At 31.8% G+C, this 288,358-nt stretch overlaps 1 protein-coding gene and 2 non-coding genes across 4 annotated transcripts; 2 read left to right on the top strand and 1 right to left on the bottom strand.

Moving 5' to 3' along the window:
• Window positions 1-7,724: 7,724 nt before the first annotated feature.
• On the top strand, window positions 7,725-7,796 carry Trnap-agg. The gene has a single exon. It is a non-coding gene; the product is annotated as a tRNA-Pro (tRNA).
• A 1,542-nt stretch (window positions 7,797-9,338) lies between these two features.
• Window positions 9,339-9,410, bottom strand: Trnap-agg. The gene has a single exon. It is a non-coding gene; the product is annotated as a tRNA-Pro (tRNA).
• Window positions 9,411-62,254: 52,844 nt separating this feature from the next.
• Window positions 62,255-213,398, top strand: LOC125073015 (5-hydroxytryptamine receptor 1-like). 2 transcript variants are annotated; one of them, XM_047683676.1, is made up of 5 exons: window positions 62,255-62,562; window positions 105,995-106,042; window positions 140,212-140,245; window positions 210,677-212,102; window positions 212,260-213,398. In XM_047683676.1, the coding sequence occupies exons 4-5, from the start codon at window positions 211,134-211,136 to the stop codon at window positions 213,004-213,006; spliced, it is 1,716 nt and encodes a 571-aa protein (XP_047539632.1). In that variant the 5' UTR covers window positions 62,255-62,562; window positions 105,995-106,042; window positions 140,212-140,245; window positions 210,677-211,133; the 3' UTR covers window positions 213,007-213,398. The 2 variants fall into 2 exon arrangements, with proteins under 2 accessions (XP_047539632.1, XP_047539633.1); XM_047683677.1 differs by lacking the exons at window positions 62,255-62,562; window positions 105,995-106,042; window positions 140,212-140,245 and adding an exon at window positions 166,666-166,978.
• The last annotated feature ends 74,960 nt before the right edge of the window (window positions 213,399-288,358 follow it).

Below are 288,358 nucleotides of genomic sequence, written 5' to 3'. Positions count from 1 at the left end.
AGGCAACTAAAACAATACGAGAAAGATTACATAGTTAACTTTGTTATTAAGTTTTACGACTAGTTTTAAGTGGTGGGGCGCGCCTTCGTGAGTGAATATGCTCATTTTTATGTTTGGCTCTTATTTTTGTTGGTGTGTGCTCTCTTTTATAGCTGGTAAATTATTATATGCAGCACCTATCAGAGGGTGATAATTAGGTCCCCTGACCAATTGATAAAATTGGTAGATTAGCTACTACTATCTACATCACCTTGCTTGTCAGGGCACTGGACCACTCTAGTCCCTGATTGGCCAGAAATCTAAATTGCTTTATCACCCAGTAGCACAGTCTTTGATTTTATTTTGATTTTAATAGAATATGCTAATTTATAATTCAAATGTTTTTATCGTTCGAATATAAATTGCTTTGACGTTTAAATGGAAAATTGCACGGAGTGAAACACAGGGTAATACGTCATTCCAAGGGACCGGTTATTAATTTGGCGTGTTCCATTTTCAAAAGTAACGGGTTGTTATCAATCATACGATATTTTCGAGTTCGTTTCGAAAAAAAAAAGAAAGTTTTTCATAGGATATCTGAAAACGAATCAATTCGTAATGATTGATCGTTTTATAATTTTTACATATGGATAAATACGTGTGAATATTAAAATACATGTCACGATTTGATAAATAGCTTCGATAGATACAGTCTAATATGAACGACTAGCTTTTGCCCGCGGCTTTGCTCGCATTGAATTTGATTATATTTACATTATTTTACCCCCTTAGGAATATAATTCCCATAATTGCTGATATACGTATTTATTTATTTGTAATCAAACGCATGATGACAAGATTCATGCTTATAACTTCAAAAATGACGAACTTCTAGGCTAACCTATATAAACAATAGCAACCCCTATTTCACACCTTAGGGCTAGAATATCCAAAAACGCTTAAATAAATATTTACTTATTTTTAATCAGTATTCCAAAAATAGAGTTTCATGTTTCTGACTTCAAAAATGACGGACTTTCATACAAACTTTCAACCACTATTTCACCCTTTTTTTTTTTTTTTAGTTTAACGAGGAGGAAATGCATTTACGCATGCCGCCCGGTCGGGGGACCGGGACGGGTATGTGGGACTCAACCGGGGCCTAAGGCCCCGTGCCAGGCCATCCGACTTGCCCTGTCCTACCCACTAAAACCTCCTCGGGTTTCCACCGCGCCGCATAATGGTGGGGCTACGGGAACGCCATGGCTTACCACCGCGGTCCCGCCTGCGGCGGCCACCGTGAGGCGGCCAAATAAATGAATGCGCACCTAAAGGCGCGCTTTCCTCCGCTGCCTCAGTCCCGTCAATGCGACGGACTCCTACCACTATTTCACCCACTTAGGGGTAGAATTTCCAAAATTCCTTTCTTAGTGGGTGTCTACTTAATAAAACATGCCTACTCACCAAATTTCTTGACCCTAACTTGAATAGTTTACGCTCGGCGATGATGAATCAGTCAGTCAGGACTTGTTATTTTATATATGTATATAAATAATGATATATAATATAAGAATAGATATAGACTCGAGGTTATGTAGTGTTGTGTTGTTGTGTTTCGGTACCGAAAACAAAATAAACTACTGCTAAGTTTTAATTACATAACGTTCTTCCATGGCTTGTTATTAGTTGAACGAGTCGAATGACTGTTTTATGGATAACGGTGTAAAATTATTAGAGATAAGCTTTATAATTTAGACTAATAACATAGATTGCTTGGTGGTAGGGCTTTGTGCAAACCCGTCTAGGTAGGTACCACTCAGTCATGAGATATTCTGCCGCCAAGCAGCAATACTTGGTATTGTTGAGTTCCGGTTTGAAGGGTGAGTAAGCTAGTGTAATTACAGGCATAAAGGGCAAAACATCTTAGTTCCTAAGGTTGGTGGCGCATTGGCGAAGTAAGGGATGGTTGATATTTCTTAACAGTGCCCATCTCTATGAGCGGTGGCCACTTAACATCAGGTGGCCCATTTGCGGGACCGCCTACCAATTACTTAAAAAAAAATTTGATATACTGTAGAACAGGAAGCCTCAATAGCGCAATGGTTTACCGCTTAGTGATGTAAAAATTATCAGGCTCGATCATGACTCCTCGGGCTATTGTGTCACCAATCCTAACACGAACTTAATTGTGGATATATAGGAATATTAGTGAGTTTTTAAACTTTTGGTATTACTGTTGTTTATATATATAAAAAAATCTTTAGTGGCTACTATCAGTGGTTTGAATATACAAATCTTAAACCGAAGATTACGGACTTAATTATAGACATATACCACTGATGCTCAATGTATGCTTAATGTAGGTTTAAAATTCATCTTATATAAAACAGAATGGTAGGATTATTAATTCCAAATAACTACCATCTGAAAAAGGACTTTGTCAGACAACGGTAGATCTATACTAATATTAAAAATGAGAAAGTAACTTTATGTCTGTTATTCTTTGACGGCCCAACCACAGAACCGAATTTGATGAAACTACCCTCTTTTTAATACCTAACACATACATTAAGCATTAGTGTAGAGTTTTGTAATTGGCGGTAGTTTTGAGTCTTGGGATTAAAACTTCATATGATTAATGTCTGTTGTTGTATTCTAATTTGAGGCTCATTACACGTTTTACATCTTTAATTCTCATCCGAAACGTGTTAAAACGCTTCTCTTTATAAATTATTTTACCCGCAACTCTAGCTTTTCGCCTTTTTTCAACGCTGCCTTTAAGTCACTCCGTTTTAAACTCGAGTCTTTTACATTGTCTAAGTCTTTGAGCCATCGAGTCTTAGCAAAAACATAACAATCTTGATGAAATGAAGATACAAAATATTTATTCAACAAGAAACAATTTCAACATTTTTTAATTGAAACGGACGCAGTAAAAGCGTTGTCTGAGTCAATTATTATAAATCTTACTGGAATAATGTAACAAGTCCACTGTAAGAAGCCAACTATTTAGACATTCCTAAAATATACACAAGAAAAAATAGTTTCGTATATTTGTCACAACATTTTAACGTCTATATGTGTGTATATGCTTTTTGTTTCAATATAAAATATTATTATTATTTTCTTCATGTGTGTGTGTACTTTGCGTAAAGATTGATTGGAAAGAATCAGCATGTATCAGTCCACTGCGTGACATAGGTCTCCCACAACAGTGCTACTACCGTGATCGTCTAGTGGTTAGGACTCTACGTTGTGGTAGAGAATGCCTAGAAGTATTAAAATTGCTTTTTGTTCGGTTTTAGGTCGTCCGTCTGGTTAAGTACTCATCACATAATCTTCCATCAAACAGCAATAATTAATATTTTCGTGTCCCGATTTCGAAGGCGAGTGAATCATTTTAACTTTAGGCACAAAGAAAATGACAACGTACTTACATTACATTAGCAGCCTGTAAATTTCCCACTGCTGGGCTAAGGCCTCCTCTCCCTTTGAGGAGAAGTTTTGGAGCATATTCCACCACGTTATGTTGGTGGAATACACATGTGGTAGAACTTCGTTGAAATTAGACCCATCCAGGTTACCTCACGATGTTTTCCTTCACCGCCGAGCACGAGATGAATTATAAACTCAAATTAAGCACATGAAAATTCAGTAGTGCCTGCCTAGGTTTGAACCCGAAATCATCGGTTAAGATCCGTGCATCTAACCACTGGGCTCAAAAAAAGTACTTAAATAAATAAAATTAATTTGTTTGTTAGGAAAAACCCGACATAAATTCCTAGATATGAAACTATCTCTAAAACACATGGCCTTAATGTAATAATACAGATTTCGGTTGCGCATACAATGTTAACTCCGACCAAGTTTTAATTAAATTACTTGATTTGTGATTAGTTAAACGGGTTAATGTTACAAACAATTAATTATGTCATAGCCATATATACGTAAAGTAGAATCTTTTTTACGATATTAGAATCTTTTTTGGATAGATTTTTTTATCTATACCGATAGTCCATTTAATAATAAATAAATAAATAAATATATATTGAACAACATCACATACATTACTCTGATCCCAATGTAAGTAGCTAAAGCACTTGTGTTATGGAAAATCAGAAGTAACGACGGTACCACATACACCCAGACCCAAGACAAAGTAGACAACTAATGAACCTTTTTCTACATCGACTCGGCCGGGAATCGAATCGAAAGCCGGTGTACACACTACTCGACCACGGAGGTCGTCAAATATATTTATATACTATTATAAAATGAAGCTTTCATTAAAGTGTTATATAATATTACAAGTTTATTATTTGTGAGTTTATAAATCATGATAATTATGACAGCTGAAAATAAACGGATCATATCCAGATACATAATTTAAAGAATTAAAATTTGTATAATTATTGCCGCTAACACAATACATTGGCTTCCGAAAAAATATTTATTTAGCTACAGCCTACGTACCGCATATTTTTCATGCTTTTGTTAAAAATCGCGTTGTATTTCTAAAACTACGGATTCGAATTACAAACTGTAAATTCACTATTCATCTAAGTTAAATGTTTAAAATGAATATGCATTTTTTTAGAATTTATACTTCGTGACACTTAAAGTAGAGTCATCGTTAGATTTTCACTTTATTTTTAATCAAAAATATGATTACTGAGTTATCCAAGAAAATGTGTATGTTGTCGTTTTTAAATTTCATTTAAAGAGCAAAACTCTCATATAGAGTTTATATCAGTCTGGAGGATAACGTGATTATTATCATCAAGTAAACATCAACAATAAATAGTTCAATCGATCAAGATGTTATTTTTTTTTATTTTAATTAAGTCTATTGTGTTGTCAAATTTAAGTCGATTAAGAAAGTTTATTTGAGTTTGTTATGATCAATTTATTGTTAGTTAAGTTCCACTGAAGTTCTCAATGTCATACTCGCAATTCGATTCGTCGAAGCGTATTCAGAAGTCATTGGGAATGTAACATGGGTTGTTCCTAATCTTTTATGAAGTTTAAATTTTCAATAAAATATATTTTACTGACTGGTTATAAGACTAGTAAACCGTCCAAGTTTTGCATGCGTAGTGTTAATAAAGGTCTAGAGACAATGTTTATATTGAGGAACAAACAAATGCAGAATCAGTTTTGTTTTATTTTCATGCAACAGCTCACTTAAGTTTCATCATAATGGGATTAATGATTTACGAACGTATAGAGAACATACAAAAATAATAATTATTTATTAAGATGATGAAAACAAACTCTTCTAAAATATCTCTCTCTAATTACCTTGTTAAACTTATATTATAATTTGGAGTTAATTTTAAATTATAATGACGTGTTGACATTTCATATAGATTTGGAATAGTTCCACGAATGAATTTACGCACAAACGGAAATTTAAATCTTGAAGAAACTGTGACGGTTTTATGACGTATGTGACCATTTATAATAAGCAACAATAAATAATAATCTTACTCATTATTTTAAGGGAAATTGGTAACGAATTGGTTTTGTTAACCATCAATATTGTAGTCGGAACCAATCCACTAGCAAAAGCATACCCAAGGGTTTTAACGTCAATCAATTGGCTCGTCATTCTGTGAATCTTTTTCTTTCAGTTTGTTTAGGTGTCTTTATTTAATTCTCAGCTGCAAATGAAGCATTTTTTTTAAATTGTTTCTATTTTAACAATATTACGTATAAGCACATATATTTTATATTTATTTTTAATTTTATAATTGTTTAGTTGCATTTAAAATATTATTATTTTGGAAATGATTGTTAAGCATTTTGAAAAATAAATGTTACGTCTCTGGTATCTATAGTAACACTGGCTCACGCACCCTTTTAACCGGAAAAGAACAACAATAACTATTGATGCATGGCAGTAGAATATATGATGAGTTGGTGCCACCTACCCAGATTGTTTGCACAAAGACTTACCACATGTAAAGTTTAAAATAGCTGCTGTACAAAACAATGCGTGAGTTGTGGCGATAATGCCAAGATTACCCGTGTAAGTGATATTTTCTATTCATATTTCGAATCAACCTCAACAAATCCTCCGTCAACAACAAATGTTTTATACATTAAATATGCTGTTTATCTTAAAATTATCTTAATTTTTTTATTAATGTAATAAAATAATAATAACATGATCTGAGCAAAAACTAGCAAAACGTCAGTCGTCGATATAATTAATTTAACGACTTGGCGAGTTTGACAGCGTAATGACAGTAATGCAAATAATTTTAGATATTATTACTATTTTATACTTTTTCAACACTTTTTTCCATTTTTTGGCAAACGAGAAGGAGGCTGGAAAGTGACGCCACCGCCCAAGGAGATCTGCAACATTTAGGGTCTTACAGCTGATTTCCAAGTCGAATCAGTTCGGAAAAACCGCTGGCGAACGCTGGTTACACAGAGTAGTTGTGCGAGGCAGAAAATTACTTAAAAATCGCGCTGTTGAACCATTTCTACCAATTACATAAATGCAATAAAATTATAAACTACAGGCAGAAACATATTTTGTCTGGATATAAAACATGTTATGTAACGCTGTAAGTGTTTCCTCGTTGAGTCGTAATTCCAATTAATTTTATTATTAGATTTATTGCATAGTTCGTATGTTTTATTATTATTAATTTTAGAAATTACGTGTATAATATATGTACGTGTGTGTAATACTATAGTATTTGATTTGTTGGAATTTAAATGTAAGTAGTAGTCATTACATAAATCATGAAAAACGTGAATCCATTCCTTGTATTATTTTATGATTTATTCAGTTGAAGTTTGTATTTTGTTTGAGCCGAGATGGCCCAGTGGTTAGAACGCGTGCATCTTAACCGATGATTTCGGGTTCAATCCCAGGCAGGCACCACTGAAATTTCATGTGCTTAATTTGTGTTTATAATTCATCTCGTGCTCGGCGGTGAAGGAAAACATCGTGAGGAAACCTGCATGTGTCTAATTTCAACGAAATTCAGCCACATCCGTATTCCGCCAAGCCGCATTGGAGCAGCGTGGTGGAATATGCTCCAAACCTTCTCCTCAAAGGGAGAGGAGGCCTTTATCACAGCAGTGGGACATTTACGGGCTGCTAATGTAATGTTGTATTTTTAATTGTTACGTAGTTGTATAGAAGATTTCTTTAATACTGAAACAAAGAGGAGGATCCCCGCACACGGACTTAAAATCGGATAATTAACTTCTTAAGTCTGTGTTTTTGCAACACAGTTGAAACACTTGGGCCTTGGAGTAATAGTGCAAAAACCTTCGACTTCTTCCACTGAAGATAGGTGGGCTACTTCATTTTTTGCACATAAGATCGGAATTGCGATTCAACGGGGAAAAGCTGCTGGCATTCTTGCCCCCATTAATTTGTGCAGCATGTTGTTTATTTTTATTTTTTGTATAATGACCCTTATTAATTACTAATTCTTATGTAAATAAAAAATTATTCATTAATTATCCTAAATATTTTTTTTAAATATGTTACAAATGTTTTTTCGTACGTATTATTTAAAGTATAAAGTAAATTTAAAGTAAAGTATTCGAGGTCCTTATTCTAGTTTTTAGTGTAAATATCGAGAACATTATTTTAAAGTAAATATAAATTTATTATCTATTCTTGATATTCTGAAAGCAGTATGATGAAGTTCATGGAAATAAAATATAAATTTTATAAGAATGTTATGAGGCTTCATTTTGTTGTCATATCAGTTGGCTCGTTGGTCTAGGGGTATGATTTTCGCTTAGGGTGCGAGAGGTCCCGGGTTCAAATCCCGGACGAGCCCACGATACTCTTTTTGTCTCAAATAGATTCATAAAGGTGAAATAAGGATCGACAATTTTTTTTATTAAGGCAGGACAAATAAAGGAAAATTTTAGTTTTTTTGTGACAAACACCTTCACAGGCACGAACAGAATGACCAGATCAAACCGGATCAAATCGGTTCAGAAACACACAGACGACAAATAAAGAAATACAAACATAGATAATTTTATCCATATAGATTGAAAGATTCTTAATCAGCGCAATCATAAGCCATCGTATAGAATTATTTTTTGATCTCTTTAATCCCTCCTAAATTCAATAACATGTACATACTAATATAATATTATATAATATCGTAATCATACACGAATATTACCATACACATGCAATATATGTCTGTATAGTCGTATACACATAAACACAGCTTCCGCACACATGCAAACCTTTACACACATAAGCTCAAAATCTATTACCCGCTCCTATAAGCACGAACATCCACACAGATGCATAAACATTCGGTGTTAATTACGTTACATGGTGAAACATCAACAAGATAGCGATACATGTATTAGTTCAAGTGAACATGACACTAACGTACTGTGACAATGACGATGTTCGACGCTTAATTGTCCGATTAAACCCCTCGTCACGTTAACTGTGCATTGATCATGCTTCATTAGTATTAGCAACGCATTAATCATATTATGACACTTGTGTCCGGAATGAAAAATAATTCGTTAATTTTAGTATGTTTCCGTACAAGTGAACGAGTGAGTGAAATTTTGAATCGTTCGTTATTTGCTGTTCGGCTGTTACAGAATACTTTTTTCGAATCTAAGAAAATATAAAACCAAATACTTTTATTAAAGTGAACCATCACAGACTTACTTGCGTTATAATAATAAATTTTAGACTAACGTCTCGTAGTAGGATAAAAAGGTATTCCTCAAATACAAAAAAAGTATTGAATTTCATACAAATTATTATCAACAAAAACTACTTATCTCAAGTGAGCAGTAAACATAAAAGAGTTGCCAGTAAAAACATCGAAAGAAATTCCTTACATTCTCCTAAATCGCGGAATTTTCAATCAAATCACATCAAAAATCAATATACAAACAACTCGGCCGAATGGCAAAAATCGTGGGTGCGTTTGCCCGACTTATGCTTTCCTCTTAAGAATGTCCCTCCTTATATTGGATTCTACTTAAGATATATACTATGTTATATGGTCAGAGACATATCTTACTTTATCATCAAATTAAATTATCAGTATGACATTATTTAATATGGACAAGAAATAGAATAATAAATGATTTCCGGAAAAACTATCTACACAAGTTTTAAAACTCTAAATTTATTATAAATAAAAATGAAAGCTTCCATTTTGTACCCCATGAATTTCAAAACTATTCATCCGATTGTAATAAAACTTTTGTAGGCGTTTAGCGTAACGCTAGCAAGGCGCTGGCCTAGACAACCATCCCACTAACCAACCAAAAAGCCGGGAAGGGTAGTTAGTTTACAACTAGTTATTAATATTGAAGACAAAAAGTTATTTGGGCTCGTCCGGGATTTGAACCCGGGACCTCTCGCACCCTAAGCGAAAATCATACCCCTAGACCAACGAGCCAATTGATGTTATATTCTAAATTATGCCACGTAATTTTTTTATAACATTTAAATCTTATTATAATTATTAAACAGTATTATATACTAAAATATTTAAACAATAAAAAGATTAAGCTAAGGACCTAAGTACTTTGATTGTCTTTAAATATTTTCTTTTATATATTTTTAATATACAAAAAAAATCTAAATCAAAATATACTTTATTGAAGTAGACAACAGGCACAATCGTCATTTTACAAAACTATATTATGTGAAGCTACTACGGATCCGGAATGTAGATTCTACCGAAAAGAACCGGCAAGAAACTCTGTAGTACTTTCCAACATTTAATTTTTTTTATCAACAACAACCATCTATATGATCAAATTTATGAAAAGGAAAAGTTAAAATAAATAACGAATGATCAGATCGTTAGCCTGCCTGTTGGGAAAAGAAAAATCGTTAAGGATAACAATATACCTACTTAGATTTGTCTTTTAAAGGATTTTTTCCCCTATATTGGAAAAAAAAAATATCCTGTATGTAAATATAAATAATTCGCTACATAATTGTCACCTATACTAATATTATAATCGTACTAATAAATGCAAAAATATCTCTGTTTGTCTGTCTGTTGCACTTTCACGATCCAACTACTGAACCGAATTAGATGAAATTTGATATGAAGATACATGAAATCCAAGGAAGGACATAATTCGACTACTTTTATGCCTAACATCTGATGTTAGTCACATCTAAAATGCGAGCGAAGCCGCGGGTGACAGCTAGGTATTTATAAATTCACACGTAAGTCTGTCTGTTTGCTTTTTACCTCACCAAGTCTAAACAACTGAAAAATCGTACTGAATTTTGCTGCACAGTGAGTCTGGTTTTGAATATATCGTTATAGATTATAGGATTTATGCGGATAGAGTACCGGGATCGGTCACGGAACTGTCAGAGAAATGTCAGTGATCATGCAGCATTGACTCATTAATATAATAAAAATAATTATATATATTTTTTTTAATGTGGCAAGACAATCAGAAAGTTATTCTTAACTAATTTAAAAGCATGTTTGTTCGATGTTGGATTTGTTCAGAGCATTCTATTAGATCGTTTACCAGAATCTGCTGGGTGCTCCTGGAATTCTGTTTCAATGGCTATCAATACTAAATAATGCTTAACAAAAGGAAGATGGGACAATGGGACTGACGTACCTGTGAAGGACAAAAGTCCCAAAAAAATAATAATATTATTATAACATTGAATCATAGACTATACCCAAATATATAATACCTACTTCCTACTTTTCCTACTTCCAATTACGAGAGTAAAGAGAAATAAACATATTTTTTATTTAATTCGCATAATATCATTGGTTGAGATCTTAAATATTTTCATGTATTTTTTAAGATATATATAGGCGTACGGGAAAATTTGTCACCTAATATTAAGTGATCGTTGCCCATTGAGATTAGCGCTGTAAAAAGAAAAAAATATTCCTCACATCGCCAATGCGCCACTAACCTCGCGAACTAATATGTTATGTCCCTCGTTCTTGTAGTTACACTAGGTATTGCAGCTTGGCGGTAGAATACATAATGAGTGGGTAGTGCAAGCAAGGTAGAAAGAGTTGTAAGACAACTTTTAGATTTTTTATATGTATATAACAATAGTAGGAATTTCTAGAACTATTTTAATATGAGTGTGTATGGCGAGTCTTGTGCCAAAAGTCACTCTGGAAGACTCAGCAATACTTGTTGCTTGCCGGTATGAGGGGGTTGTAATTAAATATTGTGTTATAAATTTTGATCAATAAATTTTTGTGCAATATTTTGTACCTATAGACAAAACGCTTTCAAATCTAAGATTTGTTCATCTACTTCTTCGCTTGGAATAATCTAAAGTGTGTTTGTAATTACTTGACAGGTTTTGATAAACGAGGTATCTCTGTCGAATAAAAAGGTTTTTTTATCCAAATAAATTGCTGTAGAGCGTGAAAATCTTTTAGCTTGATACGTTGTAAGAGAGTGCCGGTATAGCAATCTAGTAATTAAATATAAACACGACGCCTCGACTGTATCTGCCACTGATGAAATTGGTCACACTAACGGAGTTATGATCAATTCTAGCGTAATATACAGAATTCTTAGAACTAAAAAAGAAATAAAACTGAAAATAAAAAATATTTGATTTATTGTTCAACGAGTGGACTTATGGATTAGTAGCTATCTCTTCCAGACAACACAGTCTGAGAAAGATTTTTAAAAACGTAATCTAAATAGGCAGTGCAGTCATAAACTTACATACAAATATTTACACACTAATAGGTACTTATACTTAGTGTTATAGTAGTACATATATTATAGTAATACAATAAACATATATTGATTTCTATAATACACTAATAATTATTTCAACATAATAAAATATTATTAAAAATATGTACAAGGATAATTATTTAAGTCGCCTAAATTATTATTTAGGTAATATATTTTTTTATATAATATTTTTTATTAACATAAGAATTGATAATATTAAGTGCTTAAATATATACAAATATTAATTAAATAGTTACTGTATAAATCTTGACCGCGTTGAATGGTGGCAAGAATGCTAGCAGCATTTCCCCGTTGAATCGCAATTCCGATCCTCTGGGCTAAAAACGAACCAGCCCTCCTGTCACCAGTGGAGACAATAAGGCGAGGTGTTATATATATGTATATATATTTTAACAGAACTCATTACAAGTGGGTTTCACAAGTGTTTTAAATATTAGTTGGACATGAAATGCAAAAGTGAGTTTGTTTGAGACAACTACTGTAGTAGTAGAGAATTTAAAAATATGATATATACATTTTAATATTCACTGAATATAATGAAATTTTAGAATATGGGGTACCTAATACCTACTCACTGCCCTTAAAGCAAAGCATTGGAAGAAGACCATATATGTATATATTATTTTTTATAGCTTAGGAAGCAAACGTACAGGAGACTTGCCTGATGGAAAGTGACTACCACCACCTATGGACATCTGCAACACCTGGAAGTTTGCAAGTGCGACATTTAAAGAATAACTATGCTCTTATGTAAGCATTAAAAATACCAAATCAGCGTCAGTTGGCTTTCAATATTTCACGAGTGAGATAGGAAGTGTTTTAGAAAATTCAATTTAAATGTTATTATTATTCTGAGATTAACACACAACTCGAAAGTTCCAAAGAAATTAAGATTTTATTAATCAGTAAAACAGCAATTCAATTCTACATCTGGTACGCTTGTAAACCTCATTTATGGTGGGGTCTGAATTCTATGGAGTTGCTAGCATTGTCCTTTAATTTTAATTACGGTTCAAAATATCTTATACTTTCATAAAGCTTTCTTTTATTTCAATGAAATCGTGTAGACATTCTATTATCTTGTCCTTTAATTTTAACGATAAGTTTTAATTTATGCATTTGCTATTAACTTTTTAGTCAAATGAAGGGTATCTTTTTGATGGTTTGAGAAGAAAACTATACAAATATTGTATAAATATACAGTATTATCATGTACAAAATACTTATTGATATTCAAATACGTATTAAGTTATTAGAAGGTTTAAATTGTATAATTTTTTGCAAGTCGTTATGTGTAAATGTTAGATGATACTATATTATGTATAAATGTATAATTCTAATATGAATAATAAGTTCATTGCCAAGTATTGATGTCATGTTTGGTAAAGATTTTCATCTTAAAAGTAACAAGATGAAATAATTAGTACACTTCCAGATTTTTCCAATTTCCTCTATAAATGAACTAATAATGTTCTAATTTATGCCTGTATTTAAGCGTAAATCGATGGCTAGCCCAACTATCTTACGGTAGAGGTGTTCGAACTTACGGCTATTACATAGCTAAGCGATACTATGACGATTCAAAGTATTCGTTTACAAATGATATGAAAGATGTTTATATGAAGGCCTGACGTCTAGCTGTGTAGAGTTGAACTCTCGAAGAGTTTTAGTACAATATTATAATTTATATTTTATTTAATTTTGCATATTGTGAATAAAAATATAGAGCTGCACGTAAAATATATAAAATAACTCTCACTCAACAACTTATGAATACATTCATAAGTCGGAACAGCTCGTCAACAACACACTGTTTCAATTTAAAATATAAAATGAAATGTTTTACGAAACTATATTCATTTTTGAGTTTCGAATTTCAAATAAAAACAAAATATTATTTATGTTTAATTTTTACAAATAAAAGGTACATAAAACATACCTTTAAAGTATTTAAAGGTATGTTCGTAAATGTATATATTATTATTATATAATATTATATTCGTAAACATTTAAAGCTATATCAGGCAAATCACACAATCATGCAATTAATTAATCTATAACAAAAACTTTTGCTTGATGGTAGGAATTTGTGCAAGACGGCACTCTGGGAAGGTACCATCCACTCATTAAATAATCAATCGCCAAAGAATTTCCTTCGTATTTCCGTGTTCTGTGTTGAGTTGTAAGTGAGCTAGTGTTCCGGCAGGCACAAGACACATAACATCCTAGTTCCCATTTTTTGTGGCGCATTAGTGATATGAGGAAAGATTAAAAACTTCGACTATTTACTGCGATGTAAAGAATAACCGAAATACGAAAATTTCTTAGTGATAAGATTACTCGATGAACCTCTTTATAAACGATAACTTGACAAATGGACGAATCAAATGTTACATGATGATCTTGTGATCATTATGACTTTGTATTTTATAAAATCATAATAACGTTGGAAACACACAGCGTAACTATTACTTTAAGACTATTTGTATCTAGCAAATAAATGCTACTGATTTTATTACATATTAACACATTAACAGCCTGTACATTTCCCCCTGCTTGGCTAAGGCCTCCTGTCTCATCGAGGAGAAGGCTTGGAGCATATTTCACCATGCGGCTCCAATGCGGGTTGGTGGAATACACGTTGGGCAGAATTTCGTTGAAATAAGACACATGCAGGTTTCCTCACGATGTTTTCCTTCTCTGCCGAGCACGAGATGAATTATAAACATAAATTAAGCACATGTATATTCAGTGGTGCTTGCCTGGGTTTGAACCCGCAATCATGGGTTAAGATGCACGCGTTCTAATCACTGGGCTATCTCGGCTACTGATGTATTAATAGATCATTTACCATCGCAGTAATTCATAGCTTGCAATTATTTGTGAACAGCGCAGCGTGTGAAATAACACACATAAGAAAAGTTTGACACTAGCCCTCGCTGGGAATTCCGTTGCAAGTTGGTTCGTTCGTCTTCCACCTTTACATACATTTGATTAACAATTTAATCCACGGTTGGGTTTCTTTTAAGTAGGTCTGTGAGTGATCATGCTTGAAGTCCTTCCAACCTTGTTTCAATATCATTGGTGTGTTTGGGAACAATTCTACTAATTTTTAAGTTTTATGATAGTTTCCCGATTATATACTGATTAAACTGGATCATTGTGTTATTAGAATAGAAAAACGGCGTAACAGCAACGTTAAGGTTTTGATTCAATTGTTAAAGCGATATTATTTTTCTGTTTTTTTTTGGGATTTTTAGCGACAAAGCTAAATGTCAGATTCATCATTCCCTTAATAAAATATCCACCGTAACCAACAATAATAATAAATTTATAATCACAACATATTTTAACTTAAACTAGTATATATTTTCGGCCATATCTGAGTCTGGTATTTATATACAGGGCGCTTCGAAAAACGCCGATGTCCTTTAAATTTACTTCTAAACGTCGCGTCAACTCCTGTCCCGTGGCAGCATTTCGGGTACATTCCACTAGGAAATGATGTACGTCATCCTCTATCCCACATAAATCAAACCGACATTTTATTGGTACAATTGGCGCTCTGGTGTGTAACTTTCGGCCATCTAAGCTCAATAAACTGACAAACATAAATTAAAGGCGTATTAGTAATACCGTTTAAATTAACCTTACATGTTAAATGATCGCTATCGGGCGGTACTGATACCAGATCTTGACTTACGAGAATGTATGTTACCGTATCGGATACATTACCCACACAATAATAAATCGTGTATATTATTTATCCTAAAGTATTATTTTGTATATCGTAACAGAATACATTGCTGTATATTAATAATTAATAGTGTATAGTAAGTACTAGTTGTTGCCAGTGGTTTCATTCGCGTTTCACGGGTTAGTTATAAAAATAACCTATGCGCTTACTTGGAGTTCAAGCTTACTTGATACCAAATTTCACCAAATGTATGTAATGTATTTATATTATAAGTATAGTTATTGTATGTTTGCGTTAGTGACAATTGAAAATCTGTATCACTGTTCCTAATTTAAACTTAAAACTAAAAACGCCACTTATTTTAAATACTCTTCATACAAAGTATGCTCGATATTCGTACAAGTCGAGATATAAGTCACTTCTCACTGTCTGTATACTTTAAAATATATATCTTTTAAACTGTGCAACGGATTTTAATGAGGTTTTTTTAATCAAGAGAAAGGTTTATATAATACATGCATATTATAGTAGAGAAAGGCCGATAATCCCAACGATTTTTATCTTTCTTCTTCAATCTAAAAGTTGTATATGTACCATTATCATATCCGTGAAACGCCGGGATGGATAGCTAGTATAATATATAATCTTAAAAATTATTTGTGTAATTTCAATGAAAAAATAATTATTACCATTCGTTTGGCAGGTCTTTTTTGTAAAATCTACATTCCGATGGTAAAGTTACGTTCAATTTAATCCTGGAAAATAACGATCCAAAAATGCTTATTTACAAATTTTGTTTTATATTCAAAGTTAACTTTCGAGCTTTAAATATGGGTTTAATTAAGATATTTATATTAAGGACCAACGTTGAGCCGTGTAGAGAATTCAGTAATTTCTAAGTTACAAACTCGACTGCTTGCCAAGTTTCTTGTTTCTAAATTCAGTGCACTGAGAAAGTGCATTCGAAACTTAAAACTCATTATACAACAAACACGTTGTAACAACTTCTTTGAAAACAATCGTGGTAATTTATTACTTCTAGCACAATAGCAGTTAGGATTAAGATTAACTATTCCCATCGTTTGGAAGGCTAATGTTTTCAAATCGGGTTTGCATTACATACAAATGGCGACCTGAACTGGCAAATGGAATTCGTTGAGTGTAATTGAAATTTGCCAATTACAGCCTTTAGAAACTCGCAGTGACAAATAATTTTAAATTAACATGGTTATTTTTATTACTAACAGTATTTAAAACGGGATATTTACCATGTTTTTTATTTTTATTTGTTGGAGCTCGATATTTCGACATTATCTACGAATGTCTTGTTCACGAGCTCCAACAAATAAAAATAAAAAACATGGTAAATATCCCGTTTTAAATACTGTTAGTGACAAATAATGTTTGCTTTATTTTATTTTTCTTGCTTTTACTGCTGAAAATGTTTATGTTTTAAGCATTTTTATTAGTTAAAGATATTATTTAGTTCAAGAAACCATGTTTTTAACAGTCATTTCATCTAGTGTCAGCGTCTTTAAGGCAATTGACATAATATATAAATAAATTCGTAGTTTAATGTCTTTTAGTTATCCCAACCAGAAACAGAATATTTAACTAGTTTCGTAGCATGGAGAAATCCTCACGGTATCCATTATGATCGTCAGACCCCCAAAGTGACGGACCGGCTACCGCAGTTTTTTTAATTGTTAGGCCCAGATGAATCCCAGATATAGCAGTCCTCATTTCAGGCAGGGGAAACGCGAATTATTCCCGCGAACATGAACGACATTGGTCTGTGCGATCGAGATTACATAGACAAAGAATACACTATCTGCAGCGCTTCATGCATGTTTGCTAAGTTTCTTTTTTTACTTCTAGGTTAAAAACCAACTCTGAATAAATTTAAATAGGCCTCATAATTAAATACTTAACTTTTATGGCATTAATATTTGCGTACAGGTCACCTGATTAAATTTAAGCGATTAAATAGATACTGTTTATTGATAATTTCCGGGATTTCAATTAGAAAGTGTTTCTTTTATTTTATTAGGTTACATCGACAAATGGACCAACCGAGGGTGTGTGTGATCATCGCCGTCGTTAGATATTAGCACTGTATAAAATATTAACCATTTTCTATATCATCAAATCCCCACTAATCTTGAGAAGAAAAATGTAATAGCCCTTATTACGGTAGTTAAATTGGCTCACTCACCTTCAAACAGGAAAATATCAATGGTAAGTATTTCAGTGTAACAGTAGAATATATGATGAGAAGATGGTGCAACTCCAGGTTAGCTTGAAGGAAGCCTAACTACCAAGTAAAGCCCCTATGCCTGGTATCATTGCACTAGTTTATTTTATTATTGGAATCGAAATAAATCTTTAATTACAAATGAATATATTTTTAAATGTACTGAAAACAAACATTATTATATTAGTCAAACATTCAAACAAAATAAAGTTTTTAAATTTTAAAATGACCTTCGTGAGTCAACATCTTAAGGAGGATTTTATTTAAATGCTTAGTAAAATGTGTGTACAAACTACGGAAATAAAGAGTTTCAGTTCAGTCGGAAAAGTTTCAAGTTGATGGAGTTCACAGTTAAATTGTACGAAACTTCCAGAACGAGAGATCCATTCGTTTTAAACACGTTTCACACAAGTACTCTTATAAACTTCTTTCATTCTATTTGACGTAGATATTTTCATTCATAAATTTTACGATAAATTAAATTGCATTTTTTAACTACGCATAATCAAGTTTTTGGCAAATGTTTTATACCATGTGTACCAAGTGTCTACCATGCTCATCCAATGCGGACTGGTGTGGCACATGTGGCAAAGTTTCATTGAAATTAGACACATGCGTATTTCCTAACGATATATATGATAAACACAAATTAAGCACATAATAATTCAGTGCTTGTCTGGGATTCAACCCGTAATCAACGGTCTTACTAAAATATTTTTGAGGAAGTCTTTACAATTTATTTTTAACATTTTAAAACAACAATAATTAATAATTATTATTAAATCCGTCATTGATACCTTCGTCCATATTTGTCACAGATAATTAATCAGACTCCACTGGGTAACTACCATTCACTCATTTGTTATTCTACCGCTGAGCAGTAATACTAATGCATGCAGCGTTCCGGTTTTAATGGTGAGCGTTTCATTGCAATTACAGGCACTCGGGCAATTACATGAAAGTACTTATGGTTGATGCTGACGTACCCCTTACTCTGCTAGAGTCTGTCAGCTAAGGTGTTCGATTTGTTCGCCTGTTATCTAGTAAAAATGATATCATATTTATAAATTAGGTTACAAATGTTGTCCTCAATGTTTGCTTAATGTCGTATATAGCTAATACTGTGAGTTAATCTATCTTATTATTCTTGTAAAAAATAATATCTTACGGTACGCAGCATACGTGCAATGGAAGATTGTCATAAAGTTAACCTAATAATAATTGACTATGTATGTGATTATAATAATCACGCAATCATTCGTGAATAATTTCTAAAAAATCAACACAAAACACAAAAAAATATTAATTAACACTAAGTAAAATTTTTATTCCCTTGTAATTTAGCGAAAAAAATAAAATCACTCCAGAAGTAATACAAATATTAGCCTGCAAGATTAAGGTAATTTCTAGTAAGGCGGCACTAACACTATGAGTATGTCGACTTCTCAGTATGGGTTCAATTTATTTACGTGTGCTTTTGAATACTCCCTATTTTAAACTGCATTGCCGCTACGTCGGCGCTGTATGGGGAAATAACGCTGAGCCTGCTGTTAAAGGGACCCTGCACAATATAGAAATATAAAATAAATAATTATTGTGATCTTATTGATGAGGTATGAAATTCTGAACTAAAAAGCAAAGAATATTAGTGTAAAAATAAAAGTTTAGTAATAAAAGTATATACAAAAGTTCATAGTAAAATATGCAACACGAATACTGGAATCCGGCTTCGTTAGTTTAAGATAGTTATTATTTTAGCTTCAATTATATATTAGAAAAAACACATACATTTTTTTATATATAGCTTTATTCAAAATTTGAACATAAAGCAAGTTTAGAAAAAATAACTGCTTCAGAAAAATTAAAATCAAATGTTATATACAGAAACATTGCTCTGACTTTACCTAGACCTTGTAAATTACCCTCATCGCGACGAAAGTATTTAAAATATAACCACTATAACTTTATTTATATAATTTTAATTGTACATAAATTATATTATTTTATAAAAATATAACTGCTGATTTTATTTACTTTAATAAAGTACAAATAAAATATGTTCATTCAAGCAGCAATACTTGATTTTGTAGAGTTCCGAAAATAGGTAATTCAAAACATATAAAGAACAAAAGCAGCCTTAACCTTTCAAAAAATTGACGGTTAATGTTAATAGCAATGATGAAAGTGTACAAAGAAAATAACAGTATATAATATAATCCGTCGTGACTAAGGCAGAACGGACATAACATTTCAGTTCAGAAAATCAATTATATCCTTCATATTTTTGCAATTCTATGGTAATCACTTACCATCAGCCGGACTACTACATGTTGTATGTTGAAACGATATTTTTTTTACTCAGGACAGTGTATAAGCTCCTTGTAAATTTTGTACCGGAATCGAGGCAGCCTTTGATTCCTCTACGGGAAATGGGAACGATTTCGTCTTATTCATGCGATATATTACCCGAGAGTAGTTCATTATATATAAAATTCGTACCTATTTATGACACTAACAAATGTATACACTTACAAAAGGAAACATCGCATTTGTATTTCGAGTGAGCCAATGTAAATATAATAAAACGTCAATAATTATATAATATACAAATAAATAAAATTACAAGAACGTTTATTTATATATAAATTATTTACGCAGGTTACTAAAATAAGTATCTATATATAAAATAATATTTAAAAAATTCAAACAAAATTATATATAGTTAACATAATTGCATTAAGCGAGTCTTTTTAACCTTTGATTTGATAAAATGAAAATCATTCGTCATCATCATCGCTCTTAAAGTTATTTGTGTTTATTGAAGTTGTAATTTTTTATGAGAGGATAAACCGCTTCGTTACGTAACGCGTTACGGCGCCAGTCAGTCTGCCTTCCCTTTCTCTTACGTATACGGTAGCGGTATGCATGCTCCTCCTCTCTCACTCTAACCCACTAACCGTATTTCAGCCTGACGTTTTTTTAAGTTATCACTTCTGCCGGCCGTTTTTTGTACCTATTCTGAATATTGTATGTTTATTTTTGCATATAAAAAGTTAAGTCATCAACACAATATTAGCCAATGGCCATACGTTATAAATAAATGCCTATTCATAAAAAAAAGTCATACGCGACCAAAATATTAATTATCGTAAAAGCAATAGAGTGTTTATAAACTCTGTCAACGCTAAAATCTGACTTTTAGTTTATCAATCACGTTTATTTTTCACGGCTATGAAATTTAAAAAGACATCTGTTGGCTAAAAGCCATAAATTTTGCTAATTTTATACGATCGTGCAAACGAAATATCGATCCTTGTAATTGCTGGGATCAGATCTATTTAGGAACCGCATTGGGATGAGATGTGATAAAAATAGTCGTATAATGGTAAACGAATGTAAATATTTACAGTAACGAATTGCTGTGTCATCGTATTTCGTTGTATTGGACTTTGATTGCGATTTAATTTATTATGTGTAATTACAGGAACATAAGATTTCGTAGTTGGCAACACTTTAAATGTGTAATGAGTAGTTTATACTTTTTATAAGCATAGGTATCCATTTCATAAATTAGTTAGATAGATTAAAAAATGGGCGAAATGTGCCACTAATCTTTTATCTTGTATTTAAGCAGTATACCCTTTGCCCCTGTGGCTCACTCACACTTAAAACAAGAAACACATAATACCAAAAAGTTAGCTTGGCAGTATAATAAGTGATGCGTTATATACCTATCCAGACTGGCTTGCACAATGCCTTACCACCATGTACCAAATAAAACAATATAAGTGTATCACAGATACTAGAGATTTTTTCTAAAGTATTTCATTAGGAAATTGCCTTATTAAAGGCAAATGAAAATTTAATTTTAACCGACTAACTTACAACATTAAAGCTTAAGTAGCAACTAAAATAAATGAGACTGCTCTTTAAATCTTAATGCATTTACCAGCTGCACACTTTTAATTTAATAGGATAAGCTATTTTTGAAAGTGTTGCAGATGTCATGTGGTGGTGATCACTTTCCATCAGATGAGCCTCCTGTTCGTTTGTCTCCTCTATCATAAAAACTAACCAAATACATATAATGTCATATGCATACAACAAGTGTACTCTCTGTTTCGACACTTTCATTATCCAATGAAGGACAATTCAGAAAGGGAAAGAGGTCAGACTTAGGAACTACTTTACGGGTGTGCAAATTCCGCCAACTTACAAATTCCGACCTTCTACTGAAAATTTTGCAGACAGACAGAAACCGCAACTAAATCTGTTAAATGGTTTAGAAGCAGTTAGCGGAGATATAGACAGAGACATGAAATGACTTTGTTTTATACCATTTAGAGATAAAGATATTATGTAATGGATAGTTTTAAATCTTGTAGACGTTCTGAAATTCAGTACTAAGATTTTATAGAGTACGATACCAATCACTAAGTAGCAGTAGTAAAAAGCATGTTGAATTACATTTTAATAAAAGTATTACATAAATTTTAACATTGGAATGTTTGATGATATATAAATATTCATAAAGTAAATGGAAAGTCTGTATAAATAGGTACAGTAATAATTATTTAACTGTTTGGTTAAGGCCTCTTTTTCTTTCGGGGAGATGTTTTTGAGTTTATTCCAACACGCTTCGACGGCCCTCAGGGTCACACCCTATGTCGGGGCTATGGGAAGGCCGAGAACACGCCGTTGTCGCTGCTGCCCCTATAAAGCCGATGCTAATTCCAACGCCCTCGAAAAGTGCTGACTACTGGGTCATCTCGGCTTTTCAATGTACAAGATTATCAAATATTACTAAACCATCGTAGTAACAGTACAACTAATTGTTGAACACTTTTAAATATTCTAAAATCAAAAATAAAAATCTCATATTTTTTATCAAACATCGTATAGTATTTTAAATGTGTTGATATTAAAGTACTCGTATACGATACTAGGAAGTGCAACTAAGCTCAAAACTATAAGTTCACAGTATAATAGAGTATTAATGAAGGCAGATCAATTCTGAACACGTTTTAGGACCAATACTTTGCCTTATAAATTTGCAACAGATGCGAGTAATTAGCAATAACTCTTTAAGGCGTGAATAATTTAAAACGATAGTTTTCTGACCTACTTTTCTAATACTTTAGATGTTGGTGGTAAAGAAGAAGTTCTATAGAAATATAAATATCAAATAAGATCTTTTTTGTGAAACTTCTGTTAGCACGCTTTGGAATTGAGACCGAATCATATGCCGTGACGGCAAACGGCATGATGCTCGCCGTCGTGCCTTCTATCCACCGCCACTCACTAGGTACTCCCTTATATGTGAATGCTGCACACACAGAAAAATATATTTATTTTATTCCCAAATCCAATTCTAGTTTAAATTATTTTGCTCCATCTTTATTTACTGGTTTTCTTTAATTATAAATTATTTCAGTAATCATCTGTCTCGATCTGTATCACATCTGTTTTTTTGCTAGATAAACTTACAAATCCATAATCATATTTGTAATCAATAATATTTTACGATATTATATACGATATTTATAACTAAATTTAAAACATTAGTATGAATTTCGTTACGAAAAAAAAAACACACTAAATAACCCAATTAATTTAAGTACAAGTTCAAAAAAAATATTTTCTGCTACAAGCTGATAAGTTCTTATACGCTGAAGAGCCAAACACAATTCCTCTGGAGCCCTTGATTTAAGAATTGCGAATTCTGCTAGTACCGTTAAGGAGCACATTTTTTGTATCCTCCTTAACGATCTTGGCTGCGGAGATATTCCAAAATATGAGATGCTATTAAAAATGTCCGGACGGAAAAATTCAATAATTTTCTATAGTACAGAGCCTGGTTGAACCCGTCCCGCGATCTTTAACCTCAGTAAGCTATCAAAGAGCTGTCACTCAATTTAACTAAACGTAATATGTTTCAAAATAAAATTAAACAATATAAAATTCCCATGAAATACTGAACGCATTCCTACGCAAAAATAATCACCGACATCAAAGAAAACGTTATATAAATAAATAAAATATATATATAATACTATAAAGATTTATTTATAAATTCGATACAAGCCTGACGTGTAATTAATCTCGCATAAATATGAATAACTAAAGATGAAACATTTTGCCTACAACCCTAGTGTCGTCACGAGCAAACATCACAAAAGTTTAATTTTATAACGTACTCTGAAAACAATTGAACAAAGGAATATGTCCTAAGCAAATACAAAATATGGTTTTCATACAATAAAAGTTTGTTCTTAATTGCGCCATTAATTTCGGATAAAGGTGGTGTTAATTACGCTATTAAAAGTATCCGAATTTCATTAAATTTATCCTCTTGCTGCAAATTATGTAAAGTTATAAAGCAAATACAATAAAAAGCGATACCCAATTTTTGCCGTTAAATTAAAATTGCCAGTAAACTGAAGATTATAACCGTTCATTACGGTTTATTAGACGAGATTTTCCAGTTGTTAGAACACGAACAACCGAAGATTGCAGGTTTAGAAACTCGAAACTTACCACAAACGAGCGTGAAGTGTCGGAACGTGTTTTTCGATTTTGATTCAAATAAGTATAAAATTTATAAATACACTTATCAATATGGCATATCACCGTATGCTTGTTGTCAACATTTCACGAGTGAGATACGGAATGACTTCCTCCAGAGTGGCACTGCAGGCCCGGCCAATCAAAACAGAACTTTCTTTGTGTTCAATATTTAAGTGTTAAATTGTGTTTATAAGTTATCTCGTGCTCGGCGAAAACCTTTTATATGTGTTTCCACAATTGGAGCTGTGTCATCAAATAAGCTTTTAATGTAAAGGAAAGGAGGCCTTAACCCAACAGTGGGACATTTGCAGGATGTACTATTTGCTTACAAACTTTGCTTTTACTTTATCAGTATTTGAATATCTTGCAAATTTTCATTTTGCAGGAACCCAGTCTCAGTGCCAGCTGAGCTGCTCAAACACATAAAAAAATTCATCGAAATCAATTCAGACGTTAGGGAGTTCAGTGACCGGAAGAATTATATTTAAAGTACTAGTTTTCGCTCACGGTTTTGCCCGCATTTGACGAGGGGGTTGAGAGGTATGAAGTAACCTATCTTCTATTACATACTATAATCTATCTGTGTACGAAATTTAATTCAGATCCGTTCAACCGTTTTGGCATGATCGAGTAACTGACATCAATCCATCCAAACTTTTGCATTAAGAATATTAGATAACATTATTCACGACACTTCCGCGTTATGTAAGCTCATCAAATTATATATCGACCTGCTGCTTTGAAAGTTACCATTTATTACGAAATCTATACATACTTAACTATTTGACAAGTTATACTTAGTAAGGCTTTGTGCATGCCCGATGGTAGGTACTACCCACTCATCAGAAATTCTATCGCCAAATAGCAATACTTAGTTTTTTTTTCCGGTTTAAAGAGTGAGTGAACTAGTGTATCAGGCGCAAGGCTAATGTTAGCTCCCAAGGATGGTGACGTATTAATGTGATGTAATAGTTATTATTTCTAACAGCGCCAACTTCTATGGGCGGTGGTGATTACGTATCAGGCTGGTCTGCATGCCTATTATATTAAAAAAAAGTCAAAAGTGATAACTTAAACTATCCGAAATATGGCTAGCGATGTGGGTTAGAGTGAGAAAGGGAAGCCAGACAGACAGACAGGCGCCGTAACGCGTTGCGTAACGAAGCGGTTTAACCTCCACTAAGAAGTGACCACTTAAAAAAAATACTTTGCCTGTGTTGGTTAAATTATCCAACTAAATTTAAAATCAATTCCAGTCTAGTGTCTGAAAATTTACACACTCACACATCTATACTATCATAATTTGTTATGATATTGTATATAATTTGTTATTGTCCGCTTATAAATCTTTTTTTTTTAAAGTCGTTCCATTATTCTTCGGACCAGAAGCAAGAAGCTGTTATATTTTAGTGGCCCAAGGCACTTGCTATAGCGCCAAAGGTAATGTCTGCAGCGCTCTGAAGACAAAATGTATGGCGTTCTTTGTATTAAAATATAACAATTGCTCGCGGCGTGATAATGTCTGAAGATAAAAAGAACATGAAAGGCGAATTATATTTATTAAAATATAAAAAAATTAAATTAGGCAAAATATACAAAAAGACGTTTCCCGAGTGGTTGTTTATTCAAATAGACTTTCAAAGTACTGTCGAATCGTCAAGTGGTATTGAAATAAGCGTTTTGTTTGTATTACTAGGTAGGCCTTTGTACAAGTCCTTTTGGGTAGGTACTATAGACTCATCAGGTATTCTGCCACCAAACAGCAATACTTAGTATTGTTGTGCCGGTTTGAAGGGTAAGTGAGCCAGTGTAGTTCTCATCTCAGTTCTCGAGGTTCATGGCGCTTTGGCGACGAATGGTAAATATTTCTGATAGCGCAAATGTGTTTGGTGTTATTGTCTGACAGTATGTATCTGACAGCGTCAATGTTTAATGGTCACCCGTTTAACATCAGGTGGCCCATTCGCCAGCCGGTCTAGCTATTAAATAATAAATTAAAATACTGTTATTTTTTTAATGTAAAGCATTTTGTTGGTTCAAAAATTGGGAAGAGGATGAGAGTTGATAATAAATTTTAAAAATGCGTGCCTTGAGCACTCTCTTTATTATAACCATAATGTTATATGCTTTGTTAAATGACATTCGTTTATCCGTTACTAGTCAATATGAAAAACATATATTATTATTTATTTTTGCTTTTATATCTATCTATTATTGTCTATATATTGTCTGATATCAGTGTCAAGTGTTGGATAATGCAAAACCTTTAGTAAAAATATAACACCTTATCTTATGCCTAGACTTAAAGCTTACTAAGTTTATTTTGATAGGTTTCTCTGGACATTTTCTGAGGTTGTAACTAATCTATTAACGACATAAATATACTTCGATAAAACCAATGGCGTCACTAACTCTTAAGAGCTACAATTAAAGAAGCATAAATTGTAATTACAGATTTTAAAACCTATTTTGAAAAAAATAATTTCAATAAATTAATTCAATCTTAATTTATTTTATCCATGATAAAACAATAATCAAAATCCGTATACAAGTAGGATCTCAAAAGTACTTTAGAATCGTCACGTCACGGTATTTAGTTAAATGTAAAGCTACCACTGGTTCAGAATACAAATTTTATTGAAAAAATCGGACATGAACTCGGTAGTTAGTAATTCTCATGAAATAAATGAGACATAGTAATTTTAAACGATATCCGTAAATTATGTAAATCACCTTTATCCACGGTTTCTTATCCCACTGTTGAGTTTAGGCTCTCTACAATCCATCTGTCTCGGTATTCTATATATAATATTATAAATGCTTTATAAATTTCGCTCGTGTGAATCCGCAAGTTTAGCTACTATAAATATTAATTTTCTATTTTATAAAACATGACCTTTTAATTATATTATTTTTGGAAGATAATAAAATAGCACTATGTTTTAAAAACGCTTGAAAATTTATGTAGGGCGCTTTGTACTACATAATATTATGGCTGATGATTTGGGCCGGGTTCGGGCGGAGAGATCGTTGGCGAGGGATGGGTATGATTGATTATAATGTTTATTATATATTACTAGCTATCCTGCTCAGCTTTACGCGGTAAAATTAAGGACCCGTTACATCATTTTATATGATGGGAGTTTATTTAATTTGGTGATGATAAGTGGCCAACATCCTTCCCTCCGCCTTTTTACCGGTGCGTCTGCGACACCCACATATAAGATATGTAACTAAAAAGAAACTAAAATAAAACATTGTAAAGGCAACTTCATTCCAATCTGGTGTCTCGTGACACATCGCTTTTTTTATTTGAAGTTAGGGCTTTTTCGTGTTGGTTCGGGTAGATACAAACCCATCCATCATATATTATACCACCAAACAGGAATACTTATTTTGTACCAGCTTCAAGTTTGTATCGAGTGAGATGCGCCATCAACCTTGAGAACACCATAGTTCTCAAGGTAGGTGGAGCATTGGTAGTACGAGGTTAGATTAATATTTCCCACAGTACCAATGTCTATCGCCAGTGGTGATCGCTTACCGTTAGCTTAGGTGATCCATTTGCCAGTTCGACAACCAATGACAGTTGTTCAATACATCATATATTTTTTAGTTCTAAGTATTTCTTCTATTCCTATCTTATGGTATATAACAAAATATATCAATAATAATCATATATATTAAAACGGAACCCTAAAACGATATAGATATTCAGGAATATTAAAACAATGTAGTACAAATAACATATTTAATAATTCCTGCTTACGACACACCCGTGGAGTTTCATAAATCCTATGTACTAGTTTGCTTTGAAAATATAGCGCTTTTATTATGAAGATTATTTATGTTTCTGTAATAAGTTTATGGAAAGTTATTTTTTATATTTCTCGTTGTATAATTTTGTATCGAAACTACATATAATATATACGTATTGTATATTATGCTTCCTTGTGGACGCATAAATATAATAAAACCTTTGACATAATTTCACTGGTGATATTTTAGTGCACAATGTTGTGCACTAAAATAAGTGCACTCTCTATTTATAAAATTGATTGACTCCACTGGACGACGATTACATACATTACATTTATAATTCATTTCATACTCAGCTGTGATGGAAAACATCGTAAGAAATGCTGCTTGTGTCAGTAGAAAAAAAATTGCCCCGTGTGTATCCATCAACCCACATATGCTCCAAACATTTTCCTTATAAGGAGAGAGATTCGATTCTATGACAAAATTCTGTAGAGTATTTTTTTACTTAAGCTAAATTTAAAACCTATGTACAAAAAGCGTAAGGGATATTATACGGTACAGAATTATATCAATGAGAGAATAACTTGGTGCTATTTTTACTTTGGTTTAATAAAAAAAAGGTTAAGCTCATGTTAAAAAAATATATAATACTCAATACGATATTATATTAAGGATAAAAGACGTGGATATTTATAAATTTAATTGTACTGCACTGGCATACTATGTAATGATAATGTTGGAAAAGAGTGACTACCGAGCTTCTGACAGATTCTCCTCTACCTCTCTTCGAAGCATGACGATTCAAAAATGCTTTTATGAATCTACTTGAATAAAGTTTTTTTTATATTGATTTAAAATATAATTTTATACTATTATTACATGTACACAGTTTTTTTTTATTATTATGGATTTTCTTGCCGGTTTTTCTCGGTAGAATCAACATTCCGAACCGAACATTAAAAAATGACCTTGAAAATGACGTTTCAAAGTAAGAGCAGTGGGACCCATACATGCTGCTACTTTACGCTTTACTTATAATTAAAAAAACCTTTTATATTACATAAATAACGTGAGTAAAGTATATTAACCACCCTTATTTCATTAATCACGTTTAACAAGGCCCTTTGTCATACCTTAATACATAAAACAAAGAGATTATCAAACGCATTCGTAGCTTTTAAAGTAGACCTTATTCATATAACTTTAAATACCAAAATAGATTGTTGAAAATGCCTCATCAGCGTGTGATGGTTTATTTTGGAATAAATATAATACGGGTCCGTATGTAAGCTGAGATAACGAAAATCGTAATCCAATATATAATTTAAATTTAATTTCACAAACCGTAACAATCATTACATACAAGACTAATATTTTAATTATAGTAATTAATTTTTGTGTAATAAGACATTAAAAAAATAAGTCTAAGAATTAATAATATTTATATGTTTACTTGGTAAAAGGTCACTATTTTTAATGATAAGTGGTCACCGCCTTTCATAGGTATAGGAACTGTAGGAATATTAACTATCCCTTGAAATATCATGGCGCCACCAACACTGGGAACTAAGATGTTATGTCTTATGTGCCTGTAGTTACATTGACTCACTTACCCTTCACCCAGAACACAACGAGGCCAAGAAGTGCTGTTTGGTGGTAAAATATAATAATACGATGAGTGGCCCTACCACCTAGTAAGTATGGGTGAAGGACGGATATTCGTATATTTCGAGACCCGCTTATAAAACACTTCCAAACTCCGGACTGGTATTGAGTATTTCTTTAGATAAAACCCTATACCATTTTTGGTCTAACTCGGGTTTTCCGAACTCAGAATCGCAGCCATATAAGTTGCCCACTAAGCTAACCTTCAAGAAACCTTATCATTAATTTTTAATCCTATACTCTTATATTTTTATTACTACGTATTTCATTATAATACGCATGATTTACGTATGTACAGCTACTTTAGGAAACGACCAACACATTTAAGACCTCTCTTTCTTGGAGTTATTTTGAAGCCTTATTACTACAACAGACACCTCTTGTTGTCTTCAATCCAATTCAATTAGACGACGTTACAAAAGTGAACGCGTTGAATCACTAAACGAATATATCAAATCATTTTGATCTTTCGTGATAAACGATTTTGTTCGATATATATCTATTTAATTTCTTAATAAATGGCTTGAAAAGTTATTGAGTGATGCTTACAGAAACAAAAATGTATAGATGATGTTCTACAAGACAACAGAGTTTGACGAAAGGAATAAAACGAGGAGAATGGTTTAGTTCAGGAGTACACTATCTGTTTCACATTAAAACGATTTCAAAAGGTATGAGGACAGGTTTTCTAACATTAACCCCAAACACTTTATCACTTCGACGAGCAGTTATGAATATTTTCCATTTACTTTTATATATTTCGCTTGCATATCGATTTCTAGCTATTTATAAATCGATCAAAATGAATTAATGAAAGTATAGCCTAGCTGATTGCTTCAACTTTTCAATGCATTTAATCAAATGCAGTTTAAGTTGACGATTATGGATAGGGTTCGATCAATTAGTTAAAATAAAATAAATAAGAGCAATATCTACATATTTTTTAAGGCGTCTTAATATTGGTCAATTAATTCTTCTAGACGTAGTCCGCTTAATCCATAGCTATTGACACTACAAGCAATATAATATAAACAACTCATCATCATCATCATCCTCCTGCTCTTATCCAAATTTTACTTGGGGCCGGCGCAACATGTCTTCTTCCATATTTCTCTGTCAGACGTCATCTCACAAGTAACATTCTTTCTAACCATATCGTTTTTCACACAATCCATCCATCGTTTCTTTGGTCGTCCCCTACCTCTATATTTCATCCACATCCATGCTCAAGATCTTCTTCACAACATGATCCTCATTCCTCCACGTAACATGCCCATACCATGACAGCCGGTTTTCACATAGCTTAAAAAACAATGGATGTCTTCTATAATATAAACAACTCATGCCCACTCTAATACATCTAAGTATATATAATACTTGCCTACCATGCCTTAGCCTTCTTTTAAAACTGGATCATACACCCTTCAAATTGCTATACAGTCAGTGTTCATAGTTTTGCCGATAGAGTAGCAGAAAATACACAAATTTATATTGGCTGTGAATAAAATAAATAAAAATGTTTATAATCCAAATATCTAATTCATGTACATGCAATACTTGCAACTTCTGGTGTAAGATTTTCGTCGTTTTTAGTAGTTATTTAAAGGGCTCTAAGTTGTCTTACTCTATTCTCTTTAATTTAATGAATAAATCAGAATGATGAATTTATAGAACAACAACCACTTTTAATGATATAATTGAAATATCTTTGTTAAAATTATCTACATATCGAGAGCATAACAAGTCTTGACTCCGTTATGAGAAAATTTAATTAAAACTTAAGATCCATTGTTTTTAATGTTTAAGTGCCCTTCTATTCATTTCACTGGTTATTCTTATTTATAAATCAATGCGACTTTTGTATGACCATCGATATTACTTTTGTCACAATATTGAATTAGTTAATTAAATTATAGCGAATGTTGTTGTTTAAGAAATTGTCTTTTCCATTTGGAATACCTGTTCCTTGAAGCGATAGTGCGAAAATATTTTTTATTAGCTAAAGTTGGGTTCGTTTCATTTTCCGTATAGAGAATCGAATTGCAATTTCAAAATAAAGCAATCTAATTTGTTACCATTCCACGGCGTTAAGATTTGAGAATATCTTCTCTTTTATTTAATATTTACATCTGTTGACCACAGACATGTTGTCCGTGTCTTTGGTGTATCTTACCTGATATGATATGATAATATATCCCGCTGAGTTTCTTTTGCCGGTTTTTCTCAGGTCCGAGGTGCTAAATTTCGAACCGGTGGTAGATTTTTGACTATCAATAAGCAAGTGTAAAAACTTCTATATTGAATAAAGATTTTTGACTTTGTCTTTGACTTACCTTTAATGAGTTTTAGTTATTTTAGTGTTCCTAAATAATTATATAACCAGGCAGCATCACAATTTCAGTTCATTTTTTTATATTTTTTTTATTTGTTTGATGTATTTAAGTCCTCGGTGTAATAAATAAATTTAAATTAAGTTATCAAAAACTCACTTCACGAAAGACTATTATTTTAATATATTGCCATTCGTATTCCTTACAGGAACAATTAATGAAATTGAAAGCACAAAGGCTTTATTGTCACGATTTAAATAAATATGTATTGTACTCCATAAATCAGTACCATTTTATTATCAGAAATATATTTAAATTATATGATCAATTTCTTAGAACTAAAACGAAACAAAAACGGCTCGAAAACGGCTTATTACGACTGACTGGCTGAGTTAGAATACTATCATAATCATATATATATATCGTTTGTCTTGTGGTAATACCGTGCGAATTACTATTAACTGTATATCATGAATTCTCAGAAACTATAACACCTACAAACTTAAAATTTGGGTAGGTTCCCATAGGGCGTAGACGTCCTCTTAGAACGGATTTTGTGAAACTCCACCCAAATGGGGGCAAAGCGAGGTTTCCAAATTTGTGTTTTATAAATTTCAATAGAGCCGCAGGTAAAATAGAAAGAGATTGAGAGAAAAATAAAGCAAGGGAAAAGTCGTCTGGAGGGGGCAAACGCCTTTTGCCAGTTCACTCTACTTTAAGCCGCTTAAATGGATTTAGTTCCAAAAAACACTATCTAAAACGACAATAGCGTAAAACACAATATCTGTATATCAAAGGCATCTAAACTTCTCGCTAAAAAGTAATCCCGAGCCTTTGTGTCAAGGGATCGCGCGATCTTTTTTTTTAAATGTTTGTACTACAAGGAACTGATACATTATACATTAGGTGGTAAGAAAATATTATTTGAGTTAATATATTGTAAGCTACACGTCTAATGAGTAACTAGTAAGAGAAAGTGTTTATAATTATATCAAAACAGCATACAAAACATTAAATAAACTATTAACCTTTTCTTTAAGAATTTATTTTGATTACTCTATATTGAAAATATCAAGAGATAAAAAAGCCGTAGTTGTTTGACGTACGTTCTCCACGATCTGTTTGTTTTGACATAAAGGAATGAATTAACACAGACTGATATTTACGTTGAGCGATCTTCCTAAAATAATTCGCGATTACATATAGATGTTATTAGGTAACGAATACGATAATATAAATTATGAAATTGATTTAAAAAAGGTATCAATTTGTAAATATCACTGCTGTGCTACATGTTTTCTTTTTTTACTTTTTTTTTATGTTATAGGGGGCAAACGAGCAGGAGGTTCACCTGATGGAAATTACCACCGCCCATGGACATCAAGACATAAGATGTTATGTCCCTTGTGCCTGTGATTACACTGGCTCACTCACCCTTCTAACCGGAACACAACAGTACAGTGTACTGTTATTTGGCGGTAGAATATCTGATGAGTGGGTGGTACCTAACCAGACGGGCTTGCGCAAGGGCTTTACCTAGTACTCCGCTACCACACCATGGTGCTGATCCAAAGCGGATTAGTGGAAACACACGATGCAGATTATTGTCACACATCGACATAAGTGAGTTTGCACACAATGTTTTTCAATACCGCTAGACACGAAATAAATTATAAAATTAAATTAAACACGTGAAAATTCAGTGGTGTTTTGAACTTTGAAATTTGAACCCGTAATCATCGATTTAGATTCACCTGTTCTAATAACTAGCCCATATCGGGTCTATATAACTGGTTTATTGCCATTTTATATTATAAATAGTATACAGTACATATTATTACGATTTAAGTGCAGAAGATATAGAGACTAAGCCCAATAAGGGTGGAGTATACTTTCCTCACTATCTAAGACAGATGAGATTACTATTCGATACGATTGAAGAGAAACCGATGGCTTTATTAGTTTATATAGTAGTTCATACTTCTAAAAAATCAAAATCTAAAAAAAAATATTAACCCGACTGCGGATTTGATCCCGAGACCTCACAACCGTTAGTCTTACAAACAAACCACTTCACCAATGAGGCAGCTCTATAAATAAATCACAATCAGTTGCTCATTATATACAATGACGCGTCAGATGAAATAATATATATATCTTACCGACTACCAGTGAAAATAACTTGTAAATGTGTAATAATTAATAAAAAAAAAACAACTAAAACAGCATATTTTCTTTGACTAGAAAAAGTATATTCAGAGCACCCAAATTTCGACCCAAAAGTACACTCAAGTCTTTGTGACAGGCCATCTCTTTTTTTTTTATGTTTAAGGCCAAAAGGTTAGGCGGTTAAATATACTTGAAATCTATAATCACACAATCAAACTCTAGAGATGTCAAAACGTAGAAAAGTCGTAAGTTTAGATTAATGCGATGATAAAACGACCCTTGTGACATTTGAATTTTACTCCGTCGACGTCATAAAATTGATTTAATATCAATTACATGAACTGGCGATTCCATATTCCTTAGAATATATGAAAATATTTTTTCCTAACGAAGAGATCGAGAATAGAATTGAGTGTATAACTAACCAATACATTTAATTAAAAAACATAATTAAGTGTTACTTATGCGACTACACTGTGGGATGAAATTAGCTTGATCTTTTTGACAGACGGGCAAGTGATGAGAAACAGAAAATATAACATATGTAACAGTCGATGGAACGATGGAATGCGTAATTCAAATAAGAATTCAATTTTTTTTAAACTTATTTTTCTAAAAAGAGACCCCAAACAAAAGGACCCCCATTCGTAACAATAATTTAACAATGATTTTTGTAATCGATATTTGTAGCAGTTATTGCCTGTTATTCGCGTCACTACCGTCCGACCGATGTAACATTGTACCAGCGTCTATTATTTTCAGTGTTTCTATTTAAATTCTACTTTGAAGGAATAATATATAACGCTTGAATCTTTAGGAACTTTTGTATTACATTATGTATGTTTTTAAATATTTTTACAATTTTTAACATCATTAGATTAAGAAAATAATATGTTCGTCATTGCAAAGTTTTGTCGATCAGAAAAAATTACATCTGTCAAAGAGATCAAGCTATTTTGTACAGGGTATAATACAGGATTAAAATTAGATTTTTTATAAAAGATATTCTGAATAATATTTAAACATTTATATAACATAAATATGCCCTTTAAAAAAATAGTATCTTTCTATCTGTGAACTCAATTTGTTTTTCAATTATCAAACAGGGTTACCCCAGCCGTGTCTATCTCTCTGTCTGAACGCAATAATATAAAACGATACTAATAGCACAAAAGTCTATACTGGTTTTAATGTGGTTTCCGCCAATAGATAGACTGATAGAACTGATAGGTAGAATAGACACGCCGACTGCGAGCTTTGCTGGCTAGCACCGCATTAACCAAAGCCTTTATGAAAAATAATATAAATGATTTATTCCTGTTCAAGAGCAAAAACAAACATTTGTACAAATACCACCTCATTTACATACATATTAATACTGCTTAGATATTTACATTAGAATTCATAAAATAATATGTTAATAAAAATATAGAAACTCTTTCCGTAATCAATTCGAATGAAAAAGAACAACAGAATTTGGAGCTATGACGTATCGTGGCCACAATATTTGCTAGAATATTCCGTCGGAATGCCAAATGATTTATAGACGTCTGATTTGGTTCAATGACAGCTGTTCGCTTTGAAAATTTTGTATGAAATTCTGTGAACTATTGTGTGTGTATTATGTTAGATCAATTGGCGACACACATGTACTATAATTCATCATTCATAATTTCATCATTTAAAAAGAAATTTGGGATGAGCGATGATTGTAGCGTTTGACATTAGATGTTGAAGATGTCGTGGTCTTGATTGATATAATTCACGGAGCCAATTTCAACGTAGCAACGCAGGTCATATTTTAATACATAAAGTTACGTGCAAATACTGGTGTCATTTCTATCAAAACAAATGTATTTGATTAAAATAAACTTTAAAATAACGTATTTTCGAATCGACAATATTTAAACGGTGTAAGTTTTGGCAAGTAGCCTCTAGTCAGAAAAAACGACAAGAAACTCGTTTAATTGCTGTTTTTAAATAAACAAATTTACGATGCTGTTATTCACAATTATAGTTCAACCAGTCTTGGGATGGAACCCGAGCCTAAAAATTTTTTTCCAAAAAGTATTATTTTAATGAATAATAAGATTTTTTCGGTAAAAATATCCACTCACGTTTATTTTGCTCTGTATCCAGAACCTCGAGATCTAGCGCTTATGAGGCATTAATAACCAACAAAGCAGTCAAACAAAACAGACTAATACTTCTCATTAAGTCTCTATAAAAGAATATTTTTAATAAAACAATGTGATACTAAATTCTATTTTTAATTTAAAATTGAATAATTTAATTCGTATCTCTTCGATTTAAATTTTCAGTAAAAAAGTAAAAGGATATTTTTACAACGTGTCTTGAAGTGACCTTAAATGCAAAACCCGACAACTATGCGAAGGTCTTGGTTATATGCCACTTAAGCTATGCGTCCGATTAATTGCAGCGTAGAAATTCCTTATAGCATATTTTCGGTTAAAAGCGACCATACCGACTTCTTCTAACGATTTTAGTGACCATATTAATCTTAGATAATTTTAAAATGTAATTTTTGATGAAAAATAAAGTGTTTGAATTATTAATCCCTATTCTGAGAGACAGTTATTACTATAAAATAATTTGACTTACCTCTTTGGTATTGCTAACCCTTTTTGGTATCCAAAAAATATTCCTATTAGAATTTTTAATCGTCAACAGCACAATCATGGTTTACGTCTAGCGATGTAAAAAATCGCTGGATCGATCCTGACCCCTTGGACTATTGTCGTTCCCCCTCCTAATACTAATAAGTTTAAAAGGGTTAAATAGGAATATTAGTAATTCATTTAATAATTTAGTCATTGCTACATTTCTTAAAAAAATAATAATTGTAAGGACGTAATACAAATGCTATCCTACCTTTGCTTCTATAAATCATCTCTTTGATGTCGATTCAAATAAGGTTTTTTAGTTTGATCGATATTTGAGTTGTTCTTTTTAGCACAAGTAATATAAAGATGATATAATCAAGATGAATAAATAAAACTTTATCATAAATTTTGTATTTAGTTGGTTGTAACGAAATTTTCGTAACATTACTGATACAAAGACGAAGATTGATATGCTTGTTAAGTCAACACGATACGCCTGGGATTTGGAATGTGAAGCGACTAATTGCTAGCAACGAAAACTGCGCAAAATATCTTATATCTTTTATATATATTGCTCTAACTACCTATATATTCGTTGGCTCTAATTATATTTCATTTAAAGATATATTTAGTGGTATATTTTCTAAAATAATTATATTATCAAACAATATTATTAAATATACATATATTTTTCAATAACGCATAAATCTTCTTATGAATACTGACCACTAACAAGGATAGGCCAATTTTTATGGAAACACAGGTGACACCTCGATTACAATTTTACTCACTCTCATAATAACACGAGAGAGTCAGGTTTATACCAGCTTTTTCAGTGCTTTCTGAGAGTATAATACTGTACTAAAGCCAACAAACGCCCAAAGTTTTTTATGAGGCACTAATGTAACCTTGAATTTTGTCGCTCTCATTTTATGCGAAGAAATTTCACTTAAAATATTATACATTTCTCGACTGCTTGAAATGGTGGCAAACTTAACCAATATTTTTTTATTGAATATTAATTCAATGGAGATTTTTATATTTTAGTGGAGGCAATGACGACAGAATGTGAAGGAAAAATGTTTTTTTTTTTAAATAATACATTTCATTTTGACTTATTGTATAACTTAGGCAGTTTCATTTAAAATTATGCAGTGATTTTAATGATAAGTGAGCATAGATAACGTTACTTGAAAAATTTCGTTTCATCATCATCCTACTGCCCTTATCCTAATTTTATTTGGGGTCAGCGCAGCACATCTTCTTCTTCCATACTTTTCTGTCTGACATCATCTTACAAGTAACATTATTTCTAGCCATATCATTTTACACACAATCCATCCATCGTTTCTTTGGTCGAAAAAAATATTCGTTTGAGAATATTAATAAAATAGGTAGGCGGACTGGCACATCTGTTTCATGACTGCAAGTGGTCACCACCGTATCACCAATGCGTCACCGACCTTGGGAACTAATATCTAGTGATGTGTATAGTCATCATCGGATATAACACAGAACACATTTGGTAACAATAAAATAATTAGTATAAATTACTATTTATTATATTAATTTTATGTTGAAATCTTTATTTTTCTTCTATTATTAATCATCCTGTAAAAATAAGAGATGGAGTACGTATATTATTCACGGTAACGACCCGAGTGCGTCGAGTGTCCAACTACTAAGCAAATGTCTCCCGACTTTAAGCATAAACTTTGTAGCTTATTCCAACACTCTGCTACTATGTGGGTTGGTTGAACAAACATTTTTGGCATAATTTAATTTGACACATGAACGCTGAAATAAATTATAAACATAAACTAAGCTTACGAAATCTGTGATTTGAACACTTAAATTTCACTCAAAATTCACATTTCACTAGACCTTCTTGACATTATCTTTTTTATGGTATTCGAAGTATATTTTTATCTATATCTATATTCTAAAAATGAAGAATTTATTTAACGTATTAATCGTAGGAATTACCTTTTTTATGGCATAGGTCGGCGGACGAGCCTATAGGCCGCTTGATAAGTGGTCACCACCACATACACCACATAGACATTAGCGCGGTAAGAAATATTAACAATTCCTTACATCGCCAATGTGCCTCGCCAATCAACCTTGGGAATTAAGATGTTATATACCTTGTGCCTGTAGTTACATTGGCTAACTCACCCTTCAAAGCGGAACACAATAATACTGAGTACTATTGTTTGGCGGTAGTATATTTGATCAGTGGGTGGTACCTAACCCCTAAGCCCTACTAGCCTACCATCAATTAATTTACCTTATATATAAAAATCTTTATAAATTATAGTAAAATATATAAATTAAGGTTATATTAAATTATCTCACCCCAACACCCTAAGGAACGTAGCAGTAACTAAATACGTCAACCACTATGGAATATATGTATGTATATTTATATATATGAAATACTCAAGAAGATAAAAGAATCGAATATAAATATTATTTTTTGTTGTATTGTAGTGCAAAATAATGATATAAAGTGTAGTTTTAATTTGTGCCATAACGAAAGGTCTTATCACTAATTGAGCGATCTCTTCCATATGACCTTTTAATACGACGTAAGATTGATAAAGCGGCAATAATGAATTAAATATAGTAAAAGTTAAAGGATGAATTAAATTAATATGTTTACCTATAAATGTAACCACACGCTACTAACCAAACCGACGTACTAAATTATCTATTTACGATAAATTGTCCGTATTAATTATACCATTGTGTTTCATAGAAACGCACCTAAACAAAATCCTTAAAATGAAAACAAGAAATCTATTTTCATCATTTTCCGACGACACTAATTATTATCAGGCGAGATCATCTCAAGAAAGAATTTTTCCAGCGGAAATTAATCGCAGCTACAAGTTGCATCGTTAGGTTGCGAATGGAGTGAAAAATAATACTCAACGGTTGTTCCACAATCTATTTACGTCGTTCGAGCGTTAAAAGCCTTATTACAATGGTATAAGGTTGATATTAAAAATCATCTTGTTTAAATTCAGTGTAAAATTCATAATACGACACATTTTCTGTACCATGATATTTAAAAATTGTCTTGCCCATCTCTCTTCTTGTCTTCATTGATTTGAAATTATTTTTCGTGACCACGAACACTGCAAAGTGCTCGAAACGTCGAGATGTTAAAATAATTAATATACGCGATTAAATCCGTTAAAAACTAGTTTTATTTTAATGTGTAATAATCGCGAAAATCTAAGACAACATAATTATTTTTCGTTTTTGCAAAAGAGTTTTTATATATTAATTCTTTTTGTTTAAAAAATATTTACATTAAAACACTGGGTTTTTCTTTATAAATAATCTTCAATTTACATCCAAATAGGTTGTATTCATACAAATTTGAACCAAATTTTGTGGTAATTATTCCAAAAACAGCGAGTGTCTACAACTTTGTTTGCATGAGCAATAAATATGAAAATGCAGTTTATGGTAACCTCTCGGGAAATGTCTTAATTAACTAGGCTAAGTATAACCTATATATTATACATAGATAGGCTAGTTTCTTGGGTATCATTAAGTAAAATAAAAACTTAAAGTGGTGAAGGACCTGGTTGGTACGACCTTGCTCTCGCTACATGTATTCAAATATTATTTCTTGGTGGTAGGACTTTGTGCTAGCCCGTCTGGGTAGGTACAAACCACTCTTCAGATATTCTACTACCAAACAGCAGTACCCAGTGTTGTCGTGTTCCGCTATGAAGGGTAAGTGAGCCAGTGTAACTAAAGCTGTACAGGCACAAGGCACATAACAACTTAACACCTAAGGTTAGTGGCACATGGCGATGTAAGGAATGGTTAATATTTCTTACAGAGCCATTGTCTATGTATTACATTGTATTCTATTGTATATTGGGCGGTGGTGACCACTTACCATCTGTGGCCAATTTGCTCGTACGTCTAGTTATGTCATAAAAAATAATAGACACAATAAAATAAATTAGCAAAGTTTTAAAATAACTAAATGGCAATGACATTATTATTAGTAAAATTCTCGTTTGAATTGTATGATGATCCAAAGTAATGTCATGTGTGACAGAAATACGACCAATTGTATCCAACAGGATTTTTTTAGTCAGTTATACCTCGTAATACTTATGTGAGTTATGTTTGGAATATTTACATTGCTCAATGCCCATGGACCATTAAAATTTCATAATGTAGATATAATACTACTATATCCCTAAAATAATCTGTAGAATCACACAACTAAGCTTAAACTTCTATGAAATCTGTGTGCAATCGTGTGCAAATTTTGTATAATTGAGTAAATTTGGCAGAAGATTCACTGTGATGTTGCCAAATGCATTCGTTTAATTTGAAGACTGAAAACATATCTAGTTTGTTGTAATTAACACTTCTAATAAACATTACATACGTAACATTAATAGCCTGAAAATTTCCCACTGCTGGGCTAAGGCCTCCTCTTCCTTTGAGGAGAAGGTTTGGAGCATATTCTACTACGCTGGTCCAATGCGGGTTGGTGGAATACACATGTGGCAGAATTTCGTTTAAATTAGACACATGCAGGTTTCCTCTAGTTGTTTTCTTTCACCGCCGAGCACGAGATAAATTACAAACACAAATTAAGTACATGAAAATTTCGATGGTGTTTCGATGGTCTTGCCTGTGTTCGAACCCGCAATCATCGGTTAAGATGAACGCGTTCTAAAAATTCTGTTATAACGTTTACGTGGTGAAAGGGATTTGTGCAAACCTAGGTAGGTATTATTCAATCATCAGATATTCTATTGATAAACAGCAATGGTTATTATTGTTTTGATCCGGTTAAAACCAATGTTACTGCAGACAAGGCAAATTTTACTTAGTATTATTGTGTTTTGGCATGATAGACATAACATCGTGGCACCCAAGGCTGGTGGTACAGCATTAATGTCTGTGGGGGGAGGTGACCACTTCCGATCAGGTAGCCTATTTGCCCCTCCGCCTATCTATTTAAATAAAAAAAAAAACTTTACCTACTTCATAATTATGACTTTTTACCGAAATCACATCTGATTGTATGTTACACCAAAATTACCCAAAGAATAGGCAACTTTACAAGAGATATTGTAGAGCACAACTGCATGTGCAAACGTAGGTAAACATAACTCGATGGGACGGAAAGTCGACAGGACTGAAGAGAATTCAGGCGTAGGATCAATACGTTTACGTTGTTTCCGAAGCACGAGAGCTCAAGTATTGCCAATTTTGTACATACTCTACTACTCTACAACGTACAAATACTTTAATCAGGCAAAACAAAATTCGGAGAGTTTAGATCTACTAGACAAATTTTGACATTGAAAACGTTCTTCCCAAAAATAAGCAGTTTAACTTATGTTTTTTGATTTAGGAAAATGAGGCTAATAAATAACTAAAAATGTATTGGTAAGTCTAATTTGGAATGACGGTAACAGAAATGCGAATATATATAGATTCTCTGTTACTAAAATATCGATACATTTTTCATTTCATTGGTATGTTTTCAATTCCAGGTAAAACTCTGCTACAAGCGTTATTTCGCGCTGCAGTCAAATTCTTCTAGAATCAAACTAAATAAAGGTATTGAAACTTTTTTTATAGTTCTCTGAAAAGCTGCTCAACAGACTTTTCCACACAGAAGCGATTTTGGTATACATTAAGCCGCTTATAAAAATCAAAATCATAAATTTGGCGTACATCAACACTTCTTGAATTTGATCCTTATTAACGACAATACCGAATCATGTTATAATGCAGGATATGTTTGGTCATCTAAATTCGAGGGGTTCGATTCTAGGTTAGGAATATCGATTTTTCAATAATCTAATGATGCTGTTTCTGCTTTCATCAAAATTCTGGTCTGATACTTCTTCTTGCTATTCCTCATAGTTTCGTATTTGACAATCAACACCCAAAATATTCACTAATAATACTACTAACGACATACATCCAAATGGTCAGAATAATGAGTTTAGAAGCTCCTATATAGGTAAATTTTGTTTTGCTTGATACTTCAGTTTTTCTTTGAAGCATTTATTTATAAGAAAGTTATTAATGGGTATTAAACAAGCAAAACAAGAATTGTTTCTTGGCTCGCTTCTTAAGTCAATAATTCCACCAAAATCACTTTTGGCATCTAGATTAATAGCAATATTTGATTATTTGGAAATTGTGTAAAATAACCTTTTATTACAATTTTTGTTAGTTTAATATGGTTTACATTACATTACATTAGCAGCCCGTAAATGTCCCACTGCTGGGATAAAGGCCTCCTCTCCCTTTGAGGAGAAGGTTTGGAGCATATTCCACCACGCTGCTCCAATGCGGGTTGGCGGAATACACATGTGGCAGAATTTCGTTGAAATTAGACACATGCAGGTTTCCTCACGATGTTTTCCTTCACCGCCGAGCACGAGATGAATTATAAACACAAATTAAGCACATGAAATTTCAGTGGTGCCTGCCTGGGTTTGAACCCGAAATCATCGGTTAAGATGCACGCGTTCTAACCACTGGGCCATCTCGGCTCATAATATGGTTTGCTTGACTAATAATCACGTAAACCAAGGGAATATATTAAATAAAAACTTTAATACGTTGAATTATAATCAAGTACCGATATTACATTAACAATCCGTGTGAGTTGGTATTAGGTGGTAGAGCTTTGTGTAAACCCGTCTGGGTATGTACTACCCACTTATCAGATATTTTTCCGCCATACAACAGTATTCAGCTTTATATGCTCGCCCACCAATCTATGCCATAAAAAAAGTGTTCCATCGGATATTTCAAAATTTGTAAATGTTTTTGTTAATAAAGCTTTCTTTTATTTTTTATTTTATTATACCTATATTATTAAAACTTTAAATGCTAATATAAATATCACATTCGCCAAAAAAATATTTCTTATATCCTAAGGATATTTTTACCACGATGTCTTTATTTAAAATTTAGACTACGACATTGCCTTGGGAATGTAGTTGACTATGTTTAATAAACGGATTGCTCCCTAGACATTTAAAGTCGGTTTACTTTTAAAGGTTATAACCAAGTATCAGTAGAATAAGAATCGCTAGTGTTGAAACGCAGCTTCGCCCTGCATTGCTGTAAGAGAATCATGTTTGTACATTATATATAGATTATAAATTTAAATCAAAGTATACTTTATGCTAAGGATGTTTCAAGTATTTTGGAATACCATTTTACAAGATTATATTAAATGGAGGCATTGACAAGGAGCAACTTTGAAGATTAAAATGAGAAATGAGATTGTCCGGAGAACTGGAGTTACCGACATAGCTTACAAAATTAACAGATTAAAGTGTTTCGAACAACGTTTACGCGGTCCGTTAGTATATTCGCAACAATAATGGACGCAGCGAGCATCCAATTAACTCTCGACGACGACAGGTGCAACTCTATCATAAACGTTGGGAAAAATAATAAAAAAGACTACGATCGAACACGAATTTAATAAATAAATAAAATTTTAACACAAGATATTTTTTAATAAAATATAGTTAGCCAAATTACCTTAAATAAGACGCTATAGGCAACTTATTAAAGGTGTTATGAATTCAATAACACTTATATATTTATGAATGGGCATGACATATTACTCGTACATCATTCTGATGTTTCCAACAAATTGGTCTTACAATGTCTAACTGTCTCTTGGGATCGAGTGACATTGTCAACCTATGTAACTTTATAATGATAGCTTAGTAAAGTTTTGTTTATGTACCATTGTGGGTATGTTGGTGTTTGTCATTTCCATACATGTAAATGACAAAGAAAATTGGTAAGTATATCATTTTATTAAATCTATACTAAAATTATAAATGCGAAAGTAGAGTTACTTTTTTTTGACAATTTTAAGTCTGTTTTCACGCTTAAGCCGCTGAACCGATTCAGATGTAATTTGGTGTACAGATTTGAATCCCAGGGACGTACAAAGGCTTTTTTTTTAATCACCCTTCGAGAGGGTAAAATTGGAATAAGGATAGAATAACGTTTTGAAAATTTCACGCGGGTTAAGCCGCAAGTTCAGCTAGTAGATTAAAAACGAAATTTCTAAATATTTTAGTTTAAGTTAGTCTTAATATTAATGTAAAATATTAATATAAAATTAGACGAAAATATAGTTAAATGCATGTACACAGATAAAGTTCGAAAGACAAGAATCGTTCGTGTGTACATCTAATAAGTTTGTATACATCAACATAAAAAAAAAAAAAAACTGTTGACAGAGCATAAAAAGGTACTGAACTCTTTTGCCTATTTCTATTTATATATAGATAATAATTATATAAAATTAGGTATAAAAAGAGAGATATATCATTTTCCACTATATCTTATAGTGGTTAGCTTACAATAATTTCTAGATCTATCTAACATCTAGATCAAAGATTTTTCTTTGCTTTTTTATAATCCCTACGACCTTGAAGTGTATACTTGGAAAACTGTTTTCATATAAAATATATTTAGTTTCGAAACATGCACATATTTTATAACATATTAGGACAAAGCTTTGAATTTTGTTTTTTTACACATATCTTCATAGTAAATGTACAAACGCTTTGAATTCCATGAATAAAATGTTAAATACCTATTCATAAACTTTAAGAAATCAGACTTTTCTTGTGTGTAGCTCAGTTATGGATTAAAAAAACATTCAGAGGAAAAAAAATAGTAGATCTTCAAGTAAAAAACTTTGACTTCATTATTATGTTTAAAACATTCATTTTAGAAATCTTCAATACGTCTTCACTTCACGTCTAATATCAATAATGTGTTTCTACATTATTGATACGTAGAAACTCCAATGATTTTTTATTTTATTTAAAACAATTGTTTTACGGAACTTTGTAGATAAGACAATGATGTACCGTGTATGTTGATATAAGATGCAATACAATTTATAGAGCAACATTTTGATTTACGAGATTTATGATGAATGATTTTGTAAAAAGATAAAGACTATTTGTTATTAGGTAATTTCCCTTACTCGGCTCGAGTATTAGTACTAGTATCCTTAGGCCCGGTGACGCTGACGAGGCTGATAGAGCCGACATCAAACATATTCCGAATACGGCAATTACTAACAAATGAATGAATTGATTAACTGAATGAATAGTAGATTGAATGACAACGATCATCTACACATAACAAAATTGCTTAGAGTTACAAGTCCAGATTAGTAAAATCAACAGTTCAACGGACTCACCCGGGCAGTACAAAATATAATAATATAAAAAAACTTAGGATAGAAAATTTGCTGACAATAGTTGGACATAAAGTATAGGTGTGGAAAATTTTAATTGACAAAATTATAAGGTAATCAAATTAATTATTACCTAGTAATTTTTCTGTCCCATCCGAAGAGCTGCCTTACACCCAGACTGACATGAATATACCTCTAAGTTATCAGTTATTATTCCAAGGTATTAACTGAACATTGATACTTTAAATGTCCTGGTTACAGCTTGAAGATTATTACAAGTACACGGTACGGTACAAGTAAGGCGAAGTTAAGTATTTACCATTAGTTGGTCAATTTTCTCATTGTAATCTTAATTAAAAAAATCTGATCACCGTTCATTCAACACTAAGTGTAATATATTTTTTGTACGGAGAAAGTTTTCTAAGTTCATAATATTCTACTAAAGAACAAGTAACAGTCAAGTATTATGCTCTTCTTAAAATGCTAGTGCATGGAATGAAATATGCTTAAAATTCTTTTATTTCCGAGTTATTCAGTTGTGAAATGAAATGGTTTTTCTTTAGAAATGTGACTTGAAAAGACGTAGCACATTATAACGTCTTTAGACATTATTGTATTGTCCACGATATTGTTTGCATTATTTCTTGGCCATGCGAATATAATCTGTATTATGTTGATTCAGAGTATAGATTGCCAAACTGCGTTTGATTAATGAGCACTAGAATCTACGATCGACATAAGAGTTAAAAAGTACATAAAATTACTATATTTTATCTAAAGTACACGTACTCAAAATGATTTGAAAGGTATCAATTAAATCTTAATAGTATATTTTTACAGTTCAAATAAGAAAATAAATTATATTTTGAGAATAAGACATATTATTTATAAAGAAACAATCAAACGTATTATCCCTTAGCTAGGTAAAAACCGTATTTTAGGCGACAGTGCTCCTGATGAGAAAAACAGATGAGAAATTTTATCTACTAAATATGTACATAGTAATCAGTTTATTTTTTATTAACATTGAGAAAAATGTGAATTTGTAAATGTACTTTTTAATTTTTCTTAAATTATATACATATATTTAAATTTAACATGTTACTTTTATTTTTTCATATGGTGACCGTATTTGTGAATGTTAGTGTGCGTGTTAGTGTGTGTGTGTGCGTGTTTTTGTAAGCGTGAGAATATTATATTGGAATATAAGAATAAGAGAATGATTATTTATTGAATGTATATGTAAGTAGTCAGCAAATTAAAAAAAAAGTATCTATTAAGCTATATATGCTGAGAACTTTATTTATTTTATTGTAAGGTCTGAAGCTCACGATGTAGTACTTTCTCTCGGCAAGTTTATTTTATGTCTTTCTGTTCGGAATGTCGACTCTAATCTTCTAATTTCTGGGTTTACAACATAGCCAAAGAATTTATGTTTACGTATTATAGTTTGAAAATTGAAACATGAGGAGCTGGCGAACCGATTGAACCTTTAATTTAAGAAAGGTTTACAGGAACTTTTAAAGTTTACCACTAAAAACTTAAAAAAAGGGTGTATGAATAAGTCTAAGCCTTAATAGTATAAGCCATTCTAATCTAATGTTTTGTGAAATTATTATTGTGAAAAAATAAATAAGCGAGGGAAATATGGAATACATTTATAAAGACTTTTAACTGCAACACGGCCATAAAAATAGCATTTTAACCATTATATTAATACATAAGAAATTTTAACCTTTCCTTTCATCGCCAATGCTCCACCCACGAATAAGATGCTGTGTCCCTTGTGTCTGTAGTTACAGTGGGTCACTCACCCTTCAAACTGGAACATATTAATAATGAATATTAGAGCTTGGTGGTAGAATATGATTATGCTGAGTGAGTGGCGCTTACCCAGACGAGCAAACAGCATACCACCTAGTGAAAGTCTCATTTTTAAAGTTAACATTCGTCTCTATGAATCATTTAGCAATAGTTTGTCTGATTGTTCTGATGTCCCAGCGGCTTTGATTGTCTTTGTTCTGTAAGAATTCATCACCGTCATCACTTACACGATGGTGCAGTTCACATTTGTTCTTAGTGTAATCAACTAGATTTGTTAGGAATCGATGTGCATATTAAAAAGTTTACTCCAGGACTCCTACAATATTATCATGAACAACATATTTTATTTTTAAAAGTATATCAACAATACAAACAAACATAAGAATATATATATAATATAAGCATAAACATAGATAAATTATTTATATATTTTCATAGTGCCTTTATATTGTTTGATCACTGAAGTCTTAAGTGAAGGGATAGAAGCAATACTTTCTCGGGTCCATTCAATTCGGGTCATTGACATTATTTACTTCATAATCGGCCGAAGATTTTACCCAGAGTAAGTTCTTTACTTTGTTATCCCACTCACAAATATACTAAGGGAATTTTTATAATATTGCCGTTTAATTATAATAATTGACATAAATAAATACACATATTATGAGGAAACTTAAACTTATTTAATTATTTCATAAAAAAGTTATATAGTGAAAAGCTGAATATGATTTCATGAGTTGTGAAATCGATGAGTTGTGCATTTAATACTCTACTAATAAAGGAATAACACGACTCGATGATTAAAAAGTTAAGCCCGGATTAAGCGAAAAATATATTTTAAACTATGATAAAATTAAACAAAATTGTTCGTTCCACGCGCAAAGTTGCGGGCAACTCGAGCGGATTACAAACAAAAGCAAAGCGAAGTCACACTAAATAAATGAAAGTGACTTTTCATTTTTCGCATTCTCTAAACATTGACCCTTTTTTCACGAAATGAAATTTATTTGTTTACGTTTTCGAGTAACGATTAATCTTTTGCTGTTAAACTCAACGGAGTATACGTTTTAGGCTAAAGATTGATGAAGCAAAACGGAAATGACTAGTATCGCTTTTATTTCGGTTTTAACCCAATTATAGCATTTTATTTAAATAATATTATTTTGTTTCTGTAGCTTCCTACAGATATTCTGTTTAGGAATGAACGTGGCAATTGATTAGCGTGATTTTGTTGGTTCTAATCCCGACAAGCTTGACTGACTTTAGCGTTGACTTAAATTGTCTTTATAATTCACCGGGATTCAGGAAGATAAGATAATTAACTTTGCATTTCTTAGATGGAAGAATTAACTTGTGAACAAGATGCAAACCTTCTTCTATTTGCTAATACTTTTACATTAGCAGCATAAATTAGTTTTACGAACAGATTATAATCACTTGGTTTTGTGTACATAAGAAGTTCGTCGCTTCAAAATAATATTTTTTTAAAAGAAAATATTTCGCTATTTGATTATGTCGATCTGACCAATTTCGGTCATGGCTCAAGATAGAAAAGCCAACTGCGCTGGACATATTAAAGTGCAAAAGTGAGGGCAATCTCTCTCAAAATCAGACGGCAAATCCGAGTCGACCGGTAAGAGTTCAGGCGCAAGATAGGATTTACGTGCCTTCCGAGTGTACACTCTTCCAAATTCTAGACTCCAAGCTGTTACAAATGGCAAAAATGTAATATGCTCATTATCGTCTCGATCTAGTGTTTGAGCCTCGGGCCTCGGAATCTGTGAACTTATAGCCAATAGACTGACGAGGCAGTCAGTATTTGACACTCAATCCAATTAGATCGTAATATGGGATTACGATTGGAAGGACTGTGTGTATCGCCCATCGTGCTCACAGTATGATAGCGATTTACTATTATTTATAAAGTTTTATCATTTCCATACAACTATTGCCATTTATAAATAAACAACGTACATATAAAGTATTTAAAAAGTAGCTGTTACTTTATTTGCAGTACGTATTTATTTATCATTATGTTTACGAACATCTTCACGATTCGAAAGGAAACACATATAAGCAAATAATAACCTGACTTGGATTTTGCTGGAAAATATTTAGTATAAGATATTGTGACGCTTATTATATGAAGAGGTTGTTTAGTTAAGCAAGCTAATCTCATGATAAAACTTGGTGGTAAGGCTTTGATACCTGATGAGTGCCTACTCATCAAGTATTCTGCCATCAAACAGCAACATCTAGTATTGTTGTATCCCGGATAGGAGAGTGAGTGAGCCAGTGTAAACATGCAAAAGGGACGTAACATCTAAGTTCCCAAGGTTGGTTGCGCATTGGCAATCTAAGGAGTAGTTAACATTTCCGACAGGGCCAATGTGGTGACCACTTAACATTAGGGAGCCATTTGCCGATCCTACCTTTGACATAAAAAACCTACTCGTCTAATTTAGTGTTAGATAGCACGTTTATTCAATATTAGTGGTTATTATAAACTTCAAACACAATAAACGTCAACCGATCTAACAAACTAAAGGCAAGTTGGTGAGTTAATGAGATGCGCTTGGCTTTGTAAATATTTAATACGGTTACTCTAGATACGGTTAATTTTATGTATATAAAGCTGGAGAGAATATTATAATATATATATTAAAATATTTATACTTTTTATTTAAGTATATAGTGGTATTATAATTTAGAAAATTTTAAAAAGTTTTACTTGTTACGATTGTTATTCAGTAAGACATAAATCTAGAACAATATTATAGAAACAAATATGAAGTCAATGTGTTTAATGCCAAGCCAATTTAATTATGTCTTAGCTTTATTAATTAAAATTGTGACACTGTAAAGAGTTAAGAGTATTAATCATACTTTTAGCAAAATTATATCGATATACATTTAAGAATCCTTATCATGTAATATTTTATTTATCTGTGTGAACCGGTCGAATCTTATGGAGAAAGCAATAAAACTCACTCTATTATAAGAGTTAATTTAAAAACCTAATTATAACATACAGTCTCTCAACTCTCTCCACAATCTATATATATAAAAATGAATTGCTGTTCGTTAGTCTCGCTAAAACTCGAGACCTGCTGGACCGATTTGGCTAATTTTGGTCTTGAATTATTTGTGGAAGTCCAGGGAAGGTTTAGAAGTGGAAAGGTTGAGTAAGTATGATAATAATGCTAGGAATTTAATAAAAACAACTATGTTTTTCCTTAGAAATAGGGATGGTCGATTATCATTGATTTTCGATGATCGTCGATGTTAGACAATAAAACATAGATGTTTTAAAATTGATTTTGCTTTATTTAAAACATCGTTACATCTATTTCTCCAATTTAATAATTTCTTCCCTTTAGGACGACGCAAAATTTACAAAAAAACACCGATGTCATCAATTAACATCGATGTTTAGTGCTCAATAAACATTGAGTATCAATGCTCGGTATCGATGTCATTATCGACACTATATTCATGTTTTTGCAACATGTTAACCAACAGACCAACCAACAAATAGATCGAACCTTTATTGTCGATTGATTCCTCTTATGACAAAGAGTGCATTCTGCATCCTTCTATCCCCCTATATATTATTATACTCTTAGCTTCTATCTTTGTGAGTGACGGTTACTACTACGTGTGCGATAACTTTCTTTACTTCGGTGATCCTTAGCAATGTGCTCTTTTTTAACTTTTGTGGTAATGACACTTTACCGCAAAGTGCGCGAGAATTTTTCTTACATTGTTTACGATGCCGAACGGAAAGGAGAACATGAGCTGACTTAGGTCGTCGCAGTCAATCAAATATGCGAAGAGCCACTTCACGTGTTAACCGTACTAATGACCAGTAAGAGACAGATCGAGAAAATAGTCGTATAAAATTAAATGTAATGTTAGTAACATAATGAAATTGAGAGATCTCGCAGACTCAGTGCTCCTGTGATCCTGAAACGATCCTGCATTCCACTGTGATCCAGCAATAGATTATTGTGCCGACAAATCGGTAAAAATTGGGGAAATTACAATAATTGGAAAATATTGTAAGATGTTACAATACAGTGGTGAATCTACTGGATTATGTTGTGCTGGAGGCAAAGTAAAATAGCCACAATTGGTCGCACCACCAGATCCCTTACGCTCTTTAGTTTCTGGGATGAGAAATGATTCTAAGCACTTCTTGGCCAACATTCAAAAATATAACAGGTGTTTACAGATGACATCATGCCCACTTTTAAGGTATTATACTATAATAGTTTTTTTATAATATTTAAGTTGGAATTGTATTGGAATATGTATCAGAAATAATTATATACAAATCTTTAAAAATTACAAGGACAAGTTTACCACTTTTTGGGGGCACTATTACCACTACCAGATGCAGATCATCTATTTTTACAAATTTATTTTATGGGCAATTCAGATGCGGAAGTTGGTAAGCGTTGTGCTCACAATCCAACAGTGAAGAGAACCATTGTCCATGAATTACAATTTTTTCTTCATCGGAACAACAATTTAGTAAACATGTTCAAAATAGCATTGGATCGAATGCCATCTGAAAGCCTTAATATTGTCGGTCGAGCTGACAAAACATCTGCCGATGAGCCGATGCCGTTGAGGCCGATGACACACAAGGAGGTTTAATTCGCTCACCATTGACGAAGTGTCAATGAAGATGTCATTGTAGGAAAAAATTTACAATCTAGAGATATTGTGCTTCATCGTCGGAATAATAAACAATCTCCTTTGATCGTCTGGCAGGGGGAAGATGGATACCATTTTAATATAAAAATGGTTACACAAGTAACAGGCGCTGATGCCAAACAGGTGCCCACAAAATGTTATTGCTATGATTTTCTTTTTATAAAGACTGATGATCCGTGAAGGTGAAGTTAATCTTAATAGTATCATATTCTGAGGTGCTTTTCCATCAGTTTGCAGTTGATATGCATGTCAAAATCGAGACTGAACGATTGACATACATCTGTTTTGAACCAAAGACAGCTTCAATCAGAAAAATACATTAATTATAAATGCTATGAAATAGTTGACCCAAAATTGCATGCAGTAGTTACCAAACACATGATACCCGTGTATCTATCTGTATCTAAAATCTGCAAGCTTCATATCTTGCAGAGTTTTCAACTGTATGGTCGACGGCAAGTGTTCCAAGCGATTCCCAAGAGACCTGATTGCTGAAACCAGGGAAATGATGGATACTCATTGTATCGTCGGCGATCAGTTACGGACAATGGTCGATGGGTAGTTGTGCGGGTAAAAGGACAAAATATTGATGTAGATAATCGTTGGATTGTGCCATACTCGCCAATATTGTCCAAAGCTTTTGAAACTCACATTAATGACATTAGACTTCACATTGTAACTCTGTGAAGTCTAAAGTACATATGTAAATATGTTAGCAACGGTAGCGATATGGCCTATGTCTTCGCTATAACCGATGCAAATTATGAAGTATCACACTACCAGATGGGTCACTATGTAAGTAGCAACGAAGCAATTTGGCGTATCTTTTCATTTGTGATCCATAAAAGACAAATACAGTAGCCCAAAAATAAAATATAATAATAAATTATATATTCATTACATGTGTAATATATAATTACACATGTAATTAATTGAAAATAATAATAATAAAACCTCATTTATATCAAGCATTTTTTTATTCCTATTGTTTGTTTGAAAATTATTTTATACGAAAGTTTAGCTTTTTTATTTATCGATTATGGTAGTACGAAGTCTGCCGGGTCAGCTAGTAATTAAATAAAATAGACATTCAAAATGCATATATTAACAAAGTTGAACTACAACGTTTAAATCCATTTACATAGATTCAGAATACACGATTAAAGCTATTTCACATTGCAGTCTGTATTATATATTGTATTGGTTTAAAATGTATTCTAATTTTTAATCACCTAGTTAATTTAAAGCAAATGTTCGATATAAATATTAAGAGACTGTGGTTTTTATTCAAAGTTAAATATGCCGACTTACATAATGAGCACTTGGCAATAAATATTAAACATGCTTATATCATCAAGTGCCACGTTGATTCATTGGTTAGAACGCGTGCATCTTAACCGATGAATTTGGGTTCAAACCCAGGCAAGCACCACTGAATTTTCATGTGCTTAATTGTGTTTATTCATCTCGTACTCGGCGGAAGGGAAACATCGTGAGGAAACCAGCATGTGTCTAATTTTAACGAAATTGAAGCAGCGTGGTGGAATATGCTCCAAAGCTTCTCCTCAAAGGGAGAGGAGGCCTTAGCCCAGCAGTGAGAAATTTACAGGCAGTTAATGTTGTAATGTTGTATGCCTTACATCACTAATACGTTATAATGAGTGCATGATACCTACCCAAACGGGCTTGCATAAATCCTCCCAAAACAAAAATATTCTGTAACGTAGAACATATATTTAAATGAGATATTTAAATGAAAGATAACGCTTGGTCACGGTTAATATAAAATGGACGCAGGTGGACCAGTTTTATTACATTATCCATGATCCAATATATATTCTTGATAAAGATTATATAATATTTTTACTACATTTTATATCTGGATTCATTGACTTGACTTTAGTTTCACTTTGATCCAGTGTGTATAAACGTATGGAAAAAAGGATTAAGCAGACTTTTATTACCGGTTTGACTGACGCCAACCGTCCTGGGGAATGCTTTTATTGGTGGTTGCACTTTGCGACACTTACGCGCACACGAAAAGCACTGCTCAATTTAATACGATTTGAATAATACCCGGGCGTTGCAGAGGTCCATGGGCATAATCACTTTTCATCAGTTGACCCTGCTGCTCGTTTGCCACTTCTAAGACAAAAAAAATGCATTAATATATTATTTGATAAATAAAATATTGTGTCCAATTTGTATCTCTGCTTCGATAACATTTAATGCATTTACACCTTGGAGTAATCATTAAACATTTATCAAGCATACAGTACCTCGTATAATTGCCTCCATCGGTGATAGAAGGGCTGATTCATTTTTACTTAGAGGTTGCATGCAAATGTTGCTAGCATATTTGCCTACATTCAACGCGGTCATGATTTGTGCAATGGCTATTTTCCAATCCAGGACAAATTTGTCTTCATTCACGCGTCCGATGAAATTGGTTTAAATCTTGGTTGCTATGTATTGTACTATACATAGCAACGCACTCTATCGGAATAACAAAAGTAACAAAAACTACTCTAAAAAATATCTTGTAACAAAATAAATGTTTTTAATTTTATTATTTTCAGCTTTTTCTTAAATTTATTGCATATCGCCTTTATTTAACTGTGATTCGATATATATTGAACACAGCATACACTCTTTACGCATTTCCGCTGAATTACTTCTGTTAAAACAAAAGTAATTCAGTATATAGAAATAAATTTCTATATTCCAAACCGCTAGACTGTTAAGGGTAATCTTGTAAAATGAAAATTCAGAAGTGCTTGGTTGAGCAACTTACATACAGTAAATTTTATTGCAAAAATATTTTATTTACGCGAAACAATATATACCTATATTCTAGTCTAATCGCTACGATGCCGTTTCTATAGAGAAGCTTATTTACCGTACCGTTCCTTAAATGCGGCTTCCAGAACCGATGTCGGTACGGTCAGAGCGGGTTATAAATCGAGCGTGAGCCGTCTGGGAATAAACGTACATCACTAGATTGCTGATACGAACTGCCGACGATGTGGAAAATAACTGAGTTCAGACATGACGCTACAACCAAAATTTACCCAAGTGTATGTGACGTTTGAGGAAGTGTTACAACGAAAACACTAATCGAATTTAAATCATACTTTCACGTAAACTGCTTCTACATTTTAAATAAAAAAAAAAAAAATTGTAATATATACAAATGGCTGTACATTCAGATCAGACAATTTCTGCGTGTCAAATCATATATTCGCGTTGGCTTGAGGTCTGACGATGTTCTGGATACCAATGACAGTTTTGTAAAGCCATGCACTTGGGAGAAATGTAGGCTGCCTGAGATTTCTCCAGAAGCTATAACTTCAGTAGGTAACAATCCTGGTATCTCCTCTGAGACCGGATGTCATTCAGAGTTTTTCACCTGCATTAAAACAAGTCGATATCCAGTCTACTAAACTATTTTATCACACATCTATACAACCTTTTTTCTGTTTTAAGTATTCACTTTTTTGGGTCTTAATTTTATTTTAGTGATTGTTGTCCCAATTTCTAAAGTTACGCAGAAATATTTGTATAAAACTTTCCTAAAATTCATAATAAAAATATAATATAATTCATATTAAATTCAAGAAATTTGAAATTATCTTAAGCAAATATGGCCATATGAGCAAAGCAATAAGGGGCATATTGTCTTATTCTTCTGTTTTCAAAAATAAACGTATGACGCTGCGGACATTTTTACATGTGTGAGTGTAAATACACTTAACCCGTCGGTATTATTTTCAACCACATTTCCATTTTTCATCTAATGGACGATCTATCAAATTATACTCCCAAAAATGTTGCTATATCCAGGGACGAAAAACAGCATGACAACTGATAACATAAATGAAAGCGATTTATTTGGGAAACAAAGCGTGAATAAAATATTTACGAAATACATTTTTAGTTCGAAATATTTCAACGTACAACATTTTAAGCTTTTATAATGGAATTAATATTAAAATTGTCAAAACTGAATTAGGAATCTGAAACGTAACAATTATACGAAACATTGTGAAACGTAATTCATAATAAAACATCGCTCCGGTTTGAACTCAAAGTGCTTGAGTACTTCCTCTAAATATAGTCAAAGAAGTTAGTTTTGGAGAGAAGCAGAACAAGTGCTTGAGTGCGGTTTGAACGGAACATTATAATCTTCCTATTTGACCTTCATTGATGTATGGATCTATTTTTAGTTTCGTCGGATGAAATGAGTTAGCGCCGCTATTGTTATATTTTTTTGACAAGATACTCTAGGGAAAAACATTATAATGACGTGTAATGTATACATATGTGACAGAACTATAACCTTTTTGCGGATTTGGACTTAGAACTTTACTACCATTGAACTCAATGAAGTTTCAAAGCAAAAAAAAAAAAAAAATTTCGAACGTGTGATCACGCCAACGAGTAAGCTATAAGTTAAAATGTCACGATGTTTTTATACGATATTACTATTAACAGCGGACATATAATGACTAAAACACTTAAATTGAAGCTTTAGTCCAAAGCCTCGATCTAGTTTCTACTCAAACACATTGCTAATTATTTTTAGTATATAGATATTATTGTTTTGGAACAAGTAAAGACGTTTTTCACCTTTATAAATATCACTAATGCTTTAATGTTTCTACGTTTGCCATATGTACTTCAGCGTTTAAACGAAAAAATGTAAACAGTTTTAATATAATATTCAGCTCTTGATAGATGTCTTACAATAATAATAATCTATTACTATAAAAATACATTAAATTATGAGCTCTATTACAATAAAATAAAGTTCACTTTAGAGTATATTTTTATTGACATATATTTAAAAACGAATCGTTTTTAACCCACATTGTTATCGTTTTGTAATGTGTTCTAATTTTAATTTTATCTATAATTATCACGCTGTATTTAGTCGGTAGATGACCTGGCTAAGTAGCAGCGAACCTCAGGTCCAAGGTTAAGCTTATCGCAGTTACTATCCCGTAACCTTCAGCCAACACTTCAGAATCATTGAGGAATTTGTTGATATAATAATAAAGTTACAATTATAGCCTCATTATAAAGATTATATAGCGGAAGAAGAGAGCCACCGATTCCTCTCTTTCTGTTATCAACAATTTGACAATCTAAAGAAAAAGTCAATGCATTGTGTGTAACTATTTGAATTCATCGTTAATTTAAAGTATCTTTTCTTTATATACATTCATTTTACACTTCTATACTATTTTGACTTTATTTAATATACTGTTATGGAAGAGTCCTTCTGATACGTGTATGTGTTACTGTAAAAGCTCGAACTGAGGTAAATCTTAAGATTTTCCAGTAAAACCTCCTAAAATTTACCGATTATCAATGGTCCATAAAACTTTACGATTCGAACTTTTACCATCATTCACTTGGTAAATCTTAGGATTTACATGTTAGGTTAGGTTAGGTTGGAATGGTAATCATCGCCGAAATAGCTCAGTTGGGAGAGCGTTAGATTGAAGATCTAAAGGTCCCTGATTCGATCGGACCGTAGTTCGAGCTTTTACAGTAACATATTTATTATGCGCACTAGAGAGTTCTAACCTTAAATATGCTATGTAAACTGATATATAAATGACATGATTTAATTTTATTGTTTGTGACAATAAGTATAAAACAAAGCTCAGTGTAACGCGTTAGTGTCTTTGTTTCGTATGAAAACAGGCACGTAAAGGCGTACGTCCTTCCGAAATTCTTTCCGGACGTGTCAGCCCATCAGATTATAAGTGTAGGGGAATAAAGTCCCGTGTAGCTGTCAGTTGTACTTGTCTCCCTTGAGAATAGTCTCCCGTAATCAGTCAAGAGGACATCATTATTATTACAAAAATAATCTATGGTTATTCGTGTATTAAATTGGAATTTATCTTTACAAAATTTGTATTCAAAAACATCAACAGGGTTGCCTATAAAAAAATATTCAGACAACTGTAAGGGAAATTATGTTTAAATGTTTTTTCTTATTTTTATTCTTTGACTGTATTTTTATTATTTTGAATAATAGTCTTGTAATCACTTATATTATTTTCTGATCTTTATTGTTATATGATTCTTTAGAATATATTTTATTTGAGTTACCGGGAGCTCGTCGAACGGGTATAATTCAAACAAACTTATCCATTCCCTCCCTTGTTACCGATACGTATGACTGCCTCGGTGGTTTTGTGCCGTCTGGATAGGTACCAACCATTTATCAGATAGTCTACCGCAATACTTTTACTTACGTATTGTTTGAATGGTAAGTAGTTCAGTGTAACTTCAGGCACGAGGGACATAACATCTTAGCTAATAAAGTCGGTTGGCGCATTGGCGATAAAAGAAATGTTTAATATTTCTTACAGCGCTAATGTCTGTGGCGTTTGCTTACCAATGCTTACCAATACATAAAAACAAATTTATAAAATAATGGTGTGTAAACCTCCTCTATGAGAGTTCCAAGCTCACTCGATCAGTTTTTTTCCTAAACATGTTATTAGCAGAGCCGTCATAGACCCAGCAACCCTCACACAAACATTATGACGTCATTAGAAAAAAAAACAATTGGTATTTGATTGCGACATGACGCAGTTCCCATAAGGACACTGGGAGTCTTGTTTTATGTATCCTTATTATAAAGGCGGTTTCCTCACCACCGCGTACGAGATGAAAATTATAAATACGAATCACGCTTAGGACTAAAGTAATCTTTTCTTTTTATCAATCAAATATTATGGCTAATATCTTGGGATATGAGATATTGTTTTTCGGGAAATTAAAGATGTAATTACATACGTTCTACTCATATCCAACGTCTATATAAACAGAGATATCGGTAACTCGTGCATGAAAATACGTTTTAAATGAAATTTTCAACTTCAAAAATGGAAGGCTTTATATTTCCCGCCTTATATATTTAGAAATACACGACGTACATTTATGATGCTTTATCAGGATAATTTATATAAAATTTTAGCTTTAGATAGTAGAGTTTTTTTGTATACAACAACAATATTCAGTACATTTGTGGTCCAGGTTTGAAGGGTGAATGAGCCAGTGTAATTAATAATTATAATATATATTATAAGCGGCGATGTAAGGAAATTTTAATAATTCTTGCTTATATATGGTGGTGACCACTAAGAATCAGGTGCCATTTGTGAATCCGCATACAGAGCTTCCGTCCTATTATTTATTATAATAATAATTGATTAATAAAATAAATGAAAATTTCGTTTCCTTTGTCTATATTTTGTTTGTGTTATTTTAAAAACTTATATCTCTTTTTTAATAACATTTCATTTCAATCATTTGTCCAACTAATAGAACCATAACTGCGTAACATTAAGTAACGGGTCACAGATTAAGGACACTAGATAAAGTATAGGAATGTTTATCTATTGTTAAGTACATACACAGTCATGCGTAATTTACATTCGAGAACATAAAAAATGTTTGATAAAAGTAAAAGATAATTTGCCACGTCATTTTTATTGATAGCATTTTTTTATTTGTCACATACTGTTTACAAGAAACGTCTTGTTGTACACAGAAAGTTTCATGATAATTTCATAAATGTTTTGATAACAATCGGGATCAAAGGATTAGCATGCAAACTAAAACTTTGTAGAACACTCTCCATTGAATAAAAAAAATAGATAAAACATTTAATTTGATCGCAATATTAGGCCATAATTTGCATCTAAGCCTCGTATTGTATGAGGCACTCCTTCTCCACAAAATATTTGAAAATAGAATTTTGGAATTCTAATTTAAAGAAACAAAAAAAAAATCATTTTAGTTTTTTATTTTGTTCTCCATAAAAGTTTGAAAAAGGAATACGAATTCTTTAAGACGCTGAAATTTAATTTCGAATGACTTTATTATTTTAATCTGTTACAAATATGTAGTCGTTTGTTAAAAGATTGTTTTGTACAAGATAACGGTTCACTAATATTTATATCGCATGTGTTGTGATCACTTGACTGCCCTTTAATTAAGGGCTTTGGAAATTGGTTAAGTTCCATGAATTATTTTGTTTGTATGGGACGAATTATTAACCTAAAGTTCCTTTTGATAAAATAAATCATAAGAATTTTATTAGATCTTTTTATGTTCCTCGATATCGACTTTGATTCTATAAGCCCTGAGTGGAGGAATAATAAAGGATAATTAGGGAATCATCACTGTACCTATATAGGTTATGCTATGTCTTAGTCGATTGTAATTTGATTTAAATTGTGCTTTTTTTTAAGAAATGTTATATTGGCTTGTACACGTGGCACTACACTCGTGATTGCGGGTTCAAACCCAGGCAGGCATCTGATTTTTCATGTGCTTAATTTTTGTTTATAATTCATCTCTTACTTCGGCGCAGAAAAACATCGTTACAATTAACCTACTTGAGTCGGATGAAAATCATCGTGTGTGTCACCAACACGCATTGGAGCAGTGTAGTAGAATAATAATAACCTCAAAATCTTCCCCTTAAAATAAGAAATAAGCCTTAGCCCAGCAGTGGACATTTAAAAGAACCAATTCACTAAAACTACACATTGAATCCTTTTTTTAAAAGTATATTATAATATTAATAGGATACTCGACTTTATTCCTTGGGCGGTGGTAATTTAAATTAAAAACAATAGTTTCATCCCTAACCGCAAGCAATCGATTAGCGCCTACCTAACCTACTCGATTCATATTTAATATAAAATTTATCTCACTTATTTACCAATGTTTCAAAATAAACTGTAATAAAAAAATTAAACTCGCCTATAAAAATATACCTTAGTATCAAGTAATCACACTTATGTTTATTGAAAGAAACCTAAAGCAGTGTTTAAATATTTACAATACCTAATTATTTACTTTTGTAATCGATGTTCATATCTAAACAAATCTGCCTTGCCTTTGGCTAAAAAAATATGTAAATATTTTTTTAAACACCGTGAGATATTTTTTTTATATAATCAATAATACTACAGTCTATTTAAATCTAAATATTTATACGTACCTTTAATGTCTAAAATTTTGTAGTGGAAAGTTTAAGTTTTAGTCAATAATACTTTAGAGAAAGATTTTTTAACACAGTTAAATATATTATAATGGTAGTCTTATATAGAAAAAAATATCCGTAAATTGTATTATGGTCAAACTTAAATATGAAAATTACGTCAAATTTAATCCGAACATTTTGTAATAAATATGTAAACATATTTTTAAGACATTATTTTTTATCTTATCTGTTTCGAGCGCCATGTTATGTAGAAAAAGTTAGTAATAATAATTAGTGCTATGATTCGCAACAAGTAAATGATTAGTGATAACAGGGATACAGTTTTATTAAAAGTAGGTACCTATTTTTTTAATTATTTTATTCAAAAAAATAATTTAGATTATTTTAGAAATAAAAAATAACCTAAATTGAATATAAAAAAATAAAACCTCTCAACCTTAATTGGGATGTGTATTAATTTAATTGAGAATCAAACGGTGACAAAATAAAAAAATAATTCGATTTTTAAAATAGCGATTTGAAAACTGAAGCCGAGCTACAGGTGCGCGCTGAGCGCTGACCTAGCGGCTAGCTACCGAACGGCGAACCGGTAGACGGCAGTTGGTACGCGAATTCCAAGTTCGATGGACGTCCGTGTCACTCCTATTAAATCAATCGCTATGCAAACGAAAATACGAAGATTTATAATGAAATGGCCGTTATAAATATATTGTACATAGTGAAGTGTTGTGGTGGTTAAAAAATTGTGACTTAAAAAATATTTCGAATTGTTTTTGAACTTGAATTTAACTTTGTAGAAAAAAATATTTAAACTTAGTTCAAGTTTAGGAGATAATTGTGTGAATTGGATATTAAACAGTTTTAAAGACATCTGGACAAGAAAGTTTCAAACAGCCGTCGCTACAGCATCATAAAAAAAATCGTAAGTGGTTCTCAATTATTTAATTAGAATTATAAAAGTTTTCATCCTTATGTTTGATTTACAGTAGTTACAGTAGTAGTTCGTTACAGTAGTAGGTAGGTAGGTAGTAGTAGTAAGGTTTATGTGACTTTTTTTTGTTAACTATCATACTTATTAACATGTAAAAATAAATTTAAATACAGTTAATAAGAAATGACGTAATAAATAAAATTTAATATTAAAATCGATTATTAAAATTTTTGCTAAATAATAATGATAAGTACAGATAAAAAATTAAATTATTCCATTTTTTGTCCTAATAAGCTATTTGACCGCAATTAAAAAAAAAACATAAGTATGACTTTTTTATATATTTATAGTAATACGAATCCACACCGAATTAACAAAGAACGTATATTACCGGTACATACATATATACTTATCTAATATACATAAAGTAATTTATACTGTAAATATTGAACATCATACGTTGAATAAATGCTAACAAGTTTGCTCTGTGACCAACAATATATACATATATGTGTTTGCAATATTCATTTTTTATCAAACAACAATTGTTGTTGCATGAAATTGATGTCTATTGGTATCTGCATCAAACAATAAAAATTGCCAAAAAAAAAAAATCTCTCATCTGCTAGCTTCAAACTATTGTTCTGGGACGTTGCATTTTACCGTTAAAAAGTCGTTAATTTTCATACATTCTAGGTTAACCAAAGGTTATGTTATAATTTTAAACACACCTGGGATATTGTTTGGAATACAAAACAGCTCATGCTCCTAAACGGTACTTAATAAGGAAGTATGATAATTGTATTAAAAAAAATCTATCAATTGTTTTTCCAGAACTAATATATTATAATTCATGTAATCATTTTCTATTGCTCAGAAACAAGATAAAAATACTACCAAATATTTCATGATAGTATATCATTATAATACCTATTATGTAAGACTTAAGGTAGTTCAAATTTTTTTTTAATTCTCGTGAGTAGGTGATTGCTGTACATCATTTTGTTTTGAACTTTTTAATTACTACGCTTGACATAAGTCGCCAAATATTTAACTACACCAAATCGTATCTTATCTAAAGTAATCAGAAAGAGTTCTGTCGATAAAGTTTCCGGGGATTCCATATTCAAGAAATGTTCTTAATGTTATCAAAGCGATGAAAAACATGTAACATAGCAAAGAAATAATGTTAGTTATTATGTTATTGCCAAAGCAAATGCCAAAAACATTTCGTATTTAATTTATCGATGCTATCAAAACAATTGATTACTTGTCACTTTAATTGCAAAAATATTTCTTATCTGTACAAAGTTCGGCATATAAATACGGTTTTCATTTTGATAATCTATGATAAGACTTGTAATGTTTTTAATGTCGGATAACATTCATTTCAATTCATTCATACATAACTTGTATTGTTATCTTTTGTACCTAAAAAATTATCATCAAAAAATCATTCCTGCTACTGAATTGGATTATCTTGAATGCTTATTAAGTACATATATTGTTTAATATATCTACCTAATGTTATGAGTTTATATATATTCTTACTTGTAATGCTATATATTTCCTCGTGGAAGTATTGTACATTGGGAAATAAACTATATATATGGAAATAGCTATAATACTAGCATGCATTAATCTTCTAGAATATTGGCCAATTTAAAAAACGTACAAAAGCATTTGATAATTTGATGCTTTGACGTTTCAGACGTAAAATATCTTACGTCGATAAATACTTAATGACATTGGCGAAATAATCTGTGCCCTCTCGGCACAAAAAAAAAGGCAAAAAAAAAAAACTTGTAAAAAAGAGAATATATGTGTTAAAGATACGTAAAACTATTTTTTAATTTAAAATGCTTTGTTTTACTTTTATTATATATGATAATTATAAAATTACCAAAGAAATAGTTTTTTTTTAAATTACATTAAAAATTGCTAATTAGTATTTATTTAGTGTTTTATTTTTTCCGTGATTATAACGTGCCCTATTATGTTCTGTAATACTCACTAGGTAGGTTGAAAAAGTTTTCTTTTTTTAAATATTAAATAATGATACAATTGTTTTTGTTGTAACGAATACATTATATTTTGATACAAAACGATTTTAACGGATAATGACGGATCATAATTATAAGTTAAATATTATATATAATATTTATATATAATCAGTATCGTGTTTATATAAAGTATATCAACGTTAGTATTATAATAGAGTAAAAATGATAAAAAAAATACATTCTGACACATGGGAAACGATTTTCTATTTTGTATTTGTTATTATTAGCGAAAATAAATATACAAAAAATATTTCAGTACAGTAAAAAAATCTCGAGAAAACATTTATTTTTATCCAATGTCGTCAGTTTTAATTAGTCATTGCCAACGCTTCCTTACTCACCAACCGTTAGAATAATATATTTAACCAGCGTGGAAAAATTTGATTATTGAATTTAATATAATTTTATCTGATTATAAAACTGACCTAAATTAAAATATTACATAAATATAATGTTTAATAATACATATACTATTTAATATCTTAAGAAGCTCGTAAATAATAATTTAAAAAAAGACTACTGAGTTTCCTTCGTCGGTTCTTATCAGGTCCAAGGTGTTAATTTCCGAACTGGTGGTAGATTTAGACTATCAGTGAGTAAGTGTAACACAGTTCTATATTGAATAAAGATTCTTGACTTTGTCTTTGACGTCAATCAAATCCCTCCACTGTCCTATCTAAATATGTAAAAATAGATTTTAGTATAAAATCTGTTTGAGATTAGTCTTAGACACCGTTTAACGGACCACAGTGAAGGTTTGAATGTTTCTTTTTCACTTTGTAACTCGCCGCTAGATGGCGTTGCAAATATCAACCATATCTAAACTATTCAACCGATCCGTAAGTCACTTGATTGTATACGCAAATTAATAAATTTATGTATTTTATTATTAATGAGACACTGCACGGCATGCCTACATTAGTTAGTTAAATATTTAAATAGTTACTTTAAAAAAAATCGAAAAATTGTATCCAAGTTTTTGCCTAATTTTCTTTTTTTTGCAATCTACAGAGGTCATATATACCTATTATACGTTTATATTTTTTAATGTATATACACTAGAATAGCTACAAATTGAAAAATTGTACTTTGTTAAATTCCTTAATTACTTTTAATATCCCGTCACTCATTTATAATTACAACTTCGAAACAAAAGATAATTATGTTTCAGACGAAATTATTACATATATTTTATTATAATAATCACAATTATCGCATTCATAATAAAACGATCCTGACCGATGTTTATCATTTGTCTACGTGTGTGTACATTAAAGTGGTCTGAAGTAGTTAATACGTTTTTAACAATTTGTTTATGTAAATATTTCTAGAATTATAAAAACAGTTCATATATGTTAAAAGTTAATTTATTCACTATTCTATATTTTAATACCATTAACAAAAACATTTTATATTTAATTAAGTAGGCTTTATCGGGCACTTTTGATTGTCATTTTACAGGATTCTATTTAACTAGCTGTGGCTCGCGGCTTCGCTCGCGTTTGGTCGTCACGCTTGGCATAAAAAATTGGCATATGTAATTCCTTGGAGTTCAAACTTGCTTCATACTTTCGGTTCAGTAGTTTAGCTGTAAACGAGCACCATGGAGAAAGACAGTTACATTCGCAAGTATAATATTAGTTGGTATAGATGTAAAGCTACCGATTCGAAATGTGTTTCTGCCGAGAGGAAACGATAAGAAAATATACACATATACAAATAATGGTCATAAATAATTTAAACTTCATGACGGCTCTTGATGAAATAGATACGTCGGCGCTGTTACTATGTTACAGGAGCTTATAAATTTTAATTAATTCCAACTGTCAGTTATAAATAATATGGTAAACTGTAACCACTTTTATATTTATTTTATGAATCTCTCTCGGTGGTAGCCTGACTCGGCTATCTGGTGGGGTATAATACTGCCAAATAATATTCTCTGTTTATGTGTACTGGTTTTAAGAGTGATTGAAGAGTTATTACAGGTATAATCATAGATGTCACGGTCGTCAACGTACATACGTTAACACTTTTGCGGTTCTTGCTTTACGATCTAAAAATATATCATGAGTTAACATAAAAAAGGTTTTAATATAAGGAACCGAAATACCTAAATGTACGGAATATTGTATATCTGGACTTGGATGGCTGTCTAATACCGCCTTAGGTATATTTCAAAGGTTAAGTATTAAAGTACACACCGCATAAGTGTAAAGATAATATATGTATTTGAATAAACAATTTATTTAACGAAGTAAAAATATAGCTTGTATACTAGTTACCAACAATGAAGTTTATTTAAAATTCACTTTTTTTTTGTTGTAGTGACGTAAATATTTTTATCTTGTATTAAGGTAGAAACATAATATTCATTATTAATTAATTGTATATATAAATATTATGATATATTTTATAATTGTATTAAACTCTAAGTAAATCGTTGAAAAAGTGCGGAGTTTCTTGCCGACTTTTCTCAGAATCATTCCGAACCGGTGGTAGCTTTATATTTAATTCAAACTTTGTGTTCTATGACAATGGACGAAGTTCCAAAAATCTTCCCTTTATTCGAAGCGAAGGCTCGTGTCAGTTGAACAGTAATGCTCAATCGCTGTATCAAATCAATACGCATCCGTGATCTTTCCCGGTACTTCAATTTTGTTAACATAGTATGTTATGATATTGTCATGAGATTGTGACAATGCAATGGAAGATTATTTTGAAAACTATCGTTAATATCCTCCAGCAGCTCCAACGATATGTAAATAAATGTAGGTAAGTATATTTTAATAATTGTAAGAGTTTCTATATTTCGTTTCAGTGTGCATATATTAAATCTCAATTTGGTTACTGATAGATGTGATTCCACCTTAAGACGTTGTTTTGTACGGACGTATTGATTCGCATGACCTCTTACGTACATAGTATCACTATTGTATAAAACAACGCAGCAGGAATGAATTACTTTTGAATCGGTTTTTAAGTTAAACCAGGCGTGAGGGGATATATATCTCGTAACGAATCGTTGCTATTTTATTTAAAAGTCAAACTATCCATTTTTTGTAAGACACCCTTAGACGTCTTACATACGACGGCATAAATAGCTTGAGGGCAACTCTCTTAAACTGTAGTTGATATAACAATCCTACAATCCTATCCTATAGATATGATTTATTTGGTGGTAGGGTTTTGTGCAAGCCCGTCTGGGTAGGTATCACCCACTCATCAGATATTCTACCGTCAAATACTCAGTATTGTTATGTTCCGGTGATATGGGCAGTGATGACCACTTACCATCAGATGGCCCATTTGCTCCGTCCACCGATATCTCAATATATGTATATATCCATAAACGTACACATTTATTTAATTTATTATTAGAATTTCATTTATAGTTACGTTAATTTCATCATCAATGTATCAATCGTTGATGAGACCTATATCACAGTATTTTATATAATACCTACATTTATGTACTGTTCCTATTATATTTAATAAACTTTCACTTCAAACTAAATGTATTATAAAATCCAATATCTATTATAAATATTTTTCTAAAAATTAAAAATGATCTTTGCCGTATCAGATTACTCAACAATTAGAAATAATACTGGGAGATTTCAACGAAGCCAATAACAATGAAACAAAACGATCGATGCGCTTGGATTATGTGAGGTAAAATATATTCGAAGATATATAGGCTATATATATACATATATAGGTATACTGGATTTCTGTTATTCTGGATGGACTTCATGTGAAGGATCAAAATATAGATGATTTCATTGTACTGTTTTTTATTTTATTTATAAAAGGTAAGCGTTTTGACATAGTGCTACTTGTAGGAATGTGATCCATTACCTTGAGATATTGACGCTGTGAGACATGTTAACCATTCATTACTTTTCCCTTGCGCTTTACCGACTACTAAAAACTACTTGGTACTAAAAAGTTAAGTCCCTTGCGCCTGTAATCATACTAGCTCTCACGATTTAAACTAGAGCACAATAATACTAACACTGCGGTACAATAAGTGATGAGTATGTGGTAGTGCCTAGTTAGGTACCGCTTACTCATCCTCATCCCAGATCGACGTGCAAGGACAAGAATTTCTTGGAAGAAAACTCCAATAAAATTATTTTTCCAACCTTGAATTTGAAACTGGAAATAAATCGTATAGAAGCATACTTATTATTTATTGATTTGAATTCCTGTCGTCCACATCTCAGGTAAAATATTTTGCAATAAACTGAAAAAAAAAAATATGCATTTATCAGATATGCCGTTTAAATGTCATAAATCAGAATGCAATGTTATCCAGATTAATGCAGTTCAAATTGGAATCGAAGAGTAGATTACGTTATAATTTTATTATTGAGTGGAATATTTTTAATGAATTATGTATAAATAATTTTTTTATATCGATTGTTCCCGTCAAAGTCGGAAAGTGATTAAAAAATATATATAAGCCATTTCGGATACTTTGAACTTTATTCAGTTAATCATATTCGTTTATTTTATTTATTATTTATAAAAATGCTAAAGTTATTACTGCAGTCCACAGCAAATCCAAATTCAAAATATCATTATTCAACTTAGCAGAATTACACTGCATTATTGATTGTCAACATTTTTCCACTCGTTCGGAAACAAATACCTTAGACCTGAGAAGAACCGACGAAATAAACTAAAAATAAAATCAGCGGCATTTTGTTTTGTCAGAAATATATGTTTGCAATGATAAATTATTTATTTTGACTGCCTCGTTAGTCTAGATATTATATAAAAGAACAATAAAAATGATTTTCATTCATACTAGTTAAAATTTGTATTCAGACACACATATTATATATCGAAACGTGTCGCTCCTATTTTTGTACTTGCAAATTTTGTGCGCACGAATGTACAGGAAATATCAGTACGTCACTGTCATATTAATACTAAAAAAATATATCATAGATGTTAAAGATATATCTTGACACGATAGTATTGATAAATTCGTATATCATATAGATTAAATAATGACATATGTATTTAAAAATATATGTGTAGATCAATAATAATTTTACAAGCCAACCTAAACTCTGTATTTTCTAAAATAATGACTGATAGTGTTATTTTTGTGATTAGATATATACATATCTTTTTATATAATCTATAATTGATCATTTAAATTAGTTAGTGTTCGGTATACTGTAATAAATATGTCGGAGGAGCAGGATGCCGAACAGTTGGGTTCGGGGATTGATCCGACATTTGGAAGACTATGTGGGCGTGCAATGTCTAATTACTGTATTAATTCATTCAACAATCGTTCACTACCAATATCAAAGGATTACAATAATTCATCTCGATTATGAGCTAGAGAGATGGGTTTGCAAGCAACCATCGCATTCGAGTCGCTTGTCAAAACATAACGACTTGCGTTGCCATCACACTTACAACTCCATTCGGGGTGACCCGCTCTTAAAAGTAAATCAGCCATCAAACATTATTGCCAACTACTCCATTCTTTAATTATCCAAATCAACAACCAAAGTAAACACGCTCCGTTAGATATAATAAGTAATGTATTACTTGGTAGCAGGACTATGTGCAAGCCCGTCTAAAGGGTGATTGAGCCAGAGAAACTACAGGCACAAGGGACCTCAGTAAAGAGGGTTAGGGTTCCGAATGTTGGTAGCGCTTTGGTTATGCGGTTAAAAGTGTGTTGGTGATATGGTTAAAAATTCATTCGTGTCTTTGGGCAGGGTTTACCATTTACTATCAATTTCCACGTACGATGAACAATAACATAAAAAAATATATTCACTCTAAACAAAATATCTCAAATATAGTGGACAGTGTAATCCGACAAACATTTTGCAGGATAGCGTCGGACTTTCGAATTTGTCGGTTTATAGACTTCTGCCTAAGACCTCATATAGTCCGGATTTGTTTTACACAAAAGTACCTACGACAAATTACATATACAGTCATAAGATTCAGTATGTTATACTCTGAAGTACCAATAATACTTCATTATGGCTCTGCTGCTATCACACGTGTGTCTGATTGCTTAATCAGAATCCAAACAAAAAACGCGTCGAGCACAATTTTCATCCACCACGTGCAGGTTTCCTCACGATGTTTTCCTTCACCATCGAGCACGAAATAAATTATAAGTACAAATTAAGCACATGTAGGTTTTATTAATACGCAATAATTGGGAATTACTTTTTCGAATAAAATAAAATAGTTTTCATAATATTCTCCAAATGTTCAAGTAATTAATGATATCAGCGGCAAGTTTGTTATAATTGCGCCGGATAGTGAAACTTTTGTTATCAATTATATTTTATTCCATATTAATCTCTCTTTATTTGAGAATGACTTATTAGTTACTCGTTGTTGCTGTATGGCCTTGTGAACTGCAGATTGTATGTAAGAATTTCAGAGGTATCACTCAGTTTAATATTATCATATTTTGTGTTTATATATATTTATAGAATCGTGTGTCTTAACTATTGGCTTAAACTACTAAGTCTAGAAAGTTGAAAATTGGAACTTATTATTTTTTAAGTATCTGCTAAGGGATTTTAGGAAATTTCGACTTTTAGGGGCAGCTATTTGGAAAGAGTAACTTTGTACTAATATTATCCGAACAAAGTCGGGATGTTCAGTATTCGACTTTGTTAATTGTACTTCATGTATTTTTAACTCTTTTTACTCCTCTGAGTAGAGGGAGATATCTCTGATAAGCAGCTAGGCTTACGATGCTATTAGTGTACAATAATTACTTATTATTTACTTATTGATAAAAGACCGCCTTAGTTATTTTTTAGTTAAGTTTACTTTATGTATAATCAATATTGCGCAATATAAAGATTTGACATACCAAGTACTTACTTTAATTGTGTGGTAATTCACTCATTCGGCTACATATGTCAATTCAAAATTAGTCCACTGAAGTTTTTAATAGAAAAACAATATAATATATTAATTTTAAATATTAAATACAATCAGTATAGAAATCTCAATGTCATCGTCTCCATTTATTTTGAAATGATCGGGATAAGTTTTACGTCTTAGATATTTATTCATAATAATAAATGACATTTTGACGGAAGTTTTGGCGTGCCGTCTAAAATTAGCAGACCCGCTGGATATTGTAGTAAAAAAATATTTTCGGTATTCTAAAAATATATTTGTTATTTTTTTTGTTGTTGTTTTAGACAATTATTCTTTTCTTCTCTTCCATGAGAGATCGTTTTTATAGTATTATTCAGATGTCATAGAGCACAAGTATGTGCGCAAACAAGTGAAATATTTGTTCGCTCACTTTCATCACTCGATGGTAAACCAAAAACTGCCATAAATAATCCTTGTGCGTGACCAAGGGCTTTCCGTGATCCGGAAGAGTAAAGACTGTCAAATTCCAGTTTCCGAGCTGATTTTGTACGGAAAAACCCGATAACTTTATTTGCTCTGACCTGGGGTTTAAACACCAAGACTACAGGATATGCAGCGTTGTTAGCTGGCCATTAAACCAACGTGACAATTTCTATAGAATAGTCGAATTCTCACAGACGACTTGTCCGTGCCTTTGGTATATATTATATTATGTCGAGTTACGTTATTTGACAATACAGATTTTAATTGGACTCTATTTATTATTACCTTGTTACATATTGTTACAGAAGTGAATGCTTACCATAAGCTTTTTAATAAATAAATAAATAAATAAAATATATCTTTAAGATTAGCGGCATTAAAATCAGATATTTATATATAAAAAAGATTAACGAGTTCTTGTTGTTTAATGATGTGTGATTGTTTATATAAAATAATAAATAAATCCATCTGATATCTTCATCATTAAGGTAATTTGATGACGTTATAACATTGAGTGTCTATTTGTAATTTAGTCGTTATTATTCGTTTTTTTAATACATAAAAATCGATTACTTGTAATATTTTATTAATAAGAAACTATTCACGTAGTATTGTCATCGGCTTACGTAACGAAATTTTTAAACAGTATCCGTAGTTATTGATAAAGCAGTTGCAACATAATAAATAGTTCAATGTAATATAATATATAGATAGATATTTAAATTAAAGCCTTGGTGTTAATTATTATTATATAACAAAACTCAGTAAAAATGCCTCAAAGTCAACAACACGTCTGTAGAGACTATTTAAAATGATAAATAAGTTCAAAAACAAAAATTTCCTATTAGACGATAGTTAAAATACAGCATTGAAGTTTGCCATGAACTTACATTTGAATTGATTTCTACGCGTAATTATATTTGACAAAAAAAAAAAAACATATAACGATAAGGAACACACAACCGCACTTGACCGGTGTTTTAATATGAAGGCTACATTCACTAGTATGCATACTAAGAGATCTTTATGAATTCTTAAGGAGTTATATTGTGAGATCTAACGAGAACTCGTTGACCACGCGCTATGAATAACCTCTGAATATTTTCTTCTTAAAAAAAATAGTGAAATGGTGAAAGAAAATGATAATTTTAGATGAGGCAAGTATTTTGTTTAAAAATAAAATCTTTTACAGATTGATTTCAAATGTTATCAACATTATTGTTAGATATTGACTAAGTTGTTCGGTTATAATTACGGTATTTTTTTGAAAAAGAGAAAATCGAGAGTGTTTTCGATCCGAAGTCGGTCGGAAACGTGTTGAATTTAAAGTATATTCATTTTATAATCGAATTATTATAAAGGAAAATACTTAAACTATGCAAGATTTATTTTGCTGACCGTACTTTCATGTGTACACAAAATATCCTTTAATGTTATTTGTTGTTTCTATAGGAAGCCAATTTAGTCTTACGTCGTTATATTGTAGTATTGCCAAATGCACGTTCCATAACTTCGGCTGTTATAGTTTTGGTACCTTTTATACTTATATCATTATAGGAAAATAGTCAATGCAGCAATTTATCTGTGGGATTTGATTTGCCAGTTCTAACAGTTTCAACTTTGTTCAATAATATTTTGATATAATAATATAATATTTTGATGGATGTTGATTTAAAAATGGGTGATTGAACTTTGAATTCGTGATTTGTTAATGTATACAGTTATAAAGGTAAACACTTAGAGAACAAAGTAACCGATCTATTGCTGGGTAGAGGCAATCTTAATTATAATAAAAAATGAAGTTTGTACATCATTACACGCTTCTCTAACTTGCTTTAGAAGATGCATGTGGCAGAATTTCTCCTGACATATGCAAATATTTTATTTGATGTTAGGGCTCAGTCAGTTTGGGTAGACACCGCTTACTCATCATATTATGTTCGACTGCCGAACAGCAGTACACAGTTTTGTTGTATTCCGGCTTGAAGAGTAAGTCAGCCAGTGTAACTACAGGCACAATTGGAAATATGAGGAATGATAAAGCCGTTGATTTATGTGAAATGGATTCATTGTTCTCTTTTTCTCGTTAGATATTATATATAATAATTTGGAATTCAATATATACTATATATAGATCTATTCACTCATAAGATTGGCGTAAAGTATACTTGGAAGATGAAAATGTAAAGGTACAAAAAAAGAAGTAATTTTCTGAGTTTATTTTGTTAAATGAAAATGTTAAGTGGTAGAATAGATGTATATATATTTATGAATACTACCAGAGTGTGAAGGATTATAAACCTCAAACATTATGCTTGAAATAGAACCCTTGTCGTGGGCTTTCAAGATATGACAACTCAACCGCATTGTCTAGTTTATCAGTTATGTCTCCCTTTGACATGTCTTCAGCTTATTATTAATTAAGAAAAATAAACTCCGTGCTATTTCAACGACAACCTCGTCAACAAAGGTTACCCCGTTTTATATTTTTGGTCATTTGTTGGGATTAGTGGGCCGTGATGGCAATGGCTGATGGCATTGGTTAGGAGACGTGAATCTTAGCCAATGATTCTGAATTTAAATTGTCAAAATCAAAGTTCATGTGCTTAATTTGCGTTAATAATTCATTTCGGCGAAGGAAAACATATAAAGCCTGAAGATGTGGCGAATGAAACCCACTCCTATGCATCCATCCGTATCGGAACGTGGTGGAGTAAGTTTTAAATTTTGTCCTCAAAAAGGAAAGAAGGCCTTAGCCCGGCTGCTCAATTTCAGAGTGATACTATTATGCTTTTAAAGGGCTTAATGCAAGCCCTGGAGTGATCATTGTTATCTTTCAATTTGAAAGGTGAGCGAGTCAGTGTCATTATGGACTCAAGCGACATAACATTTTAGTTCTTAAAATGTTTTGTGTTAACGTCGTGAAGAATCGTTTATATTTATTACGTCTGTGTTACAACTTACTATTGGCTAGTCCGTTTTTCAGTCTCTACCTATTTTTAATAAATTAAAGCTAGCTGATACATAACAATGGTAATATTTGTGTTGACTACCAATGTAACTCTACTCGACAAATCTTGATATTTTTGGCATTTGACAACAAGTTATAGTAAAATATTAATTGTCAAAGTTGCAGTGTGTTTGGTTAACGATCGTAATGAATGATACAATGTAAAAGCTTATAGCAGTAAATTCAAAATGTGATATACGTGGTGACGATTTCGACAGATCATACATAGCGTATAGGCAATAGTGTGTATCTCTCTAATTTGTAACCATATTACCTCGAGAAGACATTCGTATCAGGTGGATCATCTTATTTCGTATTTGCAAAGAGAACTTTAACGACTTCAATCCGCGCACCTGGCTCAACTTGATACTAGTAGCTCTTACTGGTGTAGAACAAAGGATTTCATATTATTTATTTTATATTTTGAACTACGAGATTGGACAACATTGCTTTATGTAGACGGAATACAAGTTTAACTAATGGAAAATATTTCAATGGAAGATATTTTTGGACTTAAATACTTATGATTATACTAAATTTATTTTGTTTACGTATAGAATAAAAATAGATAATACGTTATCTCACCTCATTGGAGTAATTCATACTACAGATATTTAACTATATTTTTTAGGGTTCCTTTTTCAAATAGTAAACGTTAACTAAATGTTAAAAATATTAATATGGTGTATGATAAAAGATTATGTAGATAATAAAAAAGTATAGAGTTAGTATTCGTTGATTTTTAATAGTTTAGTTGTTATGTTTAATTATCTACGTAACGAATTGATGGAAAATATCTTTCCTTGCAGTTTTTCTCGGTATAATCTACATTCTGAACAAGTATAATGTATCATCAATTTAATTTAATCATGGAAAATGACCTACTCGAATAAAGTATATTTATCTTTTTGACCAATTCTACTACGTCCTTTAATGGCTTATATAATTTTCAAAGAAATCATGTTTCATAAAAAAACAATAATAAAAATAAAATTTAAAACCTTAGGATTGGTGTCATATAATATATGCTTGCAGTCTGGACAGACGTGTCACGTGGTGCGTCAGAGGTTTCATAAACACTGTCGTACGAAACCATTATACCGTGAGGCCGAGTCGTACTTGGCCTGTTTTATTTTAAATTTTTCCATGATCTATGATATTTCCATATTTAGCTTTATAACTAGATCATTATATTCTCTTTTGTTTCCGCATTCTGTTTTTAGATAATTTATACAAATTGCGTACTTAAAAATATTTAAATTTTCGTGTTAGCTTTTGGTTGTCTTGTGTGTCTTTTTTTCCACATCCAATCACAGGTTCGATACTGATCCATGCGTTCCAACCACTGGGCCACCTCAGCTCTTTGTTTTTAATTCATCTCGTGCTCGGCGGTGAAGGAAAACATCGTGAGGAAACCTGCATGTGATTTCAACGAAATTCTGCCACATGTGTATTCACCGACGCGCATTGGAGCAGCTCGGTGGAATAAGCTCCAAACCTTCTCCTCAAAGGGAGAGGAGGCCTAAGCTCAGCAGTGAGAAATATACAGCCTGTTACTGTACTGTTGCAACATGCGATGAACTTGTAACAGAAACTAATGTCTTCCTGATTGAATTCTGCCAGGACAGCCATTATTAAAGGACAACACAGTACTGTATATTATAGTGGACGCACACTATTCTCTCATACTCATAATTAAATGGGACGGCAAATATCAAACACTCAACTTACTCACTCACTCTAGCCCGCTTATACTTTAAACTTCTATACTCCGGGCGACACATGAGAATTTGCAATTTCGACGAAAGTTCCCAATCAGGCATTTAAACGGCTCGATCCTGGGTTCGAACCTAGAGAATCGGAATCTGCGGCCATATAAGCTCGTCGCTCGTTTAATAAGCCAGTCTGTTATCGGTTATATAGAGGTTCGAAATTTAGTAAACTACTAAATTTCTTTCAATAATTATCAAAATTATTACTTTTAAATATATATTAAAAAAAAAAAACAAACATGTAACGAATATAATATATTCTGTGCAAACGTCACACGTGCCCAAATACATTGATTTATAACTAGTTTTTTTCTGAGCTTATTTATAATTCACTTAACGTTCAAATTCTAAACGAGGATCATTTCAATTTAAAATTCAAATTCAAATGATTGTTTAATTTGAATGGAACTAAACATCACACATCACACATATTATAATGTATAGTATATGTTAAAACTTTAATTTATTTGTAATAATTTAAAAATATTTTGGTACATTGTCACCAAAATTATTACACAGGAGCTATTTTTTTTTTTTAATCCAGAGACCAGCACTGGTGCAATGTTTTAATAAAGAAATTGATATGATATCAATATAATGACCCTACTCTATAGCACTCAGGAACAAAGAGGCTGTCTACCAGTGATTTTTTTGTAATTTGTTCATTATTTCCGGATATCACCGCCTACATACAAACAAACAATTTTTACCTCTTTTTAATATTACTATAAATATTATACATTATCTAAAAAGAGAGTATTGTATTTAGCTACTATATTTTTTGTTGAACCTCACCTCTGACTCTTTAAATGAACACAGTTATAGACAACACAGAAACAATTTACATTTACATTTACAAAAGCATTTAGGATAACGAGTGCAAATATATATTTTTTTAAATACTTATTTTATTATTAGCATGTCTCGGGTTGAAACCCAAGCACGCTCCACTGAATTTTCATGTGTTTAATTTATGTTTACAATTCATATTGTGCTCGACGGTTAAGGAAAACATCCTGAGGAAATAGCGGTTGTAGGATGAGATCCTGTCACATGTGTATCCGACAACCGGTATTCGAGTAGCATAGTTGAATAACCTTCAAACCTTCTCAAAGGTCCTGGCCTTAGTCCAACAGTGGCATCCCTATAAGCTTTAACTTTCCTTTTACTAATTATAGTAATTGTATGAAGTACTTAGTTACATACAGACGATCAAATGCATGCAAATTGCTATGAAGAAATTCCTGAATATTTTATTTTAATTTTCCTTTCGCTTCATTGCAGAATTTCATTTCAATTAATTAAGAGATATGCGAATAGTTTAGAATTAATTTAATACATTAAAAAATATGTTCTTACTAATGGAAAACCATTTGATAGTTTTATGTTAAACTTTGATTTATTTGTAATGACTCGGGCTAAAACTATTTATAGTATTAGAAAAAGATATACGTGTTTTATATAGTTAACTATTTAAAAAATAAAGTTACGATTTCTTTGCCTAAAAGACCCTTTGTTTAGTACTAAAGATTAAACGGATTAAGGCGCGTTCGCGCTATGCTTATTGAGTTTCACTTACGCACACAGATGCATGACATCATTCTAATGATGAAACAAATAACAACAAAAAATGTTCTAGTGGTTATTTGGTACATAACAAAAATTTCCATTCGATGCTCTTAGACTTAATACACACCTGATGTTTTGATGTTTTAACGTTTTGGGGGTGTCTGACTCGTTCGCCGTCACGGCTGACGGCATGACACTCTTTTGTACCGTAAAGCCCCCTCTCCGCTGTCGTACTCTCTTATGTGTGCGTGACCCACATATACACATCGTTGCTGAATATTATTTAATAATAAGAAAAATATTTTTGCTTCACTAACGCAACTTTCAAACATTTTTCGAAAGTTCAAAATTCGAATGTATATTTCAAAATAACCAACATTCGAAAATCGAATGCACATTTCAAAATAAAAGAAGACGATAATTTAAGCAAGACCAGACATTTTAGAACTAGGGGGAACTTGTTATAAAATACAATACGAAGTTAAAGATTTATAAGATACTGAATTCGTTTTTGCTGATGTGTTTGGAACTGATATTAATATCAATTTTGTGACTATCCCTCGTTTTTATGGTAAGTGCTTGGATCTTCGAGATGATCTTGGAACGCTGCCAGCGTGCGATTTATTGTTTCAATGCCGCCATTCGGTATAATCTACCCTTACATTTGGACTTTACCAATAATGGTGTATTCTCGATATCTGATAAAGACTTTGTCTTATCAAAACGTACAAAGACATAGAGTACTTATCTGTAAAATACATCTTCACCTTGACTTACCTTAACATTGAAAATTTATCCTGTTTTGCTAACAATACCTAAGTTTGTAATCTTATATCAAAAATTTGTTCCAGAAGATTCTACTAAGCATTTTTGTATCGTCCTGTTACATTTAAAATTTAAAACTACCACCGGCTTATATTGTAAATTCTACCTAGAAGAACTGGCTACTTATTCTTTTGCAATATAATTTACGATTTATTTTTTCTGTATAAAATTCAACGAACGCTAACCCCTCGTTTATTTATACTATAGATATATTGAACATGATTTTTATACTTATTAATTTTATCAACACAAATAGATACTATGTGATGGGAAAAGCAATATAATAACAGGCAAATGGTTAGATGGTCGGTTATTTGAATGACGAACAAAGAACTAATTCCGTGTATTGTGGTAAATAATTTTGTTTCTTTTGAGTCTGAATAAATACACATCGCTTGTAAATGCGGGGTCATCGGAGTTCAGATATTTCTAAAAGACTTCGAGATCTACGTGTCATTTTTATGGCAAACCATCGGGGATGTTTCTGACTCGTTAGTAACATGAGATAGACGAATATTTTTCGTATTTTGAAGCCGGTTGGCTGAGAATCTCTACTACGTTCAATTTTTCCAAATATCATTTAGTAATGATACAGACGTTGATTTTTTTGCATTGTAAACGTATGTGTGTATTTCAAATAATATTCATTATTATTAATTTCTAGTCATGTACACGATGGGATATCTCATCGGAAACATTAAAACAACTTGCAATAAGCGGTAACAACAGATTTGACCTCATAAGCAGAACCCTAAACATCGATTTTAATATTTCCTTCATCCAAAATCCCGAACTTCCGCATAAACTTTCATCACGTATTCCACCATCTTTGGTGGAATTTCAAAAACACTGTTACATATGTATTTTTCTTGTAAATATAAGCCTTAATACCGATTCTATATTTATAACTTTCAAAAATGTCGTTCATCCCAATTTCACCCACTTCAATTATCTATTTTCAAAAAACCTTTGACAACTGCTTCTAGATCTTCAACACAAACCTAAATAGCGAGTTCCATATTTCTAATGTTGGAAATAACGATTTTAAATACAAACTTTCATCCCCATTTAACCCATAAGAGATTAATTTTGTAAAAGTCTTCTCCGAGTGCTCCGTCCCATAAGGAATTTCTGTGCGAAATTTAACTCTGACAGACCTACCGATTTAGACTATGAAGTACATCAATCAGCCTTTTTTTAAGTAGACAGACAGTGGTTATAATTAAAGACAGTGACATTTTTCTTTAACTTTTCAATAAAAAAAAAAAATTATGGCAATAAATAAATGTACGTAATAATACAGTTTTGTCTTTGTATTCAAAATAAACAGTTGAAACAACAAAATTGAACAGTTTTCCATATTATCTCTAGCAGGAAGGTTGCCCTGTTTTCGCTTAGAGAATCGAAATTGAGATTAAACAGAAGTGCTAGCTAGCATTCTCACCATATTAGAAGGAAATTATTTCTAAGATCAGCTATTCCGTAAGACAAACTCGAAACTCACCGCAGAAATGTCAGAAAATGATATTCGACGTTGATTAGAATAATTATAACATTTAAGGGTACGTATGAAAATAGCGTATCATCGTATTTTCAACGTGATATAAAACGTAAGTTATTACAGAATAGTGCTGTTTATACAGCAGTAATTCTTTTAAATTATGATGAGTATATATTTGATTATTCCTTTTGTAATGCGGTATTAACATCTATTGTCATCGTGTTAGCGTTTAAACGTGATCAGAGCCCGCATCATACATTTAAATGTATATACAAAGCGTTATATATATATATATAACGTGTATATCTGTTACACTCTGTACATACGACGTTATATCTTTTGTTTTTATAACTAATTTTAAAATTATTATAAACTATTTCAGATATATATATTATACTAGTAAAACCCGGTCACATGTCGTGGCGATCGGTTCAACGGTATCGGTGTTACTATGCCAAAATCTAATAATTTACACATAAGTAATCAAATAATTCTCGATTTGCTTAGGGAAGATCACGATACCCGACATTACGAATCACGAAGACCAATCGCTTCGATATCCAAATTAATTTACTTATAATGTATATTTTTTAAATATTTATTACAGCCTACACATACAGCTAAGGCCTCCTCTCCCATTGAATAGAAGCTCCGATGCGGGTTGTTGGATATACATAGTAAACAATTCGTTGAAATTAGACACATGCAGGTTTCCTCACGATGTTTTCCTGAAGGAACTGATGCTGAAGATGCACGCGTTCTAACCACTGGGCCATCTCGACTAATCTTTATTATTTAATATCTAATATTTAACTTTTCAAATGTTTATTCAAAGATAATACAATAATTTCGTAAAGGTAATAAGCGTAACGGACATAATTACTTAGACCCCAAGGTGGTGTATTGGAGATGTAAGGAATGATTAAAATTTCTTAATACGGCGTTAATGTCTATAGTGATGACCATTTACCATCAGGTGGCCCATTTGCCCGCCTACCTATTTGATAAAAAGAAATAATAAAAATATACGTAATTAATGATTACGTGAATAACAATGTAATAGTGAACTCCGTCTGTATATCTCACTTATAATATAACTCGAAGGTCAAGGTTGTTTATAAATACATATATTAAAAAAAAAAGTGATTCATCATTATCCGAAGTTGAGTTTCTTTAGCATTTTTAGTTTACATTTATTACAATATAAAAATATGACCTATAATTATGTTAATTGTGACCTTTATTATTTGAATAATATAGAAATAATTATGTACTTAATTTGAATTCAAGTACGAAAGAATATTTTAGTGTTATCAAATTTTTATAAAACATCAGTCGATCTTTTAACATTTTGTATACAGAACTGTAACTAAAGGGATGTATCATCATGTATAGAGACATGTACATCCCTTTTCAAATTATTTTAGATGGAGAAGAAAAACATCTAAAAGAAGCTAGAGCAGTGATACTACCAGTATAATCTTGTTTGCGTTGTCGTAGTGACTAGCTTATATAGTCGTAGATCGAATCGCATGAGGTCCCGGGTTCAAACTCTAAGTCGAGAGCCGTTGGTTCTTTAGTTGAATCGTTTAGTGTTTCGTTGCATTTGCTGTCCCATGGGATATGAGGGAAAGGGAGTAAGGAGACTCCGTTTGTTTGTGCATGTAATTGCACTATTAACTACGAACATTTTACCCATACGAATTCAGGACGGATAGCTAGTACAATATAATAATGACAGATTGAAATTTCGAACCCGAGTTGTATCACGGAATATTGATGTGAAAATCGAACATGTATGTATGTTACGTTAGTTTTTTTTTTTTACTTAAAGGATATAATTAGTTGTATTTTAAACAAAACGAACATTCAAATGTAATTGATGAGTTTGGACTGTTTTTTTATTGTGTACGCTTGTAATTGAAATAACCCTTTTATTTTAAATTCCCAAAAAGGATTTAATCAACGTCATCGCGTATATGGCGATAAATAATGATATTATTCGGGAATTACGCGCTATTTAATAATGAGTTCCTAATTTATGTCATTTAATTCGAAATCAGAACGCTGCCAGTTGCTATGTCAGCGCTTACAGATTGTTAGATTATTCAAATTGCGTACCGAATTAAAATAAACCTTGTTTGATTATGTCTTTAGTGCTTGTATTTTGTTTGAGTAATATTTAACTTGATAATATACCCAATATACTATTTCGTAATTAAGAAAGAGTATGTATTGTTATCGCTTATTAAATAGGAATAATTTTACTGTAAAGGAGAACAGATTTAACCCTTGGCATTGACTGTATATCATTACTTATCAGAAAATATATAAAAAAAAAATGACCTGATGTTTTTGCCTTACGGATTTCGGGAACGGTGTCAAGAGAGAATAGGCCACTACGCAGGACAAATTATGTGACACAAGTGTGGAAAAACAAAGGCACTCTTTTCCCTCGTTTTCATAATTCGATCGGCAAATCCGAAACGATCAGAAAGAGCCAGACTCAGAATCATCGGCTTTCCTTGCTTGCAACGGATTGTACACACTTCCAACTTCCAGAGTCCAGGTTGTTATTGAGATTGTTTCCATAGAAAAATCCAATAACTTTTTATCGGTCCGACTTGGGGCTTGAATCCAAGATCTCAAAATTTGTGGCTTTATATTTAGCCACCAGTGCAACGATTTAGCCCTACAGATGTAAAAAATCATAAAATTACTTAATCCTTAATAGATCAACCGTAGAAGCAGCAGTACTATTCTGTATGAACATTCTTAGCAACTAACCGTTGATATCGAAAACCGATTAACAACGATACACTTTTTATGTGCGAGTAACCTTTTAATAATAATAATTGTATCCAATGTCGTATATAACTTTTTTGACATCATAACTTTGACAGTTTACAATGCTGATCTTTCAGATACCTGAATACGGTTTCAAGCCATGTGATCTATTAATCCTTATTGTGTTAATTCAACTTACTATGAATGGAAATTAGTCAGACCGTCAATTTAGTCTTGTACGTTCACTGGACGAGTTATTGCTGAAAAAGATATGTATATATATCATATGTAATATTTTTAAAATAGCTTTTTTATAAATTAGCCTATATCGAACCTGAAACAATATTCTTATAAATCCATGATAATCTATAAAACAATATAAAACTAACCTGTTTATAATATTAGTATGGTACTTATACAAAACAATTACTGAAAAATGAGAATTAATTTTTAAACGTATAAGACGTATTGGATCACAGTTATAATTTTGTTATTTTAGATTCCTTGTTGTGTTTTAAAGTCTATAATCATAGCTAGCTCTAACTCTTGTATTACCGTAGCACTATCTTGTTTCACGGCCGCCTAAACAGAGGAAGTGTCAATTGATCTCTTAAGATGCGAGTGAATTGTAATGGGACGTCGACTACGTAAATGTTCACATCAATTCAAGCGAACCCATTCGTTTCTATCATTAGTGTCTTCACGTCGCATGATATATGACTAACATCATATATCGCTAGTAATTTTCTTTTATTTTGCTAATAATGTTTGTTAACATGATATATCATATATATTCCATTCTAACCATACGAGGAGAAAAGCCAAATAAACAACATTTGACAGCAAATTTACGCGATATAATTGGTCGAGAGCTTGATTAGTCTATGATATCCACTTTGGTTTTGCGAAAAAATTGAGTTTTGAACATCGACGAAACTGTTATTGAAATTTTGGAAGTAAAATTAAAGATATATTTATGATAAACTCTTGGTAGTGCACAATATAGCTGATTATTAGGTTTATTTATCTTCATCCCTACTTCGATTGGAATAGGCTATATATGTATATTGCTGGAGGAAGCCCTTTTATCTTTAGAAAAGGACTTGAAACTCCAGCACGCTTTTGGAGTGCGGTTTGACTACACAATGGCAGAATATCATTGTGATTTTTCAACGATGTTTTCCTTCATCACCGAGCACGAGGTCAAATATAAACATATATGCCACATTAAAACTCCGTTCTGCTTGCTCGGTGGAATACTATGTTAAGATTAATATATTCTATATACTGGACCTTCTGCTCAAATTAATAGATAAATTTGATGGATACTCTTCTCTTAATGTTTTTATCTTTTAGAAAAGTTTTACTGACTACTGGCGGTAAGCCAAACGTCAAACCGATCAATAACGTTGAAAAATATAAATAAATCATATTTGTTAATAAAAGGATTTTGGTCGTATATTTATTTCAATAAAAAACTATTGTTAAATGCTTAAAACTTTAACTGGTCGCCGGTGAAGGAAAACATCGTTGGAAAATCTGCATGTTTCGGATAAAGTTTTGCCACTTATGGTTCAAACAAATAGTCCACACTGTAGCGGCGTTGTGGATTCGTTTTGCGTTTAAAATAAAAAATCCGAATATGCTTTATTCGAAGGCATACAAGAACTTTTAAATTATTATTTTACAAGGTTAAATTAAATATAAGGATACTAGGAAATATTCAATACTGTTTTTCATCATTCACTAACCTCATGCTCCAATTTTTATACTCTTGTACGAATAATTGTGGTACGTTTGTGTGTAACTTTACCTATTTTATAAATCAAAATGATAAAATATTATTGATAAGCTTTAAAGAAAACAACAAGAGAAAACATCTGATGCCGAAAGACAAGATAAAAATCGAACATTTATCATATCAATCAATAGATCTTTCAAGGAAAAACCGATTTCGATTCGATAATCATGAATCGATAAAACTTACATTTACGTCATGAGGTTTTAGTACATAAGAGTCGTGTCAATGAAACGATAGGCTACTGAAATCTCAATCTAACCATCACTAAGATAATTGTTATCTACGAGTATATCTATTAGAAGTTATGTAAAAAACAGACGAGGATAACTGATGGTATTTGCTATCATTATAGAACCAATTGTCACAATAAAGTTACTTTGTTTTAGGGCTCTGTGCTAGTCCGTCTGGGCAGGTTTCACACTTATCCTACCGCCAAACAGCAATACTTAGTTGTGTTGAGGTTTCAAGGAAAGGTCTCAATGTCTGTGGACGATGGTAACTACTTAGCCTTAGGTGGCTCATTTCCCGCTAAACTATTCTAAAAAAAAGTAGCAGATTTTTACACTGTCCAAGTTTTGCAAGTTATAATAAGGGGAAATATTCGGAAAACATTCTGGTCCCGGTCATATATCTATGATATATTCTGTTTGTAATGACGGTGTCTTCTTGAACGATATCAACAGAATACAGTCGTTCTCAATAGAAATTCGTCAGGATATTACATAACGATCTCGAAGCCGCTCCGATCCGTGCTATGATTGGACATCGCAGGGGTTGTAATGGATAAGAATCCCACACAACCTAGTTATTCGCTCCGGGACCAGAATGTTTTCCGAATATTTCCCCTGCGAACAAAAATATATGTAATAAGTTGTCTGGTGTTTAATTAATTACAAGAAAAAAACTCTTCCAGTACAAGTACCTCCTCAGATTACTTATTTCTGAACGACAGTTTTAGACGGGTAACTTGTTACAGCTAACAAAGCAAAGTATTTGTATTTATTTATTGTTCAATAATATTCGAAATTTGACATGATTTTTAATCGAATAACTTGCCAACTGGAAGTGCTTATTGCTGTTATTCAAAATTTATAATTAGATATTGCGAACTACGTTCACCATTTACTACATGACTTCCGGATAATACCATTCATTACTTGACAATTATATACGATATATTCTACGATTCTGTCTATGTTCGAGTAGACAAAGGTGTTGACGTAACGAAATTACCTTTTTGAATAAGGGAACATGGTTAAAAACATATTAAATAAAATATTATGTCATGAATATGAAATTTTAAGAAAAACAAAAACAATTTGAAAAGTAAAACGAAAGTGTATTTTTTTTTTATTTTTAAAAATCGAATATTAAATTATTATTAATTAAATAAATCAGATGATGGAAGCGAATCGTTTTTAACTCTAACGATAAATCTTCGTTTTTTAAGATATACATTGTATATAATATAGAGATTTTTATCATTTTTTCGACAGAGATTTACTCTCAAAATCAGTTTTAGTCACGAATTGATTGAAACTAGAATAAAATATATTAGATAGTTAATATACATAGCGAAGTGTATAAGGCTCATATTTATCTACGTGTGTCACGAGTCCGCACTCATCGTATCAATTTGTTGACGATTTACTTGCACGAATGAACGTGTGCAAATAAATTCCTCGCATTATCCGTTTGCGCCATTATACTCGTATAAGTGTCAAATCTTAGAGCAAATGCGAATGGAACTGGCTTATGCGTATCTTCGAATGCTTTAACTTTTCTTGATATATTTAATTTTAAATTTTAGTCGAATTGTTGGTGCCATTAGCTTCCAATACGTTTTACAACCTTTGATAATAAACAATATTATGATACCTTTTATTACATTAAGTTTTCAACACAAATAAATTAGTTTCAGTTTTTTTTTCATATGATATGATTCCAAGGTTACACGGTGGCTTGTACGTAACATCTACTAACTCTATGTATAGCCGTGTTCCAGTTTTGTGGTTGAGTGAGTATATTTATTGTGACAGATAACATACAATAAAAACAGGATGTCAATTATAAACAGTTTATTACAGTATTTTTTCAAAATAAAATTGTTAATTTTTATGTTAAAAAATTAAATATAATAAATAGTACATGCCACTTCTATTGCCGTTTCTGGTCTATGTCAATTCAAATAAATAAACCTCCGTTAACAAAACCGAGAACACTAAGAGCTTCGTTTCAAATGAAGTACAATACAACCTTCTTGTTGTATTGAAATTTCAAATATAATAGGGCTGAGATCCGGGTTGAGTGATTTTGCTTGATTCATATGGCATCATTCACTAATATTTCAAGTAAGTAAATGTTGTTTGTTTGTGTTAGTGTGGATGTTGGCAAAAAACATCCATTCATATCGAACATCCTGAACAGTTTTACTTGTGATGTATAATGTCTTAGTATTCGTTTTTTTTTCGCTAATGTTGGATTAAGCCTGTTGTCCAGTTGAGAAGTAGACTAGTAGGCTCATAAGGGTTTGAATTGCCATATTAAATCTAAAGCTACAATCGCTTGGTGGTTGGATTTTGTGCTAGCCCGTCTGGGTAGGTATCACCCACTCATCATATATTCTACCGCCAAGCAATACTTAGTATTTTTGTGTCCGGTTTAAAGAGTGAGTCAGCCAGTGTAACTACATAACATCTTAGTTCACAAGATTGGTGGCGCATTGGCGATGTAAGGAATGGTTAATACGTCTTACATCGCTAATGTCTATTGGTGACCACTTACCATCAGGTGACTTTTTTCCCTTCCACCAATCTATATAAAAATATAATCGGTTCGGACTGTATGTCAGTAATTGCATTTATCTAGCAATGTTAATTAAATACAATTAAAATTATTAATTATCCTGCATGAAAATCAGTTACGGAACTCAATGCTTTTAATCATTTATGTACTAAGCTATGAAACTGTTTTAAATATATTTTATTGTTATTTGTTTAGAAAAGTTGAACGAGACTGAAATGTTTTCGAACAATAAACTTTAAATACATACTACAGACTTTAGGAATTCTATTAGAACAAATATTGAGCCATCTTTGAATGAACATAATAAAAACAATAAAGGCGAATATATATTTATTTAGCTTGGAGATTTGTAAAGACCAAGGCTGAACTAATTTTCACAAAATTAAAGAAACGTTTTGCTTACTAGTCGTAGAATTGTATATGAAGCCTACTTCAGAAGTTACCGTGGATACTACTTTTTGATTTGGTTTGGTTGGCTACTTAAAGATCCGAAATATACAAATGTCGGATAATAGGGTAATTAAATACAAGTATTATAGTAAGAACGTAAGTAAAGTGAAGGTAGATGTTATAGTTGAGAATTGCCTTCGATTCTAACTTTGTTACTCAAACCCGGTGGCAGGCGATACGTTGTTTTTTCCATTAAACAAAATGACGGTAAATAATTACATTTTTATACTTTAGTATTATTAGTATTGAGTCGAGTAATTGATTAGTATGAAAGTCTCGATCTCATGATGGTTCCAACAGCCCTCCATTTCAATTTCTTCTGACGTCATCAGTCTATAACAATGTCCAATGAAGGATCTAACGAGACATCGTTTGACATTATCACACATACATAATTATTGTATTGTCTAACTGACTTAAAATTAAAAATATCCATCAATCAACACATATAGTACATAATAAATCCTATTAATATTATGTTCTTAAGAATTTCATTTCAATATTTAATTCTACTAAAACCTAGGCATATAAAAAAGTATACACAACGATTTACAACATGTTGAAACAGACTAACCTTTTTTTGAAGTTGGTTAATAACATAAATACCGGATAAAACAACGCTCTACCGTGATTTTTCCACATTCCAAACGTAATAATTAACACACTTAAAGGACAATTGACAGATGTAAAATGATTGTGTCAATGACCTTGTCTTTTCTACTGACTTGTTATGGTAGTGCTGCTTCACGATGTTATTTGCATTTGAAGTACTCGCATTATCTTGTACTGCTTCCTCGATGCGTTTTACATGGAAATTGACTATAAATAAGTTATTAAGTATTGTATCAGATGCTAGAAGTTTCATGATTTTGTAACTCTTCATTTTGTTAAGAATATCTAAGTAGTTTAGGTAAGTTTATCTTCGTGGTTTTAATCTTATTAATATAACGTTCTGCAAGCGCGTCTGAATTTCTAAAAAAATATCTACGTATAGTTAATGTTAATTATTAAATTTGTGGTTCTCCTAAGAGTATAAAGCGCTCATTTCGGTTTTTATTTGAAAAGATAATATGTAACATAATTGTGATTATTTAATAAATATATCCTCATGACCAATTTTAAGTCAAGACAGCTGACTGAAAGAGTAGCTACCTTCGCAAAACTCACACTCGCTTAAGTATAATATATCTTGCACAAACACAGTTGCTATACCTTCCCTATCATAGTCTGATGAGACTCCAATCCCACACGATCGGAGAGGTATTATACGCAAGATAAATGGTTGGAAATGGCTTTACCCGCAATACGCGGCAGTTTGATCTTTAAAATATTTACTGAAAGTTCGAACAGTATACTATCTATCTTTTAAAGATAAGTCACGGTAAAAATAAAGGATAATTTAAATTCAATTTATTTGATCAGAAGTACTTACTATACTTGTAAAAATAAATAAGTATTAATATTCTGAAAAAATAAGTACATACATGTAAAGTTATAACAACATATTCGTTATAGGTAGTATTAAAAAGTCGCATCGCGCAGTCTGTACGATTGGATATTGTACGGTTTTTAATAAGGTTTTCATAAATAAACAGGAATTCAGAATTCAAAAGAAAGGTTTATATGTATACTATCGACTTTGCACGGGTGCAATGCCGATACTAAATACACTACACTACTAAATTATTTTTTTTAATAACCCGTAGATCTTTATTTCCATATAAATAAATCTTAATTTAACATACGTAGGCGAAAGGGGAAATGTGCCACATGATGGTAAGTGATCACTGCCATATAGAAATTTCTTCACTTTATCGATGTCCCACCAACCTTGGGAATGGGATATTATGTCCCTTGTGCCTGTAGTTACACTGGCTTATTAACCTTTGAATCCGGAACACAATAATATAAAATATTGCTATTTGGTTTAGAATGTTTGATGCGTGGGTGGTAAATTCCCAGACAAGCTTGCTATGAGCCCTACCGCGCAGTAAATCTTAAGCTTTTCTTCTGAAACATTAAATATCTATAATTATATGTAACTTGTTAACATAGTATTTTGCTAGATTAGAACATACCCAAGTAAATTTTTCTAAAATTATGTAAATTATTTGTAAAAATATAATTGTATTTAATTTATAAATGTAATTGGTTCATTAAAAATAATAACTAGTAATATTCTTGTCAGTTCCTTTCGCTACAGACAGTTTCGTATTGTAATCCGAACCGCTGCTAAATTTAAGATTTAATTCATCTTGTGAAATAACGATTCGAATTGCTTGTAAGAGTTCTTTAATAAAGTGTATTTTGAGATAATCTTAAACCGACGATAAAGGTTTTTTGTAAGTACCAAGTTGCAATTAGAATTAAGCAATATTATGGTAAATTTATCTTTATATATAATACAATGTAATCTCTTTTATATCATATAGAAAAATAAATGATTAAAACATCGCGAATCTTAACCGAGTATTGCGGGTTCAAAGACTTGTTATATTTCATTTGTGTTTATAATTCATCTTATGATTGGTGGTGAAGGAAACGTGAGGATCCTTTATGCATTGGATGAAAATCTGCCTCATTTGTATCCATGCTGGTTGCGTGGTAAAAATAATCTCCAAGCCTCCTCAAACGGCCAGGATTCCATATCCATATAACAGTAAAATGGATTGTCACTTTGTTATGAATTTCTTTTTTCCTTTCTTAAAAGGTTATGAGCAAGTTGTCGGTACAAAAGCTGAGCAAAACATCGGAAATTTCTCGGACTTTCATTAAACCCAAACGACCTTAATAGGAAGCTGACAGTAATATTTTATTCGTATCAGCATCGCTGGTATAAAATTATTAATAACAGCGTACTTTACTTATATTATTGCGTGAAAATTGTAAACAGGCTTGATTTTCAACTTATACACTGGAAATTGTTTTATAATTTAATTTTTACGGATAAGTAATTATGCTTTTTAGAATTCAAAACAAGGGTTAGTATACCGACGTTGCAGAATATACGAATCGGTTTCCGCCATCTCTAAACTGAGATTTATGTTACAGTACTATGACAGCAATTTTAATTAAGTTCAAATGGCGTATCACGGTTAACGGATATGGTTCAATTATTATTATTATTTACGATGTACATAGGTAGGCAAGCGGACGGGCAAATGGCCAAGAAATATTAACCAATGCTTACATCGCTAATGTGCCACCAACTTGAGAGCTGAGAGGATATGTTCATTGTGCCTGTAGTTAAACTGGCTCACTAACCCTTCAAACCGGAACACCGGCTTGGCGATAGAATATATGATACGTGGGTAGTAGCTACCCAGAAGGGCTAGCACAAAACCAAAATATATAAAAATATATAATGGTGGTAGGGTTGCGTATGCGCAAACAGAAAGAGATATAAGTTTTGTATAACGTTATTTCGGTTTATTTATTGATAATAATTATGTCCTATTTATATTTAACTATTTAAATGTAGAGAAATTTAGACTAAAACAGGTCGGCTTTAAAGCCTACCAAATACTTTAATATTGCCGCGAAATATAGCACAGACCACAAAATAATCAATCAATAATTAAAATAAATTGTGAAGGGAATTATGTGTATCAGATTGAAATCTTAATCTTGACCTTTATACGCCTTAGGCTATTTTAAATTGTTTATAATTAAAAAAAGAACAAAGACATCGTTTCTGATCAAGGAATTCATTGTAAGCTAAGCCTCTGAATAGTTTGAAATTCTGTGAAAATTCCACTACAGCGGTACGGTTGATTGCAATCGAATGGGGGTATTGTTTCAAGATTTTCGTCAGGCCTTGCCTTGGACACATAGCTTAATTGGAAAATCATCTATAGTAGCTGGTTTAAATGATGTTGTTCTGAGAAATTTTACGTCGCAACAAATTGGTGCTATTGTATACCTTTTGGTAAGTTATACTTGAATGAAACTATTTGGCACGACACTTTTCTCGGTGGTTTGTGCATGATTTTAATTTTGGTCGATAGCTTTTCGGACGCTATTCTTTGCTATACACGCAGCGCAAACAAGCCCCCTATTAGGTGGATTGACGATCTGGTAGGCGTCGCGGGAAGCCCCTGACCGGCTTTTGTGTAAATCTTTGGGGGAGGCCTTTGTCCAGCAGTGTTTCTTTACTTCTAGAAATTGACCGCAGAACTAGACCGTAGCAGCAAATTACAAAGTTGTAAACAGTATATAAAAATATTTACAATTTAATACATAAAGCTTTAAAATTTTTTAACTTCTACATTCATTCTTTTTTTAAACTTTATATTTAATCTTATTTGTTCTATATTTTATGTTATATCAAATAAATAAAATAGTTTTAGCAAACTTATGGGTATATTCAAGCAAAAACAGTATTTATCCGCTTGAAAATAAAGACGATAATATAAAGGCGTTTCCTTACCATACCATGCCACCTTTCTCCTCTTTATGTATGTGATATGTATTAAGGTTTTCAAAAGCCTAAGGCTAATGATTGTATTGTTAATATAATCCGTTAACATGGCTTTTGTATGCCGAATATGCCGAAATTACGTATGAAATTGATGTTGTTAATGTACACATGGGCTTATATATTTATATTATATACATATCTATATTATAAAGAGGTAAGTTTTGGTTATTTGAAAACGCTAATCTCTGGGACTAATTGTCGTATTTGAAAAAAAAATCGTTAGATAGTTTTTGTTTTTTATTAAAAAATTAATATGAAATATTACTACTACCCACGTAGCGGATGGGACCGCTTGCAGCTTGTATATAAATATATATTGAACATATACATAAAATAGCACCCTATAAATTAAAATAAATTATGAAATTATATGTAAAATTAACATAAAATAATTAGTCCTCATTAGTAATTTATAGGTCTTGATTCGTAACCGGTTATAGATTTTCTTTGTATGCAATTCATTAAACATATTCAGTGCATTCTATAACAACAACAATTTTAAATTCACGCATTCACAAGTTTAAAAAAATTGACTTTACAAACAAAAGTCGAGTATTTATTCGAGTAGTAGTTTTTTTAAGTGAGATATTACGAAAGTCGCATTTAATTTTACAGCTTGACGTTTGACGTTAGCTTGTTTTTTGATAAGGATTCTAATTGCATCATTTTGACTAGTCAAAAGCCCACGGCTTCGTTCGTATTTTAGGGATAGGTCGATAACTGTTTGGTATCAAAAGTACATCCAAAGTTTCGATAACAACTTATCTATCATTCAAAACGCCATTATTTCACGAATACTTAATGACTTTATTTTTACTTATTTGATTAAATTATTCAATATCTCGACCAATGATATCACGTCAACTTATTGTCTAAATTATCTTCAGAATAGACTATTTATAGTTAGTATATTATTAAACCTTTTTGAAATTATAATACCGCGGAGGCTATAAAGGTATAAATATGTTTTTGTTGGGGTGGAAGCCTGCTGCATACCAAATTTCGTCAAATGAATTTAAGTGACAGTTAACAGAATTACTTTCAAATTTATAATATCGAATCGCATGTATTAGTATAGATGGTTAACCATTCGTCTGTCTTATTGCCATCAGTATATATAGAAGTTTACTACAATTTGAGATTTTCTAATCGAATATTCTAATTTATCTCTTGTATGTTTGTACGTGTATACTTTCTTAATTTTCTATCAGTGATAATTTTCTTTTTACATAAAGTCTTGTAACCATCTGCAAAGAAATTAAATTCACTGTAGAGTCTGCAAAGGATACTTCGATATAATTTATCAAATCAAACTTGTCAGATTCATTTATCAGATGTACGCTATTTGAGCTCAGTTTAAACTTTGTTCATTTCGATATAATTTATCTTGAGATAACATATACTTTCTCTTACTTTGCAATGCACCAGTTCTTTAAATTATTCGCTTAATGCAAAGAACACAATGAATTTATATAGAACCATGTTACAGTAACAGTGCAAAAATCTAATACGTTTTTCTAAAGTTATTTTTATCTATAATTGCTATTCAACTGTCTTTTGTATTAACAAATTATCTTTATTTACTTTCCATGTTATTATTATTTTTATACCTACATATCTGACGTAGATATGTTCATTGATGTTTATTTTGTCTAGTATATATCTTGACTATGAATTACAATTTCAAATCAAAATTAATTTCATACACGTAATAGATTTTATGAATTTGATTTGCGTTTAATTAGATTGTGGATATTTCGATAGAAATTTACATTAAACTTATATAAGAGTCACTAGGTACATTTAAGGACAATGGAAGGTCACATAATCTTTACAAATGTGCAATCCTATGCGATAGTTTTTTAACTCGTTACTGGGCTACTCATCAGACCAAAATCCATCCAGTGGTACCATCCCTGTCATGATGAGATACCGCCTATGCATTCAAATGTAACGCCCAGATACATTATTGTAGCTCGCGTAAAAGCATTTTACATATTAGCAACTAGGCACCTGCTATTAGCATATGTAATGCGGACATAAGATATGAGATCTACAGCCATTTAATTTCCTCCCTACCGTGAATCAGTGAGCTCATATCTAATTTGCACTACAAATCATTTTTAACAACTGGCGTGTGAGCTACGAGCACGTTTTTTTAGGATAAAGGCATCAGATATGCTACCGCCAAACAGCAGCTCTTAGTATTTTTGTGTTCCGGTTGGAAGGGTGAGTAACGCAGTGTAACTACAGGCACAAGGGACGTAACATCTTGGTTGCCAAAGTTGGTGGCGCGTTGGCGATGTAAGAAATAGTTAATATTTCTTACAGCGCCATTGTCAATAGGCGGTGGTGACCACTTACTATCAAGCCATTTGCTCGTCTGATTTCTCCGTATACTTACATTAGTAAGTATACGGAGATTACAATGACCTATTGACAATGGCGCTGTAAGAAATATTAACTATTTCTTACATCGCCAACGCGCCACCAACTTTGGCAACCAAGATGTTACGTCCCTTGTGCCTGTAGTTACACTGCGTTACTCACCCTTCCAACCGGAACACAAAAATACTAAGAGCTGCTGTTTGGCGGTAGCATATCTGATGACCAAGCCCTACCACCAAGTAAATAACACGTGTGAAACCTTTAACAAATGCCTGTATGTGACTTTGCAAGTGCAAATTTCTTATTGATAGACAGATAATTTATTTTTTGTATGTATGTGAAGTGATTACTTTATTGGAGATATTTGGTTACAAATCTATGCCGTAGATTTCTTTTATGAATAGTTTTATGGGACGGTTGAGATTTTGGTCCCGATCGAAAATCCTTAGTTATAAAGTATGAGCTTGTATGAGCTGAGAAGATACGTTTTGAATTTACACTGGAACCAATTTTAAACCCTTCGAGTATAAATATGATAAAAGATCTCCGAGTTAGTATAATTATATAATTATTTTAGTGTACTTAATCATGATTGTTACGTTATGTATGGGATAGTAAAAAGTATATTTCTTTGCTGGAATTGTCGTTTATAAAATGTTGATTCAAAAGTACTTGTATGAGCTATTTGAATAAAATATATATTCGAACCCCAGGTCGAGCGAGTTCCGTGTCTCGAAAAGCAAGTTAAGCCGTTGGTCCTTTGCCTTAACTATTTACGGCCGGGTCGATTTGATGTCCCAAAGGATTATGAGAGTGAGATGGAATAGAGAGTGAGAGAGTGAGTGATGGAATAAAGAGTGAGAGATGGAATAGAGAGTGAGAGATGGAATAAAGAGTGAGAGATGGAATAGAGAGTGTACTTATAATATTTTCTGCGTAGTTGGCTGGTCACCTTGAGATGGTCACCGTCGCTAAAATTGATTAGGACGATATCCTCACCCTCATATTTGACATCGATTCATATATACTCTATTCCAACCATAACAGGAAAAAAGTCAAATAAACAACATTTTACAGAAAATTGCGATATCATTGGTCGAGAGCTTGATTAATCTATGATATTCACTATGGATTTGCGAAAAAATGGCGTTTTGGACGTCGACGAAACTGTTATCGCAACTTTGGAAGTAAAATTAAAGTGAAAATAAGTGGTTAAGTGCAATAGTGTTGAATTATAAATAAAAAAACATTAATCATAAACTCTTAGTAGTGCAAAACATAGCTGATATATTAGCAAATTAGGGACCAAAATCTAAGGTTTGTTTATCTTTTTTCCTACTTCCATCGGAATGTACCTAAGCTTGCAAAAACCTACCACTTAAAACCAAGGAAAACCAAATTTGGTCGCGCGGTCTACATAATGTGTATACTCCAGGGGTTTTATGGTTCCTGTGACACAATATGCGCGGTCGCGGTCGCCCTTCACAGAGCGCGTCTTTTAAATATTCATCTTAAAGTCACGAAGGCAAACCGAATTTTGAGAATTTGTCGAATTTATGAGAGTGACTACAATATTATGTAGTCCACATGACCACTTTAGTATAATTATACTATTTACATTAACATACTACATAACATTAACAGCTTGTAAATTTCCCACTGCTGGAATAAAACCTCCTCTCCCCTTGAGGAGAAGGTTTGGAGCATATTCCACCACGCTGCTCTAATATGGTTTGGTGGAATACACATCTGGCAGAATTTCGTTTAAATTAGACTCATGCAGGTTTCCTCAAGTTGTTTTCCTCCATGAGAGTTCGGTGGTGCTTGTCTGGGTTTGAATCTGCAATCATCTGTTAAGATGCACGTGTCTAACCACTGGGCCATCTCGGCTCATTATACTGTTTCTTTTGTTTTATTTCGCTCTGTTAATTGCGAATTTAACTATAATACAATATATATACATTCTATATTAATACTAAAATTTTATTATAAATGCATTTTCGATTAATTATTATGCGGATTCGTAGTGTCAGTCATGGATCCCGTGAGTGACATTTAATAACGTGGTCTATGTTTATTTGGAACCGTGTATAACTGATGTACAACTTCTATGTGTAATGTAAGGTAGTGTTATCGTACACGTCCTCGACAATGACATCTGTGTTAGTTATACCGTGCAATGCAGATGCAATGCCAACTGAGGGTCTTGAGTCATTGACCCTTGTGTCTGACGTACTTCGAAGGAAAAACTTATCTAGCATTAATAATAGTTTTATATAAACAATATCTAAATTAAAGAAATAATAAAACGAGCAAGAACATTATGTAATTAATTTTATTTATGATTTTATGTACCTTATTATTACAATATCATTATTTGAACATTCTACATAGCTAAGATTCTGATGAAATCAGTTTTAAAAAACAACAAAAGAAATATCTTAAATTAAACAATTTATTTGAATTTACAGACGAAATATTCAATTAAAATATTATAAACAATTTATAATACTCATAATATCTTAATTATGTTCATCAATTATAACGAAATCTGTAGACTGATAAGAAGTTCAGTGACATTGAAAGATTATACGCTTCCTTATCAACACTCATCTGCGATACAATGTAATACTAGTTTAATTTTTTTTTTATTTATATTTTTTACACACATTTTATACACAAATTACGCTTCATTTTTGTATAATTTTATAGTTATTAAGTACCACATAAAACAAACAAAATCGTAGCTTTATTAGGACATATATTTATTTTTAAAATATAACGCCTTTAAATTTTGTTCATAAATATATTTAAATATTTGTCACAATATTATTACATCGTTTGGTAAAAGCTTTATATAATATTGATCATTATTTGTTATTTCAATAAGTAAGTAAAAACAAAATTATTAATAAAAGGTCTTATAACCCAGTCGCAACACCGATTTTAATGTAAACTATCTAGAGACCCTCTAAAGTACACACTTAAAAAAAACTTGTAAATCTTTATATATATATGGACTGACATAAGTAAATATTTAGTCTGTTATAAATTTGTCAATGTAGCCTTTTGATGTCTTATATTTAGTTTTAAATTTTGTTTCTTTATGTATCATCAGTGAAAGCTTAGCTGAAGTATGTATTATTGTATAATATTATGTCGTAAGTGTCATTGTTGGTTTCCCTAAAATGAGATTAAATAAAATTATTAATATAGATATGTTTCCTGAACTAAAACTTGATCAGCTGTAAGAAGCTACTGTCTTGGAAACTAAACTTAATTTAAAATATCAATAAGATTTTAGCAAGTGAACCGTGTCTAAAAATTGTTAAGAATTCACCAGAAAACTATTGTCAATTTCGTTCGATCACATAATATGTATGTAACTATAATGTTACGCTTATTATTTTAAACACATTTCAAAGTATAACATAACACAGATTTTTATGATTTATTATTTATTTATATTGAGGACATAAGGTTTAAGCAAATCAAAGTTAAAAATAATTACTGTACGAATCATAATGGAATGTTGGCGAGAATGCTAGAAGCATTTTCCCCTTGAATCGCAATTCCTATTCTCAAGTTAAAAAACGAACCCTGACACAAGGAGAGTTATAAGAAGGTATTATATCATTTATTTATTTTCTATTATTTCTGCATGGTTAGAATACTCAGTACTCAATACAGCGAATCCTCTCAAATATATACATTAGGAGCAAAGATAAATATTTCAATTTCTCTTCATCAGAAACAATAATTATATTACGTGAATAGATTAATAAATTATACCTACGAGTAGAACAAATACTGTATTGCATATCCAATGGCGTAATCAGTCCAAAAATCTCAGACACAGGCAACCCTAATTAATAATTCGTACAAATTCCTGCCGCAGAATAGCGTGAAAGAGTCACTTAAAAATATATATTTCCAATTGATACTTGACACTTGACATCATTCCTGAGAGAATAAATTATCTTTCGAGTGACTGGTTCTTTCTTAAGAAGAAATATTTTCATAATACTTCAACTCATTTAATGATAGAGTTCTGTGAAAGCCTATTTTATCGGGTACCATCAGATTATTTGTTAACGTCAATATGGTGTGTTCCGTTTAAGGGTGAGTTCGTGTAATATTCGATACAATTAAATCATGATAGATAACACTTTTAGAAGTGGTAATGGTCTATGGGTTTAAATAAGCATTCAACATCAGCCCATTTGCTTGTCTGTCTGTCTACTTTACTAATATACTTAAATGGATTACAAACATGTATTCAGTTCGTGCATTTATGTTATCAATTGTAATAAAAGATCAAAGTAATTAATTATATAAACAGTAATAAATTCTAATCATAAGTAATAATAATTAATTGTTCATGTTCTAAGATAAATAATTTTAATCTATTAAAAACTATCGTTTAATTTTAATTAAAATATTTTATGCCCAAAATAAATCTTTCTATTGAATAATAGAAAGATTTATTTTGGGTATAAAATATGTAATAAAAGTACTAATTATATTTATTTGTTACCATATGTAAATTAACAGAATTTACATTCCAACCTCGAAACAAATGAAAGTTAATTTTATTTTAAACATTTAAAATCATAACACAACATAACATCCTGCTATAATATAAAAAAATCTCTAAAAAAAATACAAATTAATATATTCATTTTTTTTAACATAATATCCAATGATATTGAACACGATGAATAAATAAAAAATAAATTATATAATATTACACCAGCTGCAAAATATCCGTATCAAGTTCGACTTTGGAATCAAAATAAAAATTTGGCTGCACGTCGCAATATGACCGGCCGACCTATAGACCGACGACCGACCGACACGTTTTTACGCTCGGTAGATGTAAAGCATTAAAATTAAAGTATAAATAAATATGAATTACAATAAATAAAAACAAAAAATATATGTTTTTATTATTATTAAATTTTGTATATTTAAAACGATAAATACGTATAAGGAGACTGAGATCAGCAGTTTATTTTTATAAAAAGAGGATATTACTAGTGCTATTATAAATTTATCATTGTTATTATAACAATGTAGAGCTTGGAGTTACATATTAGAACACACACACACACATAACGATGTGAGATATTACCGTGCTATTTGTCGTCAAGGTATACGAGTCGGTCTTACCTTTAATAAATCGTGCCAATGATCTTTGCCATCTAAGAATATTCAAAATACACTTTACTAAAAACTCGGATACAGAGTTCTTTGAAGAGAAAAGAGTATTCAAATATATTCCGTATACGTATCTCACATTTCTTTCTCACCTATTTTATTTCTGTTACAAAATGTAATTGTATGTGAATTATTTATATGAGAACTATCATGTGAACCGATGTTAAATATTCAGTATTCAATCGATTTGGGGGTGAATTGTCTATATAGATTCTCCTTCAAGATTTGCTAACTTGATTATTGTGAGTAGCTAACTTGTCAACGTCCTATTGCTTGGCAAAAGCCTACTGTTTACTGGTAGTAATAATTATGAATTATTTACGTGATAGTTATGTAATTATTATTATTATTATTATTATATATATTTATAAGTATCAAATTTTATATCAATTGATTTCACGCTCACTAAGTCATGAACTCTTGAATTACGATTGTGAATGTGATCGTGTCCAAATGCTTGGAAATCATTATTGCAATTTATTGAGTTAACGTTCAACGTATCAACGTTACGTTTTATTGACGTAATATATATATATATATATATATTCTTTTTAGAAGATTATCGGTTCAAACTGTTATATAATTCTATCGAAAGGAAATCTACGTATGTAGGAATTAAGTCTAATACATGAGTATCCAACAAACTGAATTGCAGCTATTGCTAGCTGGGTAGCCGGTCTTAATCAGTAGAATATTTACATTCAGCTTTTTTAACTTCTTACACATACAAACACAAACACTCACACACGTACATATATTGTAAATGAAAAACTATCACTCGAAGGATTTTCTGGCTTGTCTGGATTCCAAAACTTGATTTATATTTTTGGCCTAGTAATAACGTTGAGAGGTAGAAGTTTGGCGTGAAAACTGATATTTCGCTTAAATCCTTGATAAATGTATAAACAAAATTCAGCGTTAGTCTAGTTTGGGCTTGGCTGGACCTGGTTTTTCTATAGTTTGTAGGTCATTTTTTTCTTCTAATTAGAAAATGTATCTTATGTAACGCATTTTAGGGATTAATGCCATTAACTAATTTAGCTAATGACTTAGCTAAGTGTCGAAATATATTAGACTGTTCAGTGTTTTTTATCGTTCATATATTTTAGTACGCAATACTGTCGATTTTTCCAAATTATTATTAAATCTTTATTTACATAAGAATTATTAACATTGAGTCCTTAAATATTTAAGGACTCAATGTTAAATATACAAATATGAAGTAAAAATAGTTACTGTATAAATCATGACCGCGTGGCATTAGTGGTCCAATAAAATAAATCAGTGTTAAATAACTAATTTATCGAGGAAGGTTAGACACCAATCAAATGGGAGTCCCGTTATGCATGTTTTTGAATGTATTTCCGTGATAATCTCTTAATCTCCTGGTAGATTTATATACGAGTAAAGTACAGTTAAATTATATTTGAATATTTTCATGGAATATTCTGTAAAACCCCCTAATACCCCGTATATCGTGCGCTGGGCAAATCGATAAAATTTTATAAAAATAATGCACAAAGGACCGCAACCTTGATAGCCAGTGGTTAGAACACATAAAACTTATGTTGATTATTACGGGTTAAGTCTAACGACATTGCTGATTTTTCTGATCTGATGTGCTTAATATGTGTTTATACATTCAACACCTTATTGAGTCAGATAAAAATCTGACACATTTTGAATCCATCAACCCGCATCAAGAGGATAGGCGGCCTTAGCCCAGTTCTAGCCCAGAATATAGAGTAGCTGTTACTTTTACTTTAAGCCTATCTAAGCCAGTACGGGATTGTACACTAAAAGATTGATCCAGATTATCGCTATAATTTCAGCTTAGTGAAAATTAATTTTCTTGACATACCATTTCATCTTCAATTTCTTTAGATTAAAACCATTTCGAAATTCAAATCTGGTTTTTCCAGCTTAACTCCACGTTAATATAATAGACAGTATAACTGTATTATATATGTGCATATATTAGAAGTTTTGATCAAAGAACTTATGTTCAAATTTGTTGTCATTGTTTATTTTAAACATAACCGAGCGAAATACTGATTAATTAAGAGGAAGATGCCAAAGTCATTCTCCTTAGTTTACAATATAAGAAACGATACATCAATATGGGTACCGTGTCTAAGGCTTATTATTCCTACATGGACGCTTTTACAACAAGCTACTTAATTTTCTTGTAATTATTGGACAGTTTCCTAATATTACAAGAAAAATATACGTCAAAAATATTTAATTTATAATTACTTCAATCGATTTAGTATTGTTCGTATTTGCTATTAAAGATATTAATTAAAAAATAAATTATTTTTTTATTTAAATAACATCTCAAATGTTTGTTTATTAACTTTAAATTCAATTAAGTGTAATCAAAAACTCTTCTTCTTTTCCCTGCACGTGTAACAATCTTATCTTTCCATTCTCCTCTATTATCCGTCATGTGATTGTTCTCATCCATCTCTTTCATTTACACTCTATCCATGTCCTTTCTCCCTCTACGCTCATGCTTATCACTCTTTTAGTAACATGTCTCCTCTCTGCGCTACACATGTCCATACCAACTCAGCCGGTTTTACTTACACTTTTTCTATTATTGGCGCTACTTTCAGGTTTTCTATTATATACTCGTTTCTCATTCTTTCCATCCTCGTTACTCCACACATCCATCTGAATATAATCATCTCTGCTACATCCTTCTTCTTGACGGCCACGGTCGGAATGCAGGGCCGTCATGACGACAGGTCTAATTACGGATTTGTAGATTTTGCTCTTCAATTGGAGTAAGTGAATGTAATCAAAAATTATTTATATTTAAATTAACTATAAAAAGTTTTTTTTGTTCATAAATGTAGACTATATTTTTTTTTTAATTTCCGTTGATCGAATCAAAGCTTGGAGTTCGGCATCTTCAGCCTTACGATCAGAGCCTGAGATACCAAAATTCGATGAATATTTTAATTGTTACGATGATTTACTTACACGTTATTTCGTTATCATTTTTAATATTGCTTATTATTGATCCTGTAACCCAATATACCAACCAACGCCAACCCGCATTGGAGCAGCGTGGTGGAATATGCTCCAAACCTTCTCCTCAAAGGGAGAGGAGGCCCTTATCCCAGCAGTGGGACATTTACGGGCTGCTAATAAAAAAAAAAAACCCAATATATCTCGACTCGTATTGAATTATGATAACATAAAATACTTAAGGATATCTTGTAACAGCGATATTAATTATTTATATTAAGTTTACTGTAGAGCGATTATGTAAGAATTCAGTTCACATCTCACTCGTGAAATGTAATTACGTTGCATCTCAGAGATAATTTCATGAATTCTCATTAATTAAGCAACGTTTATTGGCATGTATTATCTGCACTATATAAATATTTCAAACTGAAGAGTTTTTTTGAACACTACAACTTTATATTGGTACCTTTATAATGATAGAATTAGAGATATGATAGAGTAATTGTGCCTTTTGATGGCAAGTTCAAAATATGGTACCTAGATGGGCTTGCACTAAGACATTTATATTAATATCAAAATACAAAACCGAATATGCAGAATAGTCCAAGCCTGTGTGAGGAACTGTTTCTTTCTCCCTCACTTTCAGTCAGGTACTGCAACCCGACACAATCGGAGGCAGATAAGACATAAGATTAAGGCTTTACCTGGTTTACGTGACATGGGCTTAAAACAATAGTCTTTCGGAGTTCAGATCCCGGATCCGGAAGCTCAGTAACTAGTTACTCTTCTTTAATAATATAAATTATAAATCATAATATCAAGTTCTTTGTTAAGTTGTCTTAAAATTACTTGAAGTTAATGTCTTATTGATGTACCGTTTATGTAATTTTATTAGTATATATTAAATAATTACGGTAATATATCTATTTAGTTTTCTTTATGTACGTTATGCGTTGTGTCAAATATTTTAAGTAAATAATTTTGTATATTTTCACGACAACGTCAGAATAATAAATATTTAGATTCGAGTTTACTCTTTTAATATTCATACACATGTTAACCTGTCAAAACTTGCTAACGTCATTAAGTTATTTATTTACTACACATACAACGACCAATGTAGTCAATCATTCATATTTAGTAATATATAAATATATTAAACTATCCGGGTAGGCATATGACTCCACTCCACCTTCAAAGTGGAAGTGGAGTCCAAACGCAAAGACGACCAGTACTAGTACTAGTAGCTCAGCGAGACAGAGCAGCACTAGTCGCCCTCACCATGCCGACCCGCAAGGTACCTCTTTACGCCTCGTTATTATTATTATATCGTATTATTTAATGGGAAAAATTCAGTGATTATATAAATAGAGAATTATCAATAGTAGCAATATATGAATTTGGTAGGATGAATTGCGCGTTTTGATTGGTCGGATTTTTGACAGTAGCCAAATCATAATTTCATTGATTCCGAGGCAAGCTTAAAAGACTACTGATTGTAAGGTCCTGGGTTAAGTCACTGGGTCGGGGCAATTAAAAGCTACTTATTGGGCTTTACTTTTAAGGATTTCTGAGTAGTTACATTGACAAGTAGGTAAAATGATTGGTTCTGTGATTGCACTCTCTCCAGTTGTGTTGGACAAGCTGACCTATCGGAGTTTATGATTGAACAAAAAAGTGGTTTATTTTTGCTTACTAACGCAAAGCGAGAGTGTGGCTATGCCATATCTTCCTAGAAAATTATGTATTCGCAATATATAACTATAAAAAAAGGTCTTTATACCACATCCTTAATCCGACACCTTTCTTTTTACGTGAATAATAAAGGTTTCCAGTTAAAACAGTACTTGACGCACAAAAAGTAATGACTATTATATTTCCTACTAAGTTAAAATACGAACTGGGTCAAAGGGACATTTGCGGAAGAAATTAACTTTTGTGTTGACCGTTTCAAGTGCTATTATATCTGTGTTCAATCCGTCCCTTTCTTCCATATTGATATACGTATAGATTTTCTCTTTCATACTTATATACAATGATAAATAAAACGTACCAGGTTCGAAAAGTATGAAAGATATTTATTTAGTTGATGTTCTTCAAGCTCTTAATATTTTTCTTTAAATTTTATTTATCTGATAACGTCTTATGCATACATTCGTGATACTGACAAATATAAATAAAATCGTCTGAGTTGTTATGAGTTGGGAGTCCAGAAAGTTAGAACACGAACATCAACACAAAACAATTATTTGTTTGTTAGTATAAAAGCGAAATAGAAAGATCATTTCGACACTAGCATGTACTATGCTTTTATTACAACATTCTATACAATTAAAAAAAGTGACGTTGATGTAATTCAATACTCTCACGTAATTGAATAATATTTTTCCTTTTCACAGGAACAACTAATCGCAGTATCTACTTTCGTATCTATGGAAATTATTCCGGTAAGTTAATTTGGTATTTATTATTAAATATAATTTGTATTTTTAGTTTATGGGAGTTTTGGCGTTAAGTTTAGATAATACAAATAAATTCACTTTGTATTGGAAGCTGTTTTATCATGAATCAAATGAGAATCATGACAAGTGGCCGCATTCTCCCAAAGAAATAGACATACTTCTAACACCGTAAACTCCTTAACCTTAGGATCTAAGATGCAATGTTAACGGCTATAATTACACACAGCGCTCACTCAATAGTGTTCACCAAAAATTCTAAGAAAACAAATATAAAAGAAAAGTACGAAAAATGAGAAAATAAAAATTAATTCATCGAAAGTTTTAAGCCTGTTTGATCGTTTTTCGGCTTTTAATAAGATTTATATTTGTTATTATTTTATTTTCCAAACCATGGTACTGCAATGTTTGCTCGTGAATTTTAACTGAAGATCTCGAGCTCAGATTGGGAGAAACACTAATCATTTTTATGGCATTCATTTGTGTTTAAATCTTGGTGTCAATGTACGTAAACATCGCAAGAAATTTTGACAAACCTGTCACCAAGGCGTATTGGCTCATTGTGGTCGAATAAGCTCCAAACGTTTGCCTCACGGATAGAGAAGATCCCAGCAGAGTCACCGTATTATATTTAAATTTCGAACAATTGTAAATTTTAAATTTAGAACCGTTTCAACCAGTAAAGTAGCGAGTTTCTCCCAAACCTTAATCTATTCTAAATCTATAGAATGTCAAGAAATTAAAATTGTTGGCATTTCGCCAATTCTTGTATTGCGCATTCAATTATTTTTTTCCGATCTCGAAATGGGTTTTAATCTGTTAGATTTATGAAATGAAAAGGAAATTGATTAAATTTCGCTTCATGAAGAATGCAAATTCAATGATAACGGTTGGATAAGCTTATATTTCTCATTTATTCAAAACTAACATTTTGATATAATTTCATAGCGTTATTGTTATCTTTTGTAGATAACTAATCGGAGCAAAAATGAGGACAGTTATGTATTTAGTTGATTAAATTTTCTCTCATAATTTATTAGGAATTTTCGTTAAGCGCATCCATCACTTAAACACGTAAGCTCTTTTTTTTTGTTCGTAAAGTAAAGACATTCAGATGCATCCCAATTATGTTAAAAAGCATGCGAGCCACGAGAGATATCTATACCAATGTTAGTTGCTAGGTCAGAACGTTTTGACCCACAATCTATCAGGACCCATCAACTTAGTAGCCGCTTTGCTGTCCGTTGGACTTACTAAAGCGGTCTTGCCTCTTAGCACAACACCTTAAACCTGAAGTTCCCTAATCTTAACAACGGTATTGTAATTATATTAGCATTTTTTTTTAGCATTAGCCTGTAAATTTTCCCACTGCTGGGCTAAAGGCCTCCTCTCCCTTTGAGGAGTAGGTTTGGAGCATATTCCACCACGCTGCTCCAATGCGGGTTGGAGGAATACACATGTGGCAGAATTTCGTTAAAATTAGACACATGTAGGTTTCCTCACGATGTTTTCCTTCACCGCCGAGCACGAGATGAATTATAAACACAAATTAAGCTCATGAAAATTCAGTGGTGTCTGACTGGGTTTGAACCCGAAATCATCGGTTAAGATGGGCCACCATAACCACTGGGCCATCTCGGCTCTTAACGATATATGAATAACATTTAATTTATTCATTTATCGTTAGAATTTAATTTACAACAGTTACATTTGTACGGGTTTATATTAACTATACTAGCCGCCGTATGTGAATTCGCCCCTGTTAAATGGTACTGCTCCGTCTTTATTCTGTAAAATATAACGACAAAAAATTAATCCTAGGATCCACTTTATAATATTACTTTAGATAAGGTTTAAGAAAATCATTTATTAGTAATTATCTTGTATGTCTTTTATATCTTAATTTATGTTATGTTAAAATTAAAACTATTTTGGATATATTTTCACACGACTGCCCAAAAAAGAAGTTAAGGAGTCATATTTTCATGTATGTATGTAAGTTTCTTTAATCCACCCTAACTTTTAAAGACGTTACAGATTTGGATGTATCTTTAGAAAATTTACATCACCTCCACTGTAACTGGCTATAATTTATATATTTTAAAGTTAAAAAAATGTATGTTGATTATTCCATTTATCCCTTAGAAAATAAATATTGGAAACAATAAAAAACTGTTTGCAAGACTTATACACACATACTGTGAATGTGTATGTATACTGAGAATGTGTCATTATCTGCTTATGTAGTTGTAGTATATTCTACTTGTTGTCGCGGCAGATGCATCAGCAAGCTCCAGGTAATTGAATACTGTATAATGTTCTGTACCTGTTATAAACTCACTCACACTTAGACGCGAGAGTGTGTAGCTATTAATTTGCCGTATCAATCTATTTGATTGTTATAATCCAACGTAATCGTCACATAATTTGATTTCGAATTGACATAGATTGTGGGTAAGCTATACGGTATTTGCTGTTATGATTGTGTATCTCGGTTTCTAAAATTTAGCTTTTCATCATTTATTCTTAGTGTAGATTGATTATTAATGAGTGTCACACACACACACACACACACACACACTATATATATAAAATAATATTTATCTAAGACATAATTGCATACTTGGTGGTAGGGCTTTGTGTAAGCCCGTCTGGGTAGGTACCATCCACATATTAGACATTCTACCGCCAAACAGCAGTACTCAGTATTGTTGTGTTCCGGTTTGTAGGGTTATACGATGTAACTACAGGCACAAGGGACACACAAAATTTCCCATTGATGGCGCATTAGCGATGTGAGGAGTGGTATATTTCTTACAGCGCCATTGTCTATGGGTGATAGTGACCACCATTTGCTCGTCCGCTAACTTAAACCATAAAAAGAAAACAATAATTATATATTTAGGGCACTATATTTCAAGCAGTATTAATTAATTAATAATGTGATTAAAATTTATTTATAGCATCAAAAGTTGCAAATTTCTACTGTTAAATCTTAAACTTTATCTTTATTATCTCAATTAACTCGATCTGTGGATCGATCGCGAACCAATGAAGTAGATTCGAGGCACGTCTTTAAAAGTTTGACTATCTAAAGAATTAACAATTATGGCCGGGAAAGGTGAAGAATTTTGATGATCGTAGAGGTTTAGCTTTCGAAAAATTACACTTTAAATTTAAACTTACCGCTTACTTAACAATTTAGGAAGATTTTTGGGAAATTGAGCCGAGGGTTAGCGGACTGGTCAACCTTAACCGATGATTGAATAAGGACATCATGACCAAATCTGCATTTGATTGATGAAAATTTGCCCGATTTATATTTATTAGCCCGCATTGATGGAGTGGTGTGGAGGAAGCTCCAAATATTCTCCCTAATAGGAGAAGAAAAGACCTATCAGCAGAGGAAATAACAATAATAGTAATAGTAACAAAACACAAGCTGGTACTTTTTTTTAAGTCAAAAAAGTATCGTATTATTATTTGGTGGAATAACGTATTACGCACAAATGATAGCGTTGACTAAAGATTGTTGACATCGTTCAATATATTGTTAACTCTGACTGAAAGACAATTTTTATAGAGCAAATGACTGAATTGTCTGAAGTGCACTAGATTCCTTAATTTTCTAAGCTTTACAAGTCGGAACGTCTGCAGAACTACTTCACAGCTCTTAAAAGTTTACTTATCCAAGAAGTCTTAACAAGTTTGTAGATATTTTAATGAATAATTTTGCTGCACAATATTTCTTACGTCAGATTAAGTTTTCTATATCTAACAAAACTACTTAAGAACTGGTTGTATCTGTTTTATAGTTTCGTTAGGCGGACTTGAAGAGGCCACCTGATGGTGAGTGGTCACCACTGGCCATAGACAATGTCTATGCACCGATATTGAAATTTTAATAATTTATCATAACAATTTCATCTACAACAACAGTATTATCTTTTACAAAATTTTGTGAAAATATACAAACTTTATCTTCGAAAGAATGTCAAAATACCTTAGTAATAGTGTTTTATAGTTTTGTAAACTAACAAAGTATGGAAATATATTGAAAGCAACAATGTAATAAATCGTGTAATCATTAAATACATTAGTATGTGTATATAATGCTAAGTTGAATTTCTAAGGTAGTTTTTCCGAAGTAGATTTTAGACAATGATTTATCGTATGTAATGTTCCTATATTGATTTCGAAATTGAGTTTGACTATAAAACATTTTGCCACGCAACATAATATGAATACATGAAAAATTAAACGATAAAAGAGTTTAAACAATTATTATATTCGATTTAACGTCATGACAAGTTTTCACATCCATGATTGTAATAACTTCACAAATATTAGTAAATATTTTACTTGGTGGTAGGGCTTTGTGCAAGCCCGTCTGGGTAGGTACCACCCACTCATCAGATATTCTACTGCCAAACAGCAGTACTCAGTATAGTTGTGTTCCGGTTTGAAGGGTGAGTGAGCCAGTGTAACTACATGCACAAGGGACGTAACATCTTTTCCCAAGGTTGGTGGTGGTTCCTCTTACCAATTCACTGGAATTATTATTGCATTTTATTTTATATCTATAAGATCATTTTAATAATATCATTGATATACAATTTCTTTTAAGTTTAATTTTATTTCTTATTTGATGTAAGTTTAATAACTTTCTCGTTATTCGGTCAGGTTATAAATAAAAAAACAGATGGAGAGCGCTGAAAATTAAAGTGAAGCAAAAAAGCGAATACAAACTCCCGTTAGAGCCAAATGACGTGTTTTTTTTTTGTTATACGTCCAAAGTAATGCGACTTTAGTTATGTCGTTTGAGTGCTGAAGTTCTTAACACATTTGAACAAAATATGGAATTTCATTAAATGGGTCTTTTTAAATTAATTCTAAAATATCTATTCCAATTTTTTATTTCCGTTACTGGTGACTTGGAACTAAAGCCAGATAAGTGTAGATGCCAAAATGATATATTGTATTATAGCTAGCTTTCCGTTCTGACTTCAGGTTTACTTTCTGATCGTAGAGCCACTTACCGGGTCCAATCTAAACCAACCGACACAAATACACATAAAAAAAAAATTGAAATTGGTCCAATCGTTTAGGAGTAGTTCAGTTCGTTCGTCAATTTTATCAAATTATTACTTTATTGGAGAAAAAATTGTATTTTTTCATTTATTCATTCACTCACACTAGCGCATATTTTAAAGCGCTGTCACGCATCATGGTAAATTTCTAGAAATACTGTTCATACCATCTGCATTTTTTTTATTAATTCTGTGATGGTTTTTATCTATATATTTAAAACCTTGTATCACGTTTTAATCTAAAATGATATCTGTTAAATACATATAAAATGAAATGAAACATTCATAGTTTACGTACATACCAATGACAACAATCATCATGTCAAACTTAACGCATTTTATGACATTTCTTTTTTTTTATTGCAATAATAACAAGGTATTATCCCGATGAGCCTTTTATTTAATATCCAACGAATCAATGTAATTTAATTTTTATCAACAACGAATTACGGTCGAATTTCGACCAATGAGCGACCACTAATTATTGGAAAGGTCTGTAATGCCAGGGTTCTAATAAATTATTATTATACATTTTGTTAATTTGATAAATAATATTCATGTTCTCTATAGCTTTTATACATACCTACAACTAGAGTCGAGGATGGGATTAATTGGTACTTGCTTCGGGTGTAGTCTTCAAATTGATCAAAGACTCGTCGGTATTAGGTTTTGCTGCAAAGATTATCAGTTCTCGGATTCATACGATTACTGTGCTAAAGCTTGAAACTATATATTAACACAAACTAGTGTTGACTTTATCACTAATATGTTTATGTAGATTAGTTTTTACTTCGAATATTTATTATTCTAGATACAAATACTACTAATACAAAAGATCCTTAGCAAACGTGCTAATTTTACTGCCTTGGTGTGCGTATCAACTACGCCAGACCCTCGCGAAACGTCAATTTAGATTCCTAGTGTGCGTTCTCTGTTCTTCAATGGGTAACTGTTAACCAATATTTTTCTCGATGTGTTCTCAGCTTTGACATTCATATAGACAATATTAGATTTCTCAGATGTCTTAGGAAGGAAAATATTGACTCCAAAATTACACCAAAATTTTTATAATTTTATTAAGTTTTTAGATTTTCTTTTTTTGTATTACTCTCGAAGGTGACTTTTGTACCAGTGGTAGGGTTTAGCTATTGCACTATTGAAATCGAATTATTATGTATTGGATCCCTTGGTTGTTAGCATTGACGGTGTAAGTAGTTTATATTTGAAATAAAACTAGTTTTTTAACGGATTTAATCGCGTATATTATTTATTTTATTGCAGACTGTCTGCCCGTGACCACGAACACTGCAAAGTGCTCGAAACGTCGGGATGTTAAAATAAAATAAATAATATACGCGATTAAATCCGTTAAAAAACTAGTTTTATTTCAATGTGTAATAATCGCGAAAATCTAAGACAACATTAGTTTATATTTCTCACAGTAGCAATTTTTACGGAATAAGGTATTACTGGCAACTCAAGTGATTATCTGTTTATCTTGAATAGAATGAAGAAAAGAAAAAGATCACATTCTCAGTTGGTTACATTATTTTCTATACCTATACCGTTAATTTAAATAATAAGTATTAGGTATACTTATGTATAATTAATAATAAACTTGCTGTCTAAAATTCGAAACGCGTTTTATTTATTATCTTAACTAATATAAGGTTAAAAAATGTTATATAAATTTCATTCAAGTCTCTGGAAATTTGAAGTTCATACACTTTTTTTGCTAACAGTGTCAAAATATATTTTTGCGTCTGTTGCATCAAGCGAGTATTGATTGATGGAATCCATTAAATATTTTTGTTTGTTTTCGCTCCCTTTGTTTAGTTAGTAATTTGTAGTTGTGTGTACTGTCTGTGTATTTAAAAAAAAGACAAATATAAACTATACAACCTTTTTGTTTGTGAACAATCTAGGTTTGTACGGAGTTATCCCTGCACCATAGCAAGATTTTTTATTAAATTCATATGAAGAGTCCAAAAAATAAATTCCGGTTAAAGAAACTGACCGTCATACTTCTGCTCCTTTTTTAATAATTTTCGCTGAGTTTGGTAAAAAGGTGAAAAGGTGTGATTGTATTTTTAACGTTCTAAGATTGATCTCGTATATGAATCATTTTAATCTAAAAAAGTTAAGGTGGTATGACGGTCGAATTATCTACTATATTTACTTTTAAAATGCGAGAGTTTGAGTGGATTGGTCTGATTGGGCAATGGATTCTTGTGATATAGATTTTGGACAGGAGACTGACTTAAGTACGATTTTTTTTTAATTTTAACATAATTTAACAGTATTTTCCTACCTAAAGTTAACCTAAAGTCTTGATTTAATTTAATGTTTTTAATCTACCGCACATTAATAGTTTCAGTGAGTTCTACTTATATGAAAATTTCAACAAAGCTTTCATTGAGCTTCGCAACATAAGTCGCATCTCGGGTATCTCAACTAAGATGCTCAAACAATTAAAGTACCTCTCATCTGATTTTCTATTGCAAATACTGCATGTACTTAGGAGTTAAGGCTATAAAATTACTGACGTAATAAATTAAATCGGTAACATATTATTAAGCAGTCTTGATAATAATTTAAATTTAAAATAAAGTCAGACAGATGAAAATAATCACAATTCTTAATAAGTTATTACTTTTCCCCTAAAGCTTCTCCTATGTGTAGGGGGGGGGGGTACCCTACGTTCTTAACTCCCCCTGCTATTATGTAACACAAATTTTATGATGGTCGATTGAGTAGTACTAACTGTCTAATACATAGTTCTACTTAAAATTGTCACATATATATGTACGTTTCAAGCGACCAAATGACTACCTATAAAATTTCACATAACTATCTTCAAAGCTTTTAATGTATTCTCTATGTCACATAGCATAAAGCCTTAAGACAACACTTAGCAAGCAACCTTTTAGACCGTAGAGGCATTTTTATCTAACATAACCCCCCAGAGGGTTATTTTATTCAACAAGTGGGCACTTCTTGTTGAAACCCATGTTGAATATTTAACTTGTTTCAACCCTAAGGGTGGATGCTAAGAATTTTCAAGTAGTGCTCAACTGTTCAACAAGCCGTGTTATTAATGCAGCAAAATTATATTATCTTACGTTATATCCTAGAGAAATTACTCTATAAGCTTTTACAACAATAAACTCGTACGACGAAATATCAAATAAATTGTTATACTTACTTGGTAATTTTTACTATACAGCTCCACTTTGATTGATTACATTTGGTCTTAGTTTTTATTAAATGTTTGCTGAATTTATCATTACAAAACATCAGGTTAATTATAACGCACCGTGTAATATAACGGTTATTATTATAATTATTTTAGTGTACTTTAGACTAAATAACAATTTGATTTAAATTCCATTAAAAACAATGTTATGTTAAGGGATATTGATAAAATACACGCTTTATAAAACACCGATACTGTTAGGGTATACTGATATATAATTAATTTAATTAATGTATAATATATCATAATTGGTATAGGCTTTTATGTGTATATAATTAGGTTACTTTATTTTATACATAGTATAGGTACTATATCCTCGTACAATTTTTTAAATATTCTTTTTGTAATTTAAATTTCGTAGTTTATAATAATTTAAAACTATTATTAGTCATTTTTTATCACATATCATCCCCTAAGAGTGTCTCTGAGAGATCGTTTCTAATGTTATAATGATTAAAAAGCCGAGCAAATTTGAGCTGGACTCGCGCACTGAAGGTTCCGTACCACTACACAATACTAAAACAACTCACGTGTTCCTGAGCAAAAAGCTTCTTGACTGACAGACAGACAAAACGATGCACGGACGGACGGACGGACTTTTTTCCTTTAGAGGTACGGAACCCTAAAATCTCGCACTAGTGTAAAATTGATGTGTACCGATTAATATTTCAAAATAATATTTGTATAGCTGTTGGTCTTATCTAATTTGGGAATGAAATGATCACCTCCAGGCTGTTTCAAATAACTAAAATTGTACATGGAAAATGGTTAAAAAAAAAAAAATATCCCGCTGAGTTTCTTTCGCCGGTTCTTCTCAGGTCCGAGGTGCTAAATTCCGAACCGGTGGTAGATTTTTGACAATCAATAAACAAGTGTAAACACTTCTATATTGAATAATTATTTTTGACTTGACTTTGACTAATAATTACAAAGCTGGCGAGTATAATTTCTAAATAATTTACTCGCAAGACAGAAATAATTAGTACTTAGGCATAATTATTTCGTACCCTAGGTTCGTATCTCGAATAAGACGTACGCTTTGTAGTTATTCTATGTAGTTAAATTTTATATTGTAATAATTAAATTGCTTACAAGTTTATTATTTCTACTTATTTACATCAATTATAATAATAAAGTAGTTAAGTAAGTTTTCTCTTTAGTAATATTTATTGTATATAGTACAATAAATATTACTAAAGAGAAAAAAATCACAAAAATAAGAATTAAAAGAACTGTTAACAATTACTGCTGTGTCATTCCGTCCATTGCATAACAGTGATTGATATACAAGCAATTAAGTCTGATGGCGATCATCCTTAGTATGCTGTTGGTGCTGCCACTGACTTTACGCACTAGGGTTGCGCATCTTTTACGCATAGTGGCATTATGCTGTATCGTTTTAGTAAATGGTGAAATTTTTAAAAACTACTTTCCTCATCGGCGTTAATAATGATTGTAAATGTCTTATATTTATTCATTCTGAATATATACACATTATTTCAATAAATATGTTGTTAACATTAAAATATTTTACATGTAACAAAAAATTCACATGTTTACAATTTTTTTTAAACAATATATATAATATATTATGTTGAAAATAAAAAAAGAGCATAATTTCAAATGTAAACTTTAAATCAAAACTGAAGTACCGGTTAACATATATTTATCTATTTTACTGCAATAATTAACCCCCTTGATCTGTGTATGATAGCAGCTATCAGCGAGGAAATTTTATAAATAAATTGTTAATTATTCTTTATTCGAGAATTATTTTTTGAGATATATTGAAGCAAAGCGATTTGATCATTTAGTATTATGATCAGTGTTATAGTTCGGACGGGTAAATGGGTCATCTGATGGCAAGTAGCCCCCACCGCTCATAAACATTGGCGCTGTAAGAAATTTTAACAAATGCGCCTCCAACCTTGGGAGCTGAGAGGAGTTGTTATATTTTTTTTTGCCTGCCGTTACACTGGCTCAGCCACTTTCAAACTGGAACACAGTAATACTAGTACTGTTGTTATGCAGTAGAATATCTGATGCGTGGATGGTACCCACCCAGTCAAGCTTGCGCGAAGCCCTATCAAAAAAGATATTTGTAACAAAAAGAAGGATCTTATACGTTCGAAGTTTGAAAATGCTCACATTATAGTATTCACGGAAATTCTCAAAACGAAGATGATATTACATTTTGAACGAGATCGCGATATAATTCGCTATTTAAATATTAATGCGGTCTGAACTGAACCGTATTTTAAGACGGCTCGATTTTTATATTTTCCGATTTATATATACATACACATACTTTTACAGACAACATAATATTAGATTAATAATAGTAATAAGTTTTCCTTTGTGTGTCAATCACGTGATAATGTATCAGTATGAGGCGAAGACGCATCTACGTGGAGTCGCCCGTAGATGGTTATAGGGTTTTCATATTTTTAATTCCGTTAACCCTTCATGTGCGTAGACATGACAACGAATGCCAGGTGCTGTTGGTAGTATTCTCTCGGTTACGTGTGTATGAAACTCTTTCATTTATGAAATGTGTTCTCAATTCCATAGTATCATGTGAGTTTCGTATTTTAATTAATAAATGTATAAGGATAAAGAAAACTTCAATAAATAATCTTAAAACTTTTTATACGCTTTTATCCATATATAAAAACAACAGCTATACCGATTTTATTTAGATATATTAATCTGTACACAGCAATTTTACACTAGTGTGAGATCTCCCACTTCGAATACGGTGAAGGTCATAAGAAAATCAACTCGGACGATGATTCTTTATGAACTAATTCGAAACTCACCGCAAAAAATGCTCTTGAAATGTCAGAAATGAGTATATTATTGACTGTAATATTAATAACGTTTAATATTTCCTATGATATACACATTAAAATAGAGTATCATTGTAAGTAGTCAAATGGCACGATTGAGATAACGAATTGCATTGCTGATGGATAAGTTTTGAAGAAATGATAATTACGAATATAGCTTTGTTTTGTATTTTATCTCAACTAAGACAAAAATTTAATTTACATCATTCAGTAGATTCTACTAAGAAGATAAAATAAATCATTAATAATAGTGTATTTATAAAACATTTTAATTCCGTCTTTTAAATATGAATGATACCTATAAAATACAATAAGCTAGTTTAAATAATGTATTGTGTATTGTTACCTATATTTATTTGTATTGTAATGTATATTGTGTAGTGTTATTTGTATTTGTATTTTTGTCAATGCTAATATCACAGAGTTATATTTTTTTTGTTTATATTGAGGAAGTAATCACCGCAACTAATTATACAATTATAAGTATTTTATCACTGGTAGAAAGCATTCTAGATATAATGTAGCAACATTATATCTGAGCCTTATAGGGTATAAAATATCATTTAAGTTTTTAAAGCCGATTCTGGTCGCTGGTTAATAAATTAACTTAAACTAATCAACATACAAGGGCTATTCCTTTTGGAATAATTAAATATAGCATATTTAGCTTTTGTTATAAACTTTAAGCATTGACCAAAAAATCTCCTAAGCCCTTATTTTCCTTCCGACATTAGACATAATAAAATTTATATCGTTCGTTCATATTGAAGAAAGGCTATCATAATAAAAGTACAATCTCAGTCCGCAATCTGTAAAAACAAATCATCAATCCTTCTTTGTAAGATATTAGGTTGATTGAACGTTGAAATTAATGAATTTTATATAAATATTTTCTATGCTAAGCTACAAATCATAATTTACGTTACTCCAAATGAGGATTGTCTTCCATCTAAGTGAATTTAATACTATCAGAAAGGGAGGAATTTTTTTGACGATGTTATTTTTGATGGAAATAAATATTTCAATGAATTGCAGTCCAGTTTGTAGAAGTTCTTGTGATTATCCGCTAATAAAGCTGAGGTTTTTTTGCCGGTTTTTCTCAGGTCCAAGGTATTAATTTACGAACCGGTGGTAGATTTTTGACTATCAATAAGCAAGTAATACTTCTATATTGAATAAAGATTTTTGACTTTGATTATAATAAAAATTGTGAAGAGATGGCCCAGTGGTTAGAACGCGTGCATCTTAACCGATGATTTCGGGTTCAAGCCCAGGCAGGCACCAATGAATTTTTATGCGCTTAATTTGTGTTTATAATTCATCTCGTGCTCGGCGGTGAAGGAAAACATCGTGAGGAAACCTGCATATGTCTAATTTCAACGAAATTCTACCACATGTGTATTCCACCAACCCGCATTGGATCAGCGTGGTGGAATATGCTCCAAACCTTCTCTAAGGAAGCCTTAGCCCAGCAGTGGGAAATTATTTTTTTATTTTTTTTAGAAAAAAGTAATTACTCTTGCGCCATTCCAAGGTGTGGAGTGTCCTTACGGCTTTTGTAGCGCACAAGTGCAACTCATCTTAGACTACTTAAGTTATAATAGGAATGTTTTGGATCGACCGTAAACTTACTTAAAAAGAAAAAAGAAAACATTTATGTACATTAACTTTTTCTCATTTATACATACGTTCCGTTTCACGCTTAACGTAATTAAATAATCATTTACAATTAATCTCTTTATTCTTCGTAATGACTGACTGTAGATGACTGTAACAAAGAAATATCCCTATATAGATTGAAATCAATAAAACTTAAAACAATTTCCATAACGTTGTACTAGAATAGAAACTGTTATTATCACCGTATTAATAATTCTAATGTAATTCTAGTACTGCTTCAAGAGTTCCGTACGTTATATAGGACTGCTCATATTAGCTATGGGAATTAATTGTCATGTGCTAGACTTTATTGTATACCGATAGTAAATTGTTTGAAACTTGTACAAACTTCACGTAGAAGCCAAGTTCCGACCCTAATTTGATATACAACTTCGGTTTACTTCAATCTATAAGTTCAATAGATAATTTCGTTTGATTTCCAAGGTTTGATATTGAAAACAATATATTAAATTTAACACCCGCATTTATGTTGTCTTTAAATTAACCAATAAAATTATCTATGATCAGCATTATCAACCAATTAGTGCAATCGTGGAACTATCCAATTGCTTTGTTTGTCAAATTGAAAGCAGTGTAACGTATACTTGGTATCTGTTGAAGTAGATATTCAATTAAACACTTTTTTTTATTAAAATCCGTCAGAACTACGAAGTACATTTTCTTTTTTCATTTGTTTATTCGATGCAGGATTGTTTTTCTTATTTCATGATGACGTCAAAACAAAATACACACAGTCGTTAATTAAAAATTGAAAAATGCGACACTTCTGTGAAAATCTATTTTTATTCTTGAGCGTATGCAAATATACAGATAGGATAAACACGTTACCTACCTCGGCTAAGCTATAGTGCAACAGTGAGATGCATTTAAAATGAGAAAATAAAACGACCAATGGTAATTTTTTCCAATAACATTTTGAATTTAAATGATCTATCGCCCTCGGCTTTGCTCGCTTTTTAGGGGCTGTTCGTCATGTGCTAGGCATAAAAAGTAAAGCCAATATCCTGTCTTGGAATTCAAGTTGTCTTCATAACAAATCTCATCAACTTTGGCTCAGTGGTTTGGCCGTAAAAGAGTAACAGACTGACAGTCAGAGCTACTTTCGCATTTATAATATTAGTATAGATGTCAGTTCTACAAAAAGAACAATATAAATGCTGGATAAATCTTATCTAATATTTGAAGACTTGGAGCTTATTCAAACAAGCTCCGAACTCCGGATTAGTGGTGTCGCATGTGTACAGTATTAAAAAGAATTATAGAAACAAAATTAACATTAAACCCTTCCAGCTACGTGTAGGTACCATTTATTAATTTAAGATGTTCCGTTAAGTTTCACATGTTTTATCCACTGGGTATCTTCGCCTGTAATAAGAAAAACTTACTTTGTTCTAAATTTATGCCCATTTACTGTGTTCAATAAATATTCTATTTTGTCGAAGTAAAGGGGAAAATATCTACAGAAGCTACGATTGGCTCTCTACTTGCCGATCAGTAGGCTACCAATAACTGATAGTACATCGTTTCATGAGTAGAAATAACCAGGGCTTAATTTTTTTTTAAGAAATATAAGTTAACTAATTATGTTTCTAAGTTATAAATAATACGACAGAGCCTCGGCATTCCGACAAGATGGTAAGATGAATGTACGTTGGGTATTAAGTAACTTAACAGATCAACAACAGTATTTAAATGTTATAGCCTGTTGGGCTATAGCTCCTCACTATTTGAGAACTTGGAAAGTTGCTCCAATGGCAGTTAATTGGTGTACTTAAGATATTTGTAGAATATTACTATTTAACATACATGACATAATATTCTATATATATAACACTTTTTTTTCTCTGTGCTTTAATCACGTGAAATCTATAAAACTATGAGATTATGACCAATCAACGCGTTATCGTCCGTACATAGGCCGTTAATGATTTGAATTCAGTTTATCCATCCCTTCGGGTTTATTTAATGTTCACCGAAGCGAACAGGTAACGGCAAGTATGAAATATATTTAAAATTGAAAATTTATTTTCATTTTACATTTTCCTCTACCCTATGAGTGTAAAGTTTTCTATGCATATATGTTTGAACTTACTTTTACTTAATAAAACTTTGCATTCCCAACCTCATGTTAAATAAAGTTCATGATTTAAATTATGCAAATGTAATTAACTTTAGTGTAGGTATTTTAAATGCTCAATATTGTTTTAAGGATTTGAAATAACTACCACTAGCGAAACATATTCTTAAACTATTCAAAGTAAATTTCTTTATAACTTTACAACTAGCGTGTAGACGTTGTTATTCTAGTTCTCAACTTGATTCTTAGAACTCATAAAATTTGACTTTTATATATGACTCTCACGTTTACATTATTTTACTACTTTTAAGAAGGTTGCCAGTTACAAATAAATGCTAAAACATCGAAATTAGTCGTATGTTAACTTGGATGGCATAAAAAAAACTTATTTATAAATAAATTAATAGTAAAATATATTTTTATTTGGATTATTTTGTCTGTGCTGTTAGCGATTGAATTGTTCCTTTGTCTGGCGTCAATCCTGAGATAAGAATCAGATCGAAAAAAAATTCACTGTCATTGGAATAGAAAGAAAATATTAAATTTCAAATTGGCGTAAAAAGCTGTTCTTATTTAGCTTCCACTGGGTCCACAGGACCCACTGGGTCAGAACAAAACGACGCGGTAGCTAAGGCTACCGGGGAGGAACAGTCCGGGCAAGGAGGAATTCCTCGAGGCCCGTACCCAGTTCGGCCTTGGCTGAACAGGAAGACCAAGTAGTAGCTTGCAAGTATAGAACTAAACAAGCTATTAAAAAAACCAAATTTTTTGATATAACAAGCATGAATTTATTGTATTATATAGTTACAATTTCATTGTATGCCTTTCGAAATAAAAGTTGCCTTGTTAAGTATGCTTTTATAAGCACTTTTGAACCGGTTCAAAATGTAGATTGTACCGAGAAGAACAGGCAAAAAACTCAGTAGTTATTTCTTTTTTCAATCTTTTGAGATACATAACGTGAGTTAAATAGAACTATATTATAATATAATATAATTATTTCGTATCAGTATTTATAGTTTTAATTTGCAATTCTGAAGAATAACTAATAACTTCTCTTTTTGTTATTTTGGACTAACTTTCTCAAAGTTGGCAACCCTGCTGTTATTCCAGCGATTACTTTTATTATTATATAAGTTTGATAGATCCTACAAAAAGATTTTATATATGAGGCCTTTTACAGCTTTTTACCCTTTCAATTTTGGTAGAAGCGTATCGTTATAAATATAATGGTAAAACATTACTTGGCGTTTATTTCGACTGACTTTCTTTAACGAGGCTGATTTTTTTGATTTGCCTCATTTGTGTTAAAAGTTCATTTGAAGTTTGATGATGATTAAAAATTGAAGTGAGGAAACCTGCTTCATTCGTGTGAAATATCCACGTGTCTCTATCAACCTGCATAGGCGCAGTAGGGTGCAATAATCACCAAACCTTCTAAAATGGAGTTTTGCCCAGCAGTGGGGTAATATAGTTTTGTAACCTAGTGCTATGTTTACGTTCTAAACTTCTAAAGCCTCCAAGGTTAAATTTTGTTTCTAAGTGTTTATGTGTGTCTTTCCTTAAAATGTATAGGGATAGACACTCCTATATATAGAAGTAATCGAAATACTTCGTCTGTTGAGTAGCTGGATGTACGCTTTATATATGTGAAAATAATAGTTTTACAACATTATACTCCGGAAAGCATTTATAGGACTGCTGTTGGAACTGACAACGAGAATGAGGAAATCAAAAATGAATTTATGTTTGTGCACACACTTATAAACTAGAATGTTTCCTATGGAGTTGACTAGCTGTACTTTCATTTCAAATTATCTAGCAAAAATATGACTTATTATATAGTCTCCAAAAAGATCGAATCGTCTAATGTATTAATAAAACTTCGACTTATAATGGATTATTTCGTGCAAAAAATCATGTATAAAACAAACACCATTCGTTTGGAAAACCATTTTTTGTTTAATTATATAAATGAAGATAACATAGTAAATTAAAAATGTAATCAGAAAGGGCAATGTCCATTTTTGGCCTAGCGTGAACAAGCTGCTATCAAAAAAACAAGTTTATGAAAAAAATAATATTAATTTTTAGCTAGCCATTCTATTGTTGTTTGAGTGTACATTTGTATTTTATTGAAAAAATATTTTTAAAGTATCTTCATTGATTTGCTTTATTGATCCACGTTTTGTGTTACCAGCAAGATCAAGTAACGATTGCGTCAAATCGAATCATCTCGCAGTACTTAATACAACTATAAGTATTTAATACAAAAAAAAATAATAAAAATATTTGTTTTAATTAGTTTCGTCATTTAAAACGTTTTATAAACTGAAATATGAAGAATGTTAAACGTAATCATATCTGTTTTCGATCGATTTTGTAATTATTTTTTTCTAATGCAACACTAATAAAACAAAAAAAATACAAATTGACATTGGTATGTCACAGACTGATTTTTACATTCGCTTTGTTTTCCTACATTGAGAGTGTTGATTTATTGTGGATTTTCTTTCAACGATTGTTTATTCATTATGGACTCCGACCTATCTTTTTCCAATGACCCCGGCACATCTACGGACCCCGAATTTCGCTCAAACGATGACCCTGGCTTTTGTATTATGGACTCCGAACATAGCATAAACGATGACCAACACTCACGTAATATGGACCCCGAAACTAGCTCCATCGCTAACCACGGCTTGAATATGGACATTGAACAAAACCAAAGCGTGTCTCATAATAGTCTGCACACAGAAGAAGTGACTTCTTGCCAATCCGTATCTCTGAGATGCATAAACTGTGGAACTGATTTGATAGAGCGAAGGCGACATAGTCTAGATCTTAATCAGGTTCAGTCAATACATATTAATAACATATGATGTCTCAGAATAAAAATAAATCATTAAAAATGTTGTTTTATTTCGTTTTAACCTGTTTTTCCTCACATGACAAAAATCTCTTTTTAAACATTTTGATACAAAATTAAGTTCATATTCTCATTATTACTAGTTAGTGCTTTTAAACTAATTACAAAAAATATGATAAAATGTCTGTTCACGTCAGGCCAAAGTCCCCATACTAAGTGGACAATCTCCTTTTATACGTTATTAATCAAAAAGGTAACCTTGTTCAGTGTTTTGACAGTCGGTTTTTAAACACTGACAGTACTGTCAGTAATTAAAATTATTCGTGAAACTTTATCAATATTATTATTTTATTACATTTTAATCTCTTTACAGCCGCTTGACACATTAAGTCACTAAAACTATAATTTGTGAAGCTCAAACAGCTCCAACGCAGAGTATTACACTCTTCATGACGAGACCTTCACAGATTTATACATTATTCAACGTTGGCTTTCTCCCAAGATGAGTTATCATTTACACTCCAAGCGGTGCCAATATCGGAGTAGCCATGAGTCTAAAATTGTGGAAAACAAAAGGTTATTAACAGACCGGTTTTACTTTGACAGGTGATCCGGAATGATGCTTGATGAGACGCGTTCGGTTGGAAACAAAACTTTTTCAAATTTCCAAAGGACAAACGAATTTTAAACAAAGTAACAACGAAGAAGTTATTCACAAATGAAACATTAATAATTGACTGATGGGCTCTTTTGTCATATCAAATAGCCAAGCGAATCCTGTTGATGCACCTTGGACCGCACCACTCTCATATTTTATACTGCCTCACTCATTCTACTTATATTATATTATAATTTTTCTACACGTGATATGAACAATCGTATGACTTATATATGTTTTAGATTTTTATAATACGATTTCTACATCGTTACGACTTATTTATTAGTATGATCAATATGTTTATTTGATTAAACCATTAAATTTCTCCAACTGTGATTTTTGTTATATTTTTCACCTTAACAAAATTGGCGCCCAATATGGGTCTTTACATAGCAAAATTAAAATGATGAATCGAACTGCATAGGTATTAAAATATATTTTTTTTTTTATTTATATCGTCTACTACCTAGTCATTGTTTTACAGTTTTCACCGTTACCTCGTTACTTTTCTAAGAAAGCTTTTAATATTTCAACGTCTAATAAATTTTTAATGAGATACGAAATTTAATTGCTTATAAATATTAATAATATTTTATTTATTTAAATAAGTTTTACTTACGATTTGGTACTTTTTTATAAATTATTAATCAATCATATGTCAACGTGTCATAATTGTAACATATAGAAACGTCTTAAAATAATAACTAAAAATAATGCAATTTAAACATTAAATTATTACGTAAGGGTTAAAAATTAAACGCTTTATTAGAAAAGTTATAAGCCCTGTACTCGTGAAAACTCTAAAATGAAAACTTTTTTATTTTACTTCTAAATGTTGCCCACGTTGTACACTTTAAAAAGGTACAAGTTAAAATACGTAAGAGTAAAAACGCAAGATATTAAATTATCGTTTGTTTTTTGTATAAAATAATTAGAGAATGTTACTTTGCAAATTTAACATTCGCTTTGTTTGAAAATAAATAATGTCTTGTGTAAAAATAAGATATAGATTATCTCAATCGTTTCCTTAATTAAGGTTATTGAAATTAATTTAATTTACGTCGTAATTGAATCGTTTTTTTTTATACTATTGGATAGAGAAATTACTTGTTTAGAGTTTTATTATAAAGGTTCACTGTCGTTCTGTAGTGAGATAAAAAGCTTGTCCTACAAATTGATTCGACAGGCAAAGGGCGTGGGCGGTACCAGCCTATCGTGGGCTATTAATCATGTTTGACTCAATTAATCGTGACGGTAATAAAGGATTCCAAATATGTGGGAGTGCTTAGGGCACGGTTATTGGGCTTACATAAAAAAACATTACATAAATGTATTTTTTTATTCAGTCAAAAATTTTGAAGTATGCTTGGAAGGTCAGACGGTTTGTGGAATTCCGATTGTTTGAAAACACAAGTGACAACCCATGGATAGGCCATTATTGGTAGTCCTCATTTGATTCCACGGATGGCAGTTGCTTGCACCTCTAAAGCGTAGCTAGCGTTAGGACAATCTTGTTCAATGTTGAACAGTTAACGATGATTGCCGTAAAAAACCTTTTCATAGTATTTTACTTCTCTTACAAACTTCATCTCCAAGTAATCATAAATACGAGTAGATTATGTCATATTCCTAGGTCCCTGTCAATATTTTTTCATTTATGATTTTTGTCAAGTGTATCTATCTATGGAGCACCTGATTCCACAATCGACATAAACAAAATCACTATCACTAACAAATCAATACAAATTATATTCTAAATATATTGACTTGATTGATTGTTAAAAAAATATCTATTTTATAAATAATACGAAACCATTAATTTACCATTCCTATTTCAGAACTTACTTGAATAGATCACAGTATTGTGTTCTTAATATTGTCAATGTTATTACTAATTTTTCCTTAACGGTACACACTTGGGTGAAATAGCTTATCAGGCGCGCTCCACCGAATTACAAGTGGAGCAATGACACGAGGATGGCCATCACAGAGATTTTAATGAATAGAAATTGCTAGTTTACACTGTAATTGCACTGCTAGTCTTGGCTGCAAATTTCATGGCCAACTTAAAAACTTAAGCCAAGTTTTCAAGTTGGCCATGAAATTCTTTTTTCATATCGTTGATCCCGCATATGAACGCTCCTCGATAACATTGAACGTCCCATCGGATTACAAGAGTCAGGAAATAGAGCGTCACCAATGTTCACGCACACACTTGCGCACTATATTATTTCCTACGCAGTTAGCTCGTCTGTTAAAATTGGCCGGCGTACCGAAATCGGTCAGAACGACATCATCATAATTATGACAAACGATTTTATAATAACAGTTAACAACAATACGCGACTCGCTTAAGCTGCTATTTAAGCTTGTAAAAAAAAAGGTCATTATTGGAAATTGCTAAGAAAAATAAGCATTCATTCGTATTTGTTTTGTTTATCTAGGAAATAAAAAGGCGAAATTAAACGATTATGGTAAGTTGAAGAATTTGTTACGTATAAAATAAAAACCTTTGTAAATAAATTATACATCCATACATTTAAAATTGGTATTTCATAATCGGAACTAATATTTATATCTCATCGGAAATCAATTATAATATAGTAAAGTGTTGTGACCTACTTACAGCATATGAATATCAAGTGGTTTAGTTGATTGAGAAATTATTCCAATATTTCAACGGCGACTGACTGTTTAATCAATGGTGATAATAAAAAAGATTTCATTAACAACCAAGGTTGTTATCAAAGCATATCAATTTCCTTTTATAAAATTAATAATACTGCTTTTAATTAATAAATAAAGTCGTCCTACCCTCTTTGGAATAATAAAATTTATTTATATTTATTATTATATACAAGGACACTACTAGTGTTAAAATTTTTAACTGATTTTTGTTTTTCTAAATTTATTGATAGATGGCGCTATACAATTTATTGTTATTTTTTTTAAAATCTTTTTACATGTGTCAAAATCGTTGTTCTAAAACACACTACTATTTCGATAGTGTGAATATTCGATCACATTCAAATAAAATACAGCTAATGTTACATCCAAGGAATTATTGGTTATTATTATGGCAATATCTTATAGATGTGCCAAAACTTTAGAGCAAAATAAAATAGTGAATTTGTTCTAATATAAAATATTTTAATTAAATTAAACAAGAATATGTAATTTACGCTTGTCACGAGTTATGCTTGGATGAGAAGTATTTTTTTTTTTCAAAAATTAATTATTTATTTCACAAAAATATTAATTCGTGTGTTGAAAAGCAGATCTGAGACAAAAGTGATTTCTTATGATATAAAAATTATACAGAACAAAAATCCTGCCTTAGCATTTCTATTGTATGATGAATCTATAACTAAGCTATTCCACGGCGCTGGGGTCCTGGTAACGCATAATTATTTATTGTGAATGACATTTCTAAGCACAGCTACTTATAAGTGTATAGTAAAACTGTCTCCGAAACGCATTGCTTCTTTTGGTATAAATTTCACATATATTACTTGAGTATGTAGTTTTTTCAGTTATGTATATCATAAAAGAGCCGAGATGGCCTAGTGGTTAGAACGCGTGCGGGTTCAAACCCAAGCAAGCACTACTGAATTTTCATCTGCGCAATTAGTGTTTATAATTCAGCTCGTGCTCGGCGCTGAAGAAAACATCGCGAGGAAACCCGCATGTGTCTAATTTCAACGAAATTCTGCCACATGTGTATCCACCGTATTGGAGCAGCGTGGTGGAATAAGCTCTAAATATTCTCCTTATTTCATAAAAAAAAGTCACTTGTAAACAAGAGTATTCGGTATATACATATATGTATAATAATATTGTATAAAAATCAAACTTCAAACAAACTTCACCACCAACAGTTCGAATATCCAATGCGACGTCAATTAGGAATTCGTTTTTAAATGAACCGATCGTGAATGTTTTGAAGTCGAAAGCCACCGCTTTTTATATGATCGAGTGTGTATGTGTAATGGATACGTTCCTAGAAAGATGTTTACGCGTAAACATATTTGTCTAGACGATGCGGGATGTAGGTATATCAATTTCATACCACTTTTTCTTAAGTTCTATATAAAACAAAGTGCTTTAAGATTTTGTAGTTAGGGTTTGTAAAGATACAATTACTCCATCGGCTTTATGGGCTTGTTTTTAGACCGTATCAAGCCAGTTGTTTTTAGGGTTCCGTACCCAAAGGTTAAAAAGGGGATCCTATCACTAAGACTTCGCTGTCTGTCCGTCCGTCTGTCTGTCACCAGGCTGTATCTCAAGAACTGCGATAGGTAGACTGTTCAAATATTTACAGCTTATATATTTCTGTAGTCTCTATAACAAGAAATACTAAAAATAAATAAAAAAATATTTAAGGGGGCCTCCTATACATAAATATCAGATATCAATTATGGCAACAGGTAGGCAATTGAAATATTTAAAAAATACTCAGTTGTATTTTTACTTTAACGATAAATAATAAAATAATAGATTAAAAACGCCATTTCTTGTCTATTTTTGCTCGATATCAATACAAGGTAACAGGTACTTCAAATATTCTCAAAATACTTAATTGTATATTTACTTTAATAATAAATATAATTAAGCTTTATTTAATAATTAAGTTATTCACTTTTTAGGGTTCCGTACCCAATATAAAAATTGTGTACCGACTGTTGTTAACCTAGTTAATGGTACGGAACCCTTACCCTTAACAGTTTAGACTCACCATAAAAAAAGTATTAAAAGTTGTAAAGTGATCCGTATTATATCTGTAGAAAGTCGGAGTCGTTCGTATTTTTTCTTCAGTTCTCTTATCTAATACATTTTTATGTCATAAGAAGCGCAAATAAAACACCTTTAATTGCCACTTTGGATCATAAACGATGAAAAAGTGGTCAGATTTATCTCCATTAACATATCATCAGGGTAATACTGAGAGTTTGCATAATTCCTTTTTTAAATAATCGATAGGCTTATATTTTTTTAAAAATATAATTTAACGTTTTTTTTTTAAAATCTTGAACGTGTCATAAGCCAGACACTACAGTATGTTGGGGTAAGATCGCACCGATCAAATTTCCTAATGATTATTAATTTCGTTCTCCAGACAATAAAAGCTAGTAAAACTGCTTCTATTTGAGAACAACAAAAGAGGTCGAATCAGCTGAAATTTTACAATATAATAATATGCTTATATAAGTGGTAATAGTTCATTCGCGGTCATTGACCATAGACACTGGCATTGTAAGAAATACACACATCCTACGCTATTAATACGTCACCAACCACCCACCTGTATCACGTGTGGGTAAAAATTACTGAAATGATTAAGTAATATACTTATAATACAACATTAGGCATTAAGCTCCAGTTACAGATACGCTAATCAAAGTCCAATTAACTAATTTGCCTTTAATCTGTATCGTGATTGGTCGGTACCAGCGTATAACGTAATATCCAACCAATGATCGTTCAGATTACAACGAAATAAGTAAATCTGACTTTAAAAACCGTTTCAAAGACTGTTCGTTTTCTATTTTGTTTATATTTCTTGGACAATATGCCACTGGAGACTAAATACATTAAAAAAAAAAAACAAAATACACATACTATACAAATACGTTTGAAGTTAAAAACGTAGCAGCAAAATTCAAGTCTACCCCAAGTTCAGCCATTGAGTAGAGTTATATAATACGGAGATATTTTTCACGTGACAAATAACAGTTTACGCACTGTTAGTGAAGTTTAATATAATATTTAAATTCGCACGTGACATTGGCGAAATAATCTGTGTCTTTTTGACACAAATAAAAGCCAGAAAAAAAAAAAAAAAAAAAAAAAAAAAAAATAATATTTAAATATAGAACAGTGAGTTTCGTTAACGTTATTGCGTGTTACGTATTAGGCTATTAAAATACACAACTTTCGAGAATGTTAATACATTAAGTGAGTGCTTGAGTTTGTTTCAAAAGGAACACGAACTGTTAATGTGATCATGTAGATTAGATATTGTGATTTGATTGCTTAGTTGGTTTTGTGGTAAACTTATAACGCTGTAGTCTTCGAAGTATTTTGTTCGAATGTGTTTTTTTTTTAGCATTAGCAGCCTGTAATTTTTCACTCACTGCTTGGCTAAAGGCCTCCTCTCCCTTTGAGGAGAAGGTTTGGAGTATATTCCTCCACGCTGCTCCAATGCGGGTTGGCGGAATACACATGTGGCAGAATTTCGTTGAAATTAGACAACCTTATCCACCGAGCACGTAATGAATTATAAATACAAATTAAGCACATGAAAATTCAGTGGTGCCTGCCTGGGTTTGAACCCGAAATCATCGGTTAAGATGCTCGCGTTCTAACCACTGGGCCAACTCGGCTCTCGAATGTGTTTATTATGGTAATTTTCAAATATCTACCCAATAAAAGCATTACTTCGTAATCATAGACCGATATACCCTCCAAATTAATTTACTTTTAAATATTAATTTATTTATGGATATATTGAGATACAAAATGAGTACAAAATAAACATTACACGTAGTTTACGATATCATAATCTTAATATGCGTATGATATGACAACGGAATAAATAAATTGTAATGAAAGTCACCAAACACAGAATTAAATTTATAATAATAGGATTCGAACTAGGATCTTTAAATACATATGTAATTTCCCTAACTATATCCTTGATAAGAATTTGATATTTGCAAAGTACATTAATTCATAAGCTAATAAGTTTTTATGAAATCACAAATTAAAAGCGTTTGATCGATGTTAGTCAGTTACACAGAAACACCGCCCGCTCTTTTGGTAGGCTTTTGTATTTAAAAGGTCGGGGTATCTGACACGAATATATTTTCTTTTGTGCTACGAAATATTATACTTAACGTTGTGAAATAGCTGACTAAGCGCCTACATATAGGTACATTGTGTATATAAACTATTAGAGGAAATATTACATAGCATTTGCTACATTTTTACATTACATTAGCAGCCCGTAAATTTTCCACTGCTGGGCTAAAGGCCTCCTCTCCCTTTGAGGAGAAGGTTTGGAGTATATTTCTCCACGCTGCTCCAATGCGGGTTGGCGGAATACACATGTGGTAGAATTTCGTTGAAATTAGACACATGCAGGTTTACTCACAATGTTTTTCTTCACCTCCGAGCACGAGATGAATTATAAAGACAAATTAAGCACATGAAAATTCAGTGGTGCTTGTCTGGGTTTGAACCCGAAATCATCGGTTAAGATGTACGCGTTCTAACCACTGGGCCATCTCGGCCATCTCGGATTTGCTACACAAATATTAAAGTTGATATTTGGTTTTATTAATACATACCTCGACAGACTAGCAGATGGGCCACCTCGACAAACTGAGTGGTCACCACTCCCTAGACATCGCCAGTGCGCCACAACATCTGGGACTAGTGCCTGTAGTTACACTGGCATACTCATTTAAACTTAAGTGTTGCTGCTTGTTCATAATTCAGTCATTATAGTGTTAATAGTAAGCCCCTTTCCATAAAACTGCTCATCCATTTGATAAGCCTATAAATACAGCATGGAATCAATATTAAATTTTATTCAAAATGCAAATGCGGCTTTGACGGTTCCATTGTAAATATATAAATAATAATAATATTGGACAAAATCACATACATTACTCTGATCCCAATGTAAGTAGCTAAAGCACTTGTGTTATGGAAAATCAGAAGTAACGACGATACCACAAACACTTAGACCCAAGCCAACATAGAAAACTAATGAACATTTTCTCCATCGACTCTGCCGGGAATCGAACCCGGGACCTCGGAGTAGCGTACCCATGAAAACCGGTGTACACAATAAATAAAATTATATCTATTTAATGAAATAAACACGGAAAACTATTCCTTATATCACTAATTTTTCGCTAACTTTGGTAACTGAGATCTTATGTCCCTTGTGCCTATAGTTACGCTGGCTCACTCAGCCTTGAAATAGTAACAATTCTAAGTATTGCTGCGTTTAGTTATATGATATGTGAGTGGTATTTAACGACGGGCTTGCACAAACCTCAACCATTAAATAGCATTTATTATATGTATATAAAATCCCAATATTTCATTGAAAAATTAAATCTTAAGATAATTTTTAATAATTATTCTATTAATCTAATCTTCTTTCAATATACTTTTAACATATCCATATTATCGCTACATATTAAGGAGATTATTTGCTCCACATTAATATTAAAAATAATAAAATTACGTAAATTAATTATTACGAAATAATTTTAATCTTCAATCTCAATCAATGTCATCCATTTTCCATGTTTTTGATTCCCTAATGTTGATTTAATCTGGAAAGCTTATTTTTTATTCGAATTTCAAATGTGTTCGTTTCATACGATAATATTTAAAAGGAGTTTCTAATATAAGTTACGATACAGCAAAAATCAGAACCAACCCTATTTTTACTAGCACAGTCATCCACAATCAATAACCTACAATACTACAATAGACAATTTACATAAATCTTGTCCTACTAACGACTTTCGAGTATGTTCTACAAAATAATAGTTCTTCCTTTTTTTTCGTGAAAAAAAAAAACAAAATGACAGTCTAGACTGTTATTTTATTGATTTCTCTGCTAGGCTGAGGCCTCGCCACTTTTTGAAAAGATTGCTTGGACCATCTTACTGAGCTGTGCCACGTGGCAGATTTTCATCAAGCAAAATTGTGCCGATTTCCTCGCGACATTTTTCTTCACCGTTGAACACAAGATGAATTATAAACACCAATTCCGCTCACTCAGATTTGACCTGCAACCTTCTAGTGAGCATCACGTAGTCAGTGATGATGCGACGCCACGTTAGGTTTTAATATTTTCATCAAAACAGTGTACCAATATATTTTTGACAGTTTAATACATTTTAATTTGATAGTTATAAAGAAAAGATTCAATGCAATTTGCATGCATAGCTCAAACAAAACTAGTTTATCTGATGGTAAGCAATGATTATTATTATCGTGTTTTGTGTGAGAAGTGCCATTTAATGATATTAACATTTGATATGGTATCAATGAAGTAAGCCACAATAAAAAAAAAAAAAAAGTTTTTTTCTATTTTTTCATGAATATTACAGTTTTACTATTGAATATTTATTCAAATCGTTACTATTTTATGTGAAACATTCCTAACGCTTTATTTATCAGGCCAGAAACAAAATATACGCAGAAAAATCTAAAGAGAATTAAAATCTATAAATAGTATAAAACTAAGTCACTTTCAATCTGAAATGTTTGGATATATTATCTGTACTATGTATACTAGTATTATACGTCCGTTTATTTGTTATACTTTAACAGAAAATGAACGGAATTTGATGAAGCGTCCTTCCTTGGGGTTTAAGGCATTTTTATATCTAACAACTAGGGAGCGAGGCAGCGGTCTACAACTAGTATGTAATATTTTGTACAAAATGAATGATCTGTGACGGTGTGACGGTGTGACGGTGTTTATTATATAAAATACTGTTTTATACGCTTAAGTGCCGAACCTAAGGAGATTCATAAAAAAAAAACGTAGGTTTTCAGAAATTCGATTTAAATTATTTGTTCATTTTAACCTATATAATGGTTTGCGAAATCATTTCTTCCAATGCTGTATTAATCTTAATTTAGATAATATTAATAACCTGTTGAATTTAATACAGATTAAAACTGTAATTTACGCTATTAACTTACGAACATTCGAAGGAATTCTTTAGAAGATATCATTATAGTTTCCAAAGTAAGACGATAAAAAGCGAAGCAAAGACCGGTGGTTAGTAAAATATTTTAATTATGAGTTAAGAAATAGAATCACAAAGTCATTAGTTTTAGAACTGTTTGATATAAAGATATACCTACTCGTAATAACCTACCTTACAAGGTCTGCAGTGGATCGGCAGTTCACGTCACCACCAGTTACCATCGATCAATCAAACGTTTATCTAGTAATTGATTTGCAGTAAGGGTTTCCAATACTCTACTACCTAAAAAGAAAAGCCCGATAAAAAATATCTGCTGTGCTTATAAGAACTCATTTCGTATCACTCCTGATGTTTTTTAAAAACGATTTACGGTGATACGCTATTTTGATCCGTGTATCCTTTATATTATATGACTGATTACATTCAATGTCGCTTATCACATTCTGATAATTTACTATCCTGCGGTGGTTTTCGTTTGATCTTGTTGAATAGCTCTTTTGCTTTACTATAGTAATAGTTAAAATAAAGATGAGAAAGTCCAAATATATCTTATTTTTCTTATCTTAATCGGACTATTCAACAAGCAATATAATATTCTTATATAGCTTAATATATTTTATTAATGTTCTTAAATTTAAATTGATTATAATTTTAATCAAGTAGGTAATTAACGGTGCTAAGGGTTCCTTGCTCAGTTTAATTAAAGCAAGTGTCATAATAAAGCAGTTTTAATTTTGATTAGGCGCTTTTATTAATATTGGTAAAGTAATGCTTGTAACTGCTTGGAGTTATTACGTGCCTCGCAAAATTATTTTACGAATAAAATATTATATCAGACTTTATTATTTTAGGCCTACAATTTTAATGCATCGCTTTTGTTTTTTAAATCCATTGCGGAATTTATTAGATCCATAATATAATATTAGTGTATTGTGATTCAATGTATTTTGTATGGTTTTTTTTATTTTTACCTTTAATTTATTTACTTATACATTGTTATAATGTAAGTATACTCTGATTTCAATCTTGCCTATTTGAATTTGTACTTCGGGTCAATGACCTTTGACAACAGAAAACGATCATTCGTTTGTCTTACGATTGTCAGTGCTATGTAAAACTTACTAATATTCACGCAATATTTGCTCAACTAGAAATGACTATGAAAATATATATTTTGCAAGTTTTTTTTTAATATGTGGTACACTTCTTTGTGTTTACATTTTTAAATAAAAAATAATTATTTTATTTATTTTTAACGAGTAGTATATTCTATATTTAGTTATGAAAAAGTTTAATGAACCGAGATGGCTCAGTGGTCACGTAAATCTTAATCATATCAACAATGAATTTTGATATGCTTCATTTTTGTGTTTATCAAAATTTCGTCTGGAAATCGACATGTATCAAAACAAAAGATTAAGCAATATGTGTATAGACCAAACCGCATTGGAAAATTGTGATGAATTATGGTCCTTATACCTTCGTCTCGAAAGGAGAGGAGGACTCAGCTCAGCAGTGACACATTTACAGACAGTTACTCTTTATGAACAAACTTAAAACGGCGTCTTACGTTTCAGCGAACTTCCTGTAATTTATTCAAGGGGTAAAAGGCATAAACTTTATAGCTTTAGATACATGAAGCGTCAATTTATTTTTAGCTTTTAGTAAGGATCGTATAATATGTACATTTGTTACCGTGTGATTTTCCCATATTGCGTAATCTGTATCTATTGTAACTCTATTTTCTAGTTTAATATGGTGAAAAAAACAGTAGAAATATATTTTGCGATAGAATAGTCTACGGCGCAATTAAGGAGCTTGCATTGACTTTCTACTTATGGAATTGAAGGCTTTGAATGACAGATAGGGTAGGTAGGGTAATGAATCGATCGTCTCCAGGCCGTTTCAAAGGTAATGTATAATTGAGCTGTCAATAATAATTATTGAAATAAAAAAATGAGTCTCTATCGCCGATTGTTATCCTCGTGTTTGAAGCGATTCTTTTCGAACACGTAATATTTTTTTGACAAAAAAGCTTTTCTGTATTGAATAAAGATTTTGTCTTATTTTGTGTACGGATAATATTCATATCACCTTCAGGTAACAGAAGTTTTTTAATAAATAAATTATAATAGTAAAATAAATCGTTCTGCTATCCGTAAGCAAATTGAATCGTTTTTTGAACCGGGCTTAAGACACTGTCGACGCCGTCAAATGAAATAAATTTTATCCCATGTGTCAATCTGACTCAACTTTGAAAAACGCGATATTCTGAATAGAATGTAATATAATATATAATATAATAAATATGAGCCTAAGTCTAGGCCAAGACTGCAACACAAGTTAGACGAAGTGTACCAATATCTTTACATAGTATAAAACAGTCGCATCGCGCGGTCTGTTCGCTTCGTTCTTTTAAAATACCCTACGGATTTGAATACGGTTTTTACAAATAAACAGTGATTTAAAAATAATATTATATGAATAACACATGCATTTTATAGAAGAGAAAGGCCGAGTATTTCAACTTCCCTAGCCGGAAAAAACAGATACTCTACTCTTTATGTTTGAAATCAACAATCCAATAATCAAATATTCCACCACGCTGCTCTAATGCGGGTTGGTGGATACACATGTGACAGAATTTCGATGAAATTACACAAATGAAGGTTTCTTCTTTATGTTTTAGTTCACCGTCATGAAAATTCAGTGGTGCTTGCCTATATAGAATCATATGTAGGATACAAGCATCAAAATAGCTTCAGTCAGTTTTAAATATTTCACGAGTAAGATACGAAGTGAGTTCCAATAGTACGAATATACGAAATATTTGTACTGTTGGAAGCGTCATGAAAAATATTTTTATAACACATCTTTAGCGAATATTATTTAAGAACATATAATATTATTATTCACTAATATACACAGTAGCATTAACTTCGCGTTTTAGTTTCATAATATCTCTTCGACCTTTGATTTTATAATTTATCAATAATATTCGTGTATTTTTCAATTACTAAAGTTAACCGCCCAATTTTAGAAGACCACGCTAAATTTATGTGGGTAAAAATGTTGTTAGGCTGAAATGGGTTTGTTCCGGATGTCCGGAGCTTGCGGTGTGCGGGTAAATGAGGGTAAAACGTTGTTCTCATTCAGCCAAATACATCATTTAAGTTGCAAACAAATTAAATTAGAATTTTCATAGATATGGCCGGTCCTCACATACAATTAATTTTTCGCGGCTTGAAACTCAAGATATATCAATGTACTCTTTTTATAGACTTATTGAGAGACTTTGGTTCATTCAAAAGACTGTAAGCAAACAGGTGCTTCACATTTATTCCTACTGTCGTAGTACTATTCGGTCGACTGAAGAGGCATCATACGCAGAACAAACGCCTTTATATGAGTAACACTACAAATTTGCTAACACCCAAGAAAAACCTATAATAATAATATTTTTCAGCTCAATTCGGAATTTGACCAAGATCGTGGATTATGCAGCCTTTGCTACTACAGCGCTACTTGACTTATGAGGCAATTTCTTATAGAGCTGAGTCGTATTTATTTTATCTGCCTGTTTTCGCAAATAGCTGGTTGGGTAGAATGATTTTATTATTGCCATAATTTTATTGCACACTCTACACTATATTTATATATTGCTGTTTACAATACATGATTTTATTTAAATAAAGGTACTAATTTAGGAGTTGATTGTTTTTGTATTATAAAATTAAAACAAGAAAGAGACTAGATAAAATTTGTTTTGTTTTTATATTGTTCTTATGATATGTGAAACAGAACAACGATTTATGAAAATGTAGCTACATATATAAATCATATAGGTACAAGTACACGCTAAAATGACCTCAAGTGAGAAAGTTTTAAGATTTAAGGAGCTTAAAACATTTGGTAGTTTTTTAACTTAGGCTCTTTTACAGTTGCAGTAATTTATGTAGAGAATTTGAGGTTTAGTGAAGTTTCATTTGAGCGTTTAAAACATTTATTAGTTATTTAACAATGTATTACAGTATACTAATTATATAGACGAATGCTCAATAATGCTCAAAGTTTAATTACAAGCGATTAGATGTTTTTATGATGACTAATTTACGATTAACATTTTTCAATTTCCAGGAACAATATCAACTTGCTATCCTGGCTGTTTTTATTCAAAGTTAACATTGTAAAATTCAGAAATTGCTCCTACGAGTCTTGAAATTGTGTGATTAAAATTTTACTTCCCACAAAAATATTTTTGTAGACTTTTATATTCTTGAACGACATTACCTCTTGAGGGTACTTTCGACATTCAATTTCAAAGTTTAATATCTTACATATTATGTTTGTACTTTGACAAGAAAATGAGATATTATTCAAACAATGGATATTTTAATATTTCTTCAATAGGTTAGTTTTTTCTTTTCATTTGTTCGTGTGATGTCGATTCTTTGAAGTTTTTTTAGGGATATTTTTTATTTTGTCGTGGATTTATTTGCACTAAAATTTATCGTTTATTATTTTGTTTAATTATACTAACTTTTGACAATTTATGTATGTTTTTCAAACCACAAAATGAACTTCCAGCATTTTTTTTTTGGTCATTTTATTTTATTATTTATTACAAAAAGTTTTTGAAGTTGTTGAATAACAAGAACGAACTATATTTAGAGGTTATAAATTATGTTAAATTATTAACGTGAAGGTGAAATTTTATGTACTTACATCATAAAAAAAAAATATTAGCTGTTTTAATAGAAACTTGAATTCATCATATTATTAAATATATTTTTCGAAACTTCTAGAGATATATTCTTAATTATTCTAGAAGAAAAAAAAACAGCGAAAGCAATACGTAGGTACGAAAATGCTTAGCACAATAATCTCCCAGAATGGCATGCAAATTTAATTCCTTAAGCCTAATAATAAAAACATTTTTACTTAATTAAGCGAGCCACACAAAAGAGAAATAATATAATTTAAAAAAAAAATCTCCTTACATCATTTACATCCAGAGTAACTACATACGTAAAGGTTTTAGACCATAGTTCAAAAGAAAAATAACAATTTAATTCAAACAATACAATATAACTTCGTGTTTCTTAAAACTTATCGTCATGTAAAATTAAGCAGCCAGCGTTTCAACTCTAACAAGGTCGAACTCTCTAATGGTTATACCACATCCTTCAAGTTCTCAAATGGCCAGTGGTTCTTGGCTCTAATGGAGTTTGGCAAACTAAATGTATTTAAGGGTTAGCAAAAAAAGCTAATTGATTTTTTTACACTGTACCGAATGTTTAAAAAAGAATATGTGTGTATGGAAGGAAAAGAATTTAAGAAATTATAGTGACATCATTTTAACAAAAACTGTAAGAGAAACTTAGTACTTTTTCAGAGACGTTTAACACTGCACTTAAATCTAATTTGAAATTGAACTGTATTGGCACCTACAAAAGGTTCACTTTATGAAAATGAAAGTATCTTACTTGCTTTCAATTAAATCTATTTTTAAGATACCTATATGATAAATATGGATATTGCGAGTATTGATATGATGAATTTTCTTGCTGATTGGGCTTTGTGCAAACCGCCTGGCTAGATAATACCCACTCATCATGTATATAAATGACTTCCCGATTAGTATTTTATAAAATCTACCACCATGCGGCAATATTTAATAAGGTCGGTGGCGCATTGGCGGTGTAAAGAATAGTTAAAATTTCTTACGAGCTCAATATCAATGGACAGTATTGTGGTGGTGCCACTTATCAGATGACCTATTTCCCGTCTGCCTACATAATATAATACTAATAATAATCAATTCTTAATACAAATATCATATATTGATTAATTTTATTTGTTTCATTAACAAATGTAATCTTTGTAAACAAAAACTGTACAATAGTTCATTAAAATATTTTTGTTTTTTCAGGTGTAACAACAGAATTACGTGGACAAATGAAATGGTAAGTAAATTATGATTTTTTTTTATATGAAATTTGGAATGAAAAAAAATTATGATAAAATTAGACTAAAGCTTATAATATTTTATTAATATTATAAGATTTTAAATTAACATGGTTATTTTTTATTACTAAAAGTATTTAAAACGGGATATTTACCATGTTTTATATTTTTATTATCTACGAATGTCTTGTTCACAAGACTGGAACAAGACATTCGTAGATAATGTCGCAATATCGAGCTCCACCAAATAAAAATAAAAAAACATGGTAAATATCCCGTATTAAATACTGTTTATTAATATTGTTTAATAAGAACTAATTTGAGCACAATATATTGTATGTAACATTTCTAACACAACACGGACACGTCCCTTTGGTCTAGTCGCAATAATATTTATTAGAAATTATAAAAAGTAAGGTGATATTTTTTTATGATATAGGTAGACGTTCACCACATCTCATTTATAATGTTACTGTAAAAAATTATAAACAAAGTTGGGAACTAAGATGTGCCTGTGAATCACTCACCCTTCAAGCCGGAACACAGCAATACTGAGTACTGCGGGTTGGTAGATTATCTAATGAGTGATGAGCAGTGGCGGACAAACAGGGTGGAAGGGGCGGCTCGACCCGGGCCTTCAGTCTTGGGGGTCCCCGAAGTGCATCCACGTTCCTCTGATCAAGACTTTAAAAATGAACTTAGTACCTACATAATTTCTTCAAGATCAAAATACTACACTCCACTGCCATCTAGACTTTTTACTGTATATATATAAAACACACATTACACTACACTTATTTATAACACTTATTTATACACACAATTGTAAACTGAATAAATAGCTTGTAAAACTAAATTTTTTGAAAGCAAGGGGGGGGGCCTCTTTCACCTTTGCCGCCTCGGGCCTCTGACGGGCTTAGTCCGCCACTGATGATGAGTAAACCCAAACGGCCTTGTATAAAGTCCTACCACCAAGTAAAAGGTTATGTTATTATTTCATGCATAAAATTACATATGAAGACTAAAATTAAACAAAGTCGTTCGTTTTTTACTCAGAACTGAAGTATTAAAGAGAGTATTATTAATTTTTCAATTTGAAATATCTACATAAAGTTGGTAGTTAAGGAGACAAAGTTTCGTAGCTTCATTCAATCCGGACTTTTAAACTAAAAACTCAAATAGGATCGTTTGACTAATTCAGAAACGGCGAAGCTAAAAATTTCCATGTTAAGATTTTTCTTACGGTTAGTGTCATTTTATTCAGTCAAAATAAAACTTAATAGTAATTATGAGTTACTGCATTCAAAATTAGTTATTGAGTTATTATTGAGTTAAAAACTGAAACATAATTTATAGCTTTTATCTGCTTAGTAAAGAAAAATATTCCTAAATCCTTCTTTCTCAAAGCGTTTCCACTCTAGACTGATAGATTAACAGTAATCTTTTCTTTTTAATTACTTCCATTTAAAGGTGAAGCTAAGGTTTGAAATATAGTTTATTAAATATTATACATTATACGTATAATATTTACAGGGTATTTTTTTATAAGGGTTGACATTCATCAAAAACAGAAGAATCGATATATTACATAATTCTTTACATTATTTTCGACGCTTTTTTTTTATCAAAAATATATTTTTTTATCGAATAGCCTTCTAATATTCACATAGCACTAACATATTTTTCGTATGGAATCATGTGGAAACTCATGAATGTATTTGAATAAAATTTGTCAGTAATGACGGCTTATATCGATCTGCTGTGAAAATATTTTACGCCGAGGAATAAAAGTATTCACTCAACTATAATTAAATATAATATCCAACGTCAAAACAAGCCGCTGGCATATCGGCTTAAATATAGTACTATTCAGTGTGTGACCTAATTAAAACATATTTAAACCTCGCTAATTGTTATTGGTCAATAAATTTTATAACAATCATTTGATTGGTGAATTATTTTCTGATATTATTGGACTTCATACAACTCAACCCAAAATTATATAGATGATAAAAAGTTAGTACTTATTGATTTTCAGACAGACTATAATACTGTTTAAACTGGGGTCTTGTAGATTGATATAACTTTGTATTTCAAACTGGAATACAGTACCTACTGATTTTCTGGCCAGTTCTTCTAGTAGAGTTTACATTCCAAACCGGCGGTACCTTTGAATTTTATAAAATACTGTGGAATAACGATGCAAAAGTGCTTACTAAATCCTATTTAAACAAAATATATTATAATTTGGATTCTATTTTTGAAATAAATTAACGCCATGTTAGCTATCCTCTTTAACACTGGATTTTAGAAAGAGATAGAGGTATGCGCTTATGCCTGACAAGTTTATTTAGAGATTAGTTCGTTTGCAATTATTTTATCTCTATTGCAAATATAATATAAAATGCAACACGTCACTTAATCTAATAGAGAAGTTTAAGAAATGATAACACAGATAAAACGATTACCTGATTTTTTCATATCCCAACTAATATTATAAATGCGACAGAGCTGTTTATTCGTTTGTTACGCTTTCACATCTTAACTATTCAACCGATCATCATTCAATTTTAGTCAATCCCCCCCCCCTGACACGCGGAAATTAGACAATAATAAATATGGTGGATCTATTGAATGAAATCAAAGTTGTATAATTATATTTTGATATATCGTTCAAATATGTATGTTATCGAAAAAAATCGAAGCAATACAATATGTTACGTAGATAAGACTAATCCATCTACAAAATGCGTTGCGTGTTTTATCAATCATCAAACGGACGCTAAATTTAGTTGTTCAAGAATCCATCGACCACAGATTATTTACGTCCAGAGTTATGAACCAACGGGTTTGAAAGACAGTGGCATTGAATGATGGACAGCGGAATATTATTTCGAAACATTTCTAAATGATTGAATTAATGCAGTTTATCTCGAAAAAGTATGAATATGATTTAGTTTGCTATTGACAATGTTATCAACATCCTAAGAGAGACTGTGCTCAGTATTAATTTATTTTTGGATGAAAACCATTCAGGCTTGGTATTATACATTTTTCTTAAAATATCTCAGCGACTAATTAACACGTACGTACATAATATGTATGTGTGTGTATGGACACGAGTATAAGACTCTTGACTATAATACACAGACTAAGCTTTTGGACTTTCAAGTTTATGTATGAAATTTAAATTCGGCATCGAAATTTTATGTGCGATGGCGAGACGTTGATAAAATTGTCTGATTATATATTACACGTAGTTAACAAGAAACAAGCAGATCTTTATCATATGTTTATTGCAATCAGCATACAGCAAGAGGGTCAAGCCATTTATAATTTTACAGCACTTTAAATTTTTTAGAAGTATCACATGAATATTATATCTTGAGTTTTGGTTCAATAATTTATATGTGTGATATAATAAATAAAATTTATATCAATAAGGATTATAATTTATAATGACATAACCTTTTTTGATATTTATAAAGTAACTATTGTGTATAATGTGCAGTCTTGAAGCCGTAACATCAATTCAAAGACTGGTTGTGTGAAAATCATAAAAATCCTAAAGTAAAAATAAAAAAACAACAATGCTCCTGTGTTTCAATTATTTTAGTAGAAATATTAATGTTATTTCAACTTCAAACTCCACGGTATTCCTAATAATGTAAAAATTTGTTCGCTATTTTCTTACTTGAATATTTCAGTTTAATTTTAATAATAACAGAATAACATCGTTTCCTGGCAACCCAATCTGAGTTACATCCATTTTAATTAATTTGTAAGCGCAGATAACCGTCCCACTGAGCCTCGTCATACTGCGTCAATGCTAATCTGAGGCGTCACTGTTATGACGTCATATACGCAATGTAAGCCCCTGTAAGTATTTATTTTAGATAAGATATTTATTTAAAGACAGATTTAAAATATTTCAAGCATTCACGCTCTAAGATGAAGAAAATATTTCAAATTTCGGAGAGAAGTAATAATAATTTAAACAAAATAAGTCAGACCACTGAAATTTCATGTGCTTAATTTGTGTTTATAATTCATCTCGTGCTCGGCGGTGAAGGAAAACATCGTGAGGAAACCTGCATGTGTCTAATTTCAACGAAATTCAGCCACATGTGTATTCCGCCAACCCGCATTGGAGCAGCGTGGTGGAATATGCTCCAAACCTTCTCCTCAAAGGGAGAGGAGGCCTTTATCCCAGCAGTGGGACATTTACGGGCTGCTAATGTAATGTAATGTAAGTCTTTTCATTTTAGTTTAGGCAAACTGTCATATATATGTACCAATATACATGAGCAGCGTGAGAACAACTGTGATGTACTATAATTATATAGTTAACTAGCGACCCGCCCCGGCTTCGCACGGGAACAACGCTGATACTAAATATACTACAGAATGACTTACGACGTTAACAGTTTTTCAGTCATAAGACAATACAAAACGCGTTTACAATGTAAGCGCAAAAAAGGGTTTATTTACGCCATTACTTCAGAAATCTCTAAAATTATTAGGGTTTATCTACTATATTGTGCATGTATTATACATATTAACCTTCCTCTTGTCAATCAATCTATCTATTACAAAAAATCGCATCAACATCCGCTGTGTACTTTTAAAGATCTAAGCTTACATAGGAACAGACAGCGGTAAGCGAATTTGTTTTTTACTATGTAATGATACGCCGTATACTTTGTGACCGTATGTTATGACCGTATGTATATTGCTTTGCGTTTTTTGTAGTTGCGCCCATTAACATTGGCTTTATAAGAAATATTAACGTGAATGTGTTCGAAAAGAAGCCGAAAGATTAGAATTTTTGCATAAGTTTAATTTTGCATATGAAGTAGGTTATTACAATAGTGTCCTTGCAGCTTCGATTCGGGCTCAGCTAAAGCAATTTGTTAGATGTACCTACATATTATGTTACAATATTTGTATTTTATTTCTAAAAAATTGTTAAACAAAAGCGAAGCTATAGAACTATAAGGATGACATTTTCCAGTTAGAATAAACCCTATTTAAAAATAAAGGAAAAAGCATATGGTTTATAATATGATTTCCACACAAAGTAGATCTGACAAAACCTTCAGGATTAGCTATAAATCAACAATGCTTACTCACTATTTGTTTACTCATTTTAAACATAGTTCTTCAGCAGCTTTATGATACACTAGCAAGCTAAGTCATATATTTTCTTGAATACTACCTTCAAAAATTGATATACTTATATTTAATCAAAACATCGTAATTATTTAAATTTACGGCACCAAATATATACATTGGCAATGATCCAGTTAATAATTTACTTACCATTTACCGAATATAAAGCGTTAGCGACGATGTCTCGGTGAATAGAAAACGTGGATCGTAACCGAAGGTCACGGGTTTAATTCCAAACAGTGCCACTGAATTTGATATGCTTTTGTTTTTATAATAATTGTTTGTAACACTTATACATAGTATATATACATATAACACTTATACATGTATACTTATATATAAAGCTTAGAAGTAATAGAAATAAATAATGCAAAGTACCTTATGTTTACGTTGTTCGCTTTTTTCTCCTAAACTATCTATGATACTATTTTTTTTATTGACATCGGCATATTTAATAATGCAACACCGAGGGAACCATCGGCTTACTTTTACAATATATTTTTCATAATATTTTAAAATGACTTTTATAAGTGTATGTACTAAGGAGTACACGGGTAGACCAGTAGGTCACGAAGAGTACCTCGGTCGCCTATTAAATCAATGAGGGACAGGAGAATGTGAGAGCTCTGAAATGAGTGTGTATTAAAATATAACGTTGGACAAGTGAACTCTTTTAGTATAAAACAAATTTGACAATTTTAGTAGCATGAGTACCTTGTAAAGTAAAACTATTACCCGCCTCTAGAGCACGTTTTATTCAAGCTCTTAAATATCGAACACAATCTGAATGATGGCCGCTTATCTTTTATTTTACTGCCAAATATTAATAAAAACATACTATATTTCTAACAATAATACTACTAATAGTTACCCTAACCTTTTTTTTTATAATAAATCTATACACTCGTTTTAATTGTTTTTACACGTGGACCACACTCTAAGAAATATGTATCGTGGGCTCTTGAGATCGATTTTCGAAATGTTCAATGTTAGCATGTAAGCAGGCCAAGATTATATTGAATACCAGTATTGTATGTTGCATGCATTACTAAAAAAATAAATTAAGTGCTTATATTAATTTGAACATTAGCAGCCTGTAAAATTCCCACTGCTGGGCTAAGGCCTCCTCTTCCTTTGAGGAGAAGGTTTGGAGCATATTCCACCACGCTGCTCCAATGCGGGTTGGTGGAGTACATATGAGTCAGAGTTTCGTTGAAATTAGACACATGCAGGTTTTCTCACGATGTGTTCCTTCACCGCCGAGCACGAGATAAATTATAAACACAAATTAAGTACATGAAAATTCAGTGGTGCCTGCCTGGGTTTGAACCCGAAATCATCATTTCTTTTTTTTTTGCTGGTTGTTGTTAAAATTCATAGTTAATGAAAACCTATAAATGATTTTAAAGTAAAAAAGATAAAATATAGTAACTTTAATAAAAATTAAATACTTTTTATTGCTGTATTTCGGCTTAAATAAGCCAATATAATTAATTACTGTTATAAGACAATGACGTATTTTTTGGGCTCAAAGGAGATAATATATTCCTGGTTCTCGCATTGGTTATGTAAAATGTGGTTAATATTTCTTAGTGTTAATGATGTAATGATGAGCACATACCATGAGGCTTCTTATTAGCCAGTCTGTCTATTTTAAATAAATTTGGGTTTTGGGTTGGATTGGGTTTGGCAGTGTCAGTCTCATATACCATCTTGTGGCCCAATAGTTCATCAAAAATAATAATAATAAAACAGCTTTATTTGTTCCACAAACATAAATTGTAACCAACAAATTTAGTAACTTGAACCATTTTGATTTTTGGACCATCAGGGTAAAAGCCTCCTCCAAAGAATTCCATTTATTTCTGTTTTTGGCAGAGGTCATCCAGTCCCTTCCTATGGCCTACATAGGAAGGGACTGGAACATCTCATCCTGCCACCGAGCGCACGGGCGACCTCTCTTTCTAGCGCCAAACGGTCCTTTCCATCTCGTGATGTTGATAGTCCATCGACTTGTGACTATTCCCTGCCTATCTTAGTTAAAATATAATTTTACGTTTAAATTTCTTATATTTAAATATCGGTTTAGCTCGTGATTTCGTCTAGTTAGTTAGGATCCATATAACGTTGACTTTGTGTAATAACCGTGTTCTTTTAAAGCGTCAGAGATTATAAGTTCAATCGACTACAGAGGAGTCAAATAAAACCAGGTTTATCTTTTAAATGCGTTTTTAATATAAATATTTTGTTTAATTAATTTGAATAATAATAATCGAAAGTATGAGATACCGGTCCCATTTCCTTTAACACCTCTTACGAGTAGCTGAAGGATGTCGCTCCTACCCATCTTTATATATTTAACTCTTTTGAAAAATATAAAAGGGGGAGGAGGTTGAAATGGCCCCGCACCCGCCATCAACTGTAGATTCCAACCATAGATCGGTGAACCTTCCTCGAGCATGGGAAGTGCGATTTTATAGTGTGCAAACACTTTGTTAAATAATATATGAACTAGAACTAAAGTCCAGCAGGTATCACAGCCGTAGCTGAGGTGTATAAAAGACTAATAGTCTTATAAATAAATCAAGACCGTAGTCTAGCGGATAGCACAGTAATAACTATGTTATTCAAATCGACGATTAGACTTATAAATAAATCAACAAACTAGACCGTGGTCCAGTGGGTTTCACAGTCGTAACTGCGGTGTTTATAAAGTAGCCAATGCTACAACAATAATAATAAAAATAAGGATCAAAGTCCCATAAATAGTCAATCAGTCATAGCTGAGGAAATATGTAGTCAATGGGTTTAACCCTGGATTATCATTGCATTAAATCACTGTTTCTCATACCAGTTCAAGTGCACGACCATCAGGCGGCCTAATGCAAGCACAACGTTATTCGTTGCTATATCCACTGTCGCAGAGTGTCGTTTTATCGTAAGATAATACGTATTAATTCCAAACATAGTGGAATAATATTCAATTAAACTCATAGATTACCGCGTAGGAATCATTTAAGTGGATTTAGCATAATTTGCTATATTTTCTACCGTAGTAGGTTATAAAGTATGAATATATATATAGCATGTATCATAAACGTATAATCGTATTCTTTCTTATAACTAAGACTTATATCTAAGACTTATAACTAAGACTTAAAACTAAATCGAACGTTTTTTTAACTAGCTTATAAACCTTATAAACGCTTCGCGTATCACGTTTTACTTAAATCTATAACTATACAGTGGATATACTTAACTCTACAACAGGCACACACCCGACAGTCGATTACTTAAACCAGCTTTGAACTCAGATCATTATTTGCATGTGATAATCAACTTCAAAGAGATATACGCAGTCTTATTACTAAACTAGGTATCCTACTACAATATTTCTTATAATATCCTTAACACTGGGCTAAGGAGGCGTCCCTAAAAGGACGAACATTTTGCTACAAACGACACTTCTCGTATAAAGCGATTAGTGCGCCATATATGTATAGTGATGCCAGCCTGGATGAAATCCATTATTTGGGTCCTTCACTGCATGAACGTATCACTTCAGCATTATTACAGCCTCCGCAACGCCCTGCAACATTCGGTCGTGATTCTGGTACTACCGATTGATGAGAGACATCAATAACGACATCGTAACGTCAACCAGCCATAGCTCAGTACCACATAGCACATACACTACTCTAGTAACCCGGTAAGACAGAGTGAGGGACATTACCATATCGCCAAAGACGTTATACAGTAACCTCAAACCCCGAAACTATCTCACGTAGGCAGCCTCATTGGTAACAGAAGGAGGGACACTACCGTATCGCCGAAGACGTTATACAGTAACATCACACCTCGCAACTGCATCACCTAAGCAAATTCAAGACGACATCGCCACGAGGGACACTAATGCAGCGACTCTCGGTCGAGCCACACAGCCTCAGACCACGCGTCGAATCATCAAGAATCCACCAGAGTATATTCAGTACAGTACTCGTGCGCGATCATTTTGCATGTGCATAGTACAAATATATTATAAAGGTTTTGTTATTTAACAATAAAAATCTTAAAACATCAACATCATTAGATCGTTGTCGTCGTGATCGTATCAAACAGTTATACCAAACTTGGATCTGTTTACTGATAATAATTGTGGAGTTTTAGAACGACCGGTTTACGAACTTACGTCCGTCGATCGACACAGTTTTACATGAAGAGTATTTATTTCGACCGCTATACGAACTTACATCCGTCGATCGTCACAGTTTTACATGAAGATTATTGATTTCGACCGCTATACGAACTTACATCCGTCGATCGTCACAGTTTTACATGAAGATTATTGATTTCGACCGCTATACGAACTTACATCCGTCGATCGTCACAGTTTTACAATATAATATCGCTACAACTTGCTCCGCTTACGGTTTACAAGAATCTGCAACATGGAAGACAAAGTTGACAAGCAATATGTTTAGTTATTTTACAAATTAATTATTATTGAAAGAAGTTCAATCATTATTTACAGCCTTATTGCTATTTGTTAATATACTTGATTTAAATTTCATAATTAATAGTCACCGAGGTAACCCTCTACTATCAGTATGCATCGCCCAGTACATACTTTTTTTCAATTAGATATTATCGCAAGACGGCTACCATCAAACCGTTTCTATATCATATTAATTTCATTATTATATTTTATTCGAGGTTAACCCCGACCTTCTTTATATCGCTTTTATATAATAAATATAATGTCTCATTGAGAACACTCATTCATATGACGGCCTGCCATACCGTCATTTGTAATAATCATTTGTATTATTTATAGGTAAAGTGCACGAAGCACATTCTCATTATAATTATATTTTGCCATGCATCCACCATTGATATATGAGTAGGCACTACACCGACACACGGATCTGCGCCACTCCTATATTTTAGAATAATCAACCATAGCTAGCAGCCTCGCAGTATAACCCGCACAGCTGCACCGCCTAGTATCATTTCTTATTATGTAATTTGATATGCATTATTGCACGCGGCCGATGCGGCGAGCGCAACACTCCACGCGTCCAATTTGAACCGAGCTGCCAAGCATCATACCCCTATATATGCTTTCACGAGAGTATGACATTCGGCGCAGGTCAGCCTTAAATCTATAGAATTTTGTATGGAAAAAGGCCGGTGCCGAGATTTTTCCTCAAAAAAGTGGCACGTCATTTTCTTCGCCAATACACGAACATATCCATGAATACACGAACGATTTCACCAAAAACGTATGAAAAAAGGTAAGCTTGATATAATGTCATTCCTTTATTATTCCATGTATATGTATACATTTACTATGCAATCTCATGAATTTATTTGTATGTATGTTTTTATGTTTCTATATATGACATATAATTCTATATATGTATGTATGTATGCATGTATGTAAACTCTCCAAAACAACTTGACCAATTTTGATTAAATTTTAATATGTGCTTAACTAAGTCTACGGACGGCTTATATTGGACCCGGTAGGTGGCGCTGCGACCGATGTTATGTTTTATATATAAAAAAAAAATGTTTTAAAATAACAATAATTCATTCTCACGTATTTATGTAAATAGTATAGTATAGTCCGTTACATCCAACCCCCTAAATTATATGAAGTTTATCGGAATATAATTTACTCCTAAATAAATTAATTCTTTTATCTTGTTTTTTACAATATACGTGTATTCAAATATTGCAAAAAAATATATATATTAAAAGTAGGAACCTCGCTTATAACTATATAGCTTCCTAAAAATATTAATAAGGTGTATCTTGATGGCCGCCCATCTCCCCTCCAACTAAATCTATATAATCAAAACATATCTATACAATCATATAATTAATTTGTTAAGATTTATTCAGTTCAATTTTTATTTAAGCAATCAAATGGATTTATCCTTTTATTTTATTTTTTCTATCTTATTCTATGTATTCATTTCCTTGTTTTAGATTAATAGATGTAATTGAGCCATCACCGACCCGACCAAACTTTTAGTTTCTATACATTTATTTAAAAAAAAATCGGTTATATACAATTTATAAATAGCCTAATTTAACAATCATCAACCTTCTCTTAAAATGATTATAATCTGTATTATGACTAATTTTATATATTCTATAGAATATCGTAATCAAATATATAAAATATCAATATGTTAAATCAATTAAATTCCAAAATACAAATTTTATTTTTCCCTATTTTATTAATTTATTATTATATTATTTTTATTATTATCGTAGATATTTCTCAAAAGAGTCCTAAGCACAACTTATAAATTTTTTTTTTTTTTTATACAAGCATTGTACAAGTTCTCATATTTGTGTATAATTTACTTATATATATTTCAAAATATAATAAGGCCCAATTATGTACTAAGTGTAATATCTAGATAAATGGATTGCATTAAAATTACCACGTATTTCTTTTGTTTTTGGATTCATTAACGTATATACATTTTCAAAGGGAACGGCTGCGATTAAATATGGTCCCTCGTATAATAATTCGAATTTACTTATCTCTTTCTTTTGAGCATTTGAACGTGTCGATCTTCTAATTTTAACTAAATTTCCAATATGAAATTGAATCAGTTTATGTGTTTTATTGAATTTAACTTGCCTTGTTTCGCTCGAACCTTTAATGTTTACTCGAACCTGTTGTCGTACCTTTTCGGTGTCAATTATTGACTTTGAGCTATGCAATAACTTGTCGATCGATAAAGTGGGTCTTTTACCATAAAGCACTTCATTTGGTGTAAACCCTATACTATCATGGTATGTATTATTATAAAGATCTTCTACCCTTGGAAGTATTGTAACCCACGACTTATGTTTGTGGTGACAATACGTACGGAAGAGTCTCCCTAGTTCTTTGTTAACTCTTTCTGTCGTGTTTGGCCTTGGATTACGCACGGTTGTGTTAATTGTTTTTATGTTAAGTTCCTCGAGACCATTTTTGAATATTTTACTAATAAATTGTGACCCGTTATCGGTCATAACACTGTTTATTTTTAAAATGTTATTAAATTGTTTAATTTTTGTTAAACATGAACGCCCGGTAGCTTTACGCAGTGGATACAATTTTATATATTTACTAAAGGAATCCTGTATAACTAAAATAAATGTATAACCGAAAGTACCTGATGGTAAGGGACCATAGAGATCAGCCATTACTATTTCACCTACATCATTAGTAATGATTGACTGACAAGGCCCAACATATTTTATATTATTACTTTTCGAAAGCTGACATAAATGACACTTTCTAATTATATCTTTTACGTGCTTAGATAAGTTTTTCCAGAACATTCTTTCTCTTATGTATTTTATAATTTTATAAGCGCCTTGGTGACCCATCTCTTCGTGTACCTGGTTAACTATTTCTTCCCTTAATATAGCTGGTATATAAACTACTTCACATTTATTAGTTTTGTAATAATATATATTGTTTCTAAAGGTAATTCTATTTTTGTAACGATTATTTTGACCTTTAATGATTTCATGAATTTCATTATCTTCACCCTGAAGCTTAGGCAATTGTTTGAGCTTTAATAATAGTGACTTATTGTCTTTACCGAGATAGAAAATCTGCGGTAACTTGTTTTTTGCTTCTTGAATTTTGTAAGTATTTGGAGGATACCTCGATAAAATATCGGCTACTATGTTGCTTTTGCCTGTTATGTACTCTATTTTATAATTAAACTGTTCCAAATAAAGTATCCACCTTGTAACTCTACTATTAAATAAATTCCAATTTTTAATAAATAATAATGCTTTGTGATCTGTTTTTATAATGACTCTACTTCCTCTTAAATATGTTTCGAATTTCTTTAAGTTAGAAATTACTGCAAAAAACTCCTGTTCGGTTATAGTCCAATTTAACTCAGCTCCTTTTAAAGCTCTACTATGGAAGCCCAAGACTTTCATTTCATCATTATTTCCTAACTGATACAAAACCCCTGCGAAACCGATTCCAGATGAGTCAGTTTGTAAGTAATAAGGTTTTTGGAAATCTGGATGTTGAAGTTCTATTGTCTGTATAAATTGTTTTTTAGTTAATTCAAAAGCTTTTTGTTCTTTGTCTGTCCATGACCACTTTTTATCTTTCTTAAGTAATTTACATAGTGGTAAAGTACATAATGCGTAATTGGGAATAAAGCGTCTATAAAAATTACATAACCCTAAGAAAGCTCGTAAGTGCTTAATCTTTTTTGGAACAGGAAAATTTTGTATAGCCAACACCTTATCAGGATCCGTACGAATACCTTTTGTTGATATGATAAAGCCAAGCATCTTGACTTCATCACAAAGAAACTCACATTTCTCTATATTGCATGTCATTCCGGCCTTTTCTAACTTCGACAAAACAATGTCTATGTGGTCTATGTGATTTTCAATAGTCCCAGAGGTTATTATGGCTAAATCATCTAGGTAATTAACACAAAAATCTCGAACTTCCGGGCCTAGCACTTGGTCCATTGCTCGACTAAAACTTCCTACTGAAGTCTTTAGGCCTTGTGGTAACACATTGTATACAAATGATTTTCCATTGAAAGAAAACCCTGTATATTTTCTACTATGCAAGCTAATTGGTATTTGAAAGTATGCATTATTTAAGTCTATCGTGGTAATATAATTACACCCATGAAATGAATTTAAAACGTCTAATTGCAACGGCGGTTTTTCAGTCTCTGCAATCATATTCTTATTAATTTCCCTAGCATCTAAGAGAACTCTTATGGTTCCATCACGCTTTAAAGTGAAAGTCAGCGGACTACTATAAGGCGTTGAAGCCCTTGAAATAATATTTAATTCCTCAAGTTCCTTAAGTTTTCCCTCCATTTTCTGTCTATAGGCGTAAGGTATAGGATATGATTTTTTCACAATGGGTTTATTATTAGTCATTATTATCTCATGCTCGTAGCAATTACAACGCCCTAATTTTTTAGTAAAAACGTTTTTATATTTATATAGCATTTTTAAAAGGTTTTGTTTAACATGGTGAGAAATATCTGTCCCTAATTTAATTTTTTCTAAAACATAGTCGAAATTTTCTTGAGCAATAGTCATTACAGTCTTATTTAACCATGTATTGCGGTTTACGATAGGTATAATGTACTCTATATTATTCTTCGTTAACTTTATTTGCATATGTTCTTTTCTAAAATCTAAAATTATTTCATTTCGTTTGATCCAATTGAATCCCAATATAACTGATCGTGACAAATTAGGCACAATTAAGTAACCAATGTCTAAAGTTAAGTTTCCTATCTCAGTTGGTATCATCACCATTTGTTGTATTTTTGAACTACTTAAACCTATTGCACCCTTAATTTGTATTGCTTTAACTGGCATCATAGGCAAATTAAAATGCTTAAGCTCAAGATAAGTTAATTCTGATATGCAAGTGATATCACTACCCGTATCGAGTAATGCATCTAATTCTAACGTAATTAACTTAACGGGAATTTCACATCTTATGTTCGTATCACTTAAATCTAAGTTTTCGTGTTCCTCAAAAACGTTTAGAACTTCATGTTCTACAACATATTTTTCCTTGTTACAGTTTGATATAAACAGTTGAACCATCTGATTTTCGATGTCTTCCTTATAATAACCAAATCCCGTTCTATCTCTCTGTCCAACAGCTTGTATTGGTCGGAGTATGCCTCTACCATTAAATTTTCTGCCTAGTGGTTGTCCAGGCAACCAGCCAGTTTTTAACATCATACACAAAGCTTCATCCCCTGATTTAACAGCTGAGACGGGGTCGTTTTGTTCAGCCATATTTAGTTTAAATTATTGTAATGAGATACATTATTATAATCTCCATTGCAATCGTTTTCATATTCAGTATAATCATTGTGAATTAAATTTGTTTGATGGTTTTGTCGCTGGTAATTTTTATTGTAATCTTGCTTCTGCCGATTTTTATATGGATGCTGAATATCATTTCTATTAATATAACGTTCTCTGTTATTACTCATATCTTTTATAATTTTTGGTTTGGAACTTTGTGGTATCAACCCGTCGTCCTGTTTATTGATGTCATCGAGATTTCGCAAAAAATCAGTTAATTCGATAACTGTATCTCCTTTTGACATTGCCCACATTTGTTGTATATGTCTCGGATAATGCCTAATCATGTCTGAAACTAGTTGTTGTTCTGGTATGGTGAAAGATAGCATTCGAACCTGGCTAGTTAGGCTTAAAAAGTGACCTAGCATGGTGGGATGTTGTGCTTTATTCCATTTTGCACATACAATGTCTCTTCTTATTTTATTTTGTTCTGACTCTCCCCAGTAAGTGTGAAGAAAGTCAGTTTTAAAGTCTTCTAGAGACTTCCATTGAGGAGAGTATAGTCTCGCCCAATCTCTAGTTTCACCTTGTAAACATTCATAAATTAAATCTAATTCTTTTCCTTTACTTGGAATTTTTCTAAGATACGCGGTTAAATCTTCTAAAAATGTGACGGGATGATTTTTATTTTTATCGAATTTTGGTTTCTCTGTAGCTATGTTTAAAATGTTGTAAGGGGTATTTTCAATTACTATATTTGAAGAGGACGCCGGTTGTTGTGACTCTACAGTCCTCTCATTTCTTTGTTGTAATTCCCGTTCTAAATTATTAATTTTCATCTCCATTACACGTGTTGAACGTTTCATTAACTTGTAAAGTGTCACAAGTTTTTGTCGTCTTGCAACGGAAGGTCGTATGGTTCTAGCATTGCTGCTTTGTGTGGGTTCTATTCTCTCTGAATTACGATCATTTGCACTTTCTTGGGTTTGTTTGCGACGTTGCGCAAGTGGTTGATTGATATCATCATTGTCATTTTGTCTATTCCTTTTTCTAACCATTTTGTTGTATAGTTGTTAAGCTAGTCAGAAAATTAAATAACAATAACAATATATTGTTATTCCAGTAACGTTCAATATAAGTATTTAGCACTTTTATTAACACCTTTAGTCTAATAATTGTCACTATACACAACTAGTTTTAATTCTTATTACTCTGAATATTCATTAAACTCGATATGCACCTAAAACAAAAGAAAAGTACGTACAACCCCCAGACTCCTCAAACTTTACAACCCCCAGACTGTAAAGGTTATAAAGCCTATTTGAACATATAAATCTCTTTAGACTCTTTCCAATTCACGGACAACAAATTGTAGGCTTTCGCCTACTTTTAAAATTAAGAATATAGCCGATTTGACCATCCTGGTCACGGCACCAAATTGTGACTATTCCCTGCCTATCTTAGTTAAAATATAATTTTACGTTTAAATTTCTTATATTTAAATATCGGTTTAGCTCGTGATTTCGTCTAGTTAGTTAGGATCCATATAACGTTGACTTTGTGTAATAACCGTGTTCTTTTAAAGCGTCAGAGATTATAAGTTCAATCGACTACAGAGGAGTCAAATAAAACCAGGTTTATCTTTTAAATGCGTTTTTAATATAAATATTTTGTTTAATTAATTTGAATAATAATAATCGAAAGTATGAGATACCGGTCCCATTTCCTTTAACACCTCTTACGAGTAGCTGAAGGATGTCGCTCCTACCCATCTTTATATATTTAACTCTTTTGAAAAATATAAAAGGGGGAGGAGGTTGAAATGGCCCCGCACCCGCCATCAACTGTAGATTCCAACCATAGATCGGTGAACCTTCCTCGAGCATGGGAAGTGCGATTTTATAGTGTGCAAACACTTTGTTAAATAATATATGAACTAGAACTAAAGTCCAGCAGGTATCACAGCCGTAGCTGAGGTGTATAAAAGACTAATAGTCTTATAAATAAATCAAGACCGTAGTCTAGCGGATAGCACAGTAATAACTATGTTATTCAAATCGACGATTAGACTTATAAATAAATCAACAAACTAGACCGTGGTCCAGTGGGTTTCACAGTCGTAACTGCGGTGTTTATAAAGTAGCCAATGCTACAACAATAATAATAAAAATAAGGATCAAAGTCCCATAAATAGTCAATCAGTCATAGCTGAGGAAATATGTAGTCAATGGGTTTAACCCTGGATTATCATTGCATTAAATCACTGTTTCTCATACCAGTTCAAGTGCACGACCATCAGGCGGCCTAATGCAAGCACAACGTTATTCGTTGCTATATCCACTGTCGCAGAGTGTCGTTTTATCGTAAGATAATACGTATTAATTCCAAACATAGTGGAATAATATTCAATTAAACTCATAGATTACCGCGTAGGAATCATTTAAGTGGATTTAGCATAATTTGCTATATTTTCTACCGTAGTAGGTTATAAAGTATGAATATATATATAGCATGTATCATAAACGTATAATCGTATTCTTTCTTATAACTAAGACTTATATCTAAGACTTATAACTAAGACTTAAAACTAAATCGAACGTTTTTTTAACTAGCTTATAAACCTTATAAACGCTTCGCGTATCACGTTTTACTTAAATCTATAACTATACAGTGGATATACTTAACTCTACAACAGGCACACACCCGACAGTCGATTACTTAAACCAGCTTTGAACTCAGATCATTATTTGCATGTGATAATCAACTTCAAAGAGATATACGCAGTCTTATTACTAAACTAGGTATCCTACTACAATATTTCTTATAATATCCTTAACACTGGGCTAAGGAGGCGTCCCTAAAAGGACGAACATTTTGCTACAAACGACACTTCTCGTATAAAGCGATTAGTGCGCCATATATGTATAGTGATGCCAGCCTGGATGAAATCCATTATTTGGGTCCTTCACTGCATGAACGTATCACTTCAGCATTATTACAGCCTCCGCAACGCCCTGCAACATTCGGTCGTGATTCTGGTACTACCGATTGATGAGAGACATCAATAACGACATCGTAACGTCAACCAGCCATAGCTCAGTACCACATAGCACATACACTACTCTAGTAACCCGGTAAGACAGAGTGAGGGACATTACCATATCGCCAAAGACGTTATACAGTAACCTCAAACCCCGAAACTATCTCACGTAGGCAGCCTCATTGGTAACAGAAGGAGGGACACTACCGTATCGCCGAAGACGTTATACAGTAACATCACACCTCGCAACTGCATCACCTAAGCAAATTCAAGACGACATCGCCACGAGGGACACTAATGCAGCGACTCTCGGTCGAGCCACACAGCCTCAGACCACGCGTCGAATCATCAAGAATCCACCAGAGTATATTCAGTACAGTACTCGTGCGCGATCATTTTGCATGTGCATAGTACAAATATATTATAAAGGTTTTGTTATTTAACAATAAAAATCTTAAAACATCAACATCATTAGATCGTTGTCGTCGTGATCGTATCAAACAGTTATACCAAACTTGGATCTGTTTACTGATAATAATTGTGGAGTTTTAGAACGACCGGTTTACGAACTTACGTCCGTCGATCGACACAGTTTTACATGAAGAGTATTTATTTCGACCGCTATACGAACTTACATCCGTCGATCGTCACAGTTTTACATGAAGATTATTGATTTCGACCGCTATACGAACTTACATCCGTCGATCGTCACAGTTTTACATGAAGATTATTGATTTCGACCGCTATACGAACTTACATCCGTCGATCGTCACAGTTTTACAATATAATATCGCTACAACTTGCTCCGCTTACGGTTTACAAGAATCTGCAACATGGAAGACAAAGTTGACAAGCAATATGTTTAGTTATTTTACAAATTAATTATTATTGAAAGAAGTTCAATCATTATTTACAGCCTTATTGCTATTTGTTAATATACTTGATTTAAATTTCATAATTAATAGTCACCGAGGTAACCCTCTACTATCAGTATGCATCGCCCAGTACATACTTTTTTTCAATTAGATATTATCGCAAGACGGCTACCATCAAACCGTTTCTATATCATATTAATTTCATTATTATATTTTATTCGAGGTTAACCCCGACCTTCTTTATATCGCTTTTATATAATAAATATAATGTCTCATTGAGAACACTCATTCATATGACGGCCTGCCATACCGTCATTTGTAATAATCATTTGTATTATTTATAGGTAAAGTGCACGAAGCACATTCTCATTATAATTATATTTTGCCATGCATCCACCATTGATATATGAGTAGGCACTACACCGACACACGGATCTGCGCCACTCCTATATTTTAGAATAATCAACCATAGCTAGCAGCCTCGCAGTATAACCCGCACAGCTGCACCGCCTAGTATCATTTCTTATTATGTAATTTGATATGCATTATTGCACGCGGCCGATGCGGCGAGCGCAACACTCCACGCGTCCAATTTGAACCGAGCTGCCAAGCATCATACCCCTATATATGCTTTCACGAGAGTATGACATTCGGCGCAGGTCAGCCTTAAATCTATAGAATTTTGTATGGAAAAAGGCCGGTGCCGAGATTTTTCCTCAAAAAAGTGGCACGTCATTTTCTTCGCCAATACACGAACATATCCATGAATACACGAACGATTTCACCAAAAACGTATGAAAAAAGGTAAGCTTGATATAATGTCATTCCTTTATTATTCCATGTATATGTATACATTTACTATGCAATCTCATGAATTTATTTGTATGTATGTTTTTATGTTTCTATATATGACATATAATTCTATATATGTATGTATGTATGCATGTATGTAAACTCTCCAAAACAACTTGACCAATTTTGATTAAATTTTAATATGTGCTTAACTAAGTCTACGGACGGCTTATATTGGACCCGGTAGGTGGCGCTGCGACCGATGTTATGTTTTATATATAAAAAAAAAATGTTTTAAAATAACAATAATTCATTCTCACGTATTTATGTAAATAGTATAGTATAGTCCGTTACAGACTGTCGTCATATCTCGCGACATGACCAGCCCACCTCCACTTCAGACTTTGAGAGAACTGTAGAGCATCCTTTAGCTTAGTTATCTTTCGGAAAATTTCAAATATAAAACTAAAAGATAGAATAAGAAACACAGAAATCGTCAAAAATACTTAAATAAATTTTAAAAATCGTTCATATGTTTACAAAATTGCCACGAAAAAATATGGCGATTTATTTACGTATACGAGAAAACGTTATCAATATGAAAACACAGTCGAATTTTTAAAAATCATTTGAATATTTCATGAACTCCATACGAAATATAATACTTGAAGTAGATACATAAAACACATATTCTGTGTTGCGTTCACTTGGATATTTTCATAATATTTCAAACACATTCTTTGTTTTTATTTATATTTTATCTTAACAGAACATAAACAGCGGATGTGCTTTATCAAAACATTCAAACAATTTTAATATAGACCGATATCGGTGATGTAGCCACTAAAATGGTACAGATTCGATAATAAGATAATATTTTAAATATAGACTCAATAATTTACTCTCATTGTAATGAAGGTACTTTTTAATTGATTGTATCTCAATGAGACAAAATATCAAACGTTACTCGTATATGTATTGTAGCTTTGAAATATTATACGAATAAATAAAACGTAACATTTCATTTAATACCATGTCATAATAGTCTTGCTATTTTATAAGTATTGAATCCAGAAACTCCAAACACATTCCTGATACATTCGTTAAAAAGAATTTCAATATATTCTTTATAAATTCATAAGAAATATAAGTATTAAATTTATTTATAAAAAAATCTCTTTAATTAACGTATAACTACAGTATCTACACTTTGAACAAAACAGCTACTTATCATCTTATATATTAATAGCGTAATCCGTTTTTATTCCAAGTGATTATGGGACGATAGCTCCACAGTTATATCATTTTGAAGAACTCCAGCCGTAGATTTGCAGACAAATAAATAGTAAAAAAAGTAAATTGTTATGATTTAACAAAGAATTAATTTTAGAGAGTGTAGAAAAGTTACTGGCCTCGTAGATAGTGGCGCTATTTAAAAATGCTATGGCTATGCCATATAGATTATATGGCTAGTTTATATAAAAAAAAAACAAATGTAAATCGTGCGAATAGACGTCGTCAGTTTACAATGAAATTAAATAAAAAAAAAAACCTGTCATAGAATTCGAAATTTGTAAACTCTCTTGTGTAAACGAGAAGTTTCGCGTGCGACCCACAAGTTTTTATTATTTCTTAAAACATGCAGTTACACTAAAGTGAGTATAATATCTCAGTACAAAGGTGTTTCTGAAACTTATTTTAAGTCAAGATTTTTAGCGGCATCATCATTCGAAAGTTCCATATGAATTGCCTTTGTAGTATTTGAAATTGTCGAAAAATCTTACATCTTTATAACATCAGTTTGATTAAAAGAAATCATTGATAAATTAAGATGAAAGAAACATTTTTTTTTTCATTCATGAAATTCCTAACAGTTAAGAACTGTATACTGAACGTAAGGTGTAATCAATTAATAGTATTTTTCACGCTGCAAACTTTAGATTTTATTAATTGCAGGTACTTTATAACCTTTCAACATGCTTTACTGAATATAGGATATTTCAGTCAACGTTTTATTTTTAAACGTAATGGAATCTCTTTGGATATTTTAATAAAACTTAAATTTTCTTCGTTTTTTTATTTTGGTTAGAAGTACTTTAATGTTTGATTACATTATATAATACTAGAAATAACTGGTGGTTGGTTGTATGGTATAGAAGTACTGCAACTTTTTTCAAAGATTATAAAGACAACAGAGTGGATAAAAACATTCGAACGAACTAACCTTTATAGTGGTCATCGGTTATCAATGTGTACGCGTGCACGTACGCGTGTGTGTACGTCAATGAGTGTCTTATATTTGCAATCGTAGATTTGCAAATTATGAGAACGAATATCGACTCCAATTAATTTCACCTAACACGTAATAGCAGAACCAACATCTTTATTCATTTTAATGTTCATTCACTCTTTATTTATTGAAATATATTAAATAGGATGAAATACCTATTACTTCCTATTTAAAATATACAACGATATAAAGCGATTATTTCCTTTTGCAATCTTTTCGTAGCTTTGCTCTGCAGCGTTCATTATGGCTTTGACCGCGCTGGGTTATCTTTTACAAAGGCTAAAAGCAGTTTTAAGATTAGAGGTACTTACATAGAAAACAAACAGCATTGATATACGAGTTGCTTTGATCGCGGTTTTGTGTATGTAAGTATATAATGAAAGAAAAGTGTCTTATTGGTCTACCTAGTTAGCTAGCTTGTGAGGTTGCTGGTCGTACGGTTTTCCCCTTTTATTTTTATTTTTCTGTTAAATCGACACTATACGTTTCCAAACGTGGGGGTTATGTGGTACTCTTTGCCGTGGAGTGCGTCGGAATACCTACTACAAAACCAGCTATACCCACTCTACCTCTTGGGAGGGCTGGGATCGCTTGTGCATTATACTGTGACGCCTCGACGGTTGGCCCTTTGCGGGCTTCGAAGCTAAATGTTTCCCCCGGGTTCGAGTTTTCCTCAAGCTTAGGAATGTTTATTTCAAGAAATCCTCCGTAACAATTTGAAGTTTCGACCTTGGCAGTGGTAAAAATTTCGTGCTTCGGAATGCACATAAAGCCGCTGGCACCGTGCCTGAGTTCTCAATGATCGCGTTGGATTATTTGAGTGCAGGATTGGAACGTGAACCTGTGCAAGTGCACGTACTTAAGCAGTTTGATATCCTGCGAAGTTGACTTTTCACAATTTTTTTTTATTCATCTGTAATTCTAAAATTTTGATTGTAATGCTGCGTAAACAACGTAAATAATATATATACATGAAAGGCACAGAAAACTGAAGAGAAATGATTATTATTTCAAATATTTGAAGAAACTAATCACAGTTCGAAATTTAAATAAATATCTGACGAAATGTCTTTTGATATCATTATACGCGAGGAGAAGGATCGGTTCAATACTTGAAAAGAAAACTCAATTTACACTCAAGATTTCGTACTAACACGATGAAAGAGTCAAGTTAATCGAAACTCACCTGAATTGAGGAATGAATTATTAACGTGCAAGAATATGCACGGCTGAAAACCAGAGTACGATCTTCTTTATTAAAATATAAGGAGTCTAGCTATAGTCTATTCCAACCACAGGACCAAATATACAACATTTGAAAGCAAATTGACGCGATATTCTATGACATTCATTGTGGATTTGCGAAGGAATGTGACTTTGAACGTCGTGAATCGGAACTTTGCAAGTAAAATTATAGTGGATATAAGTAGTTAAGTGTAATAGTGTTGTATTATAAATAAAGATATATCAATCAAGAAACTCTTAGGTGTACACAATATAGAAGAGCAAACCTGTATGTGTCTAATTTCAACGAAATTCTGCCACATGTGTATTCCACCAACCCGCATTGGAGCAGCGTGGTGGAATATGCTTTTTATCCTTCTCCGAGAGGAGGCCTTTAGCCCAGCAGTGGGAAAAATTAACAGGCTGCTAATGCTACAATTATAATTACTATTATATACAAACACACATATATAATAACTAAGCATCACAATCAACTATTGTCCACATATAGTTTGCCACAATCGTATTATGGCTATGAGGCAAGTATGATATAAGAGGGAGGGAGGGAAGATATAAGAGACGAAGACAAAACCGTGTGTACAAACTAATATTGAATAATTTTAATGCCATTATTCCTATCGGCTTTTGAGTGGGTCATTCTATACAGGCAAACCATGTTCCTTGTGAGTGTTGGCTGAACGTTAACATTTACAGTTCTGGTCTATATGACCTGGCTGTATTACCAAGTGACCAATTTTCTCTTCTGCCTTAAAATAAGGAGTATCTGGCTTAAGCCAAGCAACAATTTAAAACATTCGTATATAAGTATGCCCAGAGGAACACTGAACATAAGAATGAATATTTAATTCGAACGTATTTTTTTACATAAAACATGCATTAGACTGGAAAAAAAAGCGAAGCGTACGAACATTCGAGAATAAATTTCATAAATTATGTAAAATAGGAAGCTATAAGAGAGCATTGGATCCGAAGATGGAGCGGACTCGGTGTAGTCGGCATCGCTTTTGTTAAAACGTGCAATGAATAATGAAATTCATAATGTAAAGATATTATTGTCACATACTGTTGCAATTAAATGAATACGCCATTAAAATAATTTATCCACTGATAGTTATCACATGTGAATATTCATATAAATAATAGGTAGTCGTTATCCATTCCGACGCATACGTCATGATTTTTTTGAAGGCAATATTACAAAACCTTACTACAAAAACCGTCGTTTTTTCTATTTATTTATTTTTATATATTCAAGTGTACAGTTTTTGAAAATATTATTTACTTTTTAATAGGATTCAAAAGTGCTAAATTATTTTTTAATCTGTACTGTTAATTGCAAGATAGCAAAATTTTGTAGTGGTTACATTAAATGAGCAGGATTAAATATTTTGCTATAATTCCTTATAGAACGTAAATAGGCAATAAGAAATAATTTTTCAAAATTCATCAATATATCCTTTTATTAATTTACTTTTTTTTTTATATCGTAAACTATTCGTGTCCTAAGCAAACTTTTTCTTATTCTTAATCTTAATTATCATTCAGATAAATAGGGGATTTGAAGTTTTTGGTAATCGGTGTAAAAGCTATTTTTTGAAAATTCGCTTCTTACATGGATCAATTTCGGGATAAAGGATTGTGGATGAATTTTGGCAGTTTGGCATTTTTTCATGTTAGAAAAATGGTGTCCATCTGGTACACGGCTTTTTAGTAAATGATCGGCAAAACCGCAATAGGTAGTGTTAGTGTTTGAACGAGTATATTATGATTTTCGAAGCGCAATTAATCAAACAACAATGGAGTTCCACGGATTTTATTAATTCCAACTTATCAATATACTTAAGATTAAACGGCATAACACAGAACTCGACATAGTATCAGTTAATTGTCGTAGATAATATTCAATTGATACTGACGTGAGACATGATACTCGGTCGTGATATTAATTCGCGCCCATACTATATTGTGTTTTTAATTATTAACTTGGTAGGGCTTTGTGCAGAACTGCCTAGTAAGATACCATACTCTTTAGATATTCTACCAATAAATATTAAGGGAATTACGTTTAAACGCCACTACAGCAAAACAAAAATCTGCGAATACGCCAATATCGTTTAAACTAGTTTAGACAGGTTTCTTAAACTAAAATTAATAAATAAAACATTCGCAGAATATTTTTACTGTGCTAGCGTTAATACATAAGTACCAATAGTAGTCGTTGTGTTCCGGTTCGAATGTTGAGTGAGTCAGTGTAACTACAGGCGCAAGGGACATAACATCTTAGTTCCCAAGGTTAGTGGCGCATTGGCGTTGTAAGGAACCCTGCCCAAATACATTCGCATTGGCACCGTAATAATTAAATATGATAAATTAATAATGTTGATCATTATTTACATCGCCAATGTGTACTACAAGTAAATATTACCATAACAGTTTTGTAAGCCTAAAAATTAAACATGGGTCATTGACCTCTTTTTATTATTACTTGATTCCACCACGCGACGAACAGGAATACAAGATACGACATTATTAACACATAACGAATTTGTACACGCGATTTCTGGTTCAGAACCACGTGTTCTAATCAACTGAGCTATCTCCGCATTTCATGTCAAGATATTACTCATATATTTATATGACTAATACTACAACACCCACAACATACCTTTGGTATATATAACATAATACTACAATATCCACTTTTAAAGTTTCTTATTTTATGATATAAAATAATGTAGGTATTTATTTTTTTCTGTTGAGTTATGTTGTTATTTTTTATAAGTCTACTAAAACAAGATCTGAACGTCAATTAAATTAAAACATAATTGTTTATTCAAATATCAAAATTAAAACGAATTATAATATAGTTTGTCTTATTCATGACAATATCACCATACACATTTCAAGCAGTCAAGCGCTATTGAGTAACAAACGTCCAAACACATCCACTCGCCTTTACAGTATCAATAACTAGATACTACTTATATTAAATTGTTTAATCTTTATGCGGTAACAAATAAACAGACTGAGTTACTATGGCATTCATTATATTAATATGATATCATAAATACAAAGATACAGCGTTGAGATTTGTTACGTGAATAAGCTTTTCCTTCAAGACCTAGTCGAATGTATTACACGATAGTACTTAATCGACTGTTCGATGAAACGCGCGCGTTTATAAAACGATAACAAATCTTTAACGTACTACAGATACGTTAAAATGTGAGATAGTTGAAAATTGTCTTTGATTAAATAACAAGTTTGTGCATATTTTAAATTTGTGACTGTACGTGTTAGCGTGTATACGCGTAAAAAGAGTATGTGTGAGTTCGTCTTTAAAAATCGAATATTGTACACAGTTTATAAATGTTTTAAAACAGTAAATATTGAGCAAGATGTTGTAAACGTAGAAGAGGTACATTCGTAGTACATGTACTATTTATTCTTTTTATTCGGAAACTGATAAATAAATTTTGTAAGTATTTTTTGTAATCATACTAAATTATTTAAGAAGTTATTTTTTAATTCTGTTGCCAAACTTTGCATTTCTGTAGCCATTCATTAAGCAGTCTTAAATGAAATCTCGGGATAATTTATAACGGTTACGTTTAAAAATTAAAACGCAGTAAATAAAGGAAATTGTATTTTTAAGTCTGGCAAGTACAATACTTGTTAAGAATACGAAGTGCTTTAAAAAAGTGCGTCCTTGAAATTTTTTTTTTTGAATTTCCAATTCACATTTTTTGGATGATATGCTTTTAATATTATCTTAATTAAAACTATATTATGTAAAATATACACCGTTAGATTCTAAATGTATTGCGTGATAATTATCGTGAATATCAATACACAAAGCTTGCTATTAAAACAAATTGAATAAAATATTTTGTTTGCGTAATTAAATTTGGAAAATGGAAATTTTCACGTATTGTTATAATACTTGTAGTAAAACATCGCTTAATGAATTTAGCTAAAATTTAATTATTATTACTGGTAATCATGTATACGTTGAACAAATGTAGCGAAATATTTGGTTTAAAATTTTATAAAAAATATTATTACTGAGAAATGTCTGACGTGTTCCAATGTCTTTCTGATTTTTTTCGAAACTATTTTCCATTATCAAAATTCCTATTGATTTTTATCGATTGTAGAGTACAAAAGTTTTAAATGCTTCTTCTATCTAATCTTGTGGGCAAGTTGCAACAAACTGTATAATATAAAATCCTTGTCCAAGGAAAAAAAAGGGACGACGAATAAAACAAACTGATCCAGGAAACTGTTCTTATTTTGAATGAATTTGTACTTAACATTACAACTTAAGACAATTATAGCGCGATTTAAAGAACTATTAACGCCATCTATTAACAACAAAATAAATTAAAAGTTTTAGTAACATAAATACGAACATGCTTGGTGTGAACTGTCACCGTGTTCGAATTTTAATTATCTCAAACCAATACATCTACTTTAATGTTGAAGATAGGTACAACATTAGTTGTGGTTACAAATCCAGCTAAGCGTAATTTAGTTCTTCAAATGCAAAACATTTGTACCAACAAATTATATTGTGATCGTCTGTAAAACATTGAGAGAGAGAGAGAGAGAGAGAGATAAAACCACAAAGCACAGCTTGTATAGAAATGTATAATTTACTAATACGTAAATAATTCGCTGAGTCATTCCAAAATTTTATCAATATGCTAATTTAATAATAATAAACATAAACACATTTACACTAACCATGTGTGAATGAACAACACATTGGTATATATGTATATATCCTTATATACATATATACTACGACTCTGATATATATACGTGTATTTATTCAATGGTCGAAATATAAAGACATGATATACAAACAAATGCCTTACAATTAAATACACTTAGTTATTTTTTATCGGACTTTGTTCAAGACTGTCTGGGTAGGTACCATCTACTTATTATATATTCTACCGCCAAAGGGTGAGAGAGCCAGAGTAGTAGTGTTCCCAACGTTGATGGTGCTATGGTTATATAAGAAACGTTTAATATACGTACCTACATATACGTTATTGCCTATATGAGGAAACGTTTTTGGACAATGGTATACGCATATAGAATAAGATACCGGAAAATATAAACAATTTACCATTTAACGAGTTTAAAAAGTTCATTGAGACTAAATTAATCAATGAATCTTGTTATATATTAAAATAATATCCTTTAAAAAAAACACCTGAATATAGACTCATGTTCCATCAAAAGACTGATTGAACTTTAATTGTGAATAACAGCATTGTAAATCCGTTTATTTGAAAGGGTACTATACGAGTTTCTTGCCGTTTCTTCTCACTGGAGGCTGATTTCCGAAACAGTGATAGACCTTAAGCATTGACGACGCAATGACGTTTCATTGTGAGGTTTACTGGAGAAAATACATTTGATTTGATTTATAACTGTTTATTCACGAAGGACTAATGGTGCGCGTGAGATGGCCAATGTACGAAAAAGATAAGAAAAATAAAATACAAATTAGATTATATTTGTTAAGGCATGCCTATAATTTAACGTGGAAGAGCGCGTCTTCGTATACGTGACAAGTAATTTGAACGAAAAATAACATTAATTTATTCCTATTTTTTTAAACATAGAAGTTACTTATTTAGATTATGTTTTAAATGTTTTCTATAAAAAGTATATGCTTATTGTTTATTATATAACTATGATAGATAGTTTTGGTAACATTTACTTATTAATAAAAAGTCGTGAAAGTTTAAACTATCGTAATATATTTTTCCACCAACCTGCAATGGAGCAGCGTGGTGGAATATGCTCCAAATTTTCTCCTCAAAGGCCTTAGCCCAACAGTGGGAAATTTACAGGCTGCTAATGTAATTTATTTTTATCATAAGAAAATGGTCCACCAAATGCTTGGAACTAGTAATGTTTATTTAGGCGTATCATTATATTAATCAAACTATGAGTTTTTAGTAATTAATTGCATCGTTAATGCTGGCTAAATTATGTAATCGTTGGCCTTCAAATCTTGGTTCCAATCTCATTTACTTACTAGCTGTCCGAAAGTTTAGGAGCGCATACATTTCCGAAAGCAGATAAATCCGATGTTCCTGAAACTTCCTCCGGTTATTATGTCGGATTACCGTCCCATCAGATAAAGAGAGAGCAACTTTTTTATTATATAGGTACGTGACGAGTAAATGGGCCACCTGAAGTAAGAAATATTAACCATGACTTACATGGCCAATACGCAACCAACCTTGGGAACGAAGATGTTATGTCCCTCGTGTGTATTGTGCGAATTGAAGACTGACTTCATAAGGAGGACACAATCATCATCACTTATATCTTATATCCAATAAAAACATATACTATTTTTATTACTATTTTAATTATAAATCAAAATATACTTTAGTCAAGTATCAAGTGAAGCTACCTCCGAATGCAGATTCTACCGAGATTTACCGGCAAGAAAAAGAAGTTTCTTTTTTTTCTACATTTAAAAATACAAAGTCATGTTAGTTAAATACAACAATAAAGTAATCTTATCAAACAGTATTTAACTATCTTCAAGCTAACAACGCACTCGAAATGTAAGTACGTGGAGACGCGCCGGTGACGCACGCGTTTTACGTACTCAGTAAGTAGTTAGTAAGCAAATGACAGAAACAATTTATTTAGCTTATTACAGAAACATTAACAATCTGGGAAGTTTTAAAGTGTTTGGAAACAGTCATAACCGTTTATGTTAGCGAAAGTTTAAAAATTAATCGTCTTCTTTGCTTAAGGTGAACTGAGAAAGGGGTTTTACTTGTAAATATATTATAATTGTTATTAATATTAGTTCAGAATAAATCGAGGAAAGAAGTAAAGCAAATCAAAATTATACTCTGTATATAAATAAGCATTATTGAATTGTAATTTTACATGTTGAATATGTAAGCTATCATCCGTCCTATCAGCTATCAGCCGTTTGGAATATGGATCTTATGGAGAAGAACCGGATACAAAATCAGTGCTATTTTCTATTAATCGTTTAATACAATACTCATATTTAGCTCCATTGATATATCATAAAAAATCGGAAGTAGTAAGGATTTTCTTATTAACACGCTTATATTAGCTTCACTTGTAACTAATATATTTATGTAAGAAAATTTTGGAATCTTAATTTGACCCACTTCCCGGTCTTCGATTAGGACGAAATTTTGCACACGCTCTGAGTTCTGATGACAATACATGACTAGCTAAGAAACGTCATTACAAATACCATGTGGCGGCCTCCCCAAGATGGCGGACTGGCTTTTGAAATCCACTCCCAGGATATCAAATGAAAGGGTTTGTTGTCAGGAATACGAAAGAAATCACGTGACTTAAATCCATGGCGGACATCCAACATGGCGGATTGGCCATTTGAAATGGGGGTGCCCATGATATGGGTATTAAATGAAAGGGTTTGCTTTTGTAATTTTTAATGCGTGCTAAAAGCGTGTTTTTTAAACTATTTATAATAATTTATAACATAATTTAGTTTAACAGCCATTTATTTTATTAAATGAGAGCAATCAACGCAAAACGAAAACGTTCGGCGCCTTTGAGCGCTGTCCACGGAGAGTGCCAGTCTACTTCATCGCTCGTATTTATAGGCTACCGCCTTCATCGTTGTCTGTGCTGAAGGTATTCGGTAACAATATATTATACTAGTTTCCGCCCGCGGATTCGCTCGCGTTTTGTTGAACGTTTTTCAGATATTTTAATATATTTATAATTTGCCTATGTGTTATTCTGATGTATAAACTATATTTATTGTAAAGTTTCATTAACATTCATTCAGTAGTTTTTGCTTAAAAGAGTAACAAACATCCATACACACAATCTTTTGCCTTTATAAAATATAATAATCAAAAGAGTAACTCCAAGTTCTTGAATCAAATCAATAGTAATTTAATAACTAGTATTAAAGTACTAAATATATAAAGGAGAGATATGTTATGAGACTAGAAAAACTCTGGTAGAACTGCTTTAAGACTCCTTCAACCACAATATAAATTGAAATGTCTTAAATTTCCGGCCGCTGCTCGGCTTTGTACTAAATACAATATCATTTAAGATCAAAGTTCTTTGTCGTTGGTCTTTCAAGAAAACAATTATTATTTTTTATATTTTATGATAAATATTTCAAATTTTGCTCTTATTTTAAACTTAGTTAGATATTATATATTAAATGATAATAATATGTTGTATAAATCGATTTAAACTTCACTGTTCCACTGCTGGTCAAAAACCTCTCAAAGAAGTCTTGGCTTCCAACAAGCTGCTCCAATGCGGGTTAGTGGATACATATGCTACAGATTGTTCCTCATAGGTTTACTTTCGTCAACGAGCTCAAGATAAATTGTAAACACAAATTAAAAATATAAAAACTCATGCTTGTCCAAGATTGGAACCGCAAATTTTGCTTAAAATTTATTGAAACCACTGGACCATCTCCAAAGTTACACACTATTGTTATATTCGGTTTCTCTTATGTTTTTTTTTTTATAGAAAAAAGCTCTATCGGGCTAAAGTAAAACGATAATACATTAACACGCTCGTTAAAATTTTTAATATTCCTTTTAAGTTATATACGATTGAAAATATACCGCCTTCATCGTTGCCTTATATTAAAATTCTCCGAAATTGAAGGCAATAAAGTCAGAAGTGTGGCGTGTGCATTGGTTATTACGTCAATCGTTAAGGAAGGGCTTTAATTACGCACGAAAAAAGTGCCTACATAATAAATTAATCATATTTTTTGTTTTAATATAAAACGGTTAAACAAAAAAATTAAAAAATACTTCGAAATAACGAATAATTATTACGTTTTCGGTGAATAAAAATCATTCGTTTTAAATTAAACAATACATTTGTCACGTATTTTTTGTCCCCATAAGTCCGCCAAGTTGGAATTAATGTAACATCATGACTATGATAAAATATATAATATTTGACATAAATCTCAATGATGATTGGTTGATGCCGCCGACGCCGCAATTTGACCAATAAGCGTGCACTTACTGTACACGTACACTACTTAGATTAGTAAATCTTACTTGAATTAGCGTTTCAAAAACCGTAGGTTATATTCAAGTCTCCTTGAGTATTATGCGAGTCATCGCGCTTGTGATGATCGTTGATTCATTTGAGTTCAATTGCTCGGAACTGTTCTAATGACAACTGCGTAGGGAAGTCGTTATCTTACAAACGTTTTATTTCTGGACGTTATCTTAAACATGCATAAATAAATCAGTTAAGTATCTTCTTCTTTTCTGTTTGTCAAACTTCTTTTTTTTGGTAGCTATTGACAAGCTTTAGTGTTGTCAATAAATTGAAAATACGAATCATGCAAATTTTTATTACCGAATACTTTTCTCAAATCTTCGATAATGTTGTGTCAATTCACCCTATTGGTAGAACCCTATTAATAGTTAATAACATTTAGATCGATATTATATTTGTCAACAAAGCAATTATCAAAGTATATTTTGAAAAGATCATTTCGACTTTTATTTCGTAGTATTCAATATCCATTCGTTCGAATCGTTCATTCGATTGAGTTGAACATGAACAAAATATTCTTAAAATTACATATAATGTATATGATTGAAGCCTAGTGATGTTATTTTTGATATTTCTGAGAAACTTAATGTCATACTACATATATACAGTGTTATTGCTTGGCAAATATAGGAAGTAAAACATTTTTTTAATATTCTGGATTGACGCACATTGACTCTGAAAGAAATATTAACTGTCCCTAACATCAACTTTAGGAGGGAAGATGTTATTCTTGCCTGCATATTGAATCACCCTTCAAATCAGATCACAATAATACTTAGTATTGCGGTTTGGCGGTAGAATGATTACCCAGAAAAAGTATTAATATTCAATTACGCAACAATAGCTGGATGAAATTTGGAATAGTGGTACCTAGTTTTAAATTATTATTGGGGCAAGGTATCTGCTTCTACAATAAAATTCCGCAGACATTTTAGACTTTGCCGTTTCATAGATTCAAGTCAATTGTAAAAAATACATTGGTAAAGAAGGCATATTATTCGATACAAGATTATATTGATGATAAAAAGCGTGGACTAATTGCTTATTGACTTCTAGGCAGGAGACATAATATACCTATATAAGTGTATTTAACTAACAGGACTGTATTTTTAAATGTTGAAAAAGAACTAAGTGAGTTTCTTGCCGGTTCTGCTCGGTAGAATCTACATTCCGAACCGGTGATAGCTTAACTTAATATAGTTTGTTAAATGACGATTCAAAAGTGCTTCTAAAAGCCTACTTGAATAAAGTATATTTTTGATAAATTACAAATTTATTTTGACTTATTTTAATAAATATTTTTATCAATTAGTAATCAATAATGCAAGGCGAAATATCCTCTATAGAAAATATGTTTGATTGAAATAAACATTATTATTTGTGATGTGAATAACCAAATCGCTATATTACTAGCAGATATTCTATTATTGTACATCTATTTATTTCCACTAATACATATAATATAAATTAAATTATAAGCTATGTTCGTGCATAAATATAATACGTTTATACGTATGTTATGATAAAGTTAATGGCGAGATCAATTCACACTAATAAATATAGATGCTATAACAATAAGTGATATATTACTGATAGCTTTACATTACATCTTGTAAAATTATTCTAAAGTGCTCGCAAGATACTTCTTCATTCAAGTATATTTTTATTTTATCTCTTGCGATTCTGTTCCAGTAAAAACTTTTTTCGGTAATTCCAGTTTTCGTCTTAGTTTTTATCAAGATCATGGCCGACGGAAAAATGAGCCACCTGATGGAAAGTGGCCCATTTCGCGAAAGGAGTAACTATGCTAAAAATCAAGACAGCCTGACCTAGAGTTGTGGTTTAGTTATTATTATTAATACACTTTATTCGTACATGACAAACATAATACAGATAATTCTTAGGCATAATAAAATGATTTATGTGTAGTACAACGGGCTCATGGCTAGCTAGGTTTAGGTTATAATTTTTAACATATTTTTTAAATAAAGAAATTGACCTTATGTTTTCTAGAAGGGCATTCCATAACCTTATTGCCTTTACAGTGGTGTGAGTGTGTGAAGGAGTTAGTATATATAATAAGGGAAAAAAGAGATGATGAATATAGAAGCAGTAGTAGTATAGTAGTAACAGTAGTAAATGTAATTTCCTTGTTTATATCGTTAAGCTGAGCTCACTGAGAGTACCTTCAGGAGTAAAATGACATTGTTGCGTGCATCAATGTTTACCAAAAAGATATGAAATTAAAATGTGATTGGTTTTGATTCCAATTCCCGAATACCAATATCCATATATTGGACAATGAAAAAGGTTATATTATTATTATACGCGATGAGTATGAGGTTATCTTTTGTGCGAATTCCTAGAACTTTGATATAAAATTAAAGCTTATAACGTTATTGTAATGCAATAGCAACTCATAGTTTGATTTGTAGTGTTATCATTCGTTAAATATCATTTTGTCTGTGGAAGTACACACGATCATTGCCTTTTTGTATTTATTTTATTAATTCAATGATTTTGTCCTCTGTACTATGGTCTGTTTATAAGTAATAGTATTCAATTCCATATATGCCATGCTGGGGTGCGGAGCAGAGTTCGAAGCTTATATCACAACGCTGCTGCGGTTCAATATAAAGCAAATCGCCCTATTTTATGAACGAAAGAGGTAGGGGCTGAATGTAATTCAAGCCGTTGGTAGAACGGCACCGTTGAGTAAAATATCTAAAGCTTTAAAAATATCTAATAGCTTTACATATATAAATATATGTAAAGCTTTAAAAGACTAATAAACTAGTTGCGACATATTTATTTACATTAACAGTCTGTAAATTTCCCACTGCTGGGCTAAGGCCTCTTCACCCTTTGAGGAGAAGGTTTGGAGCATATTCCAGTACGCTGCTCCAATGCAGGTTGGTGGATACACATCTGGCAGAATTTCTTTGAAATTAGACACATGCAGGTCTCCTCACGATGTTTTCCTTCACCGCTGAGCACGAGATGAATTATAAACACAAATTAAGCACATGAAAATTCAGTGGTACTTGCCTGGGTTTGAACCCGCAATCATCGGTTAAGATACACGCGTTCTAACCACTGGGCCATCTCTCACATTCGGCTCATATTTATGTATATCTAAGCCGAAGTCACGACGAAGTGGTTAACCAAAGATGTTGGTTCAAATATAGGTAAGTTCTACTGTGATTTGAAGTGATACATCTAGTTCGACGGGTTAGACCGTCCTTTGTCATCGTCACGCTATATGATAGTGTTAAATATCTAATTCTGTGTGGGGACGTGTCTTTTTGCGCTACTGATTGTGCGATTCTCTAATAATTTCGATATTTTACATTCACCAGGCGTCTTTCAATAGCTCATTAAACATCGCTTGCACACGTAGTATGAAGTTCTGAAAAATCCACAGTTGAATCTTGTATTGAAATGTTAAACAGTATTTATTGTTATTATATTGAAATATCGTAAATTTCCTTAATTACCGATAAATTTCAATTGTTAAATAATTTCGACTTTCATTTTGTTAGTGAGTAAACCTATCGATCGATGTTTTCCGCTCTAATATTCTCTAGTTTCATTGTGAACATATACATCTTTATTTAGCCTTAAAAAACAGCTGGTTGCTCGTTGGTTCTGTTTCGTCATGCTTCGTCAGAGGAGCAATTCGGCTACACACTGGCAATTAATAATAGGGTTTCTGACGTTGGATTGACGTAAAAAGACTTTTTTTTGTTTGTTTATAAATGATATGTGATTTACAATTAATGTGATTAACAATTCAACTCACCCTGAACCTGCATGATGAAAATCTGCCAAATATATAAACCACTAAACACACTGAAGCAGCTTGAAAGAATTAGCTTGAAACATTATTCTCAAATAGGATGGACGCCTTAGTCCAGCTGTTGGATATTTAAGCTATCATATTCCACTTTTATTTTGCTAAGGGCATAATTTTTTTGCGGACTCTACATTCGCCTTGTCAATGCTCATGAAGCCGCTGAAAGCGAATCGATTATTTTGGAAAATATTCAAACGTTATTATCTGTTTCGAGCCTGTATTACCTACATTAAAAGAAAATAGTAAAGCAGGGTTTTATTTCTATTTTATTTACATAGGTATAGTTAGGGATAACCAATAACGTATCAGCTATAGTTTAAACTAATGTTCTATGTAGAAACAAGTTTTATGTGCGCGTGAACTAAAATAAAATAAAGCTGTTAACGATTGCTAGTGAGAGACGTGTTTTTCACGCGGACTTGACTTGCTGACTTAGTGGTAAAATCGTGGCGTGAATTGACACCGTGAGTCACGCAAATGTCTGGCGCCCGTTTTATACGCGAAGAAGCTAATTGAATTTCTTTTGCCTCTTTCAAGTATTTATGCATTGTTTTTGTCTTCGTCGAACTCTATTACATTTTTACCGTCTTTATTTCTACTATATAGCTACAAACACACTTCAGCAACACAATCAAACCGCGGGAACATTGCTCAAAGCACTTAAATTTTCTGCATTTTATGGAGAGGTTCAACGTTGTGACAAATTAATATCACGTGACTGAAACTTAAATTTGTTTTTAATTAAATCACTTTTTTTACAATTTTTTTTTTTTTCAACTTTTAGTTTGAGCTGCATAGTGAGATAAGAATTTTTAACGCTTCCAAGAATGGAAGTAATAAAGAAAGAAATAGTAGAAACTATCAACAAAAATGATATTTATATTATAAATATATTATTTTTAGTAAATCTCTATTGACTATTACCAAAAGTATCTCAGTTTCGTTTTATCCGTGTTAAATTTGGAATATAGTGGATACAGAAATTCGTATATTAATGATTAGAGCCTGTTTTATAAATATACGTATTCAGTAAAATGCACGCACATAACAAAATACCTGTTAGGTATTTATTTAATACCCATACAGTTGAATAATAGTAAGATATGGTCATAGCTAGTAATTATATGTATAAAAAAATAATCTTCATTTTTTACAGTAGGTATTGCTTATACAAAGGGTTTATCATTCTTAAATTAATTACAGATTCCTGTGATGAGAGCATTGATGTCTTATTATATTTGCATATGACAAAGTTTTGATGCGTTAGAACATGAAAAAATGTTACATAAAATATTTCTGACGAAACGGACAAAACTAGAATTTATTAACGTTAGTTGCTAGTTGCTGGCTGCCAGAAAATCAGTCATCCGCAAAATGCAGAGTCACTTAAAACTTAGGGTTGACATGCACTTGTAAAACTCGTAAAATATTTGAATATTTTGACAAAATAATATAGTCAATAAGCAAAAAAGCAGTAACACAATTTCATTAAATAAAAAAAAAAAACAAAATATACTCAAAATATAAATAAAATTATTTGAACGATATGTAGTGAAAATATGTTTATGTGTGTGTGAAGTCAGAATTCGTATTCGGAATTCCAGTACAGTTATATACGCTCGGCATATATTTTAGGTCTAAACCTCTTCCAATAACACACATAACAACTAATTCGCTTATATAATACTAAATGTAAGATTAAGAATGAAATGTAAAAATTTATGGTCAATTCTTTAAATAAAAAAAAAAAAAATTAAAGCTTAGAGATTTAGCACAGACCGTTGATATCACCAATAGGCAACATAGATTAGATTCTGATGTCTTCAAAATAAAAATTACCTTCATTTATGTGCGTTTCATATTAAAATGAAACTAATTTATCATATTTTTTTAAAAGTGTCACATCGAGGCTGCTTGAAGAACGATCCGCTGTCCACCGACAGTTCTATTGTCTTGGACTGACAAATAACGAATCTCTTTTCCCTATTCGTCATGAACTACCCTTAGTTGAAGAAAACGACGTTGTTTTTTATCTATTCATTAGAAAAGCCCAAAAGTCCAATGAAAAATTCTCTATTCTTAATAAGAATTGCTGACTTCGAGCGAGATTGGAAATGACCTTGATGTTGATGAGACGTATACTCGTTTTTTTATGTAATACTAAGGCAGACGAGCATATCCACCAGATGTGATGGTCACTACAGTACCATGTGCCTGTTCTTACGCTGGTTCACTCTTCAAACCGAAACAGAACAATACTAAGTATTGCTGATAGGCTTGAAGTAACTGATGATAGATGGTACCTACCCAGGTGTGCTTGCACATAGCCTTACTATTCACGAAATATTCTTTAACATGCAGTCTCCTAACTTAATAATTCTTAATTTTATTTAATACAAATGAAATAATTGTCTATTCGTAGTTTAAATTGGAAAATGATAAAGTATGGATACCAATGACCTTAAAAAACGTATATACGTTTCTGATGCATGTTTTACAACAAAAAAATCTCATCGGATGTAAGCGACTTGAAGTCGATGCTATCATTTATTTTCCCGACAAACGAGACGTAAGAAAAAATGAAGGTCACACGAGTACATCCATAAATTCACACACACATATATCCTTTCTTAACAATACGTATCGCATTCCGTAGTCAAACTTTACTTTTATGTAAAACAAATTTTATATTTAATTTTTAACGTCAGCCCTGCACATTGCATCAATAATGACACCTCCACAGCTCCGAACAAACGACAGTTTAATTACGTTGACGCATCGTTGACGACGCACGCAATGAAATATTTAATTTTCATTGTAAAGACATCAAATAAATAGTTTACAACCACTTCAATAGGACTGCCGTATCATCGAATGAATTTGATGTCTCGTCGTCTGACTTACTAATTAATATACGTTTAATTATAGTTTTATTACAACGGTAAAGAGTTTGTATTAACAGTCCGATTTGAATAAAACTATTTGAAACATATATTAAGGAGGTTATAGAATATAACTTTACAATAAATTGAGGACCTCCGTGGTCGAGTAGTGTGTACACTGGTTTTTATGGGTACGCCACTCCGAGGTCCCGGGTTCAATTCCCGGCCGAGTCGATGTTGAAAAAGTGCATTAGTTTTCTATGTTGTCTTGAGTCTGGGTGTATGTGGTAACGTCGTTACTTCTGATTTTCCATAACACAAGTGCTTTAGCTACTTACTTTGGAATCAGAGTAATGTATGTGATGTTGTCCAATATTTATTTATTTATTACAATTTCTAAGATTTGGGAGTTCAAAATTCAACCAATATGAAAAAAAAAAACTAAATATTTGAAATTTAGTACCATTGCCTTTATTGAAAGTGACACACAGCTAACCTATCTCTCTCACTGACCTTTGTTAACTAAGGTGTATGGTGTAGTTATTCCGAAATAGTATGATTAAAATTAATTTGTCAGAGTATTTAAAAATATCCTCGCGACATAGTTTAAAATGCAAATAGAAAATCAAAATCATTAAAAATTTGTATCCGCTATAGAATGGAAAATATTTATTAAATAAGCTCTTAGAATTTCACAATACCACAACATTTATTCCGAGTAAATGAAGTAAGGCTTCAATGTCCTGCTGATCAAAAGCCTCCTCTTCTCTTGAAGAGAACTATTGGAGGTTTATTCATTATGGATAAACATATTATTTCATGAAGTATTATAATACATCATATATTATATCTTTTGTTAGACATATTCAGGTAGAATGGAAAAAAAACAGATTTTAATTTAGTGAGACACCAAAATGTTATAAAACAAAAATTGAAGTAACAAGGAAAATAAATTGTAATTAAACGTAATTAACCTTTTTTCTCAATTTATAAAAAAAAAATTACATTGCCTTATTAATTTTAACTCAACACATTGAAATAAATCATTTCATGCTCTTTTTACTTTAAAGTGGTTTTTTTTTATATGTTTTATAGATCATATTGAATATACCAATTACGTTAAAACTATACATTTTAATACTTAATTGTATTTCATTGTATCAAAATAATTGCTGTTTTTTTATATTTTAATCAGAAAAGCTATCGTTAAAAATTTCGAAGCTTTTATTTAGTTTATTAAACGGGATCGCAAGAGAATATGATTTTGATTTTATTAAATTTCCGACTAAAAATTGTACTATTCAAAACTTTTTATACTTCATGAAGTGGCCTTCACATTTTCTAACAAAGTACGTTGTAATTTATCCTGCGTACTGATGTATGTTCATGTTACATCGGAGTGGTGTGATAGAATAGGCTTAAGGAATGAAAGCCCCACGTCTTAAGGAGTGTAATTTTCCACTGCTGGCAAAGGCTTTTGAGGAGACTTTGCCCAGTCCAGTCCACCAGTCTGATCCAATGTGAGTCGGTGGATACACATGGCAAATTCTCATCCACTTTAATGAATTAAAAGTACATTAATTCAGTGGTGCTTGCCACAGGTGTCAAATCAGAATCATCGTTTAAGATTATCGATTATCGACATCTTGTAATCACTGAGCAGTCAAGGATTTTACTTGAAATAAAATATGTTAACTGCTGTTTCCTCATTATACATATCTGCTAAAGATGAAGAGGTCACTTTACACAGGGAATTGGTACTGTGTTAAGTTTATGTCTTGGAAAGAAATAAATTAATAGAGAGATCTGTTTCACCTAATAAATAAATTTAATTAAAGTATCAAAGGAAAAGTCTAACGCGATAATTTCGAATAGTTTCCCACTCGAAAATTTAAAGACGAGCAACAATTGAATATAAATGAAATTACTGATTTAGAAAATAACCAAAAGGCCTGGTGAAGCTGAAGTAAGTATGGCTTGAAATTAAAAACATCGTTACTTTATTCAATGGATTTCGTTCAGTGGGTAATGTGTTGTAAATCATCAAAGTTTTAAGCTTGTATGTAAAAAGAGGGTTGTAAAGTTTTTTTCATCAAGTAAGATCTCAGTTCCGAAGTTTGGTAGAGTACACATTCCTGTGCTGCTTCGGGAATCTTTGCGTTCGTGTAGGATTTGCCATCCATATGCCATCGGATTAATAGAGTACCTGTGCAGGCGCAAAACAACAACAATAATATCTAGCGTAGATGGCTATTTTATTTATTATATTTTTATTATCTTGGTGTACTCATATAGTTAGCCATCGAGACTAAGATTTTTATTGCATTTTACATTAATCTTACTGATACGGATACTTCGTACTGATACTTCGTCTCGTCTCACATTTACTTGTATGTGTGTGTTTGTGTACATAGTGAATAAAGATTTGAATACAGATTCTGTATAATATCTATTGTTAAGCAGAACGGTCATCGCATATAAATAAAAAATGACCACATACTCGTACTATCAGCTAGCTTCCGTCTGTCTCTCTAGAACGACTCACTTTTTTTAATAGTTAAATGATTTATTTTTTCCATATTAATCCTTGTCCATTGTGATATATAAACATAATAAAATATTTATTTTTTCAAAAACACTTCCATTTAATCCTTGTCTCTTGTAAATTATAAAATGGTTTTTTATTCATGTAACGTGTGCGTGCGTGTTGCGTGTTAGTTAACACATACGAACCTTATAATAAATATTTAAAAAAAGTCCTTAAAACAGTTATAATCGTATGAAAATATATATGTAATGTACTTTGACATTGGTGCTCATATAATGTACCAAGCCACGCTTATTTTATAATACGCAGTGGCGACCTGAATAATCAAAATAGCAAGAGAGTGCTTCAAACATTTTAACTCGGGTAAAAAAGGTTGAGTACCACTGAAAATTTGACCGACGTTGTATAATTCACAAATGTTTAATATTTGAAGCGTAAAAATTTACATTATTGTTTTAATATTGTTAGAAATTTGAAATATTATTCAATCGTGTGATAATTTTATTTTTGATGGGATTATTGTTATTGTTACTCAATTTTAATACTTAACAATAGAATTCGATTACTTCGTTTTAGGTGTAGAAGAAACTAATAGAGGTGGTTTAATGTATAGTATAACAATTATCATATTATATATGGTTCGTTGTACTAAACAAGTTTTACTTTGAAAACAAAATCAAACATTGGTAAACCCGTGGAAAATTCTCAAGATTTGCACCAAACAAATCAACTCATATCTGTCAGAGTACACTAACCTCCAATCCAAGAACTAAACATACGATTTGGCTATATTTCAGGAATATGTATCAGCATATAGTATATTAAAAACAAACATGCTTCCTTTGTTATTTTGCCAATTTTTACATGAAAAATTATATTTAAACAAGACTAGTCTCTATTTCGATATAATAATTAATATCATATTGGCGTAATCTCATTCGCCGCTAGCTGACGTGTTATAGTTCTCTCTGTGCTAACCGATACGAGCTGTCAACGGCCTTCGTAAAATTTTCTTGATATTATTTCATGATTACAAAATCCTTGTGATGTAGATTTAGTCAACTTTAAAAATGTTTTATTTATTTAGAAAAATTCTATTAATCAAATAATTGTTATAAGTAGAGCATAAACTGTAAAATAGGTTTGATATTTGCATGATTTCTTTTTTTTTCAATTCTCCATACGGTATAAATATGACACATGTAAAATATTTAATTATAAAATGTAATCTTGTAAAGTGGTGATTGCAAAGAGTTCGTCCTACAACATAAATAAAGTAAATTTCGATGTTGAAGTTAAATTCTATTTGCCATTTTAATAAACAATTAAACATTTTTTTTTTTTTCTCAAAAACAAACAATTAAACATATATAAACGTAAAATACAAAACAATTCAATGTTATACAATGTTTTCTGCGTTTAATGGAACGGAAAAAAAAACATATAACATAAGATCCTTTTTGCTGAAGTTCTAGCGAAAATTGGGTTCAGTTTTTCTTCAGCTCTTCAGCGATTCGGTAAATGAAACGTCAGATAAAATAGTGCCTGCAGTTGTTAATCGAGTTATTTTGCACTACATTTCTACGTTTGTAAAAATACAATTTACTTGGTGGTAGGGCTTTGTGCAAGCCCGTTTGGGTAGGTACCTCCCACTCATCAGATATTATACCGCCAAATAACAGTACACTGTATTGTTGTGTTCCGGTTAGAAGGGTGAGTGAGCCAGTGTAATCACAGGCACAAGGGACATAACATCTTAGTTCCCGAGGTTGGTGGTGCATAGGTGATGTAAGGAATGGTTAATATTTCTTACAGCGCCTTTGTCTATGGGCGGTGGTGATCACTTACCATTAGGTGGCCCATATGCTCATAAAAAAATACAATACAATATTGATGACAACATATATACAAGAAATAATTTATTTGCAACTATAATTTACTCTAAAACAATTTGACAATATTACCTTTAATAATTCACAAGTCTAACTAGACTGTCAAAGCTGAGAACCCGTCGAAAAACATTTAGCCACTAAGTTTACACACATGCACAGTAAAAGTAGTATAAGTTTTGGCCAATATCAGAACAACTGTTTCACACACCAAGATAACAATGTATGCTCGCTCATTTTAGTTCTTTTGTAGTACGATACTCTATCTAGTTAGTATATAAATAAATCTTAGGATGTAACTTTGTTACGAATCCTAAAGTTTTTAGGAATAAATATGTTGATTGTAAGATTAGATGCGAATTCGATTGACTCTATTGAACGCGGTTTTTTTTTGCGTTTATTTTCATAAAACTTACGTAACTAGAAACGATATTTACAGTACGAAATTGATTTGCGTTAGTTTACTTAAACGTGGATAATAATTGCATTAAGTTTCTTTTAACAAAATAATTTTTAACATTATTACGATTTATCGATTATTGTTAGTTTAGAATGAATTATTAAATTATACCCAAGAAATTATTAATTATATACCAGCTCACCATTTTATTTTGTCCGCCATTTTGAATTATCCGTGATTTCATAATGTTATAAATATTAGCCATTCCAATAAACTTTTCAAACGTGCCTGTACTCAGCACTTTGTTTCTAAATAGTGGCATATATTATAACTACACTTTAATAGTCCATGACAAAGTTAAAATATTTATTCCTATAATATTTTTTTAAATTTTCTATTGATTGCATTGGGTACTGTGTTGCTTTAATGTATTGAGATTAAAGCATCAGCCTGTATATGTCCACTGCTCGCCAAATGCCTTACGTGACGAAGAATATTTTAAGCTCATCTCGCTACGCCAATTCTCAATTTGGAGATATCGGGTGTTTGCGCGACTGAATTGTTACGGACACTTTTTTTTTAAGTCACGCGTGTTTCTTAACTTCTAAACATGACATTATGAGCAAATTAGTACTCAAAAATTCCTGACAATTTGAATTTAAAACAGCGACTGGTTAAAATCAACGTACGATCCAGTAGCCAGTTTCGGTTATCTATCTTTCTCCCTTTCTCCTTTGACAACAATCTAAATAGCAATGTCACTCTATAAACCGACTTTCATTAAAATTAAAGCAGTTTTGGGGAAACCAAAATATTTAATTAATACCATTCTAATTACTCGCTGGTATAGATAAGTAGATCACAGAGTTTCAACCTCAAATATCAAAAGTAAGATAATTTAAATAATACGTTCCTACAATATTTGTATAATGTAAACACTTGACGCTCAAGAACCCTCAAAAATAATTACAGCCGTCTAATGAATTGAATAGCTGCCAAAGAAAATGTAGTATATTTATTTTAACAAAAAATGTTAATAAGATGACAAGATTCACTTCAGGTAATTGGATATTCGACGGTTATTTTAACCTTCATTAACTTGGGACATCGAATTCGTTGCCATTGTTTTACCAATCCCCTATGAATATACGTATGCAAATTGTGCTACTTTGTCCGACAATTACGTTAGAAGTATATTAGGGTTCTTATATCATGCTGATTAACGCTAAGCACAGAAGGCGGATAGAAGTTAGTATATATAAGAAAAATATATGCTACTAGTTATCGCCCGCGACATCACTCGCGTTTTAGGTGCTAGTTTGTCATGTATTAGGCAAAATAAGTGTATGTCCTTCCTTGGAGTAATTTTTTTCTTCATACCAAATTTCATCAAATTTACTTCATTGATTTGGTCGTGAATGAGCGACAGATAGACAGACCGAGTTACTTTCACATTTATAATATTAGTATAGATATATTTTTTAAAATTAAAAAAAAAAACCTGTGTTTATAGAAATCTAAATTGGAATTTGATCTTTATTTCTATTTCAAAGGTTCAATTAACAATTCTTAAAAATAACCAGTCGTTTCTAGGAAAAATTAACTACAACCAAATATTTTCATAGTAAATTTCTATCTATTCTATAACTGTTGATTGTTATGAATATTTTTATGATATGGGTAGACACAAAGAAGCCACCAGATGGTAAGTGGTCACCACCGCCTAAACACAATGGCGCTGTTAGACATATTAACCTTTTCTAACAATGTTGAAGATAATATGACTATGAAGTAATCTTGTTAATAAAATATAAGAAAAAATGTATGTACAATGCATAAGTTGTTACTAAAAATGAAACAATTTCCTTTTATTCATTTTAAGTTTTTATGTTGTTTTAATATCATAGAAAGGTTTTTTTTTTATCACGTATCATACAGTGTTGTTTGGAACGTGAGTTTTATTCAAAGCAAACATTATTTCAGTTACAAAGGCCAAAATTATATATCAAGAGAAGTCTCAAATATTTCCACAACTTAATTAATGAGGGCTTATATGTGTACATATAGTCGTTTAACATTACTATGATATTTACTTATCTAAAATAGGATAGAATTAAATAAATCTTCGAAACCACACTTATGTACGATATAGGTTTTTATAAGCGAAAGATGCAATGAAAAAACATGTTGTACTATTATTATTAATATTTAGTATTATTGTTGTAACATTTACATTTTGATGAATACTACGTGAGAAATTGATACCACCCACCCATCAGATATTCTACCGCCAAATAACAGTATACTGTATTGTCGTATTCCGGTTAAAAGGGTGAGTGAGCCAGTGTAATCACAGGCACAAGGGACATAACATCTTAGTTCCCAAGGTTGGTGGCGCATAGGTGATGTAAGGAATGGTTAATATTTCTTACAGCGCCTTTGTCTATGGGCGGTGGTGACCACTTACCATCAGGTGGCCCATATGCTCGTCCGCCAAACAATGCCAAAAAAAAAAATTGATTGAAATAAAGTTACTGTTTAATTTTTCCATGTTTTAATTATTAAGACTAAACGTCAAAATATTTTATACATACAATGCATATACGCTTGCAAGCTTAAAAACTAATTCATCAATTCATTACTGGTTTTTACAGTCATCAAAAATATGATCAAGATAAATAAATTTGGCTCAAATGAAGGAGCGATTGTTGAAACTGAGTTAGTTAGAGGACCTTCGAAACGAATTTGCCCTTGAAGGAGTAAGATGATAATAAGAAAAACTTTTAAAAAAAAGTAGTTATCGTACCAGACAACTATTGGTTGATGTAGTATTAATAATAGTATAGCAAACTTTTCTTAAGATCGACAAATCTTTCATACAAACTTTTCTCGTACGTATAATATAATATAACTAAAATCTCTATAAGTATTAATCGTACGATAGCATTAATCCGTTTTAAGAGTTTATCAATAAATTAATACGAACACCGATAAAATATAACAACAAAAAACAATCTAATACTTACAAAATTTAAAAAGTACCCAATAAAGTTTTCTCTATCGAAAAACCCCCTCGCCTATGTCCATCAATCAGGCGTGTAATAGAAACCTTTCTAATAAGCCCCGCCTCAGTGTCAGTCTGCTTTATTGGAGAAAGCGTATAGATAGCCCATTACTTCGTTACCGAATCACCTGTCCGAAGCGCTGTTGGGAAGACAGTTTGATGTTTCTTCACTGTTTCGGTGGTAATTGCCTATTTTGCTGTGTAAGGCGAACCTTCATTAGGTAATTAGACTGATTGGACGTTTCCCGTCGCTACTCGATCTTCATTTATATCGGTTGATACTGATCGGAAGTTTATTTCTGGTTGAGGTATTCTGTGGTATGTTAGACAATAATCAGAAGTTGTTTAAAAATTTATGATGCGTTTTTATTTATTGGTTTAACATATTATCGGGTTATATCAAGATTGGGGCTAACCTTTACTATGTTACCTGTTACCAGTAGTTCTACTGGTGCTTGCGTCAGTAGCCTGCATTAGCAGCCTGTAAATTTCCTACTGCTGGGCTAAAGCTTCCTCTCCCTTGAGGAGAAGGTTTGGAGCATATTCCAACAAACTGCTCCAATGCAGGTTGGTGGAATACACATGTGGCAGAATTTCATTGAAATTAGACACATGCAGGTTTCCTCACGATGTTTTCCTTCACCGACAAGCATGAGACGAATTATTATAAACACAAATTAAGCACTTGAAAATTCAATGGTGCCTGCCTGGGTTTGAACCTGAAATCATCGATTAAGATACACGCGTTCTAACCACGGGGCCATTTCATCTTTCTTTCATACAACACTTCGAACACTTATTTTACTAAGATATATCTTAGCATTATCAAAAAACGATGTTAAGGAATGCTTATAAATTGTGTGAATGTTCAAAAGTTTTTGTAGTTGTTTTTTTATTTAATTTAATCTTTCTATTGACAAGGCAAAAGAAATGTCAACAATATTATATTTTAAATAGGTATAAGCCGTATGAAACCATAAAATGCAATGTGAACAAGTTCAGCGTATTGCTAAAAACAAATAAAACGTATGCGTGGGTTTAGTTGGAAATATCACGTAGTTTTACCAATAGATGAAGTTCCTGGTATAAAATGCTCGACTTGATCCATATCGAGGGGAATATTGCACTCATTGAAGAAATTCCGAGACGTGACCTCACCGATCGTGAAGCGTGAGATTAAATACTTTCACGATTATGTTTTCTTTTCCATCAAGCACTTAGATATTTGAAATTAAAAAGTTACCGGTCAGAAAGTGAAACAAAGTTAACGTCTGCTATTAAACTCTTTGAAAATTCTATCTATGTTCATTCAAAAGAATGTTTAACCTCTATAATAGGTTATGATGAAACTTCGATGAGTTGTTCATCGTGCGCCTGAGAAGGCTCTGGTACAAAAACACCTTGAGATTTTTCTTTACTTTATACTTTATTGTACACCACACAGAGAAAATAAATACAACATAGATCTAGCCTAAATAAAAGAGGCGTACATTTTTGGCGACATTATCGCTACATAGCGATCTCATCCAGGCTTTTTCTATATATGTTTGTTCTTCATTATAAACGTTTTATTGGCATTTATTCTATCCGTGAAAGCAGGAACGGGTTACCCGTATCTAATAATAAACACCACTTTATTTAATTCAAGGTGTTGTTGTACAATTCAATGAACACTCACAGTAAACTAGTTTTCACCGCGTTGCCCGACTGTTAGGGAGACGGTCGTAGATTTTAGTGTATAATTTTCTTTATACAAAATTTCATGAAATAGTTTTAACATCGTAACAGACAGATAGAGATTTATTTCGCATGTATTGTAAATAGTTTAGATGATAAACAATTGCACCTACTCCACTTCGACTGGAAACATACCGTCATCTTAGATATTTTATCTACAAATTTGTACTCATAAATAGGCTGGTTTCCTTTGGGGTGGGACGTAACCGTGTTCTCATGATGAAGTTACAAGTAAAACGATGTTTTAATTAGAAACACTAAAGGTAAATATATTTACGAGTGTAAGAATGAGCGTATATTTTATAATGGGGAAGCGATAAGGTGTTAATCTGACGCGAGATCCTCGACTGCCAATACAACGACGCAAATTAATCTAAATATACTAAGTAAGGATAAACATAACATTACATTATGTTTTATAACACTTTATGTAGATGTAGACATATCCAGAAATTAATTGAGTTAAATAGAAAAAATCTAATAACCAACTACCATTTTTATTTACTTAGAGTTTTGCGCAAGCTCGTCTGGGTAGGTACCACCCATTCATCCGTTATAATGCTATATCTGTTGTGTTTCGGTTTGAAGGATGTGTGAGCCAGTGTAACTACAGACACATAGGACATAACGCCTTAATTACCAAGGTCAGTGACACATTGTTGTCTATGGGCGGTGGTGACCACTTATCATAAGGTGGCCCATAAGGCCATCCGCCTACCTTAGTCGTAAAAACAAAACATTAGGAATAAGCCTCGGACGCAAAAATATGTGAAGATCATCGAAAATCACAGGCATAAGGCACCTAAACATCTTCATTATAGGCAAAACGCCTCAGCGATTGCATTGTCGATGTAAAATATAGTTAATAGTTCTTACGGTACCAATGTCCATAGATGGTGACCAGCACGTGGCATTTATCAGGCTAACCGTCCATTTTGAAAAGATATTTAGAAAACTAAAAGCAACATATGTTTACAACATATTCATCAAATACGAACTTCGTTATAATTGGGTTTCATTGAATTTTATTCAGTGATTTCCACACGATACGAACACGCAGCAGACGATATTTTGATAACCTGTGTTGTTAGCCTCTTTATTGATTAATTAATAAGCGCGCGATGGTTAATCTTTTTTAAAAAATATGTTATCAACAATCACGGCCTTATTACAGATCATTATACGGGTAAAAGTTGATTCACGGGCTCTATAAATAAAGTTTACATTCTAACGAAATACCTAATATGTTAATAACGTGAGATATAAAGTCTGTATAAATCGATACTCAGAGTATTTTAGGAATGCAGATAATCAACCGAGTCATCCGATGGTGATCATCTTCACCACTAACACTAAAACTGAAAGAAGTATATACTAATCCTTACATCATTCATACGGTGTCAATCATAATATCAATGAATTTATATTAAACCCTCTTTGTAATTACACTGTCTTCTAACTTACCTTTTAAACCGATACAGAGCAGAGTGTTAATGTTGTATCCACAGAGAGGAGTGGGTTGTATCCACAGAGCTTTAACTCTGCGTTAAAGTAATTTAAATATCGAGACGTCCCAGTGAATAGAACACGTGTATTCAAGGTCGTCTGTTCAAATCTTAGAAAATTGTCCAATTTAAAACACGACTTTATACCATCAATTTATCGTCAAGTATACTATCTGAGGTTATAACCTCAGATAGTATACTTAAACTCAGACCGATCACTGCAATCTGTATTGATGTTTGATATAAGAATAATAAACTATTGATGATTGATTAGCCGAGATGGCCCAGTGGTTAGAATGCGTGCATCTTAACCCATGATTTCGGGTTCAAAGCCGGGTACCACTGAATTTTCCTTTGCTTAATTTGTGTTTATAATTCATCTCGTACTCGCCGGTGAAGGAAAATATCGCGAGGAAACCGGCATGTGACTAATTTCAACGAAATTCTGCCACATGTGTATTCCACCAACCCGCATTGGAGCAGTGTAGTGGAATATGCTCCAAATATTCTTTTCAAAGGGAGAGGAGGCATTTAGCCCAGCAGTTTGAAATTTACAGGTTGCTAATGATGATGAAGTGGACTGTACTCACCCAGACGGACATGCATAAAGCCACCGAGTAAACAGTACTCTGAATATCTTCAGAATATAATTACACTTACATATGTTAATGTCGGTACTACAATAATGAACTACTCAAATAGTATTGCGTCGTTATACTAATCTCAATACCTAATAACTTATTTGCACATCACAATTACTACGTTCAAAACTAAACATTAAGAACTATACAATTAAAATATTTGGGAATGTTAATAATAAAAAGTTATACTGCTGAATAATACGTTGTAGGGCTACAATACGCAAAAGGATTTACACAAGTACGCGCTTACGCCAGCGTATAATTGGTTAGCAACAGGTTCGTGTAGCCAAATTCTAAAATTTAAGGAAAACTTTTTAATTGGTCTAAAGTGCGTTTCAGCGTATGTTCTGGTTTAAGAGACAAAGTTTTCATGTTATATATTCTTAAATATTCATGAAAATTATATTTTAACTTAGCTATAGCTATATAACGAATATAAAAGTGTCAATAGCGCAATGGTTTAAGGGCCACCTAGCAAAGTAAATATTCGCAGGTTCGTTCCTGATGCAGAACATAAAGGACCACTTTACCCCTACGGCTATTGTCGTCCCCATTTCTAATAAAAGCTTTAAACTTAAATGGAGGGGTAAATAGAAATATTAGTAATACATAAAAGCTACAGCTTTTACATAATAAAATTCCGAATTTGAATTACTTTTCTTTCATGGCATTTCTAAACTTTTCCTAGAGATTTTCCATAGATTTAATAAAAAGTTTAATTTAGGTAGTGTTGATAGTTGTCTAATTACTGATATACCATCAAAGAACGCATGTATGAATGAATAATTATCAGAAAATTGTTTACATTATTAATTAAAGTTTGCAACAAAAGCGGGACATTCAGCTAGTTGAATATAAAATATATCGCTAGAACAAAAATTCGGTATTCTAAACCGAAATTTTATTTTAATATCTATGTATAACAAAAACTGAATAAACGATAAAAGTAGCTTGAGGAAATATTCAATGTAATGACATAACATTGAACGGAAAACAATTGAACCAAAAATACTAAGAATTTCATTTGCTTAAAGAAAAGTCAAAGAAAACTAAAGTGCCACGCAGACCGCTTTTATTTCACTTCTATCAATAGAAGTTTTAGAATAAAATGAAAGTCTGAAGATCCGAGCACGTATAGCTTGACATCTGCTCCATTTAAATATACGAAACTACAAAGAACGAGTAGCGAAATTGCAGATATTACAAAATATTTTGTTTATTTATCAATATTTTTTATATTCTTACCTCTATCACCGAAGTTCTGTCTGCGATTTATTGTTGATAGATTGAAGAAAATAACTTCTTTTCTGTCATAGTGGACTTCGTGAGTCTCCAAACAATAAGTTAAATTTTATACCGTCCTTTCTTAGTTTGAGACAGACAAAGCAATTCTTTGAGTTTTATCCATTTTGTTCTCAGACTTTTTTCGCATGTTCTTTTTATCCTTGAAACCTCTAAAACATTTACTAGTGGCCTTCTAGCGATGGCTATGTTCAAGGATCGTCTGACACTTGTAGAAATTAATTAACTGGTACCGTCATTTCTTGAAGTTACTTGGAAATTGTTAAGCCTTAAAAGAGTACTCATTTATAAAGACAGCAAATTATGTTGAATAAAGAAAATGGCGATTTTATTAAATCAAAATCATGTAAAAAAATTACATTTTTGTTCTTTTGATTCTAATTATACCAACTCTATGTATATTACATAGATCGAAGTATTAAGATTTACTTATATTAAATAAATATATTGGGATCAGCTCGGTTATGTATCTTTGGAATTCCGATTATAAACCTTATTGATGGACCCGTTGCTATCCATAATATTATTATCTATTTTCCGGGTTCCGAGCTAATTTCGAACCGCTATGACGTAGCGAAAGTGGAACAGGATTGGTTGACAATAACTTATTATTTCTACATATTATAAAACAAAGTCCTCCACCGCGTCTGTCTGTCTACCAAACTAAAAACCACCCAAGCGGTTTTTCATACAATTTTCACAGAGGTGTTGGAGGAATGTTGAGGTATTTAATTGTATAGCAGCTTTATTGGCATGCACAGAAAAAACCAATTGCTTTAGCAATAGCCTACACTTTCTAGAAATAATAATGACCTGGATATTCATTTCGTTACTTTAAATATAATAAAAATATTTTCATTGCTAGTGTATGCTGTGGTCTTCTATAATTGAAGGAGCATACAACTTGTGACCCTTACATTGTTTTATTTTAAGAATATGTATTTAGCGTGTATCTTTTGTTGGAGACTCATAAATTAAATAAATAAATAAAAAGCTATGTATATTTATTACTATATAAACGTTTTAAGTGGACACTTCTACTCATGCAAAGCCGGGATAACAACCTAGTAATATTACAAGATCGCTTCAAAAAAAAAGTCTTCCAGCTCCACGACCTACCAGGATGAACTATCCAATATCTGTTATGTTATGTACCTATATAAGTTTCCTGACGTGGTGTAACTTTTGACATTACGCTACTGTACGCTCGTAATATAAAACTACGGGTACACGTATGCTATTTCATGTAGTCAGGAGCTCTAAAACAGCTGTTCGTGAAAGGAAATTTTTCACAAAGCTTGCCATCGATTTCATGTTAACGGCTTTGAAGTTTTAACGAAACGTAAAAAAAAAACGAAACGAAACGAAAAATTTGTATTTCAGTTTTATTTTTTCAGTCAGCCAAGTTTTATTGTCATAAATAGTAAAACGATTAATCTAATTGAACTTTGGGTAACTTTATAAATTTTAATCTTGTTGGAATAAAGTATCGGAAAACTATTGTACAAAAATAATATGCACGCTGCACATGATGGTAGTTATGTCCTTTAGGCGTTACACACGTTTTATTTTAAAAATTCATAGAATCGAAGCAATCGAGTTCAATCATGAAGTCATACTTTTGTTACGTCCAAAGAAATTTAACTTAAATAAATAAATAAACAATCAAATAATAAATAAATTAATCTCAATTTTGAATAGTATAAAAAAGGAAATTATTAACACAAACACAATAATTAATAATACATAATGTAGGAAATTCGTTTTGGAAATATTAAAAGCGAACAAAAATTTTAATTTCGTACGTCAAAAGCCGAAAGCGTAATTAAAAAAACAATAAGAGCGACACAAATTAAAAAGAAAGGTTGCTAATGTTTCAAAAAAAAAATTTTGACTGTGAAATATTTTTTGGTAAATAATGTACACTGTACATATCTATGTTGATATATGTGTGTAGGAAAGCTTTATATAGCACTAGCGACCCGCCGCGAGTTCGCATGGGTGCAATGCCGATAATAAATATACTACAGTATGTCATTATATACAACGTTTACAGTTTTCAGTCTTGAGACGATATAAACTGCTATGTCCTTGCGTTTTAAACCTGTAATATCTTCGAAAATAATCATTTAAATTACGTGCTGTAAAGGACCATATTGATCTATATTGAATGCACAATATATTTAAGGCACATAATTGGATAAGGATTAATGGTGTATTGCTTAAAACCTTTAAACCTTTTTTAAAAAAAAATATAAGCCATTATTTCTCGTAAAAAGTAAAAGTTAAAAAAATAACCATTGTGGGTTATCCCTAAGGGATAGACATAAACCATTGCGGACTTTTTATATACCTTTTTAAGGTGTACAATACTGTAGTACATTATTTTAATCTATCTCGTAGGGTTGAGCCATCATTTGCAATGTAATCGCAAAAAATGTGTTTATTTACGACAACACTTTGGAAACCTCTCAAATTATCAATGTTTCTCTACTATATTGTGCATGTGCATGTGGTATACATATAATCCTTCCTCTGGAATCAATATATGTATTCAAAAACCGCAATTTAACCACATACAGGGACAGGCAGATAGACAGCGATAAGTGACTTTATTGTATACTATGTAATGATGAAGTTCCAATGACAAAATAAAATAAGAAGTTAGAAGGTTTATGTTTTGAATTATAGATTAAATTTTAATCAATAATAATATGCGCAGATAGAATAAAGAAAATCCTAAACTTGGTTTCCTTATTGGCAAATAATATAATTCACAATTCACGAAAATATTTCATAATGTAATTGTATTTTACATTCAAATGTTAAAAAGGTTACAACCTATTATGACCAAATATTCAAACGCAAGGCCCATATTAAGTTCCTAAGCAGTCCTTTATGAGATTACACGTCATTTTTTTATTCATTTGCTTATAAAATGAAACCTTTTTAGCTGTATCATATAAATACGGTTATCTAAATCTGTAAAGGTTTTGTGAAACAGTTCTCATATAATCGTATTTATCATTTATGTTATAAAATATTACTTGTCTTTCTGTTTCCCTACCTGCTTCACTTGGTGGTAGGGTTTTGGCATGCCCGTCTAGTCTAGCTAGGTATCATTACATACACATATTTTACGGTCAAATAGTAATACTTAGTCATTGTTATGATACTGTTTAAAGGGTAGGTACGACAGTTTTTCTACAGACACAAGAGACTTAACTTTTTAGTTCCAAAGGTCAATGGTGCATTGGGAATGTAATGGACGTTTAATAGTTCTAAATGCGCCAATGTCCTTGGACGATAATACCACTTAACATCAGGTGGCACAGTAGCCAGGCTCCTCATAATTGTCATACTTTTAAGTAAATAATTCCGAAACGAGCATCAAGACCACTGACAAAAATCAGTCGGAACATAATTGCCATTGATAATCATAATAAGGCAATAATTGAAAATGGTTTCTAAAAGCCTGCTGGTCTAATTATTCGCTTAAGACTTTCTGTCCAGTAGTAGAGATGTTACTTAATTTCATCAAGTATTGCAACAGGAAAAATAAGAAAGGACTTAACTTGCGTCAAACCTTCCTTACCTTTCTAAGACTTATGAAAATATTTTAATACCTTTTGAAATTCTTATGAAAACAAACGTAGTATAATTGCAATGCGATGGTTCCAATGGAAATGGTCTCACTGTTTTCTTTGCTAAAGACCTTATTTCCTTTAAAAGTAACAGACTTAGCTTCACTATTAAATCGATTATTGCGTGGAGATTTAAAAAAGGTATTCTAAGCTTTATTTGAGTCGAGTATCGTAAGACTACTGAAAATATTTTGATAAAAGGCATAAGCGATGCTTTAAAAATTGTTTCCTTACATTTTTCTGCTTAAGGCTTTCTTTCTTCTAATAGAGAAAGAGTTAGGGCTTAATTGAATCTATTATTGCAGGAAGAATTAAATCAGACACTTTTTTGCGTTAAGTTTACTAAGAGTATTTTGTAGTTTACAAGTTTATTTCTTCTTTTTTACATGGTTTTAATAAATCACAATTTTCTGACACCTTCTAAGCAGTGTTACTTTAAAACATATCGTTTGTTGATGTAGATCGGGAAAATGTATACGACTGCCGCTTTATAACTTTTTGTTTCATATTATCAAAAAAATAATCCGAAGGTCTAAAAAAAATAAACGAGCAAGCCGCAAAAAATAGTTAATAAAAAGGCAATATGTCACTGCAAATAAATATTTTGTTATGTGTCCATATCGTTTTATTAGAAAAGCCATTAAAGACAAGCCGCGATGACGTAACGCTGTGACGTCATGCAATATTGATACCGTATAATTTGTGTCACCTACATTTATTTCCACGACCACCGTTCCGAGAAGGGAAACCATTTCCTTTCAATGCAAAATGTCGCATTAGCGCAGTTCACATACAATTTCCCAATAAAAAAAATTCAACGAAAATATATTCTCGCTCTAAATAAAAGTCTCAGTTAAATTACCGCTTAGGTGTAAAGTACTTTTATCTCTGCTAGTAAATTAAATCTAAAGCTTAAACTAAGTGATGGGCTGACCGACGTGGCCTACTAAACACAATCTTTGAGCAACATTCGCTTTTAAAGTTAACGGCTTTAATACCTATAACTGAACTACGTGATACTATTCGAAGCATATTACTGACAAATTCCATTTTTATGATATGTGATTTACATATTTATGAAATATTACTAAAAATATTATCATTTCCTTTTATATATTGAATTTTTTGGACGCGGGCGTCCGATGTGCTATCTGGTAGCAACTTACACCCATTGGTGATTCAAGATACATGTATAAACCACTTGTTACTCTAACAAAGCGCTGCCAATTATAAGGATTAAGACATTGTTTACCTCGTGTCTGTAGTCACGATAAGGATATGAATGTATATCCCAACTTGGTACATTGTGAATTTGACAATTCCAAATTATAAGAAATAACCGCTGGTTGGGTTCAAGAATAGTGGAATCCATCGTAATATTTTTATTTAAATTCTCAATACAAATAAGTTACGTTCGATTGTCATACTACCATTTAGAGTTAGGTTTGGAATGGTTGTATATAATATCACATATTGAATTCTACTAAGATTAACTAAATATGAAACCGAACCTGAATTATTCCACAGAATTGTTACAGATCAGCCGTAATGGCAACCCAATCAATTTGAATATCATATTTAATGAGTTCGAAACAGTGCTATAATAAAATACGATATAATATATTATGATAAATTTTTTGATAATCTTGTTATTGTCAATAAATGTTGTGTTACTTTTGATCTTGGTAACATTATAACGTCAAATTTATAAAGTAAAGTGGTGAGATAGGACGATCTTGGTTTCGCGTTCACACAAGCAGACGCTGTCTTGACGGATTATACCGGTATTGAAATTTATGCCGGCGTAAATTTTAATAGGATTTAGAGCTCAAACACCGTCGTAACTGTGCAGGGAGATCCCGGAAATATTCATAAGGGATTACGTATTGTCGTCAAACTGTTGAAACATTATGCAGGCTATTTGGCAATAGATATGGGTTTCGTAGAGACCTTTATGGTGGACCTGAAGTTTTTATTTAACACTTACTTTAATTAGCTTAAAAAAAAAAACAGAAAACGCTTCTGTCTGCTAGTAAAACCAAAAAACTAAATCTTGAAATACCTAAAGTATTAATAATAATATAAGATAAATGATATATTAATCACTATTACTATGTTGTTGTATAACTTGCTAGATGTGCACGTAGATGGTTTATTCAACTGTACTGAAGTCAAAATCAACCATCAAACAAGTCACTTTTTTTTTTTTATTCATTCTAGGAAAACTGATGTGCAGACGATCAAAGAGTACTACTTAGTTTCTTGTCTTGTCTTGTCGGTTCTTCTCGGTGGAATCAACATTTTGTACAAAAATACTTTCATAAAATAAATTTTCATTTTTATCTTTAAATAGATGTTTATTTAGTCACTATTTTATCCATATGTCTATCTATTTTTTTCACAGATATAAATACATGTAATTATAAAGTGAGGTTCAAAATAATATGGTACATTTTAGACGTTTGGTGGATGTTGTATACATCTTAATTTATGTACCGGTTTTAACCAACCTTTTTATTTATACTATAGTAATGGAAGTAGACAAAGAAAATTCGTGCAGTGTACTCAGAAACGTCGGGCAAAATAATAAAAACAGATATGATCGCCCAAAAACCCCACGTAATGTATGAAATTTTAAACCTGTCTTTAAAATTCTCAAGCCACGACTTTTCTTATGTCATGTGATTTTTAATATAATATGTATGTATGTCAGACTCAAAAATGTGTCCTACTAAAAACTACATTTGACTGGCAATATAGTTATAACTAATTTATACCTATGACATAGATCAGGTTAGGTTAGGTTAGTTTTATTTCGGACAGTTTATCATTTACGATATGGCTATTAGAAGACTGGGTAGTTTTAGTGTTAAGATACATATCGTCTGATGTGTATCGTCAAGTGTGTAAAACAATTAAGAGTTTATATATATATTAAATTATTATAGACAGAATTTAATAGTTACTTAAAATCTCGGTAGTGCTGAACAAAATACAATTGGATATTTAAAGGTTTTATATGCTTAAATTGTTTGGATATATTTTGCTGTATTTTATAGGAGGATTGCCAAGGAGCGTGACAGAAATGGAAATTAATTGGTTTGAAAATTGCAAGTTCCTCAACACTAAGCTATGTTCGACGCGTAGTTTCGTAGGTTAATTTGCATAGTATGTCCGCATACTTGGTGTACGATATTCGAGAGGTTGAAATGCTGCCTCGTCATCTTGCACAATTTTCATCGATAAAAACATATAAATTAAGGTTATTTGTAAAGACATACTTCACTATTTATACGAACGGGTATATTGAATGCAATACTGAGCTAATATTATGTACTTGAAATGGAATTTTAAAATTGCAAATAGTGTAATAAGTACAAAAACTGCATGCAAAAACTGCAATGGTTCAGCGTATTTTTTTATTACTGATATATTAACTTTATAACCCGACCAGATTTAGATGAATCTGCTCCAGGTTACTCGACATATTTAAAATATAGGGTTCATCATAGTCTTAGAGAAAATTGTCTAGCGTTCTTCGATAAATACCGTAAGGGTAACGGGTAAGAAAAACGGATACACTTAATATTTTGAGACTAAAATAATTTCTTTATAAACATACTAGCCCGTGTATCGGAAGTCATATATCCAATTCGATGCATTATTTAGAAATCCAGTGTATTTATTTTAAAAGCAATAAGATTAATCCAAGGAAATGCATCAAGTACAGTTCAATATAAATATACTCGCCGTTGAATCTTCATATTAGCAATTGAAATCGAACTTCCGAACCGATTTAAGGGATAGAACTGTTTAACTGGAACCAGCTCACACCGAAGTGAGCTTAGAGAATAATCGGATGTATTATTATATAAAAAATGTCATATATCTATACATACAATAAAATTGAAGCGTCTGTTTGTAATATTAAAATAAGCGCTTTTTACTTAATTCATATGCATGTATGTATACACGGTACATATACAGCAATACATTATATTGTTGTGTTCCGGCTTGAAGGATGAGGGAGCCAGTGTAACTACAGTCACAAAGGACATAACATCTAGGTTGAGGTACATTGGTGTGATGTAAGGAATGGCTTTTATTTACTGCGTCATTATCTACGGGTCGGCATAAAAAAATATATGTTATTTTATAATGTCAGCCTATATACGAATAAATCCTGGTATATAATGTTATAACGCCACCCAGTAATGTAGTCGCAGTTACGATTCCAACTTTGAGTATTGGTAATTAATTTAAAATGATAATTATTTAAATAATGGGGATTTCTTAATTCCAATTCATAAAATGCAGTTTTCAGTACAATGAATAATGTTCAATAAATTTTTAAAAGTGTGTGCTGTAGTTCAGCGTCCGGCACATGCAGCTCTCTCCAAGACGTTTTCCTTCAATGCTGAGCACAAAATGATTTATTAAACACAATTTATTGGAATATGAAACGAATGAAACGATATGAAAATGAATATCAGTGTCAATAAATAAAGTGATATAAATATTTTAATTTTTAATGTTTCCTAGTTTCGTAGTTAGTAAACGGGTCACCTGATGGTAAGTGGTACCCTCAGTGGTTGTCCATTAAACGATTCTATTAAAGATTCGTGTTCGCGCAAAAGCGAGATGTAAGTTCAACCAAGATTCATTACGGTGTTAACTCGTCTTTAAATCACACAAAGAATAAAAGCAATCTTCGTTTCAATTCCAAGATATTTTCCGTTCGTTCTAACAAAAGATTCTCCAGACCACCTGGAATAGTGAAAAGTAAATTAAATATTCTTACATTTCAACAATGCCGCGCTACTGAACAATGGGGTTCGCTGTTATTGGTTATTTTCCTTGGAACAACTTCGTTTTAAATAACAAGCTTTCGGTTAAAAATGCAATCATATTGGTTATGAATAATTATTTAAAGATTCGACGTTATAATTTTTTATTAAAAAGTACCTCATAAAGAGGAAAATTAAGTATTGTTTTAATAAATTAAAATGAAAGTCAATTATTATTTTTTGTAACTTTAGTTTACGTTACCATCCATTTAGACTGCTAAAGGTTATCCTATATTGTTGCTCCTTGAAAGAATAGTTAAACAAGAAGTAAATAATTTAAAAAGAATAGTTAATAACTAGACAAAACCCTCGACTCCTCTTGGTCCTCTCGGAATCTAACAGTTCCACTACTTCCTCTCCAAGACAACCACTTTTCCTTACAAAAACTAATTCACCTAACTACTGGGCCATAACAATTCTCCAACAAACATTCAAAACATAAAAAAAAAAACATCTATTCTTAATACCTGTCTCAAAGTTACAAAAGAAAACCTTGAAAGAAATTGTATTGAAAGAAAAGAATTTTATGTGGATATCTCGTCAAGTATGTAACTGTATTAATCCTTCCATTAGTGACGTAACTGAAGATATAAAGGTCAACCTTGACATAAGATTAGCTTGTTTGCTTTTGACTTTGAGGATTAGGATCTCCGTATACGGAGGCTTGCTTTAAATAAATAAGCAATTAGTTGATTTAATAATGACGTTTAAGTAAGTAAGAAGATCGATTCATATTATTTATTTTTGATTGAATAAGTTACGAATGTTGCAGTCGTAGATGCCAAAAATGTACTTACTATAATACTTTTATAAACTAAAATCGCAATAAGAATACGAATTAACATTACATAACTAAATAAAGGTGATTCCCTACTGAAGTGAAGTAAGATAATTATTTCCATGATCGGGGTCGACGGTGTGGTGGTCGCATTCCTTTGACTCCAATGTTTCACCTGAAATGATGATGAAATCTTGCACCGTGTGCGGTACAGAGAAATAAGGCTGGGCACACTTGGGTTTCTAACATTAAAATATATTAAGTTTCTTATCTTCCTATAAAGTTGGAGGCACACCGATACCGTGGTGTTAAGCTATTGTAACAAATATGTAAATGTTTTGTAAATAATTAACAAAAAAAAAATATTTTAGTAGAGTGTACGGGCTGATTGTTTATATATACATTTTTTAAGTATCGTTTATTGTCACGAGATATTAATAACAGTTTTATTATTCACAAACGTTGTCAATTTATTTTGGTGTTTCTTATTTCGTTTCCACCGGGTGTCCAACTAAACCTCTCGTTTTTAAACAGGAGTATTAGCATTAGCAGCCCGTAAATGTCCCACTGCTGGGTTAAAGGCCTCCTCTCCTTTGAGGAGATGGTTTGGAGCATATTCCACCACGCTGCTCCAATGCGGGTTGGCGGAATACACATGTGGCCGAATTTCGTTGAAATTAGACACATGCAGGTTTCCTCACGATGTTTTCCTTCACCGCCGAGCACGAGATGAATTATAAACACAAATTAAGCACATGAAATTTCAGTGGTGCCTGCCTGGGTTTGAACCCGAAATCATCGATTAAGATGCACGCGTTCTAACCACTGGGCCATCTCGACTCTTAAGCAGGAGGCAGTAAATGAATCACTTCGTGATAAGTGGTCATCACTCTCCTAGACAAAGCCACTGCATGGAATATCAACCATTGCTCATTCGATTTGGTGGTAACTGCCGAGCATTGCACAGAGTCATACTACTAAGTGACTTCAGTAATATATTTTAAAATATTAAATGTAGTTGAAGAAGCCTTAAAATATTTCCGAAAGACTAGTTTGAAAAATATGATATTATATTTCTATTAATATTAAACAAACGTATAATATCAAATTCCAATTAATATTAAACACAGCATGAAAAGGTTTTTTCTTTAAATCGAACGTAATTCGAGAAACGTTCCATTAAAATATATAATTAGAAATCCAGCTCTATTAATTAATTAATTAAAAAAATTGTTACTTATAATGTTAGCGATAGTACAAAACTTTTATAATGATTTTCATAAGACTCATAAATCACTCAAATGTCGATGTAAAATCAAAGGTGGTTAAAAATAGTATGTTTTCAATATAAACAATTTCAAAGTATACATCGCGATAAGTAAATTATTTCGACAGTAAATTGAAGTGAGGAAAATAAATTTTCATTTACGTTTTCTAACTTCAAAGGAAACTGCTATTCACTGTTAATATGAACAGGATCATAGTAGTGTCTACAAAGATTTCTTTCCAGTAAAATTATTGTTCGATTTGGAATTCAATTGTTGAAATTAAAGAGTAAATTTAAACAAAGATATGTTGTATTATTTTTTTTGCCGAGTGGATCGGAATTGCGATTCTGCAGGAAAATGTTACTAGCATTCTGCCACCATTCCACGCGGTCATGATTTGTATAGTAACTATATTTATTTTTTATTTGTATATAGTTAACAATTTTAATGTAAATAAATGATTTATCATGATGTAATCTTAATTCCAGATTAAATAGATTTTTTTTTTAAATTGACAGACGCACAAAAGTAATTCAAGCTAAATACAAATTATTATTATGAACCTAGATGGCCCGGCAGTTAGAACGCATGCAAATTTAGCGAATTGTCATGTGCTCAATTTATGTTTATAATTCAACTCATGTTCAGCGGTGAAGGAAAACATCGTGAGGAAACTTGCATGTGTCTAACTCAACAAAACTCTGCCACATGTGTCATTCATGTGTCATCAATCATTGAAGCAGCGTGAATAATCCAACCATATCTTAATCTTACACCTTAAAAGGGAGAGGAGGCCTTAGCCTGAAGAAATTTACAGGTTGTGACCCAATTTAAAAAAAAAAAAAGACAAGGTGAAAGACAGGATTAAAACAAGCCTCTAAAACCAGTCAATCGTAAATTGTTATATAAATAATATGAATATATTATTTCATTGCTATTACTTATTTTATTAAACCAAAAACCATTATTACCTTAAAAGCTAGCAACTAAATCAACGAGATATTTACTGAAATATATTGAATCTTTAAAGTTTATCGAAAAAAAACTAGCATTCATATTAAATTCAAACCCACGACGCTTCTTTAAACTGAATCCTAGCGATGTTGTACAATTGAACAAGAAATTCTTAGGTACCTTTTAAAATTGCAACGGGAAATTGTATAAAATACAGAAATTGTATTTCTTCGTAGTAGGTAATCATAATTTATATTCCTTTATTAGATTTCTCCTTGCAGTGCGCGTATAGTTGATTATCGGAAAACTTATATTAAATATTGCCTATTTTCACTGAGGATTTCATACGTATTCGTTTTTGTTTTTTTTTTTTTTCGTACACCGTATGGTAAACCGCAGTGCTTATACAGCATTGCGGCTTGTAAAATGGAATGTCAATTAAATTTTAAATTGTTATTTTTATTTTTAATCATAGAACTCACGCGCAAACAATTAAATAAATAATGTCCAAAGTTTTTTTTTTTTAATTTATAGTATGTAAGTTTCACAAAGGTATGCGTCATTAAATCACAAAAATATTACTTATTAAGTAGTATTTTAGTCATTTAATTACGTAGAGGGCTTCGCGCAAGTAATATTTACCCGCCTATAATATAATTGCTTCGTCGGCATGTATCAAAGCGTGATGTTTTTTTCCAATAAATCGATAGTAGAAATGGTCAAAATTTTCTCTAATAACAACTTGAAATATTTGTGGTGACAGTTCATAAGATGGCATTTGCCAGCCCTGTTAGAAGTTAATAAATTAAAAACAGATTTTGTCTCCATACATTTCCAATAAGATACCAGAGAACTTCCACGCGTAAATTTTTGTTTATTTTTTTTCCTATGCTAACATATCGCATTCTATGGCTTAGAATAAATCTCCCTGATTTTGTATTTACATTTCACGATCCAATTCATCGACGTGTTCCGAATTTGTACTTACAGAATAACGCTACAGATACCGAATCGTAAATAATCGTAGGCGTAGGGTTGCCATGATAAGCAATCGCTATTATCGGAATCGACAATTTATTATCAATCGAGTTTAATTAATTGCTCGAGTGCTTTGTTGGGGAGATGACCTCGCTAAAACCTATTATTAATATATTTTTTGTGAGTTATATAATTACGTCACCGGTGAACTTTGAGCAATAAGGTATCGTACTAATTTATTATCGTTACGATATGCATCCGAATGTATTCATTACAAAAATAAATCTGAACTAAATTTTATATTAGGGAAAATTCTATGATATATATTTTTGATATTCGTGTAAATTCGATGGAATCGCAACTGGATCGTATTAGTAGAACAGAAAAAACCGCTAAACATCGATTTCGTTTCGATTCGATTTCGTTAAATTGACTATTTTTTAGTAGAATTAGCCCACTTTTCGTTTACAATAAATCTGGCGAGACTGTAAATTGACTATACATTGTGAAAGGAGCTTGACAATGAAATGATTAAAGTTTCGATAGTTTATAATCTATTACCTTTAGTCAGTTACAAAATAAGCTTACTGTCTTTGTATGACATCAAGACAATTGGCAAAGTTCGATCAATTACACGCTTGTGACATTATAATTAAAATATCACAAACATTACAAACAAAACATCAACTCTAATTATAAAAAGTAACACGTCCTACTATATCGTCAGAAAATAAAGATCTTTATAAAATTAAACTTAAAACAAACGGTAGAACTGTATATGTACTAGTTGAAACAATGAGTACAATACTAACGATTCTTTAATAATATAAACTATAAATTCCAAATTGCTTCACTGTTGAGAATCATTATCAAAAAAAATAAACATTATTTTACTCGAAAGGCATTACAATTAATGACGCTTTGATCATGAAAAAAATGAAGGCTTATACTTAATGTAAGTAACTTACAGAAACCATAAGCAAAGGGGGAAGATAAATTCTACGTTACTGAAAATGGATGTGGAAACATCCCGTATTAAAGTTACTTTGATGTGGGACGTATGAAGTATTTGATTGTACGTCCAATATAAATTGTGTATAAACCGATATGACGATAGACCAAAATACCTTCATACGAATATATTAAAAGTCTATCTGTATCAATATTCATTTGACATTACTAATATTTTAAGTGAAAAAGTTTGTTACCTAGCTTTATTAACAGACGTGTTAGTTTTATTAAGAAGCTGAGACAGGTTTTTGGATTTTAGCCAAAATATAGATCTATTAATTCACAAAGACGACCCTTCACGCTAAATAATTGGCTAACAAAACTTTATCGATAAAGGTACGAACGAAGAGCGCGAAAAAAATTTCAATTACATTTATACACGCTGATAATTATTTTATTTAATTAGTGGCCAATTATTGACCACTGTTTTTATCGCTCTTAGCTATTTGACTGGTTTTTAAAACCCATTTTATATTATTTAATAGAGGTTAAGGAACCCAGTAAAAGTTGTTTTTTATTTTAATTCTAGTACATATTTGCTGCAAAATATCAAATTAAAAATTCCATATTTATATAGCGCGCGAAAACGCTACATTGACAATATGGCGCTCCAATGGGGTCGGTGACGTCACTTGCCTGTATTGAGGCTAACAAGCAAGTGACGTCGTCATAAACCCGACCAATCAGGAGCGTTTTGTGTCACGTGACAAATGTTTAAAAAATGCATCTTTATTTACGGATTTTTGAATAAATTAATTGTTATTTTCAACTTTCGTTAGTAAATAACCATTATTAAACTCATAATATATACTGATTACAATAATTGACACTTAATTTTTCGCATTGTCAAATAGCCTATAGTCCACCTAGACATATAAATAATCAGAGGGATTTTTATTTAATGTAGTATTATGAATATAATATACGGGGAGGTATAAGGAAGTTCTTATAGTGACTAATTAGCCATTTATCCCAAACTTCATCTGAGAATGATTTATAGGGTAGGTGATTAATCTTCCATACAAATATCTACAAAAACATCACTAATAGGTACTGAAAAATTAAAGTAAATTTAATGGTACTTAAGTCATATACTTGATTTTATTCTAAAAAGATGTCAGACTGATGTCTGACATAGAGGAATGGTCAATAAAAATATTTAAATACAAGTCCCTTTCCAAATATTGTTAATTTTTGGTGTTGTAAATATTTTAATTTTCGGAAAACACTTTGGAGTCCGAGGTGTAATGGTCCAGTGGTTAAAAACGCGAATCTTAACCTATGATTCTAAGTTCAAACCCAGGCAAGTACGACATTGAATTTGCATGTGTTTATAATTCATCTCGTGCTTGACATTGAAGGAAAACAACACAACACAAACCTGTTTATGTGTTGTATGATACTCTGCCGCGCGTATATAGCCAGCTTTGCGGCAGCGTTGTGGAGTAGGCAAACCTCCGCAAAAAGAAAAGAAGTTCTTAGCCTGGTTAGTAGGACATTTACAGGAATTACTTTAATATAATTTTTACTTTACGTTTAATTTTCAAACTTTGAATACATCCTAATTCAACCTACACGTAATTAAAACTTTTCTACATTATTTGTTTATACTTGTGTTATGAGTTTGGTTTATAACGATCTGAACCGTTCATTAAAAGTTTGAAAAGGCATTAATTAGATAACAATAACGTTATTGTTTTAAGGCAGTAATAAATAGTACAAAACCTTTTTTTTTGTCTAATTGGCCAAAACTTGTGTATTAATACATATATACGCTAAGAAAACAGTCCAGTTTTTCTTCTATGTTTGTCAATGGATTATCTTTAGAACTTACTGGCGACATTTAATGTTATAACTTATAAACAGTAGAAAAAATAATGTTCGAAAATTCCAAATTAAAATAATTATTAAATCAAATTTCGAACTGTAGAGGAATTCTATAGGAAGAAACTCGAAACTCACCGCAGAACACGAGCGTGAAATGACAAAATGTGATTTGAGATAAAATTTATAGAATACACTTATCAAAATGGCGTATTACCATAACTCAGTTGTTAACATAACACGAGTGAGATACGAAGTGAATTCTTACAGAATCGGACTGCTGGCTAAAGACTAGTATAAAATAAAACTTTAGTTTTTATACGTTTGTTTTAACTCCTATACATTACAAGCCCGCCCTGGCTTTGCACGGGTGCAATGCTGATATTAAATATACTAAAGACTGTCTTTATATACAACATTCACATCTTTTTCAGTCAGTTTAGGGTCATATTGATGTATATTGTACAATGTATTTAAGTTACTTAATTGGATAAGAATGAATGCAGTATTGTAAGCCATTATTTCTCTTAAAAATAAATACTAAAAAATTGTTATTGTGGGTTATCCTTAAGAGAAAGATATGTACAATCCTGGACATTTCGTAGACCTTTTTAACCTTTTTAAGGTGTACAGTACTATAGTTCATTATTTTGATATATCTCGTAGGGTTCAGCCATAGAAGCAATCTAAGTGAAAAAAAAGTGTTTATTTGCGACATCATACTAGAAACCTCTAAAATTATCAGTATTTCTCTACTATATTATGTAAGTTTTATACATATAAACCTTATATCTGAATCACTCTATGTATTAAAGAAACCGTCTTAAGCATCTAAGCATACTACGCTTAAATCAGACAGACAGACAGACAGTGAAAAATATATTATTTTTAATATATTAGTTTTAATTAAATTACATATGACATCAAAAATATACAATTATTAAAAATGTTATACATCAGAATTATATTACAATTTGATTCCTTAATCATCTAATTTCGAGTTCAAGCCGTCCACTAGGATTAGTTTAATCTAGGCGAGGGTTTCATTATTCATAGATATTGTACCAGTAGTAATGAAATACCCAAAACAACATCTGTCGGTACAGATATTAATTAAACATATCTTTAAAATCTTTTTCTTATATATTTTTTTTAACATAGTCTTAAATAGCCAAGCATGAGAGCCGAGATGGCCTAGTGGTTAGAACGAGTGAATCTTAACCGATGATTTTGGGTTCAAACCCAGACAGGCACCACTGAAATTTCATGTGCTTAATTTGTGTTTATAATTCATCTCGTGCTCGGCGGTGAAGGAAACCATCCTGAGGAAACCTGCATGTGTCTAATTTCAACGAAATTCTGCCACATGCGAATTCCACCAACAAGCATGGTGTAATATGCTCCAAACCTTCTCCTCAAAGGGAGAGGCGGCCTTAGCAGCAGTGATAAATTTACAGGCTGCTAATAGTAAAAAAAAATAATAGTCTTAAATTGTTTAACGATATTTCATTGTATTTTAATGACACTGTACTTAAATTGGTGGAGAAGAGTAACTATTGAGTTTCTTTAGCTTAGCTTTACATTTCAACACCGTAACATGACGATTCAAAAGTGATTTTATGAGCCTACTTAAATAAAAAAATATTTTTGATTTAACAGCTTCGCCGCCAAATAATAATGAGTCGTCTTCCAAATGTATAATAAAAGATGACAGAAAAAAAAATATCACTGATTACTCAAAACCCCTATAAAACAACATGAATAAATAAGTCCATTAATAAATAATAACGGTAAGGGTAAAATACTTTATTAAATCACAACATAAGAACGATATATGTATTTACATAAAATTATAACGGTTGAATGTGGTGCGTTGGTCGTAAATAACGTACAATGTTTTTGACACCACCCCCATCATGACCGTAGGGTTGACTTACTGGTATTTAGGGTATTAACTAACGTCGACGTCACTGCTAATCCTATTTACCTTTGAAATTATTAAAATTATATGCAGAGTACCTCAGGGTAATATTCTCAGGCTATTATATTCCTTTTCTTTGCTAATGAATATGTATATGAAGTAGTTCAAAGATTAAGAAAACAAACTTCGTTGTATGTTTAAATATATAAATCTTCTGTACGTGTGTATTTAACTGAATTCCTTCTAAACGTTTGGATCGATTTTGATGATATTTTCTATGTATATATTTAGCTGGGTTCCTGAATGATTTTGATTGCACTCATTAGGCAGCGATTGGGAAGTAACCAAAATTATTATTTCATTAAGACGAAGTCGGGACGGTTTGATAGTTTATATATGTATATTTATACAAATAATAAAATGCTATTCAAATCCTCTTGTTTGTTTAGATAGTTGGTTTTTTTTTTATTTATGTAAATTGTTCGCTAATAAGTTGTATTCACGTCGGTGTTTTTTTATTGCATTTTAAAAATAGATTCTCTTTTAAGAACAATAACAAATTTGGTATCACCAACGTCAAAATACGTTTAAGGTATACCAGCTCTTTAAGAATCGTTAGTAATGTACGATAGTTATCATTCAGGTTAATAGGCACGTGTCCATATACGTTATCAAATGGGTAGTTAGTGTTTTAAGACATCGTTATTGTACGTGAATGGATGTACGTCCGCGCTTCATAATTGTTTTATAGTCTGTCTCTATAAAACACATCAGACTGATGTTACTAATTGTTATTTTTTAATTATAATAAAGCATTTTGGGCGATGTATTTAAAAAATATATTTTACATGCTATAAAATAAAATAATTTTATTTCATCAGAGATGAAGGGTACAAGTCATTTGTTTTTAAAATGTGTTCATTATTTCTTGAATTCACATAATACTTATTTACACATTTATTAATTTAAAAATAGAACATTTTCTTTACAAACGTCTATAGCTTTATTCCTTTTCTTTTCAGATTGGAGATTTTTTTCACCAAGCGCTGACACTAATGAAGCAATCCGCAGACGGGATATTGAACTAGTAGCTACTCCAACCGCTTTTCCAGTGCAATAAAACAACAAGAACCAACCAAAGACAAGAACGACCGAAACCAAACCCTATTCACCAATAGAAAAGAACCATTTTTGTTAAATTAAAACATACTATCCAATGGCTCAGCTCGGAATTGGAAGGGCAATCCTGGCGATATGTCAATTAAAGCCCATTCTATATTGTAATCAATTGCGCCATTCCAAAACGAAACAACTTCATGACAAAGTCGTTTTTCAAACTTGATTCATAAATTCAGTTGGGTTTTAATTTGAATGTAAAGCCAAATAAATTAAAGGGAAATATAAAGAATATTATAATAAACCCGATGCATGGTAACGATAAAGAAACGATTTTAATCGTCACCCAAGCCAGGGACTCGTATGGCGGCTCAAAATCATAATTTCCACTGTTCACGGCCTAGCTTCGTTACTTTACCTTCGTGTCTTCTCATACTCATATCTTTATTATTGCAAGCTGATTTTGCATTTTCTATAGATTACAACGATTCAAACCTCTCGGCGTACGATAGTACGAACCCAAATACAACAATAAATTGGACGCTTTACGACACCAATACAACACTCTTAAAAAATTCACATATAAAACATACTAAATACTCCACGCTTGTAACTGTTCTTCTGACGGCTGTATTTATGATTGTTATCTTTGGAACTATAGTAGGTAATATTTTAGTTTGCGTCGCCGTTTGCTTAGTACGAAAATTGAGAAGGCCTAGCAACTATTTAATTGTGTCGCTAGCTGTAAGCGATCTTTGTGTTGCGACCATGGTAATGCCAGTAGCTATGGTTTATGATTTAATGGGATCGTGGCCGTTTGGACCTGTGGTTTGTGATTTCTGGGTATCCAGTGATGTCTTGTCTTGTGCGGCGAGTATATTGAATTTGTGTATGATATCTGTTGATCGATATTACGCAATCACAAAGCCACTGGAATACGGTGTGAAGAGAACGCCAAAACGTATGCTTTTTTGCGTTTTTATAGTATGGATGAGTGCTGCTTTTATATCGTTGCCGCCTGTTTTAATTTTGGGCAATGAAAAAACCGAAACCTCGTGTTCGGTTTCTCAAAACCAAGGATATCAAATATATGCAACGTTTGGTTCCTTTTATTTACCGTTAACAGTGATGGTAGTTGTGTACTACAAAATATTTAGCGCTGCTCGAAAAATAGTAAAGGATGAAAGACGCGCACAGTCGCATCTGGAAACGCATTGTTATTTGGAAATAAATGTAAAGAATGGCGGTGCAGCTGAAGCGAAGCTCTTGGGTAGCCAGCCTGCCCAACCACCTCCTCCGACGCGAGGTTCAACTGCAAGTACGAACACAACGGTGAGATTTAATTTAAGTACTTATTTTCTAAAAAAAAAAAAGAAAAAATAATCCTTTCTTTTAGGCATAAAATTAATTAAAATTTTATAAGTATACAACTTCGCTTAAATTTAAACATTTTTCAGAAAGCTAATAGAATTTTCATAACTTGTTACAGTGTAGTATAGACAAAACTGAAAGTTCAATAGGAAGATGCTTCACAGGACAACGAAAATCAAACGAGTCACAATGTCCAATGCTACAACCAAAGACACCTACTAAGCCTATACACACAATAAATCGACCAAACTCGCAAATGGGTCCCGTGCCGGAAATTAAACACCCACCCAAAGAAAATAGACGAAGGCAATCTTCGGAGAGTAGTAACAAATTAAATACGAGTCGAATTCGATCGTCATTATCTAGTTTCGCTCAAAAAAGTCACTTTGCGAAGGATCTCTTACAACCGACCCATTCGCCGCACCAGAAAAAGCTACGTTTTCAGCTAGCTAAGGAACGTAAAGCGTCGACTACACTGGGTATAATTATGTCAGCGTTTATTATTTGCTGGCTGCCGTTCTTTGTGCTCGCTCTAATAAGACCGTTTGTTAACGAGGACACGATTCCCGATGCCGTAAGTGCGCTATTCCTATGGCTAGGCTACATTAACAGCCTCCTCAACCCGATAATATACGCAACCCTGAACAGGGATTTCAGAAAGCCATTCCAGGAAATACTTTTCTTTAGATGTTCAAATTTGAACCACATGATGCGAGAGGAATTCTATCACAGCCAATACGGAGGGCCTGATCAGCATTACTGTGTAAATAACTCGTCTAGTAAACTCGCAAACTATGAAGAGGGCGTAGAAATAGTTTCCGCTGTGGATAGGGAGGAAACAAGAGCGTCGGAAAGTTTTCTATGATTGTCAATGCAAAAGGTCGAATGTAGAGACCTGGATACTGTGATTTAATAAAGACTTATAAACCAGTGTGTTATAGTGCTAACATGAATTATACTTTTAGTATATAATAACTGCAAATATATAACAAACTAGTCGTGAACATATTTAATAAAATTCGCTTCCTTTCACATAATCTGTCCGAAGAACTTTTCGTGTAAATATAGAATATTAATTTTATTATTAATTTGTAGCAAAGTGTAGATAATTATGTCTATAGTATTCTATCAGTTACCTAATCAAAGATATTTATGTTATAAATTAATTAGGATAATTTATATTTTGGAATGACCAAAGAGTCCTTAGTCGTATGTAGAGAAGAATTTATAAAAAAAAAAAAATAAAGAAATAAACTGTTGTGAATTTATTAATCTTGGTATTATTTTGTATTATAACGTTATGGATGTACTGACAAATAATTATAGGAGCCAGTATTACATGTGATAGTAGAAATAGTCGGTTCGTTTTGTTTATTGTATGTAGTGAAATATTTGCGTTATTTTGTATAACTTTTGCCCATTTAGTATACGATTAAAATTATTTCAATTTTTTTTTTTAATATTATTATTGTAAATGTATTTATCACAATATTAGTATGAACAATGGCACTGCCAGCTAAAGTAATAATATAATAATTAAAACAAATAAATTTAAGTAATTTCCCAAAAAAACAATTCACGTTTTTTATTGATGTTCTAGTTTAAAGTAAAATAAATTGTTGATTTGTAAATACAGTGCCGTCGGAAATAAAATGCATTATTTAAATATTCCACATTGGTACAGTTAGTATAAATATTAAATAATAATAAAGCACTTTACCTCTATTCACAAAATTAGATCAATATTAATTAAGTATAAAAATAACAACTTATTATTGATACTGACTGTACTAAGAGTATGTAAATATACTAAATAATTTATTAGGAACATTTTGGTTATATACATGTAAACATTCGTTTTAAATTTGGAATGGTATTTTTTATTAGTAATTATATACTTTAATACTTTGTCAAGGTTAATATTTTTTTTTCAGTTTTTGGCATTTATGAGTTGACTACATTATTTAAAAAAAAAATATGTATTATTCATAAGTAGAACAAAAATGAAGTATTGTAAATATCATTAATATTAAAACAAATAATATAAAATGTAAATAAAATTTTACGTGTAAGGTGAACATAAACCAGATACCGTGTGGGGAAACTACGCTTGGAAAAAAAAATTATTTGAATTTACAATTCGATGTTGTATTGAAAATGTAAAATTTCTTTGATGTAGTTTCTTTCAATAGAATATTGTAATCATATGTTTTCCACGAATAGATAGATTAACTTTTTTTGCCACAAAGTGGAAAATAATATCTATGTTCATGTAATGAATGTATCATTGAATGAAAATGATTTTACCGCCGATCTTTACTGTAATATAACTTGTTCAACGAAAACCATATATTATCGATATTTTATCATTATTATAAAATCATTAAAAATCATTAGCATAAAATCTTTGAATAAGTAAATAACAAACAGCTAATTTTGTAGACATTATCCTAAATATTTTTTCTTTTGAAATGACCTACATTATAAATACGCGTTAATAATTTTCGACTTCACAATTTTAACGCTGTAATTAATTAAACATTTCAATTATACCGTAATGTATGAAACATTCGTTTCTTTTTAGTTAATAAGATCGGTGGAACTGTGTCTTGTATTTTATGTTAACGCTCTTAGCTGTTATTGTAAAAAAAAAAAACAGACGTAACTCCTATATGAGTAAATTTGGTCCAACGTCTAGTCAGATATATACATATATTATTAAAAAAAAAAATCATCAAAGTCGGTTGTACATAAACCAAAGATCCGTGTATGTTCTAACACTATCGAAATTTTCTTCAGGATAATATTAATGTTATATTTCGCCGTTGCGCCTGCAAAAGTCGCTATGTGTTTTTTTCTTATTTTTATGCCGTTTTAATCGTTATTTCACTTTATGCAGCTTTCGATGTATGAACATCACATAGATAAAAATTAACACTTTTAAATTATTGAAGTTATAACATAACTGTTATTACAGTACGTGCGTATTCAAATAACGATTAAAACGGCATAGCAATCTTAAAATAAGAAAAATACTCATAGCGACTTTTGCAGTCGCAACGACGATTTGCATGTATATGCAATCGTGTGACTTAAAAAAATGTTTATATTTTTCATTACTTTTTCAAATGATATCATTAAAATTAAATTTGTATATTAATTAAAGTACTAAGCTAATCGCTTAGAATATATTTAATGAAGTGCAATATTTCTTTATATAATGTAAGAGGCCTATCATTTATTATCATAAAAGGGAATTATAATAATATCGTAGCAGTAAATATCATTATTATTAATAAAACGATACAAGCCATTTCGCTTATGTTATATTTTCATTTATATAAATGGTAATATGTTGTATTGTTTGTATTGCCATATCAATAAAAAACCTGCTACTTGTTAAAAATAACGTTTATTATATAACGTTATTTTTATACTTGTATATAAAAAGGCCCTTTGTGTCTTCAAAATTAAATACGATTATTTAACTTATGTATAGTAAACTCCAAAATGTGGCACCGCATAATGTATAAAATTTTAAACGAAAAATAATGTAAATAAATATACAAACGTATTTTCAAATCATCAAAAATTAAATTTTCTAGGTTGTCCCTTTGACTAGCTTGTACTGTTTATAATATGCCTTAGTAGATACCATTTTGAGGTGTACATTTCTATCCTAGTTAATATTTATTAAGTCACTTACTATTACAATTATAATTATTATTAAAATAATATAACATACGCGGAATAGCTTAATAAAATATAAATACATGGAGGAGCTCTTATAGTACAAATATTTTTTTATTTAAACAATATGATCGGTTTATGTTAAAAATAATAACTTCATATTAAACTAATTTTAATGTACTGTAATATATTTGTAAAATAATTAAATTGTAAAGTAGTGAAAATAATAATTAACCATTTGGCGTTATTGTGTTTTTCTTATGTAGAACCCAAAAGTGATGAATAAATAATTGAATAAAAATAGATTTGTGGAATAATGATTTTTATTAACGTTCAAACATAGCCCACTGATGGACAATTAATACGTCATACTTTGTTAATGAAAATGATGGGATCTTAATGCAGATTACCTCACGATTTTTCTTTTTACCGCCGAGCATTGTACACACAAATTAAGAACATGAAAATTCCATTTAATATATTTTCCCGAACATGAACTTGCATTAGGATTCAATTGGTTAAACCCCTGAGCGACCTCTGATATATAGTTAACAACACACACCAACAGTAAAAAACCAGGAACATTTTCTCATTTGTACGACTTATATAATATATCCTGAGGTTAAAAGAATTTTAAATAGTCTGCGACGCTTGACCTGTAGATACTTATACCGACTTATTACATATCGTAATAAGTCGGTATAAGTATCTACCATCCACTCAGATATTATAATATCTGGTTTCAAGGATAAAAAATATAATCACAAACACAAGAAACCTTTTAAAGTATATGATTTGTAACGCAAATTAATTAAATTAAAAGATATTTTATTCAAATAGAAAGGTTCCAAGCAGTTATGAATTATTATTCAGAAGATTAAAATAAATTTAAAGCTACCATTGGTACCATTGGGAACATAAATCCTACGGAGTATGAGCGGCAAAAACTCAGTAATTACTCCTTTTTGACAGTTTATAAATCTCAAATAATTACTATTGTCTATCCATTGTCTAATAATTGTCTAGCTTATCATTATCAATTGAGCTTAACACCTTAATATCGTGCATTCAAGCAGTGTAATTCAACTGAAAGCACACGGATATTGTAGTGCATCTAAATTTGACCTAGAATAATAAACATTGTACCCAAAGTTACTTTAAAATAAATTAATAATTGAAAAATTGAAATAGCTTATTATAGCTCAATTTGCAAGCTGTATTTTCTACATACCCCACCGATCACTGATATACTATGACCAATATAAGATGACTCTAAAAAATCATCCAAATCGTAAACTTGTTCACCATTGTGGTGAATGACAAGATCGCGAGGATAGGCACATGTTAAAACGGAATCTGCACTTTCATCATCATCCTCCTGCCCTTATCCCAATTTTACTTGAGCTCGGCGCAGCATGTCTTCTTCTTCCATACTTCTCTGTCGGACGTCATCTCACAAGTAACATTCTTTCTAACCATATCGTCTTTTACACAATCCATCCATCCATCTTATCCACTTTATATATAAAAATATGTATTTGAATAGTATATGTAAGTGTCGATTCGAATAATTAGACCAGTATGTTAGAGTCAGCTCCGTATCCGTTTCTCACAGAAGAGGTCTGGTTTCATAAATGGAACAATTAAGCGTTCTTACTGAATTTCTTTACGAGAACAGCCAACCGCTATTTCTTACCCAATACATTTAAATCTCAATATTGTATACAATCTAAAAAAAAATAAGTAAATATTTCGTCAATCAATAACGATCTGTAATTTTTCACCATCAAGGCACAAATTCCCTTACGTCATTTAATTTCATAATTCAATTTCATTTTCCACTGTTAAAAGCAAGCTACGCACCATTAGATGCAATCAATCATTTCTAGTAAGCCGCATTTGCTGAATTGAATTCCTATTGATTTAAGTATACTCTTTAAGATATTAAACCTTTACGAAATAATGATTGATGATTTTTTTTCGGTATTTTACTTGCAGCTCAAGGTCTCGATAGGACAGAATTCATGATTTTTTTTCGTATTTTTAAACAATATTTTTTCTTGTATGGTTTGTGAGTTAACTACAGGCACAAGGGACGTAACATCTTAGTTCCCAAGGTTGGTGGCGCATTGGTGATGTAAGTCTATGGGTCCATTGTCTATGGGCGGTGGTGACCATTTGCTGGTCCGCCTACCGATATCATAAAAAAAAATGTTGTTTTCGGCACGAAGTTCTTTTAAGTCATCACGTAAGGAAAAAGCGTTATGCTTCCTCCAGGCGACTTTTTCTCCCTTTTTCTTCTGTCTGACTCTTTCTATTATATTCTATTTAATATAATATTATTTGAACATTTATCTTGTCGTTGTTTTAAATCACGGGGGAAGATAATAACAATTTTATTTATTATCATTTAGTTATTATCGAACATAGTTAATTTATTTCATTGTGTGTGTTATTTTGTATACAGTGAAAGGATATTCGTTCCAATCGGGTGTCGTGCGACTCTCTGTAATTTTCAACGTTTGGAAGTTCCCATTGTCTCACTAAAGATAAGCCCATCTGAAGGTTCATAGAGACAACACGTTTAGGCTGTCGGAGTGGAGGGGGCTATATGTGGAACGCGTGACGTCACGTCTGCCAATGGGACGTCTCAAGCCGTGAACCTCATTTCCGCCGACGGTGACGGTGTAAGTGTGATATATGTATCGGTCTCGTCTTTGATAAGCTTTGGCGATTGTGATCCAGTTGTCTTTGTCTTTCAGCTTTACCAGTAATTCGATTCATTAACATAATTTGATTAGATCAATGTTGTTGTTATATCTTTGTTGTATCTTTATCGATTGAGATTTATAAAATATATCCTTTTAACAAATAAAAATACAATTGGGATTACGTCAAAATTATTATTATTGGAAAGCGACTTTCGAGTTCACTCTATTACAATCAAAGGTCTAAAAGAAACATCTCAATGTAATTTTGTTTCATTACATTAACAGCCTGTAAATTTCCTACTGCTGGGCTAAGGCCTCGCCTCCCTTTGAGGAGAAGATTTTGGAGAATATTCCACCACGCTGCTCCAATGCTGGTTGGTGGAATACACATGTGGCAGAATTTCGTTGAAATTAGACATATGCAGGTTTCCTCATGATGGAATCCTTCACCGCCGAGCACAAGATGATTTATAAACACAAATTAAGCACATGAAAATTCAGTGGTGCTTGCCTGGGTTTGAATCTGAAATCATCGGTTAAGATGCACGCGTTCTAACCACTGGGCCATCCAAGTATGTGAAGACTAAGCGAGCGCTTCCAAGTAGAAAAATGTCTTCGATAGTTAAAGCTCCCCTTTCTATTTATCTTAATACAGTCCACTTAGATTTGGCGAGTACAATTATTAACAGTGTTATACAAAAAGTCATAGTACCATACAATATCTATTATTTATAGATTTTGACATATAATCGACGTGATGTGAATCACAGACGTATCCTCTAGTTTTCGACAATAAATGGTAAATTTTCTTTGCATAATTCTTAAAATTGAATTTGTTCTATAAAAAAATCATCAACATTCTTGATTGATTATCACTCCGCAAAGGTACATAACAAACTTAGAAAAAAAGCTAAGAACTATCATATTACTATACAATACAAATTAGCACCATTATTTCCTTTCCCAAGAACTGGTCGTGACTTTGACTAATGTATGAGGTGGGGTTTACTACCTAATTTAGAAGCTGAATGGTACACCTATTTGACGCATATTATGGTTGCAAATATTCTTATATGTAACTAGTTGTCCACCGCGGCTTCGCTCGCGTTTTAAGGGTTGGTCGTCAGGTGCTAGGTATGAAAAAGTAGCTTCGATACCAAATCTCATCAAATTCGGTTCAGTAGTTTGGCTGTAACAGACAAATACAGTTATTTTCGCATTTATAATATTAGTATAGATTTAAAAAACAAATAACGTTTTTATATTATAAAATAGATTGTTGCGTTTTTTTCGATAATGTTTTTAGTTAGTATTTTGATTAAGAACAATTTCGTTATTCTTATTCTTAAGTAAAATAAGAATATAATCTCTAGCTGGATCTGATAGTAGTTTTTTTATAGAGTATAAAGATTAAAATGTCGATACAAATTCATTTTTTAATATCTATAAATCACATACCAGTCCAAATGACACTTTTGCTTACAAATACCAGTATTAAATTCGTTTTACGCACTGCAACTTTACGAAGCTGAGTTTTTACATAAATAAATAATTATTACAGATCTCTTTACTTATTATACCAGGTTTAACATGTTTACCATGAATTGATTTTGGTATTTAATAGGAATGTATATGAGTAAGAAGGTAACATACAGCCATACAAGAGAACGAGTATATTACATAATTATAAATAATAAGATGATAAAACATTTTTTATACTCGATTACGTACGATACAGGACGTATTTGATAAAATTGAGTACTGAATTTTATGCCGGTACTTCTCTGTAATATGTTCATTCCGAAGCAATGGGAGCATTATGTCATGCAACACGACAACTGGACTTTTTTTTCAAATAGATAGGCAGTAGATTATTTGATGAGTGGGTGGTAACTCCCCAGACGCTTGCACGAACCCCTACCACCAACTAGAGTAACGATTAATTTGATTATGATTGTGGTTTCGGATGTTGACTTACAAGGATATGTGTAGTGTGTATGTTTATGGTATATGCCAGCCAGCTCCTGCGGTACCTAGAGGAGTACCAGCTGATTAGCGACCGCCAGTACGGTTTCCGTCGGGGTCGCTCAGCCGGTGATCTTCTAGTTTACCTTACTCATAGATGGGCGGAAGCAGTTGAGAGCAAAGGGGAGGCATTAGCAGCCAGTCTGGACATAGCGAAGGCCTTCGATCGCGTGTGGCACAAAGCGCTTCTTTCGAAGCTTCCTTCCTATGGGCTTCCCGGAAAATTATGCAATTGGATTACCAGTTTTTTGGCAGATCGGAGCATCAAGGTCGTTGTCGACGGTGCATGCTCTGACTTAAAATTCGTCAATGCTGGTGTTCCACAAGGCTGCGTTCTATCACCCACTCTGTTTCTTCTGCATATCAATGACTTGTTGCAAATCAGTAACATTCATTGCTATGCAGACGACAGCACCGTAGACACCTCATACACCGGCCGTGCTAATATTTCTCGGGAAAACGTCGAAGAAAACCGGAACAAACTTGTATCTGAAATCGAGTCTTCGTTAAACAAAGTCTCGAACTGGGGTCGGCTAAACTTAGTTCACTTCAACCCCAAAAAGACGCAAGTTTGCGCGTTAACCGCTAAAAAAACACCATTTGTCGTATCTCCACGATTCGAGAACATTCCGTTAGCCGCTACAGCTAGTATCGGAATACTTGGCGTTGATGTTTCGAGTCTCGTTCAGTTCCGCGGTCAATTGGAAGGCAAAGCCAAATTGGCATCAAAAAAGCTTGGTGTGCTCAGCAAGGCAAGACAGTATTTCACGTCGGCCCATCGTCTAAGACTATACAAGGCGCAAATTCGGCCTCACATGGAATACTGCTCTCACCTCTGGGCGGGTGCTCCCCAGTACCAGCTCCTTCCATTTGACCGTATCCAACGTAGAGCGGCTCGAATTATCGACGATCAAGCCCTTTCCGATCTGCTTGATCCTTTGGCTTTGCGTAGAGATGTTGGATCGCTCTGCATCTTCTACAGAATTTATCACGGGGAATGTTCCGAGGAATTGTTCGAATTAATCCCGGCTGCTGAATTTCACCTTCGGACATCTCGTCAAAATTCCAAATATCACCCGCACCACCTAGATGTCCGAAAATCCACAACAGCGCGATTTTTAAGACATTTTCTGCCTCGCACAACCACTCTGTGGAACCAGCTTTCGCCGGCGGTTTTTCCGAACCGATACGACTTGGGAACCTTCAAGAAAAGAGCGTACTCTTTCCTGAAAGGCCGGCAACGCACCTGCAAGCCCCCCGGTGTTGCAGATGTCCATGGGCGGTGGTAGTCACTTTCCATCAGGTGAGCCTCCTGCTCGTTTGCCACCTTATGACATAAAAAAAAAAAAAAAAAAAAAATATACTTTGTACAGTACAAGTCGAAGAAAACTATTAAAGGAATAAAATATATACAACACATAATTGAAATAGATCTTGAAAGTGTTTTCAGAAAAATCCGCTATATAATCTATGTATCTATAAAAGTGTATAATTTGAAATCTATGAAACGTGAAAGCGTCGACGGTAAAGCTCGATAGCAATGAAATATTATAATCATAAAGCAACCATAAATAGTGCGATATGTTTTACTAGACGAATATTTTGAGCAGTCATGTACGTTATTATGTACATGACTGCTCAAAATATTCGTGTACGTGTTATAAAAACGAAAGCAACTTTTTGTCTATCTGTTCTTATTTCAAAACTAAGTCTCTAAACCGAATTTAATGATATTTATAATTAAGTAAGTTTTAACTAAAAGAAAACACATATACTTTTTTCTACGTAAAACCTTCGACCGCCCCCTCTAACACCCGGAAAAGTCACGAGCTAGTAGCATATATACACAAAGCATGAGATATTTTTATGTAGTATCAAATCAAATTAAACGTATTATTTATTTATAGAGGCGATTTAGAAAGAAAACTAGCTAACTGTGCAGGACACAATATAATACATGTGTGTGCAAACACAAATAAAAAACTAAACAATCGAATAAGACGGCCAATACAAAACGACTGAAGGATTTAAAAGCTTTACGTGTTATCCGAGGCGAGGAAATTAAACATCGTCTACTTCGAATATTCTACATGTTATCGAGAATTTCCAAAAGAAAAAAAATCAATAATCTTTTATTAGCATTGAACTAAGATCTCAAGATTTACAACGTAATAAGCTAGCCACTGTGCCAACGAGATAGTTTCTGATAAAATATATCTCTGTGATTATTCGGACTGCCATGAAAGCGTAAAAAACGATTAAAATGTCCACCCTTGTTACTGTATTGTGACAGCGGAAAAAATGCACGGGCTCTCGAATAAGGTTGGATATACAGTGTGAAGTATACGCTTAATGAGATTTTTGACAGAAATTCGTTAAATAACTTACAATATAAGTAAGGCTTGAAAATTATTAAATATAATTTAATGTATACAGCGTGTTCAGAGTTAAGTTTATATTGTATTTGCTTAAAATACTTGTTTTCAAATATCTGATTGTAATTATTCATTATTTTATATATATTGTTAGAGAATTTTCAATAAAATAAAACATAGGCAGCATTCACTTTCCAATTATTTATCAAGGCTTCGCGGTATAGGCCAATTACTCGCCGTCCCTGTGCAGAAAAGGAAGGCTGACAGAAATTCCCAAAGACAGCCTTAGCGAGAGACTAGAACGCACCTGTGCTTTCAGGAGAAAGCGATACTTCACGTAAGGCTCACCTTGTGGCCTTTGCGAGGCCTATTCATGGTCCTTTTCATTTTATCATTAAATTATACTAGTTTTCGTAATTCGTAATAATTGTTCTAATTTATTAAACGGTTGTGCTGGTTTTAGGAAGTGAAAGATTAGAAATAGTATTAATGTTTAAATTGTTGTTTCCATTCTGGGATCTCACATATATTAACTATTATTAAATGAAATATATTATATATAGGGATTTAATCTTTACATAAATTAATTTAATTGAGATAATCTTATACTCGTAAATATAATTTACATAATATTAATTCATGAGTTTCACTTTGATCTGTTCCAGAATAATTTGAGAATATCCCGACGTTGGTTATTTCGATAGTTATAGCGTCATTAGTGATATCTGGAAATATTCTATATCAATGAAAAATAAATTATGATTCGTGAACAAAATTTTGTATATTAATTCAATGTTTTATTTAAAACTAGGATATGTTCTCAATTTTTTACTAAATTTTGAGTTTTTGCAAGAAAATCAGACTCCAAATCTATAATTTTTTCTTTAACAAATTTATTGTTTCGTCTTATAAAAACTTTATTGATAATATGTTTGTATGTGATCCAGAAAGTCGAGACAGTGTAACTTGAAAAGCCCCTAAAAACAGACTTTAACATACAGACCAAATCACGGGCTGCTTAAATCTTTCTAACTTAGTGCATCTTTGGCGGTTTTCATTCGAAAGACACAAACTTGTTATATTTAACTTTATTTTTTTACATAAGAATTATTAGTATTAAGTCCTTAAATATATACAAATAAGAAATGAAAATAGTTACTTTATAAATCATGACCGCGAGGAATGGTGGCAAGAATGCTGACAGGATTTCAGCGTGGAATCGCAATTTCGATTCTCTGGGCAAAAACTAAACGAGCCTTCCTGTCACTAGTGGAGGCAATAAGGCTAGGTGTTATACTTTTAGTTAACCTTTTTGCGCTAATACTCCAAGGTTCAATTGTTTCAACAACAAATGACATAAAAACATATTTTGGAATAAGAGACGAACGAGCATTTGTTCGGTTCAGCACTTTCTGATATGAGACGGGGCCAGCGTGTCAACGCATATACCGTTATATAAAGTGGTCCCAATTTCTATTGGACGAATACCAATATTTTCTATTAAAGGCACAGAGTCCTGCACCGTAGAGGTGTGGTAAATGGATGAATTCACCTTACCAGTCTCATAAAATTGCATAGATTACTTATGTCACCGCATTGTGCCCTGCCAGCTTCACCGGCACAAGATTTTTATGATATTTTGATGTGATACCATCAATAATATAATTCTTCTCGACTTTAATCTGTTGAAAATTCAAAGTGCAGATGCTGGATGCTTTTCGTGTAAGGATTGATAGCATTTTATTATAAAATGGTGTGAAGGTATCGCTAGAAAAAATATTCGAGTTATGTTCTTAAGATCTCCATTCATTTCTTTATTAAACATTATTTGGAATCAAAATTTTGAGAGCGTAAGTATTTTGTCATTGAAATTTGGATATCTATTGGGGATAAGGAGCTATTTTTGGTCATATCGACAAAATGTGAAACATTTTGGCATGGAGAATCACTATTGGAATGACATGTTTGAATTACAATGGGTAAGATCTTAGCTAGACATATTCTTATCCCCTAGGAGTTACATTTATAAGTGGATTATTTTGGTGACATTTTGCTAATATATTTTTGTAAATGAATCGAATTTGTGCCACTGTTTGTATCTGTAGGCATATTAGAAAACAGTACAAATTGAATGTTCCAATGGCTATGATAGCTGGTTGAATAAATTTTCTTCAGAAAAGCATCCCATTAACACATTGGGGACATGTAAGAGATCCGGCTGAAAGCAACGATAGTGCTATCATATATGTAAATAACATTTACGTTACAAACTAATATACACTATAAACACTCAACGTCTCTATAATGACGATGAGTAACATTAGCCCAGCGCAACAGTATGCGACTTGTCATTGGGACTGCTGTTTAGCTGACCTCTGCCTTTCCTTGGCAACGCCTCGCACACCACGATCCATGAGAACAAAAAAGGTTACCAGTAAATTATAAATTTAAAACAATAATTTTATAATTAGAATCGATTTGATGTAAATTTTAGAATGTTTATAAATAATTTAATTACAAAAAAATTAAGGTGGAAAAAATATCAATTTTTTATTTAAATTCCATGTAAGAACATTTATTAGCACTACAGGAAGTAGATCGTTTGATCCAATACTATTTCTTATATAATAGCCGTATTATAATTTATCTTTGATATTTCGTATTTTTTTTAAATTAAATCTTTGCTGTGTTTAATAAAAAATAATTAAATATTAATTTCTAAACTAACTAGTACTTTAGTAGAAGTATGTCTTAGTCGAGTTGAGATCTCATCTTGAGAGTGATTATTCTCCCACCTTTACCTAATAAATACGTCTAGAGGTCAGACTAATTGAAAAGGAGAAAACATCTTATTTCATTTAAATTCAGTTTCCGACTGTGTTCTTTGGAAAACATATAACATAACATAAGCAGCCCGTAAATGTCCTACTGCTGGGATAAAGGCCTCCTCTCCTTTGAGGAGAAGGTTTGGAGCATATTCCACCACGCTGCTCCAATGCGGGTTGGCGGAATACACATGTGGCTGAATTTCGTTGAAATTAGACACATGCAGGTTTCCTCACGATGTTTTCCTTCACCGCCGAGCACGAGATGAATTATAAACACAAATTAAGCACATGAAATTTCAGTGGTGCCTGCCTGGGTTTGAACCCGAAATCATCGGTTAAGATGCACGCGTTCTAACCACTGGGCCATCTCGGCTCTTTTCTTTGGAAATAAAGTTATAATTCGTTCTAAATTATTTTTTTGGTCGCTCCTCCCTTTTGAATAAATATTTATTTGACTGCGTCGTTTTAGTTATTTGCGAGTTGTTTTGCAAAAATATTTTACGTTTTAACACAATTATAAGCAATTCCGTGAGAGAAGTCTGTATATTCCGTATTCTTTGTCAAGATTTTGTACTAAATAATTTCTTAGATAAGGCATATAATAGATTTGTATTTATTTGATTGAATATATTTTGAAAATTAAATATATATTTTTTCTTAATTGTTCCTAATACTATAATTCAAAAGTTACTTCTTCACGCTTAAACTGCTGAGCCGATTAGGATGAAATTTCGTTTGGAGATAGTTTGTGTCGGCCAAGGATATACATACTATTTTTAAAGTTACGCCTCCAGGAGGTAAAATCAGGAATAACAGTTAGTGTGTGAAAGTTAAAATTTTATAAATTTCACTCAGTAAATCCGCAAGTTCAGCTAGTTATTTGTATATTTTAAATTAACATGAATTATATAGGCCTATATATATAATAAAGCCTTCGAATAGGTATAGTTAGTCTTCTCTAATTTCCAATTTAATCTGAATATCATATCAGATTTTGTTTATTTATGATACAATTTTTTTTTTTATTCAATAACCCAATAAAAATATGTTCGTTTATTTTTAATAATTTTCATATGACTTAATAAATACTAAAAAACTACTTTTAAATAAATTCATTAAATTTATATAAATGGAAATATATGTTTGACTTGTATGCCTTTCTAAACCATTCATTCAATCGACTATAACTTTAGTAAGCTGTTCTACATATGCCTTTAAAGGCTTCTATACTATATATACTGGGCCATAAAATAATAACTTTATTTGATCTCCATTATAAACGTTCCAAGTAGTTTCACATTCCACCCGTGCGAAGCCGGGACGGGTAGTTAGTAGTAAATAAATAATAAAAATCCTCTTATATATAATCTAGTATTCGTTTATTTATATATATATTTTAAATTAGAATCGTTGGTACAGGTAGTTGTTCAAAATGTCTGGTGCCTGGAGGCGTTGGGAGGTAAATCATATCTGATAAAATATTCTGACCCTAAAAAGGACTTTAACGTCTTGTTTTGATTAAATTTTGTTGATTGTAGATTTGTTATCAAAATAATTTATTACGAGGAAATATAGATTTTGTATAATGATAACATATTTTCGAGCCGAGATGGCCCAGTGGTTAGAACGCGTGCATCTTAACCAATGATTTCGGGTTCAAACCCAGGCAGGCACCACTGAAATTTCATGTACTTAATTTGTGTTTATAATTCATCTCGTGCTCGGCGGTGAAGGAAAACATCGTGAGGAAACCTGCATGTGTCTAATTTCAACGAAATTCTGCCACATGTGTATTCCGCCAACCCGCATTGGAGCAGCGTGGTGGAATATGCTCCAAACCTTCTCCTCAAAGGGAGAGGAGGCCTTTATCCCAGCAGTGGGACATTTACGGGCTGCTAATGGTAATGCTAAAATAATGATAACATATTTTACATGTAATACTTTTAACATTAACAATATTTTACTTCAAAAAAAAGTCGCGTCTTTTTATTGGACTAGTAAATATCTTCGGGTGCGATTTTTATCTTTGTGACCTTGGAATAATGACATTTTATTTTGAAAATTAAAGAGCGCAACGGCACCCCAAGAATCAAATTTTGAAATTAATATCTTAACGCGAATCCACTCTACACGTGCTATATTATATTATACTTTGAACCATGCGCAAAGCCTTTTTTTAAGCAACGGTCTGTAAAAGTTTCTCTGCAAAGAATGTTTTAAAAAGAAATCGTTTTTGAGCTCAGGTACAGCTCCATAAGACTACACTGTGGATTGGTGTATAAACTTGTGTCAGACATTCACCACACGCTACGTCCGATATATTTCTCCACCGCCAAGCAAGCTTTGAAAGTATGAAGATCGTATATTTCCCCTTTGATTTTTAATAATGAAAATACCATAACAATAGTTTTTTGTTGACATTATCTTAATGCTCTAAACAAAAGATACCACAAAACAAATAAACTTATCATATTAAATGTTACGTTACTACTGAAAAATATATGGTAAATTAGTATAACATTTTGAGCCAATATATAATATGCAACCTTGCTCAGAGAACACTGTCTTTCAGACATTTCATGCTATGCATCATACATTTATCATTTTTGTTTTTTTTTTTCATTGCAATGTTTTTACTGGAACGTGTGAATGTTCCAGTAAAAATTCGCCTGAATATACTGTCACCTAAAGATTTTTTTACTAAAATTTCACCAGAAAACTATAATATACATCATCAACATAATAATTCTCTAAGACATAAATCGTGTCAATACGACATATAAAATATTATAATCACTTTTATCTTAAATTTTAACATAAAAAATTGCAGCATATTTTTAAATATGATCGCATTAAAATTATGCGTGCCTAATTAATCTTTTTAGTTATCCTTTCGCAAAATAAAATACAACTCGAAGCGCTGCAAGCTTAATATAATAATGTCGAGCGCGTTTAACAGCCGCCGCGCTGACTTAATTTAATGAAAAACTGAACATGTTGGAGACCGTATGCTTAAAATTGAATGACCTTAGACCATAAAAAAAAAGATTTAGTAAATTTTATTCATAAGGATTTTTTCTCTTGTGCAAAATACTTACTACATTTTTTTTTTTATTTAAGTCGTTGGACGAGCAAATGGGCTACCTGATGGTTTGTGGTCACCACCGCCCATAGACAAGGCGCTTTAAAAAATATTAACCATTCCTTACATTGCCAATGCGCCACTAACCTTGGGAACCAAGATGTTATGTCCCTTGTGCCTGTAATTATACTGGCTCACTCCCCCTTGAACCTCTCCAAACCGGAACAAAACAATACTGAGTACCGCTATTTTGAAAAAACGTGAAAAAATCATTCGGTTTCGTATATACATAGATATGAATTATAGGATTAATAGTTTATTTGTTGTGCTAAGTTCAAAACTTTTAATCTTAAAGAAACAAATCGTTCATTAAATTACTAACACAGCATGTTATTTTATGATCACACACAGAATTACGAAAATTTTGTTGTAAATTATGTTTTTTTTTTTTGTAATTTAGTTTAATTAAAAATAAATATAACTAAATTATAAATAAAAACACGTGGCCCTCAATAGACGTCCGGCCGTGAAAGACGTGAAAGATCAATATTGTTGATAATTGAGAGAATTTTTAATTATCGTAAACCAATAAACAAATATGGATTAAAATTAAATTAAGAAACATATCTTCAATATTAAATTAGTTTACGATTCGGAGTTGAGATGTTTTTTTTTAAACAAATCTCTGTTATAATGTAATTTCCTTTGTGCCTCCACGAAGGATATTAAAGGTGTATCTCGGATATACATTTTATTATCAAGATATAAAATGAGGACTACTTTAACATCAAAATACTCGGCTCAAGCCACGGGTCTTAGCTAGTACAAGCAATACTATTACTACACTTTATTGCTCAGAAAATATTTAATTAATAAAATCAATATACAAGTTTTAAAATGTTTGTTTCATATTCCAATCACATGACTAATAAAAAAATATCGTCGTCCTCACCTATTTCGGACACTGTGTACAGTCTCGAGGGAGACCTATATTCGGTAAGACTGCAAATCTGATACGACCGGAAAGAGTTCACTTGTAGGACCGCTTTGAGTGCTTACAGACACCGTCTTGTTATTGAGATTTTGCCACAAAAAACGGCCTGACCTGAGGCTTGAACCCAGGAGCCTGGGATCTTCGGTCTTTCATCCAGCCGCTAGACCAACGAGACAGTCGCCAAAACAAACATTAAAGTTAATGTTTCAGAATGTAGAGTGTACTTAAAGTTCATTTTTGCCTGAGTCGTATGATGTTTTTTTTTTCGTTTTTTTGTATTCTTATTTTAAGTGCTGAGTCTCTTATATTGCTCTGGTAGGTGATATAAATATTTTTATCCTAACATTAATTTTAATATAAGTATCTAGTTTTATTAATATTATTTTAACCTTTATAAATATTAAATTAAATATTTGTATAGGCCAAGTTGCTGAGGTAAAATGTTGTATGTGGTTAGGAATATAATAAGTACCTGTAAGTACGTCTGAAGGTTCAGTATACGACACGGTTTATTGACATTATTGAATAAAAACATCTGCTACGGGAAAATTTATTCCCGCCAGAAAATACAAAAGATCAACAAACAAACCAGCACAAACAAAAAACCAGTCTATAGTTCCATTATAAGAAAATAAATTTGAACAACTCGAGGTACAGCTGCTCCGGTGTCTGTGTAAATATTTATTTTTAATGTGATTTACTTGTTTTTATTATTTGCTTTGAACTTATTTTAATTTTTTCTTAATATAATTTTCACATTAAATCGAGATATTTCGAGGCAAATTGTATAAAGCCAGATAAAAGGTGATTTATTGTATAACTAAATTATAAATTAAAAAACGTGGCCGTCAGTAGACGTCCGGCAGACGTGAAAGATAAATATTGTTGATAATTAAGAGAATTTTTAGTTATCGTAAACCAATAAACAAATATGGATAGTAAATATGGAATTAAAATATTTTTTTTACTTTACAAAATTATTCATACATTCGTTTAAAAAATCAGTATACAGTGGACGCCCAATAAACTGACAAACGTTTTGCGATGTCTATCGAATTGGTCGGATTATAGAATACTGCCTACACCCCCTAGATGTTTTTACAAAAGAGTTTACCTTGTAACCCAACAAATTACATAGCCAATGATAAGATATATGTTAAACTCTGAAGTACCAATCATACTTCATTATGGCTCTACCGCTAACACATAGTCAAATTCAAACTAAACAATCAGAATCAATAAGAAAAACAACAGTGATGGCGCGTACAAGTTGTAACCTTTTCAATATTGCATCTACATTAGCGAAGATTATCAGAAAAATATTCAATAGTAATAGACATGTCGGATTACACGGTGCCGGATTAGCCAGGGGCCGGATTACCGGGAATCCACTGTATTTTACTTATAGCTATAATAATATCTAAGAATAAGTAAATAGTATACACGCCACACATAGGTACATAGCAGGCATTAAAGAGTTTAAGATAATATTTAAACTTTAAGAAACTGATACATACAGCATGACGGCATAAAAAGTCATGACGTTTGCAGTCACTGTTTTCAGTTATGGTGACCATGACCTGATACTATGCTCAGTATTTGTTCTAGATGAAGGGATTACTCAACGGTTAAAAGTATGGAGACAAAATTTTGTATACGTATTACATTATGATAAAGTGCCCACCTGTACCCGTCCTCAGTTTGGCTCCCAACGAGTTAATTCCTTAACACACTGACATGAATTTATAAATTTAACTGTATTTAACAGACATAACTTTTCTTAAATGTTGGAAACGGTAACTGCTGAGTTTCTCGCTGGTTATTCTTGGTAGAATCTATAGCTATAACTTTACGGTTCATACAATTATGTATAGCATATTCCAATAGAAATAGGAAAAAAGATAAACAAACCTTAGATTTGCGTATTTCATGCGATTTACGAATAACTCAGCTATATTGTGCCCTCCTAAGAGTTTATGATTGGTACATATTTATTTATTATTAACTTAACTATTAATACAACACTATTACACTTAACTACTTTTTTCCACTTTAATTTTACTTCCAAAATTCCGACAACAGTTTCGTTCAAGTTCAAAACGTAATTTTTTCGCAAATCCATAGTGAATATCATCATAAATCAAGCTGATTGCAAATGTTGTTTATTTGTTTATAGTTATTATGGCTGTTATGGTTGGAATAGAGTATAGAATGACGATACAAAAGTTCTTGAATAAAACTATGATTTTGGTGCTGACATTAGTGCAAATCATATTATGCTGCACGGTAAACAAAATTCAGGATAGTGCTGTTGACAATACCGTCCATTTAGGCTCAAAGCTCGTTGATACTGGCCTAGCTAGCTTATGTTGCTTGAAGAAGGTCTCCTTGTTGTAGAATTAAATTGTAGTACATTAACAGACAAACGACCGTATAATAATTATGTATTCATTAAAATAAACAGACTAAAAAACACTAGCGAAAAAAAATATACACAAGTTATTTCTAATGTTCCAAATAGAAAATAAATTACAGTTCTATATTTATTTTATTTTTACTATATGACGAAGGTCATGCCAATCACCCTATTCAAATAGAAAAAAATATAGGCTTCAAAAATTTAAGAACTTATTTCATTTTTGGCCAGCCTACGGGTCTCTAGCCCATATGGGGATCATAGACAGTTGCCTACATTACCAAATAGATAATTATCAGACCACAGTATGCCAATAAATGTCATATCAAAGAACGAAATAGTATCAAAGTAGGTACTAAAATTTTGGTACATGTTTGTTGACAATATGGTCTCGAAGCAACACTATGATATATTAAATCTAGCACATTTATTATTAATAGCACGTGATACGCCTCACTGGTGCAATATTCTCGACACTTAGATGGCTTACAAGATATTTGATATTAGTCACACGTGTATTATATTATGTATACCCAAATTAAAATAGTAACTAGTCTTTATTGATTTTTAGGCAGGATGTATAAAAAATTAATTGTCATTAAAGTGGTGGCAAAGGCTACTGAGTTTGTCCTCCGGTTCTTCTCAGTAGAATCTACTTTCCGAACCGCTGGTAGCTTTACGGTGTAACATGACGATTTAAAACAAATGAATAAAGAATATTTCGATTCGATATATTTATCTTTTAAATTAGCACGCATTATTATTAAACTTCATACTCATATGTATGACGCTACTTCCATTAGTAATAATGAGGACGAATTATTATTAAATAATTAAGGTACGTTTACTTAACTAATATCTATCTTCGTTAAGAAATTATCAGTTCTGATTGATGAAGATTTATGTCTTTTGTTATATGTCATTAGAACTATGCCATCACTTTAGTGCAATTTAAATCATTAGAACAATTATCTTTGCTTCGAACGAACTAATATTACCTATATATCATGAGATATATAAGCGGATTTCTATGTTTAGTTTATAATAATTCTAGCGAGATTCTACGAATATTTCCGTTTAGACTCAACCTATTTAAACGATTCTAATATTGAAGGATATTTGAATTATGTCTAATTATAAAATTCATTAGTGACATAATAAAATCACCATTCATGCCTTTTCTGAAATATCTTCAATATATAATAAGAATATTAGGAAAGTTACATCAGCGAAGCATAACTGGTTGGAGGGTAAGTGGGTATTCTGTTGGCCCTAATGGCTTCGAAAGTGTCACCGGGCGGGACGAGTCATAAAATACTCAAGACGAATGTTGAGAGGACACTTAAGGGCTTAGAAAATACACATCCTAAGGGTGAGATGAAGGCTGGATCTCGGCTTAGGATGCCGTAGAGCACACTGTGTGCTATATATTAAAACGTCATACTAAATATTAGTGGGAAGCAATGGAATTTGCAGCTTCATAAATTAGCCAATACACAATCAATATACCCTTATAATATGTTATAAGGGTAAATTTGAAATAAACTCCCCTAAAATATTTTGAACCGTTTAACCATTTTTAAAAAATTTAAAAATGTAAAATATTAAATATTGATTTACTAATTTATACTTCCAAATTATAACTAATAAACTCTTGTAAATATTTTCTAGAACGATAAACAAGAATTCGAATATTTAACGAAAGCAGACGTTTGTCTTAATGAATTGGGCTTGTATCATTATCAATGAAAGACTGTTTAGTTGCATTATGTAATAAATAAATGTCAAGTTAATGATAATGTGAAGCGCCCTAATAGATACACATCAGACGAGGTCAGGCAAATGAGAGATCATTAAAGGATGGCCAAGGAAAATACCATTAATATTACAGTCCTTGAAATGTTTGGATACCATCCAAACGATCAAAATCTTTTGGCATTGACCGCTAGATGTAATTAAAGTGGAAGAAAATGGATATAAAAATAAACGAACTTATGGTTGGTATGGTTCTGTTGGCAAAATTATCGACGTGAAAGTGTTATAAACTTTTGCTTATCGGTCTGAACAATTCAAATTTCGCTTCAATCAATGTCTCATTCATCGAACATTTATTCTAATGCTTCATTTTAAAATGAATTAAATATATGTATAAAATAAAATAAATCATAAAAACATTATAAATAATAATACTCGAACTATCTTTAATATTTCAAAACACGAACTTTCGGACGTTAAAATGATTAATTTAGGAGAGCAGTATGTGGACAGTTTTCAGGGTCAACGCGAAGCGGCCATTGTCATTGACAAACGGGAGCGAGACGATGAGATGTCATCACGAGTGATAGTGACAGTAACTGGCTCATTACGGAAATAACCGTAAATTGTGGAGTAACAAAAAAAAAAGGTCGAATTGACTGCTTGGGAAATCAACCGTGTTGCTGGAATTGATCACCTGCCTTTATGGTCAACTATAAAGGAGCCGAAATGGTCCAGTGGAGGATGTAAGTGTTAAGCGGCGATTGTGTGTTCAAACCTGGGCAAGCTCTTTTTTTTTAAATTCATTTTGAACCACGTCTTTATCCACCAATCAGCATTGGACATTGTAATTAAATAAGCTGTTACTTATTTCCCTTAAATTGTTCCGGCTCATTAGATCCACTTAAATATTTATGAAAATTCCTTGAAAATTATTGTATTTTAAATTTTTTTTATAAATTTTGACTCGAAAATAAATGCTACTACACAAAGTAAATTCACAATTAAATAAATTCACTAGTCTTCATATTAGCCATAGACTATATAAGTATACAGATACCTGTAAATAATAAAGGAACAAATATTTCAATAAGATATAAATGTTTATTAAAAACTTCAATCTCAATTTAAAGGCGATAAAAATTTTACGTATTATTCGAAAGTTAAATATAACACGTGATACAGTTTTATGTTTATGGCCAGAAGCGAATTCTAGTCATAAATATGAAAGTATTGAAAATATAAGCTTTTATTTTAAAATTAGTTTTATATCGTACCTACGTTCACGGCATAGATCTTTAAGACATAATTTATTGCACTCACTGCATAAAACTTCTATGATATTTTTCACTCCTTTAGGAATTGAATGTTAAGAATCAATAGATTGAATGTGTAGGTTTCTGTATTTTCTTGAAAATAAACTAATATGCATACGTGGCCTGCTTCTTTCTTTATTAAAAATGTTCTAATGATAGATAAAAAGGCAATGAAAAATTTAAAAGTAGTAAAAATATACGTATATATTTCTAGCTAGGCGTCCCGACTACACACGGGTGGAATATGGATCGTTATCATTCTAGGATGGGATGAATCATTAAAGGAAAATATCTTATTTTTTTGGGTCAGGTATCTTTAAGGACCTCTGCAGAAAAACTCATCAAAGTTGTATCACAATCAGATGAAGTTTAGGCAAACAGAAAACAAACATAAAAAGAAACATTTATATTATAAAAAAAGTACCTTAAGAAAAAAATACAAGAGTACTGGGTGCCAATGTCGTACCGGTATTAAATGGTGTCTACGGCGTAGCAATATATCCAAAGCAACAGCATGGATTGGGAGATTGAATTCTTCAACGCTATTTATACCGTCTCGCGGTTTCATTTAAGAATTGTCTATAATTATAAATTAGTATTATATTTAATACCATTTATACAATCATAAATTATATATAAATCCAATATACAAACGCACAACCAGCTCATATTATTTTAAGTGTAAATATTTCATGATATTAATCTCCTGAAAAAGTTTAAGTGCATCGCGGTGTAAATCTTACTCAAGCGAATTGTATAAAAAATTGATACGTTTATTTTAATGTTTTAATTCGGTCTAGATTAATGTAGAATGATATTATAGCGGAAATTACGATTGGAAATAGATCAGTCTGTTTAATATTCGGTGTGAATGTTTCATACAGGAAATTAAACTCATTAGCTTAAAGTGCATTGTGAATAATATTAATTTATATATTTTGATTCAAAATAAAAAGTTTACAATAATTAAAATCGCTCTTTATGAAAGTATTGTCGAGTAAATATTTGGACAAAACGAAGTGTGTAAAAAGGCTTTGTGTAAGCTTATCTTACATGAGCCCAGATGGCCCAGTGGTTAGAACGCGTGCATTTTAACCGATGATTTCGGGTTGAAACCCAGGGAAGTACCACTGATTTTTCTGAATTCATGTCGTGCTCGGCGGTGAAGGAAAACATCGTGAGGAAACCTGCGTATGTCTAATTTCAACGAAATTCTGGCACATGTGTATTCCACCAACCCGCATTGGAGTAGCATGGTAGAATATGCTCCAAATCTTCTTTTCAAAGGCAGAGAAGGCCTTAGCTCAGTAGTGGGATATTTACAGGCTGTTAATGTGTAAGCTTACCTGGATAGCCACCACCTATCATATATTGTACCGCCAAACAGCAGTAGTTAATATTGTTGTATTCCACTTTGAAGGATTCTTGGTACCAACTCTACCTTGGTACCTTCGTACCAGTGTATATCATGCACAGGGGACATTAATATCTTAGTTCCCAAGTTTGGTGGCGCATTGGCGATTTAAAGGATTGTCAATATTTTTTATAGCGCTAATTTCCATGGGCCGTGATAACCACTAAGGGTCATCAATTCCAAATAAAAACAACAATTACTTAAGAAAAACCTCTACATATATCAAATTAAAATTATCATTCAACAAATAAATTATTTCTGAACGATCAATCAAAATTAATTATGTTACGTTATAAAATTATAAATTAGTCGAAATTTAAAGAATGAATGAAAATCCATCGAATGATTCATCTGGAAATGACGTCAGAGCAAGTATTAATCTTGAATGGTGTTACATAAACATTTTCCATGCAATAAACCGTTTACATAGCTGCTGAGTTTCCCTTGCTTTGTTTAGAAAGCATCATTTGTCAATGACAATGTCTGCCCCGATGTGAAGTTCAAGGTTAAACCATAAATAGATAACCATAGCGAAACGTCCGACATTGAATAATTCAACGCGTGACGTCAGATTTTTCAATGCTTCAAACTGTTCGTTCATTAGATCTTTATATAGCATAGCATAGCGTTCAAGGACATGGTGATCAAGGTCAGTATAAGAATAAGGACAATTCTGATATCTTGTCTCTTGTGATACAGTTCTGTATTGTAAGAATTTGATTGATGATTTTTAAAGGATGGTCAATTTTCAAGGTCAACGTATTTATATTATTCCGTATTACTTGATACATAGCCTCGTCTATACCAAGAATCTATATCATAACATCAGCCTACTAAAACGCCTCTCAGAGCCTCTTTATTGCGTTGATAATGAATAGTTAAGTAAATAAATTATTACCAATACGAAATCAAACCATATTTTTCTTATAAATACTACACACAATAATATAATAATAAATAAATATTGGACAACATCACATACATTACTCTGATCCCAATGTAAGTAGCTAAAACACTTGTGTTATGGAAAATCAGAAGTAACGACGGTACCAAAAACACTCAGAGCCAAGACAACATAGAGTACTAATGAACTTTTTCTACATCGATTCGGCCGGGAATCGAACCCCGGACCTCGGAGTGGTCCACTACTCGACCACGGAGGTTGTCGAGACAAGTAATTACATGTGATGATTCCTATGGGTTTTTTATAATTTTAATATTTAATTAGGCTTCATACGATATAGCGTATTTTATTATTATTTTATTAGGAATGGACACGTTAAGGGTCAGCATCAAACTCGCGTCTTACAAATCGATAGACTGCGGAACCATTGAACGGTTAATATTGTTATTTATGATATACTAGATGAGCCTGCGGCATTACCCGCGCAATATTTATAAAACTTTAGCTATAGCACACAAACTCCAATTTTACCACGTCGGGGGGTGAATTAAACAAGATAGCCTATGACCTTCCCGGGAATCAAGCTATCTCCATAGCACATTTCATCAAAATCGGTTCAGCACTATAAGCGAGAAGAGGTAACAGTTTTCATATTTATAATATTAGAATAGATTACAGTCAGTATAAATATTTTAGTAACACATTAATTATATCAAGCTTAAAATAAAATCAAGCCGTAACAGCCGCATAAATTGTCTCTATAGTATTATATACATACTTTAATTTCATTTTAAATATTAAATTTAATTCTATTTCACAATTGTACCCGAATTTCCGTATTTTTTACACCCTCAGAGTGTATTGACTTCGAAGAGTATGGAGGGAATTTTTGATTTATCGTGAATATTGCTAAGGGTACGGCTATAGTCACTCAATCATGTGGAAACCATTCGGGAATCGAAATTATTCTCTGCGTTATGGGAATTGAGTTCGGTAACTCATAATATTTTATATTCTATCAATTAAATGAAAAATAATGGATGTTAATTTTATATTTAACTAGCTGTGCATACGACTTTGTGTACGTTTGAATTTAACAAAAAAGTTATTGTTGTAGCCTAAGTTACTCCTTATTACATCAGCTATTTGCCAGTGAAAGTCCCGTCAAAATCGGTCTAGCCGTTCCAGAGATTAGCCTGAACAAACAGAGAGAAAGACAAAAATTAAAAAATTAAGTTATTTTGGTATTTGTTCCGTATACATACATATGCATTTCGTAATGAGTGGTTATTTTAATATTACAAACAGACACTCCCATTTTATTATATTTATAGATTTATACAAAAATAAAATTGTGTCGAAGATAGTACAAAGTTAGAATATCATTTATAATAAATTTTTTGTATAATAATTACACTTTGAAATAGATATAATTTTTACTCGTGCCACAGTGGTATAGTCAAGGATCCATGGTTCATTTTTTTTTAGATCCTGGAATAGTAGGACTTTGACCTAATTATTAGTTTCTCAACCATCAATATTACGTCTGGTTATTTTCATCTGTGAACATATTAATTTTAATTGCAATTAAGAAAAAGTTTAAAAACAAGTAAAATTCATTCCTAAGAACAAATTTTTTTTTTGTCGAAAAAGTCCAATAAAAAATTTAATAACATATTTAAATTGAAAAGAACAGAAAAGATACGCTTTTTTATCATTAATCATATTAGTCTTTACTGAAAACCGAACAAAGGTATCACTTTAAAAATATGTTGAACAATGTCAACTTTGATCTGGAAAACGCAGGTGAAAAATCCTTTAACTTTTAAGCTAGAGCGCCCGACACCCTTTGATGTCGGAAAATTACCGTTTGACACATACGTAGCATGAAAGCTATATGCAGCTTTATACACTCACACATACACACATGTCTCACGTTACACACACATCGTTAAAACTACAAACGATCACAAAGGTTTCGTATATCTAAGGGCGGTTATGTAAGTGTATATTAATATCGCCCAGTAACTAAAACACGTGAATTTTAACTTAAGATTGCGTTTTCAATCACCTTTGATTTGTATGTGCTAAGTCTTTATATAATTTAACTCGTGGATATTAATGAAAACTTTGTCAAGTTAATGGATTGGTGGTATAAGTTCCAAACCTTATCCTCAATCGCAGAGAAGACCTTTGCCTAAAAGTAGGACATTTAAAGGCTTCATTTTAGTAATTACATATATATGTATTTAAACTGCTCGCATTTTTAATCTATATACTTTAGAATTCATAAAATTCGTTTAAGTTACTGTATAGATAGTATAAGCACCAATCGAAATTTCTGTTCTAAATATATTCGATACTTTCGGTACATCTGACAGGTGAATTTAAACAAAAAAAAAAACACGTATAATAGAAAAATAAATCAAATTTAAATTTCATGTATTTGTTCATAGCTCCTATATAAAAATCGAAATCGATTATATAATATTATTTATTACATAATATGTCTGAAATAATTAATTATATATGTTAAAAAAATAACTATTTAAAACTTAAAATACTTTTGAAGCAATCTCTTTAATACTTGTTTAGTTTTGTCGTTCGATTTATTTTAGTCTTGGATTACCATTTTTCATAATAATCGTGGTTAATATATCGGAATCTACCAAACTAAATCAGTATATAAAAAATATTTAACGTCGGTGAAACCACCCGGAGCAGCCCGTACTAAACAAAGAAAGATGAATATCAAGTTCATAACGTTTTCAATAACACTATTGTATTTTATTACATATTTCGTTAGTGGATTTACATAAGATACTATTTATTACACGATACATTACCTGTACAAGCGTACATTGTTTGTGCTGTACCGAACTGATGGATTGCCTTCGAAGCGATCAACACGACGACGAGACGTGAGGTATTATTCCTGAGAACGATGCGATCGCTTGAACCATAAAAACAACTATATAGAAGCGTTTCTGTGTACCCAATCTATGTAACGCGTATATTTTTAGAAGATATGGCGAAGCACTTTGCTGTATTATACTTCAAAAGGAACCTTTATTCCTAGTATGTTATGGAACTAAGCTCGCCAATAATGGACGTTATAAAATTTTAAAGGTAATAAAGTTACTTTAAAATGGTGAATTGGGAATGTAGCATCACTCGTTACACGTAGAAAAGAAAACAAGAGAAAGAAATTTTATTACTTAAAGTTTACAGTATGTTATAATTAGTTAAATAGGACACGTTCTAATATTTCAATCACCATTGAATTTTCATTTTAATTTATATTTATCATAATTCATTTCGGCGGTGAAAGATAAAAGTGAGGAAACTAGCATCTGCCACTGGTATTCATCAACCAGTATTGGATCATTGTGGTGGAGTTAGCTCCACAAAAAGGTGAGGAGATATAAGCCCAGCAGTGGGGCGATTTACTACTAGTAGTAGTCAAAGATGATGTTATTACGAGATACATTTATATATATTATGAGGCATTACACAATTTATACTCGGATTTTAGCATCATGCCATCGCTTCAAACTTTACACAATCTTTTTGCCAATAATGAATCATCACAAATTATAAATTGAATCATCAAGGACTTGAATGGGTGGATGCCTCCTTATCACTCAACAATTATTTTACTTATCATCAATACCTTGTATTGCTGTGTTCCAGTTGAAATAGTGATGACGGAGCATCACTGTTTTATGATTCCTCACATAAGCGATGTAAGGAAAGGTTATTATTTTTTACGGTGCCAATGACTTTTTCTGATCGGTGGTGACCACCTACCATGAGGTAGCCAAAAAAATTTCTTTTACTGTCTTTGAATGGCCATTGATAGAAAAACCTCAAAACTTTAATTTTATAATAATAACTTTGTTACACTGCGTGGTGTATACTCTTTAGATTCCAATAAATAAATAAATCATGTGGCATTACGTTAAATTTTGACGTAAAAGGTGGAACTGTACTGGCTAAAGTAAATAACTCGGTTACTACGTTTCTCGGTACAAAAAATACATTCGTTTATTTTGTATGTAATCAAGTGTTGTCGTTGTGACGTGTTGTTAAATATTATTCCAGTAACTGAGGGGTCTTTTGTGCCGGTGTAATTAATTGTCATTTTTGTGACATTTTAATTGGACAGAGTTATCGGTTAATAAGTTGAGGATAATTTAAAGCATCTGACATCGGCTAAAGATATACTACAGCACCCAGTAATGTTGTGTTCCGGTTTGAAGGGTGAGTGAGCCAGTGTAACTACAGGCATAAGGGACATAACATCTTAATTCCCAAGGTTAGTGACGCATTGGCCATGTAAGGAATGGTTAATATTTCTTACAGCACCATTGTCTATGGGCAGTGGTGACCACTTACCATCGTCCGCCAACCTATGCCATTAAATAAGACTTTAAGCAACATTTTAACACCAGGTTACTACTGAGAACTTGACAAAAAAAGACAGCAACATACCAACCCAAAACTTCAACCTAGAATCTCGAGACCCACGAGGTAAATCGAAACGTATAATATTTTAGTGTTTACGGTATATACACGTAATATTCTCGTACTAATCATGTAAAATATTTACAATACATAATTGTTTGTTTAAGATAGAAACCGAATGTTTGAACAAAATATATATTAGCATTATTCTTAATATTATTTCGGCTTCTTAACTTTAGCAATATTTTAGACTCTGGGGAGGGATTTAATTTATTTTGAACATAAAATCATTTTCGTGATCGTTCGAATGTGTACTATCTTTAATTATTTATATAATAAAATCTTGTTCCCAAAAGTAACATGGGCCAACTCCCCATCAAGGCTCAATAAGAAGAGAATATTAAAAAAAAAAAAACAGTAGACTAATACCCTGTTGCAACTAGGCCTTTTACTATATAATGTTTGTGTTTTTACATCTTACAGAACCAATATGTACAGATGAAGAAGCACACCCAGCAGCAGTTCGCTTGTATTTATCTTGCAGGCCCATTGTTCATTTTTATTTTTAAAATAAATTATGTATGAAATAATAGACATACTCATTAAAAATCCCGTGTGAGTTAAAATTATAATAAAAAAATACCTGTGCATCATATTACGACCTCCGTGGTGGAGTACTGTGTCATGGGTACCACTCCGATGTCCCGGGTTCGATTACCGGCTGAGTCAGTGTAGAAAAAGTTCATTACTTTTCTATGTTGTCTTGGGTCTGGGTGTTTGTGGTACCGTCGTTACTTCTGATTTTCCATAACACAAATGCTATAGCTACTTACATTGAGATCAGAGTAATGTATGTGATGTTGTCCAATATTTATATTTATATTTATCTCGGGACGCCCGACAGAAGTGATAACAAAAAAAACGTCTGTGTGAAATACGGCTAGCGCTGTGGGTTAGAATGAGAGAGGAAGCGGCTGGCTACTGGAAGCCTTAGGGAAGCCAAACAGACTGGCGCCGTAACGCGTTACGTAACGTAGCGGTTTATAATAATTTATAATTTTAAAAATAAGTTTGAATAAAACCAGAAATAAAAAATTACTGTCAGAGAGAAAGAGGAAGGCGAGGCAAGGTCGCCTGGAGCATAACGCTTTTTCGTTACTTGTTCCGTTCGTACGTTTCCTTAGTACCAAAAAAAATCGAAAATATTAAATATTATATTGTAATGTTAGCCATAGCATAACTTAAGTTAGCCAAGATGACTTGACACTGTGACGTCATTATTAATGAAGCATTTTAAGAATACTTTTCTAATTGACCGAAATAACTGAAACTACACAAGAGGACCTCCCTCCCTCTTAACCTTGCTCGGGTTGCCGAATGTCGTGTTTATAATTATGACGATTATATGACACAAGGTTATTTTATATTATGTTACCTAGATGTAAAATTACTTATATACATTACATAGTATAAAACAAAGTCTTCCCGCTATCTGTCTGTTCCTATGTATGCTTAGATCTTTAAAACTGCGCAATGGATTTTGATGAGGTTTGTTAATAGATAGAGTAATTTAAGAGAAAGGTTTATATGTATAATACATGCATAATATAGCAGAGACACACTGTCAATTTTAGAGGTTTCTAATGTGATGTTGTAAATAAACACATTTTTGTGCGCTTAAATTGCAAACGCTGGCTGAATTTTACGAGATAGATCAAAATAATGTACTACAGTTTTGTGCACCGCAAAAAGGTCTACAAAAAAGTTCGCGATGGTATATTAGGGATCACCCACAATAACAATTTTTTATCCTTCACTTTTTACGAAAAAAATTGCTTATACGAAGTAATTTTAAGCAATTGAAGGATTAATTCTGTAATCCTTATCCAATTAGTACCTTAAATACATTGTGCTTTTAATATAGATCAGTATGGCCCTTTTTTTTTCGCTGGAAAAACGCGTTGCGCGTTGCCCCCAAGTGGAAGTGGGGGGGTATGTGGGACTCGCCGGTGTCCAAGATGTTAGCGGCACACCGGAATACCCACTAAAAAACCAGCGGTACCCTCTCCGTCTCATCGGTGGGCGCCACGGGATCGCTTAGATCAGTATGGCCCTGAAGTAACTGAAAAAGCTGTGAACATTGTATATAAATACATTCTGTTGAGTATCAGCATTGCACCCGTGCGAAGCCGGGGAGGGCGGCTAGTATACTATAAAATCAGAGTGACAGACGTCGTAGGTGATGATTAAGTGACATTTTTTTTACTTCATCTTCTAAGGTAAGTAGGCTTATATTAATAACATACAAACAATTGATACAATTTTTTAAAAATACATCACTTGAAATATAGGATGAAATATTTTATTGAAGTCCGTCATTTCGTTTGACGTATCAATAAAGTGTTGACTCCGAAATCACAACACAAAAGGCATTCTGAGAATTGTATAATCAATTCGCTATTTTTTTGTTGGTTGATTTACATATATAGTGTGTCGTGTCCGAGGTGTTACGAAAAAAATTCTAATACTTAAGAACAATCGGTGTATTTTTGAATAATGTTTCCATCGGGTACACGGCTACTGGACAAATAAATAACTTCGACATTGAACGAACATGATAGAATTAATTGGAATACTGAATATAACCTGAGGTATCAAAAGGTAAGGATTCGTAAAAAAAATCCAATTTCTTTCCAATAGCAAATTTATTATCTTTGGAAGTCTTACTGTTTTCTTTATTTTAAATTATATTTTTAGTAAGTATTTAAAATAATTCTAATTGCCAGCAAAATCGAATGAAGACTGGAGTTGGATAATTATAAATCTACCTACAATACAAAGCCAATCAGCCGGTCCCTGTACCATAAAAAAATATGGTCGTTACGGGATTCCCGCCAAATGTGAAACCTCGATATTGTTGGCTATGGAAATAATTAACAATCAAAGAAAACCAATAAATAAAAACATAGAGTTTCGTTAGTAAAACAAATATGTTATCGTTATAATTATTTTAATATATACCTCGTACTCACCCCTAAGGCGCACCAATAGACGTTCCTATCGAAAGTATTAAAAAAAAATGTAATCCGCCAAACCAATTCAGTGAACCACATATGGATAACATTTATTTCTCTATGTATTATATATTTCTATACCTGTTTTTCTTGTGCTACGGTATATAATAACGTATTTTATTAAATAGTACAACGGTATTCGAATTTAACTAGAATGTCAAATTAAATTATAATTTAATTTAGAAAACCTTTTTAATTCAGTCGCTAAATATAGTTCAAAAAACAATTACCAAAAACATAAATTGAATAGATATAGTATTTAATGTTTGTTTTATAGAATTATATTTCGTCTCTAGACTCTACAAAATTTTAAAAACATATGTAATCCGTCAAACATTCCCTATATTGGGTATTTTTTTTGGTAAGTTTTCCTTTTCAAACATTTTTTTGACAATATACTAATCAGTGCAATATAATTTTTTTAGTAAGATTGAATTCAAAGCATTTCGCTTTTTTTATTTCTTATTATATCAATTATGAAGGAAGATATTTAAATGTATAAACTTAAAAAGACTAATGCTTCAGTCACGTCTACTTTCCCAAGCTGCCATTTATCTGAGTCATATGTTTGATTCAAACAAACCTTTATGAAGGGTATAACAGTATACAGTGTACTATATATACGGTATACATTTTGAATTCAGGTCGAGATTGGAGCTTTCGATAATATTAAACCGTTCTTGATTGCAATAATATATTTCAACGTACTTACATACTTAGTATAATAAAGTTGAATGCCTCGTTGACCTAGTGGTTATACATAAGGTCGCAGATCCCACAGTTCTGGTTTCAAATCTCAGGATGTGCCGATAATAAGTTATTAAGTTTTCAAGCGAAAGATTCTCTGTAATTGCCCGGAGTCTGGATGTTGGAAATTTGTACTCCCGTGCTCGGAAAGCACATGAAGGCGTTGATCTGGATCAAGTATATTTTAATTTGATTTTATAAGAGTCCTCTTAGTGACAGCTGTCTTTCTAAACCCAAATAAATAATTTATTTGTGTCTTTTATTTGCACCGAAAGGGCGCAAATTATTTCGCCAATGTTGTTAATATTTAAATGCGCGTCGTTTTAAGGTAAATGATAAAGAACTAAAGTGACATTTGATGATTGTTTAGCAATCAAAGCAATCAAAGTATTTGTAGATAAAACAATGCATTTAAAATTAAATATTCTATTTAAAAAAAAAAAACATAAAATAGCTTCTAGTAACATAAAAACAACTAGTCAAGGTAGTCCAGTAGGAAGAATAGTTTAGTACAGATAGTATAGATTCCTAATCGAAGACTGCGGGTTCAAATCCGAGCACTGTTTTTGTTTGTGATTTCATGCATTATGTATATCCACCTACTCGTACTGGATAAGCGTTATGAAATAAAAATACCTATCCCAGTAGTCATTTATAGGCTGTTTATAGCGCATCATAATTTGGTATTTTTAATTCTGCGTCTATCTGTGAGTGAGTGCATTTCGCGCTAACCGCCTTCCGGTGTTGCTAGTATTGATCATAGTCGATTTGAGCTATAACAACACAAACAAACAAATACAGAGCTGAACTATATTTATCTTACCGTTTGTTTGATTTTAACGCACATATCAAACGAAACCTTCCATCATGGAATATTCGGGAATTTAAATGAAGACTATTTCTTCTAATGTAATTAATACTTGTAATACAAAAAAACACGCGATACATTAATCAGAGTTGTGTATTTAATTTTGGACAAGTCGAAGACAGTATTTTACATTTATAGAGAATATTTATAATGCATACTTTTTAAAAGATTAAATTTATGTTCACATTGTTCAAAAATGTTCGGTTTTACATGAAATGATTTACGGGCCACCAAGCGATGTTAAAAGTCGCAGGTTCAATCATGAACCCTTGAGCTATTGTCTTCCCCTAGCACAAGCTTTAAGTTTATTTAGATGGGTCACAGGTAGGTAATTCCTTAAATTGATACAATGCTACTGTACTTTATTCTTTTTGTTAATCTAGAATGTAAATTTAGCACATCCTTAAAATAACCGACGTGTTGATATTACTTTGTCAAGAATTAACGCAACATAGTATTTAGCGCTAAGACAAAGTTACGAGTATATCGTCAATTTAGTGTGTGATGTCTTAACTCTTTCTGTCCTTCGAATAGGTAATAATTATGATTCCATTCGAATGAAATTGAATGTTAGACTGATCATAGTAAGTAAATTCTATAGATAGGAGGACTCTTGACTGATTTCGGCCAAGCCAGTCAAGGGAGACTAGCCAACTACACATGACATATATATATATATATATCTATATATATATATATATATGTCGGAGAAGCAGGATGCCGAACAGTTGTGTTCGGGATTGATCCGACATTTGGCGGACTATGTGGGCGTGCAATGGAGATATTCACAAAATAAAACGTATTTAATATCGTCTAATCATTGTATTCATTGATTCAATAATCGTACACCACAATAATATCAAAGGATTACAATAATTCATCTCGATTAAGAGCAAATGGAATTGCATGCAACCATCGCATTCGAGAAGCTTGTTAAAACATAACGACTCGCGTTGCCCTGACACTTACAACTCCATTCGGGGTGACCCGCTCTTATAAGTAAATCAGCCATCAAACATTATTGTCAACTATTCGATTCATTAATTATCCAAATCAACAACTAAAGTAACCACGCTCCGATACGGCCATCCTGCAGTATCACACGTCCTCGTGTGTCTCGTTGCTGTAAACCTCCTCGTCTGTAAACAATGAAACAACAAATGTACACATCATAACACGCTTGGCCATTCTGACCACCACACGATGAATATTATAACCGTCCATGCTATCTCAATAGCATAATATGCTCTAGCAGCATAACTTTACAAGGTAAGCGACCAGCACGACCACCAAGGTCTATTTACGCCACTAAGTCAATATCTTGCCACCAAGGCTGTCATTTGCCACCTAGGCTGTCATTTGCCACCAAGGCTGTCATTTGCCACCAAGGCTTTCATTTGCCACCAAGGCCAATTTTGTCACCAAGTCAATCACTTGCCACCAAAGCCATCATTTGCCACCAAGGCCAATTTTGTCACAAAGTCAATCTCTAGTAGGGTCACTATGCTATGCTTTCTCTTACCAAGTAATTTGTTAACACCGAAATCAAAACAAAATGAAAACTGCCCACCGTTATCAATAAAGAATAAGCCTACAGTTGGCTTCATTGTGCAGACATCCACTCGACGTTCCACAACCGACTCGCTTGTTTTGTTTTTCCTTCTTCGCACAACGCGTCGATATGTGGCTTCGCTCGCCGCAGGAAAAACACGTCAGCGGGGATGTTTTCTTCGAGACGTCCATTGTATTTCTTGTTTGCTTGAGCTTTGGCGTTGTTAACCTGCTGCGTGAGCCTGCGTAGTCTGATATGGGTTCTGATCCCACTTCTGATGTCGGAGAAGCAGGATGCCGAACAGTTGTGTTCGGGATTGATCCGACATTTGGCGGACTATGTGGGCGTGCAATGGAGATATTCACAAAATAAAACGTATTTAATATCGTCTAATCATTGTATTCATTGATTCAATAATCGTACACCACAATAATATCAAAGGATTACAATAATTCATCTCGATTAAGAGCAAATGGAATTGCATGCAACCATCGCATTCGAGAAGCTTGTCAAAACATAACGACTCGCGTTGCCATGACACTTACAACTCCATTCGGGGTGACCCGCTCTTATAAGTAAATCAGCCATCAAACATTATTGCCAACTATTCGATTCATTAATTATCCAAATCAACAACTAAAGTAACCACGCTCCGATATATATATATATTAAAGGGCGCAAGTGTGTGCACAAACAAATATGCAATCTCTATTTACTCACTCTTTAAATCCCGTGGCATGGCAAATCCGACAAGACCATAAAGAGTTCAGGTGCCTGCACCTTATCTAATATAATTTCAAAACTATTAAACGTTTTACAGAAATAATGATATATTTCCTATCCATCAGATTTTAGCGCTACGATTCTATGCATTGGGCTATCTGTTGCATTTTAATGGAGTCTAAATAGATGTTAGTATAAAAATTTACAAACTTAAGGCACTGCCGAGAAGGAAAGGAAAGATAAAATTGACAAAACGTTTCGTTTCATTATAGATTTATATAATTATATATTGATATTCATTATAGATTGATATAATTAGCAAATGAGAAGTAAACAAAAGTAAAACAAGTTTTGAGCGTGATATTTTTTCGCGGTTATAGTAAAACGAAACGTTTAAATAAGCTTAAATAGATGAGAGGGAAAAAGTAATCTATCGTCGGTTAAAGACAGATAATACTTGTCCTTGATTCTGAATCGCATTTAAAGATAGATAAGTTCTTACTGATAATCGGGGATAGCGATCTATCCGTAATGTTATATAGATTATTGAAAACGGCCGACTTCAAACTTCTAATTAATAAATAATTGAAGTGCCGCTGGCATGGTTTACTGCTGACATTCCTATTTATTCTTAATCAAAATGGCCGCCTCGCCACCATAGAGGCAACGCTCGGCTAGAGTGCCAGTAACAAGACACTCTTTTCAGACACACTTCATTGAAGTAGCATTTAAAATAATATTTTTATTACAAAATTATAATAAATGTAAAACTAAAATCGGTTCATAATGTAGATTCAATCGAAATGAACCGGTAAGGAACTCGTTAGTTACTCTGTTTACACAAATAATATGCTTAGGTAGGTTTATTAAATACAATTTACATAATATGTTGATTAATTTTCAAGCAGGATATATTAAATGCTTGAACATCAACAAATACTACATACATACATTAACAGCCTGTAAATTTCCCACTGCTGGGCTAAGGCCTCCTCTCCCTTTGAGCAGAAGGTTTATAGCATATTCCACCACGCTGCTCCAATGCGGGTTTGTGAACTACACATGTGGCAGAATTTCGTTGAAATTAGACACATGCAGGTTTCCTCACGATGTTTTCCTTTATTTCCTATGAATTATAAACACAAATTACAAGAAAATTCAGTGGTGCTTGCCTGGGCTTGAACCCGAAATTATCGGTTAATGCACGCGTTCTAACCACTGGGCCATCTCGGCTCCTTTCAACAAATACTAACGCCACGCTTTTTATTATTTTTTTGAGTAATGTGTCTTATTTATTAAGTATTTTCAAGAACAAACTTATGTTTGTTAATTAGTAACCTTACTGTATGATCAAAAAGTAGTTACGAGTATTTTATTATTTATCTGTGTCTTAGATTGGTAAATAAATAATAAGTAAAGTTTAAAAGTTTTTATTTCTGTCATGTGCACTTGGCTTTAGTGTTTTATTTGTTGTTACAGCCTAATCTAACGTTGTCATGTAAGGTAAGGTAGGGGCGAGAAACTAGATCAATGTTGAGCTATTAACGCACAGGCGATTATACTTAGGCGTTAGTGTAGAGCGACCTAGATGTCTAGATCATTGATTGCACCGGTTGCCCGAAATAGGCCGATTATTGGATTTACAACTACAGCCATAGTGTTCAAGTAACAGATGTTAACAACGCACATTAAAATAATTTTACTAATTTAAAATACATTGTAACTAAGCAAGCAATTTAGGCTGTGGAACGATTCTAAGCAACCATTTATCAGAATGCGGTCTGTTGCTCATCCAGCTTCCTAAAATAGAAATAATAACAATTTTAACTACAAAAAAAATAAAAATTTAAATCAGTTAATTACGACTTGTTATTTAATATGTTTAGGTGGGTATTGAGGTAGAAACAATTTTGACTGCAATAATTTACATATTGTACGAAAATCTTTAATTGGGCATCAAATCTTTATTATTGTAGCTATAAGGGAACAATTTATAGTCCTATTTTTCCCAGATTTTGAAATAATTGTACAGTCAACAAAAAACAACAGTATAACTACGTTATCCAAACAATCAAACGATCAACTAAAGTTAAGTAACTAGAAATCTCAAATAAAATATACGTAATAATAAAAAAATGATGAGAGTTTATGCATTATTAAATATAATCGCGGGGCGCTTTCGCCGTTTTCACGGAAGACACGGGTCTGCTGATACTATCGCGTCGATATCAGTTAGAATGTCCAAAGGCGGTAAGCGACTGTTAACGCCTCGAAGGATATCGTGAGATATCCTCGCACTATGCGGATGGCCAGTCTCCGCTGCGAAGTTTGGATCTAAGTCTCGCTGCGGTGAAACGGTAACCCGTAGAGGGCCATCGATCGCACGACTCTGTCATAGAGACTGCGAATTTGCTCCCTCGGTTCCCCGAGTTTAGACAGCGGTCTATGCATAGCATCTATACATTCTCGATCCGAGGGACTCAGCTCGAAGTTCTCTTCGAAGCCCCAGCGAACGTACGGGGTGAGGCCCAGGGATTTCATTAATCTGGTCACCTAGAAAATGAGTCACGAGCATTGTTTAAGGTTTTTTTAAATAGGGGCTTTGGTAATTATATATTACAAAACTCTATATACATATATGTATATATAACAAACTAACAGTAGAGTATCTTCATAATTTTACATATAATATAGGTAAGTACCTATATACATTTTGCTTGTTCTGATTCATATATTTTTTACTTCTATGTCTATAAAAATGACCTACTGTGATTCTTACTACTGTAGTACACTGAAAAGGTATTTCACAAGAATACTAGACTTTTCACGCTTAATTGTATTTCCTTTGGTAAGACAAAAATGTAAGTTTGAGAACCAGTTTTGGGATACAAAGATTTTATACCGTTTCAATTATTACAAAAAATAATAATAATAATAATGTAGTTTATATTGATATTGTTTTATAACACAAGTATAAATACTTGCAAGGAATATGTTCCCATTTCAAAATACCACACAAAAATATATATAAAGTTAGAAAAACCAATAAACGTCCAATATAAACCCATCCATGTTGGTTGAATATTTTTTTTATAGGAAATATATTTCCTCGTTTCAAATACAATGCGTTTCTGGGAAGTAATCATAGCGTCCTATAAATATTTTCTTCATATTTATCTCTCAACGATACCTATTTCTGAGACCCCATACTGTTCGGGATAGTACAAGGTAAAATATCGTCTTTATTATCGATATAATAAAGTATAATAATAATCATTATTAAAAAAAAAAAAATGAGGCAAAATGGAATGTTGCGAATTCATACACGTGTAAGCATTGACGTGTTTTCATGTGCTCAATTTTCGATTAAATAAATCTCAATTTCAACTGTACAATATTCAACAGTTGGGAAAGAGATAATGTGAGGAAACATGCATGTATCGGATGAGAGTCTGATATACGCATACGTGAATTCAAACCTGATTGAAGCAGTCTCTTGGAATAAGCCAAGCATTCCTTTAAAAAGAGAGGACGATAGGAGGCTTTTCCGCGAAGATACTCTTGACCGTTGCTCAAGCGTCTGCTTGTAGGATATTTAACTGAGATATTTACTTTACTTAGAATAAATAGAAATTGAATAAAGAAACAATCTGCAAACGTTATGTTTGTGCGATTTTAATAAGTAAGAAATATTTTATTATATTTCTACCGACCTTTGTGACATATAATATATAAAAAAATGTGTAATCTTAAATACTTTTGGTGCAGTATATATTGAAACACTTGTTCAAATATACAATTGGAATATACATATTGTATACATTGTCATATTTGTAAAATTCGAAACTGTAAACTATAAATAACAAGATTTTTGTATAAAATTTTATATTTTATATTTATACAGTGTATTTTATTTTTATTTGTATAAAAAATTAAGGGAATATAAACAGAGTAAAGGTCTTGTGTACTTTATATTTATATTTGAGAAACGATCTGTTTCAAAAACTAATTTATTTATTTGTTTTTTATGTTATAGGTAGGTATGAGGAAATGACCCGCCTGATTGTAAATGGTCACTATGACACTGTAAGAAATATTAACTATTCCTTACTTCGCTAATGCGCCACAAACATTGGAAGTTGGCCACTGCCTCACTTACTCTTCAAATCACAATTGACGACCTCCGTGGTCGAGTAGTGTGTACACCGGTTTTCATGGGTACGCCACTCTGAGGTCCCGGGTTCAATTCCCGGCCGAGTCGATGTAGAAAAAGTTCATTAGTTTTCTATGTTGTCTTGGGTCTGGGTGTCTGTGGTACCGTCGTTACTTCTGATTTCCATAACACAAGTGCTTTAGCTACTTACATTGGGATCAGAGTAATGTATGTGAAGTTGTCCAATATTTATTTATTATTATTAAAAATCACAACAACAATACTGACTTGGCGGTAAATATCTGATGAGTGGATGTTTGGGAGTTCCCTACCCAGACGGACTAACACAAAGTACTACCACCAAGTAATTGAATTTGAACTTCATATTCATATATATTTTATCATACATTAAATCTAAGACAATTTATATTTCTTTTAAGTATACCAGTAAATTATCGTAGTATTATTTTATTTAGATGCATTTAATGTGAAACAAGCCTAGGCTCGCCTTAGAGGGTACAATCGATCCGTGTACCGTGGCAGCTGACAGTATGATGCTCTTTTATGCCGTCATGTCCCCTCTTTGACGAAGATCTCTAGCACCTTGCTTGTGCATATCACGTATTTTTACACTGCGTTCTATAAGTTATTATAATAATAGAAACATATATTTAATTAAATATACGTGACTTATATATATCGTTCCCTGACATATCCATGGATTATTGTGTCACGAAATAATATATTGTTAATAATAATAAATATGACCTTGATTCGTTCAGTTATATGATCACAAACAGACAAACCGTTTACATATATACAATTCCATATAATTAAAGATTTCTCGAAGGCACATAATATTTTGGGTCAATGAAGAATGAGATCGTTTTAAAGTACGGTGAAGGAAATCGAAGCTATTAATACCCTCCTTCAGAACGAGAAGTCACATCGATATCTTGACAAGGCGATTTGTGTGAAGCGGATGATAATAATCATAAAATACAGCTATATTTTAACATTAGAAAAGATTACATAATAATATATTACAAAATGAGTAGTCGTCTTTATTTCGTAAAGTTTGACTGAAAAAACGAATATACATAAAATTTACACCATAAGATACAACGCGTTTCGGAGAGGATCTAAGTACCTTATATGTAAATCTCCTGAACGTGTATGTAACTGAACTTCTCCTAAACGGTAGGACAGATTTCCATGATTTTTATGTGTATTTGAGTGAGTTCCTTGATAATTTAAATTGGACCCGCTGCGATCTGAATGTAAATGAAATTCATATTCATATTTTTTATGTGTCTATTTATTAATAATAAAATAGAATTAATTGATATCAATAATATAATTAATAATAATTTATGTTTATTGACATGTGATAGGTGTCACCTATCCAATTTTTATAAGAGACAGATAGCAAGCATGCTATCATATTTTATTCTTACAAAATCAACCAATTGTTTGGTTGACCAGACAACTGCTTCTATTGAGCAGTATAACACAAGACCATACATTTTGGAACATGTTCCAAATAATTTAAATTAAATTCTAAGACAATAGAGGTAGTCTCTGGCACCAATAGTATAGTTTCCATAGAAGCCAATAAAAAAAAAAAGAAAATAGCTAATAATAAAATTGTAAACCTGGTGCACCAAAATATTCAAGGAATGTTAGGGAAGGACCTAGAAATTGAATTATTTTTAACCTGTAATGATATTGATATTATGTGTTTAACCGAACATTGGCTTCTGAATTATCAGGTCATGTTTAACTTTAGTGGGCACCAGATGGCTAGTTTGTTCAGTAGGAATAAAGCTATACGCGGTGGCTCTTTAATACTTATGAGTAAAAATTTTAAATTTAAGGAACGTAAAGATATTGTGAGCCTTTCTATTGAGCAAACTATAGAAATAGCCTGTGCAGAGCTTGAGCGTGTCATTGTTGTATGCGTATACAGGCCCCCTAGTGGATTATATGAATTGTTTGAAAATGTACTGGAAAATGTTTTATCGAAATTATCTGAATCTAATAAAGAAATTATTGTATGTGGAGATTTTAATATAAATTTACTGCATAATACAACCACAAGTATTAGATTCAGATCATTGTTAAGTTCATATAATCTGGTAAATCTGTTCTTAGAACCAACTAGAATAACAGATTCCACAGCAACTTGCATAGATAACATATTTGCAACCCATATTCCACAAAATAAAATTATAATTAATAAACTAAATTCAGATCATTGTGGACAACAAGCTTTATTTAACTTCCATGTTAAAAAAATAAGCAATTCCGAAAAAATAATGTTTGTTCCTTTGACCACTAGTCGTATTGAGAAGTTTAGAAGTAATATTTTGGCTAATCTACCACACTTAGCTTTTAGTGATAACCCCAATGCTTTGTATAATAATCTATTTAAATTAATTAGAAACAAGTTTGATGCAATATTCACTTCTAAAACAGTTAATACAAAAAACTTTTTAAAATTCAATGATTGGGCTACTATTGGAATTCATAAAAGTAGGCAACGAATGTACGAGCTTTACAATGAAAGGACGTACAATCACAGTGCCACTTTTGCCAACTATGTAAGTAACTATTCAAAATTATTTAGAAAAGTGTGCTTTTTGGCAAAGTCTTTAACTATAAAAAATAGAATTAAGAATGCACATGACAAAATAAAAATGACTTGGAAAATTATTAATTGTGAAACTGGTAGAGGTGGCAGTCGCAGCTCCGAATTAAACTTAAATTATAATAATAAAGTCATAAATAGTGAACGGGAAGTTGCTTCAGTTTTTGAACAATTTTTTGCTGACATACCAGTTTCTACAACTAAGTTACTTATTTCTTCTCCAGCAGTTGCCGAATCATTAATGAAAGAAAATGTACGTGAATGCAAATCAAAATTTAATTTTACCCCTGTAAACACCAATGACATAATTTGTACATTTAAGTCATTAGACATTAAGAAAACTGCTGATCTATGGGGTATTTCTGTAAAGGTGATTAATTCAATTATTGATCTAATTGCACCTTATCTTGCGATAATATTCAATGATTGTGTTCAACGTGGTGTATTTCCTGACCTGATGAAACATAGTAAAGTCATTCCAATATTTAAATCTGGTAGCTCTTCAGATCCTAACAATTATAGGCCAATCTCGATACTACCAACCCTCAGCAAAATATTTGAAAAAATTATTTTAAATCAATTATTAGCATATTTCAATAGATACAATCTGCTTCATAGAAAACAATTTGGATTTACGAGGGGTCGCTCGACTACCGACGCAGGTATCGAACTAATAAGAAATATCTATGAAGCCTGGGAGAGGTCGCAGGATGCCTTAGGGATTTTCTGCGACTTATCCAAAGCCTTTGATTGTGTTCAACATGAAACTCTGGTCAGGAAACTATATCACTATGGAATTAGAGAATGTGCACTCGACCTTCTGACTTCTTATCTTAACAATAGAATTCAGAGGGTTGACGTTAAAGGGACAAGGTCTCCTGGGGTCTTAGTTGGTATGGGGGTCCCACAAGGATCAATTCTTGGACCTTTTCTATTCCTCATATATATTAATGACTTGCCCTTTCTTGTTGGGAACAAACATGATATAGTATTGTTTGCTGATGATACCTCTTTGGTTTTTAAAATTAATAGGAAACAGGTACAGTATGACGATGTAAACAATGCTATGTCTGATATAGTACACTGGTTTAGCGTAAATAATCTTAGGCTGAATAATAAAAAAACTAAAATTGTAAAATTTAGCACACCAAACGTGCAAAATGTAAAACCCGATGTACTTATCAATGGGGAATCGATGGATCCAGTTGAAACAACTGAATTTCTTGGCCTTACTCTTGATGCCAAATTACAGTGGCTCCCCCATATAAACGGATTGGCAGGTAGACTAAGTTCTGCGGCATTTGCGGTCAAAAAAATTAGATTATTTACCGATGTTGATACGGCTCGCCTAGTTTATTTCAGTTACTTTCACAGTATAATGTCGTACGGTATTATGCTTTGGGGTAACGCAGCCGCTATCCATACTATATTTGTGCTGCAGAAGAGGGCTATTCGCGCAATCTATAACCTGGGAGCCAAGGAATCTTTGAGGTATAAATTTAAAGAAATTAAGATATTGACTGTTGCTTCTCAATATATATTCTGTAATGTTTTGTATGTACGGAAAAATATTAATGTTTTTATGAGAAAATGTGATTCTCATAACGTTGGTACAAGGAACAAACACAATCTTGTTACTCCTGTTACTCGACTGCATAGAGTCAGTAACTCTTTTGTGGGGCAATGTATACGCTTCTACAACAGGATCCCAGAAAGCGTTCAAAATGCTTCTGTTGCGAAATTTAAAAAAATTGTTAAGGAACGCTTGTGTGCGAAAGGTTACTATACAATTAGTGAGTTTATGTTTGATAGCACACCTTGGGAATGAAACGATCGCCTCCTGGCTGTTTCTACTCATATATAATTATGTATATAATTAATTTGACGTAAAAAAAAAAAAAAAGTCCCGCTGAGTTTCTTTCGCCGGTTCTTCTCAGGTCAGGGTGTTTTCTTTTCCGAACCGGTGGTAGTGTTTAACTTGACAATCAATAAGAAAGTGTAATACTTCTATATTGAATAAAGGAATTTGAGTTTGAGTTTGAGTTTGAGTATCTCCATTTAAGATGGACGTGGTACGCTGAGAAATCTCGGTTCCTTTTTGAATTTTTTATTTGATTAAAAAAGAAAACTATTTCGTGTGCGATCGAGTGGGTTATTAAATTGATTTAATTTTGTAGAAATCTTTGAACTACTTCGTTTAACCTTCAATGTTTTGAATCAAAAACATTTAATATTAATTTATGAAATACCAGCACGAAGTCAAATTGATTGAGAGCTTTATCGAACATAAGCAACAGAGTCGATGAAAATTATAAAGTTTAGTTGTCTAAGTCTAAAAATAGAACACAAGTAGTATTAGGTAAAACCTTTAAAAGGTTCTGAATATAGCTGAACGAAATTCTCCTTTAATTAATAATGGAAGCCTTAAAACCACAAATTATTTTAGTTTAGATTGTTGTGTTTGATCTATAACCTTTAGCTAGTCGCATGCGGCCCAGTAGACATAAGAGTTTTTTTATTTTTTTAAATCTAAGTAACTGTCAAATTTTCTTTTTCATCTTTACTCGACAAAAATAAATCTTCTAATAAATAATAAAAAAGATCTTCACGATTCATTATTATTGCATAAATTTATAGTATTTACCACACTTGGTTTTGTTTTTCTTTCATTAAACCGTGGATAACAACAGCCTTAGGAACAATTATAGAACTGCTTTCAGAAGTTAAATATTTGGCATCATTTCGAAATAGTCTTTTAAAGTTTCGCTTTTTATATCCTTTTCCTAATCATAAATAACTACTTTTGTTTAAACATTCGAAAAAAATATCTAGTATTTTATCTTAAATGATTTATTTCACGGTGTTTTCATTTTTATTTACCTATTTTTTTTAGCTCGATGATCTTGAAATAATTTTATGTCTGATATAGCATTCTCCATAATTATAATTTTCTTTGTGTTGAATACAAGATAACGTGAAACAATAATTTAATAATTTTCTTAGGATCATTGCTAAATAATCATTTATGAACATAAACAGGTCATTAAGTCTTATCGATTGAAAAAAAGGTCTAACCATAAAAGTTATCCGGGAATATTTTTATTAAAGAGAAAAGACAAATTGAAACAAAGGATTATTACTCTTAAAATATTTAATAAAAAAATGTAAGAATGCGAATTCTTAAAGATGTCTGGTTTGCTTCGGGGCTGACAGATTTTTCTCTTAAATTTCGCCAGCTCTCTTCGTTATGCCTCAAGGTAATTATTTGGTAGGTCTTTTTTTAGGTAAAGTTTATTTTTTATTATATCATAGCTTATTTAATTAATTATTGTTGGTTTTAATATTTATTATTAATTAAAGTTTCTTATAGAAAAAAAAATCAATATTTTGTTTCATATTTTAACAACGAATTTGCAAATTAGTTATCGAATTCCAAAATAAGTTTTTTTTTTATGTAATTATTTCATGAAATGATTGTGAGCTTGGTTGTAGGGTTCTGTGCAAGCCCTTCTGTACCACAACACATAACAGATTCCACTGCCAAACAGCGATACTCAGTTTCGAATTATTGTTGTTCTGTCTTAAAGAGTAAGCGAGCTAGTACGACTACGGGCACAAAGGACATAACATCGTAGCTCCCAAGGCTTTTCGCATTGGTGTTGGTTAATATTTCTTACGGTGTCTGTGAGTAATGGTAAGCATTTATCACCAGGTGGTCCATTTGCCCGAACATATTTCTATATCATAAAAATAAAACGTGACTCAATTCTATAATCAAGCCACGACACCTCACTTAATGACAGCTTTCAGAAGTTACATGCAAATAACATGAAATTCCTCATAGGTATATGATTCATTAATATGTAACAGGATAACGGCGACCTCTGAATTTGTTAGTATAATATCAGCCGTCTGTTTCAAGATGTCTTATCAAAGTGAAACCTGACAAAAATACGTTTATGTAATAAATTCAGCTATGCAATAATTGAAAAGCTTTTATTGAATTTCTTAATAATATATTGTAACAAATACTATCCGATCAGAAACGATAGAGCTATTCTGTAACCAGAAACTCAAAACTCACTGCAAACACGATCGTGAAATTTCAGAAAATGTGCGACTCTATACTATTATTGACTATTATATAATATAAGTTACTAGCTGTGTTCGCGACTTCGTGCGCGTTGTTTGAATTTAAGTTATTTGGATATTGTAGCGTGATTTTATTTTTATTCTATACATTGTATATAATTCTAAAATAAAAGTAGCCTAAGTTACTCCTTATTACATCCACTATCTGCTAGTGAAAGTACCGTCGAAATCGGTTCAGCCGTTCCAGAGATTAGCCGGAACAAACAGACAGACAGACAGACAAAAATTGTAAAAAATGTTATATTGGTATATGTACCGTGTATACATACATATGCATTTAGTAAAAATGGGTTATTTTAATATTACAAACTGACACTCCAATTTTATTATATGTATAGATAAAGGATACCCGTAACTCCTGCACCATAAGTCGGTTGATAACACGATTGAGAATAACACTGCATGACTTACGGTATTGTTACAAGATATTATTTCAAAGTACGTGGGTGTAGGTAAGATGGATTAGCACTGAGTACGAACGGTTACTTGCTTGTGCATATCACGTATTTTTACACTGCGTTCTATAAGTTATTATAATAATAGAAACATATATTTAATTAAATATACGTGACTTATATATATCGTTCCCTGACATATCCATGGATTATTGTGTCACGAAATAATATATTGTTAATAATAATAAATATGACCTTGATTCGTTCAGTTATATGATCACAAACAGACAAACCGTTTACATATATACAATTCCATATAATTAAAGATTTCTCGAAGGCACATAATATTTTGGGTCAATGAAGAATGAGATCGTTTTAAAGTACGGTGAAGGAAATCGAAGCTATTAATACCCTCCTTCAGAACGAGAAGTCACATCGATATCTTGACAAGGCGATTTGTGTGAAGCGGATGATAATAATCATAAAATACAGCTATATTTTAACATTAGAAAAGATTACATAATAATATATTACAAAATGAGTAGTCGTTTTTATTTCGTAAAGTTTGACTGAAAAAACGAATATACATAAAATTTACACCATAAGATACAACGCGTTTCGGAGAGGATCTAAGTACCTTATATGTAAATCTCCTGAACGTGTATGTAACTGAACTTCTTCTAAACGGTAGGACAGATTTTCATGATTTTTATGTGTATTTGAGTGAGTTCCTTGATAATTTAAATTGGACCCGCTGCGATCTGAATGTAAATGAAATTCATATTCATATTTTTTATGTGTCTAGTAATATACTGTAAAAGTAACCACTTTAAGTTTAGAAGTGTGTATTTGATGTTTTGTTCTGAATATTTTATCTTTAGAAGGATTTACTCCTTATGTAGCCTATTCCTTAAAGTTTGAACACGAAAGTTTTCGAACCAAACATCTTATCTAACATACATTGTAAGTATGTTGTTAAAAACAATTGAGTATAGTATAAAACTTCATAAAATTTTAAAATTATAATAAAATTTACTTGTATGTTTAAAGCTATATACCCTTTAAGTATCACACTGAAAGAACTCGCCAGTTAAATTCTTCAATTGCATAGTAAACGTCCCACTGCTGGGCAAAGGCGCTCTTATTCTTTGCGGAAAATGCTTGGAGCTAATTCCATAACGCTACAATGTGGGCTGAATACGAATGTGGGAGAATTTAATTGAAATCAGACTTAAGAATTAAGCATATGGAAATTATGTGGATATTCAATGGAAATCCGGTGGGCCGTCTATCTCTTTTTTAGAAAAAAAATGGAAATTATACCACATTGTTCCAGTGCTTTGGTTAGTGAATACGGACGCGGCATGGGTTCTTATGACATCTAAAAGTTTCTCCACGATGTGAATTATAAATTTGGAAAAATTATAATATTGGAACACGCTATCTCCATTTAAGATGGACGTGGTACGCTGAGAAATCTCGGTTCCTTTTTGAATTTTTTATTTGATTAAAAAAGAAAACTATTTCGTGTGCGATCGAGTGGGTATATTAAATTGATTTAATTTTGTAGAAATCTTTTGAACTACTTCGTTTAACCTTCAATGTTTTGAATCAAAAACATTTAATATTAATTTATGAAATACCAGCACGAAGTCAAATTGATTGAGAGCTTTATCGAACATAAGCAACAGAGTCGATGAAAATTATAAAGTTTAGTTGTCTAAGTCTAAAAATAGAACACAAGTAGTATTAGGTAGAACCTTTAAAAGGTTCTGAATATAGCTGAACGAAATTCTCCTCTAATTAATAATGGAAGCCTTAAAACCTCAAATTATTTAAGTTTAGATTGTTGTGTTAGATCTTTATAACCTTTAGCTAGTCGCATGCGGCCCAGTAGACATAAGAGTTTTTTTTATTTTTTTAAATTTAAGTAACTGTCAAATTTTCTGTTCTTTTTCAACTTAACTCGACAAAAATAAATCTTCTAATAAATAATGAAAAAGATCTTACGTACTACTAATGATTCATTATTACTGCATAAATTTATAGTATTTACCACACTTGGTTTTGTTTTTCTTTCATTAAACCGTGCACAAGGATAACAACAGCCTTAGGAACAATTATAGAACTGCTTTCAGAAGTTAAATATTTGGCATCATTTCGAAATAGTCTTTTATAGTTTCGCTTTTTATATCCTTTTCCTAATCATAAATAAATACTTTTGTTTAAACATTCGAAAAAAAAATGTAGTATTTTATCTTAAATGATTTATTTGAGGGTGTTTTAATTTTTATTTACCAATTTTTTTTAGCTCGATGATCTTGAAATAATTTTATGTCTGATATAGCATTCTCCATAATTATAATTTTCTTTGAGATGAATACAAGATAACGTCACACAATAATATTATTAAATTTAAAAATATTCTGATACTAATAATTTTCTTACGATAATTGCTAAATAATCATTTATGAACATAACCAGGTCATTAAGTCTTATCGATTGAAAAAAAGGTCTAACCATAAAAGTTATCCGGGAATATTTTTACTAAAGAGAAAAGACAAATTGAAACAAAGGATTATTACTCTTAAAACATTTAATAAAAAAATGTAAGAATGCGAATTCTTAAAGATGTCTGGTTTGCTTCGGGGCTGACAGATTTTTCTCTTAAATTTCGCCAGCTCTCTTCGTTATGCCTCAAGGTAATTATTTGGTAGGTCTTTTTTTAGGTAATGTTTATTTTTTATTATATCATAGTTTACTTAATTAATTATCGTTGCTTTTAATATTTATTATTAATTAAAGTTTCTTATAGAAAAAAAATCAATATTTTGTTTCATATTTTAACAACGAATTTGCAAATTAGTTATCGAATTCCAAAATAAGTTTTTTTTTTTATGTAATTATTTCATGAAATGATTGTGAGCTTGGTTGTAGGGTTCTGTGCAAGCCCTTCTGTACCACAACACATAACAGATTCCACTGCCAAACAGCGATACTCAGTTTCGAATTATTGTTGTTCTGTCTTAAAGAGTAAGCGAGCTAGTACGACTACGGGCACAAAGGACATAACATCGTAGCTTCCAAGGCTTTTCGCATTGGTGTTGGTTAATATTTCTTACGGTGTCTGTGAGTAATGGTAAGCATTTATCACCAGGTGGTCCATTTGCCCGAACATATTTCTATATCATAAAAATAAAACGTGACTCAATTCTATAATCAAGCCACGACACCTCACTTAATGACAGCTTTCAGAAGTTACATGCAAATAACATGAAATTCCTCATAGGTATATGATTCATTAATATGTAACAGGATAACGGCGACCTCTGAATTTGTTAGTATAATATCAGCCGTCTGTTTCAAGATGTCTTATCAAAGTGAAACCTGACAAAAATACGTTTATGTAATAAATTCAGCTATGCAATAATTGAAAAGCTTTTATTGAATTTCTTAATAATATATTGTAACAAATACTATCCGATCAGAAACGATAGAGCTATTCTGTAACCAGAAACTCAAAACTCACTGCAAACACGATCGTGAAATTTCAGAAAATGTGCGACTCTATACTATTATTGACTATAATATAATATAAGTTACTAGCTGTGCTCGCGACTTCGTGCGCGTTGTTTGAATTTAAGTTATTTGGATATTGTAGCGTGATTTTATTTTTATTCTATACATTGTATATAATTCTAAAATAAAAGTAGCCTAAGTTACTCCTTATTACATCCACTATCTGCTAGTGAAAGTACCGTCGAAATCGGTTCAGCCGTTCCAGAGATTAGCCGGAACAAACAGACAGACAGACAGACAAAAATTGTAAAAAATGTTATATTGGTATATGTACCGTGTATACATACATATGCATTTAGTAAAAATGGGTTATTTTAATATTACAAACTGACACTCCAATTTTATTATATGTATAGATAAAGGATACCCGTAACTCCTGCACCATAAGTCGGTTGATAACATTTCACGACTGAGAATAACACTGCATGACTTACGGTATTGTTACTTCAGATATTATTTCAAAGTACGTGGGTGTAGGTAAGATGGATTAGCACTGAGTACGAACGGATAGATCGCTCGATATAATACCGGTCGTATTATCTTAATTTCCATATTTTATTTAAAATGTTATCTTTGAATAAGTTCTTAACTTAACCCGTGCAAATGGGAATGTATTCGTAGTATATGGTGACTTCGTAGCCAATTCATAAGAGTTCAAATTCAAGGTCAGACTTAAAATCAATCTACAAGCTTGAATTCGTTCTAGTCGCATTAAATTATGAGTAAAGGAATAGACGTCAGATGGACATCATCACAAGAAATTGTGTTAAGAATTTATTATGTCGAGTTATTAGCGTTAACAATATTTATTAAGTTATTTCCTTGAGAAAATAATCTCAGAATCAACTAGAATAAGAACTTTGACACTTATTACATACTTGAAAGTATTACGCACCTTAAGAGGTCGGAAAATTTAAGTAGCGTTCAGTTCGCCGTTAGTTTACCCAACTCTCAGCGGAGTGCAAGTACATTACGAGTATACAACAAAGGTAAACAATAATAATAATTTTAGTTATAGAAACAAAACCGACTCAGCCTTAATATAATAAGCTGTAACGTTAAATACATCTAATACGTATATAGTCGCTTGTACAAACTGTGAGTGGATCTTGCTCAGTGGATCACGTATAATCTATACAATATCTCATATATATCGGCGCTGTTTATGTTACTGGACTTCACCATTTCAAGTTGAGCTACAAAATCTATTTTTTTTCTGTACTATTATTTTCCTGTTCATGTTCCTGCTGACGACTTCTTTCTTAGTTGAAAAGTATCGTTGTTATAGTCTTCGTGGGTCTCAGGATTTCTCAGGTTTATAATCTTACCTTTTTTGTGAGATTATAATCCAGAATCTCCTTAGTGTTTACCATTTGAGCCCCCTTCACGAGTCAGCCATCTTATTGAATAACTTCACTTATCAAGATATGATTAGATTTTGTAATCGAATCTTAAACTAGTTCTAAACAACGAATATATAAAGTTGTATACAATGTAGTTAGTATATATTTATTTACGTTTTTATAGATTTTTATATCGCAGACCTATATAGTTTCGTACGTCGAGTCATATGCCCATGGGTTGTCTGGAAGAGATCGCTTTCTTAACAAAAAAAACTTTGTACACCTTCCCTTACTAAATACTTTCTGTTTTTGTTCGTTTTTTTTTAAAGCGGCTAAAGTTTTTTTTATTTTATTCAAGCTATATATATCTATTAATAGAATAAACTTTTTATTTATTGTTTTGAAATAAACTTCAATATTTAAATTATGGCATTCATAGGTAATTAAACTCAACGTAAGATCATCATTATCGTCTTAATTCTATGAAGATTTTTTTTTTGTTTGAATAGAAAAATTATTATATATAAAAATAATTTTAAAGAGATTGCTATTCTTTAAAAATAAACATTAAACTCACATAAATATCGTGATATGTCAGAAGGTGACGTTGACTTTGATATAAATATTATTATGTAATAGTTACTTTATCCTCTCGCATGTATAAACGCACCTGCCTGTTCTCTTACAAAACTTCTTTCACCAGTGGTCTGTGAATGATTGTCATAAACGACAACACTGCCTTCGCGCACCATTTGCTTAATTGGTTTTCTGTTACACTTATTGTTATCTGTTATTTATATTTTATGCAATAAATAATTTAAATTAAAGTAAAATAATAAAAAACTAACTAAAATTTCGAGAAAACAATCATAATATGATTTAAGACACAGGTTTCAAAGGAAGTATGTCACTTGAAGCCGATCTTTGTCACAAACGAGTATCAATATATAGTATCAAATATATCGACTTCAGTTCGTGTTCTGTAAAAATGTGATTGTATGTGTGGATAAAATATTTCGTAATCAAATCTAATGGACTAGAAACACGAATACCTTCAAACTAAAGACGCTGCCTACAAGATCAAAAGGGTCGAGAGATATCTGAAGTCATAAGTATTCTTTGAAGAGGGATATGTCATTTATTAATTTAGTCCTTTTGACAAGTAATAATGTTAAATTAAGCGAAATAATCGTACGATTATTTGGTAAATTATTTATTTTTTTATTATTTGAATGGAACACGATCTTCTTTAGAAATACTTACAGACAAAATGCTTTAAAAAAAAGAGAGATGTCGTGCGGATCGGTCGCTTTCACTCGATATTGTATTTAATAATATCTAATAACAAAATATTAAATCATTTTATTTAAATTTTATAAAATGTCAGAAATATTCACGTAAGTTTTATGAACCCAGACGACCTTTTCTCCCTTTTCTCTTTCTCTCTATCTCTTTCTATTTATTGACGGTTTCATATAACATTATTGAAAAATATTTTTTTAATTCTCACGGGATTTTTACAACAATTTTATTTCTTATCATTTGATTATTCTCGTTGTTAATTTATTCCATTGCGTCTGTTATTTAATACATATTACATATATAGCGGAAGAAAATTTCTTCTAACCGGGTGTCCTGCGAAACCTCTGGTTTTTTTTATATATATTTGATCCATATATAAAAGCAGCGGGCGATCGTTATATTACGAACTTTATAGACGAGATCATTTTCCCCTTTCATGTAACCGCTGATGGCCGGTGCTTTATCACGCGGTGGCAGCTGACACGTTTTGTCCATCCCGACGTAACCAGAATGACCAGAATATAATATAGAGTATTTACTTACGTACCGGAGCCGAGAGCCCAGTGGTTAGAACGCGTGCATCTTAACGGATGATTGCGTGTTCCAAGCAAGTATCACTGAATTTTCATGCGATTTATTTATGTATCGAATAAGGTTCTAACTATCTCATCAAAGGGAGAGGCCTTATCCTAGTAGTGGAATATTTACAGATATTATTTTATTTTACTTAACATGGAATATTCACCTCTAGACATATGTGTAGTTTTGGTTGTGTGTAAAAATTAAGTAAATAAACGAGATAATCCCGTCAGAGTGTATATAGAACTCAGTTCGGCAGCTCAAATCGTTCTATTACCTGATTCCAATTTTCCATTGAGCCGGTAACCAACCCCCCTTTCAACATGCCTTTTGATTTTTCTCTACTAACGTCAGTCAACCATTCACTTGATTTCAAGTATAAATAAGTTGTCAATCATTCCCTCTCTTGAGTGAAAAATTTTTTAGGCACGTTGAATTTTTGGTAAGGGATAATCTTATGTGATTCGATAGGTATGTGTATGAAGTGTTACGCTTGGCCAGCGGTGAATATAATAAAAATGGTACGCGATGGTAAATTTAAATTATAATTTCATTAAAACTTTAAAAAAATGTTAATGTTATTTCTTTTTTTTTTATTATTCGTTACCACAGTTTAATGTTATTTCATAGTTTCAATTTTTGTCTGTCGTGAGTTTTTTTATAGTTTGCCTATGGCTTACGTTAAAAAAAATACAATAGTTACCTTAAAATATTATATTATTATCATGACTAATATTTGACGACCTCCGTTGTCGAGGTATGTACATTGGTTTTCATGGGTAGGCCACTCCCGGGTCCCGAGTTCGATTCCGGGCCGAGTCGATGTAGAAAAAGTTCATTAGTTTTCTATGTTGACTTGGGTCTAGGTGTTTGTGGCACCGTCGTTACTTCTGATTCTCCATAACACAAGTGCTTTAGCTACTTACATTGGGATCAGAGTAATGTATGTGATGTTGTCCAATATATACATATATATTAAAAAAGTAATATCGAAAATTTTTAGAGATATAGAATGAATTTTTCCTTACAAATCATTCATAAGATTGTAATTTTAGATAAAGTAAAACGTTCATTCGAAAATGATAAATTATAAAAAATACCAAATCGAAAGTCGATATATTAAATTGTAGTTCGAATAAATGTTCTTTGATTTCAATCGTGTAGGTGTTTAAGGATGATGTATATAGTTTATGCATGAGGTTAAACGATCGAATTGCGTTTGTACTGAAGTATAACTATTTTTCATATTTATAAATGACTCTCATCGTACATACATATTTAATATTGAAATGAAAAGAACTTCCAAACCAATATATATAAAACTTATACCAGAAAAAACACCGCCATTTGGAAGGTTATAAATAAAAAAGGTTAAAAAAAATATAATAGATACTTTCATTTATAACAAATATTTTAAGCATAAATATTTTGAATATAAGAAATTCTTAAATATTCCATTTACCCGTCTGATTAAGCTTGCAGCTTGTGTGAGGAGCGGATCGAATCTGCGACCTTTGAAGCGTTACTAGGTTTCCATGTGCCTAGATTGTATCAATCATTTCGTCCTTGGTAGTAAATAACATCGCGAACACTGAAAGAAGGCCTTTTCCAAACTAAGATATTGTCTATATTGTGTTGAATATATTTGATACTTGCAATATTACACCATTCAATCCAAACCCTAAATACAATCTATAGATGAACCGAAGTGTATTAAACACAAACTATACACTATAACTATACACCAGGCTATTCAATATTGAATTAATCAGAATTTAACGTTGAAGGCCTTTTATAAGAAAAGTAAAATAAATTGTTAGTTTTTGTTATAAGTATATACGAAAACATAATTTTTTTTGACGTTTTAAACAATCACGCTGGCAAATTTAAAGCCTCATTAATTAGGAAAATGTTCGGCTAAAATTTTAATTCAAAATTTTATTACACTTTGAAATAAAGCTTGGGAGTAATAATTATTTACACTAACAACTTCAGATTGCAGAGGAGTAATATTTGTGTAATATATAATATGATTTAGATCATTTAAAAGTTTTCAAAAGATCATGTTTTATTTATAGGTTCCGGCAAGGGAATCGAGCAGCGCATCCTTTCTTGCAAAGCCTCTTACAATTTTATTGCAAAAGGTATTATTGTGTTATGATAAAAAAGCTTTATAAAAAACAATTTAATGACAAAATAAACAAATTATTAAGGATTTTTTTTACGAAGTTTTTTTTTATGTTATAGGGGGCAAACGAGCAGGAGGCTCACTTGATGGAAAGTGATTACCACCGCCCATTTGGATATCTGCAACACCAGGTTGCAGGTGCGTTGCCGGCCTTTAAGAAATAAGTACGCTCTTTTCTTGAAGGTTCCCAAGTCGTATCGGTTCGGAAAAACCGCCGGCGAAAGCTGGTTCCACAGAGTGTTTGTGCGAGGCAGAAAATGCCTTAAAAATCGCGCTGTTGTGGATATTACGGACATCTAAGTGGTGCGGGTGAAATTTAGAATTTTGACGAGATGTCCGAAGGTGAAATTTAGCTGCCGGGATTAATCCAAACAATTCCTCGGAACACTCCCCGTGGAAAATTCGGTAGAAGATGCAGAGTGATCCAACATCTCTACGAAAGGCTAAAGCCAAAGGATCGAGCAGATCAGAAAGGGCTGACACAAGTATCGTTACGATCGTCACTGTAGCTTGTAAAATCGATCCCGTGTATACACAGTAATATATAATACGCGTTAATACGCCGAAGGGGTATTTCGGTGTCCTAGGGCGCACTAGGCGTTATGGACATCGCCGCCGCCGTTTTTCCAACGAGAACAAAAAGGTATTGTTCTTCAAGAATCTTTATAGTTCTGATTGAGATGGAATGATTTCTAACGGAATTTCTTGACTCGCCTTACACAAGTTACCATAAACTACATAAACATATTATAGACATGACAAAAAAAAAAACATAATCATATCGATCACATTGCGTTGCGTGGTTCTACTGAATAATTTTCAAATTGTGCGTGTGTGTGTGTGTAAATGACCAAATCCAAAATGATGAGAAATTTAATGGTCAAAAGAGTCTCGAGCTATTTGCCACGTATCAGATTTTTTTAAAAACAACTCTCGTAACAGTTGAACTTATTTCGCCTCACGCACTTGTAATATTCACCTATAACGAATATATTTACTAATAGAGTTATTTTATTCGGAAATGAGCGAAGTTTCTTTGATATTATCTGAAACCACACAAACTAAGTTACAAGCTACCTTGGTAGAAACTATAAGTAGAATGTACTAATCGTTGTTATCGTCCCGCGTTTATTTCCATGTCGTTAGGCGCAATTAATCTTTACATGACGGTTAGAGTCTTATGTTCGCTGTCTTGTACACTTATAATTAGTATATAATATATATTTTTATATACCATTCTTCAGACATTTAGATTTAATAATCAAACAGATTTGTATCACATCTACAGCCTTTAAATTTCCCACTGCTGGGCTGAGGACTCCTCTCCGTTTGAGGAGAAATTTAGGACCTTATTCCACCACGCTGATGCTTCACCCATACTATAAATTATAAAACACTTGTAAATTAAAGAGAAACAAAATATATTTTTTTAATAAACTAGTCTAGTCCAGGCCCTGCTTCGCATGGGTTTACCATAATATATATATGTACATCTCTATTCGGCTTTTTTTTTTCGTTAACTTCAATAATCATCATCATATCTCAGACAATTTACACAAAATCTTAATGAATTATACTTTAAAACGTTCCTCATTAATCACTCCGTCCATTAGAGAAAACCGTTTAAAATTCAATTGATATTTCTTAAGTTTATCGCATACAGACGCGGCGGGAGCACTTTAATTTATAATATAATATAATAGTTAAATATTATTATGTATGCATTGGGATGTATTGATATGTGTAGTTTATTGTTATACTTTAATATATGTTCTTATTTAATTTTTATTAATATGTATCTCTATTTTATTTTTATTTTATTTTATTTGGGAAACAAACAGTACAATAAGTCTTAATATTAACAAATACAAATTAAATCACAAGCCAATCAAGTTTCCACTCATAAATAATATACATTATTAGAGCAACAAGAAAAAAAGGAGGATATTACACAATTATAAATTAAACTAATCTGAGCTTATCAATTAGATAAATTATGAAAACAATAAGCAATTATCAAGAATAATTATAAACATTAAATCAGTTATGTAAGATAGAAAATTATAAATTAAATTATTAAACAAATAGAGGCAGTAATTTTAAATAATAATGGAAAAAAGAAAATTTATATATATTATTAAATTATAAATTATTATTATTATTATATAAATATATAATATTATTACAAATTTTATTATATTTATATACCTATACTAATCTCTTATAACCACCTCTTTCGAGAGACACCGCTTTTTACACACTATTCGTTAATTGATTTCTTTTTCGTTTTACGTTATGTGTTATATGTAAGTTTTGTTTAAAGTGTTTTAAATAAATAAGTAAACACAATAAAAATACTCGCCCTTAGATATGTTGTCCATTAAATTTTTCTACATACCCCAAAACTATCATGAGCGTCATAGGGCGTAGAATTGTAGATAAGAAAATCCGCTAGTGATGGCCGTAACTTTTTACGACACTGCGAGTTATCATAATAAGTATTTCATAATATATTATGCGTCAACTTTTTTTTTAACCAAAGTTCCATTTTCAAATAATTCGCAGACTACTAAACGGGCTATCTTTTGGTATATGGTAGTGTAATAATCAATTACTTAGTCGACGCGTCACTAACCCTGGGAACTAAGATGTTATGTCACTTGTGCCTGTACTTACACTAGCTCGTTCAGCCTTTGAAGCGTAATATAACAATATTATGAATTTCAGTTTGTAGGTTGTATATAAATTATAAATATATATAAAAATAAATTGAAGACCTCCGTGGTACTCGACCACGTGACTGTGTGTACATCGGCTTACATGGGTACGCCACTCCGACGTCCCGACCGAGTCGATGTAGAAAAAGTTCATTATTTTTCCATATTGTCTTGGGTCTGGGTGTTTGTGGTACCGTCGTTACTTCTGATTTCCATAACACAAATGCTTTAGCTACTTACATTGGGATCAGAGTAATGTATGTGATGTTGTCTAATATTTATTTATAAAGTAAGAGTTTACCTGCTCCATTCATTCATTTTTTATGTAAATTTGATATATTCTTCATGAAAAGGTTGTTTACACCTGCACTAAAGTAATTACACTTAAAATAACAATCTTATATAATAATTAGATAATTGTTCTTTTAACTGTTATTTCGGTGTTGTAACTTTCTCCATAAACAAAAATAAACTAATAAACGATAAGTGTACCTGTTTGCAACACGGTAAGACTTAAAGTCACTTCCAGAAATGTCTACGCTTAGATCTATAAAACTATGCCATAGATTTTTTTATGTTGTTTTCATCAATAAACAAAGGGATTCAATTGAAAGGTATAATACAGAGAAAATCGGAGTTTATCAACTTTCCTAACCGGAAAAAACAAGGATTTTTGTTTTTATCTTTGTTCTTAAAAATAAAAGTTATATATTATACTCGTAAATACTTATTGTATTTTTGTAAAGCCGGAACTTACTTGAACTTACTAACTTGACTATATATTATAAGCATTAGTATTACCTGTAAATTTCCTACTGCTGGGCTAAAGGCCTCCTCTCCTTTCCTCCTTTGAGGAGAAGATTTGGAGCATATTACACCACAGTCAATGCGGGTTGGCGGAATACACATGTGGCAGAATTTCGTTGAAATTAGACACATGCAGGTTTCCTCACGATGTTTTCCTTCACCGACGAGCACGAGATGAATTATAAACACGAATTAAGCACTTGAAAATTCAGTGGTGCCTGCCTGGGTTTGAACCCGAAATCATCGGTTAAGATGCACGCGTTCTAACCACTGGGTCATCTCTGCTCATATCAATTCTCTTATAGTGACTTAGTAATTACACTAAATTGTTTTAACACTTAAAATTAAAGTCTATTGTGATATAAAATGGTACTGTATGTATGGGATACGATAAGTCATAAAATAAACTTTTATTTAAGCGGATATACGTCATACCTCGGTTGTACGTTATTCGCTGTATTCGTTAACAAGCACCTACAGTGACCCATACAAAAACGGCATTGATGCGTTATAACAGTCAATACACCGTAAAATTTTACGAGAGCGTACAGTGCCATTAACAAGCAGCCGAACATTGAAATGTGATAAAAAAATATCAGTTCTGAATATTTTAAATTTAGATATTCAATCGGCTCATCTATTGAATATTTACGATTCATAAAAATCGCTTTTTGAACTTTGTCCTTGTACGTGAAGATTGTTGTTACACTCACTTACTCACCCTTCAAACCGGAAAATAATAATATTTAGTATTGCTGCTTAGTGGTAGAAGATCTGATGTGTTGGTGGTACCTACCCAGATGGGCTTAGACAAATTCTACCGAGTGTACCTACAAAAAGTAAAGTTATTGCCCATAAAAATCGTATAATGACACAAACGCCAACTTATATATCACTAAATGCGTGACAGCTACGCTAGACGTCATATTACTTTACTAATGTGCGTGTACTTAGACGCCAACTGTTCCCCATTTTTTTTTCGAAGAGTTCTCAGCGTCGACCTAGACATGTAAGTAATGCAAAAATAAATAAATAAATATAATTCTTTATAAAAAAAGTTTTGTTTGTTTCATTGTTTGGGATGAAATATAATTACCTCACCGTTCTCTGTCGAGGGAGAGGGAATTGTCGAACCGTATCCGGACTTTGGAGATACTTTATAAATAAATCACATTTAATGCTAATAATGTGTATGAAATTCTGTATGATATCAAACACATATAAATCTAATATTTAAGGATTGTAAATCAGAATTAAAATAGATATATATATATATAAACCAGTTTTAATATAGAAAATACCCTTTCTATGATTATAATCCGGGCTATGAAATTTGGTCATATTATAAGAATATATTGTTAATGTAATTTAAACGACGCATTCAATTTAAATTCCTTAGAAGACGAAGTAATTCTAATTCAATCAACAAACATTGCGAGTTACATAATATCTTAATAGAAGAAACCTATATATGTATCTATATATCTACTATTGTTAGTACTTGAGTTAAGGCTCAAGGCTCGAGTACTTTTTTCTGTACTTCAGCCCTTAGTTACTAAGTTATGGAAATAGCTAGTATGATTAAATACTAATAATACAAAAATAATAAATTAAAGATTTATTGTAAGATATGGTGGATTTCGAAGAGCTAATAAAACGCTTGTCATTAAATGTATTTGGTAAAAATCCTTCATTAAATATTCGTTAAGATATATATTTCGTAGTTTGCGTTTTGTGTACCTTTTTAATTAAGGTTTTTATTGGTGAAAGGCTTATCTTGCGTTGATTTATGATCAATTAAACTCACCGACTAAATTAATTGCTTCCAAAACTGCGCAAGGGTCAGTAAAAACTACAAAGGTCGGTTTTTGATTGTGTAAACGTGTTTGATTGTTTTTGTTTTTTTTTAAGAAGAAACCAAACCAAATGATTAATCTAAGTGGCTATCATTTCTTATAGTCAACTGTTCTATAAGTAGTTTTTTTTAAGTAGTAACTTGTAAAAGAGTAGTTTACTGTAATTGATAATGATTATAATATTGATCGGTCGATCCGACAATCCATTTCTACAACTGCATTGGATATTATAGTATTAATAGTATATATAAGGCCACAGATCTCGAGGTTCTAGGTTCAAACCCCAGGTTGAGCTTATAGAAAGTTAATAGGTTTTTCTGTATACAAAAAAACTCAGTTACAGCGAATCCCGGAGTCAGGAAGTTAGATGTGTATTCCCGTGCCTCTAAAGGCACGTAAAGCCCTAAATCCTTTACCTGAACTCTTTCAAATTTGCCTTCCCCTCGGATTATGAAAATTACCAAACAAAGAGTGAACCTATGTTTGCGCACACAATTTTCACTATAATATTCTTATTAATAATTTCGTTGGCTGGTCTGATGTCAGGGCTTTGTGCAAACCCATCTGGGTAGGTACCATCTACTCATCACAAATTCTACCATTAAAAAAGCAATACTCAGTATCGTTGTCTTCTGGTTTGAAGCACCCTTCAAACCAAAGGCCAATGAGCCAATGTAATAAGCACAAGGGACATAACATTTTAGTTCCCACGGTTTGTGGCACATTGGTGATTTAAGAAATGGTTGGTATTTCTTACGTGCCAATGTCTATGAATGATGGTGACCACTTATCATTTTCCATAAATATGTTTGTTCCAAAATAATATTATGAATTTTACTTTTTTTATTAAATTTATTATTTATTTATGAACAATTAACCTAATCAAGCTTATTGCCATAATTCAAATACCAATGTTACCATTACGATATTTCAAATATTCTAAACTTTCGATATTTAGATATTAAACCTCTTTGAACTTTTGATGGAATTTATAAGTTATTAAGGACCTAGGTATTTGTTTTATACTAACCAAACGAATAAAATAAATATTTTTATAATAAAATAAAAAATCAAATAAAAAATTTGCTTAGATGTAAACACCGACAGAGAAAGTTTGATAAGATATTTTAAATTTTTACGTTAAATCTTATTTTTTATTTTGAGTATTTGTAACAAATTTATAAAGTTTGATTTTTAATAACATTTATTTATTAAAGTGGCAGGATCGTTCCTGACCTCTTGGGATATCGTCCTAGCACAAGACATAAACTTAAAAGGAGGTATTAATAGGAATATTACTGATACCTTAATTTAGGGCGTTGCTAGTATTATTTATAAAAAAAAGAAGATAATGTTTTTTTAATTAATAGTATTAATATGCAAATAAGTATTAGTTATTATATTCAATATTGGTTATCCATTTTACGTAAACTGCTCAAATGAAACAGCGGAGCTTTGAGAAACATAGTTTGCGTCTTTACGGGTGGAATTTTCTCTTTGAAATAATAAAGAAACACCCACGACTTCAACTTCAATAAAATAATATTAAATTAAAATAGATTGATAGTAGGCAGATTGCAGGTCAATCACCTCTTTGTACCACCATGGTACACGATATATACGAACGACAGATATCGCATCTGATGATATAGGTATATGTATTTCTGGCAACTTTTTAAGTAGAGTTGACTACGCAAGCGACCTAGTTCTAGTCTCTGTCAACGGGTTAGACTGTCATAGTCTGGAAGGAGACGGCAAAGTTTGATTGGTAGTGGTACGGGTACTTTTTGAAGATTTCCACTGTGTAATAGTAAAAAAAAACATAGTAAGCGAAATCGTCAAATAATATAAACAAAACATATAACACTAATTTTCGAGCCTTATTCTGATGTTAAGGATATTTTTATTTTACAAATTAAATCACGTATATTTTCGAGATATAACAAATCTTAATTAAATGGGGTGTGGGTATCTCGGTTGGAACGAAGTCCCTTGCGCTATAAATTGTGTATCTTATTTAAAATCGTATATAATAGAAAGGGACAGAGAGAAAGAGAAGGTCATCTGGAGGGGCACAACTCTTTTTCCTTACATGACGGCTTCTGCCAGATCACTCCACTGTAAGCTGCTTAAAAGAACTTCGTTCCAATAACGTTATGAAAAGCGGTCCCCAATCGACGAACTATTGAGGATAATATACAAAAAAAGATCTTACTAACTACTCTTTTTGAAGTCGGCTGGAAATATCCTCATATTTTATAGCGGTAATGAAAGTTAAGCTATATTTCAAAGGCAAGGGGAACTCGAACAAAAGCAATAATCGCGTGTCATATAATAGTAACATTATTTGGTCGTATGCGATGACGGATGGATGTAATATATTTCTTTAATATACCGAAAACATGGTAAGGGGAATAAAAATAAGTGACTTTTATAGTATGCGAATAGCATCACTATCATTTTTACATTAAATGTTCTCATTTAGTAATAACACCACCTACATCTCAGTGTGTGTAGGTGTATATGAGCGGTAATAAAATATTTTTAAATGGATTTCTTTGTATCAACCAATCACCAATATGAATCAGGACCTTATCAAGCCTGCCATGAGAACTTAATAACAGATGCACTTAGCATAAAAAAAAGTCTTGGTCTTACGATTTTTTCTACTCTGCTTATCAAATGATCAAAACTGACTTAATTCGAAACATGACGTAACATAATCTTGTAATAGATCTAGTAATAGAGATTCTAATTCTTCTGATCTACGCCCTTACTTTAACACATTTCGTTCGTCATTGTCGTGATATAGTTGTCTCTCCTTTGTCTATCATAATAGTATTTCTAAACTCTATTCTATCCTAGTACCGGTAATAGGAGAACTAGTTCGTTTACCGCTCAGAGACTCAACGTAGAAATGCTGCTAGCTCAGTCCCAGTGGTCATGATTAATGTCCTCAATTCAATTTAATTCTTTTTTAAAGATAAGATAAATCATTATTAGTTTGTTGAACATTGTTTAATACACACATTTAACATAATTTTATTAACAATTTTTAAATTTATACGTAGATACGATAAAAGCTTGTGCTCACATCTCCGCGCAGTCGCTTCGTTTGTTGGAGTAATATTTCACAACACGTCGCTCGCTTCGACATCGCTCCATCAACTTCATACAAAACAAACAATGTTCAGAAATGTTTAGAGACAATTTTCAAGCGAATACTTTATAAAGCATTTTATTTGAAAAGAGATATAAATAATTAAATATTGAATGTTTCTTTTTTTTTTTGATTTATCGTATTAGTTAATAAAGTCAAGATGGCCGAGTGGTTAATTTCCCACTACTGGGCTAAGGCCTCCTCTCCCTTTGAGGAGAAGCTTTGGGGGCATATTTCACTACGCTGCTCCAATGTGGGTTGGTGGAATACACATGTGGCAGAATTTCGTTGAAATTAGACACATGCAAGTTTCCTCACGATGTTTTCCTCCACCGCCGAGCACGAGATGATTTATAAACACAAATTTAGCACATGAAAATTCAGTGGGTGGCCGAGTGGTTGGTTAGTGCTCGTGAATCAATAAATATTACAGAATTAATATAGCAGATTAAAATCACAGGCAAGCATCTATAAAATTTGGTGCTTAATGTGTGTTTATAATTTGTGCTGCAGAAGAGGGCTATTCGCGCAATCTATAACCTAGGAGCCAAGGAATCTTTGAGGTATAAATTTAAAGAAATTAAGATATTGACTGTTGCTTCTCAATATATATTCTGTAATGTTTTGTATGTACGGAAAAATATTAATGTTTTTATGAGAAAATGTGATTCTCATAACGTTGGTACAAGGAACAAACACAATCTTGTTACTCCTGTTACTCGACTGCATAGAGTCAGTAACTCTTTTGTGGGGCAATGTATACGCTTCTACAACAGGATCCCAGAAAGCGTTCAAAATGCTTCTGTTGCGAAATTTAAAAAAATTGTTAAGGAACGCTTGTGTGCGAAAGGTTACTATACAATTAGTGAGTTTATGTTTGATAGCACACCTTGGGAATGAAACGATCGCATCCTGGCTGTTTCTACTCATATACAATTATGTATATAATTAATTTGACGTAAAAAAAAAAAAAGTCCCGCTGAGTTTCTTTCGCCGGTTCTTCTCAGGTCAGGGTGTTTTCTTTTTCCGAACCGGTGGTAGTGTTTAACTTGACAATCAATAAGAAAGTGTAATACTTCTATATTGAATAAAGGAATTTGAGTTTGAGTTTGAGTTTAATTAAATGCGTTAATGAAAAAATACTTCCACATGTGTATTCTGGAAACCACGTGGAATCAGCGAGGTTTTCCTCGATAATATACTTGATAGCATAAGCAATGTGTACAAATCTTGGGAACTGAGAACTTAGGTCCCTTTTGCCCATTTTTATACTGGCTCACTCACTTTTCCAACCAGAACACAATAACAATAAGAATATAATTATGATGAGTGTAACTTACCCAGACAAACTTACACAAAGCCATACCAGCAAATATATATTGGATTTTTTTTTAAATTCAGTACTAGCCAGCACAACAAACACAAATTAAAAAATGTACTTATTAATAACAAACATTAATACTCAATATTAACAAGCTTCTGCTGCTGGCTGGCAGCGCTGGCACCGACCTAAAAAAATTGTCGGCGTGTATACTGAATTACGTAAATATTAAACAAATCTTTTTTTGAATTTTGTATTCCTTTCCGCAAGTCCCAACATTACTGTTTTTTTTTTTAGTTCATCAGCTGTTTCTAATTTTGAAGTCAGTTTATTTTTTTTTAAATTATTTTTATGCTGTAAATGTTAAAATTATGATAGTCAATATCACCTCCTATTATTTAACAAAAATGCTTTTTAATTTTTATTCTTACCGTATAACTTTCTTTTGAAATTTAATTTAAATTACATGCTTTACCCAAACTCCCAACCAAACATTGTAGCGGCTAAATAAAAGTCTCTAGCGTAAGTTATTGCATACTCTGTGGTGAGTAGTGCCGGAACATTCTATCCAAAGTCTATCCGACCAACCAGAGCACGGCATTTAAAACAAGAATATAACAAAAAAACACCCTGAAAGTTGGAGCTTCGTTTTTTAAAACTCTGCGGTGTTGCATTGCTCGGATTGTTGTCAGTTAAACCTTTATATATTATCCTAATGTTTTATTTTTGTAGTATTGTATTTATGTATTGAAACTTATATAATTAATAATAATAATTGAGTATTAAAAATACTTTGTGAATGATAATGCTACGCTAAATGAATCTCAATTGAAATTATTCACAGATATTTGAAGCTGGTGTATTTATAAATTTAAGTATATTAATATTTATGCTCATATGTGTGTGCGTGTGTGTGTGTGTGTGTTTGTGTATGTGTGTCTGTGAATTTAACTTAAGATAATATTGAAGTTGTGCTAAATTATGATGCAAGACAATAACAGCGAAAATTACAATCAAATTTGTAACTAAATTATTGCAATAGAATTACGTAGATATATATTTATGTACATATATATATATATATATCTACGGAGTTAATAAGGAGTTAACCCTACGTAAATATCGTTTTGAAACGTTAGTTATAATGAAAACAAAAATGGCTTAAGGTAAAATTGCGGGTCCGAGCCCGAGGCGGCGAAGGAAAACATCGTTAGAAAACCAAGTTTCAGGTGAAATTCCACATGTCCATCCTTAAAACGTTGGAATTATCTAAGCCTAATAAATCTGAAAGGTGGAATAAGTTCTAAGCCTCCTCCGGCTGTGCCCTGTAGTGTGATAGTGGGTAATTTACAGTGTTGTTATTTCTTTTTTGTAAAGTGTAACAAATCTTAATTTATTTCGTAAAGACATCGATACATTCCAATAAAAAAAAGGACTATAGGTCCAGTGCAAGTGACAAAAGTGAAAAGTTTTACCGTTAAAATAATATTAATGTTTATTACTATTGTAATTTTAATGATCTCATGACCATGAAGTTTTACTTCAAAAACGGCGCATAGAATAATAAGTCCTATGTTTTTTTGTTTTTATAACACATGCATGCGACAAGGATGTGGGCCATGTGATGGTAAATGATGCCCACTTTCCTTACGGCGACGATGCACCACCAACATTAGGAACTGATATGTTTTATCACTTGTGCACTGGCTTACTCACCATTTCAATTGGAACACAAATTATTGTGCGTTAGCTAAGTATTGCTGTTTACCATGTAACATATAATGAGGGTTGGTAACAACTACAATGAGGTTACATGACCTACCACCAAGTAAGTGCACTAAATTATTCGAAGTTAGCTCTTAAGTGCATCTTAATTTATGTAACATATGCACAATGTATATATCATTTAACCTGCTCTCATTAAATCCTCTAAAATTAGTCGTGAAAATGGGCTGACGGATGATGCTAGTTCCTTAATAATATGCCTTCAGGACCATTTGTTTGTTGGAGGCCGTATGCGTTGACCCATTTCATGTCAAGAAAATATGGTTAAGGCTGAGGGCTGTGAACATTTTGAAGGGAACGACGTATATATGCGAATCATTCTCGCGTTATTAGTATTAATATGTTCCTTGAGTCAAATTTTGTAACTGAAAATTTAAGCCCTTACTATTAACAGATTCCGGATCGTTCTTATATTTAGTACAAATCTTTAGTTTGGATGACAGTACAATTGAATATATTCAATATATTTGTAAATCCAAGATGGCGTCCGCCACACAAAGCCGGATTACACATATTTATCACGACCACCACATTACTGTTCACTATGAAAAATTACATACAAATAATGGCCGCTAGTAGAAAATGACAAATTTAAAATTTGTTTCAGTGCCCTCAATATCGGTAATGGATATCAAATGACTTTAACTGAGACTTTATAAGTAGAACACAGTGTAAAGCGGATCATAGAGTTAAACAGACTTATATATTTTATTTCTTACAGTGCCATTGTCTATGGATGGTGACCACATACCATCACGTGGACCACTTACCTAAATTATAAAAAAAGTGTACTCACCGATATATTTTGAATTCAAAAGTTACCAACACGAAAGTTTCTGAAAACTTGAGAGGCCCCGAACGCAGTTAGTATAAAAAAATCCCTGTACCAAACAGATGTACCACCGGTTCGGATCGACTTTTGAAAAGACGGCGTACACCTTATTACCCTAAAGCTATACAATTTCCAACAAAGTTTAATTGTGGGACGGCTAAAAGCCTTCTTTTGTTGCCCTTAATTTTGTCAATAAAATCGTGGGGCGTAGCGTAGGCTCTGTAAATATGCGTAGCAACATCTAAATATACGTTCCACGACTTTATTTTTGAGTCTGATCAATGCCTTAGATAGACAAGAAGAGTGGTGACAATTTGCACCTAATATACATAATTATTATCTTTATTTTCAATTCGCTTCCACTAAAATTTTCGTTTTATCTACTTAATTTCACATGTTCATTTCTATTGCTTAAAAAATAATGTCATTAGACTGATTTATGAAACTACTTTCACTTGAAATAAGTTACTTTGATGGTGTAATAATTATATCTCAAGTAATTTAGAATATTAAATATTTGATACCCCAAAATAGGTCTTGAATGCATCGATAAAATAAATTGCTTATATGAAAGCATCCTTATATTGAGTAGATGCATTGAGTTTTATTTACCAATTTGCCCCGTGTACATACAATACACGTTTCGAAATAACTTTAGATATATGCAGACTCCTCGCTAGATTTTCTTTCAGAACGCGAGACGTTATTACGAGCGCAATTGAAAATTTTTATAGATTTCAAATAATTTGTTTGCTTAGAATATTGATAATATCAGTGGTAGTAATTGGAAATATCTTAATTTTTTTCTTTTTTTGTTAAGATTAAGGTAAGGTAAGGTCACATTACACCACGACACGACTCTTTCTTTTGCTGAGCTGAGCTGAGGCAAATGTGATTTTTATTTTGTGATGATAAAGGACTATAATTTGTGAACAACGATATGGCGGGAAAAAATGTTACCAGTGAGATGACGTCAGACAGGGAAGTATGGATAAAAATATGCTGCGCCGATCCCAAATAAAATTGGGATAAGGGCAGGAGGATAATGATGAGAGCGCTCCAATGTGTCTTAGCGTTCCTGATGTCTAATATAAAAAGTGCGATTACATCACCGATATATTTTGTTTTAAGAATCTATTAATAGTAACAAACCCCGAAGTCATTTTAATATGATATGGTATCACTATACCGCCGCCACTAAGAGAGGAATTATTAATACAAATTAAGCTCGCGAATTCTTCGTGGTTTTATGTCATATTTGAGATGCATTCTTTAGTTAAAGTCAACTTGTTCTAATTCGGGTTATATCATCACAATCCAGTGATCACTGTTTTGAACATAGTACTTATGTTTCCATATATAACTATGTGGTAAACGAGGCTATAACCTTTTTCTATGCAATATTTTATCCAGATCCGTACAGCCGTTTTGATGTGATTGAGTAAAAGCCGTCCAACCAAACTTTTGCATTTATAATATTATATATGAATCATTCTTCCAGAATGTGTAATGAATCAAAATTCAAGTAGGCTTTTACGAGCACTTTTGAATCATTTAACAAACTGCTGCGTTGCGGGTTCATGGATGTGGCATAGGATGTCGGAATGCACACCACGTGTATGGTTTTATATTAACGCTAAAATAGATCTAACTTTTAATATATATATATATATATATATGTATCATACAACAATTATTTTATTGCTGATCATTGAACATTTGTATTTAAATTAAAAGTATGAAATTATTTGCAAATTTATTTTAAATAGAGTTTTAAAATTTATTTTAATTAGAGATTCAAATAAAAGTTTTAAAGCTACGAGAACTCCTTCTCTACTTTCGTTTAAGCGTATATAACTGTATAAAAGCGCCAAAGAAAATTATTTTCTTTTCATTTAATTTATTAACAAGTTTCAAGAAACTGTCGAGTTATCGTAAATAATAATTTGACGTTTAATAGTAATTACGTATAAAGAGGATTTAAGTCAACACTTGTTTGACCACAGATAAATTAAAAAAAAAAAAAAAACAAATTATTTGATACAATTAATGTAATCATTATCAATAAAATTATAATAACATTTCTAAGAATTAAAACGATCGTTTTATCTAAAACTTCTCGCAACAAATAAATAGTATTCGATTCCTAAGCTGTGTGTAATTTTAGAGAGAATCGACGCAGGTAATCCCATTTCAAATTACATAACTCGAAGAAAAAGTCAATTTAAACTTTGAAATTAAATTGAATTCGTAAAGGGGCATTCATCCTTCATGAGATCCCTTTGAAACCCTTTTAATTAGTCGTGTTAAAATGGAGTCTGCCACAAACAAAAATAGATAGGAACAAACGGAGAACTGGAAGATTATTTGTCTTAAAAATAAATTAGAATAAAAGTCCAGAGCAAAGTGAATATTTACTGTAGATTTATAACAATTTCCGTTCTGTCCCAGACGGTTTACTGCAAACAGATCTTTGGTTTGATAAAAATTTGCTTTTACACGACGTTAATTTGAATTGACGCACACATTTTAAATGGCTTACAATTAAATTTTGAACACATTAAGATTTTTTTTATACTAACAGTAAATTCTCTTTATTCAGTCCACTGTTAATAATAAACAAATCCAAAAGGAATTTGCATCACGTATGTGTTGCAAATGTTTTTGTAAGTACAGCCGTACGACGATCTATTAGACTACCATTTTACAACATTAAGTTTAAAATAAGAATCTTTATTTATCTATCTATATCTTTATTACACATTAAGATAATAAATATTGTGATGACATGTCCGATAAGCGATAACTAAGATTATAAATAAATTAAAAAAGGAACAAATAGAACTGTCATTATCAGGGTCACCTCTTGTATGTTCACAAGAACACGAAATTCACGCTTGTCACATCAATAGTTTATATTTAAAGAGGGTGAAACTGCGATGTGCTGTTATTTATAAAATAATATTATATATTTAAACCTATTCCGAAAGAAACTACATATTCCGGTATAAGTTATGTGTATTACTTAAAAACAATTTCTCATGAATTGGTATTCATGTTTAGGGTTCCGTAGCCAAATCGTATAAAACATAGCCCTAGAATCAAAATCAAAATCCGTGAATAGTAAGCCAACTGTAGCATCTTAACACGTCTCCTAAGTATAATAAGCTTAAAGGGATTCAGGATTGCAATAAAGACAGACACAATTAATTTGTGCTTATGATTGCAATATTTATATAAATAAAATTATTTAATTATTGTTGTAAAATAAAGACGTAAACCAGAATCGATTATATTATTCCAACATTGTAAGAACGTAAAAGAAAATGTATTGAATATAATTTTTCAATACATTTATATTTATTAAAACTTACCAATTAAAATTATCAATATAAAATTCCAAAAGACATTATGTAATTTATATTTCATTGTCTTGCTTAACAAAAGAACTGAACGAAGCGCTGTTCTTTAAGAACTCACCTCGTATCTCACTCGAGAAATATTGGAAACTGACATAAGATGTTACGCAACTTAAATGCGTGTATCATTTAAATGATATAGTAACATTAATCAATACCGAAAGTTTACGATATCACTTTCTGACATTTTACAGTCGTTTTCTTGATGAGCTTCGAGCTAGTTCTTAAAGTTACTGGTATAATTTCTGTGTCACATGTCTTACGCATACCATTCGTAAATTCACATACCATTTTAAAGCAAAGGTGACACGAGGGGAGACTAGAGTCATCAGTGTAAATTATATTAAATGCCACAAACATTCAGTCTAACTCAGTTCTGTTATATTAAATACTATTTGTTATAAGCCGTAGCTTGTCTCGCGTTTTAGGGGTTCGTCATCAGCTGAGGCTATCCTTGGAGTTAAAGCCCTTTCACTTATAAAAAATATTTTACTTTTAAAAAGTCTTCATACCAAATGACATTAAATTCGATTCAGTGGTTTTGATATGAAAGAGCTACAGACAGAGTTACTTTCGCATTTATAATATTGGTATAGATGAGAAAAAAGGGGTGAATAAATTTAGAACAATGAAAGCAAATCAAATTTTTTTTAATGTAGCTTTTACAAGAGCTTTTGTATTTATTGTTTTCGATTTGGTGACCGATTCGAAATTTGATTTGTTTTACTAACAGTATTTAAAACGGCAAATTTACCAAGTTTTTTATTATTATTTGATGGAGCTCGATATATCGACATTTTCTACGAATGTCTTGTTCACATGGTAAATATCCCGTTTTAAATACTGTTAGTAATAAAAATAACCATGTTAATTTAAAATCTTATATTGATTGTTTTTTTTTTTATAATATTGTTTTAAATGCTCTGGATTTGACAGAGTCACCGGTTGGGGGGCTGTATACTGTAGACTAACTCAAGAATGGTTTTTTTTGTCACTACGAGCTCTTTTATAATAACAATAATTTATTGTATACACAATGTATGAGCTTACAAAATAATTTAAGCCAAAAAGTAATATCGCCGTTAAAAGAATAAAGCACCTGTAGCCGAAATATCGTTTTAAAAAGTGTTTATATACGAGTATGTTACGTATTTGCATCTGAAAATGTATTGCCAAAAACAATATTTCAAATAAACATCTGTAGATACATAATAAACACAAATTCGTACATGAAAATTTAATGATACTTACTCAGGTTTGAACCTGGAATTTTCGGTTAAGATTCTCTAAAGATTCTCTGTTTCCGTTAAGATAAATATCGTCAGGAAACCTGCATGTATCCTGTATTTGGGCTGTTAATAAAAATAAAACGTTTCCATGGACAGTGAAAAGCATAATATAAGATTTTAACTTTAAAAATTAATATTTAAATTTAACAAAATTTACCCGTAAAATTTTATAACTGAAATAAAATCGTATGTTCCTACAGAAACCCTCAAAGCTATAAAGAATGATTTGTAAACAAATAGGAAACCAAAGAGTTTCCTATTTGCTATTAAAAGGCTGACAGACATTATGAAAATGAGAGTGTTCACGATACGATTACATCTTTATATAAAGTCTTTTTTGCACCCTAAAGATGTACACAAGCAAACTTTTGCTTCGAAAACAATTTAGTTAACTGAATTTTCAAGACAAGTACCTATAAAATTGAAAAAAAAAACGGTGTAACGATGCTTAAGAGCATAAGAGATCGTATTAACGGATTGCCAAAGACGCTAATTTACAAAAGGTCACAGCGTCAGAAAGAAGATACTATTAAAACAGATTAAAAATAGAACTCGGTTTTATTAAAGCAATATATGTAATAATTTTAGTCATAATATAGCTTTTTCTGCATTAACTGTTGCTGATGTCCATAGGCGGTGGTAGTCACTTTCCATCAGGTGAGCCTCTTGCTCGTTTGCCAACTCAGACAAAAAAAAACCACGTTACGTTACGTTGACCACTTAAACATAAAAAATGGAGGAGTAATCTACAAAGTTATATTTAAAAAATCCAAATTATTTACTAATAGTTCTGTTGTATTATGAACTACAAACAATTATTATTGGTAAATATATATATATATATTGGTATTTTCAATAGAACACAGTTCTATTGTAAGTACTTAACAACTAAATATATCGAAATAATTTTTTCCTTTCAAAGGCGATAACAACTTCGCCCGACATTCAACACGCCATATTTTCACGAATCAATAATAAATACCACAGATTATTTTAGATATTGTCCAATTCTGTCAAATCAATATCAATTCAAAGTCAATTTTTTTTTCTTTTATATATTAAATCATATGAAATGTTTTTCTACACTAATAGTTGTCACCCATAACCTCACATACATTTTAAGCGTTGTTTGTAAAGTTATGTATGAATAAGTAGCCCATGTCATTCGAATTCGAGCTTGCTTCGCACCAAATTTTTATCGATTTCGGTTCAATAGTTTGACCGTGAAAACTTAACTCAGTCTGAGTTACTTTATTGTTGTGTTATCTTCCAGAAATTACTTAAAGAATGTATAGATCAAATTTGGTCTTACCTATATTCGGCTATAGTCACATGATTATTTCCGTAATTAAACAAGCCCCGAATTTCGCTGCGCTGCTCTCATAATTATTTTTAATTTGGTAATATTTTTAGAAGCTTAAGACTAATGTTCCATATAAAATCGCCTTTTAATGACCTTTTTTCTGTAATTTTCAATGAATATACTCTTAAATAAAAGACCTTATTTTTTTTGGAATAATTTATGTATTTTATAAGGTAAATGAAAGGTCATCTGTGACCTTTCGTAAATAAAGATGTAAGCAAAACTCAGCACGTCTTACCCACAAACCCAACTGTTGACTCTGTCACGTAGCAATGCATTTAAATGACCATATTAAATTCAAGAGATTATTTCTAAAACTCGACGGTGAAACTATCTAATTTAGTATAATTTTTTCATGTATTTAACATCATATTAAACTCAACTAC

This window comes from Vanessa atalanta, chromosome 23 (assembly GCF_905147765.1).
Source record: "Vanessa atalanta chromosome 23, ilVanAtal1.2, whole genome shotgun sequence".
Classification (NCBI taxonomy): Eukaryota; Metazoa; Arthropoda; class Insecta; order Lepidoptera; family Nymphalidae; genus Vanessa; species Vanessa atalanta.
Note: the sequence above shows the minus strand (reverse complement) of the source record. Positions and strands in the feature narration are given on the sequence as shown.

What these genes read in the sequence shown, in the direction of transcription:
- LOC125073015 (XM_047683676.1), top strand. Translation starts at nt 211,134, where the DNA reads ATGGCGGCTCAAAATCATAATTTCCACTGTTCACGGCCTAGCTTCGTT. An exon ending in CTGCAAGTACGAACACAACG is followed by an intron (nt 212,103 to 212,259) that starts GTGAGATTTAAT and finishes AACTTGTTACAG; the next exon opens with TGTAGTATAGACAAAACTGA.